Source organism: Felis catus, chromosome A1 (assembly GCF_018350175.1).
Source record: "Felis catus isolate Fca126 chromosome A1, F.catus_Fca126_mat1.0, whole genome shotgun sequence".
In the NCBI taxonomy this organism is placed as follows: Eukaryota; Metazoa; Chordata; class Mammalia; order Carnivora; family Felidae; genus Felis; species Felis catus.
The window spans coordinates 112571567-112859924 of record NC_058368.1 but is presented as its reverse complement, the minus strand read 5'-3'; the positions used below and the strand labels follow the sequence as shown (position 1 = coordinate 112859924).

The following is a 288358-nucleotide window of genomic DNA, read 5'->3' as shown; positions in this document are numbered from 1 at the left end:
AAAGCAAGATTGTAAAACATAAACAGTATGATCTAATCTAAGCCCAGAAACAAATGTGAGAGGATATATATGAAAATGTTAACAATAGTTATCTTTAGGTATTGAGGATGACTTTTAATTTCTTCTTTCTGCTTATCTGTATTTTCTAGTTTTTCTACAGTAAACATATATTGCTTGCATAATAAACCACGTTATAAAATAACAAGGCATCACCTCTCTGTACTTAGTTAAAAATGAAGTACTCTCAGAGATTGGGTAGCGATACATATTTTTCCACTGTGTTAATTTCCCGTTCCATTAAGCATATGTAATGAACAGTCTGCCGTGACTCCCACTGGTTGGAGGGGATCCAAGCGCTACACAACAAACAAGGCAATGGAAACCATTCATCCCCAGCTTTGACCTCAGCCAGCAAACCGTGGCCTTGGGACCGAATCCATCAAACTTCAGGTTTAGAAAAAAGTCTTCAGTCATGTCAAGGATTTATGTGAGCCAAAGGTGTCCCCGGAAAGGCACCTCTTTCTAGCAGTTGGTGCCTCGCTGAAATGAGAGTGTGATCAATGACTTCACAGTTGGGAAAAGCTAGCAAAATGCCCTGTATGTGGTAGATGCTCAAAAAATGCCTGGACTACAAGTTAACAATGCTCATTTTAGGAATGACGGAACCAAATTTGAAAATTTGTAAAACATTGTTTATGCACCACCAGGAAGCCATCAAATAGTCATATTAGTCATGTTTTTTTTTTCAAAATTCAAAAATTATAAGGCAATTTTTGACTGACAAACTTCTGTCCACTATTACTGCTGCCGAACTCACTCCTGCTTATTTCAAACACAAAAAAACAGCAATAAAAAGACCTTAGTGCTTTAGAAAAGCTAGAGCCTGGGGCGCCTGGGTGGCTCAGTCGGTTGAGCGGCCGACTTCCGCTCAGGTCACAATCTCGCGGTCCGTGAGTTCGAGCCCCCGTCGGGCTCTGTGCTGACTGCTCGGAGCCTGGAGCCTGTTTCGGATTCTGTGTCTCCCTCTCTCTGACCCTCCCCCGTTCATGCTCTGTCTCTCTCTGTCTCAAAAATAAATAAACGTTAAAAAAAAAATTAAAAAAAAAAAAAAAAGAAAGAAAGAAAAGCTAGAGCCTGAGAAGCAGAGGAAGAAACAAGATCCTGAAAATCCGAAACAACCACAAGTCACATCCCAACGGCAGAATGTGAATTGATCCATGTGGTCACCTCCTTTTCCAAAGTACACATCTTTTCATCCCTGCCACCACCAACATAGATAGGACACTTACCCATCTGAGTATCTTCTCTGTTACCTTTCTCTTTTTTTAAAAAGGGTGATCCTTCATAAATCTTGTGGCAATGGTTTTTATAAATTTTATATCTAAAATGAATTGGAGCTACATTTTGTCAATTGTCTAAGTAGTAGATTTCAAAAGCAATTTCATCTCCAGTCTACGGGTAAATACATAAATTTCTTTGAAAAGTGTTTTGTTTACCTAGCAAACCAGAATGGAACCCATTAGAAAAAGTCTGTATTCCTCCACAGTGGCTTAACTAACACATCCCATCACAGAAATATTTCTGCAAATGAAGGCATTGCATTGTAGCTCCCCTTCTCCATTCTAATAACCTGCAGGAGTGAAACATTCTGTTAGCATGCTGTCTATATGTGGGTGGCTAAAAATGAATTTTGAGGTTTTAGTGATCAATTTCCAGATGGAAAAGCAAAAGCAAACAGAGGGACACTGTACCACCACCCGCAGTACAATCCAACTGTGACTGTGGGCCAAAAATCTAGGTTGGCAGTCTGAAGTGACATTGTATGTGAACACATACTCAGAATTGCCTAATAGGGTGTTCTATCCCCCCAAAATCTGAGTAAGGAAATGCAGATGACTCAGGGACCCACCACCAAAACCATTACGTGAGAAAATACTTGGAAGTATGTCCAAAAATGTAGAGGATTTTTAAAAGTACATGAAGCCAACTACGGATCCTAGGTAACACGGTCATGGAATTGAAAATTAAGGAAAGTTTAATTTGTGGCAGTGCAACACCCTGTCTCCCTTTCTTTTCTACCACCTCTCCTTTCCTTACATGCTTTAAGATGCCTGGAAGGGAGGCCTGGGTGGCACAGTCAGTTAAGCATCTGACTTTGGCTCAGGTCATGATCTTATGACTCGGGAGTTCTGGTCCCACATAAGGCTCCCTGTTGTCAGCTCAGAGCCCATGTCAGATTCTCTGTCCTCCTCTGTCCCCTTCTTTCCCTGCCCTCCCCCACTTGCACTCTCTCTCTCTCTCTCTCTTAAGAAAAATGCCTGGAAGAGTTTGAATTAGTGTCAGAAGAGCCCAGGTAAGGAAGCATCTTGGGATGCAGAGGTGCTTCAGATACAGGGCCAAGCACACACCTCGCCTCCCATCACCAAATTTCAATCATGCTATTGCTTCAGTCCACCATTGCCACTGCCTGTAGCCGATGAATTTGGTTCTCACATTCTCCTGTCTAAAGGCGTTTTTCTTCTTTAGGGAACTGCATACATTTGTAGTCTGAATATCTTCAATGAATGAATGGCTGGCTTAATTTCTCCTGCTTTAATAGGGCTTAAGTTAAGGTTGTTCGTTGCATAATATATCCTGTTAGCACACAAGACAGTATCATGGAATACGCAGAAACTCAGTAAGCAGCAATCTCTTTAAATTAAAACAATTATTGTGCCTTAGTCCTCCTCACCTTGTAAGATCGAAAGTCAAGTGGTCTGTCTGCACTAGGGCCCTAAATCACAAACTCCAAGTCAGTTACCTGAGATTGAGGCCTGGTTCCCTGTCATCCCATATTCTCTAGAAACAAGAGCAGAACCTTCTCTCACTTTCTTCTCACCAGGAGGCTCGGGTACATCCATTGTCCATTTGAGCCTCAGTGATATACAGGAGTCCACCGAACATACCAGGCAGAAAGGTGGCTACTGCCCTCACTTCTCCCTGGAAATCTTCCTCTCTGCCACATATCACACGGGCCTCTGCCCCATACAGTATTTATTTCATTATTGTGGACATCCAGAAACTTCATCTCCCTGGAGAAAGGAAACAGACTCTACATGGACAGGAGTGTGCCTTTTTTTTTTTTTAACTGATTTTTACTAGAACTATTTGGCTTCCTTAAAGTTCCTTGTGGGGCACCTGGCTGGCTCAGTTGGTAAAACATATGACTCTTGATCTCAGGGTCATGAATTCACATTGGGCATAGAACTTACTGGGAAGGGAAGGGAAGGGAAGGGAAGGGAAGGGGAGGGGAGGGGAGGGGAGGGGAGGGGAGGGGAGGGGAGGGGAGGGGAGGGGGAGGGGGAGGGGAAAGGAAAGGGAAGGGAGGGGAGGGGAGAGGAGGGGTGGGGAGGGGAGGGGAGGGGAGGGAGGAAAGGAGAAAAGAGAAAAAAGAGAAAACAAAGCAAAACAAGAGGGAAGGAGAAGAGAGTTCCTTGTATCCAGGATTTGGATTTTCAAGGATAGATACAAATGAATGCCACAATTAAGAAGCTGAAATTTCTTTAATTAAAGAATCAATTCACTAATATATGTCAATTTAGGAGACCACAGAAAAAGTGATGTCATTAGCTAGCAATACATATGATTCCTTACACTGTATTAGTTTTAACACTTTTTGTTAGATATATACACAAATATTTCATGTTTTCTGGTACTTTTGTAAATAGTAGTGTATTTTTTTAAAACTTCAGCTATTCATTGCTGGCATATAGTTTTACAATTCATTTTTGTATATTGCTCTTGTATCCTATAAACTCAAGAAATTCACATATTAGTTTTAAGAGTTTTTTTTAGATTCCTTGGGATATATATATGGTATATATGATATATATCTCATATATACATACATATATAGCATATATATTTTCACTTCTGCATTTAGGTCCATAATCCATTTTGAGCTTATTTTGTAGATGCTGTGTTGAAAGAGGTCCAACTTTATTCTTTCGCATGAGGACATTCAGGCGTTCCAGAGCCATTTGTTGAACAGACTATTCTTCCCCCACTGAAATGTCCTGATGGCCCTGTCAAAACTCAATTGACTATAAATGTTAAGTCAGGGCCAACTTTTAACAGTGATAATCTTCTTAAGGTTATCTCCACAGGCAATGAGACTGGCAGTGGCACAGGGACACAGGAAGAAAATTTTTTTTCAATTGTACACATTTGTATCATTTAAATGTTTACAATGATCTTATAGGACTTTATAATTTAACATTTTATTTTTTACAAACGCCACATTTGATGCATCCTTTCTGATGAGTAAAACCTATTTCCCAAACATGTATTGTACCTCAGAAAGGTATATTTTCTAAGGGGAATTTTTCTAACCTGCTTTAAAGGTATTTTAAGATTAGTTTTGTATATTCAAATCTGAAAATATTTCCTACCTCCACAAGAAAACACTTGTATTTCTACTCTTCAGGTCTGAGTATCACAGTCAAAGATACTGGAGGGGCACGCGGACATTGTGACAGGGTCTAACTGTTAATCCTACCTGTGCGGCCACTTCCCAGTCCTCCTTTTAACCTTGTCACCAGAGTGAGAGGTATACTGGTTAACTACAAAATGAGGGAGACTTGGAGTGATTGGTTTCATGCAAGTATATATCGTGTCCCTGAATCACATCTTGTGCTCTAGGGAAGCAGCAGGCAGTGACAGCAGTCATGGCTCCTGCTGTGAACGGACTTAGATAGATCACTGCAGAGACAGACATTAATGAAATTATTACGTAAGTAAATGTGTTTCTTTTTTTTTTTTAACAAAGGGAGGTGAGAATCTTGAAGAAAGTCAACAGGGTGCTACAAAATTCTTCAAGGAGGATTTCCCTGAGAAAACTGATGAGGAATTAAGGAGGTAAAGAGGGATAAAGCTCATTTTGGAGCAAGAGAAATGCACGTTGTTGCAGAAGGCTCTATAGTAAGAGAGAGTATACTGAAAGAATGCCCAATACAACCAGAACACAGAAAGGCACAAAGGAGGTGGTAGGCAACGAGGCCAGAGAAGTGAGCCAGAACCAGACAATTACCAGCTTTGCAGAATTCAAGTCCAGCTCTGCCACTTTCTCCCTACGTGACCAGGGCCAAATCACTTAACCTCTATGAAGCTCCCTTTCCTGATCTATAAAATAGGGACAGTAATAACACCTACAACTCACTGATTCTGTGGGGCAGCCTAAATGAGATATTACACATAAATACACATGAATATTCAAGCATACTAGCTCAACGATTAAACAACAGAATGATTTTGGGGTTATTCCTAACTGGTCTTCCTACTCCTTCTCTCCTCTATAATCAATCCTCTGATCACTGAAATCCTTCCGAAGCATTGTTAATCACATACCTACACTGCTTAAAAAATAATAATCTCCCCTCATTGTCTACATCAGTAATGGCAGATAGGCTTCTTTCAGCTCGAGAACCAATCCCATGCCATTTATAGAAGATTTCTGGATTGAGGTTTCTGGACTCCATTGGGTTGGTGACGTCTGCCATGGGCACTGAGTATAACACCCAGCAGCTGTGCCATTCCTAGCCCAGAACTAAGTACTTTCTTCATCTACCTCTTTTCTACTTTTCAATTTCCAACCCAACTATGCCCTTCCCTCCTTCCCAAATAGGAATGTACCCCCCCAAAATGTGCAAATGTATCTAAGAGCTATGTACCCCCAAATACCAACAAAGTGTTATTCCTTGCACATACTGTGAGAATCTTTCCTTACACTGCACATTGGTTCTTGCTGTTTCTTCTTTCTGAGTCAGAGAACTGTTTCTCATCCATAAAATCCTTGTATATCCATTTGGAGGGGTCTATGCCCCTGTTGTCTAGGTTAGGCCTCCTGGATATATGCTGTCATAGAAACGTGCCTCTTGCCTTCAGAGACTGTATGTTAGTCTGAACTCACAGAGAGAACAATGTAGTTATGTGATTACTGTCTGTGTCCCTCATCACAGTCAGGCTCCCTGGTGAAAAGAGAGGGAACCATATCCATCTATGCACTCTTCTACTTCTGCAGCTCCAGAACCAAGCACCCAGATGCCACGGGTGTCCAGTGCATTCTTGTTAATGGATGGATGGCCCAAGGTACTTACTTTCTCATATACCATTTACTGAATTTCTCACCAACCAATTCAATATCAGTGTCAGGTAAGAAAGGAAGGAGAAAAGACAGGTGAAGTATTTATTTTAATTTCCCATAGCCTCATGATGGTTCTTACATTTCAGTGAGCATCAGTGACTACAACCTGACCCCTCCCTGGCTCCAACTCTTCTGTTATCCTCTAGGAAAGATCTGTCTAGATTCCCCAAATGACCACTAAATGGATGGGCTGGAATAATTCAGAGTCTAAAGGAAAATTTGGAATATCTCTTCCCTTCTGACACTGAGCTCTTCTTTTTTTATTTAATTTTATTTTTTATCTTTTAAAATTTACACCCAAATTAGTTAGCATATAGTGAAGCAATGATTTCAGGAGTATGAGCTCTTCTGATGTACTAACTTGTCATATGCCACATCAGAAGTTTTGTTTTAGAGTAACCACTAAAGATCAATATGAGAATTCTACCTCTGGATCCACTGTTAATTCAAGATTCACATTGAGCCAATTTTAGGTACTACATGGAGTCTATTACTAATATCCAGAGTTCTGACAGATTACAATCTAGGAGAGAGGAGGTAAAGGATATACTCTTCTCAGGGGAATTCTGGTTCCTGTGTTCATCAACTAATAAAACCCTCCAACAATAAACCTTAGATTTTACTGACAATAGATTTCCAGTTCTTAGCAGGGCAAAAGACACCTATAAAATTGAGAGACACTCTAGAAGAAAGTGTAAGCGGCGAAGTATTTTGTTCTGTTATAGACTCAGGGTCACCTTGAGAATGATGTCCTCCAGCACTATATTTAATGTCATACACGTGTTGTTTTAGAAGCAGAGGAGTCTCAGAAAGGTTCCAGTTTAATGTTTTTGTTCCATAGATAAGAAAACCTGAAAGGAGTTATAACTCAATCTGTGAGATACTCCATAAAACAGTGTTTCTCAAAGAGTGTTCCTTGGAGCCTAAATTTTATGAGACGTTAATATTTGTTTCACAGAAGTGGGGAAAAGAATGTCATGGAATTTGGGAAATGTTGACTTAACTAAAGTCCACCACGTATCTATGACTGGAATTCTCAAAGCCTTTAATTTGTTAGAAGACGAGGAAAGCCTCCAAAAGGGAGACTACAATGAGTCATTTCACCAAACCGTTTCCATCACTGTTTATCAGGACTGTGACTGCAGAAAAGTGCTGGGCAACACGTGCTTCTCTGGTCCACGTTTCAGGGAGTTCCCTCAGGAGAGAGGTGGTAATTGGGAAGTCAAATTAACTGAGCCTCTGGACAGGCTGACCGGCAAAACAAGGCAAAAACCAAGAGAAAAATTCACAAGCAGAGCCTCAACACCAAAATGTAAGAACATTTCTTAGTAGTGAGACTACTGCTCCCTGGTTCACTGAAGCAGGCTGTACCTTGGGGTCAAACGGACAGCTTTCTCTTGTAGGGACTTCCACCACCAACTCTGCTCTCCCTGAAGAGACCCAGAGTGGAAGCAAATATAGAGTTGTGTAATAACTGGACTCCTCTTAATGTCTGTTCACATGGGAAGTAAAATGGAGATCAGCAGCATTTGCGGTAATTGCATTCTGCCTAAATCAATTCTGCCTTTGGTTACAATTGGATAATCCTGCCTTAAATTGTTGTCTAATGTATCTGTGGGTTGTTAAACAGCAAGTGCCTTTCATTTCATAGGAAATGGTTTTTGACTGTATAAAGCAATCTTTGGGGGAGTTTGTATTCCTCTTTATGCTTGTGGAGTGGTTTGGGACACGGGTCAGTATAAAATCCAGATTTATTACTACTATTAGCAATAGTAAAAGTGTTATGAAGCCATTTATTCTGCTTTTGATATTGATAGCTGAAAAAAAAGCCGATTCTCCTATGTGGAATGGGAGCTCGGCCTCAAATTATAAACATCCATCTTGCCCGTGTGCACCCACTCCCAGATCCAGGGAGACCGGGGCTGGGTCAGGGCTTTAGCAATGGCATTCTAGGGCAGGGGCTTTCTGCTGTTGAAAGCCACACCTTCCTGATCAGGTGGAGCCATGGAACACATATGCACAAAGGGGTATCGGAACTTGCCCAATGTTTGTCTCAAACTATCAGAAGTAGTTTTGTTTTGGTGCCCAGTTTTGTTGTTGTTGTTGTTGTTGTTGTTGTTATTTTCTTTCCATATTTATTTATTTGCCTTAACTAGAATGATTTTCATAAAAGTAGGTATAGGCTTTGAACACAATCCACAGTACAGGGACAATGAATGATTTTTCTAGCCCACTAGAAATTCGATTTTTGAAAATTCTATTCCTCAGATCTTTTGAGTCCAAGCCAGCCATCAACCGTGCACTCGGACACTGGCTTTTCTTATGCGTTGTTTCCCTTCTGTTCTTACCTTTTCCCCATGATCAAATGAATACTTTACATTCAAACAAGTGCCACTGAGAAGAAAGGGAGAAAGATATACTTCGCACCAAGCTCAACTGCTAGCAGCCTTTCATTATTTAATTTGTTAAGCATGTTCATTTTGGCTATGGGAACAGGAGGATTGTTTCAGTAAACATCAACAAACATCTTATGTAAATCTCAGTCCATGAAGTCTTATAACTTCTTCACAAGAGTTATGAAGGCTGAAAGACACACGTTTTCTTCAAAGCCCAGTTTGAATTAGCTATCTCAATGAAATCACTGTCCCTTTTTTGGCAGTGCAGTAAATCAGAAGAAGGAGGAGGCTGAAGGAGTGTTCCGGGAGAGTCATTTTTAATATGGGAGAAACCAGAACCTGTTTAAGAAGATCAAATGGATCACAATGATGAGACAGATGGGAGCACAAATAATTGGTAGCATATGGTGCCTGAGAAGGAGGAAAAGAGAGAATCCAGGGTATCAGTGGAGTTGAGAAGAGGAAGGCAAAGAGGCTTGCGGATAAGGTGATGGGAATCCCTCTCACATATTTTTTGCCTCCTCTTCTACAGATCATCTGCTCAGAGGATGAAGGGCATAGAAGGAAATTTAGACCTCTTCTGCAGAGGCAAGAATTGAATGAGCCAAAATTCCACACTGAAGGACTAGTTGAAGATGAAACCATGAATTTACAATGGAACCAACTTGCCAGATGGCATGATATCTTCCAGCAGTGCTTAGCTGACCAGGTGCCAACCCACACAAGTGGCTGGGTTACCAATTTCCAGCAGTATGCAGGGTAGGAATGTTTCAGACAAGGAATATCAACTTGGCAGAAGTGTTACAAGTGAAATTAAATGAAATTTGAAGGAGAACCTTTAGCTGCCTTGAACTTGAGGGTCTGCCTCTGACTGCACCCTGCAACGGAGGTCCTGGGTCAGGACAGTTGAAGGCAGAGTTCAGCACAGACTTCCTCCCTGTTCTGAAGCTCCACCTCCTTCCTGGTTTGGATATACAGGGAGAATGATTATAGCTTAGCACGCAATAGGTGCTCAAAACATGATGACCGAGGGATTAACAAGTCTGTGATGGTCTTGTAAAAAAAACAAACAAAAAAAAAAAGCAGCAGTGGGAGCTCAGAATTGTTTTCTTTCTCACTTATTCTGAACAAGGGATTGTTTATTTGTATGGCTTCATCTTACTTTTGCCATCATACTTCCTCAAACGATCATGCTGGTTCCCCTTTGCTGGTAAAAATGAAAGAAAGACTAGAAGAACCAAAGGAAGGAAAGGGAAGGGAAGGAAAAAGGGAGGAGAAAGTGAGAAGGGGAAGAATAAAGAGGAACATAAAAGAAAGGCAATTTCCACATGTTTTAAAATATGCCTAGGAAAGTGACTAATAAAATGGTCAAATGAATTCCTAAGTATTTCCAAGAACTCAAAGCGTCACCATTCATTATAGGTTTAAATTCATTTTAAAGTCCTGTAAAGCTCCTCGTTGGCCTTATTACTCCTCTTTATGTACCTCATTTGTTCTGATGAAACAGCTTTTCCACACAGGAGCTTGTATTGCATATTAGCTTTGTTTTACATGGATTTTAATGATTTAGAGCCATGGGAGCTTTGGTGGACAGAAGATGGTCCAAACACTGAGGTGTATTAGATCATATAAAGGAAACTCATATTTATTAATTAGGTTTTAACATTTGAACACGTGAGCATTTTTGTACAGCCAGAGAAGCATCTTCCTCCTGGGCCAGTATTAAGTATGGAACATAACAGACAATCACACATTAAAGCACTTAACCATAATTCAGTGCAGTGCAACTTTAAAATCTAAATGTGAGTATTTTTATTCTCCTGATTGTAAGGGCATTTTTTTTTTTCCTTTGGCATGCCTTCCTTAGAATTATTTTGAGTTATAGTGATGAGCAAATCAAGGAAAGCATTTTAAGAAGACACAGGATGCCCATTTTAAATGGGTTATAATTGCAGGAAAAAGAGCTGGCTGCACTAGATAGGTTTTTCTTTTCCTTCATCATTAGAGCGGTGTCTAGATTCCTATGACATAAAAAACCTTGTAGGCTACAATGATTTTTATTTCTTTTCACTTACTCAATTCAAATCTAAAGACAGCTGTGCCACAGTCATGCATTTCTGCATTTATTATATTTTAGAGTAGAGTAAGAAGATGGCATAAGTTATAGTTTCTAGTTTATTCTAACTAGGTAGAACGCCTTGATGTTTGAGTGGTGAGTTTCAGTGGCTCCAAGTATCACTTTTATTTATTTTTTTTTTCTGGTTGTAAAAGCAATAATGCTTGTTGCACTTTTATCTTTTCACCCACATTAATTATGTCTGCTTTGTAGAGAGAAAGTAGTCATACTAACTGAGGGCAAAATCTCTGGAGTCTGGATTCAAATCCTGCTCCTGTCGTTTGTTAGAGGGTCAGCTTAGACAAACAAATCCACCTGGCCAAGCTTCAATTTCTTCATGTCTAAAAGTGGGCTGAAAATACCCACCTCTTGAGATTACTGTGAAGCCTTTGTTCAAATGTTGAGCAACACTCCTCGCACGTGATGAACACTCAATAAATGTACTACCTTAGCAGGAACGGGGGTGTGCCTGGAGGAGCTTTTTATCCATCCTTTACCGACATGTCTAAGCACAGCTTGGCAAGCTCTCCCTTCTTGGCTTCTTGGCTTCTCCGAGTATCTGGGATTCTCAAATGAAATAGCAAAACATGTCTGCCTTCTCAGTTCTATAGCTCAGATTTGATGGGCTCTAGACATTAAGCTATCTCTTAGACATGAATAAGCCCTAACTCATTTTCCTACTGGTTATTAAAAGAGCAAAATAAAATTAGCTTTGACTAGGCTGCGCCTGCTTTCCAATGTTGTGCTGTGGATTTCCATCTTGATTCAATATATGATCTCAGAGGTTCCCAAGGTCACGAGAGAAAAGCCCTCAGAGGTTCCCAAGGTCAGGGGAGAAAAGCCCTCTGGCGGCCCCCATCTTGACAAGACTACAATATCTTGATATGAAAAGTGTTTTTCAGTTTACAAAAGCATTTTCTGAGTTATTTTATCACAACATTTCTGGGAGGTAGCAGAGATGGCTACCCTCAAAACCATGGTAGCATGAGACAGCTCAGTTTCCGGAATGAGAGGGACTAGTCTGGATCCCAAAGCTAATGAGTGGCAGACCAGGACCTAATCTCAAGACCAAAGATAAGATTTCTAATTTTCTCTTCACTGCCACCTGCTCTTGCACTCTAGTCTTAGGTGAACATCGTGGCCATCAGTTCTCACATTTGGGTTTGTATAAGGAGCATTTGAGGAGTCTATGAAAATGCAGAAACATAAGCCCTACCTCCTGATATTCAGATTCACCAATTCTGGGATGAGGCCTGTGAATCTTCAGGTATCACCAGCCTCCAGGCAACTCTGACCTGGGGTCACACTTGGAGAAACTTGGAATTTTTAGAATTCTACTGTTCTCTACCACTCCTCTCTGAATGTCCCCTGAAAAGACCAGACCATTTTCTCACCTTTTCTAGATCGACAACTTCAATCAGCTGAGGCTAAGCCGTGCAGCACATTCCCAACATTACTGGCTTATAAAAGCAAAGGTTAATTCACTCGGCCCACATTATGTCCCTACAAACTGGCTATGAATATACCTCAAGTCCTTTTCATCTGAGGACCTAGCCTGGAGAACAGTGCCCATCTGGTACATGTGATGTCATAGCAGAGGGAAAAGAGAGATGGCAGAATGTCATGATGGCCCTTAAAGTTTTTCTAGGAAGTATCATATCCCATTTCCACTTGTATCTCACTGGCAGAAGAAAATCATAAGCCTAAGCTTGCTGTCAAGGAGTCAGGAAGCAAACTCTTCCCTCAGAAATGGGCTGGGAGCTAGTTCTTCAATTGTTTTCACAATAATACAATGAACCATAGGGGCCTTACCTGTGGTCTCAAGTGCATCTAGTTGTCCATGTTTCCTGAACTGACCAAGATTTCCACTCCTGACAAATTATTTGGTGGCTAACTTAATATTTTGCCACCATAATTTCCTCCCATTCTTCAACTGTCCTTTTCAGTTATTATGTTTTCTACCTTATTTTGTCTAACACCTAAATACTTCTGATTATTGAAAGATCTAAGCATCTATGTTTCAATTCTAAATTTTTATACTGTTGTTAACTTTGTTCCATGTTAAGAAACGTGCTTTAATATATTTAAAGATAACTCTGGGTCAAACAGTGATCCTCTGTATCTTATAATGTCTATTTCTGCTTGTGGAGCATGCCAGTGACTGCTGGCCACACGCTTCAATCAAAGGCAATTTTCCTTTCTCTGTTTAGCTCTGGTTCCCAACCAGCAGAGAGAATAACTTTGAAGCTTTTCCATTTTTGTAATAAACAGACACTTCAAATGCCAGTGTTCTGTTCATCATTAAAATTCATTTTATATTTTGCCCCTTCCCTTCACCTTCCCAGGTAGATGATGCTTGGTTCATGGTAGAGCTCAAACGTCTTTTTTGTCCCTGGATCCACAAAGAATGGACATGGAAAGAGTAATCTTTTCTTATTTTGTCTGCTGAGCAAGTGGTTGTTAGATTATGTAACAATCTAATATATCTATAGACAGGAGAATATCATTAGACTAATGAGATATACCACCAAATGCACTCCTTCACTTCAGAGTGACCAATACCACCATAGTAAATAAATAAACAAACAAATAAAAAGCGGCTGACGGGGAGTCAATGTGAGTTTGCACAACATGCTATATTTATTCACAATTTGATTTTCTGTTCTTAGGGGACTGCAAATTTTATTTGAAATTTTAGCTTTAACCTAATAAACTACATACAGTCTCTGTAAAACCAATGTGAAACAGGAGTGAGCTCTGAAATACCAATCCTTACTCATTTTCTCTTTTGTTCTTTCTTTCTTCCTTCCCTGCCTTACTCTCTCCATTAAAACTCCGTAATATGCCCATTTTACTAGTGAGCTCTAAAGCACCCAATCCATAAAGGTGTACTGAAACTCTGTTATGGATCAGCTCTTCTTTAGGGCCCTGGAGACAATGCTGAAGAACAACGTGGTTCATGCCCTCCAGAAATTACATTCTTTTTTTTTTTTTAATTTTTTTTTTTCAACGTTTATTTATTTTTGGAACAGAGAGAGACAGAGCATGAACGGGGGAGGGGCAGAGAGAGAGGGAGACACAGAATCGGAAACAGGCTCCAGGCTCTGAGCCATCAGCCCAGAGCCTGACGCGGGGCTCGAACTCACGGACCGCGAGATCGTGACCTGGCTGAAGTCGGACGCTTAACCGACTGCGCCACCCAGGCGCCCCCAGAAATTACATTCTAATGAGCACATGTCATCTTGTTTTTTCTATTCATAATACACATTTATTTAGCAAAGTTTTGCTGAACACTTACTATGTGCCAGGCATAGTTTCAAATGCTAGGGATAGAATAGTCAATAAAGCAAACAAAAGTCCCGCATTTAAGGATGTTACAGTTAGTGAGGGGAAGCTGAAATTGACTGCATATGTAACATAAAAAATCTGTCAGAATATGTATGTGTTGTGGATAAAAGTAAATCAGGGAAAGAAAAACAGGGAGTGCTTAGGGCTGCAACTAAAATACGATGTCTGAAGCTAATGAGGCAGGGCGTGATGCTAAGAACACTGTGCAGAGAGGTACATAGGTGGTGTAAGGGCCCTGGGGTAGGAGACTGCCTGGCATTTTCAAGGGGCAGCAAGACAGCCTTGATGAAGGTAAGAACATACATATTTACCAATGACATGTCTAAGCCAGCTTCTATTTGAAGAATAATAAACACTGAATCATTAAATGGAGTAATGCAGAAGTGGGCAGATAACACAGGGCTGTAGTTGAAAGTCTTGCCAGTACTCTTATCACCTAAAATAGATACATATGATGGGAATGACATTAATGGAAATGACAACGGAAAAGGTCTTCCCAACCTGTCTTTGTCTGTATAGCATCCTTTAAAAAACATGCATACAGATGTTGACTACAATATAGTTAAAAAGCTTTGTCCATTTTAATCCAGATGTTGAAAGTACTTAGCTAGGGAAAAATAAGTGCTCTCTCTCTCTCTCTCTGGTAACAACCACCTTGTGGGTTCAGTACTGAATAAAATACAATGACTTGACTCTATTTTTTTTCCTTTTTATAAAAACTATAATTCTCAAGAAGCTCTGTAATTTCCTAGGTATCTTATTCCCAAATTCTTCCTGTTTTTTTCCACCCTCTGTAAAATGACAGAAACTGCTTGCTGTAACAAAGTCCTGAAGTTGAGACGATTTTATAGCAAAAGCTAAAAAAATAATAATTTTATATATTATAAAATCATAAGTATAACTATAATTTAACAGCCCTAATAATGACTACACGTGGTGACTTTCAGTGCTCTGTGTTGGTTTATAATAAGTATACAGTTTTCATTGTGCCATTATCATTATTGGTAGGAGCAGTAGTAGGAACTGAAGTCTATATATTTTTTAATTAATTTATTTTTTAATATGAAATTTATTGTCAAATTGGTTTCCATACAACACCCAGTGCTCATCCCAACAGGTGCCCTCCTCAATACCCATCACCCACTTTCCCCCCTTCCCACCCCCCATCAATCCTCAGTTTGTTCTCAGTTTTTAGGAGTCTCTTATGCACTCTTATGTGGATCCTGAGAAACTAACAGAAACTCATGGGGGAGGGGAAGGAAAAAAAAAAGAGGTTAGAGTGGAAGAAAGCCACAATTTCTTTATCCATTCATCAGTTGATGGACATTTAGGCTCTTTCCATAATTTGGCTATTGTTGAAAGTGCTGCTATCAACATTGGGGTACAAGTGCCCCTATGCATCAGCACTCCTGTATCCCTTGGGTAAATTCCTAGCAGTGCTATTGCTGGGTCATAGGGTAGGTCTATTTTTAATTTTTTGAGGAACCTCCACACTATTTTCCAGAGCGGCTGCACCAATTTGCATTTCCACCAACAGTGCAAGAGGGTTCCCATTTCTCCACATCCTCGCCAGCATCTATAGTCTCCTGATTTGTTTATTTTAGCCACTCTGACTGGCGTGATGTGGTATATGAGTGTGGTTTTGATTTGTATTTCCCTGATGAGGAGCGACGTTGAGCATCTTTTCATGTGCCTGTTGGCCATCTGGATGTCTTCTTTAGAGAAGTGTCTACTCATGCTTTCTGCCCATTTCTTCACTGGATTATTTGTTTTTCAGTGTGGAGTTTGATGAGTTCTTTATAGATTTTGGATACTAGCCCTTTGACCGATATGTCATTTGCAAATACCTTTTCCCATTCCGTTGGTTGCCTTTTAGTTTTGTTGATTGTTTCCTTTGCAGTGCAGAAGCTTTTTATCTTCATGAGGTCCCAATAGTTCATTTTTGCTTTTAATTCCCTTGCCTTTAGAGATGTGTTGAGTAAGAAATTGCTGTGGCTGAGGTCAGAGAGGTTTTTTCCTGCTGTCTCCTCGAGGGTTTTGATGGCTTCCTGTCTCACATTCAGGTCCTTTATCCATTTTGAGTTTATTTTTCTGAATTGTGTAAGAAAGTGGTGTAGTTTCATCCTTCTGCATGTTGTTGTCCAGTTCTCCCAGCACCATTATTAAAGAGACTGTCTTTTTTCCATTGGATATTCTTTCCTACTTCATCAAAGATTAGTTGGCCATACTTTTGTGGGTCTAGTTCTGGGGTTTCTACTCTATTCCATTGGTCTATGTGTCTGTTTTTGTGCCAATACCATGCTGTCTTGATGATTAGCTCAGAGGCTAAAATCTGGGATTGTGATGCCTCCCGCTTTGGTCTTCTTCTTCATTACTTTGGCTATTCGGGGTCTTTTGTGGTTCCATACAAATTTTAGGATTGCTTGTTCTAGCTTCAAGAAGAATGCTGGCACAATTTTGATTGGGATTGCATTGAATGTGTAGATAGCTTTGGGTAGTATTGACATTTTAACAATATTTATTCTTCCAATCCATGAGCATGGAATGTTTTTTCATTTCTTTGTATCAATCTTCTTCAATTTCCTTCATAAGCTTTCTATAGTTTTCAGAATACAGATCTTCTACATCTTTGGTTAGGTTTATTCCTAAGTATTTTATGCTTCTTGGTGCAATTGTGAATGGGGTCAGTTTCGTTATCTTTCTGTTGCTTCATTATTAGTGTATAAGAATGCAACTGATTTCTGTACAATGATTTTGTATCCTGCGACTTTGCTGAATTCATGTATCAGTTCTAGCAGACTTTTGGTGGAGTCTATTGGGTTTTCCATATATTATATCATGTCATCTGCAAAAAGTGAAAGCTTGACTTCATCTTTGCCAATTTTGATGCCTTTGATTTCCTTTTGTTGTCTGATTGCTGATGTTAGCACTTCCAACACTATGTTAAACAACAGCGGTGAGAGTGGACATCCCTGTCGTGTTCCTGATCTCAGGGGGAAAGCTCTCAGTTTTTCCCCATTGAGGATGATATTAGCTGTGGGCTTTTCATAAATGGCTTTTATGATGTTTAAGTATGTTCCTTCTATCCCGACTTTCTCCAGGGTTTTTATTAAGAAAGGATGCTGAATTTTGTCAAATGCTTTTTCTGCATCGATTGACAGGATCATATGGTTCTTATCTTTTCTTTTGTTAATGTGATATATCACATTGATTGATTTACTAATGTTGAACCAGCCCTGCAGCCCAGGAATGAATCCCACTTGATCATGGTGAATAATTCTTCTTACATGCTGTTGAATTCGATATGCTAGTATCTTATCGAGAATTTTTGCATCCATATTCATCACGGATATTGGCCTCTTTTTGCTGGGTCTCTGTCTGGTTTAGGAATCAAAGTAATGTTGGCTTCATAGAATGAGTCTGGAAGTTTTCCTTCCCTTTCTATTTTTTGGAACAGCTTGAGAAGAGTAGGTATTATCTCTGCTTTAAATGTCTGGTAGAATTCCCCTGGGAAGCCATCTGGTCCTGGTCTCTTATTTGTTGGGAGATGTTTGATAACTGATTCAATTTTTTCGCTTGTTATGGGTCTGTTCAAGTTTTCTATTTCTTCCTGTTTGAGTTTTGGAAGTGTGTGGGTGCTTAGGAATTTGTCCATTTCTTCCAGGTTATCCCGTTTGTTGGCATATAATTTTTCATAGTATTCCCTGATCATTGCTTGTATTTCTGAGGGATTGGTTGCAATAATTCCATTTTCATTCATGATTTTATCTATTTGGGTCATATCCCTTTTCTTCTTGAGAAGCCTGGCTAGAAGGTTACCAATTTTATTTTTTCAAAAAACCAACTCTTGGCTTCACTGATCTGCTCTACAGTTTTTTTAGATCCTATATTGTTTATTTATGCTCTGATCTTTATTATTTCTCTTCTTCTGCTGGGTTTGGGGTGTCTTTGCTGTTCTGCTTCTAGTTCCTTTAGGTGTGCTGTTAGATTTTGTATTTGGGATTTTTCTTATTTCTTGAGATAGACCAGGATTGCAATGTATTTTCCTCTCAGGACTGCCTTCGCTGCATCCCAAAGCATTTGGATTGTATTTTCATTTTCATTTGTTTCCATATATATTTTTAATTTCTTCTCTAATTGCCTGGTTGACCCATTCATTCTTTAGTAGGGTGTTCTTTAACCTCCATGCTTTTGGAGGTTTTCCAGACTTTTTCTTGTGGTTGATGTCAAGCTTCATAGCACTGTGGTCTGAAAGTATGCATGGTATGATCTCAATTCTTTTATACTTATGAAGGGCTGTTTTGTGACCCAGTATGTGATCTATCTTGGAGATTGTTCCATGTGCACTCGAGGAAGGGCGAAGAGGCAGTCCATGCTACATGGACTGACGGGAGAGAGCCAGGGTGGTGGAGGGGAGCCCACCCAGCAAGGAAGTCTATGTTGAATAAGCTTCTTTCTACTTTGTTTTTAAAAAGCCCATTACTATCAGGCCTGTGAAGACTGATGATTAGAGGGAGAAGTCCTATAGTTTTATCAAAGAAACTAATAAAAATATCAAGAGATCATAATGGCATTGTCAAAAACCTGTGCTTTGAGGATGGACCAGAATTTGGATGCTGACAATGATATTTAGAAGCTGCTTAACCTTGGCAGTTACTCAACCCCTCAGGCCCTGTGTAAAATGAAGAAAATCATCATACCTCCTCACAGACCCCTTTAGGAAAAGGTAATATCACCTATAAGATGCTTTGCATAGTCCTTACACTCAAAGCATGTTAGCTAATATTATGAAGAAAATAGCTTGTAATTTGTTCATTTACACAAGGATCTGACCCAAAGCCGTTTATCAGGAATACTACTTTTATGTGTATCTCCTTCTGGGTCCTCTTTGGTTTTGGGGGCAGAGTGGGGTGTGGGGGTAGGGGATCAGAGAAGGATAGTCTTCTGGATTCACTGGCAGGACACTGAGCGCTACATTAATTGTACCTTGGGCTGTCAATCACCTGAGTCACACTTTCCCAGACACTCTCTTGGGCTTGTCCTCCCCGTAGGAACACAGCTCCACTTGGTGAAAATGAGATTTTCCCTTTGTTAATAAAATTCTACCTTATCTGAAATCAGAATTCTAAAGTGTATTAGTTTTAAAATGGTTAAATCATTTCTTCAATAGTTTAACTTCTTTTATGCAGAGAGCATCCAAGAGGAGAATCGTTATTAAACACTCAAAAGAAAAAAAAAAAAGTCTCTCAAAGCAGCACTGGCTGTTTAATAAATAATCCATTGAATTCTTGCAGCCCTTTCTTTCAGATAAAAAGCAACAGCGAGTCCCGTTAAAGAAACCCATCACGGCAAAACCCACACCCAACAGAAAGTGTCTAACAGATTGAGATGACGGCACAAAGGGCTGAAAGAAGCTTGTCTTTGTAGAGAGAACAAAGATGTCTCTGGCAATTAGAAGCGCGTTTGTCTGTTTTAGCTGCACTCAAAGGGAGTCTGGGGAAACCACTGTGTTAAGGGTGCTGTCGGGATGCCCTTCCTCCAAGGCAGGTGGCAGGAGCACATTAGAGGGGGGAGAAAATAACGATCAAATCAGTCAATTTGGCATGGCACTATTTTAAATACATTATATTACAATTGTAGTCTCATGATTTTTATTGTCCAGCTGTTCTAATGGTTTGTTTTTATCTACTATATGGATGTATGTTTGTATGGTGAGGTGGAGATGAGCCACAACAGCAGGAAAAGTCTACAACAAATTCATCTCCTGGGGACCTGTATTAATCTGGCAGGCAAGTCCCTTCACATCTAGGACTGTCTTCCCATTTTACAGCCTCCTGTCTCTACCTTCACATCTGTACCCCATGCTCTGGCCAAACCAACAAATTTGTGATCTCCAAATAACGCATGCACTCTGAGGAAATATTTTAGCAGCTCTCTCCTCTCCTGGCTGGCCCTGCTCACCACCCACAAGCATGCTGTCTTGCCCAGTGCAGTTATACTATCAGAAGGCCCTCCCTCAATTCCGCCCAGAGAGTCCCTTCTTTCCTAACTTGTCCCCAGGGTGTCACACTTCCCTTGAGCTCAGAACCCCAAACAGCTGTGTAAGTATTTACTCATATGTCCCCCCTTGAGACTGGAAATAGTCATCTCCTCATGCCAAGACCCAGCAGAACTTAGGACACAGAGAGGGACTCAACCAATATTAAGATGAATGAATAAATCAGTGACTATAAATTAGTGAATAAAACCTATCAGCAGAGAGTAATAGGGTGCTTTTGGTCTGTCTGTAGCTTTCCTTAAGCTGGCATGTGCCCTAGAGCTTCCAGAGGTGAAGATGCTGTAGGCTGTTTGGTTTGGGCAGTTAAAGATTTGCCACTCCACTACCTTTTACCATTCTCCTGACAAGCAGCCAGACCAGGTCTGGTTAGAAGCTGCTGTCAGAAAAGCCTCTTATTTCTCAATAGGACTGAAAGAGCTGATTTATAAAACAGAAGAGAATTCAATCTGGAGAAGCTGATTAATCCCATTTCCTTCACAGGAAAAAAAAGAAAGCATCTCCAAATAATCAACAGATTGATATAAATTACTAAATATACAAACTAACAGGATTTTAGCTGTAGGACTGCTAAAATGAGTAACTTTAGGTTGCTCATTAAATTAAAAATTAAAACCTTGAGGAACCTTGAGGAAAAAAAGGAGGGCACCTGGGTGGCTCAGTTGGTTAAGTGTCCGACTCTTGATTTCAGCTTGGGTCATGATCTCACGGTTCATGACTTTGAGCCTCCTCACTGACAGCATGGAACCTGCTTAGGATTCTCTCCCTCTCTCTCTCTGCCCCTCCCCCATTCACACTCTCTGTCTCTCTCAAGATAAAATAAATAAACCTTAAAAAAAATCTTGAAAAGTGAAGAAAAATTGCCTGAGGTCCTATCTGACTCAAGTGTAGCTTTCAAGACTCAGTCTCCAAAAGCACATCGTGGCTGGTGAGCAGACACCGGGCACAGAGATTAGAGGCCAAATTGAATGCATCTCAGAAATATGCCCTGAAACTGGGAAAGCCACAAACCACTCTGGTGACGCAGAGGGACATCCCCAACACAAACCTTCTTCACTCCAGATAAAAGCATTATAAAGGAGCCAAGGTTTAAAACATTAGCTCTATCATCACCCTGTCCTTGAGTTTGCCCAAGAAACTGATGGTCTTAGTATTTCACATTAAAAATATTCATTCAATATCTGCCCAATTCCAAACCCTGTGATGCCATCATGCACATGGTTGCCCTCTGCCCCAGAGGGGTTGTCAGTCTAATAAGGGGAGACAGACAAGTAAATAAGTTAATGCAGTAATCTGCCCTAAAAACCATTATGGAGTGGGTTTAGGTGGCTATGGGGCCATTAAACAAAGCACAGATACTCCACCACAGTGGGTGAGAACAGTAAAGGGTTCAAAGAGGAAGCACCTCCAGAACAGAGGTATGAGAAGTGATTGATTGCTTTGGAGCATGGTTCCAGGGGAAGTATAGTGGATGAGGGGGCACCAAAGGGCAAGGCATGCTCTCCAGAAGAGTATGCTTGAGGGTCTTGCAGCAGCTGATGGGACTAGAGCCCTGAGTGTGTCGGGAGAGTGCTGAGGAGCTGTGGGAGGTTGGGCAGGTAGATGTACCTGATAATTAATGCTTTGATGTACTATACTGGGGAGTGTGGACTCTTGCCTACGGATGATGGGAGCCCTTCTTTATAAGATCAGAAAGGGTAAGTGGGTTCAAAAATGAGGCAATTCCTTTACTCTTTATATATGCTATTCGTTGGCCCTCAGACTCTCTTTTATAATAGAATTTGAGGTAAGCAAGCGTTCATGCTGAGCACCAAAAGCTTTCAATATCTGAACTCATTTCCATTCACTTGAGCCTGTCCTATCTAATATACTTGAGGCCTTCATGTTTTTAATTATCTCAGATATTTAAGTGGCTCAGAACCAAGCCTGTCCATTCTTGTCTGATGGTATATTCCCCCATGTGGTCATGGAACATGGAGATCTATTTCCTTTCTTTTGCCTGAACTTGACTCACACCACCACACAACTTAAGAACTACTATGCTAAAATCTTGGCATGATTTCCAAAACCTCACATTTCACCAAAATGAGTCCAAATTTCTCCATAAAATATCCACAGTCAGGCACCAGGCACTTCATCCCTAGATGCATCTGCATCAGGATTATCGGACTCCCACCCAGACCTCCTAAATGAAAATAAATGGAAAGCAAGGCCTGGGACCCTGCATTATGGCAAGGTCTCTAGGAGGTTTTTAATCTCACTGATGTGTGTGCAACATACTGGTCCAGTTCTAGACAAACTTATGGAGAAACCTAGCCCCTTGGGTATTGTGAAACTGACCAGCTGCAATTGAAATAAAATCAAGTTAGACTTTTCAGGGAAATAGGTGTTTATAGTTCCCCCAGATATGAAGTTCCTAAGCAGAAAAACACAGTAGATTAACTGCTACAAAGGCCTATGTTATTCTGCCAAATCAAATGATCCTTTGGTGTCTCACTTCTCCCTACCTCACTCTCCTCACTTTTGATGTCGAGGTTACTGACTTCACACCTCTTCTTTCCAATGTCAGTTTCTTTTGCCCAAAGCCTTACTTGAAAGTGTTGGAAAAATGTGTTGGTCTCTATTCTTTCAGTGCAAAAGTCGCCCTTCAAGAGGCTTTTGTTAACTCAATTGCACACTTTTAGCCTAGCTAGCCATTAAATAAGCATAGTGGGCATTAAGGGGTGTGTAGGAGCTGTCGGAGACCAAAACAGATTGGAGGCCTTGGACCGGAGTGAGATGGGCTATAGTTCACCAAGAATGAGGAATGCGGGAGGGCCCTGGGAGCACCCTGGTACAGTGGAGGCACCCTGGCCAGAAAAGAACTGGCAGTAATGACCTTAAGATAGAATGTGGCATAATGGGAGTTAAGAACAAATTTAATATTGTTCAGTGTTCAAAGGAGCCTTTTTCTTTGTGGAGTAAAAATGAAGCTATTTCACTGGATATAAAAAAATGGCAATATTTCTGACTGTCCCTGTATATTTTTAGCTGTTGAGATGAGATGACTATCTTATAACCATAGTTAATGTATGATTTTCAATGGTTCAGATTTTCCATGTTGCAGATTTGGGTATGACATTTTGGGATCTCTTTGTGTTGAGGAAAGATAGATTTCTTTCTTTGTTAATGATTTAAATAATTTTTATCTGAGTTCAAACAGATTTTGTTCTTTTTGAAGACCCTTTTCTGTTTTTAAAACGACAAAGGAAGGGGAAAAATAGGGCTGGAAAGCATTTCAAAGCCATCTTGTCCAGTCCCCTGCCCTATGTGGGAATGTGTTTCCATTTGAGCCATTTCAGATACTAATTTGTTTGGACACAAATGCCATGACATTCAAACGGAACATCCAACTCTGGGTTGCTCCAGACAGGCAGACACCAGAGGTGCTAAAATGAGGAACACATGAGGTTTTGGGCATAAAACATATGACAAGTCAAGGCATAAAAATACTAGTTTATCGAGCCCATGCTCGCTTCCAAGAAGTGAAAGGTCATCATTTTCTGACCAGCCTTCCCCATGCACTGCTACAATTTGGTACTGCACCTTCACATGGGACAATGTTGGAACACTGGGAAAGTTTTTATTTTTCAGTTCAACAAACATATATGAGACGCTTTTAAAGGCATTTTTGAAGGAGCCAATTCATATATTATGAAAGACACTCTCATATTCTGCTTGCAGGAGGATAAATTGGACAACTTCATGAGACTATAAGCTTTGTAAGGACGGGGAATGTCTTATTCACATGACTTTTCTCCAGGGTCTATTACTGCCTGAAAATAACAGATGCTTACAAAGGTTTGTTAAATAAATATGAATTAAATGGAATCTGGTTGTAAGTGGGGACCCACCATTTTGCCTTTAGAGAGGTACTCTAAAGAAATATGCATGAAACAGATAAAATATTTGGCTATGTAGATTCTCATCATTATATTGTTAATTGTGTCCCCAAAACTGAGGGATAAAATGTAAAGAGGGAGGGGGGTGGCGGTGGTGGTGAATAGGTTACATTCCATTCTTCCTGTTATGGAACGAATAAGTCATGGAGATGAAAGGTACACTACAGGGAATTTATTTAATTTTTTTAATTAATTATTTTTGAGAGAGACAGAGACAGCATAAGAAAGGGAGGGGGAGAGGGGGAGAGGGGGAGAGGGGGAGAGGGGGAGAGGGGGAGAGGGGGAGAGGGGGAGAGGGGGAGAGGGGGAGAGGGGGAGAGGGAGAGAGGGGGAGAGGGAGAGGGAGAGGGAGAGGGAGGGAGGGAGAGAGAGAGAGAGAGAGAGAGAGAGAGAGAGAGAGAGAGAGAATATATCCCAAGAAGGCTCTGTGCTGACGGCACAGCAGGGCTTGAACTCACAAAACCATGAGATCATGACCTGAGCCAAAACCAAGAATTGGACACTTAACCGACTGAGCCACGCAGGCATCCTATTAAAAATTTTCTTAAAATAGAGGTGTATTAAGTTATAGTACATCCATATAATGGAGTACTATGAAGTTATTAAAATGGTGTTATATAACCAGAATAAAATAAATTGAGCTAAAGAGAAAAAATAATGTTATATAAAACTATCTAATGACAGAGAAAGATAAACCAGGTTAATAAGTATAAAAGTAGATTACTAGCCTTTAATAACTATCAAAAATGACTATGACATTTATCAGAGGGGCTTGGAATTACAAACTATTATTTCCTCATTTTTGTTTATTCTTTACTTTCAATCATGAATATGAATTATGTATTACATTTCTAGCAATATGATATTAAAAATATAATACAATTAGAAGATTTTCCTCCTCTCTCCAACTCTCACCTGAAATTCATATAATGATAACTGAAAATGATACTTCCATTGATTAAGCTATACCAAAGGTCATTGGTAAATTCCTTAGTCATTATTAGTTTCTGCTTAGACAAAAATTCGAAGAAAGACTCAGTGTTAAAAAAGGCATAATGTTGGGGCACCTGGGTGGCTCAGTCGGTTGAGCGTCCGACTTCGGCTGAGGTCATGATCTCGCGGTCTGTGAGTTCAAGCCCCGCTTTGGGCTCTGTGCTGACAGCTCAGAGCCTGGAGCCTGTTTCAGACTCTCTCTCTCTCTCTCTCTCTCTCTCTCTCTCTCTCTCTCTCTTCCCCTCCCCCACTCACACTCTGTCTCTCTCTCCTTCAAAATTAAATAAACATTAAAAAAAAATTTAAAGGTATAATGAGGCAGGTTTTTAATTTATATTTAGCAATGGCATTTCTGAAGTCAATCAGAATGTTTGGCACCAGTGGAAAAACACAATAATAAACCACAGTTTAATCAAACAAAAGGAGGACTGACTACAATTCAGAGCTCTGAAGAAGGCAAGAAGACTTTGTGTGGCCTGTTCTAAGAGCACCTTCCGATGTTGGCCAGGATCTGAAGTTCCCACCGATGTAATGGCGCCTCTGAAGCACAGACGTGGCTGTGAAAACCCCTGTTAAGATGCCAAGTGACTATAAAGGAGATCACTGTGCTCAGACCAATTAAATGGATGGATCAGCACCAATGGCCATCCTACCTTACCAGATGGCATCAAGCTCACTGTCTTAGTCAGCTTGGCCCTGCTATTAAAAAAATATCATAGGCTGAGTGGCTTAAGCAACAAACACTCCTCACAGTCTGAAGACCAAATCCAAGGTCAGGGTACCAGTGGTCCTGTTCTTGGTGAGGATGCTCTTCCTAGCTTGTATACAACTACCTTCTCACCATATGCTCACAGGACCTTTCCTCACTGCATGAAAATGAGAAGGTTCTGGTGTCTCCTCCTGCTCTGTAAGAGCAGTGATCCACCATCAGTGGATGGTAGATGGCTCCACCATCATGACCTCCTCTAACCCTAATTACTTCTCAAAGGTTCCACCATCTAACCCTATCACATTAAGGGTTAGGGAGCCAAACGATGCAAACATTCAGTCCACTCACCCTTCTTTCTGCTAGTTTCTAGCCAGTTGCAGCGGAAAATACAACTCCGAGAAAAAGATGAATGAATTTTGTACACTGAGCACAGAACAAAGTCCTGAGTATGGAAGTGGTTGGTGCCCAGCAGAGAGCAAGGTCATTTGTTCTGAAGGAAGTCACTGGCAGGGAAAAGTAGAAAGAGGTAGCATTTACTGAGGACCAAGCATGGCTTCATCCACTATTTGTTCTAAGCGTTGCATGAATGCTATGAGCTAGAATTCTGGTCTACATTTTACCCATGAGAAAAGAAAGTCTCAGGCAAGTAAGGTCACACGGCTAAGAAGTGGTGGAATTGACCTCAGAACCCAGAGAGGGTTGGCTCCAAAGCTAGTGCTCTTTCTACTTACTAATGTAAAGTGATGAAATGTAATTTCTATGAGAGCAGGGATCTTTGTCTCATTCACAAATGCATTCCAAGCATACAGAACTCTCCACATAGTGAGTGTTCAGAAAGTGCCAAATGAATGAGCAAATGAATTAATCAAGACAAAACTATAACCAGCATGGAAAGATCAAAAATTCTGCATCATTCCTCTCGAGCTGAATCTTCATAGACATTGCAGAGTGAACCCATTAAAAATGAGTAGCTGCATCTTGAGTGCTCAGAGCGACAAAGCACACATATCTCAATATTATTCACAAATATAACTAATTGCTAGAAGATGACTTCACTGGAAAAATATTCATTCTGGTTGCAGGAATGATTCCCATCTGACAATAGTCACAGGCCACCCAGCAAGCACTTTTTTCTCCTGAGGCTGCCCATTCAGACTGTCACCTACCCTCACTGCATCTGCCCACGGGGACAGGAGAGCTGCCAAGCAGAGCTGAGACCAGGGCAAGCTGCCATGAGCCGATGCAGCCGACCTGCTGTCTTCCTCCTTTGCAGCTGGCTTTACACTTTTTATTTCAGCTCTGTCCTTGAATACGGTTCAAGCACAGTGGTTTACCATTTCAGTCCATCCCTTATTCAACACATTCCCAATTTAATTGAAATGATGCCAAACAGCATTTATAGTCATCTCGCATAGATGCTTCCTCCAAGCAACTTCATTTGAAATCTGCCCCCATGCAATTTTTATTAGAGACTTGAGCTCAAAATCCTCCCCCCAAGGACAGTGTAAAAGAGCAGAATTGACTGAATCATGATAGATTAATTATTATTTGTGTGTGTCCAGGAGAAGGCTAGACCACTCGGACCTGAGTACATTTGCATTTGGCACCTAGAACCAGCTTTGCCTTTCAGGTGTCAAATCACGACACAACTTTGAAGAAACTGTGTGAACTCTGTAAGTTTCACTTCTCCATTCTATCAGTTGGGACCAACATAATCTAACAAAACTCTGGTGAGTATTCAATGAAATAACGCAGGACCCGTAGTCCTCTCATTCCAGGAACAGTCATCAAAGGCCTGAAAGAACATGCAGCTTCCTCTAGTCACCCAGCTTGTGAGCAGCACCTCCGGAATTAGCACCCAAGTTCCCAGCTCTGTATCCACTGGTTCTCCTGTCGAACATCCCAACTTTAGACCGGAGTTATAGCACATTTTGCATCACAACCTGGCAATTTTTGGTCTAAAAACCCAAACTAGTGTTTTTTTAAAAAAAATGAAGAATATAAAAATTATATTTTAATCCAGTGCTTTATTCTCAGGATGCTGAGATACTTCACCCCCTACTTACATCATTTTGTAAGTCATAATATGAGCCTAGAGGACAATTATTTGTGTTATTCATGGAAGACTAACTCATCCTGAACTCAAAAAGAAGGTGTAGAGAAATGTTTTCTCTTCCTACAAAAGAAAAAACCTATGTTGTTTTTTTTTAATTCAAATAAATGATTCCCAAACCTGATCCTGCATCGAGGTAAATTTGTACTGCCAGATATTTTAGTAAGTATTTAGTTTCAATCAAAATATTACTCTAATAGGTTCACAATAAATGCCTAATAGTTAAAAAGAATCAATCCATTGTGGGCTGTTTTATTTTACTGATGGCCAACTTCATTGCAGAATTCACAAAGTGTCAAGTGACTTGGCATGCAAAACACTCAAGAAAAATTTTACAAACAAAGGAACAGGATCAACATGAAGATGGCTGCTGGGTTGACCATCTGTGGAGTTCCTGACACTGCCCTGGACTTCGCAGCTAGTATAGGGGCCCCATATCTGAAAGGTAGTGTGTTAAAACAAACAGCAAGTTAATAAGTCTTTTGGGATTAGACAGGCCTGCATTCAAGTCCTAGCTGTGCCACTTCCTAGTCCTGTGACCTTGAGTAAATAAACATTTACATGTCAGCACATGTAATAGGATGATCATGGTAGTCTTACAAGGTTACTATGAGAACTGGAAGATATAATATGAGAAAAAACTTAGGGAACTGCTTAGCACATGGCAAGCATTCAAGAAATGTCTTGTTTACTTATTTGCTGTTTGTTTAAACAGCTGCTTAATACCAGGTTGATTACATATCCAGTTGGCATGTTCATGAAACACTGGTGGCTGAACAACATGAACTTCCTGTTCCAAGCTCCTATCATCAGTGTTCAGGGACTTTACAGAGGCTACCCCAGCATTTGAAAGATAATGCAGACCAGTTAGGTTCAATTCATTTTTGCTGGTAACTTATTCGCTCTAGGCCCCAGGCAAGTCATTTAAACTCTCTGAATTTTGGATTTCCTCAACTACAAAAGTGAGGAAAGTATCTAAGAGATGTTGAAAAGTTGACTGAAATAATATACGTAAACAACTTGGAACAGTGATAACATGGTTAACTTTTGTCAAGCCCTCTTGTAAACTTTTGTTTACAGGGTGGTGAAAGCCACACCCACGTCACATCTATTATTCCTATTTTATATGAAAAGAAATGGAAGTGTAGAAAGGTTAATTCTCACGGTCAAGATTACATAGTTAACAGGCACCAGACTAGGAACTGAGGCCATTCTGTCTCACTCCAAAAGCTAGTGCTCAATTACCATCTCCTTATACCACCTCCCCCAGTTCCTTAACTAACACAAGTCGCAGTTCAATTCAGGGCCTACATAGTAAATTCACTAAGTATTTGACTGGTTCTCTAAATTGTGTCCTCTGTGAAATTTCTTGGACCAGTGGAGTGTGCCCTGGAATTGCTTTCAAAATCAGTATAGCACTAGGATGCAACCACCCTACACACACACATGCACACACACGTACACAATACAAGGACTAGGGACTGGATGAATTCATAAAAAAAAAAAAAAATGGCACAAGCAAGAAGCAAATGCAATCACTTACTGGAGCTGTGAAAATCAGCTAAGTTTCCTCTAAAAATCTTTTAGGATTTAGGAGAAATAGCAAGTTGTAGGAATATGAAGTCAAGACCTTCCTTTTACTCTAGGTGAATACCATTATCTATCACTGGTGGGGAATGGGAAGGGCTTACACTACAAAAAAGATGTTCCTGTGTTGTGAGCTTGCTTCAATTCAGAGCCCAGCAGTGTCTTTTTTGACCAGAGGAGTTTTCTCCCTCTTCTTATCCCCACTGGCAGAAAGAAGATGAAGCTCTTTGGAGAAATATTGTGCTGAGATTTTCTTGATACATTAGGCTAAAATGTCTTATTGAATCTTATAACTCCATAAAACCTGAATTAAAGTGTGAGTACAGTAGTTGCCCCTTATCTGCAGGGACCCAAGTGGATTTCTGAAACCACGGACAGCAACATGTCCACAAGCCCTACACACACTATGCTTTTTCCTGTACACACATACCTATGATAAAGCTTAATTTAGAAATTAGGCATAGTAAGAGATAAAAACTAATAACTAATAATATAATAATTGTAACAATATATAATAAGAATTATGTGCATGTGGTCTCTCTCTCGCAACATATCTTATTGTACCATATTCACTCTTCTTCTTGTAAGGTGCGAGATGATAAATGCCTATGTGATGAGAGGAAATGAGGTGAATGATGTAGGCATTGTGCTATAGCTTTGTGCTACTACTGACCTTCTGATGATACATCAAAAGGAGGACCATGTGCTTCCAGACTGGTTGACCACAGGTAACTAAAACCGTAGAAAGCAAAACCACCGATACGGTGCGACTACTATACTTGCTCACTACCTGACTCATATTCCTGGAGAAGCATAACATTCTTCCTGGTCATTTCAAAAAGCGCCGTTTTGCCCAAAATATAATCTGGAAGCAGTGACTGCAAGCAATCAATAAGAATTGGGCCATTATGGTTCTGGATCTAGCCACACAGCCATTAACTCGCTCTGGAAGCTCCGTACCCATCAAATGGAACATTGCAGAAGGGAGGCCTGGAATGACCAGACAAATCACTGCAGGGTAAGTACACACTGTGTACATTGGTAAAATACCACTCCCGATAAAGGTGGAGTGAAACACTATCAAGTAGAAGATGCAAATTTTATGCAATCTAACAAATATCCCACAATTACCTACTAGCCCCACTCTACTCCTTGTTAGGTGTATGAGCACATAAGAAAGTTATCCAACTTTTTCAAGCCTCAGTTTTCTCATCTATAAAATGGAGATAACAGAGCTCCTCATAAAGTTATCATATATATTCATGTACATAAACTATTATTTGTAAGGGCTCAGAATAATAGTTGGCACATGGTAAATTCCATATCAATGATTGTTCATTAAATAAAATGTCTAGTCTAGCACCTGGCAAATATCTATCACTGTCATCATCATCATCATCAATGAGTCAGGCACTATATTCAACATAATGAGAGAAAACAAAGATTAAAAACATATAGTCCCTCCTGTTAACGAACTTTGCTCTAGTGGGGTAAAAACATGAAGCATATGGGAATGCATCCTGCTGGTTACTGATCTTGAAGTAGAACCAGAAACTGTGACAGCCCCTCCCCAGTCTTGTCATTCCACAAGAGACCCATCATTAGTTGTAACACAATAATGGCATTCTTCAAATAATTAGACCTAGGAACAGGTACTTCTTCCATGTTTCACAGTGATAAGAGAAGTGCAAAAGGCAATGGACATGAAACAAAGAAAGAGATTAATTCTGCCTGGCAATATTAGCAGATACTTCAAGGAAGAAATAGTATTCAAGAAGGTCCTTGAAAGACAAAAAAAAAAAATTTTAATATTGTATTGGGACTTCTTTTTCTAGCTATGACAGAGTTACTGGCTCTAGATTTCAATAGGCCCTCCCACTGAAAATAACTGTAAAACTGGACAAAATGTATGAGGCAACTGTTTTTAGACCTTGGCTAGGAGGCAGTGAAGCTGCATGATGCTTGAGGTAAGGAGAACATCACCTGCTTAGGAACAATTTCCTGACCACTTTACAGTAAGTGAGAGACCGGCGCAAAGCCTACTGGGCATTTCCCACAAGACTTTGGCCAAAGACTGGACTATGATTATATAGGGTAGACAATATGAGACCTACTGGCTGCTGCAGACTTGAGATCAGAGCAAAGAGAATAGCAGTCAAGCAGTGCTGGGGAACACTGGAGGTTAAATGTAGCCTGAGAGGCTAAAAATCATTAATACCTCATTAACATCCCAGACGTAGAGCTGAGACACCAGAAAGGCTAAGCCAAAAGAGTAAAGACTGCATCCTAAAATAAGGCATACTCTATACCTATCCTAACAAAGCCTAACACCAAGACCTGACGAGATCCGTCAGGGGAAATCAAGTCTGGAGGCTAAGTCCCACCAACTTAGAGCAGCTGAGGAAACACCATAGACGTTTCACTGATCCACTCGAAATTAGCATAAAACCAAGTCTATACAGGTTGAAAGTGAATAACCAGTAAGTGAACTGCCTAAGAGAACAAAAATTAACACTCTTCAGAGGAAGATAACAGACTCAATACATTTTCTAAATGTATTCTTACCAATATCCATTCCAAATCAAATATTACTGGAGAGAGAGTGCCAGAGAGTGAGAGACAGAAAGTGAAAGAGACAGAGAAAAGAAAAATAACAATGTGTGACCCATACTCAAGATAGAAGCCATCCCTAAAAATCTACTCTAGAGGTTGGATTCAGCACACAAAGATATTAAAAAATGTATGAATAAATATGTTTAAATAAATTTAAAAATGTTTAATGAATTAAAGAAATACTATCTTAATAATATTAAATCTCACTAGAAAATAAAAACCTTTCTTATAAGCTGGCATTAAGCACTGTTAAGAGAACCAAAAGATAAGCCACAAACTGGGAGAAAATATTTTCCAAAATACCTATCTGATATAGGAGTTGTAACACAAATACACAAAAGACTCTTAAAGCTCAACAGTAAGAAAACAATCAAATCAAAAAGTGGGAAAATAATAAAACAAATATCTCACCAAAGATATACACATGGCAAGCATAAGAAAACATGTGAATATTATCAGGGAACTGCAAACTAAAACAATGAGATACGACTACATACCTGTTACAGTGGCAAAAATAAAAATAAACCTGACAACATCCATGGCTACTAAGAATATGGAATAACTGTTGAGAAATGAAAATGGCATAGCACTTTAGAAGACAGTTTGCCAGTTTCTCACAAAGCTAACCATAGTTTTACCATATAATCCAGCAATCAGACTTCCAGGTATTTATCAAACTGATCAGAAATTTATAACCACACAAAAGATTTTCACTTTAAGAAAACACAGAATGCGGGCACCTGGGTGGCTCAGTTCGTTAAGTGCCCAACTTTGGCTCAGGTCATAATCTCATGGTTCGTGGGCTCAAGCCCCACGTTGGGCTCTGTGCTAACAGCTCAGAGCCTGGAGCCTGCTTTGGATTCTGTGTCTTCCTCTCTCTCTGCCCCTCCTCCCCCCAAAATAGCCAAATTATGGAAAGAGGCTAAATGTCCATCAACTGATGAATGGATAAAGAAGATGTGGTTTCTATATACAATGGAATACTACTTGGCAATGAGAAAGAATGAAATCCTGCCATTTGCAGCAACGTGGATGGAACTGGAGGGTATTATGCTAAGTAAAATAAGTCAGTCAGAAAAAGACAGATGTCATATGTTTTCACTCATATGTGGATCCTGAGAAACCACAGAAAACTATGGGGGAGGGGAAGGGGGAAAAAAAGTCACAGAGAGGGAGGTAGGCAAACCATAAGATAATCTTGGATACTGAGAACAAACTGAGGGTTGATGGGGGTGAGGGGAGGGGAAAGTGCGTGATAGGCATGGAGGAGGGTACTTGTTGGGATGAGCACTGGGTGTTTTACGGAAACCAATTTGACAATAAGTAATATTTTAAAAAATACATAAACATTAAATGAATAAATAAATAAATAAATAAATAAATAAATAAATAAATAAATAAATAAAATTTAAAAACACGGAATGTTGCTGCACCAAGATCGAACCTTAATATATGCAAAATTTAAAAACCACTTAGGAAACTGGGAGAGTCCCAAGATGAAATATGGAAAAGATAAAATGAAGTGTATTACAAATGTGTAGAACAACCTCACTGGAAGGGCTCAGGGTAAAGGTACTAATGTATATAACTGTGAAATGAGTGAAATCTGTATGACTATAGGCAAAAGAAACTATTTCTAAGTCTGGGCTCCAGCTGACAGTAGTTCCTACGGGTTAACAGTTCTGAAGCTGATATGCACGTATACTATAACTGAACAATTTAGTAAATGGTTGGGATGGGAAGTTGCGGATACACAAGGAGAAGAGGCTAGAATGATCCGTGTGGATGACTCAGACTTGGAGACCTCAGCGTCAACTCATGTTTATCTTAATATAAACGTAGATGGCTACCTAAAGAAATAGTTATAGATATGTGTATATGCACATGGTAGTATACATACATGTATTCCCTTGGTCTGTCTGCTGAGAGGACCTAGAAGTAACAGCATCTAGTAGCAGTGAGCACACCTAGCAGCCAGATCTCAGTTTAGTTTTTTTTTTTTTCAACGTTTTTTTTAATTAATTTTTGGGACAGAGAGAGACAGAGCATGAACGGGGGAGGGGCAGAGAGAGAGGGAGACACAGAATCGGAAACAGGCTCCAGGCTCTGAGCCATCAGCCCAGAGCCCGACGCGGGGCTCGAACTCATGGACCGCGAGATCGTGACCTGGCTGAAGTCGGACGTTAACCGACTGCGCCACCCAGGCGCCCCTCAGTTTAGTTTTTTAATACCATTCCCCACTGAGAGGAACCAGTATTCCTTAGAGAAATATCTGAGTCTGGGTCTGAGGCAGGAAATACACAAAATGAGCCTGATCATCCCGTAGTGCCAGAAAGTAAGGAACAACTTAAAGAACAAAAAAAGGTCCACAGTGATGGAGGTATAACAAAGGGACAGAGGAGCAAATGAAAGAGCTCCCAGTGCCCAAGGCTGAAAAAATTTGAGCAACAAAATAAGTAGTACTGGCTTATAAATCAGAGTTTAAAATAAACATCTTTAAGTCCACATTGAAATCAAGAAATGATTATAAATAAGTAAATGTGATATGAGACAAACCTTCTATGCAGTAAAACTCCGAATGATAACCTTCCAGGACGAGGAAGCATAGGTGCCTACTCCTTATGTGAGGGCTGCAGATGGTGATTTCATTCCAAAGAGTGCAGTATGGAAACAGGAAAAAGAGAGTAGCTTTACAGCAGACAAACTTGATACAAACTACACACACTTCCTCAGCCAGGTGGTCAAAGTCAGCATCAAATGTCATAAGCATATTGCTTGTAGGTCCACTGGATAAGATGTGATGAACACAGCAATTTACCTCTGTTGTCTTCCTTCCAAGAATATATAACCCCAACTAACTGTGTGAAAAACGTCAGAAAAAATCCAGTTGAGGGACATTCTACAAATTGTCAAAATTATGAAACTCATTAAAAACAAAGTAAGTCTAAGAAACTGTGACAGGCAAGGGTAGGTAAGGGGACATGACTTCTAAATATACTGTGATATCCCTAATTGGATTCTGCAACACAAAGAGGAAATTAGGTAAAACTAAGGAAATCTGAATGAAGTATGGACTTTGTTTAAAAATAATGTAGTCAAATTTGTTCTGTTAATTATGACTAATGTAAGATGTTAAAAATAGAGGAAAGTGGATATATGTTATAGGGGAACTTTTTGTATTAGCTGTGCTACATTTCTGTAAATATCAAATTGTTCTAAAATAGAACACTTATTTTTTTAATATAATAAAACTTACAGTAGCATCAAAACCATAAAGTTCTTTGGAGAAAGTTCAACAAGAGCTGCAAGACTTCTACTCGAAAAAGTAAAACTCGTTTCTCACAGAAGTTGACCCACAGAATCAATCTAATACCAATAAAAAACCTTAGAAGCCTTTTCAACAAATGGAATTATCAAGCTGATTCTAAAGTTTAAAGAATCTAGGATTACAAAACAATTTTGAAAATGCAGAACAAAATTAGAGGATTTTTATTATCATATTTAAAGATAAATTACAAGGCTACAATAATCAAGAGAATGTGACATTCGTGTACATGGAGACTGTAGATCGGTGGAGCCGAGTAGATAATCCAGAAAAAGACCTACGCATGTATAATACATGGCTTTTTTTTTTTTTTGACACAAGGGACAAGGCAATTCAATGGTTAAAGGATAGTCTTTTTGTAAAATGATAGGGAACAATTAAATATTCATATAAAAAATGAATTTCACCCCCACCTTATGCCATTCACAAAACTAATTCAAAATGAATCATATACTTCACCTTAGAAGCTAAAACCGTAAAACTTCTAGAAGAAAACAAAGGAAAAAACATCCACAACCCGAAGGCGGTCAAAATACTTTAAAAGGGACACAAAACATTAATAGAAGGACAAACTATCCAGTAAAGTATAGATAAGAGATTTGAAGATGACACATTAAGAATGAGGACATACAAGGGGCGCCTGGGGGGCTCAATCAGTTAAGCATCAGACATGGGCTCAGGTCATGATCTCACGGTTTGGGGGTTTGAGCCCCAGGCTCTGTGTTGGCAGCTCGGAGCCTGGAGCCTGCTTCGGATTCTCCCTCTCTCTCTGGCCCGTCCCCTATCAAGCTCTGTCTCTGTCTCTGTCTTTCTCCCTCAAAAATAAATAAACATTAAAAAAGTTTAAACAAAACTAAAACAATGAGGACATGCAAATGGGCCACACGCATGTGAAACACTGTTAAACATGGGCACAAGCAAACTGCAGACACAATGATCCACAACCGCACAACCACTTCAATGACTGCAAGTAAGAAGACTTGAGAGTAGCAGTATTGGCAAAGTGGGGAGCAGCTAGAACTCTTGTATGTTACTAGTAGAAATGTAAAATGAAATAATCCCTGCAGGGAATTATTCGGCCACTTCTTAGCAAGTTAAACATACACTTAAGACCCAGCAAGTTTACTCCTGGGTATTTTACCTAAGAAATATGAAAACACGTGTCCACAAAAAGCCTTGGACAACAATACCGGTCGCAGTTTTATTCACAATGGCTCCAAACCGGAAACAACCCAAATGTCTATCGACAGATGGATGGGTTAATAAACTACAGTATATTTGCCCAATGGAATACTAGTCAGCAATAAAGAAGAACAAAGCACATACCACAGATGAATCAAACAAAGATGCTGAGTATAAAAAGACAGAAGAGGATCTATACTGTATGATCTCATTTACATGAAGTTCTAGAACTGGAAAGAGTACGTCTATATACAAAACAGTGAGTGATAAGAGGAGTAACAAGTTGGCTGCAAAGCGGCCTGAGGAAACTTTCAGAACAATTTAAATGTTCTATATCTTAATAAGGGTGGTGGTTACATTGTTGTGTGCATTTATCAAACACATATACTAAAATACATATACGTTTTACCGAATGTAAATCAGCAAAAATGTTTACAACTAAGTGTTTAAAAATCCATGTGGTGTGAGGAGAGGGAATGCAGTGATAGACCACGAGGTGGTGGGAAATGTGGAGAGACAGCAGGACCTAACCTCCTCCTATGTCCTATGTATTCTGCTCAGGTCTGAGAATCCTGTGACAGGGAATCAAACACAGTTGCCATCCTCGCTGATACCGTGGGGTGGTGAAGTAAGCAAATAATTAAATACAGTGAGAAAAATGCTCTGATAAGACTTATGTAGGTATCACGGGAACATCGGAGGGGCTGAGAGACTGCCAGTAGGAGGGTTCCAAGGGGAGGTGACAATCAGAATTTTAACGGAAATAAATCAGATATGCTCGAGGAAAGAGGGGTACAGTGGTGGTAAGAAAGAAAATTGCTAGCAAAGGCAAAGAAGTGGAAGATAACACAGCTTGCTCGGGGAACAGAAGAGAGATCAAAAGAGATGAACAGAGACTGAAGGGGAAAGTAGACAAGGACCATGTGGGGACAGGCCCCATCCATCAAGGGATTCCGATTTTATTCTGCAGATGACTGGGAGGCATTCTCCTGAGAAGAATATGGTCAGGTGTGTGCACGCTGGCGTGGATTAGAGAAGGAGCAGGGAAAGGAACTAGAGGCCACAGGAGACTGACAAAGTAACTGAGGCAAGGGATAAGAACTTGAACCATAGACTGGTAAGGAGGCAGTGAACGAAGGAAGGGCAGAGTTCGTGACCTGCTAAAGTGCCCGAAGCAGGTCACAAATCCAAGTCCATCGCCCCTCCTGGAATGAAATCTGTCCTAATACCTCGACCTTTTTCAGATTAAAACTGAATTCAGTGTAGCAAGTTATAGAGCCACAAGGAGAGCCAGAGCCTCACTATGACCAGAAAGAGAACGATACGGCTCTGAGCATTAGCCCCTTCAAATTCCCCTTTACTACCAACGCACCCCGCAGGGGTTTCAAAGTGATCGTCCCCACGTTCTTGGGAGTGACTGCCTTTCTACAACATACTGGATGGGAAACTTGTTTTTCACCCTGCTGCTGGTCTTGGTTGACTGCAATTCCTATGCACCTAATCTTGCCATTCGTCTGCCTCCCACATCCCCAGCTCTCTTAATGCTAATGAGCTCCAACTGCAGAATGAGCCACGCTATTTAGTGCCTGGTGGCAGCTTGGACAAGAGGCTATCCCCTCATGTTGTGGCATGTTTAACTACCCAGAGGAAAACAGGGAGAAGTCACTGTCTGAATGTTTAGTGGGGATGGAAATGTTCCAACTCACTCTTCCACGGAGTGTCCTGAGAATGAAAACACAATCCAGGGTTATTTTCGAGGAGGAGTGTGGTGATGACTACTTCCGAAATTCCAGTATTTATCCATCCCAGAAATAATTATGAATCCCTGCAATGGGCTGGGCCCTGTACTGCGTCCTGGGAGCCACCAGAGGAGGAGGCAGTAGAAGGCGGTTCACAGGCTCCCTCCACAGCTCGCCGAAGGCATACAAGTGCTTCTTCCCTAGCTCTCCTGCACTGTGGGTCTGGCTGGAACCCGTGGGCAGATGGGGGCAGAGATGCGATGGATGCTCCTGGCACTCAGGGTGCTGGAGAGTCTCAGCTCAGAGCCTCTGATGCTGGCATTTAGGAGGGGAGAGACCTTACTGCTCTCAGAGATCTGTGGGAGCAGTAAATCATCGGTCCCTGAGGCTCTAATATCTGAGACTGTGGGGGAAGCATGGCTTTCCCCTCACCTAAGCCTCTTCAACTATAGAGGTGCTCCTCCTTCCTACTAGAAAGCCTTCCCTCTCTTCCCTGCTTCTTAATCCACGCAGACCCCACTCAAACAGCATCTCCTCCATGAAGGCTTTCTGACAATCTAAGGCAAGTTAGATAACTTGTCCTCTGTATTCACACAATTACTGTATGTCATAGAGATGATGGTGCTATAGCTGGGCTTTAAGAGAAATAAATCAGTCAGGTAAAGATAAATATCATATGATTTCACTGATATGTGGAATTTAAGAAATACAACAGATGAACATAGGAGAAGGGAAGAAACAATAACATAAAAACAGAGAGGGAGGCAAACCGTAAGAGTCTTAAATATAGAGAACAAACTAAGGGGTGCTGGAGGGGGTGCTGGGTGGTGGGATGAGGTAAATGGGTGATAGGCATTAAGGAGGGCACCTGCTGGGATGAGCACTGGGTGTTATATATTCAGTGATGAACCACTGGATTCTACTCCTGTAACCATTACTATACTATGTTAACTAATTTGGATTAAAAAAAAAAAAAAAGAATGGATACTGACAGGTGGGAGGCAATATCTCATTGTGGTTTTGATTTCCATTTCTCTAATGATGAGTGATATTGGGCATGTTTTCATGTGTCTGCTAGCCATTTGCATTCCTTTTTTGGAGAAATGTCCGTTCATGTCTTCTGCCCATTTCTTAACTGGATTATTTATTTTTTGGGTGTTTAGTTTGACAAGTTCTTTATAGATTTTGGATACTAGCCCTTTTGTCATTTGCAAATATCTTCTACCTTTCCACGGGTTGCCTTTTAGTTTTGTTGACTGTTTCTTTTGCTGTGTAGAAGCTTTTTATCTTGATGAAGTCCCAACAGCTCATGTTTGCTTTTGTTTCCTTTGCCTCCGTAGATGTGTTTAGTAAGAAGTTGATATGGCCGAGGTTAAAGAGGTTGTTGTCTGTGTTCTCCTGTAGGATTTTGAGGATTTCCTGTCTCACATTTAGGTCTGTCAGAATGACTACAATTAACAACTCAGAAAACAACACATTTTGGTGAGGATGTGGAGAAAAGGGAACCCTCTTATACTGTTAGTGGGAATGCAAATGTGTGCAGCCACTCTGGAAAACAGTGTGGAATTTCCTCACAAAGATCAAGACAGAGCTACCTGACAACCCAGCAAGTGAACTATTAGGTATTTATCAAAAGGATACAAAAATACTGATTCGAAGAGGCACAGGCACCCCAATGTTTATAGCAGCACTATCAACAGTAGCCAAATTATGGAAAGAGCCCAAATGTCCATCGACTCATGAATGCATAAATAACATGTGGTATATATATATATATATATATATATATATATATATATATATACATACACACACACACACACACACACACACAATGGAATACTACTCGGCCATCAAAAATGAGATCTTGCCATTTGCAATGATGTAGATGGAACTAGAGTGTATTAGGCTAAGGGAAATCAGTCAGAGAAAGACAAATGCCATACAATTTCAGTCATAAATGAAATTTAAGAAACAAAACAGATGAACACAGGGGAAAGGAAGGACAAATAAAACAAGATAAAAACAGAGAGGGAGCCAAACCATTAAGACTTTTAAACTATAGAGAACAAACTGAAGGTTTGGGGAGAAAACGTCGGTGGGGGGGGGGGGCTAAAAAGTTGATAAGCATTAAGGAGGGCACTTCTGATGAACACTGGGTGTTACCTGTAAGTGATAAATCACTAAATTCTACTCCTGAAACCAATAGTACATTATATGTTAACTCGGATTTAAATGAAATCTTGGAAGAAAAAAAAGAATGGATTCGGGAAAAAATATGTATACAAAATATATACAGGGGCAGTCATAGCACGATGTCTGAGAGGATGCAGTCATTCATTCATCCATTTAGCATATATCAGTGAACTTTGACTGGATGCCAGGCTCACTTTTCAGTGTTGAAAATTCATCTGGGAGCTTGGGAGACATGGCCCCAACCTACATGACAAGCAGGCTAGTGAACAAGTATTGGTCTCTCTCCCACGAACACACCTTCCTTCAGAAAACAAAGATCTTCCCTGTTGGCAACTGCAGCACCTGTGTTATCTTGACGTGTTGTTTTGGTCTCAGGAAAAGAGTGAAGATTTTAGCGCAAATAGAAAACCCTGACTGGGATCTGCATATGGCAGAGAGAACACAATCTCGATCCTATTTTGATATACAAACAAGGCCTTTTCTTTTCTGTTCTTGCTACAGGCTAGATAAGAATCCTCTTCAACATTTCATATCTCTGGAGCTAACAGCACGATGTATCTTTCTGAAATTTTTCTTCCCGTTTACTTCTCCACAGAAAGAAATGTTTATTTCTAAAAGAAAAGAGCAAGTGTGGAGGTTCCTCAAAAAATTAAAAATAGATCTACCCTATGACCCAGCAATAGCACTGCTAGGAATTTACCCAAGGGATACAGGAGTGCTGATGCATAGGGGCACTTGTACCCCAATGTTGATAGCAGCACTTTCAACAATAGCCAAATTATGGAAAGAGCCTAAATGTCCATCAACTGATGAATGGATAAAGAAATTGTGTCTTGTGTACACAATGGAATACTAGATGGCAATGAGAAAGAATGAAATCTGGCCCTTTGTAGCAACGTGGATGGAACTGGAGAGTGTTATGCTAAGTGAAATAAGTCATACAGAGAAAGACAGATACTATATGTTTTCACTCTTATGTGGATCCTGAGAAACTTAACAGATGACCATGGGGGAGGGGAAGGAAAAAAAAAAAAGGGTTAGAGAGGGAGGGAGCCAAAACATAAGAGACTCTTAAAAACTGAGAACAAATTGAGGGTTGATGGGGGGTGGGAGGGAGGGGTGGGTGGGTGATGGGTATTGAGGAGGGCACCTGTTGGAATGAGCACAGGTTGTTGTATGGAAACCAATTTGACAATAAATTTCATATAAATAAATAAATAAATAAATAAATAAATAAATAAATAAGATTTTTGCCACAATCATTACTGTTATTCCCTGGCTTATTCTCAAGGGCCGAATGTTCTTTCTACCAATCTGCATTTTCTGGGGACCCAAAAAATAATGCTGTGTTGCTTTCCGATTATTCTAGCTTTCTGAATCCATGCTTCAATGTGAAGGTATAACCTTATGTGCCTATTCAGTGATAATTAGAAAGCACATTTATTTCCCTTTTAATTGGTAGACTAGAGACATCCCATGGGGAGAGACATGAACAACCCAGAGAGTAAAACTATTTATACAAGGAAATCAACCCCTATAAATTAACAAGGAAATCAAATGAACTACAAAGAACTTCCTATGCTTCTCCGAGTTTTAAGGAAATAGTCCGTCCATCTGATACTAACCAAAGTCATAAATAAAATATTAGCAAATTGAATCCAGCACTAAGTTTAAAGAATGAAAACTGATGTCAGTGCCAGAATGGTTTCATATTAGGAAATGTATTAATATAATTAATTACATCAATATATGGAGAGGTAAGAGGAAATGAGGGTTTTGAGAACACGCGGGCAGTTTCCTGGAGCAGTGCAGGCCGGAGCTCTAATGGCAGGGGCTCTAGCAGTGAATCCGTTGAGGAACTGGGACAGAAGCTGCAGGGGAGTCTCTGGAGGCTTGGTATAAATGAGCACAGGGAAGAAAGAAATGGAGTGGTAACTTGAGGCAAGGGCCCAAGACACAAAGGATAGTGCATGTGTGTGTGTGTGTGTGTGTGTGTGTGTGCACTCGCGTGCACTTTAAGGTGGCAAATATTACAACACGTTTATAGCCTACAAAAAAGGAGCTACTGCAGAGGGAATATGTATGTAAATATTAGAAAAGGAAAGGAAAAGAGGTGAACTCTCTATCAGTGCATGGATGAGAACTGGCTGTGTAAGTGGTTACGAGCTCAGACTCTGGGAGCAAGACTTATGGCTTTGAATCCTCCATAATTTACTAGCTGTGTGACCTTGAACAACTTTCGTAACTTTTCCATAGCTTACATCCTCACCTGTATAATGAAAATAACAGTGATGCCCTCCTCACAGAATTACTATAAGGATTAAATGAATTAATATTTCTAAAATGCTGAGAATACTTCCGGGCATTGTGTTAAATAAGACAAATAAAGTCAATGTCTTCAACTAAGTACAGACTACTGTGCACTACTAAATATAATAATTGGTCCTACTAAGTACAGAACAGATATTATATTATATAACACACTAGGTACTATTTTTTTCTGACTGGGGACACAGAAGCATGGAAAAAAAGGAACTGAGAGGCTGTCAGACAATCAGATAAAGAGTAGAGACTAGGAGCTGCTGATATCACCTACAATCAAAAAGGGGGTTCCATGGAATCATCCAGAAATCCCAAAGTTCCACTTTGTCCCAGAATGACCCTGGCCATAACACCAAGACAGAAGGGAGGAAGTATAATGGACAAAGGAGGCACAGCAAACTGGAGGAGGGCCCAGATGGGGACAGAGTCTGAAAGAACGGGGCTCAAAATGGACCTTCACGCTTTGTTCTCTATACTTCAGTATTATCGGAACCTATAACAATGAAAATGTATTAATATAATATTTACTGTCTATAAAAAATAATATAGGGCAAGATGTTGCCATCAGGGAAAAATGATTAAAGGGTATATTACAGGGATATCCCTATATTATTTCTTACAACTGTGTGTGAATCTATACAGACCTCAATAGAAATTTCAGTTAAAAAATAACAAAGAAGAGTGTGCATGAAAGAAACCCCTGCATTGTCTTCCTCACTCTGATTCTAGCCACCACTGCAGAGAGGGGCAGAGGACCATATATTTTATAGAGAGAAATTAAATCATGACAGAAGGCACATTTCTCTCTCAACGTGTGACGATGCACAGGGGAAAAGGCTGGCAGACTGTCCCTCAAGGGCCTATCAGAATATCCTTCTCTTTAGTCTCTTTGCCATGGTCCATGGTATTTCTTCAGTTCTGCAGCTCAGAACTCTGGTGTTGTTTGTTGGTGTGTGAAGAACTAACCCAGCACTCAGAGGAGAACACACAGGAGCCAAATTTACAACATTTGCGAAAGAATCCACAATGCCAGCACATCCAGGTAGCTAAGGACACAGGTTTTGTAAAAAGCAACCTTGGGGGCACCTGGGTGGCTCAGTGGTTAAGCATCCAACTTCAGCTCAGGTCGTGATCTCGTGGTTTGTGAGTTCAAGCCCCACATCATGCTCTGTGCTGACAGCTCAGAGCCTGAAGCCTGCTTCAGATTCTCTGTCTCCCTCTCCCTCTGCCCCTCCCCTGCTCATGCTCTGACTCTGTCTTTCAATAATAAATAAACGTTAAAAAAATTAAAAAAAAAACAACCTTGGTATCTTGATATGTGGATCTTGAAAAACTTAACAGAAGACCATGGGGGAAGGGAAGGGGAAAAAAATAGTTACAAACAGAAGGGAGGGAGACAAACCATAAGAGACTCTTAAATACAGAGAAGAAACTGAGAGTTGATAGGGGATGGGAGAGAGGGGAAAGTGGGTGATGGGCATTGAGGAGGGCACTTGTTGGGATGAGCACTGGGTGTTGTATGGAAGCCAATTTGACGATAAATTATATTTTAAAAAAACAAACAAGCCAAAAAGAAAGCAACCTTGGGTTCAAAATCTCTACTCTCACTTATTAACTGTGTGGCTCTGGGAAATCTTCCTTACCTCTCCAACCTGTGTTTCCTCATCTGGAATAATGAGAGTGTAACAGTATCACTGGAGTGCCTGGGTGGCTCAGTCGGTTAAGTGTCCGATTCTTGGTTTCAGCTCAGGTTGTGAGATCAAGGCCTCCATCAGCCTCTGAGTTGAGTGTACAGCCTGCTTGGGATTCTCTCTCTCTCTGCCCCTCCCTTCCCCTGCTCCTGCGCATGTGCTCTCTCTCTCTCAAAACAATAAATACACATTTTTTAAAAATAACAGTACAACCATATTTGGAAGATTAAATGTCACAGAAACTTCAAGATAAACCTAAAGGATTGAATAAGTACATTGAGGTCTACCCCTGCCTAAAACATTACTAAAATACTAGTTAAGGAATAAAACAAGTATGATATGCAAGGTCAAAGAGAATAGAGAGTAGACAAAAGGGGAGAGAGACACTAATAATATTTTTTTATTTGGCTCAATAAATATATATATATACTTTTAATTTTTTATATTTTTTAAAGTTTACATCCAAATTAGTTAACATATTGTGCAACAATGATTTCAGGAGTAGATTCCTTAATGCCCTTTACCCATTTAGCCCATCCCCCCTCCCACAACCCCTCCAGTGACCCTCAGTTTGTTCTCCATATCTATGAGTCTCCTCTGTTTTGTCCCCCTCCCTGTTTTTATATTATTTTTGTTTCCCTTCCCTTATGTTCATCTGTTTTGTCTCTTAAAGTCATATGAGTGAAGTCATATGATTTTTCTCTTTCTCTAATTTAACTTAGCATAATACCCTCCAGTTCCATCCATGTAGTTGCAAATGGCAAGATTTCATTCTTTTTGATTGCCGACTAATACTCCATTGTATATATATATACCACTTCTTCTTTCTCCATTCATCCATCGATGGACATTTGTGCTCTTTCCATACTTTAGCTATTGTTGATAGTGCTGCTATAAACATGGGGGTGCATGTGTCCCTTCGAAACAGCACACCTGTATCCCTTGGATAAATGCCTAGTAGTGCAATTGCTGGGTCGTAGGGTGGTTCTATTTTTAGTTTTTTGAGGAACCTCCATACTGTTTTCCATAGTGGCTGCACCAGCTTGCATTCCCACCAACAATGCAAAAGAGATCCTCTTTCTCTGCATCCTCACCAACATCTGTTGTTGCCTGATTGTTAATGTTAGCCATTCTGACAGGTGTCAGGTGGTATTGCATTGTGGTTTTGATCTGTATTTCCCTGATGATGAGTGATGTTGAGCATTTATTCATGTGTCGGTTGGCCATCTGGATGTCTTCCTTGGAGAAGTGTCTATTCATGTCTTCTGCCCATTTCTTCACTGGATTATTTGTTTTTTGGATGTTGAGTTTGATAAGTTCTTTATAGATTTTGGATACTAATCCTTTATCTGATATGTCATTTGCAAATATCTTCTCCCATTCTGTGGGTTGCCTTTTAGTCTTGCTGATTGTTTCCTTCACTGTGAAGAAGCTTTTTATTTTGATGAGGTCCCAGTAGTTCATTTTTGCTTTTGTTTCCCTTGCCTCCGGAGACATGGTGAGTAAGAAGTTGCTGCAGGCAAGATCAAAGAGGTTTTTGCCTGCTTTCTCCTAGAGGATTTTGATGGCTTTCTTACATTGAGGTCTTTCATTCATTTTGAGTTTATTTTTGTGTATGGTATAAGAAAGTGGTCCAGGTTCATTCTTCTGCATGTTGCTGTCCAGTTTTCCCAGCACCACTTGCTGAAGAGACTTTCCTGCTTCATCAAAGATTAGTTGGCCATACACTTGTGGGTCCATTTCTGGGTTTTCTATTCTGTTCCATTGATCTGAGTGTCTGTTCTTGTGCCAGTACCATACTGTCTTGATGATTACAGCTTTGTAGTATAGCTTGAAGTCTGGGATCGTGATGCCTCTTGCTATGGTTTTCTTTTTCAAGATCGCTTTGGCTATTTGGGGTCTTTTCTGGTTCCATACAAATTTTAGGATTATTTGTTCTAGCTCTGTGAACAATGCTGGTGTTACTTTGATAGGAATCACGTTGAATATGTAGATTGCTTTGGGTAGTGTCGACATTTTAACAATATTTGTTCTTTCTATCCACGATCATGGAATCTTTTTCCACTTCTTTGTGTCTTCTTCAATTTCTTTCATAAGCTTTCTATAGTTTTCAGTGTATAGATTTTTCACCTCTTTGGCTAGATTTATTCCTAGGTATTTTATGGGTTTTTGGGCAACTGTAAATGGGATCGATTCCTTGATTTCTCTTTCTGTCACTTCATTGTTGGTGTATAGGAATGCAACCGATTTCTGTGCATTGATTTTATATCCTGCAACCTTGCTGAATTCATGAATCAGTTCTAGCAGTTTTTTGGTGGAATCTTTTGGGTTTTTCATATAGAGTATCATATCATCTTCGAAGTGTGAAAGTTTGACCTCCTCCTGGCCGATGTGGATGCCTTTTATTCCTTTGTGTTGCCTGATTGCAGAGGCTGACTTCCAATACTATGTTGAATAATAGTGGTGAGAATTGACATCCCCGTCTTGTTCCTGACATTAGGGGGAAAGCTGTCAGTTTTTCCCCATTGAGGATGATATTAGCATTGGGTCATTCATATATGGCTTTTATGATCTCGAGTTATGCTCCTTCTATCCCTGCTTTCTTGAGGGTTTTTATCAAGAAAGGATGCTGTATCTTGTCAAATGCTTTCTCTGCATCTATTGAGAGGACCATATGGTTCTTGTCCTTTCTTTTATTGATGTGATAAATCACATTAATTATTTTGTGAATATTGAACCAGCCCTGCATCCCAGGTATAAATCCTGCTTGGTCGTGTTGAATAATTTTTTTAATGTATTATTGGATCCGGTTGGCTAATATCTTGTTGAGGATTTTTGCATCCATGTTCATCAGGGAAATTGGTCTATAGTTCTCCTTTTTAGTGAACAAGATATATATTTTTAAATATAATTTATTGTCCAGTTGGCTAACATACAGTATATACATTGTACTCTCAGTTTTGGGGCGTAGATTCCTGTGATTCATCACTTACATATAATACCTAGTGCTCGTCCCAACAAGTGCCCTCTTCAATGTCCATTACCCATTTTCCTCTCTCCCCCACTCCCCACCCATCAACCCTCAGTTTGTTCTCTGTATTTAAGAGTCTCTTATGGTTTTCCTCCCTCCCTCTTTGTTTGCAACTATTTTTTCCTCTTCCCTTCCCCCATGATCTTCTGTTAAGTTTCTCAAGATCCACATAAGCGTGAAAACATATGATACCTGTCTTTTTCTGCCTATTTCACTTGGCATAATACCCTCCAGTTCCATCCACGTTGCTGCAAATGGCAGGATTTCATTCTTTCTCATTGCCAAGTAGTATTTCACTGTATATATAAACCACATCTTCTTTATCCATTCATCGGTTGATGGACTGATAGAATATTGTTGAAGGAAAGTAACAAATCAGATTGAACAGAGGAAGGAGAAACCTAAAAGCATCTAGCCAGCCTTCCTTGCAAAATCAAAGTACAAAAGGATAAGAAGGAATTCTAGAAATTCAAAGTTCTCTTTTAAAATGTATAACTAAAACCTAAAGAAGGACAGCAACTTGTCCAAAGAGACACAGCAATTAGTGTCAGGGCCAGGACTAGAACCACTTCCTGACTCGAAACCTAGTGCATTGCCATCAGGCATTTCCCCTCCCTTGACTTGGTATCTAAGTGGGAGTTCCCAGTGTGTTGACCAAAGACAGCATTTTCTGTTTTTCTGAGTGTGTGTGACTTTAGGGAACTGAAGGAGGAAACGAGGGTCACTGAGATGGGACGGAAGGGGAGTTTGGGAACGAGGAGGGGCGCCGGGGTACCTCCTATGGCCAACCAGAATTTTGCATTCTAGCTGTTTGATTTTTCCAAAAAGTATCTGCACAGGCAGAGAAGCAGTGCAGAATACAGCCACACGAAGGAGGTTGCTCTTGATGTTTTGAAACTAATGGCGGCTCAGAATTAATTTGCTGCTTCTCTGGTCCCAGGTGACAGCGCTGATGGAAGCCTGAATGAAGTTCAGCAAATTAATCTTGAATATTTTATGGGTCCTGAATACTATATACACAGTATTCCTGATGTTGATTACTGTCTCAGTCAGTGCAGGGGGGATTTGTTTTATGATGATTTCAATTACAGATAACTGTTATACCCGGAATCACATATCAGCTGCTTGTAAACCAGAACGTGATATGAACACTGGCTGCCAAAAGCCAAGAGCTGCCCAGGACACACTTTTCATTTAAAGCTCATGATGAAATTACTCTGTTTCTAGAGAAAGAAGTTCCGTTCCTCCCTTGTTTTGTGTGCTTTCCCATTGGTCCTGGCCCCGCTTGGGATCTGGAATTGTGCAGAAATGACAGGAATGCTGCTTTATGCTCCTTTCTGCTTTTCTACTGGGAATAAACGGCATTTGAATATTGCTGTTTTGTATGCAAGGTTGGGCTAAGGGAAATGACCCAGCAATCCTTACACCCTCAAGATGCATTCCCTGCCTTACATAATAGGTACCTGGTTTCCTGCAAGTGACCTGGATGCCTAAGTGTGATGCCCAGAAACACCAGGGAGCGCTGCAGAGAGACAAGGGACCTTCAGGCATGCATGCTGCCCACGTTAACAGGCCTTCTCCCTTGTCACACTCGGACACCTGAAAGCCCTCCTTCCTCTACTTAAGCTAACAGCATGTGTGTAGCCAAGGGCAGCGCTCTAAGCATCTCAATTTGAGAAAGGCCAGGTGGCCAGCAACTGGCAACCCCACTGCAGAGGCCTAAAGCATCACAGCTGGAAAGGAAGGGCACTAGCTAAGTCTGATTTGTGGTTCTACTAGGGGGAAAATGAGGTTCAGAGTGAGGCAGGGCACTCCTCCAACTCACAGAGAATTAGCTCACCTCAAAGTAGAATCTCAAAGCCTGACCTCTAAGTAGAATCAGACATCACTGCTCTGAGTTCAGCAGTAAGCTTAGAAACACCTTATTTCTGTTTTCTTACTGGTTTCTCACATCAGAGTCTCCAAAAAGGCAAAAGCTTATGAACTTGTTTTTATGATCACACCTCCTTCCAGCTCTTAATGTTTTCCACAAATGCTACATTGTCTTTTCCATTTTTTTAATGCTTATTTTTGAGAAAGAGAGAGAGAGAGAGCAAGCAGGAAAGGGGCAGAGAGAGAGGAAGACACAGGATCTGAAGCAGGCTCCAGGCTCTGAGCTGTCAGCACAGAAGCCAACACCAGGCTCAAACTTACCGACCACGAGATCATGACCTGAGCCAAAGTAGGATGCCTAACCAACTGAGCCACAGGCACCTCTCTTTTCTGTTTTAATATCCTAGTGGTCAGCACTGCAATGACTTCACTCCACAAACCATGGTTTTCAACATAACAGAGACACAGAGAGCCAGTTCGATGACCTCCAGAATGAGCAAGTTTACAGAAAAAAAATCTGTTTTGCCTCATCTACTTGCACAGGTGTTACCATGTGCCCGTCCATCTTAACCTCTCAGCCTTTGTCTTTCTGGTCCTCCCTGTGTTCTCCATTCCTGAGCCTTGGCATGAATCACATACACCAATGTAATCTTAATTTGGAGTTTATGAATAGAAACAACGTATTGTTATTTATGGGGATCCCCACAGAAAAGACCAAGTCCATGTGCTCACCAGTCTGTGACTACCAAACAACAAGGGTACCATTTTTTTTTACACTCAAATTATTATAGCATAAGCCCCACTTATATAAATCCCTCTATCAAATCCCCAGCAACTTCACCGAGTACCTCCTCTGGAACCTGCTGTTCTGACCAGACCAGCCACCACTTCCTCCTGGCCTCTGCTGGTGACTACCCCAGTTTCTCAACTTCCAGGACAGGGCATTGTGCTTTCTCACTCCTCATGGCAGGCCGTGATGTTAACTTGCTCCCAAAGAGGTAACTACACACTCCTGGAACTGTTCTAAAGGCCCGCGGGCTCTACCTCACTCAGTATGCACATGGCAGCCAGTCCTTGCCGATCTGTTAGCCTGTCCCAGAAAGTGGGCCCAACTCAGAGCCTTTGGTAGGATGCTCCCAGCATCTTCACATCCATGACCTTTCTCACACCCTCTTCACTCAGCTCCAAATTAAGGAAGAAGTCCTTCCACACTCCCATCCAACACCAGCACCCTTCCTGCTCTAGGATTAACTTCTCAGGTTGACAGTGGAAACCCCAATTTCTTCAGGAGGAAACCCATAACCACCCCCTGGAGAAGAAAGGCATAAAGGTCAACAGGAAATTTAGCAACATCTGGCCTTTTACCAGATTAAGTGACAGCATGAGATATGCCAGTGGTCCCCCTTCATCATCTCACCTCACCAGAAAGAGAGTTGAGGCCTGTGCCCCTACCCCCTTGTCTGCTTCGAGCTGCCCTTCTGCCATGAGCAGATGCTGGAGTGAGGAGACTCATGAGCTTTCTAGGAACAGACAAGGGCAGGCAAAATCCAGAGGCAGAAGCAAAACAAAACGAAAGAAAACAGGTCTCTACCTCCAAGGGACAAGACACACTGCCAGCACTGCCAGTTGCCTTTTCAGAACAAAACACTTAAAAGCTCAGACTGCAGCATTTCCATCTTGTTCTTTGGTACATGTGGGGCTTCTCCAAGAAAAATGGGGGGCTATTAATTGCTCTACATGTGCATGGCTGAAAGGGCCCACATCAGTGAGATGGTCCTCCAAGAATTTTAGGAGGCTCTACTCCAAAGACAAATGGCAGTGTTCATCCAGAAATGCTGAAATTGTCTTTAACTCCACAAATGGCAGAATTTCTAGCTTCTAAAAAAAAGTTTAGTGTCTGTCAGACTTCCTGCTGCATTCAGATGACACTCTCGATGCTGTCACACAGAGATCCCAACATGGATGCTTTCTAGGCTTTTTAATCCACAAGGGGTTGCTGGAAATGAAGCTATGCACTAAAAAAAAATTTTTTTTAACTTAAAAATAGGGTCACAAGACGGCAGAAACACAGCAGGACCAAGTATGAAAGTGCAGTTTGGGTAAATTGGAGACTTTAAGAAAAAAACAGCATAATAAACTTGATGGCCCAATTTGGCAAATAAGTTCCTTGAAAATGCTCCATTTTTTTTCCCACACAAAAAAGCAGATTTCCAAAGCTTACTTAGCAGGAGATAGGGAGCAAGTATTCTACATTTACGTGGACTGCCAACAAAGAGAAAGATCAGGATTCGACGACCTTAGAAGCATCAGAAGGACACTGGGGGCCCCACTTCCTCCCGCAGACTCTGTTGCCATTTCTCAGGGGATGCTGCCTTCCAAGTGGTCCCTGGGGTACTCAAAATGGCCTGGGGGCTAAGAAGTCGGCAGGGCTTCAGATGCTCTCAGATGGGGTCTGGTGGGGTCCAGTGGGGTCAGCACTGGGGTCCTGTGCTCCTTAGTCACTTCCCTTTAGACCCATCTCCAGCCCCCTGCTTGCCACAGGACTTAGTCATAGTCAAACAGAGGCCCAAGCCAAGAAACAAGGGAGAAAGCCTTTCACAGTACAGGCATACCTGGTTTTACTATACTTTGCTCTATTGCACCTTGTAGATACTGTGTCGTTCACAAGTCGAATGTGTGCGGCAGCCCTGCATCAAGCAAGCTGTGTTTCTGATAGCAAGAGCTCACTTCACATCCCCATGTCACCTTTGGGTAACTCTTGCAATATTTCAAACTCTTTTAATATTATCATATTTGTTATGGTGATCAGTGATCAGTGATTTTTGATGTTGCTATTGTAACTGTTTGGGGGCCCCAGGAACCATGCCCAAATAAGATGCTGAACTTCATTGATAAATGTATGTGTTATGACAGCTCCACCCACTAGTCCTTCCCCCTATCTCTCCTTCTTGAGCCTCCCCTACTCCCCAAGACACAACAATATTGAAATTAGACCAATTAATAACGCTACAGTGGCCTTGAAGTGTTCCAGTGAAAGGAAGAATTGCACATCTCACTTAAAATCAGAAGCTAAAAATGATTAAACTTAGTGAGGAAGGCATATCAAAAGTCAAGAGAGGCTGAAAGCTAGGCCTCTTGCACCACACAGTTAGCAAGTTGTGAATGCAAAAAAAAGTTCCTGAAGGAAATTAAAAGTGCTACTCCGGTGAACACACAAATTATAAGAAAACATAACAGCCTTATTGCTGACGAAGAGAAAGTTTGAGTGGTCTGGACAGGAGACCAAACAGCCACAACATTCTCTTAAGCCAGAATCTAATGCAAGGCAAGACCCTAATTCCCTTCTATCTATGAAGGCTGAGAGAAGTGAGGAAGCTGCAGAAGAAAAGTCTGAACTAGGAGAGGCTGGCTCATGAGGTTTAAGGAAGAAGGAAGCCATCTCCATAATATAAAAGTCCACGTTGAAGCAGCAAGTACAGTCACAGGAGCTGTGGCAAGTTATCCAGAAGATCTTGCTCAGATGATTCATGGAAGTGGTTACACCAAACAACAGGTTTTCAATGTAGACAAAATAGTCTTCTGTTGGAAAAAGATGCCATCTAGGACTTTCATAGTTAGAGAGGACTCAGAAAATGACATATGCTGGCTGAATGGGTTGTTCTTTAAGGAAGACGTTCAGAGCTAAATTCCCATGACAGCTGGAAGAGGGATGGCTGATTTCTGAGATGCCCCTTCTGGCAGCAGATGAGAATGCTTTCCTTGGGATCCTTCAGAGGTGGGCAGGGGGAGCAAGGAGCAGGTCACTCTTCCCTTTCTCTTTTCTCCTGATTTTCTATGGGCCACAACTTCCACTGATGGCTGCCTCATGAAGAGACAAGTGAAACCCTACATAGAGAGAACTCAGCACGGTGAGTTCATAACAAGCCCCGACCCTAACCAGCCCATGTTCTAACATGTCCATTCATTCAGAGACTTCTTGCATTTCTTAAGCCCCACTGGTACCAAGTCTTATGGGGTCTCAGCCTTGGGGAAGTGCAAATATAAGAACCACCACAGACAAACTTCACAAACATTTATAAACATCAGGAAGATGACTTCAAGACAAGCAACATCCAGCGTAGCCAGAATGTTCTCCTTCTTGTGACACTAGGAATAACCACTGTCCTGGGTGTGTGGTTCCAGGCCCACCTTCATCCAACTCACTGGTGAATTTAACTTTGACCCTTTCTATTTGTGGATTTAGGTGCCTTTCAGCTCCTGTCTGGAGGAAATGACTTGATGGGGTATAATATTCCAATAAAAAGTACACAAGGGAACATATGTTGGCTCTATAAATCAACAACCTCCAATGTGACCATTAAATGATTATTTCCTATTTTTCCTCAAAGAATCCACGATGAAGTTACCAACACCAGTGATAGAGGGTAAGGGTGGAAATTAGACCCTGAGGTGAATCATACACTTTCTTCCTCTGCCTCGCTTGCCAATGTCACTAAATTTATTGATGGCATAATTGGAAAGTCTGGCTTTGAGCCAAGTATTGCCTTCTGAATGAGAGGCAGGGGGTGGAGGAGCCATAAAATGTTAATTTCTCCACATGCAAGCTCAGGGCCACCTGTCCCATGCTCCTATGTCACATCAATCATCGCAGCCTCTAGTTCAACCAAGTGATAAGGCCTCTCTAGTAGATTCCTAGAAGAGGCATAATAAACACTGACCTCCCCTGGTGCCTACAGCTCTTGACTGTATAATTAACATTTACACTATGGGCCTGAAGTTATTTCCAATGCTCCAGAAATTCCATTTCACAGACTGAGAAACTGAGTGCAGAATAAAGCAGAGGCTAGGCTCACTAAGCCAACAGTTCCATAAGGACAGAGACCCCCATCTGTCACTGCTGAATCCCTAACCCACTGCTCGGTCCCTGGCCCTGAGCAAGAACACTACATATTCCTGGTCCCTTCCCCACTCTGTTTCCTTCACTTCTCTCCCTCCTACACCCACAAACACATGCAGGGAAACAGATACACAGAAACACTCAGACACTCTACAGTACACATACACACAAACAGATGGAGGCAGTAACACACACACACACACACACACACACACACACACACACACACACACACACCTTTAACTTAATAACAAGGTTTAGGGATAGAATTACCATTACTTCTTTCATCAGTCTGACACTGCACTTTGCTAGTGAAAATCAAGCAATTTATACCAACGGGATCCTGTTTTATTTTATTAACTTCTCGGTTGCACTGGAAGAGTCATGGGAGTTTTTCTAGGTCAATCTCCTCCTTTTAAAGGTGGAAAAACTTAGGCCCACAAAGGGAAGGGAATTGCTTTAAATGAATTAGCCATGATCAGGAATGAATCTGGCCCTTTGTTTCCTAAGCTACACAGCCCTTAGGTCCTTCCAGTGATGGTTTTCAGCCACTGTGCCCAGCAGGGTTGACCTGATAGTGAAAGGCGCTGCCAGTTATGGACTGGCCCCCACTTGCTAGGCACAGAACCCAGCCTTTCACATGCATTACTTCAAATGCACCTTAGAGCTGAGAAGTCAAAGTTCAGGGAGGCAAAATATTCCATTGACCCATATGAAATTGATGATATTTGATCATTTTTGTCTAATAAAAATGGTAAGTTAACAATTTTCCCCAGACCTCAGAACAGTTAAGTGGCCAAGCCAAGTTGTGCCTCCAGAGCCCTTTCCCATTCGTTGCAGTCTCCCTGTATGTATGGCCCAGGCTCCTCTGGCCCTCACACCTGCCTGCAGGCTAGGCCTGCTCTCTCTATCACCTTTCCTTGGCTGATCCTGATTGCTTTCTTTTCTACTTAGACTAATGTCAGACCTGCTGCCCTCTACTCTTTTCAATGCATCTCCATCACTGCTGACCTCTGTATTTTCTGATCTCTGCTCTCTTTACTTTGGAACTTTTCCTCTCTCATCAGATCTATGACCATCCCTCTGACTCTTTTTATCCATCAGCACTCTTGTCCCCACACTGAGCCTCTCCTATCCACACTGGTCAGGACAGCTTTTCACTTCTATTGTCTGTCCTTTTCCACATCTGGAGACTTCTAAGCATTTATTCCTAATATTTTTGCAGTTTACTTGGACCATGGGTACTTCCTTGGCCATTAAAAATATGTCCACAGGAGTTGTGAGGTTCTTGCTCTCAAGAGGTGAAGCTTACCCCCCTCCTCCTGAGGATAAGCTGGAGTTAGTAATTGGCTTCTAACAAAGAGAATATCGCAGAAATGATGGCATGACACTTCACAGATTAGGTTATAAAAAGACTGTAGCTTCCAAGTGGATTCCCCACCCCACCCCCTACCTCATCCCTGCTCTGGGGGATGCCATGTCATTCACAGAGCTATGGACAGGTCCAAATCGCAGATCCTTGCCAACAGCCACATGAATGAGCCACATGAAGAGTGAACTCCCAGCCCCAGTTATGTCTCAGAGACTGCAGCCCTGGCCAAAAGCTTGGCCTGACAGATCCCAAGCCAGAACTTCCCAGCTAAGTTGCTCCTGGGTTCTGCTCCACAAAAGCTATGAGATAATCAATGTTTGTTGCTTTAAGCTGCTGAGTGTGAGATAACTGAGCAACTAATACAGGCACCATTGGCCTTAAAAGACAGAAAGAGGTCACCCCCATATCAACAATCACATATCACAATGGGCTTCTTTATTCATTTTCCCTAATTATTCCTGACACTGCTTCCTCAGCTGACCAACTTGCTCCCTTCCCAGTAACCTTCCTTGCCTGGCACCCTTTGCCTCCAAGAACTAAGCAAATGGGTATTTCCAGACCAACCTGTTTGGAGTTCTTCTTAGCTAAAAAGCAAACTAACGAAGAGTAAAACAACAACGAACTCTCCAAAGAGATAATGTACTTGTCTGACATGGGTATATGCTACTGCAAAATAACTTACAAAGCAACAGCAGCACTCAAAACATCTCACCGCTCTGTTCTCAGTCCCTGACTTTGAGTTACAAGATGAGAATTTTCCAGTCCACTAAAACGCATGCTGACATTAAAACTTGTCAGAGGGGTGACAGAGACAAAAGATGTGAATGTCTGAGAACTGAGTCCAGTTCTCAGGAGTGTGTCCCTTGCCCTGTGTGGGCAAATTATCTGAAACATTTACACAGAGATGAAATCCTACAACCATGAACAAGAAAGGTCCCTCTGGGTTATTTGGTGGCCATGGGATTCTACTGAACAGAGGCTGATTTAACGTATGTAAACTTAGAAATCCTAGTGGGAACTCAGAGGTTTTCACCACAAGGAGTGCTACTGGGATAAGACAGTGTGTGCCTTCTTTAGGCCACGTATGCAGACTTACACAGTATGTTCTCTCATTCCCTTTGCTCCTCTTGCCCCATTCCTGTGTCATACTCCCTTATCTGGGTACTAAACCCTTATCTGGGGCAGGTTTCATGACTTGTGGAGGTCTATTACATGGGCCAAGGCATTATCCCTTCCTTGTTTGTGGCATGCTTACCAGCTCTCTCAATTGACTTGGAACAATACCATGTCTAACCTTTGAGTAATGGACACAAAAACCAAGCTGAATTTTCTAGCTGTTACGCAAATAGCCCACAGCAAATAGCATTGGTTATGGGTACCACCAATCATCCTTCTTGCTCTACTTGGTTCCCCAGCTCTGCCTACTTCTGATGCACGTCTTCAGTGATCGAGGACACAGGGTAGAAGCTGACGTTAAAGATCTGCCCATCCTCAGAACCACCAGGCCTAACCCTCTTGTAATAATAAGGGCACACTGAGAAATGCCCAGCTCTCAAGTTAAGCCTCTCCAGTTTGATAGAAACGAGGTCCTTGGCTACCAAGATTGAAAGCTGTCCTATAAAAAAGGTGGTATCATCTAAGGTAAGACATGGCTTAGAGACGGTCGTGTGAAGTGGATAAAAACAAGCCTTAATTAAAGACAAAAATAAGTCTGTTAGATTTGCTTTTGAAATTATAGGTAGGGAATTTCAAAATATAGCCTATAAGGGCTTCCTCCACTCACCAATTACACTGACAGAATAGATTTCTGAAGCAGCCAACTGGAAATGTAATACATATTACAAGAAAGAAAAATCAGCTTTCACCACTCATATTTGGTGATTTATTGTGTCCACACAGGCTAAAGTATGAAAAAGAGTAAAATAATTTGAGATCAAAACCCGAAAACACAGGGATGCCTGGGTGGCTCAGTTGGTTAAGCATCCAACTTTGGTTTAGGTCATGATCTCACGGTTCATGGGTTCGAGCCCCGCTTAGGGCTCTGGGTCAACAGCCCAGAGCATGGAGCCGGCTTTGGATTCTGTGTCTCCTTTTCTCTCTGCCCTTCCCCTGCTTGTGCTCTGTCTCCCTCTCTCAAAAATAAAATAAGCATTACATTTTTTTTTAATGAAAACACAAAGGTAGATGAAAAGAAAAGCAACTGGGCCTATATCAGGGACGCCCTTTATTGTTCCACCTGTCAGCAAACTCTGGGACCTAGCTATAGTACTTCGGTTTTGTTGTATAACCTCTGTGTGACTCAGTCTCATGACCTATAAGGTGGAGAACTAGTAGAATCTTCTTTATAGGATTATTATGAGGATTAAATGAAATCACATATAGAACAATTCCTGGCACAGAGGAACCATTCGATAAATATTACCAATTATTGTTGCTATTACTTCTATTATCATCCCATTCTGTCTTTGTAAGTAGATCCACATGGCAAAGCCACATCATAAAAGCACAGCATGGCTTGGTAAACAAGCCATCCACATATTATGCTGAATCCAATGTCTATTGGCATCATCCAAGATGCATGGTGCTCCCATCTATATTATATACAGAAGGTTTTACCAGTAGAGTCAGAATTTTCCAAACCAACTGCCCAAAGCTCCCTCCATTCTGGTCAGATGAGCACTGCTTATGCAACATTTTATAGCTTTCCTCTGCCTTTCTCATTCATATTTGATAAGTCGAATGTTCCAGACAGTCTTTCTGAATGGAAGACCACTGTTTCTCCTCCAGGTCTCTTAATCTCTGTTCGGACCAGTATGCATTAATTGTAACTTTCACCTCTCAAAGCTTTCTCTTACTTCCTTCACTTCCCAGTTCATGGCGGGTGCTATTGCCCCTGAGAATTTAATATCTTTTTTTCTGACAAATATTTTGTCCACTCAAAAAAATTAGGGGAATCTGTAGAATTATCCAAAGAATTCAGTTTAGATACTCCATTAGTTCCTAGTAATCTGGTAAAATATTCTCCTTTCTGAATATAATGAAGGCAATTTGCCCTGACATTTAATATTGTTGTTTATTTCTATTTAAAATTCAAGGAAAAGGAGATCAGCCACAAGTATAAGGTGACTTATAGTCCCATTCTGATAGACTGATAGACTATAGAAATTATAGTCATGATTATACATAATTCTGCTAGAGTTTGGGTTTGCCTAGGCTGATCATGGGATATTACAGTATAACTGCCCAAGAGGCCACATTTAAGACTAGCCATAGCAAATGAACAACATCGGTAATAATAGTTTTCATTATTTTTTCTAAAGATATTTTTCATTAATTTTTTAAGACTGTCCAATAAACAAATAGATGATCCTACTTAATTATATCTAAGGGTTACTTCAAACCAGACCAGGTTTCCATACCAATTATAGGCAATGAATCCACTTACTTTGAAATGTTATTTTAACATAAACCCAATTGGTTCGGTCAAAGTTTCCTGGGTAATACTAAAGGAGATCTTTCTGTGTACAAGAGATGCTTCATATACTATACCATTAGATATTCACAACAAACCTTTGAGGTACATACTATGTTGATGAGGCATAGACATTGGTATCATTACCTTACCAAAGGACAAGAACTAGTAAGAGATACAGCTGAGGTTTTTTTTTTTTTTTTTGAGCCATAACTCAAAAGCAGAAGCCACTTTAGCTATTTCAAGTAAAGAGGGATTTAATATAAGGATAACCATCTACAGAAGAATTAATAGTACACTTTTACCAATTGAAGGTACAGACATCTTCATATCAAATTAAAGTAGACATATTTCAAGAATTTATCCCTACCTCAAAATTAGATCCATCACTAGATCTCATTATTTACAATATTAATAAAGAAACATATGTATTACTATAACATGAATTTATTATTTAATACGTTTTCACAGCCAATATAATTGGTTTCCTATAAAATCTTTTGTTTTTTATTTTAATCATTTAAAACCATTATTTGAAAAGGGGTCCATGAACTTCACCAGATGCTGAAAGGTCTGGGACACAGAAATATTAATTTCCCTTGGCCTAGAAGGAAAGGGCTGATTCCTGGAATCAACACACAGAATATGGAATCTCAACTCCTTTCTATCAAACTCCATTATCTTTGCCTTAATCATCACACTCTACTGGTCTTTCAGAGTGACAGCAATCCTTTTAGGTATTTTGAACACGATCAAAAACCTGAGTGATCCCAGCTTGTTTCACACCGATGCAGCCTTGGGAATCCCCAGTGAACACTGGAGGAGTAGTTTTTTTTCATCCATAAGATCAGTCCTTTTCAGGCAGGTCACGGGGTGGGGGGGGGGTGGGTAGGTGGTGGTGTCATCTTCTACCATCTTTGAAAAATTTCATTCTATTTCCCCACGCACTGCCTTCATATTTGCAAGGTACCTCTTCCAGTGACTTCACTAAGGTATCTCAGAACTACACTGCTGACTCCTGTTTTCATCAGGCAGAGTAATGACGTGTGCAAAGATTAAATGTTAGGGTGCTCAGAGGAAGAAATAAAGGTGTTACCCTAAGACTTCTTCCATGAGACATTCAACTCAAAATGCATGTGTGTGGTATTTTCTTTGCTGACAGGGCTTCCATCTGTGAGTATAGCTAAAAATATGGATGAGCTGTTTGTCCTCATTCAACTGAGAAAGACAGAATTAGAAGAGACCTCATTTAACAGATGAAGAGACCAAGAAACATATTCTATCGTGATTAAGGGCTCAACTATACAGTCAAATAGACTTGGCCTTGAACCCCAACTTCTCAGGCTATTTGTGTGACAGTGCACACAGATCCTGGTTACAGAGTCGCTTAATCACAGGTTCATCATCTGTGAAGTGGGGGAATTTACTTCTCAAGATATTTTTTTTTATATTAGGTGACATAAAACACATGAGATGACTAGCACGCACAATGAATATTATTAGCACAAACAGAGACAAGACTACTCAAGATCATAAAATGCAGAGCCTTGTCTGAGATGCAGGCTCCTGGCTCTTTCTGCAGTGTTCTTTTCTGCATGAAGACCTTCTGTGTGATGGTTTTTCTTTCCTCTAAGACTTGGCTAGGCAGCTGGTGAACTGCATGGCCCCATTCTAGGTTGCACCCAGAGAAGGAAAGCTGTAAAAACATGTTTACATAAGAGAAACTCCATAAGCAAGACTTGCTTCTTCCATCATCACAAAATGAAAGAATAATAGTAGCCAGCCAAAGACATGCATCAAGGGAGCTTTTAGTCTTGTACCTGCTAATAATCAGATTTCTGGACTGTGAGCTGCATCTGAGAAATTGACTGCTCTCTTTTCACATCTCTGAGATCCATCTGTAGCACATGCTCAGCCAAGGCTTCTGTTCAAATCATAATCATCTTTGGCAAACTCATTTCCAGGTGATTCAACAGATTTCTGCGAGATGACATGTTCCAAAGTTGTCCTGTCACTCACAAGGGACTCCTTTTACCACCCACTTATCTGCCCAGACTCAAAGGGCAGTACCTCCAATACAGCCCAGTACTCAGGGACTCACAGTATAGGGGAGAACACGTGCAAACAGGCCACGACCCCATAAACCCAGGATTCTGGGGGAACATATGGCAGGAGCTCTTATCTTAATGGAAGAGGCAGTTAGAGAGAGCTACCTGGAGGAAGTCACTTAAGTTGAGGAGGAGCTCAGCAGGTGAAGAAAAAGATTTAAAAACTTGCCAGGCAAATAAAACAGCATATTCCAAGGTCCAGGGGGAGAGAAGCAGAGTGGACTTGCGAAAGTGAAAAAAAGATACCCTGTGAGATTTTGGGATTGGTTGGCATTCAATAAAATCTTGCATCTTGGGTTGAGAAAATTTATTTTCCCTAACACTTTGATACACAAAGTTGTTTATGCTACACTGAGATGGAGTCACTGTTTTTCCAAATGGAAGGATCATCTTGGTAAACCTCTAGCTCCAAGCTGGAAAGGCAGTGGTGAGCACCCAATAGCTGCTGGGGTTTGTGTAAGACACAGCAAGGGCCTTAACAAAGACCCTGTGGGCTGGGACTGGCAGCTGGGCTGGCATCGCTGTACATTTACCCACCACACAATGAGAATGACTCATGCAGGAAAAAGACAGCATTCCTACTGATAGAGCCATTGAGAGACTCCATACTGGATGGTCTGAGGAGAGGATTTCCACTGGACATTCCACTTAGTCTCTCAAGCTCATGATAGCCAAAGGAAGAGAGCCAGTCACTCTGAGGGTTCAGTTCTGGTTGAGTCAGCATAGGGTGTCAGTTTGCCTAGAACTCCGGTCTTCTGGGAACATCAGGCTTTCCAGGCTAAATCCAAGAAAGTGCCAGATGAAGAAAGACAAACTGGTCACCTCACTTTAACCCACCGCAAGTGCACCAACTCTGTGCTGGGCCCCAGGCGAGATGCTGAGGATATGGAGATGGATAAGACACGATTCCTGCTCTTAAGAACGTCTCACAGCACAATTAATGGAAGAGACAAACATGTAACCAAAATAAATCCTGAGACCTCCACATACACCTGTCCTGATAAAGGGGTGAATTCAAAGAAGTACAACAACTAAAAGTAATTAAAACGCAATTCTAAGTTCTATCTCTCAAAGAATATCAAAGGAGTGTAATTCATCACCCACATTCTTTTTTTTATCTCCCCCCTTCTCTCATCTCATCTCCAAATTTCTCTGAAGCTCAACGTGTCTGAGCCTCTGGGGCCATCCTCGCACTAAGCTCCCTCCCAAGGCTTCCTTGGCCCCTACTTACGAGGGGTCTTCTTCCTTCTCTGTTCCCTCAGCATGTATGACTTCCCTGCCAGAAGTGGTTGCTGTGACACAATCTCCTCCGGGACCCTCCCAGGAAGGCTGCGGATGCAGTGATCGCACAGCCTCAGTCTTCTCTACCCAGAGAGGAACAGAGCAGGTGTTTTCTCACGTGATTGCTTTTCCGGCAAGAACTTCTCCACCTCAGGTCACTCACGTGAGCACATCATTTCCAGCTGCTCTGGTGAGGGCCATACTGAGGACAATGTGTGTACAGGGAGGTGTACAACCACACAGGTGGGCGCTTAGCTCAAGAACAAAGCAGGAACTAGGTCGCTGGAATGGAAGCAGACTCTGTCCAGAAGCTTTGGGGTTTCCCCCTATGGCAGACCCGGAGGAACTCTAGCTGTGGAGGAAGGGGGGTCCTTTAAGGCTGCACCTATTCAACCCACAAGCAAGTGAGCTTGAACACAAAGTAAAATGTACACACCAAGCTCGTGGTGCTCTATTTTCTGAACCACTTAAAAATAGCTTCTTAGAGGGGAAACAGGGAATAGAGACAGCCAGGTCTTGAGGGAACCGTCTATTTGGTCACTAGACATGTGGATTAATTTTGCCCTGAAAGAAAGGCAGAACCTCACTATAGTAAGTGCTGGCAACATATTGGTTGGGATGCAGGGGGTGGGAGGGAGCTTCTGCACTCTACTTCACAATTGTGCCTTCATGGTCCTTTAACTTTGTCCTCTAAAGAACATCACTAAAATCATGAGGCTGTACAGACTGATATAAGGCCGGATTGCCTTGGTTAGAACACTGACTAGCTGCAGGATCTTGAAGAAGTTATTTCATCTCTCTGTGCCTCAGTTTCCACCTCTGGAAAACAATCACATTATCTACCTCATAAGGTTGCTAAGAATATTAAGCAAGATAATATCTCGAAAGTATTTACAATAGTGCCTGGTACGTAAAAAGCATCACATAAGAATTTGTTAAATGACATGATCATTTTCAGTACCATTTAACTTGTACTTAATTTGTGCCAGGTACTATTCTCACAACAGTTCTGAAGGGCAGGCAGTTTTAAATTGCCTCTGGCATATAGCCAGGGAAACTGAGGCTCAAAAAGTAACTCACCAACATCACACAGTTGATAAATGGCAAAGTCAGAAGCTAAATCCAGGTCTGTCTGGCATCAAAACCCATCCTGTGGACTCTTTTGCTTTCCTGACTCCCCAAATCAAGTTTTAGAAAACTTTCCCTCCAAAAGTTTGTTGAAGACCTCCCTCTGCACCCAATTCCATCAGATATCCAGAGCCAGACTTGGAAGAACTTCTGGGAACTGCAGTTTACCCAGGGAGAGACACAGCCATGGGCAGGGCCAGCTCCCACCTGGTCCCTGGTAGGTGGGGTCTCAAGCCAAACTTTACTGCCTGATGATCAGCACATGCACACACACACACACACACACACACACACACACACACGCACACACACTCACTTTCAGTGCCTGTGTGGGAGCCAGCACTGTCATTTCTACCAAAACAAGCTGCTCCTTTCCAGCCTCTCTGCTAATTACACTCAGGAGAGCACCTCCTTGAGAATACACTCCCATCTTTGCTGTCAAGGGACCCAAAGGAAACCTCAGATCCCCAGAGCTGTTCCCTTCAGACCAGTCCTCCTTTCCCAGGGGAGGAGCAACACTTTTGACTCTGGGGGTAACCTGGAGGAGAGGCTCAGGCAGGACAAAGGCAAGGTGAATTCCCCCAACCTAACGCCATAGCTGTGTCTGCAGATCAATAGTAAGAACAGTAAATATGACAGCGATGACGGTGGAAATCGGAACTAACATGAACAGAAAGAGTTACTGCATACAAGGAGCTATTATAGGCAACTCACACACATCATCTCTTATACTGTTCACAACAACCCAAGACAATATTAATGACCCTGTCTGTAAATGCGAAGATGAGACCCAGAAATGAGAAGTTATTTGCCCAAGACCCCACAGCTAGTGAGTGTCAGAGCAGGGGAGGAGGTGCATGTCACCTGACTTATGAGACCATAAGTCTTTCCCCTGCTTGAGGAGACGGGGACTGAGGTCCCCACAAGGCCATTTCCCTCTTGAGGCTCTGAGGATCCATCTTCTCAGCAAAAGGCTTTGTTTCTCTGCCCCACCCACGTACCTGTCCCACGCCTTCCCCTGCCAAACTGAAACTGCCTAAGAATTCTCCAGAGCTCATGTGACCAAAGCAAATAATGTTTCAGAGATAATTTACATAAATAAACGATTCTGTTCCTAGGTGAGAGACTGTATCAAAGCTTTCCCCGGGGAACATTAGGCTGGCTTTGCAAGCTCAGCAATCAGGCAGGATCCTGCTGCTCTGTACGATGCCTGCCTCTCTTCCTAAGTGATTTTGGCCATCACCCAAATGGGCCCCATCAGGGCATCTATACTTTTCTGTGGACCTGGGCCTAGAGGGATGTCCCTAGGAAGCTTACACCCTCTGCTTCCTTCCACACAACCTCGGCCTATGTTGCAAACTCCCCTGCTCGTTTTTAAGCTGTTCTACACTGAGAGGTTTCCGCCCAGAGCTTTCCTGGGGGTACTGAGACAGGCATTCATGACAAGTGCCCCCCTCTGCCTGATATGTTTGCAGTTGGAGGGTCCAGCTCAGTCCCACGATCTATCCCCTTGGTGATGGCCATGAGCAGCTGCCTATGATAGGCCAGATCATTCCTCCAAAAGAGTGCACTTAGGTATGGGAACAACTCTTCACAAAGTTTCTCAGCTGATGGAGCCATGGGTGACTGAGGCTTAGCCTCCTACTCTCCCCTGGAGCTGATACCTCCAAATTCTTCCTCACCCTCCTATGATGTCTCCAGATTGTGTGGGTTTTATGGCTAAGAGCAAGCTCTGATTCCAGTGAGGCTATGTGCTAGTTACATGACCTCAAAAAAAGTTGCTTAGCCTCTCTGGACCTTGGTTTCTTCACCTATAAAAGAGAAATGATGTAACACCTAACCTCATAGAGCTGCTATAATGGCCATGTGATTTAATGCACACAAAGAAATTAGCACAAACCTGGAACAGAATTAGCATCAAAAAACTGGTAATTGTCCATTCCATGTTGGGTGGTAACAGCCCAATGTACCAACCTCCTCACATAGGCTGGGGACTTGGAAGTCTTTGTTTCCATTACTCTGCCTCCTGGGCCTCTACATGTGGGGTATACAGATACGTCAGTCCCAGTACATCCACAAAGAACCCTCTTCTTTTCCCCAAATTAGCATTAACACATGAGACCTTCACAATCTAGTCTACTCCCTTACCTGACACATATAACTTTAACTCTCACGCCACAGGACTAGCTATACATTTCCAAAAAGAAAATAGTGTAAAAAAAAAAAAGAAAAGAAAGGAAGAAAAGAAAATAGTGTATTTCATGCCTCTGTATCTTTTTATGGATTTTTCCTATGTCTGGTATCCCTTTGCCTACTTTTTGGGGCTAGCTTGTTCCTATTTCTTTCCATATAAACATCACCTTCTCTGAAAGCCTTCCTTGACATGCCTTCCACCCAAGCTGGAGCAGGTGACCCCTTATGAGTTTCCATAGGCCCTTGTCCTTTTCCCATCATTGCCAGTATCACATTGAATCAGAATGGCCAGTGTAGCAGGTAAGTATCTCAGCCTACAGTCTAAATGTACACAAGGAACACCTTTATTTTGATGCTCAAAAACTGAACTTAATTTCTACTGGAGCTTCCAAATCATAATCTCAGTCACTTCAAGTAATATTAGTGACCTTAACATATTCTCAGCTAATTTGGTGGCACCCTCAACACCCGTATCTTCCCCAGTTTGATTCTGGGCTCTGAGGGCCTCAAAGAGAATTGAGGCACGGGCAGGGTGGGGAGAGAGATGGATGGAGCACTACTCTTCAGGTATCATTATTAATTTATGCTGGCATCTGCAGAGATATAGCCCATCCCCTTCTGATCCTCCACTATCTATCTAACGAGGTCTTACCTCTGCTCCATCATCTGCCCCTCATGTCCAATACTATATCTGGTTATTTATGTTTCTGTCTGGGCACATGGGAATCACATTCTGTGCTCTAAGAAGCTTTCTCAAGGCCACCTACCCTACACACTCCACATACTCCTCTCCTTTGCCACTATATGTCAAGATAAACGAAGAACAACTCAAGAATTCTTGCCATCCTTCCAGGCTCCCTCAAGAAAGTTAAGTGTAGATATCCTCCATCCACGGTGTGCCAAACCTACCTGAATACACTGTCAACTGTTCCACCCCGCCTCCCTAGAGCTCATCCCTGAGAGTTATGGAACCCCTTTTAAGGGAAAAGTGCCAATGTGCATTTCTTTTTCCCCCCAATGTACATTTCTATTGCATTCCATCCAATTCTCCTCCTTTAACCTAGATTATCCTTACATTTTATGGATCAGGAAAAAAAAAAAACCCAAATTCTGATTAGTCTTTATAGTTCCCGAGTCTCTTCAAGGCAAAGATTTTTGGAGTCTCAAATCCCTAAGCTTTTAGAAGTCACAAGTCTTTCCTCTCAAACTATTATCTGTGTCTTGAGTTTTCAAACATATTTTGAAACTTCAAAGCCAAGCCTTGACCCCTTGAGACTCATACCTTTCTGTGTTCTGTTGTCAAAGTCCTTCCCAAAGCCAAGAATGCTTTACGGTCTAGTTTGAATAGGGAATGTGCCGCAGGATTCCCCCGACCCCCGCCACCCTGCAAAATGCAAAAACCAAATACAACAGTAAATGCATCAAAATAGTATCTCACTATCTCTTGACTTGTCTGATTCTCTACCAGACTGTGATCTCTGAAAGCAATTATTTCATTTCTTTGACTAATACCATGTGCTGAATAAGTTGTAGCTGAATAAATAAACAAAACATTGATTTCTGTGCATTTGAGATTTCAAGAAATAAACAACATAGTGGACTATTAAATACAGTATATATAAGCACCACAAAGAAAGCACAACACCCTGGATCGGAATGGTAGAGCCAGCAGAATGGCTAATCTTGATTCTCCCACCCAGTGTTTACTAAGCTGTTACTCTGAGTCAGACACGGTTACATACATGATCTTCCTTAACTCCATCTTAGCAATGAGAACGTGTACTCTTTTAGGGAACGAGATTCCTAGTGGTCATGGCCCTGTTTTTCCACTGGAAAATGGGAAGGCTCTCCTTCCCCCATAATAGCCACCAAGTGTACTGTAAAGTGAGATGGAGAGCTCAGAGGTCACAGAAAACGAGCATCTTTCTTGGCACCTGTGGCTCTGACCTCATTAGATCTGCAAGTGAAAAACCAGCAAACATATTTATCATTTCGTTTCATGTTTGTATTATCAGCTCTTGCACTGAGATAAATTCATGGAAGTTAATATGGGGAAACTAGCAATAAGCTCAGGAAGGCTCTCAGAAACCTCATATTGCACTTGCCCGGAGGCTCATAATTTGACTTTCAATCAACACAGCTGAAATACGTGGCATGAAAATTTTATCGCAAAAGGGTAATGTGTGTGTCAGAAAGTAACCTCCTTTCTGAGTTAATTATTTGCTTTTAAAGGGAAAATAATATTGCAATGTAAATCACAGGTGCATTGTTCCTCGGATTCTGGCTGGAGTCTGGAGATGACTACGCTCTCTAAAATCCCATGCAGTCACTGATTCAGGTTCATCCTAAAGCTATTGCTATCTAGCTGTATTACCAAATTGGAAACTAGGAAGGAGGCAATTGGGTGCAAGGGAATAACCACTAGACTTAGACAAAAAACTTAAACTCAGCCTTACTCACTTTCTAAGTCACTCATGACCCTGACCCTGACCCTGTTTTCCCATCTCTCTCCTGGAGATAATAGTATGGACCCTGTCTATAGCGCACAGTCACTGTGGGGACCAAACCAGCTGCTACATGTAAAAGAGCTTTGCGCACTGTGAAACATCGTGCCCTGTGAAAGGAGAGAAGGCAACCCGGCTAACAGACTGATGCTTCCTTACCTCTTGTAGGAATTTGACAATAACAGCTTGCACTCCTGAAGTGATCACTTGGTACAAACAGGGTACTAAGTGATTACAAATATTAACCCATTTAATCCTCAAACAACCCAACATGGCAGGTTCTATTATCATTCCCATTTATACACATGGAAATGGAATCAAGGAGAGGCTAAGTCCCTGGCCATCTGGCTTCAGAATCTCTGCTCTTCCTCCCCTGGGTAAGGATGTCTTCCTCTCTCCCAGGCTCCCCTCAGATGTCTTCATCTTCGACCCTGCTGTAAAGCCATACTTCTTTGGTCCATAAAATAGCTAAAAGAATCTAAATATATTTCTTGAGGACAAAGTCTGCCTTGGGATCTGCTGCTCCTTCCCCGCTTAGTAATGTATTTATGTATCCTGTAGAGAGGTAACTTCTGTGTGCTGGTCTACCTTCTGCCCTCTGAGGTCATGCAGAGCAGTGAGCCATTCTTAAAAACCAAATATCTCAGACTCTTCAACTCTTTATCCCATCAGACATTCCTAGGACTTTTCCAGATGCTGACTACCCACTTCTGCATTCCTCTGATTTTGTCCCCTAGAACTTGAAGGTCCACAATTGCACATATAACCTCAAGGGTGGTCTGTCCAGGACAGAGGTCAGGACTACACAACCACACACCAAACACAGCTAAAATTCATGCTCAGTTGTCCCACACTGCCATAGCAACCCAAGCTCAGTTTCCCTCCAGCCTGGGGTCTGAAGTCCCTAAGGTATGGAAGCTCTTTCTGGGAGAGAACAAACTTCCTGACTGAGAAAGGCTCAGCCAATTCCATCACCCCAGAGACTGATGATTACGTGTTTAGATTATCTTGCTCCTCACCTTCCACAACCTTCTTGATTCTTCTTCTCATTCTCCTTCCCTAAAGCTCCCTTTTTTCAGCTTCTCTAATCATTAATTAATCCATTCAACAAATATTTATGAAGACTTCACTAAATAACTGCTACTACAGAACCTGGCATCATAAAATATGAGAACTCTTTAGTGGTTCCAAATAACATGGAGATGAAATGTATTCTTTGAAGTCTTTTGGGAATTTTAATAGATCTGATTTTTTTTTCAGTCACTCTCTCTGCTTACACAGATATGACTCTGCCTTTGCTTACAGTAGGTGTTAAATAAGTGCTTGCAGAGTTTAATTAAAAGTGCATATCTGTACAATGTACATACGTATGATGATCTGTGACATGTCCAAACACCTGTTGCAAAGAAAGCAACCGAGAGGCATATCCACATTATCTTGTGGATTTTGACATTTATGCTTTCTTCTTGCATGTGCATTCAAAGAGCAGAGATGTTGTTAAGTCTGTCTATATTTATAAAGAGTTAGCAATTATGAAATATTTTCTTGGGCCTTGACTTTTACGTAGAATTTTTCTGTCCCTTTACGTACTATATCACTTATCTATTGATGCATCCCAAGCCACTTCAGGAGTCAGTGGCTTAAACAACAGCCATTGCACTGCTTAGAGTGTGGGTTGGCCAGGCTCAGTGTGTATGGCTTGTGTTTGCTCTACACGGAGTCAGCTAGGATGACTGAACTAGCAACAGAAACCCAAGAAAGCCTCATCTACTTGGTGCTGGCCATGGGCTTGGATGTCTTGGTTCTCCTCTAGGTGACCTCCCTCTCCACTTGGCCTCCCTAGAGCAAGATGACCTGGATTTCTTTACAGGGTGGGCTGGGTTTTAAAATAGACAGAAGCTACATGGCTTCTTAACATCTGGGCTTCCAAATACTAGAACATCATAACTACTATGTTGTCTTTCCCAAAACGAGTCACAGGGTCAGTCCAGATTCAAGGGAGGGAAAAAAAAGACCCCACGAAGCAATGGGTGAAATGGCAAAGTCACATTGCAAGACACCAAAAAGACATAATTCACCGGATGCTATTTTAAAGAATCTGCCACATGCAGGCTTTCCAAATGGATGGAATGGTGTCATTCAGATGAGAACAGGAGGGTCTCTCCCTGACAAATTTTATTAAGAGTGACCTGCAGTGTTTCACCACACCCAAGTATGCTTACCAGGATGAAAGCAGCCCACAAGGAGGACCAATATGAACGAAGGCGGTCCTCCTCGGGGTACGCTTTGAATCTCGTGAGAAAGGTTTAGCTGAAATGGAGACTATTCAAATCCCAGTGCATGGTCTTGCAGTCTGAAAGACCCAGGTTCAAATCCCAGTTTACCAGTTGCCAGTCCTGAGAAAGTTCTCAATCTCTATGAGCCTTTTTCTTCCTCAATAAAAAAGTGGACACAACATTACGAGGGGCCTCACAAAGGATTTTGTAAGAATTAAATAAAGTGTTTCAGGTAAAGTGCTTAGCACAGGACCTGATAAAGAGTGAGCATTTAATAAACAATAGCTCCCACTTCACCTGGAACAAAAGCTTTTCCTCTATGGAACACGTTCCTCCTATTTCCAGAAGCCTGGTGTTAGAAGGTAAGCTGGGCTCTCCTTGGCTGGAAGGAGGAGTGAAAATCAAAATACTGAACAACTCTCCATGTTGCCCTGGACTAGCCAGCGAGACCTGAGGCCAGTCTTAGGGCCCTGCGGTCTTAGCACTAACTCTTCAGTTGCTGGACTAGGGGGCTGGGGGGGTTGGGCACCTGGGACAGGACAGGGCAAGCAGTGTGGCAGAGGAGGGAGGCCATGAAGAGTTTGTAGCAGGTGCAATTGACCAATAAGTACAGAAATATTTCAACATCATAACTCCACGTATGGCCATATGGGTATGGGCCAGCTAAAACAATGGCCCCTGTCTAGGACAAGAAGTGCCAAGGTCTCTCTTCTGCAGGTGATTTGATTAGTGCAACCAGACTGGAGGAGAGAAGCCAAAATTTCATCCCTCTTGTCTGAAGAAGTGAGGCTGAAAAAGCAACGGATACTCAGCAATGATTCAAACCAGGGAACAAACGTACAAACCTACAAGTTTGTCAGAATCCAGCTGCATCCAAGAGCCTGGCAGCCAGCAACAGGAGATAAACAGTAGCAGAGAAACAAGGGAAGATGAGCATCAGAGGGAGTAGGACACCCAGTGTGCAACTATGAGTCCCCAGAAGCTAGATCAGCCAAAGAGGTTGAGCTCTTTAAACTGAGCAGATGGAAGGAGAAGGGAGAGTTCCTTGGAAATGTCCACAACAGCTGCTAAGTCCACAGGTCCGTGGTTAGTGCTGTGAGGGCCCAGAAAGTGAGACTGCCCTTGCCTTTGAGGGGCCTGTGTGTACAGTGACATGAGAGCTCACTGCCCAGGCCTTAAGTGGGGGCATCCAGTGAGGCCAGTGACTGCAATGATGAGAAGCAAGAGGCTGGAGGGTGGACTTCAGAAAGAAGGGACAGGATGAAGAACACGAACGTGCTGTCAGCAAGAACCTGGTACGGGTGTGAGGGAGCCTGTCCTGGCTAAGCCTTGAAGGCTGGGAAAATGGGACAGCTTTGCCAGAGATTTTACCAAGCGACTGGAATGAAAGTCTCCTAAGCCCACAGAAGAAGATCCTATTTCCCAAGCCTACAGTGAAGACATTCCACAATTTGGTTTCAACTCCCTCTACCAGTACCATCCCCCCAAAGTAGAATTGCATGGAATAGGGAAATGAATAGCACATTCTTCATGGACAGTTATGAGGAGTAACACAGTTAATATACACATGACATGTAAGTTCCAATATGTGGAGCAAATGTGATGACTGTTTCTCCCCCCATGTACAGTTGAGCAAGTTGTGCGCTGCACAAAGTTGTTCAGTCACTGGAAGTCATGCTCCCATGAGATGTATCTCTGTCCAAGGGGTGCTATTTTTTCAATGCCCAAAACCACTGCACAGGGTAGCAGACCCTGAATTCTTCATAATATTTTATGAGAATTAACTTAGATTATGGTCATTTATATGCTTAGCTCTATGTATGACAAAAATTACATGTTCAGTAAATGTTCATTGTCACTGCTTTCTTGTTGATGTTTGACGTTGAAAATTTTTTTCCTCCCCTGTCCAGCCAGTTTTCCCATTGCTTGCTGAAAACGGAGCACACACTGCCCTCCAAGTTTCTCATCGGCCTGTTCAGGGCACCCTCTGATGGTTAAACCCTCTCCATGATCCAAACCCCTCTTCCCACATCCTCTGTAAATCATTCCCTGACAATTCTTGCCTTCCTCTTTTGAACCCTTGGAGCATCGACTGTCGGCATAATTCACTTGGCAATTAATCATTCTGTGCCTTGTCACAGCTCCCTATTGTAGTTAAACCAATTATGTTGAACTGTCTTTGTACCTTCCTCGATGCCTGTGTCCTCACCCACCCTCCCAACTCCTGGATGTCCTTAAAGCACCCAGCTCAGTATCTGCACCTAAGAGGAGCTAGGTGTATTCATTTGAAGAATCTCAATAGATACGGTAATGGCCTAAAGAGTTAAGAACCAAGTGCTTATCCAAGGTTCTGGGATGACTACAAGGAAACCCGCAAAAAAGAAAATCAACCAGCACATCAATTGGTCAAAACATCCACTTCGGGGGGCCCGTGCGGAAGAGTCGAAGCAGGTAGTTCATGCCTATGGGGTGCTCATTTTCCAGGCTGCTCCCAAATCAAACACACAGTCCCAATGAAACCCTGTGAATTCACAATGAAGTTCTAACAAACGGTTTATTAACCAAAGGAACATGGCAGCCTTGGGCATGACTTAATGATCCTTTTGAAACTGGGGAGAAATAAACTCTTGTTTTACCCTTTGTGCCCTTGTCCCTCACCAGGCACCCCATTCAGTAAGAAAGTAGGTACTGACAATGGAATACTATGTAGCAATGTTAAGAATGAAATATGGCCTTTTGTAGCAACGTGGATGGAACTGGAGAGTGTGATGCTAAGTGAAATAAGCCATACAGAGAAAGACAGATACCATATGTTTTCACTCTTATGTGGATCCTGAGAAACTTAACAGAAACCCATGGCGGAGGGGAAGAAAAAAAAAAAAGAGGTTAGAGTAGGAGAGAGCCAAAGCATAAGAGACTCTTAAAAACTGAGAACAAACTGAGGGTTGATGCGGGGTGGGAGGGAGGGGAGGGTGGGTGATGGGTGTTGAGGAGGGCACCTTTTGGGATGAGCACTGAGTGTTGTATGGAAACCAATTTTACAATAAACTTCATATATTGAAAAAAAAACTGAGAACAAACTGAGGGTTGATGGGTGGGAGGGAGGGGAGGGTGGGTGATGGGTGTTGAGGAGGGCACCTTTTGGGATGAGCACTGGGTGTTGTATGGAAACCAATTTGACAATAAATTTCATATTAAAAAAAAAAGAAAAGAAAAAGAAAGCAGGTACTGAGCATTGGGCAAAGTACAGAAGAGGACATAAGACAAAGATCATTTATGTGGACCCCCCACCCCAGCCCCATCCCTTTCCCCAAAACTCCCTTCTCTACCTTGAAGGTTCATTCCAATACCAACTCCTTCTTGAGCCTTTTCTGGATTCTCCAACCACAGGAATCGCTTTCCTGTTAGCATCATTCAACATTTTGGTCAATACCTATAGCTATCAAACCATCTCACAAAACAATCTGCATTATGCTGCCAAATCCCACCAGGGTTTGGTTCTAGTTTTATAAGATGGGCCATGAGTGTGAGCCTGGAGGTACCACCATAATGCCCGATTTCAAATATTTGTATTATTAAAGCAGATACACTGATTGACTGTAGAAACGGATGAATGAATGGTAAGACATAAAATCAATCTGTATTAATAAAAAGCTTTTTTTAACTGTTTTAATGCATGAGGGGTGGCTGGGTGGCTCAGTCAGTTGAGCGGCTGACTCTTGATTTCAGCTCAGGTCACGATCCCAGGGGCATGGAATCCAGTTCTACTTCAGGTTCCATGGCGAGGATTCATATTCTCTCTCTCTCTCTCTCTCTCTCTCTCTCTCTCTCTCTCTCTCTCCCATTTTTCTCTCTTTATCTCATGCTATGGCCCTCCCCAACTTGCACATGTGCACTCTCTCTCCCTAAAATAATAAATAAATAAATAAATAAATAAATAAATAAATAAATGTGTGAAATTTTGTTTGAAAATGGGTCCCACCGCTGACAACAAAACAAATAAAAAATGTGAAAAAGACTGCTTCCTATCATGCATCTGGTAATTAATCCTTAATGTTTTAAAGACTCTTTGGCATTGTTACCTTGTGTTTTCAATATTTAAAGACCATGCATTAATTATTAATTGTGGTGAATTTTTTAAATGTTCTGTAAATTAGGTTGTTGCAGAAGCAGCAGGGAGCCGAAGCAGGAGGCTCTGTCATTCTGAGAGAAAAGTTCCAGCTAGGCTTGCTCCTCTCCAATTTGAGGAATTGGACCTGTTCACTTCAGAGTGTGCACAGAAGACGGGAAAGGTGCTGACATCATTTTCTAAGCTTTCACAGAGATAACGCCATCTGCTGTGCTTCCCTAATCCATCCTAACAGTGATAAAATCAGCAATCCCAAAGGGGTCACTGGTGCTTCACCTCCCCCGGCTGAGCTAATTCTTCTTAATCAAACTGGTGTTCTAGACCTCCTTCTCCTAAGGAGCCTGCAGGGCATTGCCGGGGTTTAGAGTCCCGTGTGAGGTTGTTGGGCATTGTGGCCCATCCAGAGTCCTCTCCATGGCACAGATCAAGTACCACAGGTTGTCATGACCTACCATCAACTATGTCTGAAATCACTCACCATCAGAAATACTTTAAATAAGACTTAAAATACTAGGAGGCAATTTAGCATGGAAGACAAGCATATTCTAGAGGTAGACTAATTTTTACTTGGATTCCCCACCAATTGGCTACATGACCTTGGGAAAGTGACATTAACCTCTCTGAGCTTCAGTTTCCTCATTTTCTTTTTTTTCTTTTAATTTTTTCAATGTATTTTTTTTTTGAGAGAGAGAGAGAGAGAGACAGACAGAGCACGAGCAGGGGAGCAGCAGAGAGAGAGGGAGACACAGAATCTGAAGCAGGTTCCAGGTTCCAAACTGTCAGCACAGAGCCCAATATGGAACTTAAACTAGTGAACCGCGAGGTCATGACCTGAGCCCAAGTCCGCCACTTAACCGACTGAGCCACGCAGCGCACCCCTCCTCATTTTTCAAGAAGATAATATTAATACCTGCCTCTTACACATTTTGAGATTAAATAGAATAATGTATGTAAAGTGTTCAGAGGGTGTCTGGCACTCAACAAATGGTAGCTATTATTTTTAGTGAGTGAAGTTTATAAATTACTTGCTTTTATAAAGTTAAATTCACAAGGCATCACTTTCACCGACCCGTTTTCTAAAATGCTTTCTTGAATGACAGAAAGGCTGCAGCAAGGCTGCAGGTGTAGTTAGTATGCAGGAAACTGCTCACAGTCTCAGAAATACCAAACATAGTGCCTCACACACAAACATTATTTGTCATGTGTTGGGGCAGGAGAGATTCACACATGCTTCTCTGGGTAAAGCCAGAGGCATTTCTTTGGAAGTGGAAGGCTCAAGGCTCAGTAGTGATTTTTCTTTCTTTTTAAAGTGTAAGGACTCAGAGATCATGTGTAGAGCTCAAACACATCAAGATTCCCAGCACTAAGAAGACATAGCTTTGGAGGGACAGAGATATGGGTTCAAAGCCTACCTTAACCACAAATTGTGAGACCATGAACAAGCTACTTAAAGTCTATCAGTCTCATTCTTCTTTGTTGTCAAGTGGGACCAGCAAACATATCTTTGAGAGTTGCTGTAAGGATTAAGTCAAAATACATAAAGCACATAAGCTAGAATTTTTTCCCCTGTGTGCCATTGAGGAAGACTACCTCTGATCATCAGTCTCCTCACAGATATGGGGATGAAAATAATCTCTTAGGGCTGTTTGTTTTACACTGTTATTACATCATAACTGACATGATAAACTGTATCTATTTCAAGTGTACAGATTCACAAATCTTGACATATGTGTACAGCCATAAAACAACTACCACAATCAAGATAATGAACACATATCCATCAACCTCAGATGTTGCCTCATATGTCTTTGCAATCCTTCTGTCCTGTCCCTCCCCATTCCGTCCCTACCTATGAACTCAGGCAACTGACAGCCACGCAGGGCACAGCATGTGCTCTATTTTTGTGTAAAAGTTTTTGCTCAGCATAATTATTTTGAGGCTCATAACGGTGTGTAGGTATAGTTCATTATTTTTACGGTAAGTAATAATCCACTGGATGGATATAACACAATATGTTTATCCTTTTGCTGCTGATAGACATTTGGGTTGTTTCCAGCTTGAGACCGTTTCAAATAAAGCTGTGCTGAACATCTGTATACAAGTCTTTGATACCTCTCAGGTGAGTTCCACACCTAAGAGCAGAATGATTGACTCACAGGGTGTAAATAACGTCTGACTTTTGAAGAAATGAAAAAACTGTTCTCCAAAATGCACACACCATGACATTCCCACTAGCAGTGTATGAGAGTTCCGGTTTCTCCGCATCCTCACCAACATTAGATATGGTCAATCTATTTAATATTACCTATTGTAATCAGTGTGTAGTAATATCTCACTTGTATTTCCCTAATGATTATGTTGATCAGTTTTTCAAGTGCTTATTTGCCATTCTTCACTGGAGTGTATGATTAAATATTTCACCCATGTTTTTATTGGGCTGTTGTCTTATTTTTGAGTTTTCAGAGTTCTCTGTATATTCTGGATAAAAGCCCTTTATCAGATACAGGTTTTGTGAATATATGTTTTCAGATTCTGGGCTGTTCTTTCATTCTCCTACAGTGCTTTTCAAAGCTTTCAGTCTGTCACCATTAAGTATTTGTCTTTTTAAGGGTTTTTCTGTACATATCTTTTCAGTTGAGGAGCTTATATTCTATTTCTACTTTGATGAAAGTTTTCATCAGGAACAGAGTTTGAACTTTGTCAACTGCTTTTGCTCATACATTGACTTGATTATCTGGCTTTTCAGTTTTGATTTGTTAATATGATGAATTACATTGATTTTTTTTTAACATTAAACCAACTTTGAATTCCTGGCATAAAGCCAATCTTTTTTAGATACTGTTGAATACAACTTTTAAAATTTCGTTTAGAATGCTTATGTGTATATTCACAACGTTGGTCTGTAGTTTTCTTGTAATGACTTTCTCTGATGTTGCTAACAGGTTGATGCTAGCCTCGTAGAACTAAATGAGAAACGTTCCTTTTCAGTTTTCTAAAAGAATTTATGTAAGATTAGTGTAACTTTCTTCCTTAAATGTCTGGCATAATTCACCAGAAAGCCATCAGAGCAGTGACTTTTCTTTATGGGCAGTTCTCTTAAGATTTATAAATTGGATAGCATTATTCAACTTTATCTGTTTCTTAGTGAATGAATGCTGGTAATTTGAGTCATTTGGGGGACTGTCCATTTCATCTAAAGTGTCAGATTAGTAGGCATAACATTTTTGATAATATTCCTATAACATCGTTTTAACTTGATTCCTGTAGAATCTACAGCGATGTCATTTCTCTCATTCCTGAAATGTGTCTTCTCTTTTTTTCCCCTTATTAGTCTGGCTTCAGGTTTAATTTTATTGATCTTCTAAAATAAATGCTTTTCATTTCATTTTGATTTTTATCTATTTTTTTTGTTTTGACTTTTAGCGATTTCTGCTTTGAACTTTATTATTTCCTTTCTTCTCCTTACTTTGATTTAATTTGCTCTTTTTTTCTGTTTTCGTTTTTTTTTTTTTTTAAGGTCATATCATACCTGATGTCGTTGATTTGTAAATTTTATTTTTTATTTTTTTAATCTTTTTAACGTTTATTTATTTTTGAGAGAGAGAGAGAGAATGTGAGTGGGGGAGGTGCATAGAGAGAAGGAGACACAGAATCTGAAACAGGCTCCAGGCTCTGTCAGCACAAAGCCTGACGCATGGCTTGAACTCACAAACGATGAGATCATGACCTGAGCTGATGTTGGACACTTAACCAACTGAGCCACCCAGGTGCCCCATCTTTTTCCTAACATCGGTGTTTAGCCCTATAAATGACACCAACTATAATACTTTTTAGCAGCATCCCACAAATCATCACATATTGCTCTTTTAATTCTTTCGAAATACTTTCTAATTTCTCTTCTGATTTATTCCTTGATCCATGTGTTATTTAAAAATATTTTATTCAGTTTCTAAACATTTAAAGATATTTCAGAGTTCTGTTATTGATTTCTTTTTTAAAAAAATTTTAATATTTATTTATTATTTTTGAGAGAGAGAGAGAGAGACAGAGCATGAGCTGGAGAGAGACAAAGAGAGAGGAAGACACAGAATCCTAAGCAGGCTCCAGGCTCTGAGCTGTCCGCAAAAAAGCCCGACGCAGGGCTCAAACTCACAAACCATGAGATCATGACTTGAGCTGAAGCGGGACACTCGACTGACACTCAGGCACCCCTGACTTCTAATTTAATCCTATTATGATCAGTTATCATATTGTTATCCTTCTAAATTCATCAAGACTTATTTTATGGTCTGGTGGTCTATGTTGGTAAATGTTCCGAGTGCACTTGAAAATAATTTTATTGACGCTAAGAAAGCTATATAAATGCCAATCAAGTTAGGTTGATTGATACTTTTGTTCAAGACTACTATGTCTTTGATAAATTTTTGCCTGCATGTTTGAATAGAGGTATAAAATCTGACTGTAATTATGCTTTTGTTTTTGTTTTTTGTGGTTCTATCAGTTTTTGCTTCCTGTATTTGGAAGCTGTGTTATTAGGTATATAAACTTATAGGACTGCTATGTCTTCTTGATATACTAACCTATTTATCATGATGAAATTACCTTCTTTACCCCTGATAATATTCTTTGTTCTGAAATGTACTTTGTGTAATATTAATGCTACCACCCTAACTTCCTTTTGATTACTGTTATCAACACACATATTTCCCCCTTCTTTTACTTTTGATTTACATGTGTTTTCATATTTCTTGTAAATAGCATATTATTGGGTCTTCCTTTTTTATCCAATCTCACAATCTATGCCTTTTAATTAGAGAAGTTACACTGAATGTGCTAATTAACATATTAAGTTTTTCATCTTGCTATTTGTTTTCTAATTGTCTCCTTTGTTTTCTTTTTCTCTTTTCTTCCTTTTCTGCATTTATTTGCATTGGGTATTTTTTATAATTTCTATTGTTGGTTTACTAGTTTGCTATGTTGTTTTAGTGGTTTCTTTAGGGTTTATAGTTTATATCTTTAACTTACCACGGTTTATCTTCAAGTAATATTATATCACTTCATACACAGTATAAGAACCTAACAATAGCATTCTTTCATTTCCCACCTCTCAGTTTTTATGCTATTAGTGTCGTAAATTTGCACATGTATGTATGTATTATAAACTCCAAATACATTATTGTTATCTTTGTGTGAATAGTCAATTATCTTTTAAACAGATTTAAATAATAAAAAATCTTATATATTTACCTATTAATTACCATTTCTTGTGTACTTTATTTCTGGGTATAGATTCTTATTTCCATCCAGTATCATTGTCCTTCTGTCTGAAGGACTTGTGTCAACACTTCTTTTAATGTGGTTCTGATGGTGATGAATTCTTTCAGCTTCTGTACATCTCAAAATGTCTTTATTTTGTCTTCATTTTTGAAAGATATTTTTACTGGGTATAGAATTCTAGGTTGACAGCATTTTTTAAAGTCCTTTAAAGATGCTATTTCATTCTCTTATCACTTGCTTTTCTCCTGGTGAGAAATTTTCTGGCATCTTCATTTCTCTATACACGATGTTTCATTTCCCTCAGCTTTCAAGTTTTTCTTTTTGTTACTAATCTTGAGAAATTGGATTATGTACCTTGCAGTAATGTTATTTATACTTCTGATGCTTGCACTTCATTTAGCTTCTTAGATTTGTGATTATCAGGTGAGGAATAACTAACCTGGAGTTTCAAATAACAAAGTGTACACAATCCACTGGTATTAGAGATAAAACAACTTATAATTTACCTACAGCCAACCTGAAATTTTTTCCTTTTTAGCCTTCCTGGATCAAAGGCTACAATCAGGGATGGGATCAGGCTTCATGAGAGGTGTCTCAAACCTTTTCTGGGGGTCAATCCAGTACCGTAAGGATTTCTATCAATGGGAGACACTTGAGGCTGAGTCTTGTTTCCCACACACACACATACAAAAAAAGGGATAGGTTGGATAAATAACAGAGACTTGGCATGGTGAGATGAGGGAGTTTTGGCAATTTGACACACATCAAATGGGACTCAGCCAATCAAAGAAGTCTCAAAATGTTTCCCAAGACCGGCTAAATTCACATGCATCTAAGGTGGATGTGGTCTGTGGTCCAGCCTTTTCTAAGAGTTTTAGAGTTCACTGCCAAATATTAATGCAAAAAGGAAGAGGAGAAGGGATAAATTGAAGAGGAGAGGAAAGGGGGACAGAAGGGAAGAGAAAATGTTCAAGTTTATGACTGCATTCTAAAATCATGGCTGGCACATATAATGTAAGTGTACCTGGCTGTCATTCCCTGTCTCCTTTTGCATGTCCATTTGGAATAGATGCCCTGGAGGAGAGCTGTAAATGATTCTTCAGATGCACCAGGATAGATGATATAGGGAAAGATAATTTTTAAATGTCTTTTTCATGATAAGTGATCATAGATACTGGTGTGGAAATAACAGAGCTAGGTCTAAAAGAGAGGGAAAATAATTACGTTTCTAAATTGTAGATTTTCTATATCCTTTCTGAGTAAGAGAAACAAACTTAGAAATAAAAGAACTCCAAAAAGATTTCATGATGAACATGGTACTGTCTGCTGGCAGGGACAATAGCTGGACTTGGGCAAAGTAACATGATTTTGGCAAAGTATTGAAACCTGGAACACGCAGAATCAATACAAATGCGAGGCAGTGGCTTCTTGTGACATTGTTGATGCAGAGAGGCCTCTTTCCGCTATAAACTTATAGAAATACTTGATAAAACTTTCTTCACAAAACATATTTGAAGTTTATGTGAAAGAAACAAAGAAAAAGAAAGCCCTAGCAGTCAAAAATGAATAGGAAAGCATTAAGAGGAAGCTACTGTTGTTGTGAATCAAGGGAGTAATGGACCATGGGCTTCAGGGTTTGGAAGCTGGGGTTTTAGATCCACTCAGGAACCTGGGATCACATGGGACACAGATCTACATGACAAAGACACAGTAACACATGGCACATAGCTGTCATGGGGATACAGAACCCCTGCTGTCTAGTATTCCACAGTATTACTACACCAAAATGTATTTTTCTGTTCTCCAACTATAACATTTCAGTGAATTCTGGTCTTTATGAATATAGACATTGCTACTATGAAAAGTCTTATAAAATTCTCCTCGTGTGCACAAAAACAATTACTTCTTTAGGGTATATGCCTAGGAGTAGAACTGCTGAAATATAAGGTATTATAAGTTGTTTACAAAATAGGATATTTTCAGATGTTTTAATTTTTACTAACTGATGTGTATAAAATGGAATTTCATTATGGTTTTCAAACTACAATTGTTTGATTACTGGCGGAGTTGATCATCATTTATGTGTTTACTGGCCACTTAAGTTTCTTTTTCTGTGATATACCAGTTTATCTTTTGTCCATTTTTCTATTGAGTTTTTGAGAAGTTATTTTTATATTCTAGATCCTTTTCAAGTACATGTATTATAAATATCCTCTTTCACTTTCTGGGCATTTTTCACTTTGTTCATGGCAGTTTCTGTTGAACTTTTAAAACTTTTAACTTTACTGTAGTCAAATGTAACTCTCTGTCCTTTGTAGTTTAGAATTTTTGCCACCATTTTAAAATCATTTCCTACCCCCAAAGTCATAATATATTCTCCAATATTGTTTCCCAAAGGTATATGGTTTTAATTTCACCCTAACTTTTAGTCATCTTTTAGGAAAAATCCAATTATACATTTTAATACATAAATGAAGCCAGTACCATTTATTGAAGTTCATCCCTTCACCCGCTGATTTGCAATTCCAATTTTGTCTGAAATCAAGCTTCCATGTATGTGAAGTCTATTTCTGGATTTTCTATATAGATTCATTGGCCTATTTTTCTACCCATATACTAATACATCACTGAATTACTTTTGTAGGCTTAAAATGAATCTTAATATTGGCTAAACCAATCTCCCTCACCATATTTTTCTCCTTTGAGAAGTTGTGGTTATCATTAAACTTAATTCCCAAAACCGAGCAAAAGACCCACTACCCACCGCCCCCCCCCCCGCACACACACAGAGACAAACCTGCTTTTACACTATTTTTTAAAAGTTTAGTAAAGAAAGATAAAGCAAAAAATATTAACAGATACATGACATGATAATATTAAATTATACTAAGGTAAAATGTACCCTTAGAGATAAAACAGTGTCTTACTTAATGGTGGAAAAAATTCACCAGGAAGATATAAAAATCCTGATCTGGTATAGATGAAACCACTCAGTTTCAAAATACATTAAAAAAAAATAAAGAAGTAGACGTGAGAGGAGAAAATGATCAAACCCCACGGGGTATTTTAGCACATCTCTCTTCAAAAGTGACAAGTCAAGCAGATAATAAATAAATAAATAAATAAATAAATAAATAAATAAATAAATAAAGGAATACAAGTTTGAACAACAAAATAAACAATATTGATCCTGCAGACATAGCCCACAAATAAAGTAAATACGTCCTTTTCAAGCACACATGGATAATTCACAAAAATTGACAACGTTCTGCACCATAAAAGAAGTTTCCATCAAGCAATCAATACCAAACACTACAGGATAATAACATTCAGAATCAATAGCAAAATGACAGCTTTGCAAAGTCCATACGTCCATCTCCCACAGAGTTTTTCATAAATTGCCATGCTCTTGGAAAGGGACGCAGTGAATGGCCTCTTCCATGAGAGAAAAGAAAAAAGGACTCAACACTGTGGCCTGTCGAGTCAAGCAGACTCCAGCGGGGATTCCAGCTCATTACTTAACAGACTTGTGACCTTAAGGAAGTGACACAACCTGCGTGTGCCACAGTCTCCTCACAGCTGGAATGGAAAGTGTCTTTTTCAGCACACTGTGTGAGAATTAAATGAGATAATATACAGCACTTGGCCTAAAGTAAGCCCACATAGAAATACCTGATGTTTGGGTTTTTTTAGGTTTTATTGAAATCTGTTTAGTTGTTGGTATTATTATTATTATACTAAAGTTTGTTCTTCAACATAACAAAGTAAACTCCTCTTAGGTTTTCTACCCAGTCACAAGGCACCCTTTTCCAAATCTACACCACGGATTTCCAGTTCAGACACAGCACCCACAGCAGAAGAGGCGACGAACACTAGCTAGCTTCAAATTTCTCACACTTCATTTCTTTAGGTGTTCACTTCTCCTTTTCCAATTCCTTATCAAAAACATCCAAAGAGGTCATTCCGATTTGGCTACCTTTTGCCAAACATGTGGACTAAATGCCCCTGTCCTTTCTTCTTTGAAATCCTTTGAACTCTGCAGATGAGTGTGGACCTGTGGATACCTGAAATACTGATGAACTAGCAGCCAAGTGACTTGGATTAGAAATCCTGCCCTGTCTCGGTTGGTCTCTACATGACCCTAAAGAAGTCTAACAAGGAAAGTTCCTTTTTGAGAAGATTTGGTGATATGGGAGAAAGCCTGTGATTATCATAAATAAATAAATAACTGTACTGGAATGTGATCATGACTTTTGTCTTTATTTTGTTCTGCACCTGTCTCATTGTGAACCATAATCTGTGCTTCTTCTGTCATCATAGGCTGAAGCCAACCCATGGAGGGTCACGAATGCCAAAGTGAACTGTTGGACTTGCCTGGCTCAGTCTCCTCCAAAGGGCCACGGACTCACTGGGGAGAAGTACTGTGTCCAACTTGTCTTTCTATCCCAAATACTTAGAATCTGGGCTTGCAGGGTGCTCAGAGCACATCTGTCCAAGAGAATGAATGATGACACGAATAGATGAAGAGGGATCGAATTGGACGTGCAATCAGGTCCATGAGAAAAAGTATAATTGACAAGAGTGTAAACAGTACATTAGACAAACACAAATAATGAAATGCACAAAGGGCACTTTCCTTTTTTCTCCCAGTGTCTCTCTCATTTTTTCCTTATTGAAGTACAGTCAACATATACTTGACCACAAATATTTAAACAGAACTATAAGACAAATTTTAACATATATACAATATCTTTTAACCATCTGCCAAACCAAGACCACCCTCAAAAGTTTCCTCCTTGCCCCTCTTTAACAGGCTTGGAAATGGGAGGTCTGTGGGTAGGTTTGCCCAGAACGCTGTCAGGAGAAACACCTGTTGCGGGAGCGAGGGCAGCACGACTGGAGGCAGGAAGGGCTTGGGTTGAACTGTGATGAAGAGATGGCTGAGTCCACAGGGAGGCAAGCTGCCCCACGTTGAGACAAGGGAGGCCATCCTATTGGCCACTTCCACTGGTCACTAGATATGGACTTCCCCACGAGGAGAAGCTTAACCTTGGCAGTTCCCTTTGGCCCAAGGCAATTTGTGGGGAGGGACTCAGCTGCCAACTTAGCAGGCAACATTCCCAGCAGTCGCAGGAGCCAAGAACCTGCATCCTGAAGGGGGATCTGTGCCAAGCACCACAACATACACCTCCAGCGGGGAAGGTAAAGGATGCAAGGGTAGCTCGGCGTGGTCCCTGCCCTCCTAGAGTGAGGAAATCAATGGTTTTGACTTTATAGGAAAGAATCCATTCTAATGAAACCAAAGCTTCTGCCTGCATTGTGCCATGCACTGCTCTAAGCTCTGCACTTCTATTGCCACATTTCCACAACCACCTTATTATTATGACCCAGTATAGTAGATGAGGCATCTGAAGCACAGAGAGGCCACATAATCATCCAGCATCACATGAATAGTGAGCTCAGCTCTAACAATCCAAATTCCAGGCTGTTTCGTCCTATTCAACATCTCTAATACCACAATCTTCTGCCTCTCTCAACTTACATTTCACTCAGATTTTTTTATTATGTTTTATATTGCATATCTTATCTTGTAAAAGGTACTACTGTTGCATGTTATGTTCAAAATGGGAAACTGGCAGTTTGGCACACACTGATTCTGTAAATCATTCAATGCCTAGATTAGAAATTACCCAAGTAACATCTGCAAAGTTATGTGATATTTTGTCACTACATTAGGAAAGGATATCATTATAACTTGTAATCGTTGATGGAGTGAAAACATCACCCTAGAATTAGTCTGATTCAAAGGAATTGGAAATGGGAAACATGCACGCACACGCGCACACACGCGCGCGTGCACACACACACACACACACACACACACACACTCCCAGGGAAGAAATTTAAGAGCCAGGCACAGAACCTCGTTTCTTATTCCCCAGGAAATGGTCATTTTTTACTGAAATTATCCTAGTAACTCAGAGATATCAAGCTTGAGCCATGCAGCTCTCTGACAAAATTCATTACCTATTGTGTCTGACCAGGCTCAATCAGAGAAGCAAAATCACTATGACAAATCAGATATTGTAAAAGATGAATCATATGGATTTGACTTCACACAACCAGTGGAGCAAGCTAAGTAATCTTTGAGAAACTATTCCACCTGCTTCTGGTATTGGAGGTTCAATCTGCAGACAAGGCCATCAGGAAGAGCAGGCAGATGGGCAACGGGGACAGCAAGGAGAAACTGGAAGCTATGAAGGCTAGAGCGGACTCGTACCCACTGCAGTCTCTCCCTGCCTCCAAGCTCCCACTGTGATGACGGCGGTATCCTGCAGAGAAAGCTGGCACCCTTCATCACAAAGCTAAGCACAGGTTTGAGCCAAGAATCAGAGAAGCTTAAAGGCAGAAATGCAGCAGGAGCTGGAGGTGAGCCAGCAGATCATCTACCAGATGTGACAACATGTAGGAGGCAGCAGCAACACCTTGTGCCCTGTGGTGACCTTCTAGCATAAACAAATATGGCTGCTGCTTCAATTCCATCTGCCACATCTCCTGCAAAATGCCTCTGATGGTCCAAGTGACTTGGAATTATTCATGGGAAATGTAGTTTTAGCTAGGTGGACATAACATAAATTTACCACACCCATTTTTGAGGGCAGATCTGGCAGTAAAAGGAAGTTCCCAGATGCCCTACCTGAGAAAATGTTACCTTAGATCTTCTCAAAGTAGCTCTTGACATTATATAGGGTGAAACTTAGTCTTTGTTCCCCTCCTACCACCAAGAGAAATGTTGATTAGTTACTAAATACTTGACTGTGGATTTACAGCCATTACCTTAGTTAATTCTTAAGTTTACTACTATATTTATTACCCCTACTTTGTAAATAAATGCAATGAAGCTTAGAGAAGTTAATAGGCTTACTCAAAGCAACACAGCAAATTGCAAATCTGGGACCCACATATGAAGTTATGATTCCATAACTCCTGCCCATCACCAATTCAGTCTGTTACTGCTGTAACACTAGAGAAAATTGTCTCAGTCATCACCTTTTATGAAAATCTGAGAAGAGCCACTCTTTAGTGCATTGGTGTAGCCCAACTTACTTTTTCCTGGGTGTATACTGAGAGTCAGAGACCCACAGAGAATTAGCACTGGAAGTGTCTATCCCTAGAAACAAAGAAGAGGGGGGAAAGAGGAATAAAAGTTCAGGAATAAAGTGAAAGGGGGAATCATGGGTCTGTAAAGGGAATATTCAGCAGAACTAAGGTGAGAAGAAGAAAGGTGTATGAGCAGAGAAAGGAAAGTACTGGTATTTTCTAAAGGAAAGGAAAGATTTTTCTAGAGTCATGAGCAGGTTAAGACCAAATCAGGAGTGAAGGCTGTGGTGGGAGACAGAAGTTGTACATCTCTCAGTAAGACCTCTGTAAACCTGCCAGCTCAGGACCAAAATGGCCCTATCATTCCCTAGCTTGACTAAATGCTAGTCAGGTTTCCCTTTTCTTAGAGCATTTAACTTTAGAAAATCTGTAACTGTAAATCCTTTCTCTCTGCTTCTTTGAGATGTAAATCTGTTAGAAAGCTTCTCACCAGTTTTACAATCCTGTAGTGTCTTTCCAAACGGGCCTGGGAGCCATCCCCTTGGAATGTAAATACGGGTGCAAGGTAGATAGCACCCCCATATCCTAGTTTCTGTGAGAAGATAGGAGCCTAATTTCCCATGGACACCTTTTTCCAAGCTGTAAAACTATCTCCTGTCACAAAGATACAGAAAGTTTAGTTTGGGGAAGGCCAATTAGCAAATACACATGGCGGATCATCCTCCCCACCCACCACCCAGCTGCTAAAATGTGCCACCCCCATGTGTCACTAGAGTAGAACCCAGATTGGGGTCTAGCCTCTCCTCTTCTTGCAGTAGCCTTGAATCAACTCCTTCTTACATGTTGAACTTTGTCCAGTGCAACTTTTGCTTTGACTGTCATAAGCCCAATATGGGATGGGAAGCACTAAACTGTGGTCTACCTATGGAGAAGAGATTTATTATTCAAGGGAAGATAAAAGCATTAACCAAAAAAAAAAAAAAAAAAAGAGGAATTCAAGCACCTGGGGAGCCAAACTGTGAGAAAGACAGAATAGAGGTTTAGAATACAGGCTTTGGAGTTCATGACTCAGGTCTAGGTCCTCTGACCCCCTCTTACTGCTTTTACTACTGTTGCAACACCAGACCCATTATTTACCCTTATTTTTTTCTATGGCCCAACAAAACAGTGCTAGTAATAATAGTGCTGGTTGTATGGAGAATTAAATCAATGTGAATAATGCTTATATGACTAGGGTCTAACTAAGACTCAAGAAAATTATCCTTCTTATCTACCCAGAGGGAGGTTTTTCCCTCCCACTTTGCTATCTTGAGATATTTCAAACCTAGAGAAAAGTCAAAGAGTAATAAAATGCCCTCATTTCCTTTACCTAGATTCACTAATTGTTCACATTTTGAACCTCTCCCTCTCTCTTTCTGTATCTCTCTCTCTCTCTCTCTCTCTCTCTCTCTCTCTCTCTCTGCCATTTGAAAATAAGTTGCAGACATCATGCCTAAATACTTCATGACTGAACGCTTCAGCATCCATTTCTAGAAAATAAAGACATTTTCTTACATAACTGAAATGCATTAACCACACCCAAAAAGATGTAATAAGATCATCTGTTGGGAGGGGGGAGCAGTTAAAATGGTGAAGAAGTAGAGGGACCCTGGGCTTTCCTCATCCCTCAGACACAGCTATATTGAGGTCAGACCACTGGAACACCCAGAAAATTGATCTGTGGAGTGGCAGAAGGATCGCCACAGTTGGTGGGAAACAGCTTGACAGGTGCAAGGGTTACATCAACAAATCAAATGACACCTAATCAAAGGTCCAAACACTCCACCACCGCAAGGAGGAGGAGCTCTGCAGAGGACTTACCAGAGAAAGCAGCCAAAACGCAATAGCAAAGTACACGCAGCATATACCAGAAATACCTCCTGAAGTGCCAGGCCCTGGACAACGTATGACCCCTTTTTAATACAGCAGTACTCTCAGGTGCAGGAAACATAACAAGCTTTTAGAACATGCCAGAGACAGAAACTTAGCCAAAATGACAAGACAGAGGAATTCTCCCAAAAAGAAATGTCAAGAAGAAACCACAGCCAGGGACTTGCTCAAAACAGATAAAAGCAATTTAACTGAACAAGAATTTAGAATAACAATCGTAAGACTACTAGCTGGGCTTGAGAAAAGCATGAAGACATCAGAGAAACCCTTGCTAGAGATCAAAGACCTAAGAAGTAGTGAGGATGAAATAAAAAGTGTTGTAACTGAGATGCAAAACAAACTGAATATAGTGATAATGAGGATTTAAGAAGCAGAGGAGATAATAAGTGATATAGAAGATACAATTATGGAAAATAATGAAACTGAAAAAAAGAGGGAAAGGAAATTACTAGATCACGAGGAGAGACTTAGAGAACTAATTGATTCCCTGAAATCCATATCACAGGAGTGCTAGAATAAGAAAAGCAGGAAAAAGGGGAAGAAGGTTTATTTGAACAAATTATAGCTGGGAATTTCCCTAATCTGGGGAAGGAAACAAGAATTCAAGTCCAAGAGACACAGAGAATTCCCCTCACAATCAACAAAAACAGGTCAACAACACACCATATCAAAATGAAACTTGCAAAATACAAAGATAAAGAGAATTCTGAGAGCAGGGCAAAAGGCCCTTTACCTATGTAGACACAAGGTTAGCAGCAGACCTGTCCACTGAAACTTAGCAGGCTGGAAGGGAGTGTCAGAAAATTTTCAATGTGCTGAATGGGAAAAATACACAGCCAAGAATTCTTTATCCAGCAAGGCTGCCATTCAGAACAGAAAAAGAAATAAGGAGTTTCCAGACAAACAAAAACTAAAGGAGTTCATGACCACTAAACCTGCCCCATAAGAAATTTTAAGGGCAACTCTCTGAGTAGAGGTGGGGAAAAAAAAAAAAGAAGACCAAGGCAACAAAGATTACATAGGACCAGAGAACATAACCAGAAACACCAACTCTACAGGTAACACATGGGACTAAATTCATCTTTCAATAATCACTCTGAATGTAAATGGACTAAATCCTCCAATCAAAAGACAAAGAGTATCAGAATAAATTTTTTTTAATTTTTTTTAATGTTTATTTATTTTTGAGACAGAGAGAGAGACAGAGCATGAACGGGGGAGGGGCAGAGAGAGAGGGAGACACAGAATCAGAAGCAGGCTCCAGGCTCTGAGCCATCAGCCCAGAGCCTGATGCGGGGCTCGAACCCACGGACTGCGAGATCGTGACCTGGCTGAAGTTGGACGCTTAACCGACTGAGCCACCCAGGCGCCCCCAGAATAAATTTTTTTAACACAAGTGATTCTGTTATTTTTTCAACTTATTTTTTTTTTAATTTTTTAATTTATATCCAAATTAGTTAGCATATAACGCAACAATGATTTCAGGAATAGATTCCTTAATGCCCCTTACCCATTTAGCCCGTCCCCCCACCTACCCCCCCTCGTAACCCTCTATTTGTTCTCCATATTTATGAGTCTCTTATGATTTGTCTCCCTCCCTGTTCTTGTATTATTTTTGTTTCCCTTCCCTTATGTTCATCTGTTTTGTTTCTTAAAGTCCTCATATGAGTGAAGTTATATGATATTTGTCTTTCTCTGACTAATTTCACTTAGCATAATACCCTTCAGTTCTATCCACGTAGTTGCAAATGACAAGATTTCATTCTTTTTGATTGCCGAGTAATACTCCATTGTATATATATACCACATCTTCTTTATCCATTCATCCATCGATGGACATTTGGGCTCTTTCCATACTTTGGCTATTGTTGATAATGCTGCTATAAACATGAGGATGCATGTGTCCCTTTGAAACAGCACACCTGTATCCTCTGGATAAATACCTAGTAGTGCAATTGCTGAGTCATAGGGTAGTTCTCTTTTTAGTTTTTTGAGGAACCTCCATACATTTTCCAGAGCGGCTGCACCAGCTTGCATTCCCATCAGAATGGATTTTTGAAAAAATCCATCTATATGCTGGCTACAAGAGGCTCATTTTAGGCCTAAAGACATCTGCAGACTGAACGTGAGAAAATGGAGAACCATCTATCATGTTAATGGAGGTCAAAGGAAAGCCAGAGTAGCCACACATACATCATACAAACTAGATTTTAAAACAAAACCATAACAAGAGATGAAGAAGGGCATTATACCATAGTTAAGGGGTCTACCCATCAAGAAGATTGAGCCATTATAAATATTTATGCCCCCAACTTGAAGGCCACAAATATATAAATCAATTAATAACAAACATAAAGACACTCATTGATAATAATACCATAATAGTAGGACACTTTAATACCCTTCTTACAATAATGGACAGATCATCTAAGCAGAAAATCAACAAGGAAACAATGGCTTTGAATGACACACTGGACCAGATGGAATTAACAGATATATTCAGAACATTTCATCCTGAAGCAGAATATATATTCTTCTCAAGTGCAGATGAAACATTCTCCAGAATAGATCGCATACTGGGTCACAAGTCAGCCTGCAACAAGTACAAAAAGATCAAGAACATTCCATGCATATTTTCATATCACAACACTATGAAACTTGAAATCAACCACAAGTAAAAATTTGGAAAGCACTCAAATCCACAGAGGTTAAAGAACATCGTCCTAAAGAATCAATAAGTAAACCAGGAAATCAAAGAAGAAATTAAAAAATACATAGAAGCAAATGAAAATGAAAACACGACGGTCCAAACTCTTTGGGATGCAGCAAAGTCAGTCTTAAGAGGAAAGTACATTGCAATTCAGGCTTATGTCAAGAAGCAAGAAAGGTCCCAAACACACAACGTAACCTTGCACCTAAAGGAGCTAGAAAAGGGGCAGCAAATAAAGCCTAAAACCAGCAGAAGAAGAGAAAGAATAAACATTAGAGCAGAAATAGATATAAAAACAAACAAACAAAAACCAGAACAGATGAATGATACTAAATGCTGGTTATTTGAAAGAATAAACAAAATTGATAACCCGTAGCCAGACTTATCAAAAAAGAAAAGAGAGATGACCCAGATAGATAAAATCACAAACAAAAGAGGAGAGATCAAACCAACACCACAGAAATACAATTATTAGAGAATACCATGAAAAATTATATGCCAACAAACTGGACAATCTGGAAGAAATAGACAAATTCCTAGACACTCACACACTACCAAAACTCAAATGGGAAGAAATAGAAAATTTGAACACATCCATAACCAGCAAAGAAACTGAATCAGTAATCATAAATCTCTTAACAAACAAGAGTCCTGGCCAGATGGCTTCCCAGGGTAATTATATCAGACACTTAAAAAAGGGTTAATACCTATTCTTCTCAAACTGTTCAAAAAGAAAAAAAGAAAGAAAGAAAGAAAGAAAGAAAGAAAGAAAGAAAGAAAGAAAGAAAGAAAGAAAGAAAGGTAAGGAATTTTTCAAACTCATGCTACAAAGCCAGCATTATCTTGATTCCAAAACCAGAAAAAGACTCTACTAAAAAGGAGAATTAAAGGTCAATATCCCTGACAAACCTGGATGCAAATATTCTTTACAGGTACTAGCACATCAAATTCAACAGTACACTAAAAGAATTATTCACCATAATAAATTAGTATTTATTCCTGGGATACAGTTCTGGTTCTATATTTTTAAATCAATCAATGTGATACACCACATTAATAACAGAAAGTGTAAGAACCATATGATCCTCTCAATATATGGAGAAAAAGCATTTGACAAAATACAGCATCCTTTATTGATAAAAACCCTCAAGAAAGTAGCGATAGAAGGAATATACCACAACATAATAAAGGCCCCATATGAAAGATGAACAGCTAATATCATCCTGAATGGGGAAAAACTGAGAACTTTTCCCCTAAGGTCAGGAACATAACAGGGATGTCAAATCTTACCACTGTTATTCAACATAGTGTTGGAAGTCCTAGCCTCAGCAATCAGACAACAAAAAGATTTAGAAGGCATACAAATTGGCAAAGGAGAAGTCAAACTTTGAATCTTCGCAGACAAGATTATACTCTACATGGAAATCCTGAAAGACTCCACCAGAAGACTGCTAGAACCGATACAAGTATTCAGCCAAGTCACGGGATATAAAATTAATGTACAGAAATTGGGTGCATTTACATACACCAATAATGAAGCAGCAGAAAGAGAAATCAAGGAATCAATTCCATTTATAATTATTCCAGAAACCATAAGAAACTTAGGAATAAACCTAACCAAAGAGATAAAATATCTGTCTGCTGAAAATTATAGAAAGCTTATGAAAAAAATTGAAGACACAAAGAAATGAAAAAAACATTCCACGCTAATGCACTGGAAGACAAATTTGTTAAAATGTCTATACTACCCAAAGCAATCTACACATTCAATGCAATCCCTATCAAAATAACACCAGCACTCATCACAGATCTAGAACAAACAATTCTAAAATTTGTATGGAACCAGAAAAGACCCTGAAGAGCCAAAGTAACATGGAAAAAGAAAACCAAAGCTGGAGGCATCACAATTCCAGACTTCAAGTTGTATTACAAAGCTTTAATCATCAAGACAGTATGGTACTAGCACAAAAATAGACATGTTGATCAATGGAGCAGAACAGAGAACCCAGAAATGGACCCACAAACATATGGCCAACTAATCTTAGACAAAGCAGGAAAGAGTATCCAATGGAAAAAAGAGTCTCTTCAAAAAATGGTGGTGGGAAAACTGGACAATGACATGTAGAGGATTGAAACAGGACCACTTTCTTACCCATACACAAAAATAAATTCAAAATGGATGAAAGACCCTAAATGTGAGACAGGAAACCATCAAAATCCTAGAGGAGAACACAGGAACAACTTCTTTGACCTTGGCCACAGCAGCTCCTTACTAGACATGTCTCCAGGGACAAGGGAAATAAAAATAAAAATGAACTATTGGGACCTCATCAAGATAAAAAGCTTCTGCACAGAGAAGGAAACAATCAATGAAACTAAATGGTAACTGACAGAATGGGAGACGATATTTGAAAATGACATATCAGATAAAGGGTTAGTATCCAAAATCTATGAAGAATTCATCAAACTCAACACCCAAAAAATAAATAATCCAGAATGGGAATAATGAATGGGAAGAAGACATGAATAGACACTTTGCCAAAGAAGACATCCAGATGGCTGACAGACACAAGAAAAGATGCTCAACATTGCTCATAATCAGGGAACTACAAATCAAAACCGTATTGAGATACCATCTCACACCTGTCAGAATGGCTAAAACTAACAACTCAGGAAACAACAGATGTTGGCAAGGATGAAGAAAATCGGCAATATTTGCACTATTGGTGGGAATAGAAACTGGTACAGCCACTCTGGAAAACAGTATGGAGGTTCCTTAAAAAATTAAAAAGTATTACTACCATGCGACCCAGTAATTGTACTACTAGGTATTTATCCAAAGGATACAAAAATGCTGATTTGAAGGGGCACATGCACCCCAATATTTACAGCAGCAGTATCAACAACAAATTACAAAAGAGCCCAGGGGTGCCTGGGTGGCTCAGTCGGCTGAGCGTCTAACTTTGGCTCAGGTCATGATGTCACAGTTTGTGAGTTCAAGCCCCGTGTCGGGCTCTGTGCTGACAGCTCAGAGCCTGGAGTCTGATTCAGATTCTGTGTCTCTCTCTCTCTCTGCCCCTCCCCTGCTCATGCTCTGTCTCTCTCTGTCTCTCAAAGATGAATAAACGTTAAAAAAAAAAAAAAGAGTCCAAATGTCCATCCACTGATGAACGGAAAATTACTTGGTGATCAAAAAGAATGAAATCTTGCCATTTGAAACAATGTGGATGGAAATGCGTGTATTATGGTAGGTGAAATTAATTCAGGCAAAGAAAGACAAATATCATATGATTTCACTACTATGTGGAATTTAAGAAGCAAAAAAATTAACATAGGGGAAGGGAAAGAAAAAGAAGATAAAAATGGAGGCAAACCATAAAAGACTCTTAAATACAGAAAACAAACAGGATTGCTGGAGATGAGATGGGTGAGGGATGGACTAAATGGGTGATGGGCATTAAGGGGGGGCATTTGTTGGGATGAGCACTGGGTGTGGTATGTAAGTGATAAATCAATGGGTTCTACTCCTGAAACCAATACTACACTGTATGTTAACGATCTTGAATTTAAATAAATAATGTACACTAAAAAAAAATCATCTGTTATTCAGATGATATTTAAATTTCTTCAAATGTTTCCAAAATGCTTTTTATTGTTTTTGTTTTTTACTTCCTGATCCAAGATCCATTCAAGGATCACAAACTTCTCTGTGTTGTTTTTGCCTCTTTAGTTTTTCTGAAACTAGACAAGTCTGCCATGTTTTGTGTGTTAAGTGTTTTTTATGACCCTGACATTTGTAAAGACCAGGTACCTTTTAGAATAAACCAGATTCTATACATGCCGGTTATTTTCCTCATTAGATTCAGGTTTCACTGTAGCTGCAGAACACACAATGTTTTTAAATATACATGCAGCATTTGCTAACATACATCATATGTGGGGCCATAAAACAGGTCTCAAAAATGTGAAAGGATGAAAGTCTTACTGGAGAAAAGCAATGGAAGATGGTGGCGTAGGAGGACGCTGGGCTCACCACGTCCTGATGATCACTTAGATTCCACCCACATCTGCCTAATTAAGCCAGAAAACTAGCAGAACGGACTCTCTGGAGCCAAGCATAGACGAGAGGCCCAGGAAAGGGGGTAGGAAGGGCAGAGAGGCGTTGCATGCTACATGGACTGTCAGGAGGGAGCCAGGGCAGTGGAGGGGCAGCCCACCTGGCAAGTCGGAATCCCCGAGTCTGGCTTGCAAAAGCGGAGGGGCTGGAAGGAGTGTGTTCTGACAGCCAGCAGGACTTAGTATCTGGAATGTTATAAGTCAACAGCTCTGCTCAGAGAGCGGGAGGGAGAGTTCTTGAGCCCCGGAGGACAGAGCTCAGCTCAGCAGCGAAAAAAGGCGCTGGGAAGTGCCATCTCCCTCACCCATCCCCCAGCTAAAATCCCAAAGAGAACCAGTTCCCGTCACAGAACTTGCTTGCACTGCGCAAACACCCAACACTGTGCTTCTGTGGATCCATCTCTCCCACGGGTCGGCCTCCGACCTGGTGCTGCAGGGCCCCTCCCACAGAGGATCACGGAAGGCAAAGCGAGCTAAGCCTGCCCCTCCTGTCCCTGTGCACCTTGCGGATCCATGCCAGCTAATATGCTGCACCACAAGCCATAGAAGCAGCACCACAAGCCATAGAAGCAGCATCCACAGTGTGCAAGTAGCCCAGACAGGGGCCACACCACTCCACAGTGAGTCCTGCCCCTGGGAGAGGGGAAGATAAGGTACACACCAGTCTGACTGTGGCCCCAGCATTGGGCTGGGGGCAGACATCCGGTCTGACTGTGGCCCCGTCCACCAACAAAGTTTCTCTGGACAGCACAGGGAAAGTGCCCTGCAGTTCTGCACCACTCCAGGAACTATCCAAAATGAAGAAATGGAAGAATTCTCCTCAAAAGAAACTCCAGGAAGTAGCGACAGCTAATGAACTGATCAAAAACAATTTAAGCAATATAACACAAAATGAATTTAAAATAATAGTCATAAAATTAATCAATGGGATTGAAAAAAGTATAGAGGACAGCAGAGAATCTATTGCTACAGAGATCAAGGGACTAAGGAACAGCCAGGAGGAGCTAAAAAATGCTATTAATGCACTGCAAAATAAAATGGAGGCAACCACAGCTCGGACTGAAGAGGCAGAGGAGAGAATAGGTGAATTAGAAGATAAAATTACGGAAAAAGAGGAAGCTGAGAAAAAGAGAGACAAAAGAATCCAGGATATGAGGGGAGAATTAGAGAATTAAGTGATGCAATGAAATACAATAATATACGTATAATAGGGATTCCAGAGGAGGAAGAGAGAGAGAAAGGGGCTGAAGGTGTACTTGAAGAAATCATCGCTGAGAACTTCCCTGATCTGAGGAAGGAAAAAGGCATTGAAATCCAAGAGGCACAGAGAACTCCCTTCAGACGTAACTTGAATCTATCTTCTGCACAAACTATCATAGTGAAACTGGCAAAATACAAGGATAAAGAGAAAATTCTGAAAGCAGCTAGGGAAAAATATGCTCTAACATATAAAGGGAGACCAATAAGACTAGTGATGGATCTATCTACTGCAACTTGGCAGGCCAGAAAGGAATGGCAGGAAATCTTCAATGTGATGAACAGAAAAAATATGCAGCCGAGAATCCTTTATCCAGCAAGTCTGTCATTTAGAATAGAAGGAGAGATGAAGGTCTTCCAAACAAACAAAAACTGAAGGAATTCACCACCACTAAACCATCCCTACAAGAGATCCTAAGGGGGATCCTGTGAGACAAAGTGCCAGAGACATCACTACAAGCACGAAACATACACACATCACAATGACTCTAAACCCATATCTTTCTATAATAACACTGAATGTAAATGGACTCAATGCTCCAACCAAAATACATAGGGTATCAGAATGGATAAAAAAACAAGACCCATCTATTTGCTGTCTACAAGAGACTCATTTTAGACCTGAGGACACCTTCAGATTGAAAGTGAGAACTATCTATCATGCTACTGGAAGTCAAAAGAAAGCTGGAGTAGTCATACTTATATCAGACAAACTAGACTTTAAATTAAAGGCTGTAACAAGAGATGAAGAAGGGCATTATATAATAATTACAGGGTCTATCCATCAGGAAGAGCTAACAATTATAAATGTCTATGCACTGAATACAGGAGCCTCCAAATATATAAACCAATTAATCACAAACATAAGCAACCTTATTGATAAGAATGTGGTCATTGCAGGGGACTTTAATACTCCACTTACAACAATGGATGGATCATCTAGACACAGGATCAATAAAGAAACAAGGGCCCTGAATGATACATTGGATCAGATGGACTTGACAGATATATTTAGAACTCTGCATCCCAAAGGAACAGAATATACCTTATTCTTGAGTACACATGGAACATTCTCCAAGATAGATCACATACTGGGTCACAAAACAGCCTTTCATAAGTATACAAGAATTGAGATCATACCATACACACTTTCAGACCACAGTGCTATGAAGCTTGACATCAACCACAGGAAAAAGTCTGGAAAACCTCCAAAAGCATGGAGGTTAAAGAACACCCTACTAAAGAATGAATGGGTCAACCAGGCAATTAGAGAAGAAATTAAAAATATATATGGAAACAAATGAAAATGAAAATACAACAATTCAAACGCTTTGAGATGCAGCGAAGGCAGCCCTGAGAGGAAAATACATTGCAATCCAGGCCTATCTCAAGAAACAAGAAAAATCCCCAATACAAAATCTAACAGCACACCTAAAGGAACTAGAAGCAGAACAGCAAAGGCAGCCTAAATCCAGCAGAAGAAGAGAAATAATAACGATCAGAGCAGAAATAAACAACACAGAATCTAAAAAAACTGTAGAGCAGATCAATGAAGCCAAGAGTTGGTTTTTTGAAAAAATAAACAAAATTGGTAAACCACTAGCCAAGCTTCTCAAAAAGAAAAGGGAGATGACCCAAATAGATAAAATCATGAATGAAAATGGAATTATTACAACCAATCCCTCAGAAATACAAGCAATTATCAGGGAATACTATGAAAAATTATATGCCAACAAACGGGACAACCTGGAAGAAACGGACAAACTCCTAAGCACCCACACACTTCCAAAACTCAAACAGGAAGAAATAGAAAACTTGAACAGACCCATAACAAGTGAAGAAATTGTATCAGTTATTGAAAATCTCCCAACAAAAAGGAGTCCAGGACCAGATGGCTTCCCAGGGGAATACTACCAGACATTTAAAGCAGAGATAATGCCTATCCTTCTCAAGCTATTCCAAAAAATAGAAAGGGAAGGAAAACTTCCAGATTCATTCTATGAAGCCAGCATTACTTTGATTCCTAAACCAGACAGAGACCCAGCAAAAAAAGAGAACTACAGGCCAATATCCATGATGAATTTGGATGCAAAAATTCTCAATAAGATACTAGCAAATCAAATTCAACAGCATGTAAGAAGAATTATTCACCATGATCAAGTGGGATTCATTCCTGGGCTGCAGGGCTGGTTCAACATTTGCAAATCAATCAATGTGAAACATCATATTAACAAAAGAAAAGATAAGAACCATATGATCCTGTCAATCGATGCAGAAAAAGCATTTGACAAAATTCAGCATCCTTTCTTAATAAAAACCCTCGAAAAAGCCCACAGCTAATATCATCCTCAATGGGGAAAAACTGTGAGCTTTCTCCCTGAGATCAGGAACATGACAGGGATGTCCACTCTCACTGCTGTTGTTTAACATAGTGTTGGAAGTGCTAACATCAGCAATCAGACAACAAAAGGAAATCAAAGGCATCAAAATTGGCAAAGATGAAGTTAAGCTTTCACTTTTTACAGATGACTTGATATTATACATGGAAAATCCAATAAACTCCACCAAAAGTCTGCTAGAACTGATACATGAATTCAGCAAAGTCGCAGGATACAAAATCAATGTACAGAAATCAGTTGCATTCTTATACATTAATAATGAAGAAACAGAAAGACAAATAAAGAAACTGATCCCATTCACAATTGCTGCAAGAAGCATAAAATACCTAGGAATAAACCTAACCAAAGATGTAAAAGAGCTGTATGCTTAAAACTATAGAAAGCTTATGAAGGAAATTGAAGAAGATATAAAGAAATGGAAAAACATCCCATGCTCATGGATTGGAAGAATAAATATTGTTAAAATGTCAATACCACCCAAAGCTAACTACACATTCAATGCAATCCCAATCAAAATTGCGCCAGCATTCTTCTCGAAGCTAGACCAAGCAATCCTAAAATTTGTATGGAACTACAAAAGGCCCCGAATAGCCAAAGGAATATTGAAGAAGAAGACCAAAGCGGGAGGCATCACAATCCCAGACTTTAGCCTCTACTACAAAGCTGTAATCATCAAGACAGCATGGTATTCGCACAAAAACAGACACATAGACCAATGGAATAAAATAGAAACCTCAGAACTAGACCCACAAAAGTATGGCCAACTAACCTTTGACAAAGCAGGAAAGAATATCCAATGGAAAAAAGGCAGTCTCTTTAACAAATGGTGCTGGGAGAAGTGGACAGCAACATGCAGAAGAATGAAACTACACCACTTTCTTACACCATACGCAAAAACAAACTCAAAATGGATAAAGGACCTGAATGTGAGACAGGAAACCATCAAAACTCTAGAGGAGAAAGCAGGAAAAAACCTCTCTGATCTCAGCTGCAGCAATTTCTTACTCGACACATCCCCAAAGGCAAGGGAATTAAAAGCAAAAATGAACTATTGGGACCTCATGAAGATAAAAAGCTTCTGCACAGCAAAGGAAACAATCAATAAAACTAAAAGGCAACCAACGGAATGGGAAAAGATATTTGCAAATGACATATCGGTCAAAGGGCTAGTATCCAAAATCTATAAAGAACTCACCAAACTCCACACCCAAAAAAACAAAAAATCCAGTGAGGAAATGGGCAGAAAACATGAATAGACACTTTTCTAAAGACAACATCCAGATGGCCAACAGGCACATGACAAGGTGCTCAATGTCACTCCTCATCAGGGAAATACAAATCAAAACCACACTCATATACCACCTCACGCCAGTAAGAGTGGCTAAAATGAACAAATCAGGAGACTATAGATGCTGGCGAGGATGTGGAGACACGGGAACCCTCTTGCACTGTTGGTGGGAATGTAAACTGGTGCAGCCGCTCTGAAAAACAGTGTGGAGTTTCCTCAAAAAATTAAAAATACATCTCCCCTATGACCCAGCAATAGCACTGCTAGGAATTTACCTAAGGGATACAGGAGTACTGATGCATAGGGGCACTTGTACCCCAATGTTGATAGCAGCACTTTCAATAATAGCCAAATTATGGAAAGAGCCTAAATGTCCATCAACTGATGAATGGATAAAGAAATTGTGGTTTATATAAACAATGCAATACTACGTGGCAATGAGAAAGAATGAAATCTGGCCTTTTGTAGCAACATGGATGGAACTGGAGAGTGTTATGCTAAGTGAAATAAGTCATACAGAGAAAGACAGATACCATATGTTTTCACTCTTATGTGGATCCTGAGAAACTTAACAGAAGTCCATGGGGGAGGGGAAGAAAAAAAAAGAGGTTAGAGAGGGAGAGAGCCAAAGCATAAGAGACTCAAAAACTGAGAACAAAATGAGGGTTGATAGGGGAGAGGGGAGGGTGGGTGGGTGATGGGTATTGAGGAGGGCACCTGTTGGGATGAGCACTGGGTGTTGTATGGAAACCAATTTGACAATAAATTTCATATTAAAAAAAAAGTCTTACAAAAAGTGTACTCTGCACTGGTATTAAATTAGCGAAAAGATATTAGAATATAACAATAAGATACTTAGAAAAAAACCCAATATTTGGAAATTAAGCAACACATCTAAGTAATCCATAGATCACAGATGTAATTATAAGAAAAAAACTGAAATTAAACTGAATGTTCTTGAAAACACAGCATCTCAAAATTTGTGGGATATAGCTAAGCACTGCTTGAAGGAAACTTTGTAACTTTGAATACTTACTTCAGAAAATAAGAAAGGTCTTCAGTCAGTGACCTAAAGTACAAGTCAAACCCAGAGTAAACAGAATGGAGGAAATAATAAACATAGATAGAAATTGATAAAACTGAAACCAGACAAACAAGAGAGAAAATTCCTCTAAAAAATAATTAAACTGATAAACACCAAGAATGATCAAAAAAAAAAAAAAGGACACAAATTACCAATAAAAGAGGTGACACCACTGAGAAAGTTACTGATCTTAAGAGGATAATGAGAAAATATTACAGTTTTATGCCAACAAACTGAACCACTTAGATGAAATGGACAAATTCCCTAAAAAACACAACTTAACCAAATTTGACCTAAGATTTACATTAAATATTTTTTTAGCAAATATACTACCTAGATGATGTTTTTTACTTCTTCCTGCATTACTTCAGGAGATACATAATGTTAGATTATCCCACTTGAAGATATACCAGGTATGATTACTTGGTTAAGGTGTACAGCATCAAATATGAGCATTATAAGAACATATTTTCCTTTAGCTCAAATAATCTCTAGGGTGATACTTTGAGACCATGTAAATATCCTGTTCCCCAAAAATCTTTAACCCAATGATTTCAGCAGTCATGGATCATTCTATTTGGAATAACTGATAATTGATACTTAATAACAGATTATATGATGTGAAATGTGGATTTTCTAATTGTGTTAGTGCATCTACATTTATTGGCCACTATTCTTTTATAAAAAGAGCTTTCTTCTATCTCTCTCGATGTCTCCCCCCTCTTCTCATCACTATGAACTCATGAATTCAGTTTTTACTCAACATGTTATAATCAATGGTCATCATTCTTTTTAATGTGTAACTTGTACCAAGCCAGCTTTTGTACTTTTCTTTTTAATGAACCCATTAGTCTTTGTGCACTTACTTGCTTTTTGACATGAGATTTTTCAGGCTTACCTTGTAAATTCCCTGCTCTGGGCCTAGACATAGCCATTTCTCTAAGAAGCATCATTAGTATTTAGAAATCCAGACCTAGGAGCTAAGTGCACTCACTGCTACTGAAGTGGATTTGCTTAAAGCTCTTTCAGTGAACAGAGATAGGAAGTGTCTATGTGTGGCCATGGTATCTATCAATCTATATACATACATAATAAGCTTGTATTGAGGCCTCTCACTGAAATCCAACCCTATCTACATCCTTTGTCCTCACCTAGGAATGTAAAAGCTCTGCTTCCCAAAAACATCAATATATTTACTCATTTGCTGTATCCTATTATGCAAACAAAACAGTTTCAAAATTATACCACCCAAACCATTACCAAGAACAAAGCTGCTAAGCAAATATTAATCATTCTTTGAAGTTCTCTTTGACTTTATAATATGTTCTATTTAGGATGTATAGTCATAGCTCTATAAGCCCAAAGTTACTTTTTTTTCCTCTGTGATTATTATCAATTTGACATGAAGTTGGGTTATTCTTCTGTTTGTAATCAAATTTATTGTCTGTTGTTTCATGTTTTTGTTAATTTTTTAACTTTTCAGATATTTACATAGTTGAAAATTAAAACTATATAAAAAATTTTCTACTAAAAGAAATCTCACAATCACCCCTATATCCTCCACACTATCTCTATGTACCTTGTAAGTAAATATTTTCATTAATTTCTGGTTGATATATCCCATTTCACTTTGCAAGAATAAGCAAGTTCCCCTTCTCTTTTACATGATATGTAGATATGCACACCACTGTATCCTGGACTCACGGACAGCTTCTTTATTCTTCTTCTTTGGCTACACTTCATACAACTGTATGGAGCACTGTATTTAATTCAATCGCTCTCCTTTGAGTCATCATTTAGAATGACTGTAATGTTTTGTTATTATAACTTATTCCTGAATGAAGACCTTGCACATATGCTATTTCATATTTGTAGGCAAATTTCTAGAAACGGAATTTCTGGTTCAAAAGGTAAATGCATATATAATTTTTGTTAAATATCATCAAATCCCCTACAAAGGGGTTGTTATCATTTTGCAGTTGCAGCATAAATGTGTAAAAGTATCTGAATTTCCATAGCCTTGACAGATGTGTTCCTAGGTTTTGGACTTTCTATCAATCTGATAGATGAGAAATGGCCTCTCGATAAAGTTCTCATTGACATTTTATTATAAGTGAAGACGAATTATCTTTTTTTTTTTTTGCAATTAAAGCCCATTTTATATTTTTTGTGAATTCTTTTGAGTTTTTATTCATTATGTCATATTTTGCCATTTTTTATTGATTTTTAAGAATTTTGTTTTTGACTTATTTATTTATTTTGAGGGGGGAAAAGAGAGAATCCCAAGCAGGCTCTGCTCTGTGAGGACAGAATCAGATGGGTTAACTGACTGAGCCACCCAGGGGCCCCAAGAATTCTTATGCGTTATAGAAATTAGCCTTGTGACCATCGTATAAGTCTCCTGATTTTTCTTTTTTTTCCTTTTTTTTTAATATATGAAATTTATTGTCAAATTGGTTTCCATACGACACCCAGTGCTCATCCCAAAAGATGCCCTCTTCAATGCCCATCACCAAAATGTTGAATGATGCTAACAGGAAAGGGATTTCTGTGGTTGGAGAATCCAGAAAAGGCTCAAGGAGGAGTTGGTATTGGAATGAACCTTCAAGGTAGAGAAGGGAGTTTTGGGGAAAGGGATGGGGCTGGGGTGGGGGGTCCACATAAATGATCTTCATCTTATGTCCTCTTCTGTACTTTGCCCAATGCTCAGTACCTGCTTTCTTTTTCTTTTCTTTTTTTTTAATATGAAATTTATTGTCAAATTGGTTTCCATACAACACCCAGGGCTCATCCCAAAAGGTGCCCTCCTCAACACCCATCACCCACGCTCCCCTCCCTCCCACCCCCCCATCAACCCTCAGTTTGTTCTCAGTTTTTAAGAGTCTCTTATGCTTTGGCTCTCTCCCACTCTAACCTCTTTTTTTTTTTCCTTCCCCTCCCCCATGGGTTTCTGTTAAGTTTCTCAGGATCCACATAAGAGTGAAAACATATGGTATCTGTCTTTCTCTGTATGGCTTATTTCACTTAGCATCACTAAGTCTCCTGATTTTTTACTGGTCTTTTGACTTTGCATATAGTGGTCTGCCATGTAAAAAAAATTTTTTTTATTTTTTATATGATTTATATTAGCCATCTTTTCTTCTGTTGTTTCTGGATTTTGGATTATAGTTTGAAAGTTTCTTCATGCTCAGGTCAAGAGATAAATCAGCCATTTTTTTTTTTTTTGTACATTTAGATCTCTGATCTACTTGGAATTTGATCTGGCAATTTGTATGAGATATGAAATTATTTTTTCCCAAATGACTAGCCAGTTGTCCCCAAACCATTTATTTTTAAAGGCCCTATTTTCCAGGGTGCCTGGGCAGCTGAATCAATTAAGCATCCAACTCTGGATTTCAGCTCAGGTCATGATCTCAGGGTTCTTGAGTTTGAGCCCCATGTCTGGCTCTGCGTTAACATCACAGAGACTGCTTGCTATTTTCTCTCTCTGCCCCTCCCCTGCTCATTCTCTCTCTCTCTCTCTCTCTCTCTCTCTCTCTCTCTCTCTCTCTCAAAATAAATAAACTTTAAAAAATAAAAGTTCCTATTTTCCAAAATAGAGGGAATTTGAGACACAGAATTCGTTTTATGAGTGATGGACAGCTGAGGAGCCAAACAAGCTCAGAGACTGACAACCACAGGAAACCACCACCAGCTCTGGGCTAAAGTATCAAAGAGAGAAAGAAATGTTCCTGAAGCCCTGGGTTTAGGGCCACCAAGCAAATGCAGCAATCATGACTGCCTGTCCAGTGAGATCTGAAGACTCCAGAAGCTGCACTTGCTGCCTAAGAGAGAGAGAGAGAGAGAAATGCTTCCTTTCTTTCTGCCCTCCAATCTCCCATCAGTGGTTCCAGTTGGCCAAATTCAGATGGAAGTCAGTTAATGGAGGGCCTAGGATATGCATCCTACAGAGTTTAGCTTTCTTGCAAAATAGAACAGAGATGGAAGAGGGGCAAGAGTTGCCCTGAGGACAAAGGGGTCGCACAGTATTCACTGAAAAAATTAAGACAAATTCTTTATACTGTCATTAAAATGAACGCCCAGAAGATATCATGTAACTTATTCATACTCTAGTAGCCAAATTCCTCTAAGTAAATTTTAAAAGATATATATGGATTTAAAGACAGACTGTAATACAATCTTTTTATAGGCCAATCATGTGTCCTGAAAATAATCTGGATCAGTAAGATATTTATTGTATATGTGTTTGGCATGAAGCAGGATTGAGGAAATTAGTAATGTGGGGATGCAACTAGAAAGATTTTAAAAATATAATTAGTCCTGCAGAAATCAGAAACATCCAAGAAACTGATATTGAGATCAAACATAACTGAAAACAAATGAACAAAACATATTTAAATGTTATCTTAAAACATTAAAAATGAATTAAAAAAATTATAAGTCATATACAATGAATGCAGGAGTTTCTAGATACTCTCCTCAGAGGAAGCAAAAATTTCTTCCTGAGAAGAAACTTCTTCCTTTCTTCTGTTTCTGAGAAGCATAGATACTTCTCAGAGGAAGTAAAAATTTCTTTTTTATCCTTCATAATTTCTCAAGTGCTGTATTTTTTTAAATTTTTTTTTAATGTTTATTTATTTTTGAGACAGAGAGAGACAGAGCATGAATGGGGGAGGGTTAGAGAGAGGGAGACACAGAATCTGAAACAGGCTCCAGGCTCTGAGCTGTCAGCACAGAGCCCGACGCGGGGCTTGAACTCACGGACCGCGAGATCATGACCTGAGCCGAAGTCGGCCGCTCAACCGACTGAGCCACCCAGGCGCCCCTCATGTGCTGTACTTTTTAAGAAAGTGATTTGCTTTATTTTAAAAGTTAGTAAGCTTCATTAAATATTGATTTAAAAACACTTTTTATAGGTCTTGGAATTTTAGATATATGTATACCTACCAATCATAACATAAAATCTAGACTGTATGACATACTCAAAAGAACAAATAATGCTCTGAAATTCAAATCTGGGGCATAAAATTTATATTCAATAATACATTCATCTCTGGGATTAGGCTGAATTATCCAGATGAGTCTAATCCAATATCATGAACCTTTACAACAGAGAACCTGTCCCCAGGCTGTGGTCAGAGGAAGGGATATGATGATAGAGGCAGGGTCGGAGGACCTGCTCAGCTATTGCTGCCATTGGAGATGGAGGAAGGGGGTCATAAAACAAGGCGTGCATGTGGTCTATAAAAGCTGGAAAAGTCAAAGAAAGGGAGTCTTCCTTACAAGCTCCAGAAAGGAATACAACCTTGCTGATATGTTGATTTCAGACCAGTGAGACTTTATCAGCAGAATTATCAGAAAATAAATTTGTGTTTTAACCAGCACCCCCAAAATAATAATAATACATGCCATCTCTAGGTGTTACATTTTAATGTAATTTTTTTAGAAATATGAACTTTAATAAGTGTAACATTCTATATTATACCTTAAGAGATCCATTACAATAATCATCTATACATCCTAATCTAGCAAAATCCAAATATAGCCCCAATATATGATAGTTGCCATAAAACAAATATTTTGACTCTTGAAGGAATGATTTATTCTCAGAATTAATCCAATGAAACAAGATCACTTTCCCATAAGGAAACCAATCATGTATCTGTATTAAATTTCCTAGAAAATTAAAGGCTCCAAATCAGATACCTTGCTGACTCATGATTCAGATACTCAGAAAAGAGTTCTCTAGGATTCTCTAGGGAATTCCTATTCCCCTTATTTCTTCTCCTTCTTCCCCTCTTCTTTCCTCCCTTCTCCTACTTGCCAGTGTCCTCTTCTGTACTGGGTAGCACCACCATTTGGGGGAAGAATCAAAAGGAGAAAAAAATCAGCTCAAGGAAAAACATCCTGGTACAGAGGAGGATGAAATAAACCACAATCGTGTGTGGGGCACCATTAGTCATTGTGGTTCTGCATACTCCGTCTCCAGTAAACCCATCTTAACCAAATACCCCTGGATAATTGGTTCCAATGACTAATACATGCCCAATGATCCAGAGCCTGCAGACTGTGGATGACAAACAATAAACCTGCTTAGGATAATGTGATTGATTATAATTCCATTTGAAATAAATGTAACAAATGGCGATACGCTATCTAGTTAACCATGCAGCACAACTGTAATTGTTAAGGTTGTTCATTTCATTACACCGTGTCCTTTCTCAGAAAAAAATTCATCTGCTCTTAGGATGAGGAATTTTTGTTCTTACTTTGAACACATGGTTTCCACTAGTTACCTGGCTTGTTTCTATTTCACTCTGGCTTCTAGAAAATCTGGAGCCTGTCTATAGTCTGCAGAGATAACTCAAAAGAAATATCTGCATGTTAGCTTAAATCAAGTAGTTTATGTCTGTATCCTTAATATTATTCTATTCTTTTTTGCCTATCTCTAATTTGTTTTGTATTTTAAATATTCCTGTAAGTCATCTGTCACAGGCTGACTTCTCCAGAAACAGATCAGACAGAGAGTTTGGGGTACAAGATATTTATGTGTAACCAACACTTCTGAAAGGAAGTAGAACTGGACAGAGGAAAATGCAGGCTTGATCAAACTTTGGCCAAACTGGCAGGGTGCTGTGAAGTGAGTATGGTCCTGTGGCATGCTGTATTGGCTGGTATATTCCCCCCTCAGTTAGGCACCAGACACAGGATTCCCCAATAAGGATGTGAGCTCAGGCAAGGTAGGTCTCTAAAACTGAGGTAGACTATGAAGAAATTGAAATATGCCTGCAGATTGTAATACCCTCAGCTATGCAGCAAGTCCTTCTTTGAGGTGAAGCAGGATGGCACATCCACCTCTTTTTATTTTAATGTTTTATTTATTTATTTTGAGAGACAGACAGGGAGACAGAGAGAGAGAGAGTGTCAGAGAGAGGGGGAGGAAGAGATAATCCCAAGCAGCCCCTGCAGTCTCAGTGCAAAGCCTGATGCAGGGATCGAACTCACGAACTGTGAGATCATGACCCGAGTCAAGATCAAGAGTCAGAGGCGCCTGGGTGGTTCAGTCGGTTAATCTCACGGTTTGTGGGTTCGAGCCCCACATCTGGCTGTGCTGACAGCTCAGAGCCTGGAGCCTGCTTCGGATTCTGTGTCTCCCTCTCTCTCTGCCCCTCCCCTGCTCGCTCGCTCTCTCTCCCTCAAAATAAATAAATATTACAAAAAATATTATAAAAAGAAAAGATCAAGAGTCAGAGGCTTAACAAACTGAGCCACTCAGGTGCTCCCCACCTCTTTTTCTACTTTAGTCTCCTTCTCCTTTATAAAGGATGGAAGAGAAGCTCCTCCAGGTGTCTGGTGTGCCCCTCTTCACAAAAGAAGCTTAGGAGAGAGATGTTAGTGAGATAACTACAGTGCCTAAAGCAGAAGTGGGTCTCAGAGTCCCAAATTATACTATCTTTTTCTTCCACTATCCTTTTTAGATTTCATTAACCATTAGCTACCACCACTGCTGATCTGTCTACTTACTCATTAGTGTTACCCAGACCTTCAGCCCTAAAGATCTGAGCCTTGTCACCATGCTCTTTGGCTGGGGTCACTATACCAGTCCATTTACAGTCACAACTGGGCAAGGGATTATTAAGATAGATCCAAGTGAATCAATTGAGTTCTACTATATTCCTTCCTGCCTCCATTGTGTAATAGCAGCCCCATCTCCTCCAAATGATCAACTACCTCGCCAAGACAGTGACTCATCTTCTTATTTTTGATCCTTGAACATAAGGAAGTTGACAAACGAAGTGACAAGTGATAAATGAAGCTTATAATTCAATGGGACATTTTTGTATCCCCTTCAGACAGTATATGCACTTTGGAGAGCAGGATCTATAACCCAGAAGAACCTATAATTATGGGGAAAGGAAAAACATGACTCTCAGTGGGTCACTGAGAGTGATGGTTAAGTAGAGTCAGTACTATTTCCACCTCCTGATTACTGTGTCCATGTATTCTTCCTACTGGGATACACCAGATAAAGGTGATTGATTCAATGCATAGAGAGTATTCTAGAAGATGGCATCCCAACTGTGTAGAGGATTGCCTCTGGGTTTCCAATGATCTGTTAGACTAGCAATTTTTGAGTGGAGTAGAATGTGATATGGCCAGTGAATCTCATGGTCATAGATTCACTCCTGAACCTGTTTTGCTATAAAGTGGGTCCCCTGGTCTGAGGCAACCTTACACAAGTTTCCATGCCAATGAATCAAATGCTCTATAAGGTCTTGGATAGTAGTGCAGGCTGAGACTACATTGACAAGAAAGACAAACTCACCTAGAATACATGTCCATTCTTGTAAGACATATGAAAATAAACAAATAGCCCTTTCAGGATGAAATGAGTCCAATGTAGTCAACCTGCTACCTACAGGCTACTTGGTCTTCTTGAGTAATGGCCTCGTATTAACATTGTTCTCTGTTGCAGACATACTGGATATTCAACAGCAACCCCAGATTGTCAAGCCTTTGTAAATGGAAGTCCAGGCTGCTAGAGTCTTGCATATCTGTCATCTTTGTTACCGTCTTTCAGGTGCCTGTTGTCCCAGAACTGCAGTGGGTGATGACAGAGACTGGCTGCGTCAGCTGGATAGGTAATTTTTCTTCCTTGGTTGTTAAGTATCACTTTCATGGTAAATGCTAGCTTTTGAACACTAAGACATGGTACAATGATCTTCACAATTCATAGCATATATCCATCCATATGTCTCTAACCCAGACTTTCTTGTCAACCATCTTCCATTCTTTCTTCTTCCAGGTCCCTGATCAGCTGACCAATCCATGCATCACTATCCATAATGTTGTATATATTTAACCTCAGGCTAGTTCTTTTTCTATGAAAAAGGTCTACCAGTCCTCTGAGCACTGAGAAGATTTACCTTACCTTTCAAGACCATCTTTAAATGAGATTCTGGTATAGCTACCATCCATTTCTGATATGTACACAAATACTAAGCTAACTCATCTATATTGAATTCAGGCTTTTTCTCCTATTTATATTAAAATCTCCATATAATGGGAATAAATGATCCTGGTACCAGAGTGGTGGGTGCCATGAGGATCTGAGCTACATGTTCATGCTCATGTCGCCCTATTACTCAGTCCTAGATATACCACATCCATTTTTCTATGGATTGTTCCTGGACCCAGCTATCCTTATGAATTGTCAATCTGAAAGAACCTATCTCATGAAGGACCACTCTGGACATACAGTCACCTAGCTTCTCATGGTTGAATGTTCCATCTCTTCCAGGACCCAGTAACATGCCAGAAGTTGTTTTTCAAAAGGTATATAATTCTCTACTGCAAATGGTAAGACCATGCTCCAGAATACCAAAGGCCCACTTTATGATTCTTTCACTGAGGCTTAACACAAACTATACATGACATGTTTTCCCACCAGTGGTAATCCCTAAGATTATTGGTCTGCCAGATTGTGTGGCCCAAGAGCAGTGCTGCTTGCACTACAAACTGATCCTACTATAGACTTTTTTCCTGCTCTGGGTTCCATTCAAAGATGGTGATCTTTCATGCTTCCTACAACACAGGCTGGAGCAGAACCCTGAGATGTACAATTTGCTGACTCCAGAACCCAAAGAGGCCTACCAGTCACTGTGCTTCCTTCTTTGGGTAAGAGATTACAAGACATAATGACTGGTCTTTTAGTTTGGAGGCGATGTACTGGCACGCTCTTAATTCCTGGATGCCTAAAAAAATTATAGATGCAGAAAAACCATAAATCTTCACAAGTTTCACCTCCTATCTTCTGGAGTACATGTGTCTTACCAGGACCTCCAGCATGCTGGCAATCTCTTGCTCATTGGGTCCAATCAACATAACATCATCATCAACAATTTAATAAATTAATATGATGTTCTGCAGTATGTCCAGACAGTCCAGATCTCTTTGCTCTATATTAGGACAATGAGTAGGCCAGTTAACATAAGTCCTCAAGCAAAACTGTGTATTCCATGCAAATATCTGATCCTCATTTATGACCTGGGATAGAAAATAACATATTTTCCAAAACAATTACAACATATTTGAGGTCTATCAATCTACTCCAACAAACTACTACATCTAGTATAGTATCTGTGACTGGGGCTACTATTTGCTTCAACTTGAAGTACTCTATCACCCTGGGGACACTGGCTTCTGCAAGTATAGAATGATCAATTAAATAGAAATACCTTGGGGACTATAACCTGTGAACCCTTTAAATCCCAAAAGGTACCATTAATCTTCACTATTTTCCTTCTCCAGGATGTCATACTGTTTTTCACTTTACTATCTTGGCTGTCTAGGGAGTGTGAGGGATAGTTTCAAAAGCCTTCCACTTTGTTTTCCTTGCTGTGATAATTCTTACCACAGAAGACTAAAACCCAATGTGGAGACTGCAACAACTGTCAAGCATTTCAAAGCCATTTAATATCCTGGAACTAAGGAAATGGCCATCAGGTGGGTTTGTGGACATGCTGGCCAACACCCCATTTATTACCTGGTCATTTCATACCACTACTCTAACAAGGGGACCATGATGACACATTGAGTCCCTGGATATTAATATCAACTCAGACCCTGTGTTCAACAGATCTCAAGATGGGTACTGCCTTTATTCTTTTCCCTAGTGTCAAGTTGTTCAAGTAAATGATGGCAGGACCCTTTGGAGAAGGGCTAGATGAATAATTACCATGTAAACAACCTAGATCTTCTTTCTCCTAGGAATTTGCCCACCACTTTAATAATGGTTTCCAGAACTGAAAATAGGATCATCCAGAAGCTGAGCAAGGAATCATTATTTGTTTTATGAAGACTATATTTTTTAAAGCAGTTTTAGTTTCATGGCAAAGCTGAGCAGAAAGTACAGAGAGTTTCCATATGACCCCTGCCCCACATATGCACAGCTTTCCCCACTATCACCATCCTGTCAGAATGGTATATTTATTACAAATGATGAACCTACATTGACACATCATTATCACTCAAAGTCCATAGCTTATATTAGAGTTCACGCTTGGTGCTACACATTCTATGGATTTCAACAAATATATAATTGACATGTATCCACATTCTAATATCACACAAAAAGTTTTACTGCCCTTAAGATATTCTGTGTTCTATTCATCTCTCCCTCCCTGGCAATCACTGATACTTTTATTGTCTCCATACTTTTGTCTTTTCAAGAGTATCATATAGTTATAATCATACAGTATGCAGCCTTTTCAGAATGGCTTAAATCATTAAGTAATATGCTTTGGGGATCTTTACTTTTTATTGAAGTAAGACATCCAGGGCCTATTAGTCATCGTTTCTTAATTTTTCTGCAGCCATAAACTGAATAGTATCTTAGTCAGTTACCCATCTATTTTGTCCTTAGAGATGCTATTTTCTATTAACCATTTCCATTAGTCTGTGGGCTCTTGATTGACCCTCCATTCTTGCTAGTCCTGACAGCACTGAAACAGCCTGGTTTCAGATGTTAAAGTCCTGCCACTTGGCCTCCATTGTTTCAGGGTTCTATCATGCCCACCTCGACCAGTGAACCAAGCCCATAATGGACCATGCCACCGCCAGAATATGCTACTGCCAGCCCTGGCCTACAAAGAAGAACTACACTGAAAATTTAGATGATACTGGTGTTCTTCTAATCAGTGCATTTCTTATGACTTTGGTAAAAGATGTATCCTCTAGGGCCCATGAACATAATCGCCTCATGGGCCTTCTAGCCAAAATTACTGATCCCAGAATCCCCACATCCATAAGCATTTCATTCCCTTCCTTCTGTCCTCTGCCATGAAAATTCTTTCATTTCAACTTTGTGTATGTGAGCCATTGTTCTCTTTCAGGTTTTCAGGGGCCACCCGAGTAGTAAGTTCACACCACTTACTGGGATCCTCACAAAATAATAAACGCAGTAATTCAAGAGAACATTTCTAGGTCAGTTAACTGTTCAATATGCAATTTTTATTTCAGGCCCCCTGATCAAGCATCCTCAGAATCCAGGCCCACACTTACCTCCCTGACTCCTGCCAGTACATGTTGGCTATTTCTTGCAGCTCCTTTGGTGCACTGTCCCTCTCCTGCCTTACCAGGCTCAGAACATCCTCCGCTATATTATGGGTCTCTAGATAATAAATTCAATTCACATCCTGTGTACAACTTAACTTAGTTATAGGCATTGTGGTCAGCAGAGAAAATGGTATGGGTCCTGAGACAGATACATGATACTTCATGGGTGAGAGGTCTATATAAAATCTTCCAGTCTCAGATGGGGGCAGAGGGTGGTGGTGCTCTTAATGGAGATAAATGGACTGTGTATATAGCCTCAAAAGGTTCAGAAGTATACAGGGGGTCAAAATCTTGAGAGACACCCATGTAGATGTTCTCATTCCATCAGAGTCTTAGATTTTTCCAACCAAAGTGCTTGGCATGATAGACTTATTTTGGTTCAGCATTTAGTCATCTCTAAATTCAGTCCTCCAAATATTAATTCCTAGGCTTAGACCTTGACTTTCTCTATCTTCCCACTAGAGTTGATAAGAGCTTCTTTGTACACAACCAGGAGATCCTCTGGATTTTACATTTCAACTGCCAATTACACAACCTCAGCTACTCATTATCTTTTTTGGGGGTACCAATGGCATTTAACTATAGCCTCTGCTTGACATTATTTCTCCTGTAAGTTTCAAATGCATGATATATCATCCATGCAATGTATCCTCTTCCACAAATACAACTTCCCAATTCAATGTCATTGAAAGTTCAGGATGTAGACCATCACCTTGTTCCAAGAGCTGTGAAGAGGTCTGCATTACCAGCTAGATGGTAATTCAGCTTCAAACCCCACATAATCACCTACTTTCTGAAACCACACCTACTACCAATTAACACAGGTTCAATTCCCTGGGAACAGAAACTGAGACAGAGTTTGAGGTGAAAGATACTTATTAGGGAGCAACATTTATGAAAGGAAGAGAGAGTAGGTAGGATTGGACAGAGGAAGAAACCAACTATGATAATCTGGCCAATAAGGCAGTGAGCTATGGAGTTCCTTACAATAGTGTCTCTAAAATAACTTTATATACCCCTACCTTGTTCAGTCACCAGATAAAGGCTGCCCAAGAAAAGGTGTTACCTCAGGTAAGATGGCTCTTTTCAGCTGAGGCAGACCCTTAAGGATATGAAAGCTGGGGTCTGTCAGATGACTATCATCCCTGTGCAAGTCCTTCCTTGAAAGGGAATCAGTGTGTATAAATAATTATTTATTTCACATTACTTTCTGCTTATGTTTTAGGGGGAGGAAGGAACATAGGGAGAAAGAGAGGATCTTAGGCAGGCTCTACACTCAGTGTGTAGCCTGATGCAAGGCTCTATCTCACAAACCATGAGATCATGACCTGAGCTGAAATCAAGAGTCAGACGCTTAACCAAATGAACCACACAGGCACCCATTTTCTCACTGATTAAAAAAAAAAAACTTTTCATAAGTTACTGGCCAATTATAGCTGACATAAAGCCTGTAAACTCACAACCACTGAAATCCACAAGTTTACAGCCCAAATTAGAAGATCAACAATTTTCCACAAAATGCATAAAATGAAGAGGATTAAATTAGCATTACTCGTAGCATCACTTTAAGACACAGCGCCATTTCTAGTCGCTCCCCACCTGTTCATGAATAAAGTCACAATGTTTCATGGCTTGAGAACAGTCTAGAGCACAAGATTTTTCTCAGATCTGTGCCCACTCTGGAGAAGCTTTGCAGTGATATTTCCATCAACCAAGATGAAAGAGATTTCTACTCTTTTTTGAGTACAAGCTTAACATAGAGGCTTCTTGAAATTTCAACCAGATTTTTTTTTCCTGTAGGACTTATTTGTATCACTTTCTTAAATCAAAAATGTAAGAATAAATCTGATTACTATATTGTTGCTTCTACCTGGGAGAAATAGCCAGGTCTGTCCAGTAACCAAACAAATTAGCATGAGAGAAAAAAGAGAGTAAGTGTCCCAAAGGGTTCAGTCATTTGAAGCAGACTTTCATACTTATGACTGCAGTTTCTAAAACAAATCACTCTTCCAATGGACAAGAGCAGTGTTTCCTCATAGTATGACTTATGAACTTCCCACAACAGAATGGCCAGAAGTTCTGGAAGAAAAAAGGCAAATTCTCTCGAGCACCAGAAAATTGTATTTTTATATTTTCAACAGGCTGGTGAGGTGACAACAGAGCACACAAAGTCTGAGAACCGTATATCAATAATATGTTCACTGTTCAGACATAGAGTGAGCTGTTAAGCAATAATGAAAGCTGATGTATACTGAGCTCTGACTATATGCCTGACACTGCTGTAAGAACTTTATGTGAGTTGTCTCATTTTATCTTCACTGTAATTCTACAAGTGAGAGACTGTTATTACTTTCATTTTACAGGTGATAAAACTGAGGGACTACTTGGGAATTGGAGGATTTGGAATTAAAATACAAGAAGTTTGACTAGAATTGTATAAACTCTACTCTGAGCTAGGAGAAAACAAAGCTTAAGACCTTACACATGAAACTTAGACACCCATATAGTCTTCTAAACTTTCATCAATGACAGAGAGAACCTAATTACTTCTGTGTTTTACACACTGAAAATATTTTGATATGTATGTAACACTCTTAGATTACAAGTACTAACCCACTGAATGAAATGTTGTGTATGACCATGATCCTCTGGAAGTGATAAAGCACTCTAATAATGTGGACACTGAAAGCTGGATTCTTCACAAATACCACCTTAACCTATCACTTTTGAAGAGCTAACTGGCCTGATTATGACCTGTCTTCACTCAATATATCTATAAAATAATTAGCTCATTTCCTCCATATATATAACTACTGCACTTTCATTGTCACACTTTTAAAAATATGACTTGTTTTTTAATGAGCTCACCATGAGTGCAAACAAGAACATAGTTCATGTCAGAATTTCATGAAAACACTCTTTTGGTTATTTATTTAAAACAATATAATAAGACTTCATCTCCAGCATTATCAACTAAAAGCCACAACCCAGTAGTCTTAAGAAAGTATTTATAATTAAGAGTATTTTATTCTATACTGTTTTGCTAATCATGATGATGAAGATCCCAATCAAAAAGATATTACCAGTGTCATAGCTAATCTACTAACTTTGTGACTGTGTAAGACACTTTTATTGGTTTCATATATTTTGCTCTACACTTCTATGTGATATTAAATAGCTCTTAATTCATTAACATTTTAATCAAGAGAATTCAGTGTATTTGTTCCTGATTCTAGTTAAAACTAAAATTATTTTCTTTAAAACTAAAATTTTTAAAAGAAAAAGTTTTCATTTTAAGACAATTTCTTTTTAAAAAGGTATTTTATCCAATAAAGCACAGTCACTTATATTGGAAAACCTGTATAGAGGCTTACAGGAATAAAATTAGTTTGTTGTCAAGCTTTTTAGAGAGTTGTAACTAAAGAATTACTTTAACTTGTCTAGTTATAAGGGGTAAAAACATTCTAACTTATTATTCACCTCTTAAATGTTAAATAACCCTTCTGGGTGCTTTGTACATGTCATTTCAATTAATAATCACCATGCATTTGGAAAAAAGTATTATTACCCCCATTATTACCCACCATTTATGTATGAGAAGACAGAGGTTCAATTAGGTTATGTATTATGTCCAAAGTCACACAGTTAATAAGTGAATCAAAATTCCAGGGTCTTCCCCCACACATCATGTTGCTTCCAGAGAAAATGCTAGTAGCATATTAATAAACTAATGCAACCTGATTTGCATATAAACATAGAATACCATTGTGCAAAATACATTATAAGCCAATTGTTTAACCCTAAGTATCACATTTACACACAGAGACAGTCTTTACAGACTGTTGTTAATCCATGAATTGGTTTCAAAGAATAAGCACTCTGATTTATTGTTCAGTGACAGAGGTAGATCCTGGAATTAATCCTGGTTTCTCACACACAGGCAATATTTCAGTTAAGTAGGTTTCTCTCCCATGAAGCCATCAAAATACCTTAGTGTTTAAGAATCACAGACCATTTGTTAACAAGGCAATTGGTGGGAGTGGGGACTGTGAGGAAATGGATATTTGCATTAGGAATTTCCTTTCAATAAATGGAAAGTTACAAATGAAAGTTAATCCTCTTAAAGTACTGTTGTTAATATCAGACTTGATCTATATCACTGACCTCTTCCTGATCCTAGATAAGGTTAAAAGATCATGAAACAAAAGGATATAGATAGAACATGCATCAGTCAGAGAAGACAAAGTCTTCTTAAAGCTTATTAAAAAAAAAAAAAAAACTACTTCTGTCATTCTTCAGGTTCTCCGGGTGTTAGTTTTCTTTTCAACTCCCTTCCTCTGTAAACACACACAGACACAACAGGTAGGAAACCAATTCATTCCACATTTTTCATTTATTTAAACAGATGAATATTCTGCCTCAGGAGCCAGAACCTGCTGCCTTACATAATTGAGGTGTGTGTGTGTGTGTGTGTGTGTGTGTGTGCGTGCGTGTTATGCACTGTTCTGGGGCATGAGAGGGGGCAGGTAGAAATCGTGAGGATCTATGGTAGGAAGACAGAGTTGCTACCTCCCTTTCAAAGCTACTGTCTGCGAGAAGGGGTGGGAACTATACCAACTCATCACCACGCCACATGCCAGTCTCACACACGGATCCTTCTCCGTCATGTTCCCTGGGAAATTTCCCCCAGATTAGGAAAAGAACGGTAAGGCAAGTCTGCCTCGGAAGGGGAGTTTTTACCATTGCAGCACAAAGGACAGCGAAGCGCGCTTTCACATCTTCGCAACTCCACGGACTTGACCAGCTTTACACTTCAGCACCACGGAGAGCGGCATCCCCTCAGCTACCACCCATGGGGAGCCAGATTCCCGCGACTCATCACCGGATTCCGGTCATCTAGAGACCAGAGACCAGCCTGCTTATTTCTCCCTCAATGTAAGCGACTATGATGATTCTTTCATATCGATTTTTCCAACAGAGATTGTTTTCTTGCTGAAATACAGAATTCAACTTTTATTTATTAGCCCTCTCCCTCCTGTGCATTGCTTGGATTTTTAGATATGAACCTGGATCTGAAATCTTTCTTATTTGTTGGGTTGGTAGAGGAATTTTTTTTTTTTTAGTTTTCATTGGAAGTCTAAGTTTATAAATCCATTTAAAATAGACAACTCATATTGGTAACCCAGTCCTTCTGTACTAGAGTGCAGGGTTGTTGTTTTGTTTTGTTTTATTCCTGGAAGAGAGTATATGTGTTGTCTGTTCTCCTCCTACTTCACTACTGACAGCTTTTTAATTTGCCAATTTTTTGTGATTGTATTTATCTTAACATAAATATAGGGGTAGGAAGAGGAAGAAGGCTATCTTCTAATAAGTAGCCACCATTAAAGAACTACAGGTGGGAAGAAAGAGGTTGTTCTTTTTCTTTCCTTTTATTTGTGAAAAATAATGACCTTTAGATGTCCGTTTCAACATAACGAATATGCTCTTAATAAAAGAAATGTAATCCAGGCAGTGCTTTGACACAAGCTTTGAAACTCTGAAACACAGAAACTCCTCCTTTACATGTGAAGTTGTAAATTCACTTAAGTATGACTGAATAGACTTAATCAAGATGCTATTGCTATTAATTGTAATTTAAAGGCTTAATGAATTCAGGGTAGATTTGAAAGAGGCAATAATGATTGACCCTGTCTGGTGGCACTCAGTGAATTTTTGCCTCAGAATGCCACCTGCTGGTGGGTCCTATTTCTGAATCACTGGACACACATCAGATTTATGAATGAATACACATTAAATCCAGAATATTCATTATGAACATGATACAAACTCACTCTCTAAGATTTGTTAAACAGTGACATTGGTTTAATTATTTAACAATTTACCAAGTTTCTATGTCACAATTATAATTTCATAAACATTTCTTTCCAAAACACTTGCTCGAAGCTTAGGGGCATACAGACTAGCTAACTCCTTCAGGCAGCAATTAACCCAGAAAAAAAAATGAGAGCTATGTGGAGCCTCACTGAGGCTAATTTCAGATACATGTGGTATCCTGGATGAGAACTGACAAGATCTCTTGCTCAGGAAAGGCAATCACCATTCCCCCCCTCCAAAATATTCAGCATGTTACTTTTTTCAGTATTGTCATTTCATGATTTAAGGGCCTGTCTTATTTTCTTAGTAGTAGATGATCATTTCAAGCTCTTCTGTCACAAAAGTCAATGACATAGTTAAAAGGTTACATGGATCTATTTTATACCAAGACAAATCTTTGGGGGAAAGGCATATAACTATAAGAACTTACTGTTTCAGCTCTATCTGGAGATATACACAATGAGATACAGACATCCAGTTTCCCCAGTTCCAAATAGACAAATAAGGATTTTTTTAAAAAAGAATAAAAGAAGCACACACAAAGCACTAATTATATTTGTATGGATACTATAGAAGGTAGTTTGAAAATATGGAGAATAATCTCTTCTCTAGATGACACTATTTGTTGAAAAATAAATTGCTGATAGAATCATTTGTTAACATTAAGGAATCTATATAATATTTTTCAATCCAAGATGCAATGGAAAAAATATATATCACACTAGCAGAATTGTTTGGAAAGTATATCTCGGGATAATGTATTATAATGAGTAGCAGAAGGATACTTGGCTATTCCATAGAACCTGAAGAGTAAGATATATAAACTCATGTATATTCATGGGTAACTAGATAGATATATTTTCTTTTATTCAAAATGGGTGTATTTTACAAGCAAATTGCTGTCACTAGCTTAGGTGAGAACTTGAATGCTATAGATCCACAATTTTTATGATTATATTAAACTAAGACAATTAATAGTGTCCAATGTTACTACAGCACTTACTAGGCACTATCATTTATATGTACTATCTCACCTCAGCTTCAACAGGACAAGGAAGGTGATACTTAGAAATTAATTGGATGCCTCTGGAAATACATAAAATTTTTCAGAAGTATCCTGAAGAAGTGGGAATGTCTCCGTTTTTTTTGCCCCAGTCACCCAAGGGAATTAATACACCCTCTGGTATTAATGGTCTCATCTAGCAACCTATGGACCATTATTTACAGTGGAAGTAGAAACTAATTTGGCTTTGGAACTCATACCTAATTTTAAAACTTGTCGGCACAAATAGGAAATAATAGCAATAGGATCACATGGCTCCTATATTTAAAAGAAGTAAGACACTGGTAAACATTAACCCTTCTATTTTGTTGCTCTTCTTTAATAACCAACCCAAATTCAAGTATTTAAGAATTAAGTTATCCAACCATGTACCATATGCCAGGCATCACGTGTACTGGGTACATATGCCATATAAATAAGAAATTCCCCTGCCCTCAAGGATCCTGCACTCTAGTGGAAAATTTTACAGTCTAAAGACATTTGGGAAAAAATGGAGGAAGAAGATGGATGGCAGTGGCATACCAGACCCAAACATTAGCTTTGAAACCAAAGACATTAGACTCCTAATAGTGGGTCTACCACTCACAAGTTACGTAGCCTTAACAAAAGCAGTTAATTTATCTGAGCCTCATTTCACCATCTGTGAAATGGGAATAACACTATCAACTGTATCATGTAGTAGTTAATGAGAATTTAAAATGATAATACATGTAAAGTACTCAGCATAGTGCCTGCAATATGGTTAATGTGTAATAAATGTTAATCATTATGATTAGTCATTGAGGCAAACAGCTAAGCTTATCATATGATTTGTGTGAATTTAAAACAATAATTCGCATAAAGCACTTAACAGAATGTCTGCAACATGGCAAATCTGTAATATATGTTAACTATCACTATTATACAGTCATTTAGAAAAATAGCTAAGCTGACTATATCAGTGTAGAGTAAAATGTAAGCCAATTTATAGTCATCTAACATTTGCATAAGGCTTCCTACTATCCAGGACATTTGATGTACATTACTACATCTTCACTGTGGCTGAGGTGCACGAAGGATAGATTTTATTCTTCTCTTACTTTGGTAAGAGAACTGAGATTTTGGAGAACATTCCAAATCACTTGAATATTTCATTACTGTTGCCCTGGACTAAAACTCAGACTATGTACACTTGGGAGAGAATGCACAGACCAGAGCTGGGTTTTCCTGGGTGACTGACCTAACTCATGGATTTTGTTTGGCTCTACCTTTAGTTGTGGAATGTTACAGACTGAATTAGTTTCAGGCTTGGTGATTTCCATGGAGCCCTATGGTGCATGTAGCAATTTTATAAAAAAAGACAACAAATATCTCCAAAAAGACATTTTTATTAAGAGCCCTTTTCTTCACCAGTAATTAATCACAATTCCTGTCTCCAAAATGCTTAATGGTCATGCTTATTTGCAGTGGATTTAGGGTGCAGAATTCATACTTTTCATGGATCACTGACATCTGGCTTTCCTCAGACTAGCTGATGCATCTGTAAAAGCAGTTTGATAAAAATAGCAACCAAGGGATCAAGAGGGAGTTTAATAATCAGTCCTCCTCTCAAATATGGTTTTGTTTCCACTGAAACTCTTCTTCTCAATGACATCAAATGTCAATGTATGCATTTATGAAAGATGAAAAACACAGTATCTTAATTGAGGTGTTTGATGAGTTTGATCAGTCATTATCTCAGTAATATATGCAAATAAAAGGGCATTTGCATTCAAAGTTCATTTTTAAGAAAAATATTAGAGTAAGGGCAATCAAATGCTAATTGGATTTTAAGAAGATTAAGAAGATCATTTTGCTCATTACTGGTCCTGAAACTGTGACAATATCCCCACTCTCCAGCAGAGCAACACAGCTGATTCATGAGTGTGAGTTCTGGCCACCAGCTACTGTGAACCAAATGGCTTTGTCTTTCTGACTTATCTTTTGTGGATTCTTCCCAACCCGTATGAAATGTATGGCTACAGACTGACTGTCCACAATGTCAAAATTAAATAGTAAGGATATAAGGGCTAAATATATTCACAGGTATAAAAATGCTTAAATTGGGCAAATAGGGACAGGTTGGTACAAGAGCATATTAAAACTTTCAGCTATAAGATGAAGCTCTAGTGTACCATACAGTGACTATAATGGTTGATAACATGGTATTACATAGGCACAATCTTCTAAGAGAGAAATTAATGTTGTCACCAAATAGATACATGTGAGATGGTGAATGTGTTAATTAACTAGATGGTAGGATTCCTTCCATGATGTATACTTAGAGCAAATCACCACAATATATACTTTAAGTATTTCTCAGTTTTGCCAATCATACTTTAACAAAGCTTAAAAAAAATAAAATACATGTTTAAAAAGCATGATTAAAGGAAAGAGGGAGTCAGCACTAATAAAAAGTCCCCACTGAAGTAAAAATAGGCCCCCATCAATATCTGAACCAATTCATGTGGCTCTAGGGTCTGCTGTGAAACCCTATTATGTTAGAAGCAATCTCAGTGAGTAGGATGCCCCATTATATGCTTGTATGCATACATGACTTGAAGGCCCATAAGGTCTCATCAGTGACAAATTCTCCTAGGAAAATAGCAGAATTGACAATTCTGTGAGCATCCAAATGTATCTCAAAGCTGAGGTTTTAAAAGCTGGGAAAGACAGGCTTGTTTATTTCTTACTATAGCTGGGTGTCTGCTTTCAAGGTCATTCAGAAAAACACATGTGAAGACATTTGACATTCTGGCAAATACTAGTCACACACATATATTTGTTCATGGATAAAAGAGGTTTCTAGAAACATCAGGATTTGTCCATGGATAATAGATGTTTATAGAAACCTCAAGATTTATATGATGCTCTACTCTTGTGAAATTATTTGTCCTAAGGTTTAGTCTTTTTGCTTCACCTAAAAAACAGGAATGCTCATACCTTGTTTTCATGTTTGTTTGTTTGTCTAATGAGGGAAATTATCAAATGATGCTTTAACAACCTTTACGTTTTTAACCTGCAGTGTCTACGATATTTATACGGACTCTGAATTTAGATTGGGTACTTACATGTTTCTTGTAAAATGTTTCTCTGCTCTGACTTGGTTCAGTAGTTATTATTATATTTCCTTTGAATTAATCTCTCCATGGCTTGCTTCTGTGGATTGGTTGTGTACCTATGACCTTGGAGTCTGACCTATTCTCCCTCTTGAGCAGACCTCTAATGGAAAAGTAACATAGAATCAAGCTCAAGCCCTGGTTCCTTCTAGGACAGCCGCCATCTCATCACTGACACACCACTCAGATGTTCCTGAGTGGAAACTGCCTTTTCTCAGGTTGAGTTGTAATGTCTAAATCCAGAGAGGCGCTCCTGAGCAGGGTATACGTCTCATCAGAGGGCAGATTGAGTAATTCTGTCAGAAAGGTAATTAATCTAAGGGCACCTGGGCGGCTCAGTCAGTTAAGTGTCCAACACCTGATATCATCTCAGGTCATGATCTCATGGTTCATGGGACCAAGCCCTGCATCAGGCTCTGCACTAACACCACAGAGCCTGCTTGAGATTCTCTGTGTGCTCTCTCTTTGCCCCTCCCCTGCTCCTGCTCTCTTCCTTCCAAAATAAATAAATCACCTTTAAAAAAAGATTATTAGTCTTTTGTAGGCTCAGTTCCCACCTGAGTATGTGAACCCAGATGACAGACCTTGAAACTGATTTCACGACATCCTCTGAAACAAGGCTCTTTGGGGATACAAATGAGGTGGCTGCTTAGCTTTCAACTCAGTCACCTCTCCTCCCTCTGGAAAACCTGTAATAATAAAGCCTGCTTCCTATTGTAAGTCCCTCTCTCCTCTAAAGGTCACTATTGGACTCCCAATCTACAGTCTGCTTTGGCATCAATAAGCAGCCTCTCTCCCTGGAATGATGGCATTGTTGAGAGAAATGGGCTCAGAGGAGATCATGAACTTGAATCCCGAGAACCTTTTCTCCAGCCATCTTTTATCAAAATGCACTTTAGAAAAGTGGATGGCAGTTCTGATCTCTTCCTAAAGGAGCACAGAACTCTCTATCAGGATTTATCACCCACAGTTACCTTTTGAAGGAGTTACCCATAATTATTCCTTTTGCTTTTTGCAGATGAAAAAGCTACTCCACTGAATAGTTTAGCAGCTTCTCCCAAAAAGCGTATGACTCAGCCCTAGGCAAGATTAGAGCATAAGCTCTGACCTCCAAGTCTTTGCTTTATACCACAAAGGGCCCCAGGAAGCAGCTAAAACCTAAAGGGTTTGAGCAGGTCAAAAGGTAAAATTAGCAGAAAACTAAATGGAGACGCAAAATTTAAAAATCACAAGACTGAGTTGTCTGTCGCAGACTATGAGTCTGGAGTTCTCTCTTGTCCAGCAAAAGAGCGTGTGCCAAATTGAATATGAGAGAGGCTAATGTCTGGGAGAACCCAAGAGCCCTGAACAGGGAGTTTCATCTCCACATTTTTGAGACCACAAGGTATTTACCCACGTGGTGAATGTGAAGAAAACAAGATCTTAAACGCGTGAACGTGGAGAAAGCAATCAGAGAGTAATCATTAACTTGTGTGTGTGAGAAGCAAAGGATCTGGGAGCGAAGGGAGTTTGTGACAGAAGTATATATTGGAGTCAGATGGAAAGGATGTCCTACAGGTGATAACAACAAGTTACCCGTGATCCCATTACTTTATCTCGTTACCTAACCTGGATGCTTTTGCCCCGTGGTGGCAGCTTTCGGCCCTAAGCCTTTTTCTAACACATTTATGTAAGTAGAACCTATTTCCCCACACTGAATGGAACATTTTTTTTTTTAATCTCAAAACACAAGATTTAATTTAAAGGCCTTCCTCTGAAACTTTTATTTTTTACAAATGGCTTAAATTAAATACTGAATATTCTTAATGCATGGAAACATGACCCCTAACAAACAGACCCAGGGAAACGTGGAAAATGGTTCAAAATAAATCCCCAAGCACTTACTCTTTAGAATAGATACCATCTTATTGAAATGTATGCCGTTCTACTATCACTTGAATAATGTGAGTGAGGGGTAGACTAGAAAAAAAAAAGAATAGAAAATAAGAAGAGGGCCAATTGGAGAATCAGATGCTCACGTTCATAGAGAGTTAGGGAACATCTGGCCCAAATCCTGCGTTACAGTTAAAGTATCTTGAGCCAGGGATCCACTCAAAGTCTCAATGCTAGCTGAAGCCGGCATATCTGACTCAAGCTCAAATTACCCTATAGCTATCTGCCCTTTTTTGAAACCCTGGGGAATTAAAGATCAGGTAATTTGCACAAAGTCACAAGGTTGGCCAAAGGTGGAGCCAGGACTCCTACTCTAGGTCCTCTGACTTCCAAGCCTGTCTCTCAGCCCTACTTGTGTCAGCATCATCACCTGAAATGAGGACAGTCATAGCATCTACGTCATGGGATAAATGCAAGAATTATACAAGTAATATATGTGAGGTTATTAACTTCTTAGTATATTTAGTAGCATGTAATAGGTGCTTAATAAATGTTAGCTGTTATTACTAGTAGTATTAGCATTAACCTCTACACTATGCCACAATAGCAAAGAGCAAATTAGGAATAAACCCACCATCTAAGCCGACCTGTTCTTCCATCCATACAAAAATCCAGGTTTGATCTTAAGAAGCTGCAGCTGAATTTCCTCAGGGGAGCCACCTCAGAAGCCACCACTAAGTGACAATGAGTCTAGGCCTGCTCCCTATCACATCTTGTCCTTTAGTATCTGCTTAGGCTGCACCGGCATCAGAAAGAAAACACAGACCCCACATGGCATAGGCATACACTGAATGCAGAAAACAGAGGCATGTGGCCATGCTTGCATGGTTTTGTCACAGTGAGGGAGCTCAATGGGGAAAATGCGCCTGAAATCAAGGCGGCAGTACCCAAAGTGGCCATCTCTACAGCAGACCGCTTGGTGAACTGGGCAAGGCAACAGGAAGGAGGGTACAGAATAAAACCAACACTATTTTCTAATACATGTTACCTCATTTAATCCTCCTATGGACCTTATGACACACAAAAAGCTACCCACATTGTACAGGTGAAATCACAGAGAAGCAATATACTAAAGCCCAGAGACGTTAGGTGCGGTACTAAACTTTGCACAAATGGAAATAAAATCCACAGTCTTTGGCCTGTTTCAACCACATCACTACCCCACACCCTCCCCCTCTAGCTCTCATTACACACCAACCTAAACCCACATTTCAGTTTGCCATCATTCCTCCATCCAAGGGTCACAGACGCTGGATAACTACATCAATATTCCTCTCTATGAATAGGAATAGTTAGGTTAGCCAATCTGTCTTAATCTCAGTAAGAGGAAAATGATTTGTCGTAAAATCCCGATCATGAGATTCTTCTTTATCTCAGCAATTTTTGTTTGTTCTGCCCCTGGGGACACCGCAGGGCCCTGAGAGAGTAACCAAGCATCTCTGCCTTGTTCCCCCACAGGCTGGGGAGCAGCACCTTCAAAAACATGCAGCGCCGGCACACAACACTGAGGGAGAAGGGCCGCCGCCAGGCCATCCGGGGTCCCGCCTACATGTTCAACGAGAAGGGCACCAGCCTGACGCCCGAGGAGGAGCGCTTCCTGGACTCAGCCGAGTATGGCAACATCCCCGTGGTCAGGAAAATGCTGGAGGAGTCCAAGACCCTCAACTTCAACTGCGTGGACTACATGGGGCAAAACGCCCTGCAGCTGGCCGTGGGCAACGAGCACCTGGAGGTCACGGAGCTGCTGCTCAAGAAGGAGAACCTGGCGCGGGTGGGGGACGCGCTGCTGCTCGCCATCAGCAAGGGCTACGTGCGCATCGTGGAGGCCATCCTCAACCACCCGGCCTTCGCGCAGGGCCAGCGCCTGACGCTCAGCCCCCTGGAGCAGGAGCTGCGCGACGACGACTTCTACGCCTATGACGAGGACGGCACGCGCTTCTCGCACGACATCACGCCCATCATCCTAGCGGCGCACTGCCAGGAGTATGAGATCGTGCACATCCTCCTGCTCAAGGGCGCCCGCATCGAGCGGCCGCACGACTACTTCTGCAAGTGCAACGAGTGCACCGAGAAGCAGCGGAAGGACTCCTTCAGCCACTCGCGCTCCCGCATGAACGCCTACAAGGGGCTGGCGAGCGCTGCTTACCTGTCTCTGTCCAGCGAAGACCCCGTGCTCACCGCGCTGGAGCTGAGCAACGAACTGGCCAGGCTAGCCAACATTGAGACTGAATTCAAGGTAACTCTCCCACTCACCACTCTACAGACAGATTGCCCAGAGGGCTCTTCCAGGTGTGTCCAGTAGTCAAATGAGTTGTCTTCCGGTCTCCCGCAGGGTGAGGGCCCTGGGGTCTCGCTGGCGCCCGGGGTGGAAGGGGACCTCCTCGACCTGGTCAGATGCAGGCCTGAAGGAAAAGCAGCCCCTTAGGTGGGATATTTGAAACCATATACATGTAAAATAGAGGTTGACGTAAGTCCAAATCTATCCAAGACAAGCAGCACACAGGCAGGAGGATACTGCGGTCGTCCTGTAAATGCCTCATTCAGCTCTGCCCCCAGGGAGCTCTGGAGTGTCTAGGACACCTTGCATGTTTCCTAGTCCAGGTCTTGGACTTCTTGATTGTGTCACCTGAAAGGTTTTGTCTTGTCCATCCTGAACTGCATTGATCTGTGTTCGGTCTCACAGCCAGTGCTAGAAAGGCTTGCCTGCAGCCTTTCTCACTGTAGCAAGCTATTACTATTGTTCTGTCAAGGGGCTCAGGAAAAGGTGCATGGGAATGAAAATAAAACCATCTCTGTAATATTGGACTTGTCACCTCAGTAGACAGGCCCAGGGCAAAACTCTCTCGATGCATCCCCCCTCCCCCACCTCCTGAGAACACCTAGACTACCAGGCTAGCCCAGGGGAGACCCATCTCCAAAGTCCACTGTTGAGTGGTGGAGGGATCCTGTGCAGTAATTGTCAATTGACACTCTCTGTTAAAGAGAAGACTGGGACCTAAATCTTTTGACACTACTTATTTTTTTTTAATTTGTTTTCAATGTTTTTTATTTATTTTTGGGACAGAGAGAGACAGAGCATGAACGGGGGAGGGGCAGAGAGAGAGGGAGACACAGAATGGGAAACAGGCTCCAGGCTCCGAGCCATCAGCCCAGAGCCTGACGTGGGGCTCGAACTCACGGACCGCGAGATCGTGACCTGGCTGAAGTCGGACGCTTAACCGACTGCGCCACCCAGGCGCCCCTCTTTTGACACTATTTAATAATACTTAGTGAGAATATTTCGTGGGCACTTATTGTGTGCCAAGCATTAACTGCCTTACCTATATGATGCTGTTTAGTCCCCTCAACAACCATTAATTTGGATACCATTATAATCCCCATTTTATGTGAGGGCACACAGGTAGAGAGATATCATACAGCTAGTAAGTAGCAAAGCCGCTGTTCTCATCTAGGCATTCCAGAGCTAGCTCTTAGCCTTTCTGGGAATTGTTCATGCATTGGGATTCTCGGGGTTCATTTGTCTTTGAATGATGAAGAAATTCTTGGCTGCAGAAGGTATGCCTGGAAGGGTAGGAGCTACAACTAGGTTCATAATTTCTCATCCTGAGCCAACTTATCAGAGCCTATGATGCCATGGAACATACAAAAAGGTGTCACATGCATGGCTGACCATGGAGCTGGGAAAAGAGGTTAACCTGCAGGAGAAAAGTGCATTGTCCAAATAAGGTGTCGCTGTAAGAGCTGTCCCTGGAGGGACACAAATAGGTGGCCGAGGATGGGTACCAATTCACAGCGAGGGAAGCCCCATGGACCACACAGTGTTCAGGGAGATCTCAAAGGAGGCAACAGAATGGGGCTGGGCCTTGCAGAGCAGGAGGAATTAGATCAGTGGGAAGAGAGAGGTGGGAATTGGGAGGAGGCAAGTGAAGGTGATATCCAGAATGGCCCAGAACAGTCAGGGGGCTTCTGAGAAGCTGCATGTGACCAGAATAAAGACTTCCTGGAGGGGCACACAGGAGGCGTGCTGCAGAGATGAGCTGGGGGCAGATCTCAGAGGGTTCTGTGTATCAGATGCTATCCTGTAGGACACGGGAGAGCCACTGAAACTTGCAATAAGGGGGCTAAAATGATGAAGCTAAGTTCTGGAAATTTAGTTCACTGGTAGATGAATTAGAGGACCTGGAGTGTGAGGCCCTGGGACTAAAGATAGGGACAATTTAGTTGTGTATGCGTGAGACCACAGAGGCCTCTCTGAAGGAATAGATCACCCACAGCCACAGACAGAAGAGCCAGGCTCACAAAAAGCTGCAGGGTACCGCAGACTGTGAATAGATGAAGAGTCCTATAATTAATTTTACCCTATGTGTTCCCCCTATCTTGGACTGATCTACTGAAGCAGAGCAACTTCCCAATTCCTGCATTGTCCATAGCCTCAGCTAAAAAAATTGGTGGACGGAGATGGAGAAATTACCCAAAGAAGCTCCCAAGAACGTAGGTCTTGCCTGTTCTTTCCTTGTTTCTGTACCATAAACTCCACCCACCAGTAGTAAGACCAATGATATCCCAAGGAAGCTTGGTGGGATTTTGCTTATTCCCTCAGCTTATTCCCTCAGCTAGAGTGAATCTTCACAGGCCTTGTAAAAGAAATGGCCAACCCAATTAATTTAGATATTTCTGGCCAAGAAAAAAAAACAATTCAAGGAAAAAAATTTTGGATCAGGTTATGTGGCTAATTGCACAATCCTCTACTTATCTGGAATTTGGGAACATGCCAGCCTTACTAAATAAGACGATGCTAGACTAACATTTGGAATTCCATCTGAGCCATTTGTTTCCTTTACAAAGACTAAAAGTCTAGCATATTTTAGTATATATAATATCTAAAAGTGGAAGTTTGTGGAAAGCATGATATTTTGATTTAAAAAGTAAATTAGGAAAATTAGAGACAATTAAGAACACTACTAACATGATGACAAATCCATTCCACAATGCAGTGACTTACTCAGAATAAGAGTTAGCATAAATACATTTGCTGGCTATTAACATCCCTCTAGTTACCTTTGTTTGAAATAATGTCTTTCACATTGTCGACAAATGGCGCATTATAAATTAACATAAGCGTTCCTTTAGAACTTTATTACTTATTCAACTATCCTTGTATGTGCATTCCTGACATTATAAATCTTCTCAGAGAAGAGAGCAGCTTAGCAAAAGACAAGTCAATTTGTAATAAAAGAATAAAGAGCAAGTGTGGTTCTAAAATACACTCTTTAGGAGTCTGTCCTACTTTAAAGGGACGACACACAGCTGACTGTAGCCACGTGTTATGCTGATGACCCAGTATCATCAGCTGTACAAAAAGATACCGGGTTCCGACAGGAGGTGTCATATGTCATCCTCCAGATCCTCTAAGACACTCACTCTGGGAATGGCTCCTCCTGACCAGACTCATGCATGGAAACCTCAATCAGTTGCCCAGTCTATTATTTTTGAAGTCATTGTAATTTATCACCAGAATAGAGTCTAGTCATTAGCAAGAAGTACAGCCAATGTCAAGGTCTCCAGTAAATTGTGGCTAGAGTCAGATGCCTGCTAGCAAACCATTATTTTTGTTGTGGAAATTACATATCTCCTCAAAGATTTTTCTCATGCATCTCTAATCTTCTGGGGTCTAAAAAGATGCGAAAATTCAATGAGACCTTCCTAATGCCGTGTATGGTGCTCAGTAATCTCGTAAGCATTCCAGAAATACTTGATGAAAGGAATGAAGGAAATCCTCAAAGGATAATCATTTCAACTGATGAAGCACGTGATTACTTTTATCTGTGATTTAAACTCTTCCTACGTGTATGAATCTAATAGAGCAATTTGAGAGACACAGTAAATGGGAAAGCTCTACAGAAGGGTACAGGGTGGGTAAGCGGATCAAACCAACACACATTAAATAACATAAGACCAATCATATGCTGCATTATATGGTGCCAGGAACCACTAAACTCCTGGAGGGCACCAATGACATTCTGATTAACTGGTTTATCTATATAGTAGGAGACAAGGAAAGGGAAGACTGGCATGGGAAGACTGGCGTGCGATGTTTTATCCCGATGGAACAGGCTCTATGTAGAGGCACCTGGAATAGCATGGAAAAAATTAGGAATTTCTCTATCCCCATTGAGTTACAGTCTCTGCCACCAAGAACACAACAAGGTCTTCACATTTCTCTCGAATTAGTCTGTTTGGCTATATTCACTGATCATCCTTCTGGTAAATCTGCTGAAGATCCTCTTTATTTCACTGGTATCTTCCCAAATTCCAGGGCATCCTGTATATGCATATGGCTTATCTATAAAGCTGATGTTTCAAAAGGATTAGAGGTGCTAATCTCTCTTCCATCCCAGAGTTATGCCAACAGCAGTGCCCAGTGGGAGCAGGAAGGGGTGGGGAAAACTGTGGAAAGAGATTTAGGGATTTGGAAGGAAAGAGAAAACAGGGTGAGGATTGGGGTATCCCTCCTGCTCTTTGACCTTTTGCTTAAATTTAAAAGCACCCCATGTTCCCAAGTCAAGGGACCGTGGAGGCCCAAACACTTTACCTTCATTACTTAAGACTTGGTCATTCTGAATAATAACAAAGCTACAACTAAGCAGGCTTTTCATGTTGACACATCAGTATGGAGGCTGCTGATTGTGCTTCCATCAGCAATTTATTCTTATAGACCAGCGATGAGAAAAGTAGGGGGGGGCAAGACAGCTAAAGCTTGTAGCTTCATCTTGCTTCAAGTGTTGATGTCAATGGGTTGTTAACCACAGGTATTATGAAAAGTAGATGATGAATTATGTATCGATGTTTGTGTTGCCATTTTAAGACCCATAAAAAAAACTCTCTGGGCCTAAAATACCACAAATTAAAAATGCAAATAATGATAAATCAGACCAATTTGCCACCTGCTATGATCTCTAGTGAGGTCCCATTGTGTAAGGTAAAGGTGTTGAGATGACAGTTTGTAATCTGCTTGCAAACTTATCAAAATGGAAGAGAAAAGAGGAGGGGAGAGGAGGAGTAGTGTCTTTTTATTGTGGTAGGGAGAGCTCAAAGCACATCTGAATTCAGGCCATATGGAGCCAGGGAGCCAAGAAGCCAGAAAGCTTGAGTGAAGGCCCACCCAGGGCCTGAGGCAGTACTGACAAGTTGAATACGTGGGTTGCCCCAGCATCCAGTGGAATCTGCATTTTGCACCTGTTTGTCGTGCTTTGAATATTTTTAGGATTTTTAAATTTTATAAGCCAACACTCTGGGAAAATAGATTTCCTTGAAGTTTGAAAGCCAGGCTGGTAGTATAAACAAATGCCTATTTAACATGCAGGAAATGACTTGAAAATTGTTTCCTTTTCCTTCAGGAAAATATTTTTTAAGCTGTCAAGGCTGCACATCTTAAAAGCAAGTTGTTGGTTTTTTGTTTTTTGGTTTTTTTTTTTTTAAAGAGAATCTGGCAGAAAACTCCTTAAAGCACTCACTTATATATAAATCCCCAGTACCCTCAGGGATCAGACTGTGTCACCCAAGCCCTCTGCTTGAGCATCTGGTGATAGAGAATGTAAGAAGAAAAGGATCACAAATGTCACATGATGAACTGTCATGGGACCACCCCCCCACCTGAGCATATGCAGGTATGGTGAGAATAGGGCATACATGCCAGTCCACAGGTCCACACTGGGGCCAGAATCATCAGCTTCCATGTCTGAGAGCAAGATCCAGGGGACTGGCTGATCTCAGGAGAAGGGACAGACATGACTTCTGCCCACACTAGCTCTTTTTCTATTTTCCTACCTAAGCATTTGGAGGAACACTTTCACCAGGGCATTTGTTAATGAGTCATCATAGGAAGTGAGCTAATTAATGTATCCTTTCATGACAATTTTTCATTGGGTCACAGCGAATGCCTGAAGTTATGTGATTGTCCTCTCCTAGGGTTTATGCCAAGAGTATCAGCCTCTAAAATATAGGGATAGTGTATGTTGGGTGACAAAAAATCAGGCGGGATAAGGAGGCCACTTTGCTTGATGAGGACAAGAGCAGGGAACAGGCTCTGCTGAGCACCCAGTGCAGCCATGCTTCATTTCCTCAAGCCTGTGGAATGGAGATCCAAGAACTTGGCTCTCTAATCAGACTGACCCAGCTTCTAATCCCAGTGCCATCTCCTGGTAACTGTGCAATCTTAGGCATCTATTGCAAATTCCTTTTCTTACTTTGAAAACTGGGGCATTAGAGCTGTAACATGTCTGAAATGGAATGCCTGTTTTCCCCCACCCAAACACTGGCTCTTACCCTAATCTCTGTAAATAAATAAATGAGTGGTGAGTGAATTAATGACAGTGACCTCCCAGAGTGCCGATGAGGATTAAATTAGATGAACAATATAAAACTCTGCAGGGAGGGGCGCCTGGGTGGCGCAGTCGGTTAAGCGTCCAACTTCAGCCAGGTCACGATCTCGCGGTCCGTGAGTTCGAGCCCCGCGTCAGGCTCTGGGCTGATGGCTCGGAGCCTGGAGCCTGTTTCCGATTCTGTGTCTCCCTCTCTCTCTGCCCCTCCCCCGTTCATGCTCTGTCTCTCTCTGTCCCAAAAATAAATAAACGTTGAAAAAAAAAAATTTAAAACTCTGCAGGGAACCCAACCGACCCAGAATACATACATAATTCCTACCACCCAGAGCTCAGTGGAGATGAGCCCACTGGATTCCCGGCACAACTTTGCTCCCAATAAACGTAACTTAAGCTTCAGCACCTCATCTATTCAGAGGGTCTTCCTGATCTCTGCTAAGCTTCCTTCCCCCAACCCCTGAAGATCTTTCTGGAATGAGAAAAACTACTACCTGTGAACTCCCTGGTTAAAAACAGGCCAAGAGAATATTTCCAGTTGGAAAAATGCAGACCACTGAAAGTGCATAAGCCTCAAGCGCTGCTAAAATATTGCTGTGGAAAGAAATGGCATGGGCAGGAAAGATAGAGCAGCAGGGGAGGGGGAGGAAGGAAATGGGTAGGCAGAGCTCCTGCCAAATACAGACAGAGATTATTTTTTGAAAAATATCTCCGTAGAAAAGATTCATCACTACACATACAAAAAAAAAAAAATGGGGAAAATATCATTTCCTCTGCAAGTGCAACTATCAGCGTAAAGTATCAGAGATATGGACAAAATGGAGACAGTTCTAGAGAATATTAGTCGATGAGTAGCAGCACAAATTAAATCAAATAGAAATGAAGGATTTTTCTCTGAAAAAAAGTTATAATGCTATATAAATTAATCATCATAGGACATCATTAATCAAGTATGCTGCACACCCCATCAACACGCAGGCATGTATTTTACTAGGAGCAGTTTCATGGATTAAGTGTGGAAAACATGTCAGGAGGACAGGATGCGAGTATGGTCTGTAGGCCCAGAGAATATCGCGACTGGGTAGACCTTGTTACAGAGCTATCTGAAAATCCAGCATTCCTGCAACAAACATTTATTAAGCCTGTAGTATGAACCAGGCTCTAGGCTGGGTGCTGGGATGATGATGAATAAGATAAACACAGTTCCTGCTCTCAGGACCTGATAATCCAGGGGAGGGGATAGGCATTCTTCATACAATCATACAGATAAATGGGGCTTTACAAATCATGCTGAGTGCTAAGCAGTAAAAGGGAGGTTTTATTTTATTTTTTTAAAGGGAGGTTTTAAAACTTGACTTAGTGGGACAGCTGACCATGTGTGTTTAAAGATTTCTCTAAGGAGACATGTTTAAATGGAACCTGAGGCTATGGGAGACCTACACGGCCAGCAGGGAATGGGAAAGATGGCGCTAGGCATAAAAACTGCACATGAAATAGTTCGGTACAGATAGGGGAAAGAGGCCCTATGTAGAGAACTGTTAAGTGGCTCCACATTATAGGGAGGAAAAGGGAGAGGTGGCAGGTGACAGAGGCACTGAAGAACACCACCTCACCCATGGCCTTACCACCTAATAAACTGGGCTTCATTTTCGGGTAAATGAAGAGCCACCAAAAGGTTTCAGGAAATGAGTGAGTGACTCATATGTGTGCTTTGGAAACACCCACTGTGCCTGCCTTAGAAAATGGACTGGAGGGGACAAGGCTTGGAGGAGTTGGACAAGTGCTGTTGGAAAGGGGGGCCTCCCAGAAAGGGGGTGAGTGGCACATGAGAGCAAAAGAACCAACACATCTCAGGGCAGCTGGATGGTTCACTCAGTTAAACATCGGACTTCAGCTCAGGTCACGATCTCGCAGTTCACAAGTTCAAGCCCCGCATCGGGCTCTGTGCTGACAGCTCAGAGCCTGGAACCTGCTTTGGATTCTCTGTCTCCCTCTCTCTATGCCCCTTCCCCACTCGTACTCTGTCTCTCTCAGAAATAAATAAAAATACTAAAAAAAAAAAAAAAAAAAAAAAAAAGAACAAACACATCTCAATCTGCCGGGGACTCAGCACAGTTGGAGCAATGGCACAGTCAGAAAAGGTGACCATCTATCTCCTGGATGTGTCCAGGACAGCCTGCTTGTCCGTGAGGTGCAGGGACCCTGCTTCTTCTGTCCCTGGGGACTCTCCGTGCTTCCCAGCAGGGAGCTCTCACAGTGCAGAGACACAGAGAGAGGAGGCAGAGAAGTGCAGGCTCCTCATCTTCTCCTCCAAGACAGGAGCCCCATGGAGTAGCAGCAGGGCAGGAGAGCAATAAGGATTCCCATTTTCTATCCGGGTATCTGGAGGTAGAGAAGGGTGTGGCCCAGGCCAAACTGCTCATTGCTAGAGCAGAGGTATTGGAAAGTGCGTTCAGAAGTGATATCCCCAGAAGAAAAAGAATTCTACTGAGGGGCGCCTGGGTCGCTCAGTTAGTTAAGCATCTGACTTCGGCTCAGGTCATGATCTCACGGTCTGTGACTGTGAGCCCCGCATCAGGCTCTGAGCTAACAGCTCAGAGCCTGGAGCCTCCTTCAGATTCTGTGTCTCCCTCTCTCTCTGTCCTTCCCCACCCATGCTCTCTATGTCTCAAAAATAAATAAACATTAAAAAAATTTTTTTAAAGAAAAAAAAGAGAATTGTACTGGATTTTAATCTTTCCAGTGCATCTTCCAGATTCTGAAGATATCTTTTTCTGTTGGCTGCAATGACCACATAAACATTTCATTAGAGGAAAATAGCTAAATCTTATCTTACAGTTTTTTCAGCTGGAACTAGTATTAGCATAAATAAAAGTATGAAGTAGATCTCTCTCTCTCTTCTTCCTCCAAGTTTTTGGATGCTGAGAAAACCAGAGAAGGAGGATACTAGGGGCAGGCAAGGCTTTTCTTGGCACTGAAAATCCTCCCTATGGACACCCAGTTGAGTATAGGGGGATATATTAGGCTTAGCACTGCTGTGACAAAGTACCATGAATGTGAGCACTTAAAACACAGAAGTGATGGGGCGCCTGGGTGGCTCAGTCGGTTAAGCGTCCAACTTCGGTTCAGGTCATGATCTCATGGTCCGTGAGTTCAAGCCCCGCACCGGGCTCTGTGCTGACAGCTCAGACCCTGGAACCTGTTTCAGATTCTGTGTCTCCCTCTCTCTCTGCCCCTCTCCTGTTCATGCTCTCTCTCTGTCTCAAAAATAAATAAACGTTAAAAAAAATTAAAAAAAAATAAAACACAGAGGTGATTCCCTCACAATGCTAGAGGCCAGAAGTTGAAAATCAAGTTGTTACCAGGGCCATGTTTACTCTGAAGGATCTAGGGTAAGATCCTTCCTTGCCTCTTTCTTGTTTCCTTGGAGATCCTTGTCTTGTTGACAAATCACTTGAATCTCTGATCTGTTGTCACACAGTGATCTTCTGTTTGTTTCTGTCTTTTATCCTGTTCTTATGAGAACAGGCTTATACGGACCAATCATTTGGGATTAAGGGCCCACTGTACTCTGGTAGGACTTCATCTTATCTAATTACACCTGCAACACCTTATCTCCAAATAAGGTCCCATTCTGAAGTTTCAGGGAGGATGTTAATTTGGGGGAGACGCTATTCAACCCAATATAGTGGGGTAGACTACCAAGTTGGGATAAACTGGGGAAGAGTGAGAAAGGAACCAAAACAAACCCTCAGAACAGGGCAGGATAGAAGGCCAGAGGTCAGTTATTTTAGGAAGCCAAACACAGTCCTAAAACTAGGAGGTTAGTCTTGAAGAAAAGGGAGAGATTGCTAATGCTTTCTACTGGTCAAGGTAAAAGCAGAGACAGAGATACTAGAATTCTGTAAAAGTGTGTTATGTGTTGTATTGGAGGGAAGTGGGAGGTTGCTGGCAGAAGCAAAGGGGGAACCTTGGTATCGGGGCACTGCCCCTCTCAAAGACATTTTCAAGTGTTGGGTTTGGGAATGATGAACATAAAATACATTGATTACAGATTTTTAGAAAATCTAGAAAAACAGTGGGAACAAAAAGGTCAGTGTTAATTCCCACCATCTAAGAATAATTCATATTTTGGTATTTTTTCTCCTAGTGCTCCCCCGACACCCAGGCACAAAAAAAAACCAAAACGTGAATAGAACTATGAGTCAGATGATAAAACATTATCATCATTTTTTGTTTCTCACATACACTTTATCCTCATTCCCATTCTCCCCCACCCCCAAAAATTACCCACTTGAATGTATTTATATTAATTATGAACATACATATGTATTTATGTGTTGTTCACTCAAGAACTATCTCTTTTGCACCTACCATGTGCAGAGTCCTAGAGGTTGGGAACACTTAGAGACCATCGAAACCCTAATTTCTCTGCCCTCCTGGAGCTTACATTCCAGTGGGGGTATGGAAAAATATATTTTTGGGTGATTGTTAGTTACATAAAAGGGATTATGGTACAAAATTATGACCCGTCTTCTGTTTCCCTCAACACCATGGTTTTTATGGCCTATCCGTGTCAAGCTAGCGCCCTGCCTCTGTCCGCTATCTGCAGCCTTCCACTTCCTCATTGTCACAGTGATGGACACCTAAACCGCTCTGTCACCACAAATGATGCTGCAAAACACACCCCCATGGCTGCATGCGGTCCTATTTAAGTGTTCCTATGACACACCCAGGAAGGAATACCCAGGGTTAACGCCACTCAGCACAGCCGACTGCTCCCCAGAAGGTCTGCCCTTGGGGGCTGTGGCCTGCCACGTGCTGCCAGCTCTAGGTATTATCCCGCTTTCTCACGTTTGCCTGTGTGAGAAATGCAGTTATTGTAATTTGCATCTCTTCAGTAGTTAATGAGGTTGAACCTTCCTTCACATAATTGATGAGCCATGTGCATTTCTCCTCTCGGTGAACTGCCTCTCCCTCTCATTCCCTCATCCGCTTTTTAACAGGATTTCTGTTTGGAGTATTTTTAAATCTTCTTTCCAGAGTTCCTCATCTGTTCTAAATACTAGCCCAGTGTCTATTTCAGACACTGCAAATATCTCCTCCCTGTCTATCACTCGTCTATTAAATCTGTCTATGGCACCCTGTTTTGAAGAGGAACCCTTATTTTTGAAATAATCTGTGTATTTACTCTGAGTAAAAAAAACTCTTCCCCATGCAAGGTCACAAAGATATTCTCTGACATTACATCTCTTTTTTCTTCTATTACCTTCACGGATCCACCGTTCACTTTTAAGTCTTCAGTCCAACTGGAGGTTGCTTTTGTGTGGAGCATTGCATTTTTGCCTTTGTCCTTCTAGGGAGCTGGTTCCCCCTCATCATCTATTCAGGAACCCAACTTTCCCCCCACTGTGTGCCACCAGCACACATCAGTTCCCACATACATGTGTGTCAGGTTCTGGACCTTCTGTTCCATCCCAGCGTCCTGTCTAACTCTTCCTCTACCCAGTCCTCCAGAGTTTCATTACTAAGACTTTGCTTTATGACCTATTACCACATATGGAGATCCTCTTTTTTTGTTTTCTGTGCATAGATTTGTTTTGTGCGATGGTGACAAAGTCTTGCCATAAACAATTTGGAATCCTGGCTTTCTTACAGAATATTGAAACTCTGGCCTTGCCCCCCACATAATGTCAACACTTGATAAATAACAGTTCCTGGAAAATTTTGGTGTCCTGTGTTGGGAGTAAAACTTCTCCTTAGGTTGTACTGCGTGGGGCCTGTAAATTAACTAAGAAAAGGCCGATTAAAAGAAAAGACAGAGTTTATTCATAGACATATAGAAGTGCAGAAAAGAAATGGCTCCTTGAACAGTTAAGATGGGGGTTTATATACCACCTTAGCAGAAAAAAAAAAAAGTGAGGGGAAAGAGTTTCTAAGGAAAAAGAGGACGTTTAGGATACACATGAGCTTTTGAGGGAAAAAAATGGGAAGCATGAGTGTTTGTGATGTTCTCATCTGGGTGCAAGCAGACAGTCTCCTTTTTAGCAGTTACCCTCCCCCCACCCTGACCCACAGGATTTGTGGCAGTTACATTTTGGGAACGTGCTGCTATGAAGTTTTTTTTTTTTTTTTAAATGTAAAAGAAGTCTAGCTGCTGGTCTGTTCAGATTTTTTTCACTTAAAATAATCTTCATGACATTCTGATCAATAAAAGTCAATCTCTGACAATTAATTCACTGAGTCCCCACCACGGAACAACTTCTGCGGTCCAGTATAAGGGAAGGGTGGGCCTCAGGGACTGAGGAAAGGCCACATGATGAAGGATATCCAGTCCTGGCCAAGGAGACAGACAGACCTGTGTAGAGGAAGAAAATAATCCCCCCCCCACCCTTCTGAGTGCACAGTTGAGACCCTTGTAGGAAAAGAAAGATTAACAAGAGGAAAATGGAAGTTCAGCAGCATGTATATCTGATGTATACAAGGGAAACACCCAGGGAAAAATGAGTAACCCTCTGAGGTGGTTTAGAATTCAGAATTAAATACAGTCTTGAGCGGGAAAGGGGGGGGGGGGGGATGTGCACCTCTCAGAAGAGAGTAAATGATTTTTAGGTAAGATGAATGGGCCCTCAGAAGAAGAGATGGGAGGTGTGAGAATTTGTGACAGAGTCTGTCTGGGTGTCGGGGGCCTCTTCTCCTATGATGACTCCACCTTCCCTGGTTGATGAGGCTCCCATGGAGGGGATTCTTAACAATTGAGTTCCTTTTGGAGGATCTATTTCAGGCAGATAAGGGGGCATTTGCAGAGACCCTCCCCCTCATTTGCTGTTTTTCAAGAACCTACAGCTCAAAATAATCAATATACCAAAAGGGCATATTTTGGGGTGGCATGTCCTGAACTTCTACAAGTCATTTTTGGGGTGGCACATTCTGCTCTCCTTCACTGGCTACCTGGTAATGTCTGCACCAAGCCTCAGTTTCCACAGTGTCACCTTCAGTCATTTTCTCTAAAACAGACCCCACTGCTCCCAGGGGCTGATGACAGTCCATTCATGAGGGACAATGGGGCACCCTCGTTTTGTGAGAGGCTCCTTCTTGTAAACACCCACCAGCTGGCAGCCCTGAGCAGAATCAGAAGACAAATCCTGAAATCCTTAATACTCCAGATGGCTCTGCAGGACTGGCTTGGTGAGAAGGTTTGTGAGTTCACATCCATCCACTAACCAGCCGAGCCCAGCCAGTGGGTGGGCCAGGCAGGACCGGGGCAGCCTCACAGCTGCCAGTGGAGTTTTCACCATTTTTGTTGAAGCTCTATGAAAAAGATGCTTAAGAGACCCCTGGAAATTGCACATTAGGGTTAAAGGATTAAGTGGTAGAACAGAGATGGGAGAAGCCTAAAAAATGTGAATGAGTGACCTGAAGGGCTATTCGGAAGAAAGGAGAAGGCCATTGTCTGCATTTTCTAATGATCAACAAGAGCTGGAATTAAAAATCAATACTAAGAGGACAAAGATCACAGATTGGTTTTCCAAATGGCTTCGGCAACATGACCCAGATAGGCTTAATGTGTTTCCGCTAAATTAAGCCACAGTGAGGACCAGCACCGAACAATGAGAATAACGTGTGCTGGTCCTGCCTTGCTGCTGCTGCTGCTGCTGCTGCTGCATCCAAAACTGGTTGAAAAGTTCCTCGTCAGATGCAACAGCTCAGCCTGGAGCAGTCCAGAATTTGGTTTCCCCTTGAGGTTCCCTATATGGTGACAGGTATACAGGAATAAGGGACAAATGAAGAAATCACCCATCTTCTTCTCAAGTTTTTATCAAAGGAATGTATTATGTAAAAAATAATAATAGTAATTCAGATAGCACCCAACAGTATACAAGGAGAAGTGAGCCCCCCCCCTTCCTTAACACTCTCCCTCGCCCCAATCTCAACTCCCAGACTCAGCCTTATGAAAAATGTCTTTTATATCTGGGCATAAACATTTTATTCGTACACAGGCATGTATTCATATGTAGGTGTAAATATATATGTATTCATTTGAGTTTTGCCTTAAATATATTGCGACATTCTCCACATTCAGTTCCTGGCTTTTTTTTTTTCACTTAATAATAAAATCTGCAGGGGCGCCTGGGTGGCGCAGTCGGTTAAGCGTCCGACTTCAGCCAGGTCACGATCTCGCGGTCCGGGAGTTCGAGCCCCGCGTCAGGCTCTGGGCTGATGGCTCAGAGCCTGGAGCCTGTTTCCGATTCTGTGTCTCCCTCTCTCTCTCTGCCCCTCCCCCGTTCATGCTCTGTCTCTCTCTGTCCCAAAAATAAATAAACGTTGAAAAAAAAATTTTTTTTAGAAATAATAAAATCTGCAGAGATGTCGCTCCATATTGGCATCTACAAGTCTACCCCTTCCTCCCCAAGAGCTATAATAGAAGTGCTCTAAGAAATAGACACACTGTAATTTCTCTAACACTCCCTTCTGGGTGGTCCTTTAGGTTATTTCCAGCTTTTATTTCAGTACACAATGCTGCAATGAGCATCCTCGCAGCTTTGTGTACTTCTGTGTGCATAACTGCAAGCTAAACTCCTTCACATGGAATTGCCGGGTCCAAGAACACAGACATTTAAAATCATGCTTCAGACCGACGACTGCTCTCCCAAAGGGCGGTCCCAAATTATACATGTCACCGATGGGCTATGAGAGTATCTTTTGTACTTCTCTTGCCCACAGTGAGCATTATCACACTTCCTGTGGGTTTTATAGGTAAGAAATGGCCACTCAATGCTCTTTTACTTTGAATTTTTTGACTAAAATTAAACATTTTCTTTATTGTTCATCTGTGTTTCTTTTACCATGAGTTGTCGGTTCCTGTTCATTGTTGGTTTCTTGGTTCATTCCTCATTTAATTTTTAGTTTGTAAAAATTATTTGTATGAAAAAGAAATCAGGGGCACCTGGATGGCTCAGTCGGTTGAGCGCCCAACTTCAGCTCACATCACAATCTGGCAGTTTGTGGGTTCGAGCCCCGCGTCAGGCTCTGTACTGACAGCTTAGAGCCTGGAGCCTGCTTCGGATTCTGTGTCTCCCTCTTTCTCTCTGCCCCTCCCCGCATCACTCTCTGTCTCTCTCAAAAATAAACAAACATTAAAAATTAAAAGAAAAAAGAAAAGAAAGAAAGAAACCAGACCTTTCTCTAGGCTGCAAGTTGCAAGTTTTTTCAGCTGGTTGTCTTTTCAGATCTCTGAGGGTATTCTTTCTGAACGGCAATGTTGTTCAAATTCTATAGGCTCCTCTCTGTCATTCTTTTGGCTGGGATTTCTCAGGTTCACGTCATGCTCGCAAAGGTCTCCTTACTCACAGATCATCAGGAAAATGGACCCGTGTTTTCTCCAGCGTTGCTACAGTTTCACTTTTGTGTATTCCACTATTCACTCCATCTGGAATTCATTTTGGTGTAAGGAAGAAATGCTCTCACCTTCCTGACGGCAACATTCCTCACCTCATTCCAGTCAGTCACCAAGATTTGATTCCATTTGGCAGACTCCAAGACACCTATCTGCAAATATCAACCAGAGAAACTTAATGTCAAACGAAGCAGCAAGAAGGTGGCTGCCGGTCCACAGGACTACCCCTTTGCTCGTCAAACCCCAGATACACAGATTTACACCATAAGTTTCTTTTCTTTCAATGTGTATTTATTTTTGAGAAAGGAAGAGCGCAAGCAGGAGAAGGTCAGAGAGGGAAGGGGACGGATGATCTGAAGCGGGCTCTGCACTGACAGCAGTGAGCCCGATGCAGGGCTCAAACTCACAAACCGTGAGATCGTGACCTGAGCCAGGAGATCGTGACCTGAGCCAGGAGATCGTGACCTGAGCCCAAGTGGGACACTCAACCAACTGAAACACCCAGGCACCCCTAAGCCATAATGTTTTAAAAAGACACAGCCAGAAGTTACAGTCAGCTCGTTTTAAATTTTCTTAAAAGGCTGCTTTTTTTTTTTTTTTTCAGGATATGGATGATTTTAGTGTTTTGTTTTTAGGTTGTACAGTGGTAAAAGTCATGGTTCTTTTCTTTTTCCATTAAGCTGCTTCTACCCTTGGATACTGCCCCCCTGGAGTCCTGTAAATGACACAGACAAAAGTCAGATTGACAAGAGAAAAACAAATAGGAATTTATTGACAGGTGCACCCCATAAACAGATGCGAGAAGTCAGAGATGAGTAACTCGGGGGGGGTGAGTAGGAGCTGGGCTTAGATGGCACCTCCACAAAAGAAGAATACATTTTTAGAGACGTGACAAGGCAAAGGAAAAGGACTTTGAGCTTCTGGGGCATTAAATCTCAGGAAGACTAACGGAGAGACTAATGGTAGATGAGGGCTAGTTTCGGCAAGGTTTGTTACGTAGATTCCTCTGGCCGCTGTCTCTGGGCTGATGGGGGTCTAGAATTGTCTCCTATGATTATCTTCTGTCCTTCTTGCTACAGAGAGGAAAGGGGAAGCCCTTTACAAATTTATGTGCTGCTTCTAGTCAAATAGGGGAAGGGCGGAGGGCTTTTCTTGTATCTGCTTCTTCTTCATTGTCTTCAGCTCAAAATAATCTTTAAGCCAAAGTTGCCTATTTTGAGGTAGCACATTCTGCTGCCCGCCAAGTCCATGAATTATAAGAAGCTGGCAAATGCCACTGTGGCTTCTGGATCCAAGGCAGACTTCCACCTAATACCAATCAAGAAAACTGGCAGAACTGCATTTGATTACAAAAAGGAAAAAAAAGTCTCTATCATTCAGAAATTTCATTGGGCATTGATAAACCAAGTATCTCCCCTCCTTTCCCATTTATAAATTATGTGATCAGTACCTACTGTAAGTGTTATGTATCCAAACACGGTGCAGGGATAGGAGATTCTGCAATAAATAAATCCTAGCACAGGCTTCCTTCCAAAACATGTATTGCCTGAGCAAACACACTTTTCCATCAGTTGTCAATGAGACAGATCGGGTGGTATGGCGCCAGCTGCACTCTTTTGCTGACCCCGAGGGGACTGGAGGAGCTGGTAAGTACTGGCTCTGGTCACAGGAGAAGCAGTACGGCAGAAGACCCAGGAAAACTAAGAAAACGAAAGTTGTATACCTGGTCCTAAAATTACAGCAATGTGAGGATGACTGAAGCTAGAAACTTTCTAAATACTATCAATTCTCACACAGAAAAGGGCTCCCCAAATGCTTGCTGGCAAAACTATCTTTCATATTATTATGATCACTTTGTCTCTCCTACATTCAGTGTGAAATTAATACTAATGCCCTGGTTTTCTGGGCTCCAGAGCAGGCTTGCTAATTACTGATGGATAAATGCTTTGAAAATTAATAAGGGCCATAGTGAAATGTTAAGCACTGCTTCCCTCTCTCTCTCTTTCTCACATACACACACATACACACACGCACACATACATATACTGGAAATACAACACACTCCACATTTGCTAATAATACAGCTGCTTGAAACTGGGGGTTCAGAGCTCATGCTTGCATTCTTGGCAACAGAAACATGAAGCAACTGGCCTTTTGCATGAGGAAGACCAGGGCTTTGCCTGTTGAGTTGACAGCTCCCTCCAGTTTCTCCTACGTAGTCTGTGAAAACAGTAGCCCAAGGATCTATCTGATGACAATTTCTCTTCTCTGGTGATGATTAATTTTGCTAAAAGTTTATACTCCAACGGATTCACCCCAAACCCTCCATAACACATCAGAAACTTGATGTTTTATGTGCTTAAAATGGATATTTTAACACAAACACGGAGATGACCTCCAGGAAATGTGGAGGAAGAAGAAAAATGTTTTAATTTGGCTGACAAAATTAGGAGCAAGAGTTTATTTCCCTAAGTGATAATCTCCTCTAAGGTTACAAATTTGGAAACCAGATTTCAAACATAGAGTTGGGTCTTTTCTTCACCTAAAGCAAATATTTGAGGTATGTTCTCATGACGGTCATAGTTTCGGATATTACTCAGGGGAACCAAACACCTTGAGCCTTGTGGTAACATTCTCCCCAGAACATGGGAAATGTCAACAGGCGATATGGCATCATAAAAGAAGCTCCTTCAGCGCGATGCTAGGATGGGGCCTTGACCAGTAAGGCTCCAGAGCAGCAAGGTAGAAGGGAAGGGCATTGAGTGAGGAGACCTAGGGCTATAAACTGCTGTTTATATAAACAGCTCAGGCTCAGTCATTTCACTGTTTGGCAGCCCATCTTCCCCATTTACAAAGCCAGGTGCTTATAACCCCTTAATGAGTCCCCAGTTCTCTAGCCCTTTCTGTTTCTCATTTCTACAGAGCGTTTTCATAAACAACAACAAAGTGGAGATTTAACAAGAGATTGGTGTTCCCATTTTACAGATGAGTAAACAACTGAGGGTGGCTGAATGATTTATCCACAAAGGGGGGTCTTCCTTCTGCATGCCAGACACTGTACTAAGAAGTAGGACTAAAAATGTGGATGGGATCCAGACTCTGTCCTCAAAGCAACAGGAGAGACAGTAGTAGTTAAAGGATAATCACAAGGTAGTAGAACGGGAGCAAAATGCTGTGAGAACACACACACAACACAGAGTGCAACAAATGGACTGTGAGACAAGGCTTCCCAGAAGAGATGGTATTTTGAAGTGGTTCTTGGAGGGTGAGTAGGAGTTTGGCAAATGGAGGAGAGAAAGAGAAGCATAAAGGAAGAGGAACGAGTGTGTACAGGAGCAGGGAAGGCTTAGTGTACTACTTGGTGGACAGGTGTCACCAGGGGAGAGCAGGCTTCTAAAATGGGGCTAATGTTAGTGAAGTATATTGAAGTAGGATAATAAAGATGCCGGGACTTTATCCTGCAGCTTTTCAGCCAAGGGGATGATGGGCTGGCATTTGGGTAGAAGAAAGAACTATTGGTAAAGAGACTAATCAGGAAGCTAGTTCAAAAGTCCAGACGCTAAATTACAAGGACTTGAATGAAGATCATGATGAATATGGGTGTCAGACATAAGAGATACTCTGTATCATAATCCATAGATCTTGGTAACGGATTGGCAAAGACAAAGATGTTCCCAGGGTTTCTAGCTCAGGAGGCGGAGAGGATAGGGATTCTACTTCCTGAAAGAGAAAGCAGAAGATCAGTTTTGGTTGTTACATGGAAAACGCATATGTTCAGTTTGGGACATGCAGTTTGAAGTGTCTGAGAAAACCAGAGGAGATGACACCTGGGAGCTGAACATGTAAATCAGCTCCTTAGAATACAGGTTGGGGTTGGAGATAAAAACCTGGGAATCATCAGAGGTGACAGTGGCATCTGTGCAGATAAATGGAATCACATCGAAGCCTCAGTCTTCTTTTTTCATATTTACAAAGTGGATATAGGTCCTACTTCCGAGAGTTATTCAGTCATTCGTTGGATAAATCAGTTTAAAGCAAAAAAAAAAAAAAAACTAGAATATGATTTTCCTGATTAGATTTGAACTTATTTAAATGCAATCACTTACTCATCTTTTTCCTATGTCTTCTGGGACTTTTAGAAAGTCACTGCAGATGTCTGTGCACAAGATAATGAGCCTATAACAGTCAGCTTTGGCTCCAAGACCACCTAAAGGGCCCAGTATGCCCTCCGTCGCTGCTCCTAGGTCAATTCCTTGGTAGCAACACACTAGCCCTTTCTTGCTCCTCAGGTTTCTTCTATAAATAAAACTCTCAAATCAGACTATAGGTATAGGTCATTTTATACAGCATTTATTAATTCTTATAATGTGGCATGCCCTGAGCTGGAATACACAAATGAAAAAAATTGATTTGCCAAGTATGAAAATGTCAAAAATACAAAGAACACTTTGTCAGGGCTGCTGGGCTCCAAGAAGAAAATGCAGTGGGGGCCCGAGCATGAGATAGTGGATCTCCCCAAGGATATCAGAAGAGTCATCCTGGGGTTACGTTCAAGCTGGTCTTGACAGGGTGGGAAGGGATCTTAGAGGAAGCAAAGAGAGCACAGTCCAGGCTTAGGAACACACGGCAAAGAGGCACCACAGTGAAAAGAACGGGGTGTGCTCCTCCAATTGGAGAAGTTATAAGTACTAATTTGCCTAACTTGGTTTTACTTTTCATTTTATGAGCAGAACTCTACAGTATGTATGTATGGACATATGTATTTTTATTTTTTTAAGTTTATTTATTTTGAGAGAGCCAGAGACAGCACGAGTGGGGGAGGGGTAGAGAGAGGGAAAGAGAGAGAAGCCCCAGCAGGCTGGGCACTGTGAGCACACAGCCCGATACAGGGCTCAAACCCACGAAACCGTGAGATTGTGACCTGAGCCAAAACCAAGAGTCGGACGCTTAACCCACCGAGGCACCGAGGTGCCCCTTTATTTATTTTATTTTTTTAATTTAAATCCAAGCTGGTTAACATATAGTGTAGTTCTGCAGTTTTTTTAATAGCTACTTTGCCATGTAGTTATTAGCCCCTCTTAATCAATAGCATTTTCAGCAATCACAAGCAAATTTTTAAAAATTACTTCTATACACACACTGTGCTATAATTACTCTTGAAAATGAGTCCCATGAACATGTACTATTCTGAATCTATAATCAGGTGAGTCATGACATAATCCTCTGGAAGGGTATGTTATCTGGTGATGCCAATTCAACATTCGTGCTTCTCTGAAATGTTTCCACAATACACAGTTGATGCCAATAACATGCGCAGGTCACATTTGCTCTGAACTTCTTTTTGGATCTTATTTTACTTTCATATTAAAAAAAGAAACAAAGTCATTCGCTGTCAAGTAGAGAAGACTACCGCCATGGCCAAGATAGCACCAAGGCTGGATACCACCTTGCCAACACTCAGGCTTAAGGGCTCAGCAAACGTCATCCAAAGAATATTAGACAAATTTAAACACCAGAACACACTCAAAAATTTTTTTCTGATTATACTGGTAATACACAATTAATGTAGAAAACGAATGTGTGCATAAAAAGAAAAGAAAAATCATCCTTTATCCCACCAGATGTTAACATGTAAAGAGAATCCCTTTCCAGTGTTTTACGTCCCAAGCATGCTTCACATGGAACTCTCGTTTTCTCTCCGTCCTTTAGGTCCTGTTAGTATTAATACTTAAATGTTTCCCCAATCCATTTCCATCCCTACATCCTTACCACTGTACACTGAAGCAGCTCCAACCACGGTCCTATCTCCAGGCCACAATACTCCCCAACACCGAGGCTATCCTTCACACAGGGCCAGAAGGATCCCACCGACATGCAAACCAGACCATGCCATTCTCCCTCCTAAAAAGGGCTGATGGCTGCCCACTGCCTATGGAATAAAGTCCAAGCTCCTTATCAGGAAATACAAAACACTCCATGTCCCAGCTCCTCTTTACTTCACCAGACTCATCATCTTCTGCCACCCTCTACCTCTACTTCAATAGTTCCCTATATATTTGTATAGCATGGCTTTGTTTATGTTCTGTCCCAACATGGAATGCCCTTTCTCTACCTATTGAACTGAGTAACTCTGATTTATCCTTCAAGATTCAGCTATGACTTATTTCCTCCGAGACAACTTCCCTGAATACCCAGACAGCGCTAAAAAACCTGTCTTTGATGTTGATGTCCCAAAGCAGTAAGCCTACATCTATCCTTTTATCAGTCCATTATTGCCACAATATCGTTGTGTAACAAACTACCCCAAACCATCAGTTGTCTACATGTCAGTGTTTATTGTAACGTTCACAAGTCTAAGGGTAAGGGGAGAAGGCTCCTCCACACATCTCATTCTGGGGTCCAGGACAGATAGGTAGTGACACATTCTTCCCTTGGTGGAAGTCACACTTCCCACAGGGCCAAGGGAATATACAGGATGCCTCTTACGACCCAGGTTTAGAAGTCACACACCATCAGTTTCATGGGCTAAAGCAAGTCCCATACTAAGCAGACATCAGTACTGATGGAAGTATACTGGTCTTATGGAGGTGGGGAAGGAGGGAGAAATATCTGTGAAACAATGAGATTATCTAACACAGTATTCATCTCAAAGATGGTAACTATCTTTCTATTTGCTTGGACCAAAAACCTCATTCGCCCTATCTCTCCTCTGTTTGTGTCTTTTCATACCCAACTCATCAGTAAATCCTCTTGGCTCTGTATTGTAAAGATATCCAGAATTCTATCTATATTTATCACCAGTTTGACCATTTACCTTTCTGGTAAATGAGGTGGTCCAGGCCACCCTCATCTCTCTCCCAGGTAACTACAACAGCCTCTTCGTTGGTCTTCACGCTTCTGCTCTTGCCCCTTAAGTTTATCCCATCCTAGCAGCCAGAATGATACTCTTCAAGCATTCATCAGATCATGTTAACTCTGCTTCTTGAAACCCTCCAAGGACTCTCCACCTTAATAGAGTAAAAGCCACAGTCCTGACAAGTGCTATTAGGCCTTTGGCCATATGTACCCTAGCTGTTCCTCCAGACCCATCTCTTCCTTTCGTCCTGCTCACCCACTTTGCCCCAGGAATGGGCTTCTTTGCTGTACCTCAAAAATACCAGATCCCCTCCTCTTCTGACTTTGCACACTTCTCCTTTTTTGCACTGGTAACCATCTGTCTGGAACACTTTCCTTGTACATCTTCATAGCTGCCTCCTTCACCAACTTCAATTGTCTATCCAAAAGCACCTCCTCAGGGAGTTCCTGCCACACCATCTGTGTAAAACAGCAATCTACAGTCCCCATGCCCCCAGAAAAAAATACAAGCTCCTCAAGGGCACAGGTTCTGTTTTGCTTATGCTGAATCTCAACAATCTAGACCACTGCCTGGCACAGGGTGGGTACTCAATATCTGTGGAATGAAATGACCAGCATTGCAGCCTAATACTGAAATGACTGGGTTATGTGTTGTCCCTCCCATGGGTGGGCAGCGACTGCATCTCACTCCTCCTTGCATCTCCAGTGCTGGGTACAGCTTCTAGAATACGGAAGGCTCAGGAAGCACGTGCTGAACTGGATGGAACATCTCTGTGAGGATGAATCACTGGAAAGTGCACAAGTTTTCGAGATAACAGACTCATATTGTTTTTACTGCTTACCAGCTGGGTTTATTTGTAAGGAAATATTTTCCCAGGAATTACGATGAGACTCAATGTACAGAAACTCAGGTCTAGTTTGCACAAAAAGGTGAGATCCTCATCACACTTCACTGCAGGACCTCCACTGTCTACCTTTTCCTCTGGTCTGTTGGCTCCATGAAGGCAGCAGCCATGCCTGCCTTGCTCTTCATTGTATCCCCAGGGCCCTAGCACAGAGGTCAGCATGCATAGACTTCTGTTCATTTTTTTGAATAAATTAATGAATATGCGCATTCTTCCCTGAGCCAATCCACAGACCAAAGTGACTCAAGTGTGCTTGTGGACTAAGGCTTAGTAAAGATCCAAGAACAGGGAGTTGTCCATTCAGCACCACTCCACAGCTATACTGTATGACAATAGATAGTATAGTACAGTTTGGGGCAAACAGACCCCAAAAACACAATTGCTAAAAGCCGGTGCCCCATGAAGAGCGGTCACCTTGCTGCCCCCTTTGGAATTCGCCTGACACAAGCAATGGCTCCTCACCCTACCATGCTGTTTCTCTGCATATCTGAGGAAGGAGCTACGAGGTCCCCCGGCCAATGCAGGGGAAAACTCTGCAAACCCTCTGCTTCCCATCCATTCCCAGAACTTCTCACCATGAAGACAGGAGAACCCGTTACAGAACAGGGGTGGGTGACATCCTGCTGGGAGTCATAAGACCAGAAATATCATGGGGGGAAACATCATTAGGGGCTCCTCAACCCATCACCATGACATTGTGAGGTCCCAACTCCTACTCTACTGGGTACAAAGACCAACCAGTCATGCCTAGGCCAGCCCCATGTGAGCAGGACAGGAAGGCAAGGGACAGAGGGCTGTTTCTGTGTAAGTGGAACCACCAGGGTCCCTCTTCCTCTTTCAACCCACACATCCTGAGCATTGTCTTGACTCACAGTTTGGAGCAATCACACCAAACACAAATCACTGGAATCGCTGACTGATGGATGGTTGATAGAGTGGTGTGTGTGTGCAGGTGAAGGGCTGGGAGAGGAGAAAGGGAGGGAGGAGTGCAGAGGTGGCTGGGAGGTGTGGGGATGTAACAAGTCTCACATGGGCACACCTGTCTTCCAGTCTCAGTTCCCTGTGGTTCCAGTATAAAAAGCAGAAAGCTGAGCAGAGGCACTGCTAGGGGTTCCATGAGAGAGAACCAAGTAGCATCTTTAATCTGAATAAGGATGTGCAGAGACTGTGCATGAATTCTTTGGATACCCAACCATGTTCATGCTTATTTAATGATGAGAAGTTAGAGAAAACAGTGGATAATATGCATAATGTATGCACATACCTGTGCTATGGCAAGAGTAGCTAATACCCGTCCCAGTCCACACACAGTCCACATGTTCTCTCCCCTCTGGCCTCTGTACTTGCCAGTCGCTCTTCCTGGAGTGTCCTTTCCCTGTTACCTCTCCTCCCCACTCCCGCCTGGTCATTCCTCACTTTACACATCCCCAGGTCTCAGTTTATACTCTGCCTCTCCTGAAGGGTAGCACTTTTAGTCACCTTGTAGTTCATACCTGGTTACATGTCATTCCTCAAGAGTAAGGACTGTTGTTTTGTTTAGGTCTGTATCCCCAGTGCCTGGCACACAGTGGGTGCTCAAATATACTTGCTGAATTAGTGAATAAAATACTTGAATTGCTCATCAGCCACTCTCCTTAGGCAGGCCTCCGACTCCATCAGAGGGGACTTATTATAAAATCAACAAGCAGAACTATCCGTTACTTTTGGGACCTCACAATGTCATGGTGATGGGTTGAGGAGCCTCTAATGATGTCAGTACCTGCCAATTAAGTAAACCAAAAATCGGGTTGGAAACCAAAGTACCACCAGAGGCACTGTCAACACCGCCTAAGAAAGGCAGTGCGGTCACCTGAGGAATCAGGCTCAGTACCCACTGTGAATGATCAGGGACTCTACTTCATGTCTGCACCTTGGTCCTGCTGGCTGCCTGTTCCACCTGAGGACCGACACAGCGTGAAGCTGTGGGACTGAATCCAATCATAAAATGTGTCAACTTTACTAGAAAAGGCACTTTTCCATGCTCTCCACTAACCTACAAGGCACAAGTGTCATCATACTGGTTAATACCTGTCACACACTGTGCTAAGCAACCTATAAAAATTATCTTATTTAATTTACACCTTGCAGCAACCCTACAAAGCAAATAGCATTATTATCCCCATTACACCAATTACCAACCCCCGTTACACATAGAGAGATTAAGAATACACTCAAAATCACACAGGCAGCATGCGGCAAAGCTGGGATCAGGACCCAGACACTCTGATTCTGACCTCCCAGTCAGTCTTTTCATGCAAACATTGACCAGGCCTGTGCTGAAAAGTTCTGAGATCACCAATGGCTCCCATACAAACAACTTCCCCATATCGTGAAGGACACGGAAAACCCACTGGGAAATGCAGGGAGTAAGTATGGGATGGATAAAGGAAGGCCTCCTCACAGAAGCAAATAATAAATTCAAGGAGGCAGTGGGTGACCAGTGGCAGAGTTAGAGTCGGGCCTTTGAGCGGGTCACTGGAGCAGGAGGCCAGCCCCACCCCACTCCACCCTCAGGGCACAACCCTGGATTTGAGGACCTGGGGGCTGTCTAAATCCCCCTGGGACAGTCAAGGTGAGAAATGCTGCTGTCTGAGTCATGTACTAGACTTAAACCACCTTCCTTGGATCTGCATTCCTAAATGGAGATTAAATGCTGAAGAATATCTGTCTTTTATGATCCTCTGGAGCATGAGCTTATTGATATGGTGAAGGTTAATGAAACAATTAAGTGTACGCATGAAAGCTACAACATGGGTTGAAGCTTTTCAATGTTCATCTGCAATAATGAGCACCAGGCTCAGGTTCTTACCCCGCATCTCTCATCCATTAATTATTTCAGTGATTCCAGCTACAATTAATGAGAATTCAGCCATGTGTGTTAAATCTTAACATTCAGTTTTCTCATCCATCAAATGAGTGAGGGGATGTGCAGAAGGGAGTGCTAGGGGCAGGAGGTGGCTTTGAATCCTTCTCAGCTAAAAGGTACTGAGTGCAACCTGTGTGGCCAGCACCGTGCCAAATGTTTAGCCTTGCCTCACTGAATCCTCACAGTGTAAGTGTTGTAATCCTTCCTTTTGTTACTGCCATCTCTGAGGTCACCCCCTCAGAACCTGTACTCGATTCTCCACAAGGCTCCTTCTATCCCCTACTTTGTCCTCAGATCCCACATACCCTTCATCTCCAGACAGCCCCCACTTCACCCTCTGGAAGTCATAGTTCCTCCTTAGCAACATCCCCCATCACACTGCCCCCTCTACTCAGAGATGCATCACATCTCCCTCTTTGAAAGGGTGTGCTCCTTAGGGACATATTTCCCCTGTAACCCTAGCGAGGTTTTGCTCCCATGGTCCCCACACCCCTGGGCCTGGAGAAGTGGAGTGGGCATATCTCTCTTGCTGCTCCTTACTACTTCCCGACCTTCTTCCTTCTCTCCTCCCCAAGAATATTCAGCTTTGAATCATATTTCATCAGATTATATTACCCATTACCCCTCATCACTGCTGCCTACAACAGTGGATCACTCTGTCCTCCAGCAGTCTGAATGTCGTCACCATGAGCCCATCTGAGCCTGAATCTGTCCTGATGAATAAACGCAAACTCTCCATAATCTCAGCATCGTACTCACATTCTCTGACCACTCACTCAAACTTCTCCTTCTGCCTCTAAAATCCCAACTCTATCAATCTTTTGCCTGCCCCATGGCCTCCAACCCACTAATCTTTTTTTAATAACTACTTTTATAGCAGTTTTAGGTTCCCAGCAATATTGAGGAGACAATACAGAGAGTTACTGTATATCCCCTGCCCCTCTAAGTGCATAGCTTCCCCCATTAGCAATATCCCCCACTGGTATATTTGTTACAACTGATGAGCCTACACTGACACATCATTATCACCCAAAGTCCATATTTTATATTATGGTTCATGCTTGCTGTTGTGCATCTTAAGTGTTTGGGCAAATGTAGAATGACACACATTGCCATTACAGTATCATACAAAGTAGCTTCACTGTCCTAAAAATCCTCTGTGCTATACCTATTTAACCCTCTCCACTCTCCTGTCCCCATCCCCTGACAACCACTGATCTTATTACTATTTCCATAGTTTTGCCTTTTCCAGGCTGTCATATAGTTGAAATCATACAATCTGCATCTTTTTCAGATTGGTTTTTTCACTTAACAACATGCATTCAAGCTTCCAACATGTATTTTCATGGCTTGGTAACTCAGTTCCTTTAAGTGTTCAATAATATTCCATTGCCTGGATGTACCACCATTTATTTATCCATTCACCCACTGAAGGGCATCCTGGTTACTTCTCAATTTTGGCAACTATGAATAAAGCATCTATAAACATAAGCATCTATGTACAACTTTTTGTGTAAACACAGTTTTCAACCCCCTTGGGTAAATACCAGGGAGTACAACTGATGGATCATATGGTAAGATTATGTTTAGTTTTATAAGAAACTGTCAACTTTATATTTAAAGCAGTATCTTGTAGACAACATGTAGTTGCATCTAATTTCCTAACCTTTCCACTTTCCTCTCCCCTGAAAGTCCTGTCTCCCTTCATAACAGCCTCAATTCCATGGACTATAATTACAGTCTCTCTCTCTCTCTCTCTCTCTCTCTCTCTCTCTCTCTCTCTCTCTCTCACACACACACACACACACACACACACACACACACACACACACACCCTCCACTCCTCTGCCCCTCTCCTGATCTGCTGTATTCTACCTATTCCATGCCAGTACCCAGGGAGGTTAATGTGGTTAGAAAAAAACAACCACAATAGCTGGCTTCATTTTAAATTTCTGACCATGAACCTCAAATAAACTCTTTTTGGTCCTCCCGTAATTATATCCTGTTTCCTGAATTTATTCACTCTTAAATTTTCCTAAAACCTATTTAGACCTCTTCTCAAACTTCTATCATCTCTTCCCCAATTCTTACTCTCAGCTGTTAATTTTTAGTTCCCATTTCACTGAAAAAAAAAGTGATACAATAGAAAGAAAATGTCTACAGATTCCCACCACCAATTCATCTACCTAATGGCATGCTCACCCACATGCTTGACCTTCCCTCCTACTATAGATAAACCATATGTGATTCTATCTAAATCTATTTCTTCATTTATATATGAATATCTAATCTTCTGTCATATATGCTTTTGAGCTACTGGATTAATACAATGATCTACTAATATGATATACAATGCTCAGTATAATTTCCACTGAAAAGTTCCTAACAATATACAAAATATTATGGTTTCTCCCATCAGGAGAAGGGAGGAAGGAAGTAGGGAGGGAAGGAGGGAGGGAGGGATATCGGGAGGAAGGGAAGCAAGAGGTGGGCAAAAAGAAAGCTTCTCTTGAGCCTACTTCTCACATCAGCTAGTTTGCCAGTTCTCTGCCTTCCTTTGCAATAAAATTCCTCAGAAGAGCTGTCTATATTACGGGCCTAAATTCTCTCTCTTCCCAATCTTTAATCCTCACCAGTTATACCCTCTACTCTCCCAAAACTGCTCCCATCAATGTGACCAATGACCTCCAAGTTGTTAAATGTGATGGTCAATTCTCAGTCTTTCTCTTAGTGGAATAATATTTTCACCATCTTTAAAGAGTAATTATTACCACTTAATGAAATACTAAAACGTTTAGAACTCTTTTATTGTAAACTGCTATTATAATACTTTTTTAAACAAACTCTGCCTAAATATCAAACACAGAAAACCTCCCAGCATGCACACAAATGTTGATTTACGTCCAACTGTATTTCAGTTGAAGCTTTCAATGAACATTCCTCTCCCATAACTGTGTCCCTGAACAGAGGAGAAGGGGGAGTAGATTTGAGGCCCACACCATTGTTTAATCTAATTTCTAAGGTCTCCTCTGAGGAATAAGTGTTAATTATCCTGTACTATGTGGGTGTCTCCACAACATCAGTCTGAGAAATTCACTTAACTTTTGACCGATCAGCATAATGAGCTTCTCTTTTTCTCTTTTCATTTGTCAGTAGCTTTGAAAAAGTTTTAGAGTTGGGCTTTTTAACCAAAGTTAAGCAAAGTAGTAATTTGTGTTGTTGTGTAGTATAAATTGTGGTGTTGTCAAAACAATAGCTTTAGCACTAAAAATTCAAGCATCAACATACCATGTTAGATGGCTTTGGTTCGTCCTCTGTGTTAGAGACTGAGATTCATCCCGATAATAAGTGAGCTCGTGACATTTATGAACCATAATAAAAGAGAAGAAATTCTGGACAGTTGAAAGTCAAAGAATCTCTAGTAATATCCGTGTTAAAGAGAGCACAAGAAATACATGATGAATACTCTAAAAACTGTTCAATACATTAACCAAGGAAAAACTTTTGAGCCAGTAATTTGAGGTTGAAAGCCAGCAAAAATCTGTTGGCAATATTTTGTTGAGACATAATACTTTATAAATCTTTAAACCAATATAAAAGCATGTGACTATTTTAGTATTTATAACAATAAATGCATCTAAGTGTTCATTCAAGAGTAAACAATCCATATTCACAGATAACATGCTGATCTATGTAAACATTATAGGCAATCTACAAACCACCAGTAAGTTTATCCAAGTCACAAAATATAAGCTCAACACAGAAAAAAATCAATCACACTTCTATACATGGTAATGAACAATTAGAAACTAAGCCTTTTAATTTTTTATTATTTTTTAAATGTTTATTTGAGAGAGAGAGGGAGAGAGAGAGAGAGAGAGAGAGCATGAGCAGGGGATAGGCAGAGAAAGAGGGAGACACAGAATCTGAAACAGGCTCCAGGCTCTGAGATGTCAGCACAGAGCCCAATGCAGGGCATGAACCCACACACCATGAGATGATAACCTGAGCCAAAGTTGGACGCTCAACCAATTGAGCCACCCAGGCACCTCAGAAACTCAGCATTTTAAAAAATATATTTCATATAGCTAAAAAAAGGAAATACTTAGATACAAATTTTACAAAACAAATGTAGAATCTGTATGTTAAAAGGCATAAAACACTAAGGAAAGAAATCAAGGAAAGTCTAAATACTATAGAGGTAGAACATGTTCATAGTTTAAAGGACTCAGTGTAGTTAAGATGTGAGTGTTCCTCAAACTGATCTATAGAGTTAACACAATTCCAGTAAAAAGCACAGCAGAATTTGTCGTAGATGTGAACAAGCTTATTCAAAAATGCATATGAAAAGGAAAGGAATGAGGAAAAGACAAAATAACTTGAAAAAGAATAACAAACTTGAAAGACTCAAAGTACCTCATCTTAAGACTTAAAGCTACAAAAATAAAAACACCAAATACTAGTGAAATAATAGATATTCGATCAAGGAAACAGAACAGAGAGCACAGAAATAAACCCACACAAATACGGTCAACAATCTTGACAAATGAGTAAAAGCAACTCAGCGGAGAAAGAATATTTTAACAAATGCACCTGGAACAAATAAATACGTATGTGCAATAAAAGGAAACTTGACCTAAACCTTACACTTTATATAAAAGTTAAAACAAAATGGTTCATAGACCTAAATATAAAATCTAAACTATAAAACTGTAAGAGCAAGACAGAAGAGAACACATTTGTGACTTTGTGTTAAGAAAAGATTGTTTAGGGGCGCCTGGGTGGCGCAGTCGGTTAAGCGTCCGACTTCAGCCAGGTCACGATCTCGCGGTCCGTGAGTTCGAGCCCCGCGTCAGGCTCTGGGCTGATGGCTCGGAGCCTGGAGCCTGTTTCCGATTCTGTGTCTCCCTCTCTCTCTGCCCCTCCCCCGTTCATGCTCTGTCTCTCTCTGTCCCAAAAATAAAATACGTTGAAAAAAAAATTAAAAAAAAAAAAAAAAAAAAAAAAAAAGAAAAGATTGTTTAGCTATAACACCAGAAGCATAATCATAAAAGAAAAAAATGACAAATTTAAAACTTCTGTTCTTTGAAAGATGATAGTAAGAGAATGAAACTACAAGCCACAGACAGTGAGAAAATATTTACAAACCTTATCTCTTATAAAAGAATTATATCCAGAATACACGTAAGAATTCTCAAAACCCAAGAAGAAAATAAACTCAATTTAAAAAAAATGGACAAAGGATGTAAACAGACACTTCATCAAAAAGATACAAAAATGGCAAATGAGCACATAAAAAGATGCTTGACATCATGAGCCATTAGGGGATGCGAATCAAAACTAAAATGAGATACCACTACACAGAAAATAAGTTGACCATAACAAATGCTGGCGAGACTATGGATGAACTGGAACTTTCATAATTTGTTGGTGGTAATATAAAATAATATCCATTCCAAAAACTAACTGGCAGTCTCTTACAAAGTTAAACATATTCTTGCCATATAGCCAGCAATCCTACTCCTAGATATTTACCCTAAAAAACTAAAAAGTTACCTTCACACAAGAATTTGTACATGAATGTTTATAGAAGAGTTATTCATAGTTGCCAAAAACTGGGAGCAACCACATGTCCTTCATTGAGTGAAAGTATAAATAAACTGACACAAGCACACAGCAAATGTCAAATAAAAAGAAATGAATTACTGATACATGCAACAACGTGGATGGATCTCAAAGGCATTAAGCTGAGTAAAAGAAGCCAGTCTCAAAAGGCTATAAATGATTCCATTTATATGACATTCTGGAAAATGCAAAACTCTATGGCCTCTTGATTCCAGGCTTAGCACAGCCACAGCTCATGGTCCCAAAGAGCATTGTATCTGGACAAACTGGGACGCTTATTCTTTGTCCATTCACCGGTGCCCACAAGCTAAGAATGGCTCCCCCTTGTTACTTTCTTTAAACACAGATTTGAGTATGCCCTAATAGTAAGTAAAGAAGATTTGCATATAGCAGTTCATTGACATGGATGGCAAGGTCCACATTGATATAAACCACAATGCTGGTTTAATGGAAGTCATCAGCAATGACAAGACTACAGTGAACTTCCATCTGACTATGACACCAAGAATCACATTAATGTTCATCAGATTAGTCCTGATGTAAGTTGTGGAAAATAAGAAAGATCTATGCGGGCACACGAGAAATCTCTTATCTGGTGATGCATGATGCTGACACTACCCACTACCCTGATTTCATCAAGTGGAACAAATTCATTCAGATTAATTTGGAGACTGGCAACACTACAGATTTAATCAAGTTCAACACTGGTAACCTAGGTATGGTGACTGGAGGTGCTAACCAGGACAGGATTGATGTGATCACCAGAGATAAAGAAAAGTGAACATATTCAGAGTATATTTTTGATATACAGATTAGAACTCGAAGGAGAGGGAGGGAAGAATCAAGGATTTCTCCAGTGTTTTACATTTTCCTCCCTATGAGCCAGTCTTGCTCTCACTCCAGCATTTAAAAACCACAAACACCAAGAGGTCAAGACTGTAAAATCAATGGCCAAAACAAAGTGGTAACAATAATAAAAACTGCCTAAACATAGACATGTTGAATCACTATGTTATAGACTTGAAAATAACATAACATTGTGTGTCAACTATAAAAAGTTTTAAATTGCCATTACAGGCTTTATTTTTAATATAAATTTTTATTTATTTAGGTTTTTATTTATTTTGTAATTTGTGTTATTTATTGTTAACTATACTCAGCATTTTACATTGTTTTGGTATTGATTCTCCCAATGATTACATGGTGTGTATACCGTTACAGATTAAATGTTTTTTTTTCCACGTTTATTTATTTTTGGGACAGAGAGAGACAGAGCATGAACGGGGGAGGGGCAGAGAGAGAGGGAGACACAGAATCGGAAACAGGCTCCAGGCTCTGAGCCATCAGCCCAGAGCCTGACGCGGGGCTCGAACTCACGGACCGCGAGATTGTGACCTGGCTGAAGTCGGACGCTTAACCGACTGCGCCACCCGGGCGCCCCATATACCGTTACAGATTAAAAACTGACATGCAGAAAAGTGGAATGGCTTGTTCCATTTCCCACAACTAACAAGTAGTAAAATAGGACTTCAAACTCCAGATTCTCCTGACTGTAAAACCTGTGCATCCACTGACTATATGACAGAATCTGTTGGGTGTTCAAATTTCCATATCCCAGCCCACCCTTTATTGCCCCAAGTTAGTTGAGAGCCCCAATCACGCTTCTAGTTTTTAAAGTGTGCTAAAGAGAGAATATCCTATTCACCAAGAGGCAACAAGGTGAGAGGGAAGACAACAGGATCTGGGTCAGACCTACTTGTTTTGAATCTTGGCTCAATCACTTAGTAGCTATGTTAGACAAGTAAACTGCTCTGATTGACTCAAAATTTATTGAACACCTATTATGTTCCAAAAAATGTTCTAGACGCTGATTATATATTAGTGAATAAAGCGGCAATGTTTCCTAACCTCAAGAAGCTTACAATCTAGGGGAGGAGATAGACAATAAATATAATAAATAGATAAAATATATAATATGTCATATGGTCATAAGCAGGAAAGGGTGATAGCAAATGGAGAAGGGCTACAATTTTTTAAAAGATACTCAAGGAAGGCTTCTGAGAAAGTGACATTTGAGCAAAGACTTGAATAGGTTGCAAAAGTTATTCATTTAGATACCTAGGGAAAGAGCATTCCAAGCCAAAAAAAAAAAAAAAAAAAAGCCAGTACAAAGGTCTGGTCCAGGCCAAATGTGCTGAGAGAACAGCAAGGAGATCAGAGTGGCTGAAGTACACTAAGGGAAGGAGAGAACACAAGAAATAAAATCAGGAGGAGAATGGAGAGGCTAGAAATGTATGTCCTTATAGGACAACATAATGACTCCACTTTTACTTTGAGGGGATGAGAAGCTGTTGGAGGGTTTGAACAGGGTAGTACCATGATCTGACTATTTTTTCTAAGTTTCTCTCCAACTGATGTATGGAGAACACACTATAGCCGACCAGGACAGATTTTTTTTTTTGGCCTGAACAAGTGAAAGAATGGGAGAAACTGAGGTGGAGAAGACTAGATTCAGAGTTAGTTTTGTTACGTTTGAAAAGGCGATTTGGCATCTAAGTGGAAATATCAACTTAGCAATTGGATGTATGAGTCAAGTTCAGGAGAAGGATATGCTAAGGATATAACTTTTGGAATCATCAGCAAATGATGGTATCTAATGCTCTTATATAAGATCACTAAGGCAATGAGTTTAAATAAATAAAAGGAGAATTCAAAGGACCGGGCACATCTTTGGGCATTTCAAAACTAAGACATCAGGGAGATGAGAATAATTCTAGAAAGAATACAAACGTAGTCATTCAGGAAGAAAAAACGCAGAAGACAATGTTACGCTGGAAGCCAAGTGAAAAATGTGTATCAGAGAGGAGGAAGTAATCATCTATGTCAAAGCTCTTGATAGGTCATATAATGTGAGGATTGAGAATCAACCAACGGATTTGGCAACCTAAAAGTCACTTGTGACCTTGATAAAAACAATCTCAGTGGAAAAAGTGGATGTGGGTGTGAAAGTCTCATTGAATGAAATAAGAAAAAATGCCTGGAGGACATGAGTGTAGACAACTCTACTGAGAGTTTTGCTATAAAAGGGAACAGAAAATTGTAGTGGTAATTGGACAGGAAAGTGGGGTCAAAAGAAATTCTTTTTTAAGAGAAGAGAATAGGGCCGCCTGGGTGGCGCAGTCGGTTAAGCGTCCGACTTCAGCCAGGTCACGATCTCGCGGTCCGTGAGTTCGAGCCCCGCGTCAGGCTCCGGGCTGATGGCTCGGAGCCTGGAGCCTGTTTCCGATTCTGTGTCTCCCTCTCTCTCTGCCCCTCCCCCGTTCGTGCTCTGTCTCTCTCTGTCCCAAAAATAAATAAAAACGTTGAAAAAAAAAATTTTAAGAGAAGAGAATAGTTCCATGTTTGTACACTGAGCCAGTAGGGAGAGGGAGAAATTGACAACACAGGAGAAAGAAAAGAAGATTGCAGGAGTAGGTGTAAGGGGCTGACATCCAGCACCAAAGTGGACGAGTTGGCCTTATTTAGGAACAAGAACACTTCATCCACAGAAAGAGGAGGAAAAACAGTCTATGAGTATAGATGCATGAAGGCAGAATATGTGATGGTGTCAGCATGTGGTGCTTCTCTTCTGATAACTTCTATTTTCCAAGCAAAACAGGAAACAACGTCCTCATTTAAGAGTTAGGAGGAAGTGGTGAGGTGTCAGAAGACTGAGGAAAGGAGAAGGCATGAAATTCTTGTTAGGAGAGAGAGAGGATAAACAGCCCAGAGGCATCAAGTACTACTTGAGGTTGGAGGTACTCTACAGCATGTGTGATCAGTGCAGTTGTGTGTTCTCCAGCCACATTTACTATTCAGAGGTAGGAACAGGGCAGTGGAGAGTTAGACTCAAGACCGGCTTTTGTTCAACGGGAAGGAAGAAATGAGAGGAGGGCAAGAGAGCTGATGATATATGTACAGGGATTATTTTAACAAATGCCCGTGAAATATAAGCACTGCAAGGAGGGAGACAGACGTCTAAAGGGAATGAAAACCGGTAAGAGGGAGGTATACTCAATGGCTTGTGGGTATGGTGTAATCAAAGGATTGCTGGGGTTGGGGTACCAGAGGGAGTGAGCTTGACCCACAGGAGGCGGTGGTCAGAAACGGGGAGACTTGAAGGTGGAGTCATGAAGGAGCTGAAGTTGTGGGGAATAATTAAGAGAATGAACGGCTGGGTTAAGAGTTAAGGAAAGATGCTGGGGTCATTGGGAAAGATACTATCAAGGAAATGAGAGAGCAGAGTAACGGGAAGGCCATCTTTCTGGATATTAGAACCACCAAGAATAACAAGAGCAGTAATGTCGGAAGAGAGCAGTGAGACAGAAGCTAAAATCTTCAAGGAAGGTAAGAGTGATCCAGAGATGAGTGAGTTACTAACAGAAGGGAAAGTGGATTCAACCTGTTAGTTTCTCCCTCCGGGTCTCGGTTTCCTCTTTTTAAGCTGGAAATGCTGATAGTCCTTCCATCATGACATTTTTATAAGGATTGAGTGAGATGCTGTAAGAAGAACATCTGTCACCCAGTGGGACTGACAGACTTTAATGTGTAGAAATGAAAATATTTTTAAAAGGGCACCTGTGAGGTCCTGGGTGAGTGTCTCATCTACCCCCAACTAAAGTTGGAAAGTGTGACTTGGAAGGCTCACTGAGCTCCGTGTTGGCCCAGTAATTACATTCATCATAATTCCCCAGAGATGTTCACCTACAGTTCTCTCTGATAAGCCTGGGCCTGGCCATAACCACCCCCCACCACCTGCAGCTGCACGTACCCATGTCATCTCTGTCCTCCTAGCAGGCCCAGGTTCTCCCTGACTCTTCCAGCCATCTGCACACACCGGGTTTGTGGCCTTCCAGCCTCAGTGTCTAATGCAGGAGGCAAAAAGCAAACCACGCGCTTTGGCTGCTGTGGCTGGTGTGTCTCCCCTTTTTATGGCCAGGCTAGCTGAAAGAACCCAGGGAAGTAAAAGTCTTGAATAAAACGGTACCTGGTATTCTGAACTGCACGGAGCCCAGAAACGTACAGAGGCTCTGGGGCAATACAGCCTGATATTCCTAGCATTGGGAGCTTGGGCCATGGGCTGGGTCAAGCCCTTTCCACTTCTTTTCTGTGTCTCTCCATGCACTCAGTCCTAGGCAGGAGTTTCTACCAAGAATATGAGGTCATGTCCAACTAATGGGGAAGTGTCTGTCTTACCAGGAACAGGCCACAGTAGTCAGATACTGCTTCTTTTCAAGAAAGAGACAATAACGGTGATGGAGTGGGAGCCAGAGACTTAGGGAACCTGAGTTGTGGTAGCAGGACCACCAGAGTTGAATAGGTCCCTTTTGCTGAGCCCAGTCCCTGGAGTTTCCCACCTCTGGCTCATCAGGGCTCTCAGAATATCCGAGCTGGAATAAGCTCTGAGCAAGTTTTACTTAGCATTACTGTTATGCAATCCAGAGAGTGGATACCTAGGCTCCTCTACCCACACACTACTCAGAGATCACATATGCCTTGTTCATTGCCAAGTTTTCATTGCCTGGTACGTGGTAGGCCTTCAGTAGTGAGAGAGGGAAGGAAGGGAGTGAGGGAGGGAGGGGTGCTAAGGATGAGGCACACAGAACACAGCTCTTCATAACACTACCCAGCTCCGTGCCAGATACCGAAACCTAGAATACTCCTAGCATCTTCCCTGCATTTCTCTCCATGACAATCTCCCTGAGCCGAGCAGTCATTTTCCTACCCAGAATTCCCTTCTTCTCTTTAAATTATATATAAAAATGAAGGGTGGCACCTCCTATCAGAAAACATTTTCTTGATCCTTCTCCCAGCAAACAAACATTTACTGCCTTCTTTCTCTAATGCTCAGTGACATTTTGACGCAGCAGTGCTGGAAGGAGACAAGAATCATTGATTCAGAAAAATGGCTAAGCTTCTACAGCTTGCCAGACTCCTACCTATTTACTCAGGAATCCAAATTCTGGAAAAGCAAACCTGAATTCCCGTTGGCCAACTACTATTTACCAGTCTGGACTGCTGACATTGATCAACACTAAAAGTGACGTCTGGCTCTTGTGTCCCCTCTGAATAGACATGTTTCAACTAACAAACGAACAAGGAAACCTCTAGAGAAAAATATTTGGGGGACTAGTGACATGAGGGTGAGAAGAAACATTTTTTTGTCCGACATTTTGGATCATTATGTGGAACTGAAGCAATCTGTTTTGGGGAGAGCGAGGTTGGCATATCACTAGGAAAGGAATTGCAGCCTCTCGAAGAGAATTCTGAAAGGTACACCTAGGGAAGAGTACAGGAACTCCAGAGGCAGCTCATTAAAAAAAAAAAAAAAAAAAAAAAAAGACTGAACAAAACAAAGATGAAACTCTAAAAATGTTTATTCAACAGGCAAGTAATTTAAGGAGCCGTGTTTGCCATATAAAAGGATTTGTGGCAAGAAAGGATCCTGTTAGATTTAAATTACATTTGATATTTAAATTTACAGTTCACTAGCAGGTTTTCCAGGCCATAAAAAGAAAGCTCACCTGTGTACATTTGTTTCCAGTTTTAGCCTATCAGCCATATCTTTCCCATAAACTTCCTGTGTAGAACAGTTACCATTATACATTGGAGCTAAATGAGCAAAGTGTTATTTCCAGCCTTAAAATTAAGTTCATTTATCACCCCTCTCCCAGAACTGAGGACAAAGAACTGCTGCTTGGAAAGAGCCCAGGATGGGCTTCAGCAGCCATCAGAATCACTTAAGAGAGCGAGGTTAAAAGACAGATTCCTGGGCCTCTGCAGGAATTCTGACCAGCCAGTCAGTCGGTGACAGGACCCGGAAATCTGCAGTTTCTGCATGCACCAAAGGTGACTCAGACGTAGGCGGCCCATGCAGCACACCCTGACAAATCCCAGTGTAGAGATGCCCTCTGGGTTGCTGTGCCTTCTGGACACAGCACACCCTGGCTCCAGTGCTCTCTGTAAGCTAACACTGGGTGGACACTGCTGTGCTGGGCAAGCCGATCTGCGGGGCTCAGTGTGACACACCCCTGATTTCTCTTTATTCTGTTAGAATGATTACAGGAAGTTATCTATGCAATGCAAGGATTTTGTGGTGGGCGTGCTGGACCTATGCCGAGACACAGAAGAGGTGGAAGCGATTTTAAATGGTGATGTGAACTTCCAAGTCTGGTCCGACCACCACCGTCCAAGTCTGAGCCGGATCAAACTCGCCATTAAATACGAAGTCAAGAAGGTAAGCTTCCCCACCTCTCCAGGCCTTCCTGCCTTGCAGGGCGGTGGGCCCATGCATATTTTACGTTCCCACAAGGTGACCGTGAAAACACCCATCACCCAACTTCTTTCTAGACAGAGAACTGCCTGCTTTGCAGGACTGATCAGAGCCCCTCTCAACACCCCATTCCTTCACTCCCCGAGAGAGATAGCTAGCATGACTGTAATTCCATGAACAGGCTTTGAGCATGGAAAACAAAAGAGATTTTCAGCCTCCAAACTACTGGCAGGGACAATGTGACATCACATCAGCAAGTAGGCTAACTCCCAAGTTTTCATGAGAAACATTACTCCAGTCTATCAATAGCATTGGTTGAGCTTTCTCTGTGGGCCTGGGGACTTGTTGAAAACGTTTGACTGTGGAGGCTTCATGGGATCCGTGGTTCTGGCAGCCTCAGAGGAATTTCACTCCAAAGCTTATGACAGTACATAGTAGGAAGCTCAAGTAGACTTTGACAGGAGTAATACTTGTCCCACCTCCTCAGTCAACCTCAAGGTGTCTTTGATGGTCACAGGCACCCTGTAGCCCTCAGACCCACAGTGGGTGGTCAGACTGAAGTCCTAAGCAAAACTCAATGATGCTTCCATTCTAGATGTACTCCACATTTTTGAGACTCTGCTCTTATGTTAGATGATGTCATCCACCCCGATGAAAACTGCAGAGCAGAGCTCCCAAGATCCGTGTGTTTAAATACCATCATGCTTCGCATGTAAGCAAAATGGGGGACCAACCTTTAGGGGTTTCATTTTTTCCCCCAACTATTTCACACGGTCAATACTAGGGGTAGTTTCAATGCCCCCAAACTGACCTCTGGGCACTTCTCCTCTTGCTTGATTCTCTTAATTTGTGTGGAGTGAACCATCCTTCAATGAGTCACATATATCTGTGGAATTTAGCTAGTGAGAGCTTCTAAGTTTGAAAAAAAATCTTCTTGTCTTTTTACTTTTAATAATAAAAAAATAAAAATAGCTTTTTCAAAGACTCTGATCCCAAAGTTAAACTACACAAATCATGGGAAAGGTGACCTTTGATTACCATTTGAAATCACAGGGCTACAAAAAGAGAGGGAGAGAGCTGCAGTTTCAAGTACAACCCTCTTTTCTTAGCTCAGAAAAGCTCATTTTTTTGCCAACCCCAAGAGCTCACTGAGGCTTTTCATCAGAGCACAGCAATCCATTCCAGCAGCTGCTGAGATATCCATGGCCTTGGAGTTCACACAAACCCTGCTATGGTGACTCTTTAGCAGTGGTAAAGATGAGCTCGAATTTCCAGAACCCCAAGCATTTCCTCCCTCCCCCAGGTCAGTGTGTCTGGCTGCCTCCAGACACAGGGAAGGAGCACGGGGTGGAGGCAAAGAACAAGGGATGTTTGGCATCGGCCGACTCTACAGTGACAGTTTTGGCTATTCATAAGCAATTCCAGTGGCCCACAAAATGCAAGTATTCACCATTTCTCTGAAACACAAATCTAAACCTCTTAGCAAAACTGTCACTGAGGGTAGATCAGTAGCTAGTCCAGAAGTCTGGCCACGACCTCTTGTTGTCACCTACCAAATACAAAACAGCCCTGGTGAGGAATGAGAAGAAAAAGTGAAGCACTCCACACACATGACAGTTTGGAGCAAAATAAAAAGGCTTTATGAGGGAAATTATTTAGTGGTATTTGCCAATTAGGGGAGTCATAAAGGTCTCAGGAAACATCCATCATGAATGTCGAATGTCTGGGGCAATCCATAGGTAGGAAGATGATAAACAACTTGCATAAAAAGTCAGCCTTGCTCATATCAAAGACCGACAATGGGTAGAAAGTCTCTCAAACCATGTATGCCATTATGCAACAGCAGACAGACTCAGAGCTTTCCCTGACATTTATTCATCATGAATTACCAGTGAAAATACCGAATATTAAAAAGGTGTATTAATATTATAATGAGATTTCATTTTTAATTTATGAACTTTAGCATGCTTGCATGGGCACAATCTAACCCTGGGTCATTGAGTTATGGAATGACTAGCACCAAGGCCTAGTTATAAAGACATTGCCTTTTACACCTGATATATACGTTAGTTTTAAGGCTGGAATAAAAACCATAAAAACTTCCTAAATCTTTGTCTACATGATATCAAATCAAACCATGAATTCAGTAATTAATGCAAACTAGTTGTTCTTGGCAGTTTCATGGGCTGCTAATAACTATGACCTTAAAAAAAGGTTTTGTGTTCAAATGAATTTGGAGATCTTGAGTAGAGTTCAATGGATTTCTTTGCTTAAAGACATTATAGAACTTTTAATACACATTTCTACTCTAATTAAAAGACGACTACAATATGTATCACTTGACCAAAGAACTCTATTTCTCATGGAACATCTGGTGAAACTAGTTTTCCATGTAACAGTCTTTGGGAAACTTTAATACAGGATCAGCCTACATGGTCTATGAAATGCATAGATTCAAGTCTGGTGGGTGCCACCCTGTGGCTGGTAATGAACCCTGGATCATGTCCTTCACGTGAATGTCTGCCTCTCTTCAGGCAACACACTAATGTCTAGTCTTCTGGCTGGCTCAATCATAATGTCAGCCTCCATTAGATAAAGACAGCTATTCCACCAGTGCACAAGGGACCACCTAGTAGAGAGAAAAGAATCATGACATGGGTGTCAGGAAACCAGATGTTTAGCATGATTATTTCACTTCAAATCTTTGAAGCTCTCTGGGTCTCATTCCCCATATGCAAAATGGGCATATAAGCTTTTGCTTCAGAGTTTTCTGTGAACTTTCAAATGAATGGGTATGAGAGGAAATGCTCTGGAAAGTGTAAAGTTCTCCGGAGTTCCACAGGGAAGCATCATTGCTGTTACTCAGTGATGTCCTCCTTCCTTGGAACTAGACAATCTTTCTATTTCCAGAGACATCCCTATCTTGTCCTTTGTCTTCTCCCTAGAAAATGCAAGAAACTTCCCCCTGGGTAAGGACATTGTCATTATAGCCTAAAATTCCTCCAGAAAAGACAAAAGGCCTTGTGAGGATATGGTTGTCCTTCATGACTTTTGCCTGAAGAGGGTAACTCAGCCTCCACAAAAACCCAGATGTGTCATATGAAACGTTAATAAGTGTCTCCAGTAGGCAGTGTTGGAGAAGTGGCTAAGAAGATGCCCTTTGAGCACCTGGGTGGCTCAACTGGTTAAACGTCTAACTCTTGATTTTGGCTCAGCTCATGATCTCCTGGTTTGTAAGTTTGAGCCCTGTGTCACGCTCTGCACTGACACCATGGAGCCTGTTTGGGATTCTCTCTCTCCCTCTTTCTGCTGTTCCCATGTTCCCATGTACATGCACATGCATATACTCTCTCTAAGTAAATAAACATTAAAAAAAAATAAAAAAGATGCCCTTTGAGGTTAATCCTGGTCCAACCACTTATTAATGGAGCCACTTAAGCAAGTCACTTAGCCTCTCTATGTCTGACTTGTCTTATCCATAAACTTTGGATAATAATACCTACCTAATGGTAGGATTATGATAGAGTCAAATGGGATAAATTAAGTGTACCACAAACAGCCTCAGGCCCATCAGCCTGTGGATATAAATGAAGCAATATAATACACATACTGTACTGGCCTAGAGTCAATGTTCACATTACTTAATGCATTTCTGCGACCCATCCCAGTCCATCCCAGCCTTTATAGACTACAGTCCCTCCAGAAGCCAAGCTTGCCTTATGAAGAAACAAGGATGCTTTTTTCCCCATGCTGAATCACACTTAAGTTCAGAAGCAAGTCTACCTGTGCCTCATGGATAAAGAAAACAACTCCTCCAGCTTTGGCCTACAGCTCACCTTGGTCTTCTCCTTCAGGGCCAATGTGACTAACAGGCATCTCGCTGTTTTCTCCATCTCTCTCTGTCCCCTTGGAACCATGACTAATAGCTTTCTTAATTAAAAGCATTCTTCTCCCTCTGCATATCAACTCTAATGCTTAGGAGACTTCCAGCTCTACCATTGGGGAAGATCCAACCAGTCTTGAAATTCATTTCGACTCAGCTGGACCCAGGCTGCACCCATAAAGGGAGCCCAGTGTCTGGCACATGGTCATTGTTGAGTGGCTGGTCACAGAGATCCAGACACCGTCCTTGTTGCTCTATTCAACTTGTCTAACTGAAGACACACATCTGGGCTCTTCACTCCCATCTTTCTCTCTCTCCTCTTTTTTGCTTCTTTATCTCTAGGCTCACAGGGATGCTATTTTCCTTTCTTTCCCCTCCATCATCCCTTCCTTCTTCCTGACTCCAGGTCTACCATAATGATGATCATATTAATCTCCTATTTTCTGAAAGAACTTTGTAGACATGTGTCCTCCAAGCTCAAATGCCATAGGACAGTGGGTCAGAGAGACACAGAAGGTCCTGGTTACATGACAGAAGCCTTAACTCCACCTTGTAGAGGTGATAGAGGTCCCATTGGGCATAACAAAGCAAAGATCTACTACAAATTTAAAAAAGGAGAACACATGAATACAAGCTGTTTCAGCCATTGCCTGTGAGCTCTACAGCCTGCTGGGTATCCCAAGGTTGGTACGACAGTACTACCCTGAAAGAGCCACTGGGTGGTGGGGAAGGTGGGGGCAGGGATGCTATGACTATGGCAGAAATAGCCTCTGCACTTCACTAGCTGAGCAAAGTAGAATTCACAGCAGTCACCTCTTTCAGACTTGCAGATAGCTCCAGTTCTAGCGTCCTGGCCTGTGGCTTGGTTTGTGGGACCCAAGCATGGCACTGGCCATCTTTCCTTCAAACTGATGAGACTAGTAAAGGTGTAGTTCCATTTTGCCTAGGCTTCCAGACTCTGAAAGTACAGAGGTTCCCTTTCCTGACTCTGCCAAGCTCCTGGGTGCTTCCTAGCTCAGAAAGCTAATCTCACATGAAATAAAGCCTTGGGACAGGACCATGGGAAGGAGAAGGAATGAAGGTGGGGTTTGGGGTGGGGGGGGGCTGGTTCTTATTAGCCCTACTAAGACAGTTCCATTTTTCTCCACACCACTGTACTAAGGAAATAATAGCCCCTGTAATTTTCATTCATTTCCTTAGACAACATTTAACAAACATTCACTATGTCTACTACACCACCAACTCTGTGCTGAGCACTGGGGAGAGTGAGAAGACAAAGACCCAGGCCTCGCCCTTGAAGAGTGTATATAGCAAAGGAGAGAGAAGCGTGAACAATGGTTACAATCCTGTCTGAGTCGGACAAATAGAAATGGGAAGGGGCAGCATGGAGGCCAGAGGAAGCAGTGACCAGCTCGGTCATGACCCCAAGAAAAGTTTCCCAGAAGCAGAAATGCTAAGAGGATGAGAGGTCCTGGATGGGATGTCAATTTAGCAGAGAAGTGAGGAAGGACAATTTACGCAGAGGGAGGTAAAAGCTGAAAAGTCACAGATACCTGAGGGATAGTGGCATGTTTGGGGATATGCTTACAGGGGGACAAGTGCTTCCCAATGGCTATATCACTGTGGGAAAGGAGCAGGCTGGAAAGCTTGTCCAAACCAAATCCTTGAGGGGATTTCATTACACAGCCGCTAGGACTTTATCCTGGCAGCACTATCCCAGGGAATTTTCTGTGATGATGGAAACTGACATGGTAGGCACTAGCTTCTTATGGCTAGCCAGCACTTGAAATGTGGCTAATGTACTTAGGGAACGCAATTCCTAGTAATTTTTAAATTAACTTAAATATCAAAGCCACATGTGGGCAGCGGGTACCACACAGGACAATATGGGTGGATATCCCCAAGCATGCCTTCAACAAGCTTTCAGTGAGGACTACAGAGCATGCTGTGCTAGTTGCCAGGGACATGATGGTGAATACAAATGACACAATGTCAGCCATTATGGAAAAGACAGGTATTAATCAAAACATCACACCAATAAACTGTCATGTTGCAACTGAAGTAACTATTATAAAAGAGAAGAGCGTGATATTATAACGTCTAAAGCTAGATGTGACCTAATCAGGGAGGCCAGTGAAGGTTTCTCTGAGGAAGTCATATCTGCTCCGAGAGCTAAAGAATAAAAAGTTAACCAGACTTTGGGAGGACATTTCTGAGGGACAGAACATGCTCAAAGCATATTCGAAGTCCCTGTGGTGAGAAAAAAAAATAGAGCATATAACAGAAACTGAAAGGTAAATGTGGCTGAGTTGGAAGGCATCAGGAAGAGCAGGGTACATACGGGATGAGTGTAAACACACGGGCGGGGCCCAGACCTTGCAGAGGCTCCTAGACTATGCTAAAGGCTGTTGTTCTCCTTCCTAAGACTAAGAGGAAGCCAGTGGAGAACTTTAATCGGAAGTGGTTGTAAAGATGAAGAAAGATGGAGAGACAGCTTTTCGTCAGAGAAAGGCTAGAAGGCAAAAAGGGCGGGTATGGATGCAGCATGGCTGCTGGGCGAAAGAGACAGGATATTAATGAAGACAGGCACCATTACGCTGGGTTGACAAGCAAAGCCGAAGGTGTAGTGGCTTTTAACAAAAGGCGGCTTATTTGTTGCTCATTCTGTTTCCATCTTGGAACAGATTTCACCCAGGAACCCAGGCTGATAAGAACAGCTACCCTGTCCAAAGTTCCCACCTTGCCAAAGGGAACTCCGGCAAGGGAGAGTCCCACACCAACAAGTAAATGCTTCCACCTAGAAGTGACTCACATTGTTTCCACTTACAACTCATTGTAAACAACTAGTCACATAGCCCACCAGCACCATGGGAGAAGCCACGAAGTATAACTCTGCTGTATTTTGAAAGGATAGGAAAATGAAGCTAGCCGGCAGATACCCCAAATGACTATCAAAAGGACAAAAGTTGAAGGAATTCATATTAACAGCCTCAACTTCTCTATAAATAGGAAGCAGAATCACCCTCTGAGGTAGAAGGCAGCCTCAAAAAAGTGAGAAAAAAAAGTTGAGGAAAAATTCCGTGGGAGATGGAAGAGACAGCTGAACAGTAGAGCTGATATCCCAGCCAAGACTGGAGAGATTGTAAATTCTCTGCCAATAGCCTGTGTTCTTAATAAAAATAGAAAATCTCTACCACAAAAATGGTAACATGCCAAGTCAGTGTCCTCCACGAACCTCAATTCCATGCTGTCAACTTCATTTCAAGATTTCTTCATGCACACGGGGCCCTGAAGTGCACAAAACATGCCCACAGTTTTCCCCTTAGAGAATAAGACCAATGAGCTAGGGGTGAGCTGGGGGGCAGGGGGCCAACTGCACCCATATCACCGCTCTGTCTAAAGCTGGGCAAGGGCTCTAACCCCAGCAGAAGTCTCTTTGCTTCTCTCTTCCAAAAATCACCACCTTGTGCACATGTGACAGTCGTGCTGTAAATGGGCCCATTTTCCTACCTGGAAAAACGGCCAGGAGAAGAAAAGAGAACGTGTTATGGTTGCGAGTCTGCCTGCTCAAGTTCTCTGCTTACTGAGTATGTGGCTGTAGTTAAGCAACCTAATCTGCTAGCCTGTAGCAGGCTCCCAGGTAAGGTGGACCCTGATGCTCAAGAGTCTCCCGACCTAAATTTGCACTACAAGAGACAACGAGGTCCAGCAGAAGCACAAGTGACTGATGCCCCTCACCAAAGTGCAGTGACCATGGGGAGGGACACTAGAGAGAGGGAAGATGGCCTCTGCTGGGGTTCTGTTTCATTTCCTCTGTCTGCACGGAGCACAGGGACAGTGAGCAAAGGGGACCTGGGGACACCAGAGCTTTCTAGAGGACGTCTGAGAGTCCATTCAGACACTCACATGCTCTAAGCAGACATTCTCCCACTGTGTTTTCCTGCTGAGGCATCATTTTACCAGATGCTCAGAGTTAAGAAGATCAGAGTTGTCACAAACACAGTCTGGCTGGTCAGGCACTACCCCAAACTGCACCACAGGGTGCCCGGTAGCTGCCAAACACTGTTAGAATCCATTGGTGTTGAAAGCATCAATCTGCATCCTCTTTGGGGATTCCTCTCAGCACTTGTGTAGCCCCAGCCTGACCACATGGCACAAAAATTATCAATGTCCATTAATCTGTCAGCTCAGAGGGGCTATCTTTTGCATAGATTAAAGGAAGTGTTGTTTTTCTCAAGCAGCAAATCTTAAGAAGGACTAATCCCAGTACGCATGTATCCCTTTTCTGCCTGGCAAAACTCTCAGAGGAAAAATAGAGTCTGTTGGATCTGGAAGCCTGACTGTGCATGTTCAAGTCCTAAGTCCTTCTCCTACTAGATATGTGGCCTCAGTTTCCTTACCTCTATAATGAGAGCAAATAATACCTAATAAAATGATAATCGATGTTTATTAACACACATAATGCAGCCAGAACATGGTAAGTACATAATAAATGTTAGCTAGTGGAAGCTGCTTGCCATGGTGGTTTTACAAGTAGAACTACTCTTAAGTCTAAACCAGTGTTTCTCAAATTCAGTACTCAAATTTTGGACCAGTTTTTTTTTTTTTTTTTTGCTGGGGGCACCATCCTGTGCATTATAGGAAAGTTAGCAACGTCCCTGGTCTCCACCCACTAGATGCCAGTAGCCTTCTCCCCCCATGTTGTGTCAACCAAAAATGTCTCCAGATAGTCACTTGTGTCCCTGGGGGAAAGGGTGGGAACAAAATCATTCCCTGTTGAGAATCTCTGGGATGGTTTTCAGAATCCAGGCCACAATCCCTTAACTACAAACCCCGGGGGCAGGGATTACAGTTCTCCAAGGATGTATTGCATCTCTCTAGACCAAATCCAAGGTTAAATCAAACTCAAACTCACTGTATCTCTTGGAACTAAATTCTCAAACTTAGCGGCACCATGAAACCACCTGAGAGCTTTATTCAAAAACACCAAAGTCGGTGCCCCACCCACAGAGTCTCTAATCCAATTCTTCTAAGTGGAAGCCCAGGGAATGTGTTTTTTAAAGGCTCTTATGATTCTAAATTTCGGAAAGACTGAGCTCCTGCAAAGTAGGTAGGACCTCTCCTCATCCATCTTGGTCTGTGAACAGTACTTACTCGGCACATAATGTACAGGCTCGCTGCTGAGTAAACGAATAGATGGGCACAAAGTGCAAAGTCATACATAGGCTTTAATCGTTCTCAAACTAAATATAACTCCTTATAATATTCAGATGATGTTTCAGGCTGGTCTTCAAGTATGAGGCCACCATCTCCACTTTCTCCATGATGACATGTGTCCTCTGGGGTTAGAACACCGGGAAAGAACTCTTACTATCCAAAGAAACCCTAACATTGGTTCTGGCTGGGCAGTCTTAGGGATGGAGCAAAGCGGTGGGTGGCTCCCAGGGTGTTCATGCATAGTCTCGGAGAGACCCTCTGGGGCCTTTGTCCCCCAAAGGAGGACTCAGATCACTTACTGTTCCACAGTGGATCTCAGGATTGCTCCCTGCACTCACTAGCATGAGCTGCTAGCCTACCCCCATATCCTGCCTGGCTGTTTTAAGAGGGAAAAGCACAGCACCTGAGGCCTCCTCTCTGCCCTTCCTCAGGCCTGCTGTGAATCATCTGATACAACTTCCTCTAAAGATCAGATACTACTATGCTTTTGCAAAAAGAGATTTCAGATCCTCAAAGTAACGGCTGTCACAACAGGGGAGAAAACTATTGCTTTTTGGTTATTTTGCTGCCTTTTGTTCAGCTCTTTCACTATATAAATATTTGCATGAAACGATAATCCTTTAAAGCATTTTTCTTCTTGGTTATCATGTTTCCTAGGCTACGCAGCCTTAGCTTCTGAAACTATCATGATATTCATCATGTGCTGCATTTGTTAAAATAGTCAGAGTCTGATTATTATTACATCCTGATTTGGAGGTTAACAAGAAGAGAAGAATTTGAGGAGCATTCAAGGGAGTAACATAAATCCCCAATGCCTCCAAGAAATAGATGCAAATCAGATGCGTTTACTAGCCCAAAGTGGAAAGCACAACAAGAGCCATTTTCAAATTGTCACTTTTATCCCAGAGTCAAACAGATCTTAGAAATGATAGTCCCCCCAAGGACCTGTGACTAACTCCAGTAATTAAGCTAAAGACAAACTCTCATTATTTCTGTACTAAGTGGTCATACATAGATTCAGAGTCTTAACGAGCATTTGATCTTTTATATGTTCCTCCCATTATGTACCATAATGCATTATTCTTTTATTAACATTCATCTGCCTAAGGTCATTTGTAAATTCCTTGATGGAAGGGGAGTTTTTTAAGTATAATTGTGGATGAAAATCTGTGCTTAATAGAGATCCCTTGACTTACATAATCCAGGCCATAGGCATACTGTACTTAAAAGATTGGAATAGCCACCAAATGTTCTTCTTACCTCTTCCCTCCTCCCTCTGCCCCACACACAAGCTACAATTACAAAATTTTTTAAGTAATCAGATCCTGTCACACCCCGCTCCCTTCTTCCATCTCAAAGGGAACAAGCCAGGTGGAGTCCCTGCCCTCAGGAAGCTTTCAGTCTAATAATCCTCACTGTAAGAAGCAGAGCCTGAGACAAGGGTCCTTGTGCAAGTGAGCAATCTTAGAAGAATCCTACAATGAGGGGGCAGAAGCTGGAGAAGAAGCTAATCTAAGAAGTGATTTCGGTGAAGCTAACTTCAGCCTGATCTCGTGGGAGAGCTCTGATGTATGAGTAGCACCGTAGCGAAGCAAGGGGCATCTGTATCAGTTGGTCATTACTTGCAGGTTGCCCCCAGGGGAGAGGCATAACCTGCCAGGCATTTCTGGGCAAAGCAGCTTCCAGGGGCAGAGGTAAACTTCTGGAGAAGGATTCATCAGTGAGCCCTCGGCAGCCAACCCCCCCACGAGCAGGGGATGGGAGGGCCTAACAGGTAAAGAGATCTAGGCGGGCCACCACCACCATCTTTCATGCCGTTAAAGTGCTTAAAATCCAAACTACTAACCATGCCCTACAAGGTGCTTCACGGCTTAGCCTCTGCTTCCTCTCCAAATTCACCTCACACCAAGCTCACTCCTGCTCACTCATCTCCAACTACACTGCCTCCTTCTCTCTCCCTTCAACACTCCATACTAATGCCCAACCCAGAGAAGTTATTGATGTCTTTCCCTCATATCTCTACTGGCTGGACCTTCTTCATCATTCAAAACTCAGATCAGCTATCTCCTGAGAGAGACCTTCTTGATCATTCTATCTGAATGTCACCATGTTGCTCCCTCCCTCATCAGCCACTGTCTATCCCAGTACGTGTTCTGTTGTAGTATCATTTGTTCACTTGTTTACTGTCTATTTCCCCCAACACACTAAACTCTATGGCAGCAGCTCACCTCTGTATCCCGAGCCTATAGCAGACCCGAGCAAGCAAGAGATACTCAAAATTATTTACTGAGTAAGCGGCTGAGTCAATGGATGAAACATACCTGAGTTTTCTTCCAGGTTTTATTTTTCTGAAATACAGTAAAATCTCATGTTCTAGATGACGTGCATTCCTAAAAACTGTTGAGGAAACTCTCAGGATTCTCTTGAGAATCAAATAGCAAAGTAGCCTATGATGAGTTATGAATATTAGCTATTATTTGTCTCATTCTTGGACTCCTATAACTATTGGCAATGAGTCCATGGAAACTCAGATCGCCACTGACATGGTTATTTTATGAATAAATGAATGAATGAGAGAGAGGGAGGGAGAGGAGGGAAGGAAGGAAGGGAGGGAAGAAGGAAGGGAAGTTATTTAAATATAAAATACCACTACTTGATTAGTAAAGTTCATAATATTTTGGCCCAAAACTGAATCCTGAAGAAATTATCAATCTTTATAGTATTATTCCATAATAAACCCATCTGATGTATCATCATTTGATTGGTTTGCTTGCTCTCCTTCTAATAGGTGTTAGCTCTTTCTGAACAGGCAAATTTGCAAACTTCAAAGAGGAGATAACCATATGACACCTGTTATCAGCTAAATCTGTGGGCATTAAAAAGAAAGACCCAGCCCCTGGCATCAGGAGCTTACCTCCTAAAGGGCTACCCAGACCTCAATTCAGCCCTTTATCTAACAAAGAAAGGAAAGATTAACTCAGGCAAAAATGATGTGGGAAAACTTTAAGGAAGAAGAAGGGGTAGCTTTCGAGTCAAACCCTAAAAGATGGGTCAGAGCTCAAAAGAAAAGGGGAATGAAGATGTTCCAGACAAAGAAATGGGAGGGAAGCACAAAAGTGTGATAATGTTTGGAGAATTGCAGATGGTGAGAGTGAAGGCATATGGGAAGAGAAGAGCCTGGGGAGGAAGGGACAAGATGGGAGTGGCAACTGGAGACCAGAAGCCTGAGGTCAGAGAAAATGCAGCCTGCTAGGGATGTGGGGCCAGATGTGACAGGCTATGAAGATGTGCTGAAATGTATGACCTTCATTCCATAACAGAAATGGAATCAATGACGTTGTCTTTACGGGTTGCCTTTATAATCATACTTACTTCATTTGTTACACAAACAGCCTAAAAATAGGAAAAAATTTTAAAAGGAAAAGAATAATCTACAATCGTGTCCACATGTTGATTGTTTTCATTTCTTGACATGCCTCCAACTATTTCCCATACAGACACATGTATTTACATACTTACAACCATAGGGTAAATAATTCTGTGATGTGATTCACCTAGCATTAGAACACTTTTCTATTTTTTTCTATAATTATTATTTTTATGACAGGATAAGACTCATGTATCACAGTGTATATCTTGTCTACTGATAGACATTTGCTTTTTTCATAGATTTATATTTTTCTATTATCTTCATACATATCATTTTCTTTCCTTCTTTTTGTTATTTCCGAAAACTGAGTTTGTGAGAGTGAGGCTCCTGGGTCAAAGGACACAAATATCTGTGGAACACATATTGCAAAATTATTTTTTCAAGGGCTACACTATTTTTCAATATCAGCAGTATTATACAACTGAGCCGGTTTCATCGGTACTTTGCAAGTATTAGATATATTAAAATGTATTCCTAATCGCTTCTCGGCCTTTTGGCTAAGATCATGTGTAAAATGTATTCCTCTGGTCACTATGCAGATGAGCATTTTCTACGTGAATTCTCCCCACCCACAGCCATTCACTACACACCACCACCAATATCCTTTAGCATTTGCATATTGGAGCCTTGACCTTTTCAAAGGTGACATGAATGGCTCTTGCGCAATACAGAACTTTTTACATATATTTGTGGCTAAGTGCTAGGTCATGACTGTAGGTAGCCTTGTTACCATAAGACAGTTCGAGTAGCAGGGTTTGATAGTGTATAGAACGGGAACTAAGATGCTACTGGAAGAGTCGAATGGGAGGTGATGCGGGCCTAAAGTAAAGTGGTAGCTGTGTTCATGAAAAGAAAGAAGAAATCTTGCATAACTGGTGTTTTGGGAGTAGAAAATGGGGCTTTGCAATCCAGCACACAAATTCAACCTAGAAGTTTCTGTGGGAGTCTGGCCTATCAATCACAGGACAGACTGTATTACTCAGATCCCTAAATTGCCCTAACAGAGATTTCACTTAGGTGACAGAGGGTATTGGAGGCCATCTTGGAGCCTAGGGGACTTTGTGATAGGATGCGGCAGTGCAGAGCCCTGGGCCCACATGGGTGGGGGAAGGACTAGGCAGAGGACAAGGAGAGAAATAATAACTCAAGAGAAATGCTCAGGAAGAACACATATAGAGTATTTCTCTCTCTCAGGAGTGCCAGCCCTGTCCCCACACTTCATGTGCGTGCCTCAGCCTCACAGCCTTGGTCACAGGTCCCCATATTACTGATGAAGGTATGGGGGCCCAGAGAGAGAACGCAACTCTCCAAAAGTTGGGCAACTGGTACGAAGTAGAAGAGGAATTCCAACTTAAATCCCTGGTCTCAAAGCCTCTGTTCTTAGCCACCAGGCTGTGCTGGGACCTGAGGGGTTAAGACCAGCTTCCCCCCCCTCCCCCAGAGGGTGCCAGAAGAATTGCCAAAGGGGCAAGTGAACCCACAGAGTCAGGTGCTCCTACTCAACCCACAAGCCCTGTGCACAAAGGCAGAGAAGTGCCGGAAACTGGAGGAAGTCTCTGGCTACAGAAACTAACTCAGCCAAGATCCTCAGAGAAACTAAACCTCTCAGTGGATCCTTCAGTTTCCCTGGATTATTTTCAGTGGATGCAAAATAGTACTTGGTTTTCTAACACGGACCCTCATTCAATGAGCAAAAAGATGTTTAAATGTTCACTAATTTGGAAGCTGCTTTCAGTAACCAGCATGCTGAAATTTAGTGCTATTAAGGCCCATTAGGGAGGATTTATAAAGACAGAATTCCAAAAACCAGATCCGTCAGCACCAGTTACAGATCCCTAGCCGATAATAGCCCACTGGCCAGAGAAAATGGTGTACTATGAGGGTGGGGGACATACACGTATATATGTTCTATTGTAATTGTAACTGATTATTATATTTATGAACATTGCACATATATGCACAACTATGTAATACTGTTGTTAAAGACTTCTTCCTGAAGTAATGGGCTCCCTCCCAGAAAATCAAAGAGTGCATAATTCTGTGGAAAACCAGATCTTTCAACGTGTGGATCATGGTGAATCTTTTCTAGGTGGAGGAGGGGTTAGAATCATGAGCTCTGGATTGAGACAGCCTGCAGTCACCTTAAGCAAACCACTTAACCTTGTTTTTCCTTCATCTCTAAAGTATGGGTCATAATGCGTGCCTTATAAAGGCCTAGAACATAGTAGGTACCTGATAAATGTGGGCGACTAGCACATTGCAAATGCTATCTTTCAGGAATTATTCTAATCTGCAGCAGGTACTAGTTACAGGACTGGCTACACATTATCTAGGTAGCAGGCACAGCACAGCCCGCTCCAAGGTATTATAATCTATTATTAGAAAACAGTTTTCTATTTCTAACCTTAATCTGTTCCGTTGGAAATGTCATTTTATTATACTATTAAAATTTTATGTACATAGATATATAGTACTATACATGTAATTAGTGGAGAAACAGATATAACCAGTATGAATTTGCTTCAGGACTCTTGGGTTAAGAAATCTCATACGTGGAATGGGAGTATTTGGGTGGTTGACGTCTTGGTTGTGTGACCTTAAACAAGTGACCTAGCCTCTCTGTGCCTTAGTTTCCTCACTTGCTTAAGAAAAAACATAAAAGGGGCGCCTGGGTGGCTCAGTCGGTTAAGCGTCCGACTTCGGCTCAGGTCATGATCTCGCGGTCCGTGGGTTCGAGCCCCGTGTCAGCCTCTGTGCTGACAGCTCAGAGCCTGGAGCCTGTTTCAGATTCTGTGTCTCCCTCTTTCTCTGACCCTCCCCTGTTCATGCTCTCTCTCTGTCTCAAAAATAAACAAATGTTAAAAAAAAAAAAAAAGAAAAAACATAATGGTGTCTATGCCATAGGATTAGTGTGAGGATTACATTAACACATGAAAATCACCTAGAATAATGCCTGTGCATCATATATATCCAATAAATGTTGGCTCCCTAACATTTTTTACTTTTCTAAGCCATGTGAAATCTGGCCCCATATCTCCTACCCAGGTGGCCAGAAAATCCTGTCTCAGTCACTGTGGAGCATCCTCCTCTGTGTCACACCATAGTCCTGAAAACTCACCTGTATATGCAAAGGAGGGCTCTTGGCCTATCCACTTCTTGTGGATACACACTGCCCCTAGCACGCACTGATCACCACCATCTGCCCAAGCTGTAGCTCCATCTAATTCATTTAACAGTTTGTTTGAGCACCCACTCTGTCCCAAATAATGTAACAGGTATTGGGAATACAATAACAAAACAGAACAGACAGGAGTCCCTTCCCTCATGGAGCTTCCAGTGAAGCAGGATCTCTGGGCCAGACTACTGCTGGGGTCCTCCCTTTCCACAAAGAAGCCATTTGGCACTGGTGAATCCCCCAGCACTCTGGAATGACCGCCATCTGGGGGTCTTTCTACCTATGGGGCAGAGTTCAAGGGCAATCTGATGTCTACACCCCACAGAAAACTCATAAAGCCCAATTTCTTCTTCTAGTCTCAGGAAGCATCTCTCCAATATCAGATACCCTTCTCCATCCCCTCCCCCTCACTAGACCTTGATACCCCAAAATGGCCAGCATGTGGTTTTTGGAACCAGTCCCAAGAACTGTGTACTTCCTTCTGAACCACAACTACTTGGCTCACAGAATCCTCCTGGACACCTCCACAGGAGGTAGAAGGCCAATCATTCTCCCGTCATGATACTTCAGCTGAGAAAACATGACAGGCTCATCTCCCAGGAAGGTTATTCTTTTTATTATTATTTTTTTGAGAGAGAAAGAGTGTGGGCATGCATAGGGGAGGGGCAGAGAGAGGGAGAAAAAGAATCGCAAGCAGGCTCCACACCCGGTGCAGAGCCCTGTGCAGGGATTGATCCCATGACTGTGAGATCATGACTGAGCTAAAATCAACAGTCGGCCACTCAACAAACTGAGCCATCCAGGTGCCCCTCCCAAGAGGGTTATTCAGACACCCAGTGATGCAGAGGAGATTAAGTGAAGGGCATCTACAGCTCAGTGGGCAGGAGGTGGTATCTGGGTTACAGAGGTATCCGAGGACAGGAAGACAGAGAACAGACTATCAAGTCTGAGGAGTGGAGAAAATTAACATGATTTTGAGAAATCAATTGCATCAGAGTTAGGGACCAGATTTCAGATAGTCCAGAGGCTGTGGGGAAGGTGAAGAACACAGGTGAGAGCCAGCTGCGATTAGGAGGAACACTTCTTCTGTGAAGGAGAGGAGGAGACGAAAAGAAGATGAGCGTCCCAGGAGAGAAGAGTTGAAAGCTGTGGAGGGAGGTCTCACCCAATGGTCCCATGGAGAAGGAGGTAACACGGAGAGCTGGACACCTGGGACTGAAAGCAACACAAGCGTTCAACTTATCTTCTGGTGCTTAATACTCAGTGGCTTAAAAAAACAACAAATACTTTTATCTGCTTACAATTCTGTGGATCATGAAATCTGGCACGACTCAAGTGAGAAGTTCTTATGACCACAGTGCATCAGCTGGAGTCCTTTGCTCAGCTGTATCAAACTGGTGTAAGCTAATTGGTGGTTAGGCTGAAATGGAAGATTCTAGAAGGCTTCACTTACGTGTCTGGCACATGAATGCCCTTTTATATAGTGTGTTTCTGTCTCTCTTTCTCTCTCTCTCCCTGCCTTCTCCCCCTCCACAGGGCTATGTTGCATTTCCTAACAGCACAGTGATCTCAGGGGGGTGGTCTCCTACAGGGCAGTTGTCTTTGAAGAGAGAGCTTTCCCAGGAGTGAAAAGAGATGCTGAAGATCTCTAAGGTCCAGTCTTGGAAAGTTCTGCAGCATCACTTCTACCACATTCTGTTGTTCAAAATAGATCACTGAGAGCTAGCCCAGCATCAGTGGCAGTGCAAACAGACCCCACCTCTGTCACACTGCAGAGCATGTGAGATGGGAGAGATTATTACCACTATCTTTAGAAAGGCCATCTACCCCCAGGCGGAAAGAAAGGGTTAGACTTCTTATTTGTAGGGGCACATGGTAGAGTTAAGGAGATGAGCTAGAAGATTCATTCATTCATTCATTCACTCATTCATTCAGCAAATATTTATTAAAAGGCTACTATGTACTGGACACTAAGTACTGTGAACATAATGCAATTAAAAAAAAAAAAGTCCTTGCCATTATGGAGCTTACATTCTAGTGCAGTGACAGATGATAAACGTGTACCATAAAGTCTGGCGGTTACCAAGTGATATAAACAAAGCAGGGTAAGAGGCAGGAAGGGACTGATTGGCAGGTAGAGGGAAGACTTCTATTTTGGTCAAGGTGGTCAAGTGAGACCTTAGTATGTTTCAGGAAGAGTGGGGAGTGGAGCTACATCACATTGAAAGAAAAAGGAGATTGGCAGGATGGGAAGTATGCAAGAACCAGATTATCAAAAACCTCAAAGATATGGGAAGAAATGTTCTTGTTCTCTGCCCATAGTGGGCAGTCATTGATCAAGCCTCTTGTCCAGATGAAGGGAGCTCAGTTCTTAGAAGAAATCCATCTTTACTGGCCCCTTCACTGTTCTTGGGGAGTTGAGGAGAGGGGAGATTACAGAATCTACCATCATCCCTGTGTCCTCTGACCCAGGTCTACCCTTCTGGATTCTCAGAGCTTGGGAAGGTGTCTTTGCTATATGTTGGACATTATAGCAACCAGAAGCTATCCAAACTTGGTCTGGAAATAATATACAAAGAATTCTGCAAAGCTCCAGATGGCTTTGTAAATCCAATTAAACTCACAACTGGCCCAGAAACTTTCCCCATCATAATTACATTATTGATCATTAACATTTAAAGAAGTTGCAAACAGAATCCTGGACAATGCAATAAATTATAATTGTCTGCTGGGCAGGTTCCATGAATCAGGTGCCTCTGGAGCCTTTTGAGACTGTCTGATGCTGTAATTTAAATGATGTTGTTCTGCTCTTTGGTAAATGGGAGTACAGCAGGGGCGGAAGTGGGGACAAGTGTGTGCATACAATCTACATTATGGGTTCCTGCCCATATATCTAAAAATGAAAGACTATTAGCTGCCAAGACACCCTGTTTTTCTGAGGCACGTTTAGTCTCCGTGTTAGGGTGATGCAAGACTCCTGAGCAGCTCCTACCTCCTACTGCTCTCCAAAGATCATCCACCCTGAGCTATCTTCATCTCTCCTGACACACTAGGTTCCGAGGCATCACTAATAAAACAACAATCTATTAAGTGCTTAATCTGTGCCCTTAACCATACCAAGTGCTCTGAATACCCTCATTCAGCGCACCATCAATATCATCATCCCCACTTTCCAGATGCAATAGCACTGCCTGAGAGGCAAAGTCAAGATTTAAAGCAAGATCTATCTGACCTAGAAGCCCAAATTCTTTGCAGGTCCTTCTTTTCAGAATGCCCTTCCTGACTCTCTTGATGGTCTCCTAACAGACTCTCTAGCTCAGCTCAAAAAACCCTCCTCCTCCAGGAAGCCTTCCCTCACTGCCCCTCCGTATCCCCTCTTGGGATGGGTGCTTTTCTCTGCTCTTTCATAGCATCCTGATAGCACTGCTATAGCACCAACTGAGCTACAATGAATCTTCCTGTTTACCAGTCTCCCTGACTAGACTTAGAGGGCCATGAAAGCCAGAACATTATTTTTAACCTTTGTGTTCGTGGCATCTGGCTCAATAGGTATTTTCTGGACGAGCATATGGGTGAATGGATGGATGGATGGATGGAGGGATGGATGGATGGAGGGAGGGATGGATAGAAAGATACAAATTTATGCATACATACATACATGTAAGCTTAAACATATCACAATTGCTTATGAGATTCAATTTCAACTTCTGAAGAATATGAACATTCTGAGAGAAATAAAGACGTTATTGCCATGGGTTGATTAAAAACAAAAACAAAAAACAGCACCCAAAGTAAGACCAAAATTAACTCACCAGGAAATTTTCTACATATATATACCTTGGGGTGTGACCCCTGAATGACAAAGGGCACTAGTGTCTCTTCAAATACTAAACAGAAGTGTCAAGGGGACCTTTCCATTGGCTGCTGAATATTCATACCCATCATTTGACATGTAAGAATGACAGCCAGCGGTCACCTGCATGACCAGGGTTTGCCTCCACCAGAAATAAACACTTCAGGTTTCCCAGTGTCTGGGATGTGATAAATTTCCAGATTTCCTGGAGAAACAAAAGGTGCAACTGGGGATGTCCAGGCTGGAAGCATTAGTGACAGAGCAGACACAGGTACCACCAAGAGGAAAATACAGCAACCTTTGCTACGTATCTGGCTAAGGTGTGTGCCAGGCTTTCCGTCAAGTAACAATGTCCCTTCAAGTATCAGATGATAGAAATGGAAGCACGACATCAAGAATTAGGAAACACCCCTTAAAAGTTGTCTGTGTGCTCTAGATGTGCAAAATCATGGTAGCTGTTGGGGAGGGAATATTCATCATAGATACACTCTACTGTCTGCATGGGGCCCAGAACTTTGTGAGAACTAACCTGAACATTGTCTACACTGGGTTTCACTTTGTTGGTCAGGTTGGTGCTGGGAAGCGGAAGAGCAGGAAATAAGGTTAATGTTAAGGAAAGACTGAAAGACAAATTCCCAGAAACGAGAAGTCTGGGAAAAACCTGAGTGTAGGGGCGAACAGGAGTTCAGAGTTCAGCATGAAGTGGTCCTCAGGTCCTCCCTGACCTCCCCATAAGCCAAGACAAGCTAACTTTATATAGGGAGCTAAGAGTACTGGCTCAGGTTTTCACACCTTTGTCCATCTGGCTTTTGGGAAACTAACTCATGTAGTCAAGTGGAGGTGACATGAATAAGACGAGTAATCTACTTGGGATCATCAGAACAGAATTATGCAGGCCTGAACCCTGAGAAGGAGAAACTGTGGAACAGTGGAAGGCATTACTTCACCCTGGGCATTAGTTCCAGTGACTCTATTGAGGGAGTGCCCTCTAGAAAAGATGGGCATGAGAAGATACAGGCATTTCTGGGGTAGACAGATGGAAATGTGGAGATGAGACATGATGGTGAGCAAGTGGCCACATGTCCTGAGAAAGTGGATGGCCCTCACAACAAAGGCATTCGAGGTCTTGAGGAATTCAGCGTCCACTACCTTGTGGGAGCCCCCCAGGCCAGCAGCAGAACTGCAGGAGAAAGAAAGTCACGAGAGCAGAGTAGAGGGCAGAGGGCTAAACACACTACAGAGGTAGGTGCAGGCCAGCCCAGGAGGCGTCCATGCAAGCAGAACAACAGAATAACGAGCTGACGGTAGGACAGCCAGAACAGAGCTACAGGGACACAACAGCAGCTGTACCTATGCGCTGGATCGGCCACCTGGGGACACTTCAGGGAACATTTAGTATGTGACTCAAGTAGAAACACATAGGAGGCCATCATTAAAAACTGCTTGCCATCCAGCCTGAAAGGGCTCTGACGTAGCAAGTTTTGGAAATTCACAATCTTCCCAAAGGCAAAAAACTTGACCGCCTCACTTACTACTATATTCTCCACACCTGAAGGTGCTTGGTGCAAAGTATCAAATAGCATTTACTACATGTCTGGTCGTTGGACAGACAGATGCATGTCAATGGGGCTGGTCTGTACTCACCAGCTGACAAGACTGTTAACATTTGGGTCACGTTTCTTATTCACGAACCAAAGGTTTTTCAAGATTTATGTCTCATATTATCAAAATACTGGTAATGGTCACATTTCATAAGTGTTGAAAATTCCTAAGTTTAAATTTTAAAAAGCTTAAATTTTAGGGGCACCTGGGTGGCTCAATCGGTTAAGTGTCCAACTTTGGCTCAGTTCATGATCTCACAGTTCGTGGGTTCAAGCCCCACATCAGGCTCTGTGCTGACAGCTCACAGCCTGGAGCCTGCCTCGGATTCTGTGTGTCTCTCTCTATGCCCTTCCCTGCTCAGGCTCTGTCTCTCTCTCTCTCAAAAATAAAATAAACATTAAAAAAAATTTTTAATAAATAATAAATAAAAAGTTTAAATTTTAAAAGATACTAAATCCTGAGTGTGCTTTAAGTGTAAAACTGCATATACAAATAAAAACATCAAGTAAAAATAAAACATGGGCAAAATATATGTTACACATACACGAGCATTATAATATAAATTCATAAAAGACGAAATTAATTTTAAAGTGTGATTTTTAAATAATTACATGAAGGTAAAATGTAAAGTGTGATTTTTAAAAAGTAAAGCATATCAAATACATCATTGCTGAATTATATGCATGTACACTTCTCTGCAAGACAAACTTGAAAATTTTGGTATCATAAAGTTATAAGTCAACTCCAAAGAGCTCCTTCTGATTTCTTCACCTGCAACTGACCTAATATTTTAGTAGATAATTTGATAAAGCCTTTTTGGAAAATGCATGACCACTTCACCCTACTACCTACCACTAGTTCCATCAACATAGGAAAAGAATTTTTGTTTTGGTTGAAACCTGTGTCTTTTATTTCAAGAAAGTATTTCCAGTCTTTGCTTTCTTTTATTTCATTAAATATAGATGCAGATTACCTTTATCAAAATCAGTACCTTTAAATATATGTTCTCCTTGTTGATAAAGTCTTAGAACTAGAATAAGAATTATTCTGCAAGAAAAATTGGAATCAAATTTCTTCCTCTACTTAAAAACCATGAAAACTGTAGGTGAATATTCTGTAAGTGAGCATACCTTTGATTGATAAAAAAAAATAATGTTTTATATAATTCTTTGGACAGGGCTTAACATGTACATGATTTGTATTTCTGACTTTTATTACAGAAATAAAATATTACACCAGAAGAAAAACAACAGTATTTTGGCACTTCAAAATTGAACCATAAACCAAAAATTGAACTGCATTTTCTGAACCCCTGAAAAATCCTTTGAGTCAGGCACGATTAGGGTCATTTTATAGATGGAGAAACTGAGACCTGAGAAGTTAAGCCTCTCAGTCCCTCACCAGTCAGTGGTAGAGCCAAGATTTACACCAGGTGGACTGACCCCAAAGCCAGTGCATGTTCTACGCCCCCATGCGTCTTTACACCTAAGGCACAGCAAAGCCACCAGGAAAAGTCTGCAGAGTTACGGGTCCAACTTGGGAACATTATTCAGTCAGAACTCAGGCTCAGAGAATTATGTGAAACTACAGCTCTTCTAGTAAGTTGTGTCAGGTGGGATTTGGCAAGAGACCCAAGATACTAATTAGGTCCTCAGCAAAGCAGTTTTTTTACTGGAGTCTGTACTTTTCAATGCTGTAAATCTGTGCTTAGGTGGCCTCGACATTAACCTAGTCCCTGGCAAAGTGGTGACCAGGCATTAAGCAACTACTCAATCAGCTGCTGCTGCTCTTGTCTGTATGCAGGAGAGAGCACCTGGGATTTTGTCTTTGGTGTGATGATTTATTCCGTTTAGGAAGATAAAGTTGTTGAGGAAACTGGCCTGAGTCCTTCCCCTTATGTATTCCTGATTTTTATCTCCACTGGGACTTGGCTGGCCCACAGACAGAAACACAGAGAGATGAGAGTTCTAACAGCATCTGAAACCATGAGGTCCCTGGGTCTCTGTGGGCTTGGAGAAATCACTGTGGTCCCTTGTGCTTTGACATGTCTCCCTGATTTAAAATCTACTTTATGGGAATACAGGGTAACAGTTCTAACCACTGTCTTTGAAGTCAGAGTGGCCTGGTTTCAAGTCTAGACCATGTCATGATCGCCTTTGTGATTACAGGCAACTTCCTGAAGTTCTATGTCTCAAACTTCCATCTTTAAAATAAGAACATAATTGGGGCACCTGGGAAGGCTCAGTGGGCTAAGTGTCCAACTTCAGTTCAGGTCATGATCTCACGGTTCATGGGTTCAGGCCCCGTGTCAGGCTCTGTGCTGACAGCTAGAGCCTGGAGCCTGCTTCACATTCTGTGTCTCCCTCTCTCTCTCTGCCCCTCCTCGGCTCGTGTTCTGTCTCTCTGTGTCTGTCAAAAATAAATAAATGTTAAAAATTTAAAAAAAAATAAATAAAATAATGACATAACAACAGCCATCTCAAGGAACTGATATGAGGGCTAAATAATATGGTGACTGTTAAGGACAAAGCCTGACATACAATAGACGCTCAATAAACATCAGCTATTCTTTTTTTAAGTTTTTATTTATTTTGAGAGAGAGATAGCATGTGAGAAGGGAAGAGAGAGAGGGAGAAGAGAAAATCCCAAGCAGGCTCTGCACCATCACCACAGAGCCTGACATGAGGCTCGAACTGATGAACAGTGAGATCATGACCTGAGCTGAAACCAAGAGTCATACGCTCAACCGACTGAGCCACCCAGGTGCCTGCAGCTACTCTTTATTATAATAATAATTATTATCATTATTGTGTGAATATTTCTGGATTTATGTTAGCTTGCAGTGGTAATGGCATATGTAGAAATTAAACAATCCTCATCCAATCCAAAAGAAAATCCTCAAACCCTACTTTAGTCTCATGCTTCAATCTTCTCCTGCACAAGAAAACAAAAGCCTGGTTTAGTTTGTATCACCTCTCCCTGTTTGCCTTCTAGTAAAGATGTGAAGACAGTTAAGTGTTCATCAGAACCTGAGTAATAGAAAATGTGTTATATTTAGAAATTGCTCTGAAAGATGAGTCACATAGAAAATCATAAAGCAAATCTTAGAGGCTTCAGAAGAGCACACGATTTATCACTCAACAGATGTTTAAGATTATGAGCACCTGTTATGTGCAAAACATAAGGCTGCACACTCTTGGGGATACAGACAGTTGGTTGCTTCAAAGAGCTTAATAACAGTGGAAGAGATAAGATGTAAACACAATAGTACAGCTCTTCACGACTTGACCCTTAAGCCATGACTGCCAAGTGAGTGGGCCGTAGAACAAGACCCAGAGGCATCCAAGACATCTCAGGGGGTTGAGGGAATTGGCAGAACTTGAAAGTGGGAGAAAGTTGTGTCTCAAAGGCTTATTAGGAACTGAATCAGAGAAGGGCAAGATGAACACAGGCAGGTAGGCTACACTGGCCATGTTTGGGAACAGTATGTAGAGCAGCTTGGCTGGAGGGGAAGGTCCAAGAAGGTGAATAGTTGAAGACAATCTAAGAAGGTTTGCGAAACGCTGCCTCCATTTCTGCTATGGTTTCAGGCTATGACATAACCCTTAGTGGGGACGACAGAGTCACTGCCCAGGTATGGTGAGTGGCTTCTCTGTGGCATTGCGAAAGAGCAGAGGCAGTCATCTGGAGCTGGCTAGAAGCTCACTCTGAGCCCACAGTGGGACTCTGGCTGTGAGAGTGAAGGCAGACTGGAAACCAAGTTTCGTCATCAGCACCCTCTGCGCTCAGGGCTGTGGGAGGACTCCTGATGGGCACTGGAAAATCATATACTTAGCATTCGCCTCCACGAGGGTCAGGCAAGGCCCCTTGCCATTGCACCTGCACTCAGGAAACGGCTCACCCACAGCCCTGGGAGAAGTCGAGCACCATTTGTTTAGGTCTCTGTGCCCCAGAGACTAAAGCGCAGGCTATTCATGAACAACTATCTTCATCGGAAAACCATTCTGTCTCTGGTAAGAGAGAAGCTAAGTCAGAGATACAGTGCTCAGAGTAACCCACCAGTTTGGGGCATTTATGTAATTCCAGTTGGTCTGTGAAATTGGAGGACTGCTTAATTTAAGGTGGGAGAGAGTTTCTTGTGTCCTGCTGTCCCTGGAAAACAGGCACAGAGAACAATGGAGTAAGCTATTCAACTCGTCAGATGATATCAAACCTTCATAGGGGTGAAGAGCCTTCAGAAGTGCTCATCTCCTCTTGCTGCACAGCAGATTTGCAGGATGGCTCAGTGAGTAGCCAGCTGCCTGGCAGGACACCCAGCTGTAGGAATAACTAAGAAGCATGCCAGGGCTGGTTAAGCTTGCAGGTGCACATGTGGAAGATGAGGTAGGGGAGGCCGGAATGGAGTGAGAGACATCTATCTGCACAGGCATCCAAATGGATTCTCCCATGAATGAGAGGGATGTCTGAAAGACACTTGACTAGTAAGAAAATGGAGAATTTTGAAAATGGCACTGCAAAAGGTGGGGACAGTGAGGCAGTGTGCTGAGGCAATGCATACCAAACAAAGAAGCAAAAATCCCCTAGACCTGAGTGCCAACACCTATGTCCCTTGTTGGCTCATTTCCTGGGTAGCCCCTCCAGATAATGGTATGAATTTTTTCCTGATAACATCTTTAAACTTCTAGTTCCACTGCCTTCTGAAATGAAGCAAGTTGTTGTTATTGTTCTCCTATCTCCTGGCACGTCCACAGTGAAAATAAGTTCAGTTGAGACGTGAATTCAGTCATCTGTCTGTTCATTATGTCTGCTGGAGACCAAGCAAACTTTCAGCCTTTTATATCCATATGCCTATTCCAGATGTGGTGACATAGCCAGAAGTTCTGGGAATCTACCAAACAACTGGGATGATGAGTATGGAAGGTCTGTAGATGGTTCCAGGTTTTCAGTCTGAACCCACCTTCTAGCTATGCCATTTACTCATTCAAATAGCACTGCCTGAGTACCCATTCGTTGAGCACCATACTAACTAAGGACCATAGGAGCCAACCAGGAGGAGTTTTCTCTCTGGTAGAGGATCACCCAGGCATATAACTATGATAAAAGGGAGAGACTAAGAACTGCATGAGAGGAGAAAGAGAGATTCTCACCTGAGTAGGGAGGGTGAGCTTTCAAGAAAGATACTGAGCTGAACAAAACCTGGATAGTGAAGATGAAAGGGGAAGCAAACTGGGTAGCAGAGATACCTTGAGCAAAGGGTCTGCGATGGTCAAGCTTGGGGTAGGCTGTGAGAACAGTGCTGCTAGAATCTGGACAGAGACTAGGGATGGGAAGGAAAAGAGTTGGAGTCAAGTTGCAACAGCAGCTGAAAGTCAGGTCTGAACCAACTCCTACTCCTCTTCCTTTGCTCTGCTCTTCTTCCTTTTTCTTCCTTTCATTTCCTTTCACTTGCTTTCTTTCTCTCCAGTTAAAATCCCCTCCATCTCTGCCTCCATTTCTTCATCCATCCCAGACAGTGCGAAGGAAGGGGACATGGGATTAGCATAGGACTCTCACTGCTCTGGAGAAGCAAGTCCGAGATTGACTGTCCCCCCTCAAGAGGACACAGCCCACCACCAGAGAGTGAAAAGGAGACACCCAGAACTCTGGCTGGAAAACCCTATGTGCATCTCTGTGGCACAGCTGAAATCTGCAGGCTCACAGACATGCCTTCCTGCTTGGAAGAGAGAACAAGATGGTGAAGGGACCCAGAAGAGATGCAGGAAGCTTTGGCTGTGAGAGGAAATATAGGGAAGTGGTTGAGAATGTCAACTCTGGAGACAGATGTGAACAGTTATGGTACCATTTTATAAAGGGCGTGAGAGTTCCCACCCTAGTGTGTTAAAAGGATTAAATGAGAAAATGTTCACAAGGTGCTCAGCACAAGGCCCCATCCACATGAGTGCTCAATAAATGTTAGCTTTTTACTGTTTTATTTATGACAGAAAACTAAGACCAGGAAGGACTAAAATCTAAGCCAAACAAATCAACAGCATTCCAAAGGGAACTGAGTGGAATATAAAGACCTCAGGCTTTGGAATCAGAAAGACCCAGGTTGGAACCACTTTCTAGCTGTGGGACTGTGGCAGCTTGAGGTGACTCCATCTCATTTTCCCCAGCTGCAAGAGGGGGATGAAAGCACATCTTTATTTGTATATGAGGAGATATATATATATATATATATATATATATATATATATATATATATATATATACATACATACACACACACACACACACATCCATTTTTGGAAGGATTATTATGAAGATTATAGATAACATAACTAAAATCCCTTGATGTGGTAGGCCCTCAATTATTAATAGTAGAAACACTTGAGCTGTGACTTCAAGAATTTTTACTTTGTCTAGTGCCCAGGCTGACAGGCTCCTTGAAAGAGGTCTGATTGTTTGGATTCCCCATCCAAAGTTCCAAGCCCTGCACCTTTCTCTTCTCATCCCCACCACCATCCACCCAGATCTATCAGACTATCCTCTTGTGGTGGCCACTTGGGAGCTGCATGGCTAAATAAACAGATTCGTTGAGCATGGAGACAATGTTGACCCCATACCAGAATGCTGCGTCAATTGAAAACTTAAAATTAGTGGCAATTTCTGCTTTTTTGTTGTAATCAAGCATACTAAATTTTTCAGGAATTTTTAACTCTAAAAACACCATGGATACTCAATAGTCTGCTAATGACATAAACTCAGCAAGGAAAAGAACCTAGAGCACTATTTAGACATCCCTAGAGTGGGAGTAGAGTGGGAGTAATAATGGCAGCAGTAATAATACCAATGCCCACCTTTAATATTAAGCACCAGGCCATGTTCTGAGCACCCAACACACATTCTCCTCTCCCATGGATCACGAAACTAGGACCTGGGAAGTGGCATGCTCAGGGTCACACAGCTAGGAAATGGTGGATCTGGGACCTGAACCTGGATGGGCCAGCCTCAGAGCCTGTGAATGTGACCACCCTGCTAAGTGCTGGCACAGAGAAGAGCAGTCTGAAGGTCATCAATGGAAACAAAGCAACTGGCTGTGCCAAGGATGTGGGGCTCTCGGTATTAGGTCGCATGGGAGAAAGCACACCAAGAGCACCCAATGATGGAGTGATCACTCATCATTCATGCATTCACCCAACACAGAGAGTCTACTCCAGAATCGGCAGGGTGTTGTTACTCCAAAGCCCCATTCTACTTGGTGAGTCACAGAGCTGAGATCTCCAAGTGCACAAGGACTGCGACTTGACTCTGTATTTCCCATGTTGGGCACAGCACCTGGTGAGAGAGAGCACTGAGGAGAGGTTTGTGAAGTGAATGAGAAAACAAAGGAACCACCAACAAACTAAACTAGTAAATGACTGACATTTCTGTTTCTCTTCTTCCCTCCTCAACTTCCACGACTTGAGAGCTTTCCCAAGACAAGATGGGAAGGAAAACCTAAACAGGTTAGCACCCCTGAACCTAATCCCATGAGATGCTCCAAACAGGAAATGGCATCACAGAATTATTCTAATTCAGACGGATGGTCCACACTAAGAAAAGCCACTTGGTGACTGTAGCTTGAGACAGTGTCTGTGGCCTACATAGACAGTTTCCAGGAAAAACGGGTTTCTCTAAGCAAACACTGGTGATAAGCCAAGTGGAAAATCTTGACCACAGTCACATCAGACATCACTGGGCCCTTTGATGGTTTATCTGTATAAAAGAAAGTAATTTTCTCTATAAGCACTGGATTTTATAAATTTTGCTCCAGCTAAGTTATTCTTCAGCTTATCAAATCATGCATTGCCACATCTCATCATTCTGTAAATGATACCTAGTGTCAGAGAGAAAAATCTGTGCTTAAACGATATGGAAATCACACAGTCTCAAAGCCTCTGAGCTCAAATGCAGTCATGTCGTCCTCTTTTCCTCCCTGCAAAAAGTGCAAAATGCAGGACTTAAAAGCTTTTAAGGTGGTGGACGGGGGAGACAGGGCATTGGGGAGGGAGGAGAAGGTCCAGTGACCTGCACTGCTCCTTAATCAGTAGAAGGGAATGAGGGTACAGCAGAATACACTTGACAGCAGAGACCAGCCCATTTTGAGCCAACTGCATGGATAAATCAAGCTGCACCTCTAGTGGAGGATGAGGAGGGAGGGACTAGATAGAGACGGAGTGACCTGACCCACACGGTTAGGCTACATGGCCCTTTCCAGAGACACCAACACTTCAAGAACGTAGCTGCTAAAACAATGTGGAGGTAAGAATAAAGACAGGGTGGTAAGGAAGAGCTGTAGAGAGTAGGAGAAAGAAACTGAGGGAGAGGGGAAAGAGAAAATGGGCAAGGAAAGCAAAGTCATGGATTTATTTTTATTTACTGAATACTGATACAGGGCTCACTATTTGCCAGGTATTATTCTAAGCACTTTACAAATACTAACTTACTTAATCCTCGTTATTAGCTTCATTTCTAGAAGAGAGAAGGAAGCTAAGCATGGAAAGAGTCAATGAGCTGACAACATATGGCCAGCAAGTGGCAGGGCCAGGACTTGAACCCAGGAAGCTATGCACCGGTCCACACTCTTACCCACCCCACATCAGGAAAGTCTTAGACCCTGTTGCAATGGGAGTATCTGGCCCAAGGGCATTCGCATCCCCTTGAAACAGCTTTAAATATAGTTAGTTAGTTAGTTAGTTAGTTAGTTAGTTAGTTAGTTAGTTAGTTAGTTAAGGAATGTATCTCTTCAACAACTAGTCTTACAACATCAGCTATGTCCTTGTGTATGAATATAAATCAGGGAGACAGTGAAAGGGATGATTCTCCTTTGAGCTGTAAAAAGAAAATGGTAGCCCATGGATCAAATAAAAGCAAATAACAGCCATAATTTGGCTAACATGCCCAAGAGTTCCCATATGCCAGCATTATATTCTCACTGTGTCACCAGGGGCTGGGAGGAACAAGACATTTAGGTGAGATATCAACAGAAAAGTAGCTTTGGGTATAAATGCTATCGTATTAACGATGAAGTCTGGTCAAACAAGCTGCTGGGAAAACTGGCTTAAGATGAACTCAAAAACCGGCAGCCAGAAGACTCCCGGTCCCTCCTGATTCTCAGGTTCTATTTTCCAGCAGTCTCCTCGTCCATCGCAGGGAATTCTGTCTCAGGCCCCCTTCCTATCTCTCTGCAGTTTCACTTCTCTCAAGTTCCCTCTCCGGCCCCGGTTCTTGGCACAGTCCATCCCCATCATGGGCGTGGCTGATGTTATCTTCTCTGAAGAGACTGCTCAGCTCCACGTATGCCCACCTTACCAGGTTCTCAGCCCTAGGCCATCGGGAACTCCCAGCTATGACGAGTGTGAATCACGCTGCTGGGAAAATTGAGGAGTTCTCATCGGTTCTTCCCATGAATAACTTCCATAAAAGTGTGCCACACTCAGTCCAAGATGGTTTGGGGCAAGAAGGGCCTGGACAAAGCTCTTGGTATCATGTATCCTTTTGCGAGCTAGAGGCCAAAGAAAGCAAACCCAAGACAGTACTTTCTGTGTTCCCGTTCTATTCCAGCTGTGGGCTCCTCTTCCATCCATTCCTTTGTGACCCTACTTTTGAAAATCCTTCCCCTGCCCACCTCCTCACCCCAGCCCCACCCTGTAGGAACTCTTCCTGCCTTAGTCCCTAGCTAGAGTGCCTTTTGGGTTAGAGTGTCCAGCTCTCTGTGTCCGGATAGCATGTCTCACGTTACTCTAGCCTTACTGGGATCACAGATGGTATTTCCCTGTGCTTCAAAAGCACAGTAGAAAAAATCTTTTGCGACACACTGAACTACATGTCATAAAGTTGTCTTCAGAGGCCCACCACAACTATAGAAAAGTGCCCATATAAAGACAAACAGTTTGGGCTTTAGCTATCCGCTGCTGTCAGCTTTCTGGGAGCATTATACCATAAAGACTGTCCGCCAATAAACAGCATGTTTGGAGCTGGGGTGCTTTATTATGGGGGAAGAAACATAGCTATAAAAATTAGGACGTGTCTGACCACAAGAAGACAGAGTCTCAAGAGAGCCCCTATGTTTTAGTTGTGACCGGTGTTCCCTGAGGCAGGCAAGGGAGACTGGGAATGGTCCCCATTGTGTTCTCTCTCAGCATTTCTTCCCCTCCAGCTCTGCTGCTCAACCTTTTGTCCTGACTTCTCTTCAGGAGGCAACAGAAAAAGCATGGACAGACTCTCCCAAGATACAGAGAGGCCACTGGAGGGGATTAGCACTGAAATCCTTCCAGAGCAGCTACAGGGCAGGGAGCCAGAGGGTGAGCCAAGGGGTCTTCTGCTACTTCATAAGCGTACGTCTCACCCTCTAATTGGACTCTTTCTCCAGAGCGGAGCCATTTCAGCACCCAGAGAAGGCTGACTGTTGAAAAACAAAACTGACTGGCTCACATGCGCACCCACCATCCCTCTGTGGGACCTCAACTCTCAGAAAGCTGATAATTACTAAAACACCCACATGATTTTCTGTTGCTTTCTCCACTGTATTTTGAGTCAGAAAGGGCATAGGGAAGCCTATCACCTGCTGTCCTGGGGTTTCCTACCTTAGGTAGAGAAGAATCCACTGCTCTTGTCCTTAGAGGGAAAGACCAGAGTGGTTGCCATGGATCCAGTAATGCTACCCAAAAAGCCTCATTTTCACTAATGTTTGAGTAGCAGTATTATCGGGGGCTGCTGCATGGCCAAACAAACCACTGATAGTGTACTCACAGATCACTTGGCCTCTGCCTTGAGTTCCCAGAAACTGGAAACAAGAACATGCTGCCATTCGCACTGAGAATGTTTTAAAACAGTTGTATTTACGTTACTCTTAACAATGAAAAGGAGTTGTTTTGCATTTGCTCAGAACCACTATACATGTCTCCTTAATACCCACTGAGGCACATGGGATGAAAATTGGCATGTTATGCTCCTGTGTAATCATATGAAAAGTCAGACCCTTTAAAGAATGCCCAGTCTGTCTGTTCCAATCCACGGATACATGGCTAAACTTTGCAGGGCCAAAAAGCAGGGCTACCAAAAGCAATCAATGGCTTCCTCCTGTCACAAGGAGAAAATAAGCTAGTGAGTAAAGTTTTCTCAAACGTAAACTTCATTCCCATAAATTTTACTTACCAATTACCCATTTCCAGTGACCAGGACTCAACATCAACTCAACACATGGCCAAGTGGCACCAAATATTTGCAGAAAAAGGCTGTTCGGTGGCAGCAGCTCCAGCCAACTTGCTGGATAGAGCAGAACAAGGAAGCCTCTGTATATGAATAAAAGAGTGTCTCATGGACCATGTGGGCAGAGTGGAGCGAGGCCCCAGAGAGGGGCACACACTATCTATCTGAGCCTCTTTCTACACATCTTCATTCTTCTTTCCTTTGAATTGGCTTGTTTTGCTACTTAGTCCATGCGATAGAAGATGGTTACACACACCTCCCAAGATTACTTGTTAACTTCCCAGTAAATAAAGAAACTGCCCCTCTCAATTAGTCGCAAATATCGCAGTGAGAAAACCTGATAGGCCGGTGTAAGTCAGGGTTCTTCACCTAGTCCAGTAAGCTATATCCAGAGGGGTGAGGTCACGTGATACAAAATGGCCATAAGAGGTCTTGTAACCTGGGCATTAAGGCAGTTGCAAGAGAGAGAGGTAGCAGTGAGAAGCTACTATACCAGGGACGCCATATATCAATGCTCTAGCAGGCCACAAAAAGTTCTATGCGGCCAAGCAAACACCACTAAAACCCAGAAGGGAAATACTCAGTTTTAATATGTTCTCCAGAACACTTTTCTTAGTAGAGGAAAAGAGAGAACAGTTCTGCAAGCACATCTAATCCTACAAGATAACAGACTGCTTTGCAAATAAGGTGCTGAAACTCACAGTGATTAGGTAAGTGACGCGAGGTCACCTGGCTAGAAAATGCTAGAGCAAATTTCAAACCCATGTGGGACTCCAAGACCCCATCCGTGCTCCATTCATTACTCATGCTGCCTCCCAAATGAACTCTGCCCCAGATAAGTACCAAGCACTGATGCAGCCAGTCCTGTCAGGCTTCTGACCTCAGCGCCAAGACACCCGGCATCCTCAAGCTGGAAGGGCCCAGCGGGCACCTGCCCGCTGCTCTGCTCTAACACCCAGGCCACGTCCCAGGTAAACCATCTCAGCCCTGAGCTACTCATAGGTCGTATACTGTTCAAGTGCTACCGATGCCATTTTCCTGTTTGCGTTTTGTTTTTGTTTTTGTTTTGTTTTTACAGTTCGTTGCTCATCCTAACTGTCAGCAGCAATTGCTTACCATGTGGTATGAAAATCTCTCAGGCTTACGTCAACAGTCTATCGCTGTGAAATTCCTGGCTGTCTTTGGAGTCTCCCTAGGCCTCCCTTTTCTCGCCATAGCCTATTGGATTGCTCCGTGCAGCAAGGTACAGACTGCTTAAGGTGCATGTCGTTTGCAGTGATTTCTTCTCTCTTCTTAGCATGACCTCAAGTCCATTTGTTCAAATCAACAGCTGAGCACTTCCCGTGTTTAAAGAAAATAGTCCTGAGATACTCAGCTCAAGTAGAAAACCACACAGACCTGGGCTTTTTGTTTGTTTGTTTGTTTTTTCATTTTTTTTTTTTAAACAGAGAGGAGTGATAACATGGGGAATTTAAAATACATGAGCCATAATCTGATCAATAATAGAAGAGAGAGGGAATACAAGGCACTTCTGCTCTTCTAATTATGCGATGTCCTAGACATGTCCTCTACACTCACTTTGATAATTATAATAATGGTAATAGGAAGAGCCAACATTTATTGAGTACTTTCTTTTGGCTAAGCCCTTTTCATGGAATATCTCATTTCCCTCCCTCAATTACATTCTGACACATATATTTTATGAAGTAGGTTCAGAAAAGAGAAATAACTAATAGGCTGAGAGTCCAATGCAGCTCATCTGGGGACACTACAGACCCATCTCAACATCGTCCCAGTTTCCCTGGCTTCCTTCATTGGGCTCTGTCCCACATGGGCAGCTAATTAGGTCACAAGAAGGAAAAGACAAAGGAAAGAAAGAGAGCTGGAAAGGTGCAGAGGTGGGTTCTTTTCTCACGGGGAAGGGGCATGTCCGGTGCCTGCTGGTGAGGGAGGGAGTGGACCCCACACGAGTGCCAAGCTGCCAACCTTACCACACCACCGTCCCTACAGCCTAGACATCTGATCCTGAGCCTCAAAGAGCCACAACAGTCACTGCAGCTTCAGGCAAGGTTAGCATGTATGGGACTAAATCATGGAGAAATGATTCCACAGGGAATGCGATCAGCAAATGTGGTTGATGAAAAATGGAACCTCTCATTTAAAAAAAAAAAAAATGTTTTAAATGGAACCTCTTGTCAACACCACTAAGAGGAATCTCTTGCCAGGATGATGGGCCCAACACTTCAGGGCTGCTGCTGAGGCCACCCAACCAGGCAGGCAGTGAGCTCACTGCCTTAGAGTAAGACGTGGGCCACCAAGAGAGGGGAGGATTCAGACTCCTTCTGTAAAATGGTACTAAATATAAAAGGCCTCAAACTGAATACGTGTGGTATTCAACCTTACATCTACTGAGGATTTTGTTTCTTTGACAGTCTACCATGTCATGGATTTCTAAATCAGAACTCCCCAAATGATGCATATGTAAATGAAGGCAATTTTTTTCTCTTTCATTACAAGCCGAAAAAAGTACAGTGCATAAAAAAACCTAACCAGACTTAAAACTGGGTTAGAGTAGGTCACTGGTTTTAGGCACATGTTTTCATCCTGGAATTCTCTAGTCTGTACCGCAGGTTAGGTCCTTGCCTTCCTCCAGAGTCTTCACAGATGGACAGGGATGCTCACCTCCATACTCTGTGATCCCCAAACGAATTTCAGGACATCCAGTCATTAAAATGATAGCCAGTTGGTAGACAAAACACTGACAATCCTCACTTTTGCTTTTAAAACCAAATGTGACAGCTACCAGAAAACGGACTAGCCAACACCAACAAATTTGTTTGCCTCTGCCTGCTTGGTGGCCTAGGGAAATATTGAGGAAGAAATGACATTGCAGTTGCTGACTAAATTGTTTAGATTTTCAGTAGGTCTAAGAAGAATCATCTTGGCCGATATCATGAAGATGTGATGCCAAAAAAAAAAAAAAAAAAAAAAAAAAAGATGCGTAAAGGTGGAGGGAATTCTGGACTTTCCTGGGGTCCGATATAAATCCTGGAATCTGATACCACCATGAAACATACGGTCACACCTACAGTCAGCTTCTAGAACATTCTGGAAGAAATGATTGCAGGAAAATTTAACCCAATGGCTGAGGCTTCCTCTCCTCTGTTCAGATACCTGTCTGATTGACATCTGGTGTTCCCAGAGCTTCCAGTAATACTCCAAAAAAAGAGCACTAAAGATAAATATGAGCTGGCCATTATGCCACCTGTGCCTTCTGGGCACTTTCTGGGCTGCAAGTCTGAGTTCAACACTTTGGAGGGTGTGTCCATATTGGAGTGACAAGTCTTAGTCTGTGGCATGTGATAATTCTTGCTGGCTGGCATTGCTCATTCTGAGGAAAGATTCTCTCGTTAAAGAGGGAAACTTTAGTTGTCAAAGTGGCTCTGAGGCAGTCAAAGGACAGATAAAACAGCCAAGATATTTTTAGTCTTTTCTTTCACCACGCTGAAAGAAATCCTTTCAAGTTTGGCAAATATATTACATTACCGGGGATTATAAAAGGGTCACATCTTCCATGTGAAGAAACCAGGACTCTCCAAAGGCTCCAGAATACAATGTCCTCCCAAGAAAAGTGGCACAGTGGAGAATTCTGTTAATGCGCTAGCATCCCTCCTCCCAAGGGGTCACTTCCTTTATACCTGTCCAATAAATCTATGGAAAAGCCAGCGTCATTCCAGCAACTTCATATTCTAACCACAATTTGACACCTGCCTCAAGGAAATTATACCCTGATTTTTTATAAACATATTCGTAAAATGTTACTGCTAAACCTCATCAGTCAGCTAATGTCCATCAATGTCTAACAAATATTGAAGTTTCTGTTTCCAAATTAACACTGCATTTACACTTAATAGCTGCTGCCCTAATTTAGGGACCATTAGGGACACCAAAATTACTTGATTGGCTTGCTAAAATTATCTCATCATTTCTTTCCCATTGAATTCCCACTGCTGTCAATTCTACTTTTATTTAAAGTTTTGAGGGTCCCTATGAAAGAAAGCTAAATAAGGATATTATAAGGATTATAAGAGTGTCAACAGAAGTTCAGCTTAGTAATATAGTAGCTGAAGAGGGTAACCAAATCACAGATGTGTACCTAAGGTGATAATGCCAGGTCTGGATCATGGGGACAGGCCTGTCAAGGTCAATAAAGAGAACAGTGACATTTTTTTGATCATTTCTCATCTTAATCACGAACACGGCTGAGGTCATGCAGCACACTGGGAGGCTGGTGAGTTCTAACCTGCACCAGTGCTCTCAGGTCCATCTTTTCCCACCAAGCTCTTCCTCCTCTCAACAAGGGCTCTGATGCCAAGGGTGTGTATAGCCTGTTTTCCACCCTTTGCTATTCCATTCCAATTCATAATTTAGGTTGTCTGCCTATTAAAATCTGACAGCTGAAAGAAGAACAGTCATCCTCAAGGGCTCAAACAGTGTCTCTACAGCAGGTGGACTGGGGCAGAAGTCCACATGCTGCAAGTGTTGAGGAACCACACAAGCTTTCATTATAAGGGTGTGAGAGGTGAAACTGATTTCCTCCAAGCCTGTTAACCTTGACTGTTTAATTATCCTTATAAATCAATCCCAGGACTCAGACAAGGAGAGCTGTAAATACCTTCAGCCTCCTACCTGAGGTCTCTGCATTAGACGATCCATCAGTCCACATACTACCACATAACTCTCAACTGAGGAATGCCAAAGTGTTAGCTGCCACGCCCTGACCCCTCAGCCTGGTGCCAAACAAAAACACCCAGTGAGGAGGTGCAAGGAACTCTGCAGCTTTGGAAGATCCCTGCTTTGCCTTGCCCAAGCTGAAGTGGTTTGACACAAGGGTCCTCACACCATGCAGTCCAGGGCCAACCAGGAGAGTACAATGATGTCAAAGGCCTCTGAGCCCCCTTCATTCGCCCCTAGCAGACAGCACTAGATTAAAGAAAATGATGCTGCAATTTTTAAAGCATTGCCATGGAGCGGAAATTTGTGCCAGGAAATAGAGCGTATTTTGCTCTTACATTACAAAAGTGTCTGCTCTCAAATCCAAAAGGAGAGTCCCTCACCTGACACCTTGCCAGGACAGGATTTAAGAGTACCAGAAGGCTGATCACTTCCACACGTAGCCCGGTCTGAGTCCTGCAACATTCTCTCCCCAACTCTCCACTGATAGTAGCAACATTGAAAGGAAGAACCAACCCTTACAGCTTATTCTAGGCCCTCCAGTGTCCAGCAACATGTTGCACATAGACAGGACCCCAGAAGAGCTCACGGCATAAATGCACTAGGACTCTGTGTAGCTTCCACCTCGTGAACCCTTGTGTCTTGTGTATAAGCTTTTTAAGAGCCAGCTGAGTTTAAGTTTCCCCTTAGGAGAATTGCGTGCGGCCCTCCAGGGTCACACAGTAAGCGCTTCCTGGCACTTCACGTATGCTTCACATGTGCCAGGAGCTGCTCTGCTTTCTGCACGTTATTCACTTCTTACATCAACCCTATGTAACAAGTTATATTGTTATCCCCTTTTTACAGATGAAAACACTAAGACACAGAGGACCTAAGTAACATGCCAAAAACTATGGAGCTGTGACTGAAATCTAGGATCTCTGGCTCCAGAGACCTGACCTTAACCATTGCACATGAGTGCACACGCACGCACACACACATAGGCCTGCCCTCCCACACTTTCCAGTACATCAGCAGCATAAGAACCTTCAATACTGAATATAAGTATCTTAACTGTTGCTTACTTGACTTTGCAATGCATCTGATTCAGAAACTTAGAGATGGCAGGACTTTTCTAGAAGGGAGGAGTCAAAACCATGACATGAAACTCTACTCTTTCCTCTTCTTTCTGGAGAAACCCTACCTTCAAGAGTCCATTATCACTCAGCACCTCTTCAGCCCGCAGGACAAAGGGTGGATTCACAAGGTAATGTGAGAACACCCAGATTAAAGACACCAAGTGAACAACCCCCTGCCCCGATCAAAACAAAAAGAAGATTCCTGAGCCCCAGGTTAGACATTTTGATTAAGCATTTGAAAGGGAGCATATGGAGAAACCCACCCCTAATTTAACCAGGATCTCTAACATTTGAGAACCACTCTGGCCTTGAAGCTGTGCATGTTTCTTTTTGGAACATGATCCATATTTTTCACTGAGCCCTTCCTTGATGCCACTGGCACGTGGTGGCAAGTGAGGGTGGCATTTGCTGAGGGGGGCTCTGGTGGTACAAGACTGGGGAGAGATGTCTGAAACATTCTCTGGGTCCCCTTCTGCAGATATTACCTACCTTGCAGGCATGTGGCTACCAGGTCCCCATTTAGATGACTACACTTATGGCTATGGCTAAGAGCCCAGGGGCATGGAACACAAAGGCTTGCTAACCAATAAAACTCCACCTCTGATTGCTCATGAAGGCCATTCATTTGCAGCTAATTCAAGAGCACTACTCAACTGCTCTCATATTCATACACTTCTCAGAGTTTAAGAATAGTACACAGGAGGTTTGAAGTGAGCCAGAGTACTTGGATACTACAAGCCTAGATTTCCTGGTATCAGTTCTCTGCTCACAAGGTCCAAGTAATGACAGAGCTGCTTAAGCCCATTATTCAGACTCACCAGTTTTGCACCGGTGAGCAAACGGCAGACCAGACCAAGGTCTACATCTCCCAAAGCTCGACTATCTTTTTTTTTTTACACCTACCACTGTTACTTGACCCAGCTATGAGCAGTGACTGTTGAAGGATGACTCCTGGGTACACGAGCATCCTGGCTGGGAAACGGGGCTTCAAGATTCCAACACAGTCAGCTAAAATGGCGAAAAATTCAAACCAGCTATTTGATATATAAATCAAAACAAGACATGGTTTAATTCAGTTTTCTTACTGAATTTATGTGAGATGTTTTATTTGTCCTTGGATTTAACCTGTGCATTCCAAATTTAACACATCTGTGTATAATCAAAACTAAGCTACAGTCCTATTTTGTAAATAATGAACATTACAAAGGAGTGCCATTTATAAAATGTCTGTAGGCCACTAGAATTAGTACCATATGATATTTGACAATGCAAATGAATTGAAATAAGTTTTTTCCAGCATAGTAGGGATTCCCAATGTCTAGACCTGAGATGCCAAGTTTTTTTTTAATTAAAAATAGCATTTTTTAATTTCAATACATAGGTTCTATAGCATTAGAATCATAATAAATCACGTTACAGTCATAACCAGAACAATTAAAGTGGATGATTACCATGCTGAAGCATATTAAAAGAACATTATCAAGCCATCTGATTTGTAAATGTTATGTCAAACATAGTCATAATTAGGGAAATTTTACCTGCAAAAACCCCTGTAATTGATCTTCTACTGAACCAATATTCTATCTCCTGGGTGACATTTCACTCTAGGACTCCTGAATGAGTCAGAATGTGAACATCAATTAACCAGGCACTGGCTACAGATGAACATCTGCTCTGGAGAGGGAAGCGAGCTTCAGAAAAGGTTCCTCTCTTTGCTCTCGTCTGACTGGTGTACAGGGTGAGGAGTAAGTTTCGGTGCTTAGGTGCAAGTGATGGCAGTGACCTACAAGGGACCCACACGAGTTCATCAACAGGGGTCAGGAGACTCACTGTGTAGCCTGCAGGTTAGTTCTCAAAGACTTAAGTAGCCTTTGGATGGCACACCAGGGCTAGAGAAGATGTGGCCAACACTTGCTCCCTAACAGGGCATCTCCTGGATCATCTCAGGCTCACATGGAACAAGCACACAAGTCAATGATGCACTAGAGCCACAAGGGAAACCTCAGTAAGTTTTACAGCAGCATCACAGAGGCTATGATAGACACACAAGCTGTAGTAAAAATATAATTTTTTAAAGTACAGGGGGTGAGGGGAGTCCTATATGTCTGGAAACAGACCTGTGAGTTAAAAAATGAAATCGAAAGGGAAACTGTAACATATTTATAACTGAATATCAATGAAGATACTACCTGTCCAAATTTCTTGGAATACAGCTAAAGCAGTACCTAGTGGGAAATGTATAGTTTAAACAAATTTAGCAAGTTAAAAGCAACACTGAAAACAAAACATCAAAAAACAAAACTCAGGAAAATGGAAAAAAGGGCAAGGGAGCATATCCAGTGTGTAATTTTTTTAATTCTGAACTCTACTGAGATAGGTTATTTTCCTCCAGATTTGAATGGCATAAAATGTGTATCCATGTGGTTGGGAGATGCTGTGTAGATTATAAGATGATGATACATCAGTGTCTTCTACTCCTGCTCTGTACCACTCCCACTAAATCTCTTAAATAGAAAAAAATGGAAGTCAACAGAAAATGTGTTTGGTTAAGCAGCATCTCACACAAAAGCACAAGAGAAAATGTGGTCCGGGTTCAGTTAGCGGCTTCTGTCCAAGATCATGGATTCTCTGGCTAAACTTTTGGCAAAAGCATTTTAAAGAGAGCCTGCACCCACCTACAGCTGCCAGTTTAATATGTCTTGTACATATTTTGTTTCCAGCTAGGAAGAACCCTGAGGAGCCCTTTCATGAAATTTGTAGCCCATGCAGTTTCTTTTACAATCTTTTTGGGACTGTTAGTTGTGAATGCATCAGACCGCTTTGAAGGCGTTAAAACCCTGCCCAACGAAACCTTCACAGACTACCCGAAACAGATCTTCAGAGTGAAAACCACACAATTCTCCTGGACAGAAATGCTCATCATGAAGTGGGTCTTAGGTAAGCAGTCACTCTGTCCTATATTCTCTCCTCCACTAATGATAATAGGACATTACTAAACTCTGACTTCTGAACCTCTTCCTCTCCTCTTGAGTGCCCTCTGGCAGGCAAAATGGCACGCAGATGACCAATACGGAAGCCAAAGTCAGCTTCTGTATATGCTGGTGTAGAAGACGCACAAACCTTTAATATAAATCCCAATTTCGGAAGAAGATGTTTGGAGGAAATGTGCTACATACTTTTCAATACACATGTATTGAAAGTGACTGTAAAGTAGACTTGCATGGGAAAATGTATTTGAACCGTTTAAGTGTAGTCTATAAGAAGCCTCAGGAAGTCAAGTTTTGTTTCTAGTAAAGGGTATAAAACTTCAAAGCTTAAGTGATATTTTTTATCACTGACTACTAATATAGAGTAGAATCTTGATGATAAATATAAATCTAAAAAGATAGGGGAGTAACATTTTCTCACTGTTTGTGTTAATGAACATCAGGACCCTGTGCAATTCCTCCCTGCGGTGATATTTTGTGCTGCCAAGGTCTACCACTAGAATTGCCAAAGAAAGTGTTCCCAATTTCCCCATGACTAGCTAAGGCCATCTCTCTTTAGCCTACTTCATAAGAACTATAAATCAATAAGACAAACTAAAATGGTAAAAGCTACACCTGTATAGGCAAAATGTGACAGAGGTTTTTCTAACACTGAAATTTGCAAAATTGATAAAAAAAAAATTAGACATGGAGAAAAAAACGATTAACTGTAAAAGCTATAATCAGTGGCACTGTACATAACTAAAATCTAATCAATAAATTATAATATTTGTATCAAAAAATATGAATTTGATCAGAATTTTTGAGCAAAACAAAACTGAAGACAGAACTGCAAAATTTCATCTCTGCAGTATCACGATGTGTTCAATTAATTAAACCACCCTAATTGTATGCACCCCAGATTTTTCTTTTGTCACAAAATTTCAGTATTCGTATAATTTTCACTGTGTTTACATTAACAAACATGAGTAAAACTGTACACAGGGTCAAAGTGTGTATGCCATCAATCAACAAAATCACAAAAAACTAAGTACTTGAACACAGCCCAACACATGACCTGCTGCAATTAAATGACATAGCCTAAGCGAGCCACAACAGTCAAACCACATGAGAACATCCTACAGATGGCCAAGCTGAGAGCAGTGGGGATATGGACTCTGGGCTGGGTCTCTAAACAGGAAGAGGGAGATAAAGGTTTGATCCAAACGACAGAGGCAGGAAAGCATACCGTGCTTACCAGAGGCTTTCCATCAACCAGCAAGTCTATGACCAAAGGCTCATTTAGTGGAGTCACCGGCACTAAAGCTGTAGAGAGACATTAAAGCCTGCTGCAGTGAGTTCTGGGGTCTAACTTTCACAGTTCAAGGCCTATCCCAATTCTCCCTAGTATACCCCCATGGATAAACTCAATACTTTCACACTGCAGTGGACTGAACGTCTGTATCCCCCCCCCCCAAATCCATATGTGAAACCCCTAATCCCAATGTGATGGTATCAGGGAGTGGAGCCTTGGAAAGGGATTAGGTCATGAGGACAAAATGCTTATGAATGGCCTCAGTGCCCTTGTTAAAGGGTCCCCGAAGGTACCATGTGAGGGTACAACAAGCAGTCTGCAACCCAGAAGAGGGCTCTCACCAGAACCCAAATATGCCTGGCAATCTAATTTTGGACTTCCAACCTCCAGAACTGTGAGAAATAAGTTTCTGTTTATAAGCTACCCAGCCTGTGACTTTGTTATAGCAGTCCAAATTGACTAAGACAGAGATTTCATTTTTTTAATATAATTTATTGTCAAGTTAGTTAACATACAGTATATATACAGTGTGCTCTTGACTTTGGGAGTAGATTCCCATGATTCATCGCTTACATACAACACCTAGTGTACATCCCAACAAGTGCATCCCTCGATGCCCATCACCTTCCCGCTCCCCCACCTCCCCATCAACCCTCAGTTTGTTCTCTGTATTTAAGAGTCTCTTATGGTTTGCCTCCCTCTCTGTTTGACACTATTTTTCCCCTTCCCCTATGGTCTTCTGTTAAGTTTCTCAAATCCCATGTTATGAGTGAAAACATATGGTATCTTTCTCTGACTGACTTATTTCACTTAACATAATACCCTCCAGTTCCATCCACGTTATTGCAAATGGCAAGATTTCATTCTTTCTCATTGCCAAGTAGTATTCCATTGTATATATAAACTACATCTTTATCCATTCATCAGTTTATGGACATCTGGGCTCTTTCCATAATTTGGCTATTGTTAATAGTGCTGCTATAAACACTGGGGTACATGTGACCCTATGAATCAGCACTCCTGTATCCTTTCGATAAACTCCTAGTAGTGCTATTGCTGGGTCATAGAGTAATTGTATTTTTAACTTTTTGAGGAACCTCCACACTGTTTTCCAGAGTGGCTGTACCAGTTTGCACTCCCACCAACAGTGCAAGAGGAGGTTCCCATTTCTTCACATCCTCACCAACATCTGTTGTTTCCCAAGTTAATTTTAGCCTCTCTGATTGGTGTGAGGTGGTATCTCAGTGTAGTTTTGATTTGTACTTCCCTGATGATGAGTGATGTTGAGCATGTTTTCATGTGTCTATTGGCCATCTGAATGTCTCTGGAAAAGTGTAAGACACAGAACAAAAAAAAAACAAACAAACCATAACTCACATGTTGGATTTATGGATAAAACTTAATGAGTATTTATGGCACCAATCACTCACCTACCACCTTTCCACTGGCCTCCAGGAAGAAGACTGTGGTGAGTGTGACCTAACTTGCTCTTAAGTGGGTAGGTAGAGCTACCATATGTTACTGAAGTATGACTTCCTCCTGATTCCTCATATTTCTCTTCCTGGATATCAGAGTACTGTCCCAGTAAGAGGCAGGTATCTCCAGCTAGAAAGGACCCCACTTCTTTTTTTTTTTTTTGGTTATGGAAGGACCCCACTTCTATAGCCTAGTCCCAGTTTCCACCCATCAAAGCAGAGCTGAGTTTTTAAGACTGTTACATGAAAAGTACTGGGGAGGAGTGGACTTGTTGACCTATTATCTATTATATTTCAGGTAGAAGATTCTAACCACTTTGTCTTATTTAATTTTTGTCAAACTTTTTACTATGAATAATTTCAAGATTATATAAAAATCAAGACAAGAGTATAATAAAACCCATGGACCACTCTCTCATGTTCAACAACTAGGAAGTCATGGCTAATCTTTGTTTCATCTATGCCTTCACTAGCTCCCATCCTCCAAAGCTGTAGTATTTTGAAGCAAATCTCAAGTACATATCATGTACAAACATTTTTGTGTGTATCACTAAAAGATAAGTTCTCTTTTTTCAATCTTTTTTTCTCTCTTCAAGTCGACTGATACTTTTTCCTCATTGTCTGTGATTCTAATCCCCAACTGGTGAATGTTTCCTTTCAGCTATTATATTTTCCAGTGCTTGAAATTCTCTTTGGCTCTCTTTTTATCTTTCATTTCCTTCTTCATGACGTTTACATTTTCCTTTAAGTCCTTGAACATACTGGGCATACTTATAGTAACTGTTATAAAATCCTTAACTCCTAATTATATCATTTCTGTAATTTCTGGGTTAACTTCTATTACCTAATCTTTCTCCTGACTTAAATCCCATCTTCCTGCATCTTGGTGGGTTAGTAATTTCTGACTGAATGATGGGCACTTGATATGTTACGTTGTTGATCATCTAGATTTTGTTGTCTTCCTTGAAAGAGTGTTTGGCTTTATTCTGACAGGCTATTAAAATTACTTGAAGATGAGTTTGGTGCTTTTCAAGCTTTCTTACAGTGAATCTGGAGAAAATTAACCATAAGGATTGTTTCTCCTTATACTATAGAGACACACATCTGGAGTCTCTACTAAATGCCCTGGATAATCAACAAGGAACCTCAACTCTGGATGGTTGGAGCTCAAACATCTCTCCATTGTGGGTGAGCTCTGGAAACTATTCAGCTTGCAGCTCTCTGGCTGTTAGTGGAGTTTTATTCTGGGCATTCATAACTTAGTATTGAAATGTTCAAAAAGACCCCTATGTAATTTTCCGGACTTGGTGGTTTTGTTTTTTGGTTTGCGTAGTATCCTTCTCCCTGGGACTCTGCCACACAATGTCTAATTACCTCTACCTTCCTGAACTCTAGACTCTGCCTCTTCAACTCAGTAGGACTGCCTACCATGCTTCTGGGATCCCTCTCCATGCACTGCAGACTGGAATGTGCCACCATAAAGAAAGATATGGTGATCAAATGGCTTACTGTGCTGGTTTCCCTTTACTGAAAGACCACTGTCCTATGCTACCTCCAATGTTTGATGATAGTTTCTTTTTTTCTTTATTTCTTCTCCCTTTTCTAGTTTACTAATCCCATCATGTCTGGTAATAGAAATCAGAATTCTTTTTTCTAAAACAGAACCACAAACATAAAAAAAGTTTCATAATGATTTTTTTTTTGTATCTTTAAATACCTAGTCAGTACTCAAATTTCTCTGATAGAGGAGACAAACTGAATAATGACCTGAGTAGCTTGCTTCTCTCTTCCTTCTGATCTGTTCATATTTTACCTTCTCAGAGTAGCTGAGCAGACATGAGTAACAGCATGAGTAACAGCACGAGTAACAACATGTCCTCTCATCTGCCTACTCTGAGAAGATGAAATTTTAACAGAGACCTGAAGGTAAGCTTTGCAGACATCTAGGAGGAAAACATTCCAGACAGAGGGATCAGTATGTGTTGAAGGCTTGGATTCAAGGGAACAGCAAAGAAACCAATGTGGCTGAAGCTTAGTGAATGAGGAAAGAACACAGATGAAGTCAGAGGGGTAGGCAGAGTCAGATCACGCAAGGCCTTGTAGGCCATCGTACACAGTTTTGATTTTATTCTGAGCACGACAAGAAACCATTAGAAAGTTCTGACACAGAAGTGACATCATCTGACTTAAGTTTCTGATGGGGTTCACTGGCTGCTATGTACAGCACAGAGGATTCTGGAACAAGAAGAGAGGCAAGGAGACCAGTTAGGAAGCCAGTACATTAATTCAGACAGGAAATGGTTTGTTTTGAGGAGGTGGTAGGTGGTGATTACATTCTGAAGATAAAATCAATAATATTTACTTTTGGATTTTGTGTGGGGCATAAGAGAAAGAGAGCAGTCAAGGAAAATTCCATGTGTTTTAGCTCAAGTAATGGTATAATAGAGCACCATTCACTGAGACAGGAAAGACCAGGGGAGGAGCAGTTTGGAGAGAGAGCAGGAAAGGAAATCAAGAGTTCAGTCTGAGATACCTATTAGACAACCAGGTGGAAATGTCAAGGAGCACTTGGCTATACATGTCTGAAGTACATAAGTATACAAGGAGAGGCTGGTGCTGAAGACATAAATATGAGCATGTCAGTATATTTAAAGGAAATTACATGCAATCACCTCGACTGTGAATGTGGTCAGACAAACTGAGGACCGAGTCCTGAGGCGTGATGATACTTAAAGGATGAAAGACGAGAAGTATCTAGCAAAAGAGATTAGGTAAGAGGAGAGCCAAGAGAGTGGCGTTGAAGTCAATCAAAGTAATAACTGTGTCAAGAACCAGGGAGTGATGACTTATGTCGAATGCCGGCAGATTAAGTCACATGAGGCCTGAGACCTCACCAACAAATGTGGAAGCAAAGTTCCTGAGTAGTCAGAGGGGATGGAATCCAGTATGCAAGTGGAAGACATGGACTTAGCAGGGCCATGAACTCCTCATCCAGTATAATAGGAGGGAAGCCGGGGTTGAGGGCACAGGGCAGGTGGCTTGCTAGATGCAGTGGTGGGAGCAATGTGGAACTTCTTGGGATATTTCTTCTACTTTCTTAATTCTTTTCTCGATAAATATTTTCTAGTTATTAGGCATTATATTATGTATCAGGCGCTGTACCAGATACTGGGGAAGCAGTTGTAAAATATGACTAACATGACCTTATCCCTAAATACATTCTGAAGCTCTTTAATTATTACAAAGTACTACTAATCTTTGAGAGAAAGATTCTGAACACTGTGTGCACTGCTGGCACATCCTAAAGTCTACAGTCTGATTTACCCTCTGCTCAGACATGGAGAGCCTTGAAATGGCAGGAGGGCTATACTGACAGAACTTTGAATTCTACTTGGGCGGGGAAGCCTTGATCGTCTAGATACACAGCAACATGGTCTTTTCTCCCATAACTATCATACAAATGAATGCAGGACTTTGGACAGATTGATTATAAAAACACTCCCTCTACCAAAAGCTGCCCTAGGGCTGAAAAGAACCTTAGGACCCTAGCAAGTTCAACTTGCTCCTTTCATGGAGGAAAACGCTGGCCACAAAGAGGTGGATGGCCTTCTCCAGGTGGCCTGCTTCTACTCTTTGAACCCCGAGGCCTCAGTAAATTATCCGCACAAGACCTAGAGTGATCCACTTAAAATACAATCAGGTTTTTTCACTCTCTGCCTCAACACTCTTCAGTGGCTCCCCATCTCCCTCAGAGTGACACCAGTGTCATTACAATAGCCTACAAAGCCTTCCACCTCTTCACCCCACTTCATTTCCCACCACTTCCTACCTCACTCGCTCTGTTTCGGCCCCACTGGTTTCCTTGCCTCACACCATTTCTACCTCAGAACCTCTGCTGGGGCTGACCCTCTGCCTGAGAGCTCCCCCAGAGAGTGCATGGCTCATGCCCTCACCTCCTCGGGTCTTCTGCTCTAAAGTCTCCTGCAAAGCGAGGCCTTCATAAACCAACCTGTTTGCAGCGGCAAGTTCTTCCACCCTGTCCTCCAGTTCTCTGTGCTCCTTTTCCTCCTAACAGTTAACACCTCTGACAAGACGACATGCTTTCCTTTGTTTCTTCCTGTCTCAATGATGTTAACATTTCTGTAATCATGTAAATGTGTAGTTGCCCCTTTCCATCCTTTGCTATCACCGTCTCCATCTGGTCATGTGGTTTTCCCAATGACCTCTTTCAAGGGCCATGTCGTGTGACAATGCTCTAGCTCACTTCCCCAAGCCTCTACTCACACTGGGCATGTATGCTGTTCCTCTTCTGCTGTACAGTTCTGCGGAAAAGTCAAACCCAATGAGAAATGTATTCTGCCTTCACTCTAGATGCTTTAGGTGACTACCAGCAGGAATTTGGGAAGAATTCAATCGCAGAGAGTTAAAACACAGGGTGGGGGCCACAAGGAGACTAAGAAACATGCCGAGAAATGGAAGAAAAACCAGAACATGGTATTAAGAAAAGCAAGAGAAAAGTAGGAGTGAGGAAGGAGGGCTAAATTTGCCAGTAGACGTGCATATTCTGTAGCACTGTCAAATGAGCTGCTTTCTGGGGGCCTAAATGAACCAGGGACCATCATTCCTTCCAGGCCAGAGAACCTCCAATATCAGCTCATACCATAGGAACCTCCTTCCTGCCTATCAGTATCAGGGGCAACTCTGGGGTAGTTGTTAACAGCTTATGATATGTGGCTTTTCAATTGGAGATTGGGGCTCCAGAGACACTCATCAGAGGACTGTGTAACATTAGTGGTTCCCAAAAAGCCATTGGGTTCGCAGCACAGGAAGCCTCTCCACAACACATGCCATTTCCCCATCAAGGAATAGATTCATGTCCAAAGACCTGTTCTACAGCACTCTTAGACCCTGGCAGTGTTTTCTAAAATAGACATCCCAGTATTGAAAGTGAACTGGAGATATACATGCTCAGCATAGTAAGAAAATACATTTGTGAAAGGGCTGTAAGAAAATACTTGGGACTGGGTGTCAGGAAACCCAATCCCGTGTCCCTTTCTCCCCGGTGGCCCCACCTCTCTGAACTTTAGTTTTCACACGGGTAAACTGTGAGGATCAACCTCTCCCTCACTCCACTCACCCAGGGTTATAAACTCTTCAAGGACAGTGCTAAGTCCTGGCTCCAGAACCATACGGCAAGGTTTGGCCAAGAATCGTAACATTATATGTGCTGAGTTCCTCACCTAATTCATTCTTCTGATCGTTTCCCCATTTATTTAGCTAAAATTCCCAAGCAGATTGCTCCAGTCAACTTTCCAAAGTTTCTCCCAACAAGTCAGACCACGTAGCTACTCTGCTTACCACCTTTAGGGGCTACCTAGCTGCTCAGAGTGCAGTCCAGCCTCCTCCTCATGGCCTGAAGGAAGGCTCTTCACTGACCTTCCCTGCTGCCAACCGCCAGCCCCACTCCCTGACTCTTGAGCCATACTCAGTCTCTTCAGGCACGCGGGAAGAGCCTGCTGTCCCGCACTTCCATGCCCACTATCTAGAACACCCTGCCAGTCCCTCCTCCCTCACCACGCTAACTCCTGGTTCCTCACACCAAGTGTCCCCTCCTCCATGAATTCACTCCATTCAGTGAACAAATGGAAGTTGTTCCAGGCACCCTCCTGGGTCGCAAGATCAGAACACTGACTGCTCTTATCCCTGTGTCTGTGTCTCCACAATCTCTGGACATTTTTATGACAGCATCTGTCACCGGGAGTATTCATTATTGCTTATAATACATTTGTCTCCAGCACTAGGCTGGTCTTGCTAAGGAAGGGCTGACATCTTGGTTACTGTATCCCCAGGACGGGGGCTGGTACGGAGTCTGCACTCAACAGTGTCTATTAAGTGGGTGGAGGAGTTTCCTAACCAGTGAGAGTAAGCTTGTGCCTCCCAGAGGGTGTGGTAGGTGACAGCACAGTGGGCAGCAAGGGTCCTGAACTGCCTGTGTGGCTCTGGACAACTTACTTACCATCTTGGCATGGAGGTTTTTTCTACCTGGAAGGTGCAGATTAACTGCAGTTTAACCACCTCTCAGGCTGCTAGGAAGGTGTACTGGGGTCCACCTGTGCTTAGCACAGGGCCTTGGCACTTGCACAGTAACTGTCAGCAACTCAAATGAGAGAAGAGAAATAGGATGAGTTCTGTTAAGAAAATTTTAAATCTATTAACGTCATCTTCCTGCCTGGAACACAGCTGAATCCCAAACGTGTCTGAGGCCCAGAATTGTTGCCAAGACCTGCCATTGAGACACTGTTTGCGTGTCAGAGCTTGAGGGCATATTCTCTCTCCCTCCTGCAAGTTCACAGAACACCTACATTTTGGCCCCGTAATGAGAAGCTGACCTGAAAGAACAGACAGTCCCCCCAGGAAGTGGTCTGGGAAGCCTGCTCTGCTGAAGACCCTGGGGCAGAGTACGGAAAGCCTTGGGGCCAAGACCACTGAAGGAATGTGCACGTTTAAGTCCCTGAGGATTCGGGAGGGGGAATCCCTTCTGAATAGAATGTGTGGCTCAGGATGGGAGGGACCACCTTTTGAACTGTCAAGCTCCATCTCAGCAGCCTGCAGGCCATTATTCAGAACCTGCCCAAATGTCGCTATTCATTTCTCCCAAGGCTTCCCAGCATTTCCCAGCCTATTCCACTGTCACCCACTCCCCCATTAATTTTCAGTGACCTTGTTCTCTGGACTCCAGGCATCCAGAAATGAAGGGGATTTTGCTTGAAGGAGGCTCCAGTACCCAGCATCCTTACCCCTGAGCCCCGGGGTTTTAACACTCCTCTGAGGGACAAGCTAAAGGAAAGGGACCATGATACCCAGCATGGATATAAAATGCTGAACCTCGGAAGCAGGGGGCCTAATTTCACTCACTAAAGTACTTAATTTCACACATTTCTTTTTTCATTAAGCATTCCTGCTGCTCAAACCCTTGGGCCCATGCTACTTTTACTCATGGCCTTGGAATAATTTAAATTAGCCTGGGTGAGTTAATATTTAAATCTAGTAAAACTGATGAGGGCATTTGACTATGGAGGAAATGATTTGCAATGCCCAAGGAGGAGCTACTAGATTGGTCAGAAAAGTCAGTCTTCTATAAACAATCTGCTTTTCAGATTCCCAGAGCTTTTAGTGCTTGAAATTACCCCAACACCCAATATTTTAGTTCTTGTATCATGGAACCAGGCTGGAATACTGGCAGAAAAACCAAGCGGTACTCGGAGATCTTAGTGGATCAGAGATTTATTTACCACCAGCGGGCTCAGAGGAGAACGTTTCTCCAAAGATCTGAGCGCCGAATGCAAATGGAGAGGGTAACTTACAGTTGTCAGCCTCCGTATCTGTGGGGGTTTTCGCGCACGGGGCAAATGAAGGAAGAAGAACCCGGAGGAGGGGTCTCCAAGTAGAGACCAGAGTTTGTTTTAGTCCCATGGGCCATCTTTGGCACAGTATTTTATTCACCTCTCCAACATTTGAAATACCCAGTAAGTGGCCAAGCTAGAACCTGAACCCAGGACTTCCTGAATTAAGGCCAGTGATAGCCTGCAACTTGCCTAGTGCCCAGCTAAAAGCAGTTCCACTAAGACACCGGGAATTTTAATTTGAGGGGAGACAAAAACAATAAACATTACTTCTCCCAGCCTATAATGGTTTTTCTAAACACATTTTTAAAACATCTATTTGAACTGGCACAATCGAAAGTGATTTCAAGTGTTAAGACAATTTTTACTTTGCTGAACTACCATACAAATTTTGAACAGGGAAGCTTGAGAAGTGTAGCTTGATTAAGAAAAAGAAGGTAAGGCAGCAGTGTCTTATAAACAGACCTGTAATCTTTTGGGATATTTCCTGTTGTGGGGACTCAGATTTGAAACAGACACGCAGATCTTAGAATCCACTGCTTCAAACAAAGCCACCACTTGTCTAAACAGCCTTTCTCCTCAGAAAAACATTTGGTTTCAATTCCTTTTATATAATGGACCATTTTCACCAGAAAAGGGAAAACTCTGATTAAAACACTGCCTGGGCAGGGGTGCCCGGGTGGCTCAGTCAATTCAGCGTCTGTCTGTCTCCAGCTCAGGTCTTGATCTCGACATTTGTGAGTTTGAGGCCTGCCTCGGGCTCTGTGCTGACAGTTCAGAGCCTGGAGCCTGCTTTGGATCCTGTCTCTCTGCCCCTCCCGCACTTGCTCTCTGTCTCTCAAAAACGAATAAACGTTAAAAACAAACAAACAACAACAACAGTCTCTGGGCAGAGTAGAGACGATCCACTGTGGCCGGACATGGGCCTGTGACCAAGTCAGCCATGCTTCGGTGGCCATAACTCTTTGTCTGCTCCTAGTTTCATTCTTATTTATTTATTTTGAGGGAGGGAGAGAGAGAGCACGTGCGTGCTTGGGGCGGGGGGGGGGGGGGGGGGGAGAGAGAGAGAGAGAGAGAGAGAGAGAGAACATGGGGGAGGGGCACAGAGAGAATCCCAGAGGCTGCTTGCTGTCAGCACGGAGCCTGTCGGGGGGATTGAACCCACAAACTATGAGATCAGGGCCAGAGTCAGACGCTTAACTGACTGAGCCACCCTGGCACCCTCCTAGTACCATTCCTGACTCCAAGCTTTTTAGACAGGTGCATCCTCAAAGGCTACCAAATTATAGTGTGGTCATCTGCCAGTGTGCTTGGGTTTGACGTATGGAGGAGACAGAAAAGGGGACACCGGCAAACGGCCGGGGCGGAACTATTCAGGGAGACCAGCATTTGCTCAAATCCAGGGTGTGCAGTAAGAGATCACAGGAAGGTCTGACAGCCTAGCCCTTGAGTCCAGACTTCATCTTAGGGACGAGGAGTACACTGCAGGGGCAGATGACCACGATCTGACCTGTACTTGAAGAGGTAAGGACATAGAACTGAAAAACTGAGAGTCCAACCGGAGGAGGGTCTGCAGAACTGTGGTGATTCATGGTGACAGCCTGAGGAGTTGGGGCCACAGGAAGGAGTAATGGGCAACGGCGGGGCTGCGAGGTAGGGGGAGACAGGGCGGCCAACTTGGGATATGTGATATATCTGGCACTGGCAGGACATCCACTTAGAGCAGTCTCTCTGCATAGCAGAAATGTGGCCTTGAAGCTCTGAAGAAAAACAGCAAGTTATTTACCTGTGCGACATTTGCAAGGAAATGAAGAACGAAGCTCAGTCAGGGACAGAGGGAAAATTGAGAATGGCCCAACTCTTGGAAAGCAACAGCCTTTAAGGGCTGTGGGACAGGATGAGGACCAAGAAAGGAGGCTAAGGAAGAAGAAGAAGGCTGTGGGAAGGCAGGCCGCCATGTCTGATGCGCAGAAGCCAGGGCAGTGCTGACCTCTTGGAAGTGAGGCATTGGTGAATGAAACTGTTTCACTAACCGACCACTTAGCAATTCTTTTACTACATTAACCTCCTAAGTATGCAGGCCAAGTGTAGTACATAGAATGGGCTGGTACGACGTCAAGTCTTTCCCAGGGTTGAGAGGCTATAAAACTCCTTAATGTCACTTACAAAATATTCAAGAGTCTTTTCCACACAGTCCTGGCCCTGAATCCATTTTTTAGTTCTGAAGAGGCAGAATAACACAGTGGTCAGGGCACAGACTTTAGGGACAGGCCTTCCAGATTCAAATTCCAGATCTCCTGCCTCCTAGGTGGGCACATTACAAATCTCTCTGCCTAAAGAACATTCACTGTGAAAACGAGATAACAACAGGATGTACTTCACGGGGTTGTTCCAAAGATTTAAGTGAGATAATACATACATACACGCACACCAAACAGTGCCTGACACATAGTAGGTGCTCAGAATGTTACTGAATCATTACGTTGTAAAAATCTAAGCCAATTTCGTTTTACATCGTCAGTGAAGATAGAGAATGACAGTACAGTATTCAATATAGTACAAGGCTCTACACAAGCCACATATTTAAAATTTCCTAGTAACCTCATTATAAAAAGGCGAAATTAACAATATTTGATCTAACCTAACTTACCTAAAATAGTGTCACTTCAACAGGTGATGGCTATTAAAAAAATGCAGTATTTTACTTTTTTTTCTTTTTTTACTAAGTCTTTGATACCTGGTGTGTTAGAATACACTTACACAGCACCTCGCATTCAACTGGCCACATTTCATGCGCTCTATATCCACATGTGATTAGCGGCCATGATATTGGCAGTGCATATATAGAGGAACATGTATCAAACTATTAACTCTGGGTTACTTTGCAAGGCTGGCTTAGAGGTTAGGTAGGGGAACTAGCAACATTTTGTTTACATACTTCTACACTGTTTAATACGTTACAATGACGAGATACGTTTTTAAAACCCAGTTATGTTATTAAAAAAAATTATGAGAAAACTAACAACCCAAAATTAATGCTCACTGAATCATAGACATATAGAAGGTGTTCGAATGTGGGAGTTAGGACAACTGGGCTCCAGGCCATATGTGGGACCTTCAGAAAGCCCTTTCCCATTCCTCGCCCTCAGTTTCCTTCCATTTCGTTTAGAAAGGGATGTTTCCTTAAAACCTTTCAGTTCTTAAAACGCACAAATGTTGGATACTATATTTCTCCTATAATGCCTCCAAGAATCTATGAAAGAATGAGAACTTTCTCCTCAATCCTGGAGAAGGTTTATCTGTAAACAGAGGGGCAGGTAACGGGTCTTCTGGCGATGAGAATTTCCTGTCTCTAAATCTGCCCTCGAAGACAAGTTTCTGTTTTGCCGCTGGCTATCAAGGTTCTCAGCTCTAAAGAGCTCACATGTACATCCATACCCTGGTTCCCTCCGTGCCCCGCTGTGGTCACAAATGCCAAGGGAAATGGAAAATGAGCCTGACCTTCTCACTCTCCCGCAGGAATGATTTGGTCCGAATGCAAGGAAATCTGGGAGGAGGGGCCGCGGGAGTACGTGCTGCACCTGTGGAACCTGCTAGACTTCGGGATGCTGTCCATCTTCGTGGCCTCCTTCACCGCCAGGTTCATGGCCTTCCTGAAGGCCAGCGAGGCCCAGCTGTACGTGGACCAGCACGTGCAGGACGACTCGCTGCACAACGTCTCACTTCCGCCGGAAGTGGCGTACTTCACCTACGGTGAGCCAGAGGGCGCTCTAGCGAGTCCTGCCTTGTGTTCCCGGGGCGTGGCCCGGGGCCCTGAGCTCGGCTCCACCTGCGGATCTGCTCCAACATAGCCCAGCTCCCTGCAGCACAAGCAGCTTGGTAGAATGTGCAATTAGTGACTATAAGAAATGAATTTTTGTGTGTTTAGAAGGATAGATTTGTTTTGGAAAGGCTCTTAGAACGTGTTCTGGGAGATTTTTTTTCCTTTATTATTTTTTTTTAGAGCGTGAGCAAGGGCACGTGCGAGCAGGGGAGAGGCAGAGAGAGAAAGATTGTCAAGAAAGCCCCATGCCCAGCACCGAGCCCCTCTCGGGACTTGATCTCACAACCGGGAGACCGTGACCTGAGCTGAAATCAGGGGTCAGTCGCTTAACCGACTGACCCCTACCCAGGCTCCCCGTTGTTTTCTTTTTCTTTCTTTTTTTTTTTTAAGAAAGATTTCATTTCTGATGTGGCTCCAGGAGCAGTAAGAGGAAATGTATAGATGAAAGAATTTTCGTTCTGTATTTGATCCCTGTATTTTGTGCAGAGATAGGCCCTCAATTGCCCAATCCGAACGTTCTTTTCTCATGGCAAAATTAGTTTTTTTGGAGATGACTTAATTCTTTCAAACCACAAGGCCATATGGTGGGAGGTAGTAGACTGAAATTTTAGGAATAATAAGAGTTACAGCATCCATTTATTGAGGACTTGCTAGGTGCCAGGAACTGTACAGACATTTTAAACCATAAACTCCAATCCTTGCAAAAGGCCTCAAAAAAAGGGTGGGGGGGAGGGTCTCTTCTGCCCCTATTTTCAGATGACGAAATGGGCTGCCATGGCAGGGCTTACAGTGTTCTCAGAAATACAGGAATACCTTGGATAGCAAGGGATCCTGGCCCAACATGAACTGAAAACCATTCAGAATGGCATGGTGCTTATGTTTCCAGGCTTTGGAGTTACACTTAGATTCAAATTCTACTTGTACAGCTTACTCTGAGATTCTGTTTATCTAACTTTTCTGAGCCTTTATTTTCCCGAATGTAAAACCAGGAGAAAACCTATGTCAGAAAGTTTGTTTTAAATAAGATAGTGCAGGGGCGCCTGGGTGGCGCAGTCGGTTAAGCGTCCGACTTCAGCCAGGTCACGGTCTCACGGTCCATGAGTTCGAGCCCCGCGTCAGGCTCTGGGCTGATGGCTCAGAGCCTGGAGCCTGTTTCCGATTCTATGTCTCCCTCTCTCTCTGCCCCTCCCCCATTCATGCTCTGTCTCTCTCTGTCCCAAAAATAAATAAACGTTAAAAAAAAAAATAAGATAGTGCATAAGAAGAATTTTGCATTGTGCTCTAACAATATTAAAGGTTCACTAAATGGTAATAGTTATTATCAATACTGCCTATAAGGTCATTTGCCTGCTCTAACACTGTGCTTTCTGTACTAAAAGAGAAAGAGACGTGGGGAGAAGAAACAGATTTGTGTTACTGTTACCAGTAAACTAGTTGAATAGGCATTCATTAATGGCAGCCACTACGTTATGAAAGGTTTGAACGTCAAAAGTCCCTGTTACATGAAGTCACACGGCTCCTGTGACCTCTGAATCTTCACAGTCAGGTAAAGCAAAGAGCTGCAGAGGGCTGGCCATTTAATACAGCTGTTGAGTTGCTACCCATATTCCATATGGATTGTTACGCAGATTGTTACACGTAAATGTGGTAAGGAAACACCTACTGAGAAATGGCGAGTCTGGTAGTATTGTAAGCCATTCGCTTTTCATTTGTTGGTTTAGCAAAATTAGACTCGTTAAAAGCAAAATGGGCTTGTACGTTTTCTCCTCTGTGCTATTCAGGGTTCATCAAAGAAAGATAAGAGAATCTTGATACTAAATTGGACAATTTTCTTTTTTATTATTATTTTTGAGGGAGAGAGTGTGAGCAGAGGAGAGGGGCAGAGGAGGGGGGGGAGAGAGAGAGAGAGAGAGAGAGAGAGAGAGAGAGAGAGAGAGAGAGAATCTTAAGCAGGCTCCATGCTCAGCATGGAGCCCTACAAGGGACTCTATCTCACAATTGTGAGATCAGGAACTGAGGTGAAATCAAGAGTCAGACACTTGATCCACTGAGCTCCAGAAATTGGATGATTTTCTTTTCTTTGAGAGAGAGAGAGAGAGAGAGAGAGAGCAAGCAAGCATATGCACGAATAGGGGAGGGGCAGAGAGAGAGAGGGAGAGACAGAATCCCAATCAAGCTCCGCATCATTAGTGCAGAACCCTATGCGGGGGCTCAGACCCACAAACTATGAGATCATGATCTGAGCCAAAATCAAGAGTCAGAGGCTTAACCGACTGAGCCACCCAGGTGCCCCAAACTGGATAATTTTTTTAATTCCCTGATTCAGGCTGCAATATTGTCCACTCGTACCTTCTGTTTCTTTTAAGGATTGTGTTAAGGTCTCACCCAACTGCAAAGTACTGCACATTGTTGCCCCTGCTTCGAGGTTCACCCTGAGTCTTGGAAATCTCTTGGCTCTGTCACAGTGTTCGCTTGTGCTCCAGTTGCTGGGCAAGAGAGCCCCCTTGTGGCCATCCGGGCAGTGGTACCTTCCAACCTCTACAGCTCCGAATAGACAGATTCCAGTTTTTCAGGTTGTGATAGGGCAATTTTTCTCAAGGAAAGAGCTCCAAAAAGAAGAAAATCCCTTTGTCTGAATTGTCACACTGCTGTCTGCTTTACAACAATCACAACTCTAACAAGCCAATGTAAATAGAAAACTTTTTCACTAGAAATCCTGACCTGATCACCAGGGTCCGATGACAGCTAAATCTATCTTACTGCATTATAGAAGCAGCTTTTATTATTACAGTTAAGGTTTAATACGGTAAATTATAGGAGGGAAAAAAAGAAATCCCTTTTTGGTGTTTCTTGTAGAAGTCAAGTCATTTCATGTTACCCAAATGTGTTATTTATCCTTAGAGAGTGACAGATACATTTGAGAAACATAATTTGTTCTCCTTACTTGTCTTTCCTGGACTTCTGAGTTATGGCCTTGATGAGAACATAGAGTCTATAATTGTGTTGTATCTCCAAATGTAATTTAGAATGCACTCCATGGAACTTCGTAGCAAACAGAGGCCTGGCTTCCCTTACTAAATGTTTCTTACTGCTCTTTATTATTATAATTGTTTAACACAGTCTAGCTTTAAAAATAAAGAAAAAGTTTCCTCTTCTTCCATTTCCCTTAGGGTGCCAAGAATTGCTATGTAATCTCCTCGCTATCTGCATTTACCTGGCTCTGAAAAAGACCCCATACCCCAAATCCAACCTTTAAAATGGCAATAATAATATCTACTCTACAGGACTGTCACTAAAATCACAGCTAATGTACAGAGTAAGGGCTAATTTAGGTTTCTCAATGTTTCCCAATTGATGTTTCACTTAGCACTTCTCAACAGGGAGACTCTTGGCTTTTTTAGCAGAACAATTTTCGTGCTACGGGTCTGTCTGGAGCGATGCGGGATATTAGCATCCCTGTAATCCTCCTGCCCCAGCTTCGTGAAAACAGCCGACACCCACATACAGTTCCCCAGGATGAAGGCGCCGCCCTCACCCGAGAAACCCTGTACGTGCCGACACGTAGCAGGGAGCTTTTCAGTGACAGACGCTGTTCCTTGCGCCATTAGAACTGCAATAGGAACCCTTCACAGCTCTGTTCTGCTGCAGGAAGACACTCGGGGCTGCTGAGACTCACATCAGAGACCACAAACAGAAACCTGGCCACCCAGGACCGGTCCCAGGACTCTGGCCACCTGGAAAAGCACTCTCATAGCAAACCTGGATGACTGGTCACCACTTTGGAGACCCTAGCTCAAACACAGAGCAACTCTTCCAGACACACACTGCCTGAGGAACAAAACCCCAGAACGTTTTCTCAGGCAAGATCCTTCAGATTGCCGGCCCTCATGGGTGCTCATCTGTTTCGATTTGTGGCTAGTCCAAACTTGCGGTATTTCCTTCAGTCATTTAACAAACACTTATCAACACCCATCGGTGCCAGGCCCTAGGCTGACTACGCACTTTACGTCCATGATTTCATTTTACCCCCCACTACAGCTCTCTGAGGTTGACGAAATTACACCCAGTTTGCAAATGGAGAAAATCCGGCTCCAAAACGTTAACTGACTTGCTTGCGATCACACAGCATCTGCGTAGAAAGGCCACTGTCAACCTCAGGTCTGTCTGACTGTAAGCCCGTGCCCCGCCCCACCACCTCCTCGTGACGCTTCCCCAGTGACTGGAGCAGCCCCTGCTTGTGGAGCTCACACAATGGTAGGGAGGACAGAATAGGAAGCAGCACGGTAAGTTCCATGACGGAGGGTGCACAGATAACAAGGGAACCAAGGGGAACCGGGAGCCCATCTCACTTTGTGGGAGTCACACAAGGCTTCCTGAAAGAGATGTCACTTGAGCAGAGTCTTAAAGGATGACCGGGAATGAGGCGGTCTTAAAGTGAGGGAAGAGCGCTCCAGCCAGATGGACTAGCACATTCCAAGAGGGAAGGTGTGGTACCTTCAGTGCATTGGAATCAACTTCAAGGGCAGGAATGGCAATGATGAGGTTAGAGGCCTCTAAAAATGCCTACCTGGTTTCTCCGCCAGAAACAAGTCACTACAGCAGATCCTGCCCCCACCCCACCCCACCCCACGAGTAACCCGGATTATTTTCTTTCAGCCAGGGACAAGTGGTGGCCTTCAGACCCTCAGATCATATCGGAAGGGCTGTATGCCATCGCTGTCGTGCTGAGCTTCTCCAGGATTGCATACATCCTGCCAGCCAATGAAAGTTTTGGACCCCTGCAGATCTCGCTGGGGAGAACTGTGAAAGATATCTTCAAGTTCATGGTCATTTTCATCATGGTATTTGTGGCCTTCATGATTGGAATGTTCAATCTGTACTCCTACTACCGAGGTGCAAAGTACAACCCAGCGTTTACAACGTGAGTAACCCAGGGCTCTCCTCGGAGGGTCTCCCTGCCCCCCCCACCCCAGGAATCTTTAGGAGTCTCTTTCAGGTGGTCCCTGGCACAGACTCGTGTTTCCTTAGTGTTTCTACAAATTAACAGCAACTTGATCCAAGGGCAGCTTAGAGTTCAGGTTCTGGAGTTGAAAGAATCCAGTTTTTACTCTGTATTAGACCTTCATTTTTGCCACTTACGTTCCTCAACTTCTCTCACCTTTAGTTTTCTCTTCTTTAAAATGAGGATAAAAATAATAGCTGCTTAATAGGGCTAGTCTGAAGATTCATTGCAAAGATACAGCTTATTCTCAATACATGAAAGCAAGGACTATTACTACCGTTCTTGTATTTGCCTGTGTTGCCTAAAAAACAGAGCCCAGGGCCAACGTTGCATGCCAGCGCTTTACTGGAGAAAGGCAGTCGCAAGCCAAACAAAATAAGACTGAAGGAAAGAGGAAAGTGGGGGGTGGGAAGGAGAGCAGATACAGGGTGCTGACCTAGCCACCATCTATCACAACGTACAGCATGGTCACGACATACTCTCTGGGAAGATTATATGGAAATACCACATCTCAGAATAGCCCATCAGGATGAGAAATAGCCAGTTGATCAGCCACAGCCTTTCCATCTGCTATCTTCCATTAGTCACATTCGAAAACAAAAAGATTCACTCCAGAGGACACGAACTCACCTAGCACCGTGAAGACAGCCCTGGGGGAGCCACATCCACAAAGCATGAGAGATAGGTCTGCGTGTCGGTACGCTCAGCTGCCCTCTGCACCTGGCCGGGTGAACCAGTGACAGTGCATGGACACTGAACAAGTCCGGCGACATCGTGTGCACCAGCAGCAGCTGGGAAGGCCCAGACAGGGAGGCAAGAGGCATGGGTACAAGCAGAGGCAAGGTGCTGTCAGGTCGACTGACGTTAGGGTCCAGTAGTGGCTGCTGCCCGCAGAGCAAGATAGTGCCGTGGCCTCCTGCGTGGAGGTGGTGTTGGAGCTCACGGAGCCTGTGTCCACGCAGACCCAGGGCTCTTCCCCTCTGCGGGCGATGCCAGGCAGTCTCCTGGAGGGCCATCGGTAGCATGAGCAGTGGTCTAGTGGAAGACTCAAGGAGACCTGAGTTTACAACGTGACAAGGGCGTTTACTAGCTGATGGCCATATGCCAGGTCACTCGATTTATCCATGCCTCTGTGTCCTCACCTGGAAAATGGAAATGACGCTCTGCCTTGTTCATAAATCCCTTTAGGAATACCTGAAGTGGTTGTGTAAAGGGCCCACAGCACACAAGTATTACTGGTCTAGGTCTTCTCCTTGGCCCGCCCAGGCTCAGAACTTCCCCCTGCTTCTTCAAGCCCCCACCCAGAATCTTGAAGGAAGGACAGTCAGATCTCCAGGCAGAAGCACAGCAGCTGGGACCTGCAGGGCCAGCACTTCCTGACATGGGTCCCCAGGAATCCTAAGTGGCCCAGAATTTGTTTCCCGGCCAGTAAAAATGGCTGAGCCCAGCCACTGAGGTTCCCTGAGCAATTCCCAGCTTGCAGCCCTTCTCCTGGAGAAATCACCTATCAGGGGAAGACACTTAGCGCCGAGAACCCAAACCAAGAACAACGAGCACACTGTACCCCTGAGCTCAGAATCATGGACTCGGCTGCCCGGCCCACAGGACCTACCTAGAAGGGCGGGACCCTGGTGCTGCTGAGCCACAGAAGCGGTTACTCTCTGGCACAGAGTAGTTTGTGTTTACAAAGAGCAGGTGCCTAGCCCAGGGCTGAGAAACGCACCAGAGAGATGCTTGACTCTGCCCTCAGCCCACAGCAGCCCAAGGCTCAGACAGACCAGGTTTCAGACTGAGCTCTCCTCTTCCCAGAGGAGAAGCCGGCTGCATGGCCTTGGGCAAGTGCTTAAATCCCCTGGGCCTCAGTGTCCCCAGGTCTGAAGTAAGAAGACCAAGATGACCAACCTCACAGGATTGGTATCAACAGTATCAAATGCAGGGCACGGTGTACAAGGGAGCTCCAGTGAATGGCAGTGGGGAATAAGGAAGCGGGGGAGGGTTCACTGCAAGAGCAGACACCTGGGTACTGATTTGGCTCGACAGGACCCTTTCTGAGCAGCAGCCTCGTTTACAAACTGTTGTGCAAATGAGGCCAAGTATATTATTGAATCAGCCGGACTACTTTATATGACTCCAATACTCAGTGATTAGCTGTTGCAGGAACGAAATAAGCTTGAATCACCCAAAGGCAAGTTCGCTCTAGATCCGCTAGATGTACCCACTCAGCATGGGATGTGGGGGTTATTGAACAACAGTCACGATGTCCACCAGTGAACAAAGGCTCTTAACGCTCTTTGGTCGGGCCTCGGGGTCCCTCCTGTGTTTCCAGTCTAGCACAATGCCTCGTGCACGCGGTATGGCTCACTAAATTCTTTGTGAACCAGAATGACGGAGTGAACAGGGGAAACAAAGCCAGGTTCTAGGCAGTAGAGTTATCCAAAGACTGGGGATCTGACCATGTGAACTTCTGTTCCTTTTCCCAGAAAGGACCCTGGGTATTCTGTGCAAGCCCTCTCCCTGTTCCTCACAAGGAGCCTGTACTACTGGCCCACAGTTGCTCAGAAGGTCAGTGCCAGGACACAGGAGAAAATGAAAAAGGTCAGACCTAAGAGCAGGGCTCACCTGGCCACAATTCCCAGCTAGACGCACCACCGCTAATCTCTAGAAGGAATCAGTGGGAATCAGGAAAGTCATGGGAAAAGATGAAAGCAGAAGAAAGGGGCAATGCGGTCGGCTTGTTCCATGTCCTGGGAAGCGAATGGAGACCTTCCAGACACGAGAGATCCAACCGAAGAGGACCCAGGCCCTCCAGGATGGGGAAGGGAAGAAAAGGTGTGGCAGAGGCAAGCACAGTGGAGAAAGGACAGGGAATTTATGGCCTTGGCAGTTCCTAAAATGGGATGTGCAGCTGTGAGGGCATGTGATTGAACAGGAAACAGTCAATAGAGCGGTGAAGTGGAGAAGAAAGAATGGATTTTTATAAATGTCATCTTTCACCCTTTGACTGCTCTCTAGGGTGGTTGCCCTAAGAGATCTTTGATAAGCAAAAAGCCACGTTAGGATAAATGAGATGTGCACTTTCAGGGACTCAGAACTGTGTACCAACTATGCTGGTGGTAAAGTTGAATGACCCCCTCTCAGGTGAATGTGTGCCTGTCCCCAGGCCACCCTGCCTAGCTCCAGATCTTCCCTCTAGACCTCCCACAGGCTGGGGGCTTCTCTCCTGTAGAATTTGGAGCTTGTAGGGTAAGATGGGTCCCCTCATCTGCTTCTAAAGAGTCAGAAGACTCAATCCTCCAGAAAGGAAATCTGGGCTGGAACACACTGCAGGCATCACCCCTCCCTTCGCTGGTCCCCCAGCCCCACACCTGCCATGTTCAAGGACAGCTGGGGTTCCTAAAAGCTGCTCAGAGCCCACTTTGGAAGTCAGCTATGAGGCACCAAGAGACAGCTGCCCCTTCAGAGCCCTGCTCACCCTAGGGGTGCAGTCCCAGTTTAGATCACAATAGCCAGCCCCCCCTGCATCTCACCAAGTTACAGCCTGTCCCAAGTGACAGGGCTGGGAACAAAAGGAAAGAGAGCAAAGGTTTCAGAGCCAATTGCAGACCCTCAGGCCTCAGCCCAGACCTGAACACCCCCCAAGTGTTCCAGTTCTTCCCTCCCTACCCCAAATTCCCGTTCCATCCATCCAGCAGACCTCGGTGAGGGGGTTAGAAGAAAATAGACAGACTGAACTATTTCTGCTCAGGTATGAATAAATGCACAGTAGGAACAGTCTTAAGTGAGATCAGTGGTTCTCAAACCACATAACCATCTAGGGAAACGGCTGAACTGAGGACTTCCGAGGTCCCACCCCCTAGAGACTCTAATCACAAAAGTTCCAGGGTAGGGCCCAGAAGTCTGGATTCACAAGCCAGTGGGGGGCTCTGTGAAGGTGGTCCGAGGGCTACAGGGTGACAAACGCTGACGCTATCCAACCTCATTACTCAGATGGGGACAAAGAGGCCGCTCTCAGCGGTGTGTATTTCAAAAGCAAAGGGCTTGTTCACCTCAGTAAATGTCTCATTGGTAGACTCTCAGGCTCTGCAAGTGGGATTTGTTTTTGTAAGTACGAGTCAGAATAGGTAGCCAAATCCCGTCAGCTCCGGAATCCGATCCTATGAACGCTTCGCAACGTGTCAGCCTCCGTCCAGTTCAGAACCCAGGGCACTCTCAAAGGGCTGGGTTATTTTTCTCAGTCGCTTCTGTGTCGGGGCGCCGGCTGAAGGGGAGCAGGGAGGTGAGGGCATGGGTCATTGGCTGGTGAGCTGGGCCTGTCTGTGCATGACAGATAGTGCACCTGCTGGCAGCTCATTATCTCTAAGCCGCTCCTATGAGAAACTGTGAATGACCGAAGGGGAGGAAGAGACAGCGCTCAGACAAGTTTTATGCTCTCAGAGTACAAAATCAAAGTATTCCAAGACAGGGGTCAGGAAGTAGAGACAAAGTTGAAAAAGTCGCCAGAGAGTGCTCTTCTTTAAGCAAGTCTTTAAGAAAAGTTGCTGATTCTGTTAGGAATTTTGTTCTTATTACGAACACATCTTTAACTTTATCGTGGAAGTCAGCAGGCAAAGAAGATCTGCCTTTTGAGGGGGTTGTTTTGAGATTTTCAACTTACAGACTGTATGGAAACCATGGGGTTCCAGCACTCTGGTTACAGTGTTAGAGAGACCAAAAGCCCTGGGCCCGCTGATGAAACACAGCTAGGCAAGAATGCCTACAAAAAGGGTTGGCTTGGGTCACTTAGACGTCTTAGTTGGTTAAGTGTCCAACTTCAGCTCAGGTCATGATCATCTGGTTTGTGAGTTCGAGCCCCATGTCAGGCTGTCTGCTGTCAGCGCAGAGCCCATTTCTTTGTATCCTCTGTCTCTCCTCCCCCCTTTCTGCCCCTCCCCCATGCTCTCTCTCTCTTTCTCTCAAAAATAAATATTTTTTTAAAAAAAAGGTAGGTTTCCTTGTACTCTGATTGTGACCATAGCAGGACAGGGACACAGAGAAGAACAGGAGCAATGGGGGGCAAAGAGGTGGCCCAGAGCAGGGAAGTGAAGGGCTCCCTGACACAACTCATGACTCACAATGGGCTCCTACTCTCCCCTTTGGATGAACTTGGCCTCCCCTAATTAGTTCTGATTGGACATTAAATGTGGGGCCTGCCTCCCCCCAGAAAATGAGCCAGCCTATCTTTTTTTACCAGGCTGTTGTGTAGTCAGCTTCATAGCCCAGGTGGGTTGAGACTTTTCTAGCCAAAAATAATACCTCTCCTAAGGTTATTCTGTCTCCCCAGGACTCATTTTCATGGAAGGAGTTTCAGCAGTGTAGGCAAAATCAGAAGCTTCTGTTTTCCATGACGGTTATGGAAAATTTCCACATACTATAAAGGGAGAGATTCATATGGCCACCAGGGGCAGGAGGTGCTGATTCAGCTCCCCCAGCCCCATGGGGCCACAGAATAGCCAGGTCCTCCTTCCTGGAGGGGCACTGGGGCTGGGGCAGAAGCTCCTCAAGACTCTGCCCCACATAGCCCACCGCACCCCAGAAGTGCTGTGTCACCCTGTTGCTGAACAATTCGCGACACACACATGATCTACACTCTCACTTAATCCTCACAAGACTGGACTGACACAGACACTACTACCCAAGGATAGGAGTCTGCCTGACTCCTATCCTTGACGTGAAATTCCCAAGAGTGGGATCCCCACCCCCACACCACAGCTCCAAAGTCAAGGGTGAGTCTCTGTAAAAGTTGGGTGACTTTCCTGTGGCACTAAACTCTACAGAAGATCCTACTGGATTCAGACGTACCTATTGTTGAGAACCTGAGAGCTCTACATACCTTATTTCTAAATATCTCTTGATTTCAGCTCAGGTCATGATCTCACGGTGTGAGATCAAGCCCTGCATTGGGCTCTGCACGGGTGGCACATAGCCTGCTTGGGATCCTCTCTCTCTCCATCTCTCTCTCTCTGCCCCTCCCCTGCTCACACTCTCTAGACAAACATTAAAAAAAAAAAAAAAAGACTATCCTCCTGTCCCTGAGGAGCTCATAAACAAGTGGGGAATTAAAAAAAAAAAAATAGCATCATTATTTCACCACATCAAAGGGTACTTGGGCAGCATGGTGAGGAGGAAGCACTGAACTGTGCCCAGCAGGGTCAGGGAAATGTTTATGGAGGGGGTGGCCTTGAAGGATCTTGGAGGATGACTAGGAAGTCATTCAAAGTAAAGGAGCAGAGAATTTTTGGAGAACTTCCAATAAGCAGGAGTTTGGGGAAATGAGAGATTACATAAAATAATCCAGGAGCATCCAGGTCATGAAGGACTTTACGAGTCCGGAAAGGCTGGGGCACCTGTTTGAAAGGTGCTTTGGAAGAGGTGAGACGGGAACCCCAAGATCGAGATTTTATCATGAGTGAAAACACCCACAGCCCCTCCCCTCAAGGAACTTGCCGACTGGCTGGGAAGACAGGTCACAGGAATGAGGGCATGTTTACAAAATGAGATGTCCTGAGACAAAGGACCTTAAAAGAAGGGCAGCCCCCAGGAGAGCTGAACTAGGTCCATTAGGTGGCTGCAGCAGGGAGCCATGGGAGAGAGGACAGGACCCTGACCTGGGCAGTGCCCGGGGGATGGAGAAAGGAGATGGAAAGGGACCCTGGGGAGGCAGGAGTGGAGATGTGATGACTGACTGAACATGGGGATTCTGAGGGAAGGAGGATGTTCCTTGGGTTTTGACAGTTGGAAGGCCCTAGAAGGACTTGGGGGAGGCCATCTGGAGGAGCATAGGATGGAGAGAAAGGCAAGAGCCCTGGTGGCTCAGGGGAGAGATGGGGGCTTCCACCATCCCCGGGAACCATAGCCAGCAGAGCCGAAGGCAAACACTCAGATCCAGGAAGACGCCTGGAAGTCTGTGTCCTAAGGGGTTGGAGGAAGTGTAGGGCCTTGAGAAGGAAGGCCCCATGCTCACAGCGCCAGGGGCCAAGCAGAGGCTTGCCGAAGGAGCAAAGTAGGCTCTTCAGCTAAAAATGCCATATTGTTCTTTGTAAACAGAAGAGAAGAGCCTGAGATTTCCCTGGCCCGAGGAAGAGAAAACAAAGGGAGACAGATGAGCCATACAAGCCCCGAGATGTCTAAAAAGCAGTGATGAGCCCCAGGGGGGGAGGGCCTCCTGACAGCAAAGGGTCATTGGGCCAGGAAGGATCTGGCTGCAGAGGAGGTCCTGCTGGGGCAGCAGAGGCTGGATGCTGTTGCCCACTAGTAAGGCTCGCTATAACCAAGCGCTAGGTAAGAGAAACCAGGGAAAGCCCACGTTGTGGCATCGCCGGACTGTGGCCTGCTGCCATGCACACTCTTCTGGCAGAGCCCGATGAATGTGTCTGTAGGTGGGAACCAGGAACGGAACCGGCCAGCTGGGCTTTAGAGGGGACACATTCTCCCAGGATTCCGGGTCAGTGGTGAAATCTGGGCATCTCTCATACAGAAGTGTTATGTCATAGTTTACTATATTCTGAAAGCTATAATCTCGCCTTTCATCTTTGAAATTCAAGCTAGGCATAAGGGTTTGGGGGAATAAGGGGGCTTATTATGGCCTCTGTCATGGGGGAAAAATAGTAGGAAGGTTCTGAAACTTGGCAAAGCAGGCAGCAGGGGTCACTGAATGGGGTTCGGGTCAGGCTCAGAGAGGCCGGGCATCTGGAAATGATCGTTATGTTTCAAAAAAGTAGTTTGAGTCTAATATAAGTTCTCATCTTTGCATAATTCTCCAGGAAGTGATAAAAACATAGATCTTTTCCCGGACCAGTTCAGAAGCATGGGTGCACCCATGATGGCAGCACTGTACTCTCATATGATGTTCATTTAGCCCGCTCTTCCTGCTTATTCATGACATGACATTTTAAAAGCCTGGTTGGTACCTTTAAGCTTCTGGAACAGGCTGGGAGCCCACAAGTTCATGAGCGAAAGAAAAGCTTGAGGATAGAAAGAGGATGTGCTCTCTTCCATGGCAGCTTCATAGCATATTTCCAGGCCCTGCTCCACATCTCCCATCTTGTTCTCAAACTGACCATCGCCACGTTAATGTGGAGAGAGCCCTACCTTTCTATTCACTAACACTCGATCCTAGGGTGGCAATAAGAATGATCAAATTGCCCTTCCCCAAAGCGACAGAGTGACAGGAAACGGCTGTCCATGGTTGGCTCTAGAGATACTATCAGAAGCGCTATTCCTTGGGTGGGTCTGAAGCCGGCCGGCTAAGACCAAGTCACCTCGTGCCTCGGTTTCCCCGCATTCAATCATTTATTGACAACAGGTGTTTACTGAGTCCCTCCTATGAGCCGGGGCGGGGGGTGGGGGGGAGCACATGTCTGGGCACCCATGACAGAGCAGTGTGCAAATCAGTAGGCCCTGCCCTCATGGAGGTCACACTCCTCCATGGACGGGAAAAGAAGGACAAGAGGCAAAAAAAAAAAAAAAATTAAAAAACTAAAACAGAGATAAAGAAGATCATTATAGAGTAAATGCGGAAGGCTAGGAAAGAAATAAAAACACTGCACGCAAGAGTAAGCTAGGGAGGCCTCCTTCAACAAGGGCATCAGGCCCTGTCTGAGCCCCTGACAATCAAGTTTACAGCGTGATGCCTGAGGAGAATGAGGGGCGGCCACTGGCCACTCATAGAGAAGGGGGAAGGGCCTTCCAGGCTGAGGGAACACTCTGGCTGCAGTCAGGGAACCCGCAGGGAGTCAGACTATGAGGGGCCTTGAGGCATCCTCAGTGACTGAATGGATCCTTTGAGGGAAAACCACTAAAGGGGAGGGGCAGGTTCCCACTGCTATTTTCAAAGGATTATGCGGACAGTTGATTGTAGGCTGTGCGAGACTCTCAGCCTGATGCTGGAGCCTAATGAGGTAAAGAAAGGAAGAAAAAACACATAATAACAAGATCAGTAACATTCATCGCGTATTTGTTACCTGCCAGGCAGTATTTTAATGCGCTTCACAAAGCATTTGAATTAATTCATCTAATCCTCACAACAGCCCTATGAAGGAGAAACTGTAGAGTTTTCCCATTTTACAGCTAGAAAAACAGTGGCCCAGAAAGGCTGTTATTTGGCCAGAAGCTCACATTCAAAGTCAGGTTTGCCTGACTCAGAAACTGCTTCTGACTACCTCCCCAGAGCCCTACCTGTCCTGACAGTGGGGTCAGTGCGCCACATTCTATACTAGGGTCTGGAGTTCTAAGGGTGAAGAAGACACAGCTCTGCCCTCCAGGAGCAACCAGGCCCCCAGTATGAGTAAGTCCGGGCTGCACAGGGTTTGTGGACCCCCGTTCCCTGGCACTGATTCTGGGGCCAGCCTCATCTATTTCTGGACACTCTAAATCAAACTTCTCATTTAGGACCCAGGATAAACCAAAAGGTAATTCAGGGACACAACCTTGCAGAACATGAGGGGCAAAGTTCAGACTTCCTTGGGTGTCTGCCTCTCTCCGCTCACCTTTGAGCCTGGCCTGGCAGCCCTGGGTCCCCACAACCGGGCATTAGAGAAACCCAGTGCTCGTGCAGGGTCTCTGTATACTCCAAGCTCTGTCATCCATCCTCCCAGCCTGGATGGCAGGCAGGCATCATCTCTACCTCAGCAGATCCCTAGCACAGGCCCCGCTATTGTCTTCCCAACTTGAGAAGCAGCCTTTCGGGAGCTAGTCTCCTGCTTAATTTTAGCCTGCTATGTGCAGCTTTGGGTAGATCACCGAACTGAACTGTTTGGGGGAATGGGGGGGGGGGTGCTGGGCAGAGTTCCACCGCCCGTGGGGAGGGCATCATGACATTCTGAAGAAGCGGCAATTTTCCTAACAATCTCCCCAAACCCTCGCCTTGTTGATCAGTTTGTTCTCTGAAACCCATACACAACCGCCTCTTCGGGCAACATGTTATTAAAGCCCCATTATCCAGGCGAGACAGACCTGGGAGAGAACTGATTACCATGCCCCGGCCTTCTGCCTGACAAATCAGTCCCAGCCTTCCCCCAACACACACCCCCGCACAGTGGGAGCAGGGGTGAATCACAGTCTATTCAACATCACTCACAGGCGCTTTTCCTCTGTTCCTTCATTAGGAGCACTTCTTATGCTAGGCTGGCCTATTGATTCAACGTTTCAGTCCCTTCCAATACAAGCCAAGAGTCAAATGCCACAAGACAGCCTGGGCTGGAGAAGTCAGAAAGAGGATTTGCATGAAATCAAGGGTTTGTGATGATCTTTGCAGGTAGGAAGGAAGATGGGCTTTTTCAGTGAGGTCAATAAGCACCTGAATTATTAGCTGCATTCAGCCCTGCGTGGCAGCACCGGAGGGGTTGGTGTGATGCCGGGTAAGGCCAGGCCAGCAGAGCACGCGTGCCTTCTACAGCCTTGCAGCATTCTGTCACCTAGCTGGGGTTGCTTTAGACTGGGACCTCCACAAGGACAGAAGCAAGGTCTGGGGTACACTGCCTGGCACACAGAGTTCAGTGGATATCTGGCAAATAAACGAACAAAAATAACAGCTACCATCTTTTGGACTTGCTTTATGTACGTTGCATAAGGACGTTCGGTCAATCTTCACGGCAACTGACTAATAGAGCACCTCTGTGCTCTTTCACAGATGAGCAAAGCGAGACCCAGAGAGGTTTTGTAACATGCCCGGACTCACACAGCCAGTACCTGGTGGAGCTGGGATTTGAACCCAGCCACGCACCTCTGCTCTTACTTACTACCCCTCCAGCTATGTCTGTGAAGCTTCTTGTGATGGACACAGTTGAAGGAATCTGTGACAAACTCGGTAGACAGGCAGAGTGGTTTGGAAGAGGATGTGGAACCGATGACCACTATCTCTGGGAGTAAGGAACCTCACATTTAGCCTTGAGACCAGCTGGTTGACACTAGGGGCTTTGTGTGAGACAAGGGACTTCACGGCGATTATCAGCTAAGCCAGTTCCAAGACCCTATCTTCCTGAAAGACAGCCCCCAACCTCCACAGTGACTGGCCTTCTGCCCCATGCCCTAGGTCCCCTAGCTCCTGAAAATTGTGGCTAATAATTAATACATAACTCAGAGAGCATCACAACCTCATGAAACACTGAGGCCAGCTTCCGTGCCCACGCTCTTGACACTTGTAATATACTACTGGCTCCTTTCCAAGGCCAGCCTTCTGAGAATATATTATGGTAGGTTTCCAAGGTCAAAGTAACACAGCCTTTTCCCACTCGGGGCAATGAGGACATGTTTCATTTATTTCCTGCCACATATTAAACCAGAAGATGCCGCTAGCATAGCATTTCAAGTTAACTGTGAAGCTCTACTTACCATAAAAAGCATCAAGTTTTCATAGAAGTTTCTTCCCCCGCCTTTTGCTTCCTGCTAGGATGTCTGCCATTTTCCTGTTGATTTATAAGATCTCTTTATATAAGAAAGACATCCAGTGTCTGTCACCGTATCACAGATAAAATTTCTTTTCTCACTTAGTCTTTTGCATTTCATTGTTCGTTATTATGCCTTTGTTGTATACATGTAAAGTTTTACAGGGTCAAATCTCTCCATCTTTCCCTATCTTCTGAAATGTCTCCCAGCCCAAGATTATATAAATAACAGTATTTTATTCTTTTTTTTTATTTTGTCATTTTTTAACATTGACCTCTTCGATTGCATTCAGAATTTACTTATATGGCTTGAGCTATGGGTAAAATATTGTACTGACTACCATTTAGCTAATTGCACATAATTCAGCCCCTAAGGTCCTTCCTGAAAAACAACAAGAAAATTAATCTATTCAGTTAATCCAGTTCATGTCAAGAAGGGTAAATACACAAGAAAGACCCAACAGATACCAAGGATGAATCTAGCCATTTTGGATTATTCATGCTGATGGACCCAGCTTTTCCTAAAAGGAGGTCTTTGCTATGACAACCCATTTTTCCCCATAATAGGGGGACACAGGACTAGGGACACTCCCTAAAGAGTTTATGAGAGATTGTTAAAAACGTATACTTTGGCTAAGACCCCTTCCTGCCCAGTCAGGTGCATATGTTAATGCGCTGGAGGGGGTCACTTTCATGCTGGGGTCATAGCCAGATTCCGATGCAGAGACTAATCTTTAAAATATAGAAATGAAACAGGTATGAAGATTGTCTGGAAGCCAGATAACCAAAAGGATCAGCAGTCCAAGGGGGCAGGAGTAGAATCTGATGGAGGAGGAGCTGAGCCACGAATTGGATTTAGGGATCTGTAAATATTCTTTTACTAGAACACATACCACTTAGCGGGCTAGCTCTGCCTCCTTCAGATTATTCTGTTACATAGAATGCCTAAGCGAAGGCATCAAGGATAAATCAGAGCTTAGTGGCAAAATTCATAGGAAGAAGCAAATGAGAAAAAAAAAAATACATGCTGAATCTAGGCCAGTTTCCCTAATCAAAATTCAGAAGACTTTCCCTGAATGTTCTATAATTGCCTGCTTCATTTGTGTCAGCCAAAGGTTTGCGGGGTTTTCCGAGGTAAGCAATGGAAGATGAATTTCTGTAAAGCATCTCCCAGTTGCATATGTTATCCGTTTCTTAGGACGTTCATGGTAAGTGCACAAATCCTGGACCAATGCCTGCCTGCCCAGTCCCTTGCTGAGATAGTGTGCCCTCCGGTTTTCTGCTGATCCGATTAGGAAGGGAACAACTGTCAGAGAGATCACATTCTGCCGTCTCCTTCCAGTTTGGGATTTGGGGCTCATCCACGGGTTCTCTGCCACTGTTTCCTTCCACTAGGGTGATAGCCAAAAGCTTACCTCTTAATCGAAGGCAATACCTGCATGGAATCATGCCCACACACTGAGTGCCATCTTTTCCACACAAAATGGATGCTTTATCTCACAGGAAGAATAACATCTTTCTCATAATAGCATCAGGAGCTGGGGCTCTAAAAGAATGGCCTGATACCCAGTCATTACTTCCAAACCCCTCACTAAATTCCTTCCTATTAAAAGTAAAATGAATTAAATATTCCAACCTCACAGTTTTCAAAGAAACCAGAAACAAGTGATGACAACAAAAACCCACTTCAATTTTCAGTTTTCCCACTCGGGGATGCATAGGGAATGAGTCAAACAGCTGGCTAGACGCACACATACACGTACGCCCACACGTACTCACACACAGGAGAGCTGAAAATTCATGCGAGTCAGAACTGGATTTTTAGCCCAAGGGACAAACACTAGTATTTTTGTACATCTTGTCAAATAAATACCAGTCCTTAAGAAACGCTGATATTTTTTTGAGATCTAGCTAATCCTGGCCACTGTGGGTGAGTGTTGAAAACCTGAAATGTTAAAGAGAAAAAAGAAAGTGCTTTCTCATCATGTACCTCAAAACTAGATGCACACCAGAAGAACTGCCTATAACCCTTGGGATGTTACCAGATGCACGGGTGTGTTCTAAACCACCCAACCCAAACCCAGCTTTCTCATTGGATTCTACGTTGTAAACCTCACGCGGGGACCTAGCCACGAAGTATAGACCGTGAAACATGTTTGGATCTGACTGTAAACGCTAGGGTATTCTCATAAGTTCATAGTCTCTAAAGAGTCAAAGATCAGTGTCCTAAAAGCCAGATCTTCCCCGCAATGCCCTCCAAACACATGGAATGTCAACCCTGAGTGAGCTGTAGGGTGAGGCTTAGACAGTTGCCTGGTAAATGTGAATAATACGGACACACCAAACTCCCTATTCTCGTAACTCAACTCCAGTTGAGAGGATGTGAGCTATGTGGCTGGCCTCGATATCCAGAGCCAGGGGGTGGGAAAGCGTGGTAGTTATAAGTACATGCTTTTGGAGACCTCAGATGTGCATGGGTCTGCACCCCACCTTCCGGTAGGGCGCCACTGAGAAAGGGTAAGGCTCTGAGTGCCCATGCTTCCATATGTAAATGGAGGTAGTAAGATGATCACGAGGCTTAAGTGAGCTGCTCTGTGACCAGTGCCAGGAACCGATGATGCTGCCTCTAACAGTGGACACCATCCTTCCCCCCCCCCCCATTCACGTGGGGCTGGGAGGTCTGAGAAGAGACACTCAAGAGGAGATTTTAGGAAGAATGTGCTTTCTGAGGCTGATAGCGTATAAGAACAAACATGTGCCCTGGTGTTGAATTTTAAATGTTTAATTTTTTAATTTTTAAAAATTAATTTTAAATATTTAAATGTTTAATTAGGGGCCCCTGGGTGACTCAGTCGGTAAGGCATCCGACTTCAGCTCAGGTCATGATCTTGCAGTCCATGAGTTTGAACCTCACGTGGGGCTCTGTGCTGACAGCTCAGAGCCCGGAGCCTGCTTCGGATTCTGTGTCTCCCCCTCTCTCTGCCCCTCCCATGCTCATTCTCTGTCTGTCTCTGTCTCTCAATAATAAATATGTTTTAAAAAGTGTATAAATAACTTTAAAAAAATATTTAATTACTTGCAAGATTAAAACGATACCATAGCCCAGAGTCCCAATAGATGGACTGAATGGAAAAGAAAGAGACTGCCCTTTATAATATTTTTGTCAAAGTCTTCTTAGAAATCTGAACCTGCTATTATTTCATAAGACCTGTCTCCACCAGCCAGCCCAGCCCCACACTGGGATAACCACCAAAGTCTGGGTGACGGGAACTTTTGTGCAAAGAGTGTTAGCAGATGCAGAATTGCCTGAAGAGACTGTCTTTCATTACAGGGTTGAAGAAAGTTTTAAAACCTTATTTTGGTCCATCTTTGGCTTGTCTGAAGTCATCTCGGTGGTGCTGAAATACGACCACAAATTCATCGAGAACATCGGCTACGTTCTTTACGGCGTTTATAACGTCACCATGGTGGTCGTGCTGCTCAATATGCTAATAGCCATGATCAACAACTCGTATCAGGAAATTGAGGTAAGACCAGCTAAATGAAACTGTTCTCTACCCTTTGGTTTAATTTGCGTGGCTGTTTGCCGCAGTGAGGGTAATGATATTAGAAGCTCGTGAGTTATTACGTGTGAAGCCGGAACAGCAAATGACCAGCATTCTTCCCACGGGGCTCCAAGGAGCTCTTTCGATCAACCTGCCACGTGGCAGGGTGGCCACCACACATAAAGTGGCCCAACAAGGGTGGGAAGAATCAGGGTCTTTTATGCTTCCCTCTTTCACATGTCCCCTCAGGAAAGCATGCAGGAGGCCCATGGCAAACTGGAATGACTGTATCTTTTAGCCAATACTCTCTCTGCCTCTCACGTATTATTTATTAAATGCCTACTGTATGAAATGCCTGTGCTTAGGCACTGGTGACACACAGACAACTAAGACAGTCCCTGCCCTCTAAGAACTCTGTCCTTTGAGAAAACCAGCTACGTCAGTCAACAAAGTGCAGTGTCCTGGGCCCCGCACACCCAGAGAAGTCTTACCAGGTGCACGAGATTGGCAGCAGAGAAGCATCCAGAGATGATGCGTGAAGGCCATTCGAGGACTAATACAATTTTTCCAGATAGCTAAGGGAGTGCAGAGAATGTATCAGAGGGGGCAGTTTATCAAAATCTAAAAGGCACACACCGTAAGCTAGTGATTGCAGCCTTTTTGGGAAGAGCAAGAAGTTAAAAACAAACAAATGAGCATTAATAGGAATCTAGTGAAGTGGATTATGATGCATCTGAACAGCAGGATGCTGTGTGGCTTGTAGAAAGAACCAAAATGCTCTCCCTGTATGGACGGATGGGGAAAGACCTGCAAATTATAGCACTAAGTAAAAAAAAAAAAAAAATCAAGTTGCAGGACAATGTTTGTGGTGCGCTTTCACTGTGTGAGAAAGGAAGAAAAGGGTGTCCATGCTCATTTGTAATTGGGTAAGCATTTGAAAAAGAAGCCTGTAAAAGTACCCAGACCAAGCATAGCGGGGGGATGCCTGCTGAGAGGCAGTAGCTGGGGGGCAGAAATCTTACTATTGTTTTACTTACTATAACGTAAAATAAATAAGCTAAAAATTAATGAAACACACTAACCTCTTTTGAATTGACTCAACAATTCCAGTTCGAGGAATAGATCCACGCAGAAGTACGATTTTAATAGATGTTCACTGGAGGGAAAACGTGGAGATAGCCCATCAACATCAGAGCGTTTCAATAACCTCTGATACAGTATAGACTTCAGAACACTGTATATACAAGGAGAAAAACTTGTTTGTGCTGACAAGACAAAATCTCTGTGATATTGTTAAGTGGGGAAAAAGCGCAAGTTGTAGAAAAATACAGGTAGGAAAATCTTATCTACATAACAATACGAATGCATATAAAGAAAGAGAGGGCATCTCTGCCCCTCCTCTGCTCACGCTCTGTCTCTCTCTCAAAAATAAACATTAAAAAAAAAAAAAAGAAAGAGAGAAAGAAAGAGCAGAGAAAGGTAGAGAAAAAGTAGCACATTCTTGACCCAGGGCATCCTCTGGGGAAAGGAAGAAAAGGAGAGAGATTGGAAGGGGACTGTCACATCTGCCTGGTATATGCCTGTGTACTCAAGCCTTGTATAAGACAAGTATTAGTGTATTTCTCACACAGAAAATAATTAAAGACCTCCATGCATTCGTTTGCTAGGCTGCCATAACAAAATACCACAGACTGAGGGGGTGAAACACAGAAACGATTTCTTCACAGTTCTAGAGGTTCAAAGTCCAAGAGCAAGATGTTGGCAGAGTTGGTTTTTTCCAAGGCCTCCCTCCTCAGCTTGCAGAGGGCTGCCTGCTCCTGGTGTTCTCACAGGGCCGTTCCTGTCTGTGTAAGCATCCCTGGTAACTCTACCACTCCTTAGGAAGACACCAGTCATGTTAGATCAGGACCTGCCCTAGCAATGTCATTGAACCTTACCTCTGTAAAAGCCCTGTCTCCAAATCGAGGCACGTTCTAAGGCACTGGGGTTAGGGCTTTAACATATGAATTTTAGCGGACACATTTGGTTCATAACACCCCCCCACACACACACACACAGTCCAAAACAGAGTATTCTGGACAGCAGGAACATGTGCCAAGGAGGGAAGGGTGAAACAATGTGGTATTTTGGGCCTACAGGAGGGCAGGCTGTGCAAGGAGAAGAAGGAAGAGGTAAGAGGAAGAGATGAGCCAGCATGAAGCCTAGTGTCTTCCCCACTCCCCCCGCTGCCACCCACAGGAAAATGCAGCACTGTATCCCTGGACAAACATCTTTTTTTAATGGTGTATATATTTGGTCTCTTACATGGATGACCTGTTGCTAACCAGCCCCCACCCCCACCTTCTGGGCCTCAGTTTCCCCATATGTAAGAGAAACCACATGGCACCTAGAGAATGTACAGACCTCTGTACCACTCACCCTGGGCATTGTACTCCATCCTAACAAGCACGCCATGCTTTGGTCCAAACGAATGTGGCACGTAAATCACTGTGGCTCAGTGTGGAGAGACGCCCACTAGTTGGGGGCGGGGTGGGCAGAGCCATGATGTCACGTGGGCTTGTCACGTCCAGTTACCCCAGCACCGCATTGCGTCACGGTTCACTGCAGCCCACACCTCCCCTCGGGGCTCTGCGCTTCTTCTCAGGGGAGAGCGCTTGTGCCCTCCCAGCCTGCCGGTGGTACGTGGACAAGGACCCTGAGACATAGACCGAGGCCACTAGACGCTGCCCAGTGTTCATGGTCACGCTGAACTCTGATGAGGTATAAATTTGTGAATCCCTCCACAAGCACGCTTATTTACTCAGTCAACAGATCTCGAACACCTACTCTCCAAATCCACGGACCCGCCTGCCTCTACACCTGCCATGCCCCCACCTGCCCTCCCGTGGCTGAGAGAGAGGCCTTCTCCATCCGAGCTGCCCCGCCTGCGTGCCCTGGCTCCCTGCCCTCTCTCTTGCCTCCTCAGGGGCCACCAATGCACTCATCCCTGCTCCGTGCATATCTTCGCCCTTCCTGTCAGCATTTAAATGAGACTCTGGATCTTAAAAAAAAAAAAAAAAAAAAAAAGTAACAAAAAAAATCCTCCCTCCATCCTGCTTTCCAGCTCTTTCTCTCCTGCTCTTTCCTGGCAACTTTCTCAGAAAAGCTGTTTACACTCCTCATGCCTTCTCTACTCATTAACTCCCACTCTTCTCCACCCCCACCCAACGCACACCCGACTTGGTAGAGAACTACTCACCCCCTGGAGCCCAGCTCCAATACCAGCCATCAGGCAGCCTCCCCGACCCCGGGGCCGGTTCTGGAGCCCTACACACAGCATCCTCTGCAGTTGAGCCGTTAGCACAACTCCAGGGGAAAGACCAGGGGACGAGTAGTTCAACATAATCATGTCATGGGCCAGAGCACGTAATCCACGACGGCACGGAAGGACTGTCAACCCCAGTGCATACCTAGTCTGGCCACATAGCAGGTACTCGACACGTGTCTGCTGAACGACTCAAGGCTGAACACTAGGCACTGTGTTAAGCTATGGGAATAAAAATAATACTTCCTGAGGGCGTGCTAATTTCGGACACTAAGCGGTCCTCATGTGTGACCTCAGGTAACTCTCACAATGACCTACGAGGTAAGCATCTTTTTACAGATGAGGAAACGGAGGCCCAGAGCAGCCATGCCACCATGGCTGCAGAGCTAGGGAGGAACAGAGGCAGGACTGGAACCCAGGCAGGCTCCAGACCCTTTGCTGTCGCCGCGATACCAACCTTCCTCTCAAGCCAGGTGTCCCTGTCACATCTCTCTGTCGTATAGCAGAGGCCGGGAGCAAGCCCTGGCCTCACGAAACTTCCAGTCTAAAAGACTCCAATATGATGTGTCCGATAGACCAGGGCAGCTGCTGATGCGTTCTCAGCCAAAGCAAACAAAATGGCCAAGCCTGCAGGTGATAGCCTTACAGCACGCGGTACCTCCTGGCAGCCTCATGTGGGCCCCTGCTAGGCTCAACATCCTGAGAAGTATACCAAGTGTCTGTGAGGAGAGGAACCCACCCCTCACGGAGCACATACTCGATGCCAATCTCAGGGCTACGTGAGGGAGGCGGCATTATCTCCCTCTACTGACGGAGCTCTTGCTGAGGTCCTGCAGCTAGTATGGATGGGCTTGTGGGCCCAGGTCCATGTGACTCCAAATTCCATGCCTCTTTCCTACTCTCGGACTGCCCCACTAGGACAGAGGCCCAAAGAGCCTGCCTATAAAATACAATAAAAATAAACAAATAAATAAATGAAAACACCTGCTACTTCTTGGAGGGCCCACTCAGCATTCCGGGATTGACACCAAGTCAGAATCGATCTGGGGGTCAAAACTACCTCCACCACCAGACAGCACGGCCAGACTGCCTCCTGCTAACTCCAGTCAGGTCTGTTTCTCTTGAATTACATATGCAGAATCTCTCAACATCCTCTGTGGCAGCACTTCGACCGGTAAGCCATATGGTTTCTAGTAAGTACACAGCAGTACAATACAACATGGGAGATGTTCACCACCTGTGTCTGCTGAGTACTTGAAACGTGGCTGGTCCAAATTGACATGTGCTATAAGTACAAAATATACAATGATTGCAAAGACTCAATATGAAATAAAAATGTGCACTACCTCAGTAAGAATTTTTATAATGATTACCTGCTGAAGGGGTTACATTTTGGATCTGCCGGATCAAATAAAATGTATTGCTGAAATTAATTTCACCTGTTCCATTTTACTTTTTATAATGTGCCTACTAGAAAATTTAAATTTAATTAGGGGGTTCACCTTCGTGGCTCAGTATTATATTTCCACTGGGCAGCAATGCTCCAAAATATTAATACCTTGATGCTGTGGTGGACTGTGAATCCAGCAGAGCTCTAAATGTTAAAGGATAATGAGATTGAGTGGCAGTAGAAAAGTTCTCTGGTTAGTGGCAAGTTGGATAATGTTTGTGAAAATTCCCAGTGGAGAGTCAAGGAGGTATGAAGAGGCTGAGGTTTTCAGCGCTAAGTCCTGAGGAGTTAGGCAGAGATTGTTAGGAATAACTAATTTCACATGGTTTTAGCAAGAGCAAATGCCCCATCTTGCGTCTTTGTAAAGAAGGAGAACATCCACAGATATATCAGTCAGAGTCCTGTTTAGAAATCTGCCGTCACCAGTTCATGAGATCAAGCCCCACACTGGTCTCTGTGCTGACAGTGGGGAGCCTGCTTGGGATTCTATCCCTCTGTCTCAAAATAAATAAACTTGAAAGAGAGAAACAGAAAGGAAAGGATGGGAAGAAGAAAAGGAATAAAGAGAGAGAGAGAGAGAGAGAGAGAAAGAAGGGAGAAAGAGAAAGAAAGGGAAGAAGGAAAGGAAGAAAGGAATCTGCTGTCATAATGTGTAGACTGCATCCCCACTCGTCACACTGAACTCTGATGTGAAATCGTGCCCTTTGATGTTGTGTCGTTTCCCTCGTCCCACAGGAGGACGCAGATGTGGAGTGGAAATTTGCCAGGGCAAAGCTCTGGCTGTCTTACTTTGATGAAGGAAGAACTCTACCTGCTCCTTTCAATCTTGTGCCAAGTCCTAAATCATTTTATTATCTCATAATGAGAATCAAGATGTGCCTCATAAAACTCTGCAAATCTAAGGCCAAAAGCTGTGAAAATGACCTTGAAATGGGCATGCTGAATTCCAAATTCAGGGTAGGTAGCGCGGGGTTTATGGGGCAAGAGAAGGTCGCAGGAGGGGGAGGCGGAAGGTGTGTGTGCTTGATCGGCGCTGGTGCCCCTGAGATGAGGGAAGTCAGAGAGGGGCCCGCGCTGTTCAGAACAGGCTGGCACAGCAGCACAGAGAATGCCCGTGGCGGCTGCCCTTCTCCCCACAGCGCCCTGCAGATGTGCCCCGCAGGGGCTGAGCAAGCTGCCTTGCTGAGCTGTGCTCCCACAGAGGGAGCGCCTTAGAGGGTCCCAGGGAGCAACAGCTCTTCCCAAAATTGGGAAGAGAATGATCCCTGGAAGAAAGCTTCCCTGCCATTATCTCCCCCTCCTGGAGACTCTCAATGTTTACTAGCATATTAAAATCTCTGAGAAATCCTGGAGCAAAGACACCCCCTGCGGCTTTAACTCAGTGCTTCCCAAAGTTGACCCAACTATATTCCGTAAGCTGTTGTCATCCTACAGAACTCAAGTCCCAAGAACAGTGTTCCAGGCAACCTAGTAGCAGTGGGCATATCAGCTTCTTTTTAGACACAGCCTCATATATGGGTGTCATATGTGTTATTTGAACATACGTGTGTATGTATTATTTATTATGTATTTGTTCTTTCTTTCCCTCCCAGAAGACTCGCTACCAGGCTGGCACAAGGAATTCTGAAAACCTAACAGCAAATAACAGTTTCAGCAAGCCCACCAGATACCAGGTAACCACACCTCTCCCAGGTACGGGGAGAAGTGGACTCCATCCAGACATGGATTTAGCGACATGGCTGTCAGCCCCCCCAGAACACAGCTTCATTTCTCCCTTCATTCAGCAAATATGCATTTGAGTGGCAGCTCCATGAGAGGCACTGCGCTACTCACTGGGGACGAGGACAAGGCTCCTATCATAGCGGCACTTCCAGCCCAGTGAGGGATGGACACAAGGAACAAGCAAACACACAAGTAAATATGTAACTTCAATTTGATAAAAGTAGAAAGAAGAAAACAATCTGGTGCGAAAACAGAGGGGAAAAAAAGGGAGCCCCTGCTTTGGTGTAGTTATCAGAGGAGGCATCTTCAAGGACAGGACACTTAGCTAAGACCTCATAGTTAAGGAGGCAGGCATGGGGGGCCTCCCAAGCACAGGAAAGGCATCAGCAAAAGCCAGAGTGGGGAGACGCGGGCGCCTGGGTGGCTCAGACGGTTAAGCGTCCAATGCTTGCTTTCAGCTCAGTTCGTGATCTCACGATTCATGGGTTCGAGCCCTGCATTGGGCTCTGTGCTTGCAACACAGAGCCTGGAATTCTCTCTCTCCTCTTTCTGCCCCTCTCCACTTGCTCGCTCTCTCTTGAAATAAACAAAAATAAACTTAAAAAAAAAGCCAGAGGAGAGAAGCTTGGCAAGTCCAGAGCAGCTGGAGCTCAGTAGGCAGGGGCCAGTCATCCAGGTGCAAGGGAGGGGGGCTTGGACTGGCTGTGAGTAGGGTGATGGAGGAAAGTAGACAGATTCAGTCTATGTTCCGGACATACAGGCAATGGGACCTGAAGCGTATCTGCAGGGATGGGGGGGTATCCCGCGTGACTCCCAGCCATCTGTCTTAAGCAACCAGGTGGACACAGGGGCCACCTGACCTAAGACCACCAGCCTGCCCAAGTCTGTTCTCATACATAAACCTTAGAAGACTTTGTATGCTTGCAACCCCTTGCACCGCTTTTGGAAATTAACGCCACATCTCTGTATCTGTTTGAATCAGCCCATGAGCCAGTGATAAATGCTAACTACAGGTTATTGATTATAAAAGTACAGGCCATTCTTTTCCTGTCCTCCCCTTCTCAGAGATCAGCAGTTTTATCCATGCTGATCAGTTCTTATCAGAGGTAAATTTGAAGCTGTCCTGAGCATTCCCAGGGCCGAGGAGCTATGTCCCTGGCCCACCATCCCAGAGGGAGCAATTAGACTTCGACATAGCATCTTCCAGCCACAGATCTCTAATTGTATCTCCACCCATATTTCAGAGCCAGCTGTGCAGGTAGGAGGATTTAAGGGCACAATTAAGAAATGGTTCATCCTTCAAAGTACTTACAGTTTTATGAGATGACACGGGCTAAAAACTGGAAATGGGCAAATCTTATATTTAATCGTGTACAAAATTGGGCCTGACCAGTTTGATCTTCTTTGAGTTATTTTACGGGACCAACCCTTTGGTCAGTGGAAGGATTTTTATTTCCCAGCTTCTCAGAGAAAAGTATAGATTATCTGTGCCCCAAAAGAGATAGAAAACCCTAATGGGTTAGGGTTAAATCTCTGATGGGTTTCGGGCAGAATCAGCTGCAGAGATAAAGGAAGACTGATTACCTGGTGAGACGTCCTGTACCCAGAATGAATCCTTTATGAGCAAGACTGTTTTCAAAAGCAGCCTCAGAGAGATCTCGTTCCCGTCTTCCCTCATCACTGGTTGAGTCCCTGCTGCTTTCAATGTCCCCAAGAGCTTCCTGCTCGGGATTACAGAGATTGGTGGTATCCACCTTTGGGCTCCTGATGACCTTGGACAGCTTGCTCATCCTGTATTTTGTGAATCCACCAAGAAAAGCCCGGGGCTACTTATTCAAACAGTTTTCACAGAAAAGAAGAAAGGAAAACCAGGGCCAGTGAGCATCAGAGGGACGGGGCTGGGAGGCAAGCAAAGGGGAACAGAGAGCACTTTGCATTTGCACATGCACCCTTTGCTCAGCCCTGCAAGGTGCAGTCGCGTCACCTTCCTGAGCCATCATCTGCTCAGACAGGAGGAGTGAAGCAAGACACGGCACGAAGGACACAGGGGCAGAGGCCAGACACTAGCCTGGATGTAATCTCACCATATGCTGGTGAGAGAGGCAGTATCTCTAAACCCATTTATCAGATGAGACAACTAAGGCTCAGTGGTAAAGGTCCCACAGCTAGGTGAACTATGTGACTCACAATGGCACCCCTCCATTACTACATCACGCTTCCTAGGTGCCCAGGCCTTGCTGAGAACCTGTCCTGCCTGCCAGCAGCCATCTGTGGAGGGGTGAAGGGGAGGAGGCAAGGTAGAGGAGGAGGTTCTCGCATGAAAGATTGGGGCAGGGGTCTGACAAAGCCTCTTTTGTGTTCTTGGGCCCGCTGGTAGACTTCCAAGTTGCACTGCTTTCTTCCCAAAGCAACTGCCAAAGGTGCAGAGATCAGAAGGAGCCCAAGTACACTTCCTCTTTCTTACCGTCCCAGCCGCACCCAGAGCAGGCACCTCGCTGAGGACGTGTGCTGTCCGTGTCTTACACGGTCATGGTTCAGAGTCATTCTGTAGCATTCCCAATAAGACAAAAGCCCCGTCGTTCATACACATGGGGTTTTTAAACTCACTGCCTTTGTGTCTCTTCAGCAGATCCGCTTGAGTGTTCAAACTTAGTCCTTGAGGTGTTTCCATTAAGCGTGTCAATCCCTCGACTTCTGGGGGGTTCTCTGTTGTAGGGAAGGCAGTGGCTCGCTGTGCTGTAACTTAGGCATCCAGGCTTCTGATTGCTAGACTAGCCCCTTGCTTTTGCAATGTTTTGTTTTGGTTTTTCTCCCATCTGGGCTCCTATGGACCTAAACAGTGACACAAAACCAAGATACCGGAAAGGGGGTCAGAGTGTGCCTCCTGCCAAAGTGACTCTGTGACCCGTAACACCATCCAGGGTGTCTGTCTGCTGGGGTGTGTGCAGGCACAGACACTCACACTCTGAGAGGTACGTTTCCATCACAGGCAAAGCAAACAAGCCGCATCCCAAATGAACCGCAGAATCCAGGTGGCGCAGTCTGTAAGTCAAGCAAACCCCAGGGTTTGTGATGCAAGCCCTTCCCCAAACCAGTGGGGACTCCTCTTGTCCATGTTCTGGGTCCTCTTCTAGATCGCGCTTGAATAACTGACATGTCCTAGGATCCATTTTGCCCCTCTCTTCCAAGTGTCCCTCGATTTCTCTTTTCCTGGGTGGCACCACTGCTTCCTCCTGGATTCTGCTTCGTGTACCATCTTCGACGCACCGTATATGTGCCCTTCGTTTACATCTTTAACTGCCCTGGCTGTGCTGTGCAGAGACATGTCTCTTCTGCAGAAAGGCTTTCTGTTTCCCCAGCACCAGCAGCATGGAGAGGCCATCTGGGCCCCAGGAATGTGGGGGGAGGGGGGCGGAGAATTGTGTGGCTCCTTCCCTGGATGTGGGTCTCCGTGTCATAACCCTTCTGACCTACTGTCCATCTCCTTCGCATCCCCTCAAGTGTCATGGCACTACATATACTCATCCCCAGCACTTGCTAAGGGCAGGAGGGCAAGGTGGGCAGAGTCATCACTGACCGGGACTCATTAACTTGGGCAAAGTTTATTATCTTCTTGAAGTGAAAGAACTCTGTGAAAGAGAGCAAGGAGACATCTCAAACCCCACAGCAAAGGAACATTCTTTTTCCCCCTACACAGCGAAGGAGGGGAGACTTTTGGTGTCCATCTTCCCTGAAAACAGATCTCCTCTGTAGCATCCGCATTACATAGATGGGCACCTTCTAACCACTTTGGCGTTTCTGGGGATAAGCCTGGCATGTCATTCCTGCATACCCCAGGCTGTCTAACAGGTACACCCCAAAGGGGAAACCAGGTGCTTATCAGGACACAGGGTCTAAGCAGTTGCTCAGCAGGTCATACTGTTCTCCTTTTGGGTACCTGTCACTCCTGAGTGTGCAGTGGGGGTGGGAGGAAGGTTAAAGGGTCCCCGCCTGTCTGCAATGTTCAAGAGATTCTGCTTCCATATTAAGCCTCTGTAATCCTGATGCGTGGTGAGAGGCTTAATAACAAGCATTTGCTTCTCTCCCCTTGGAGCCACAGATGTGCAAACCTTAGGTCGTTATGCCGGCCAGTGATCAACAGTGGGCCATGAGCGTTCATGACAATGACATACCGATGACCTTCTTCCCCAAGGGCAGCAATATTTTTCATTCAAATATCCCAAGGGGTAACAACTGAACGAAGCCATCAATCCTCCAAAATCTGGCTGAGGCTTCCTCCTGCCTAGAACACTGTTGTTTTAAAGATCAAATGGGTACCTGAAAGCAGCCCAAAACCCCACCGACCAGTGGGAGCCAGTTTCCTGCATGTCATCCCCCAAAGTGTCATGCACGTAACCTTTTCCTGAAGGGTAGAAGAAGCCCCAGCTTTGGTTTCCATTTTGGTTGAATCTCGCCTCTGGGCTGTATGACCCAGGAGAAGTCCCCTGGCTCCACAAGCCTTGGTGTCCTCATCTATGAATGGAGACAACCTCTCCGATCTCACTGGGTTTCTGGGAGGATTCAGCAGGGCCATTTTGTCAAGGAGGCTAAGGGGACTCCTGGTCTGTAGGAGATACTCACTACGTCTGTTTCTTTGTTTCTTTTTCACCCCTTCCTTCTCCCCTCCTCCCAGAGGGCCACTCCACAGTGAAGGGGGGCTTGTGAGCAGTGTCTTACCTACTGAAAGCAAATGGAGTTGGAGGGGCACGTTGTGTATTAATAATAAACATACCACGGAATCTTTTCAGCTAATGGGTTGAGTTGTGCTGTACTAAAACACAGCGTGCACCCTAAGCCAGGAAGACGGTCATCACTGCCATGGCTGTGAAAAGACTCCACTCAGCACATCATGAGAAAGAGAACTCTCCACCTCCAGTCTCGGGCTTACGCTTTTTCCCTCTTACGTACAAAACTTCTTCAATTGATGAATCCAGAAACCAAAGAACCCTTAATTCTTGAGGTTTTCCTTAAAATAGAAACAAACTTTAACTAGATCCCCTGGCCCTGCCTCAGCCTCAACATTTGCAGAAAACTTCTGAATCCTGTGTTCAGTATGAATTTTACGCACTTGGGTATCTGCTTTTTGGGGGTTTGTGCTTTTCCCCACGAGGACCGGCTCGGGATAAAGATGGTTTTGTTTTGGCTTTACGATTCCAAGTGAAAAGAACCTTACTGAGTCCCAGAAAAGGCATAGATATTCTTTTTTTTTTTTTTTTTTTTTTTAGGCATAGATATTCTTAATAACTTGGGCAACCTGCCTTACTGACTAGGAGAATGTCAAGGAGAAATCTAGCCTAGCAGCCTGACCACTAGCATGGCAAGACCCAGGGCTCTCTGACAGAGGACAGCATGAAGGCAACTTGCTCATTCACTGTTCGGCAAGAAATAAGGTCACTACTCAAACCGAAGAGTCAAGTGGACCACCAGCCCGAGGGCTGAGGACAGGCAACACTGGCCTGCAGGTGTCTCAGGGAGAGAACTTAGCAACCTGCCTGATGACACACAGCACAGCTAGGGACAGAATTCAGGTCCCTTCCATCTGGAAAAACGCTGCCTCTCTCCCCTGAGTCCTCAGGTCTGAGCAGGTGAGCTAGTCACAGGCACAGATGAGCCAGGAACAGGGACTCCCTCCATCTCTGCCAGCTGCTCAGCTCGTGCAAGATTCAGAAGTGTCAGCTACCAGAGTATTTCTAAATCCTGCGATCTCCCAGGAAGCCTCCAACGACTAGCTGGCAAAATCCAAAGTTCACCTCCTGGAGTCTTTCTCACACTTGGCTCTATTCTGGGTGTCTCTTGAGTGTTTCCTCGTACCTCCTCATTTGCTTAAAGAACCAATATCTGCATAATGCATGACAGCTGAGGGCGCAAACCGTCTCCCCCAGCGTGACCGGCGGCCCAGCGTCAGGCATGTGGCATCTCAGGAAGTGGTGTTTTGGCAAAACCTCCCGAGGCCCGGCTGTGTCTGTTGCTGCCTCTGGTCGGAATTTTCCAAGGTGCAGTGGACTTGTCCAACCTGGTCCTGACTCTAAGCCCTGAGGAGAGGACATGACTGGCTAAGGTCACAAAGAAGATGAGGGTAGAGTTGGGCTTAGGACCCTCAAGCAGCACCTATGCATTTTAGATGGCGCTCCCTCCCCCTCCCCCTCCCATTCTCCCTCTCTGTCTCTGTCTCTCTCTCTCTCCTTGGCTTGGCCTGCCACCACTAAGTGTCCTGTTCTTACACCCCAGGGTCAGGATCATGCTATGGGGAGAGGTTAAACAGAGTCAAGCCTGGGTTCCACCAACAGGCAAGGCACCCTCAGAAGAGAGACACCAGGTGCAGGAGGACTCCCGGCCACGGACCGGGCACTCTGCAGAAAAGACGAGCCACAAATACACCAGGCAGGCTGCTTCTGTCCTTGGCCAGGCTTGTTTGACCCTTTCCTTGTGTTCACATTTCAGAAAATCATGAAACGGCTCATTAAAAGATACGTCCTGAAGGCCCAGGTGGATAGAGAAAACGACGAAGTCAATGAAGGTAAGCGAATGGATTGGTTTCCTACAGGCTGTCAGTGGGACGGGGCCTCACCAGGCTAAAGTCAAGGTGTCATCTGCAGGGCTGTGTGCTTGTCTGGAGGCCCTGGCGAGGCCTGGCTGGTTCGGGTGTGGGCAGAAGGAGCTTCCAGGCAGCCGTGGGGCCGGAGGTCTCTGTTCCCTGGCTGCTGTTGGCTGAGGCCACGCCCGACTGCATACAGCCGCCTCATCTCAGAACCAGCCCCCCGGGCACTGAGCCCCTCCTCCAGCTGCCATGTTCCTTCCGCTTCTGTCACCCTGCCTCTTTGACCCTCTCTTCTGTCTTCCCCTTCCACTTTTAAAGACTCACAATCAGACTGGATAATCCAAAATAATCTCCCTATGTAAAGTTGGGTGATGAGTAACCTTAATTACACTTGTGACCCCGGCTCCCTTTTGCCATATAAAGTTATCACACACAGTCCGGACACCAGGGATTAGGACCTGGCCACCTTTTGTCGGGGAGGGGGTTGGTAATAATTCTGCCTCCCACCTCGTGTCCCACGAGTTCCAAAATGGCCCAGAATTCCTCGTTCTGTGAGTGCACATACAGAGAGCTGCAAGCGGCCTCCCCTCCACTTTCAGAACCTGCCACCACCCTGTCTCACTTCCAGGCTCTCAGAATCTGAGAGCTCAAAGTATCCCCCAGCTCAGAATCACTTGTTAACATCGCAGATCCCAGAACCCACCCAGGCCTAATGCATGGGCATCTCTGGTGAGGGGCAGGGGGGGGAGGGGAAAGAGGGGGTGCTTGCAGGGCAGGGGGGGGGGTTGCATTTTGATAAAAGCACCAGGTCATTAGGATGCACACTGAAGTTTGCAGACTACATCATATTCACTGTTTGGGTTATTTTCCAGTCCATTTAATGCAGTTACTCTTAAATGAAAAGCAAACTACCTTAAACCAGGTAATTAATCTTCATGAGACACACAGGACAGATCTGCTCCCTAGAAGCAGCCTCCTCCATGAACAAAGGCATGAAGTCTCACCCTCCTTTGGGCCACGGGGGCTACCCAAAGAGCCTGGTCATGAAGTAACCCTCTGCTTCATCCTGAGGCCATCCAGCATGCAGCCTGAAGATCAACAGTGGCTGAACTCATTCCTGGGCTGACACTGCCTAGGGGCTGAGCGGGAGCCCATCCAGCCGCCCCTACCCCCTACGTGTGGGTCTGAAACGTAAAACGGCCAGCCTGGCAGCCAGCTGTGATTGACAGGAATGTAACTGATTATACAGGTTGGGGCTGCCAAACGTCAGGCCACTGGGGTTGTACCGTGCAGCTGGGGCTCCAGTAAAGCACCCAACGTAAAGGAACTAGGGGACGTATGCATTTGTCAAAAGTGGCCAAACTGTACCTTTAAGATCTTTGCCTTTTCCGTATGTAACACGTGAGGAGAAAAGAGATAGGAATATCAGAAAAGAACATTTGAGCCCTCCTAACTACAAGAGTTCCACAGCCCAAGCCCAGGGGGGTTTCGGCCCACGTGGTTCACTGTGGGAATAAGTGCAAGTTCCCACCTGGTGGTCCCTTGCAATGGAAGGAGGAGGAGGCCTCTGCCGGGTGGTACCACCTGCATGGTGCGGGGGACCCTGCCCCTGTCCCTGTCCCTGTCCGGCTCCATGGCCACATGCACTGTGCTGAGCCATTCCCTTCACGCTGGGGAATTTCTCCTCTCTGCAGATAAAGACAGAACATAACATGGAACATCGTGGAAATGACTGTCCCAGTGAAGGAGGGTGTTGCTCAGAGTCTTGAAATCTGCCTTTAATGGCTCCAAGGCCAACATTCTAACAATCATGATGTGAAATAGGTGCCAGAATAGGAATTCACAACCTGACCTTGACTCCTCTGTCTACCTGAAACCCTTAACAAAGACCTTGACCAGGAATGGGAAGAAGAAGGTTTTAAATGGACGGACATGTCCTTCAGTGGTAGGAGCTGGGTGTTACTTAGATCCAAACACAACCCCCATGCCCTCACCTCTGCCCTTAGTGGGCAACCTGAAATTACCCTGGAAAGATGCATGCCCCCAAACTGATGTGGAAGGCGCCCCTTCAGCCTGCTCGTGCTGACCAAAATCTCATCTGTCCTTGCAGGTGAACTGAAGGAAATCAAGCAAGATATCTCCAGCCTGCGCTACGAGCTTCTGGAAGAGAAATCTCAAGCTACCGGTGAGCTGGCAGACCTGATCCAACAGCTCAGTGAGAAATTTGGAAAGAATTTAAACAAAGACCACCTGCGGGTAAACAAGGGCAAAGACATTTAGCAGCCTGCATCGGCATCTGTGACTTCTACCAGCATTCCCAGGCCAGGATGGATTTCCTAGCCACCAGCCCTGGCGGGGAAGGGTCCTGGGCCCGCTCCTCTAGGACACTAAGGGGACCCATTGGCTCTGTCCTGAGCAGAGTCGCTGACATGTGCAGTATAGTAGCCTGCCTTGACCCAGAACTGTTGTGAATCTAGGCTGTTGGGTAAGAAAGGCCAGCACAGGAGGAGGGGGAGGAAACGCTCCCTGACACGTGAGACCTTTGGTCCAGTCACAGTGACGCATGTCCCTGTGGCCAGCGCAGGAAGAGGCCTTCTTGGATGCACACACATGCCCTCCCACCGCACACGGACCACATCTCTGTCTGTGTCCCAGGAAGACAAACCACCTCATCCCATGCACCCCTTCTCACTCCCTCTCCACCACCTAATCACATCCAAACAGAACCGGGAGGTGACCTGTGATCTATTCTTAAGTGCCAGACGAGAACACAGATAGCCTAATAGCAAAATAGTTCTATTTGTTTATAAAAAAAAAAAAAATTAAAAATCCTAAATCAAAAATTGTACTGTAGGTAGCACTGTTTAGAGAACAACAACAAAATCCAAATGATGTATTTTTACCTTTATTATCTTGTATTTACTATTTTTACCTAAAATGGAAAGAAATAAAATTACCTCATAATAGCCTGTGGAGCCTCCGTCAATGTGCCGCCCTCCTGCCATCCTGTGGCCTGTCTGGAGGTGGCCTTGGAAGCCCATGGGCCAGCACTTCTCTGGGAGGAGAACGGGGCAGGTGTGGAGAGGGAAGGGACCAATCCCCTAAGATCATGCAGCCAGAACGCCTACCTTCTAGCCCTCCTCCTATCCCCAGACCTACTGACCCCAACTTGACCAATGTCAGGAAGGAGGTAAAGAGAACGGTGAGGGAAGTGAAACATTTCCTCCCACCCACCTCTCACCCTCTTTCCCTGTGTGGGAGGAGAACGGGTGCCTGACCCCGCACCCCCACACCTTTCGGGAGGGACCTGAGTGTGAGTGCAGAGAGCGGCCACCAGAGGGAGTCCTAGTCCCAAACAACTCCCATTCAGAGCAGGTTGGAGAAGATGCCCTTGGATTCAGGGAGAGGCCACTGGCCTTACAAGTAATACTAGCCAGATGTAATGAGTGAGCACTTGCTGTGTACCAGGCACTGTGCTGAAAGCTCTCCCGCATCCATCCACTGAACCCTCACAGCAACCCTGTGAGAAGAAAGACGCTCAGGGCCACAAATTCAGATACCTTGCAGATACCCTGGAAGGGCTGTGTGTGTGTGTGTGTGTGTGTGTGTGTGTGTGTGTGTGTGTGTGTGTGTGCGCGCGCGCGCACAGGTGTTTCTTATACATGGATATGTATGAGGGGGCTTCTGTTTCAAGATATAGAGTGCATCTTCAGAGATAAAACACGTTTTACTTAACAGCTGCTCTAGGAAAAGAGCAGATCAGGAGCACCAAATAAAAGTGAGGTTGGTCCCAGCACTGAGGCAGTGGGGTGGACCCTGACAAACAGGGCAGCTGAGCCCTACCGAAAGTGGGCCACAGACACTCAGCCCGGCCCACTGCTGCCATAAAGAATACAGACCCAGGTTTGCCAGATTTTCCCAATTTCTGGGCGTGGAGTAGGGGAGCCCACGTTTGTTGAGCCCCTGGCAGCCAAGAGGAGTGGCTCGAGAAGATGCCCTGAAATGTGGTTTCACACCTGGGCTTTCCTGGCATCATCATCCAACAAGAAGGAAACAGGCGCCTGATGCATACTGTAAGTTTACGGGCCGGGAGCTGTTCACCGGGGGTCCTTGCGAGGGGCCATAGATGGATCTCCAAAACCCTGCAACCCCTCAAGTGCCCAGCATATTGTGTGCTTGTCTTTGTAATGTTGTGTTGTTCTGGACAGCACACCTGCAGTGTGCCCCAAATACTCATCCATGGCCCCTCAAAGCCTGCAGCTGATGACCGACATCATTCAGCGGATGTGTACTGAATCCCTCGTCAACCACTGGGGGTGCAACACATAAGCGTCCAAAGGGGCTCCTTTTTACGCCTGGACTCCGACTACGAAAGCCGATGTGCTTTGTAAGAAGAGCAGTTGATTTATCCAGGGGACAAATTACCAGCACTTCTGGAAGATTTCCTTTCAGATCCCTCACTTATCTTCATCAGAATGCTAATAAACGCTTCAAAGATGCATTATTCAATTTCCCTATCTGCCTTCAACCAGAGGCAGGTGGCAACCCTGCCCGGGATTTGAAAATCCTGGGGTGCCCTTTTCCCTTCAAGCCTAAGCCTCAAATTCTCCCTTTCAGGAGATAAAGAAAAACAAGTCCCACTAAGGAATTAAAAAACGTCAAAGGAAAACTAGCACCATCCATTAGGTTTTTGATGCCACATCTTAGGGGTGAAGGCCGTCCCAGAATGGATTCCAAGCTGCCGGGTAGATGTCGCACAGGAGAGGGACCCCAGGCTCATGGAGAACTGTTGAGAGGCCTTGGAACTGATGGCTGGCAGACCTATCATTTGGAGCTGAGGCAAGAGCTTAGTGATTTTCCAGGCACCGACAACCTCCCTCCCCCACCCCCATCTCCTTGCTCCTGTCGAATGAGCCAGATGAGGGAGGCAGCCGTGGGAGAAATAAAACAGGAGAGTGAAGAATGGAGTCAGAGAAGGGCTCACAGACACGGGAGGAGAAAGGGCCCAGGCCCTCCGTGGAAAGTCCACAGACCCCCAGACTTGCACACTTCCCAAAGCACCCTATCCATCCCCTTGGAGCATGCCGCACAGCTATCCATATAGAAGTCTGTAACTTTCACGTATGCCTGTAACACCTGTCTCCGCTGCTTGCCAGGAAGTTCCATGAGGCGGTCTGGGTCTGTTTTATTCCCACTGTGCGCTGGCACAGGGCCAGAGAGCTGCCACTCCATGAATCATTGCTACGCCCAGTTTTCAAAAATTCCTTCAGATGGCGCCACTGGGCTCTGAAAATGTGAGTTTACAGCAAACACCAGCCATTGTTCTGGGCAGACAAGCAAAACGCTGCAGCTATTTCCCTCCTTGTCACAGCGTGGAAGGAGCTCCAGCTTCCAGTACCCTCTCTTACTACGAAGCTGCTTCAGACTGGGCTGGGACCAGACAATCACAGCACAGACCAGGTGGCGGGGGGGGGGGGGGGGGGTGGATGGACAGGGCGAGGGCTCGGGCCTGGCGGCCCCATCCAGGTCTCTGGGGAACCAGTGGTGAAGCAGAGAGTTCTCCAGTAACTTGTCACTTCTGATGGCTCCTAAGACGACTCGGCAAATCCTAGTGACACATCCTGGACCAAAACCCCCAATTAGTCCCCAGAGCTATTCCTAAAGGATGTGTGCTCACACACTTGAGAAAGCACAGCCTGCCTCCTCTGCCCGTCAAAGTATCTCCCTCCCTCCCTCCCTCCCATGAAGACTGGAAGATGAAACAGTGACTGACACAACCAGGCTAAGGCACATTCCTTAATGGACAGGCAGCTGTGCGAAAGCCCCTCCAAATGGCCGTAGGCCTGGGAAGGCCCAGAAGGACACCTTCAAGTCCACTTGCCCCCAGGAGGCCAAGACTCGTTGCCCTGCTGGGACCTGCTGTGCTGGGACCTGCTGGGAGCACTGGGTGTCCAGTTACAAATAAGCAGCCTCGGGCCCATCACTCCTCAAAGGGTTCATTAAGGCTTGTGAAAAGTGTGGAGGCGGAGGCTCCCAGAGAGTGACAGGAATTAGGAGTCTGATCCTCAGAGGCAAGGAGGCAACGCCCCCATTCTGTTTCTGTGTCTTCCCCTCATCCCTAGGAGGGGAATGTGCTAGAGGGAAGGGACTCCAGGAGAGACACAGGATGTAAATCAGCTCAGGCAACAAAATCCCTTGGGCCTGGCCTGCAGACACAGCAAGGGCCCAGGCTGACCCAGCCTCATCCAGCTCTTGGGAGCGGAGGCCGCCCGAGCCGGCTCTTCCTGGAGGAATCCCCAGCCACTCTTTGCTTGGGGATTTCTCCCTCTGCTTCTCCACTGCAGTCAAGCAGCTGGGAAGTCCCTCTGCTTCCGGGAAGGAAGGATCCAGACACAGGTAATGAATACAGGGGTCCGGGGCTGGGGTTTCCAGAGCCCTGAGTCTTCAAGGAAGGGAGAGACAACTGAGGGAAGAATCACAAAGTTGGAAAGAAATGGCGTTGGAGGAGCATAGGGCTCTCCCGTACCCAGAAACGCCTCCCTGCAACAGGGGTGGGAGAGGGAAGGAGGCCTGGTGCTGAGAACTGAAGGTCAAGGCAGCCTGGCCCTGCCGGTGGAGGAAAAGTACTCCATGCCCACAGACACGGGGCCGGCAACTGGAAGGCCACATCCTCGTCCCAGCCCAGACACCCCCCATCCACGCCCATGGAGGCCGGAGAAGGAAGAAGGAAGGGCTGCCCACCACACCATCCCCCACCCCTGCCTGATTAAGGGCAAAGTACACTCGCAGTACAATATGGTTCAAAAGTGTGGATTCCTTGTCCTCCAAGTGAGTCACAAATAACTGGGTGAGAGGCACCTGGGTGGCTCAGTCAAGGAAGCGTCCGACTTGATTTCGGATCAGGTCATGGTCCCAGGGTTTGTGGGATGGAGCCCCCAAGTTAGGCTCTACGCTGACAGCATAGAGCCTGCTTAGGATTCTCTCTCCCTCTCTCTCTCCCCCTCCCCTGCTCACGCCATCACTGTCTCTGTCTCTCTCTCTCTCTCAAAATAAATAAGTAAACATTAAAAAAGAAAAAGAAAGAACTAGGTCAAGCAAAACCTGCTGTGTCTGGACAGGGACCAGCATCAGCTGTACCCACTGAACAAAGAGGCCCGTGGGTCCTGTGGTGCTGACCCCAGACACACCAGGCCCAGTGGCCCAGTGGCCCCAGCAGTGTGCTGGTAAGCAGAAGGCAGAAAAAGCAACTTAGATCCAAATAAAAGTTTATCAAGACACTTTCAGATGTCTGAGTGTAGATTCGGACGCTCGCTGAGTAGACAACACTTACCACTTTGCCACACCCACCCGAAATCTGTGTGAACTCACAGATCAAGGAGGGGGAAGGCAGGGGTGAGGGGGGCGGGAGGGGCGGCCATGGGGCACATAGGCTTTGTATCCACACTGCCCCACGAGTAGAAACACAATTCGCCACCGCCCCCCACCCCAGGCAGAGGCTGGCACCTGACCCCAACTTAACCAACCCAGCACCCCAGAAACCCAGAAACCACCATGGCCCCAAGCAGGGCAATCACGTTCCTGCCTTGAGATGCACATACACTCGGACACCAAGAAAGAGAAGTCATGTCTTCCTACTGGGGTTGCTGAACAGGGGAATGTGAATGTGAGCCAGCAGCAGGGGACCCCTCCTTGCCTCACAGACAGGGAGTGTCTGGGAAGGAAGTGAAACCAGAGAGGAGGATTAAAGGAGAGGGGAGGAGACAGCAAGAAGGAAGTGAGGGGAGGTAGTGGAGGGGAGAAGGAGGGAGCAGGTGAAAGGTGTCCCCCTAGCGCCCTTCTTCCGGCAGCTCCTCCTTACAGCTGGGGAACTGTTCCAGAAGCCGCCTGAGCTCAGCAGGCAAATAAACCCCACTGCTGAAGAAGCTGGTCTGCACGGAGTTTCTGGACAGCCTTTACATTCCCAGAGTCTGATGGACACAGAAATGACAGGATTTCTTTGCCCCACCCATCCCCTTGGGGCTGTTTGGTGTTTCTGTGGTTAGAGGAGCTGGGCCAGAAACTGACCATTCTGTTTTTCTTGAGATTCAGTGAGGTTCTGACATAGGTGATGGCCTCGAGCTGGTTAAATTGATCAAGGGCAAATCTACAAGACACTGGACGTGAGGGCTGGCCAGGGGCCCAAGCGATGCGAGTACCTCAGGACTGGCGGAATAGGGTGCTCCCCGCTCTGCCCAGGCTCCAGCTCTGAAGAATGCAGATTTGGGACCCTGGACACCTCTGGGATGGGGACCCGGTGAGGCACCTCTCAACGGCTGTGCGGGCAGCAAGTAGTGGGGGAGGCTGAGGAGGGCAACACAGAAACGGGGACAAGGCAATCAACTGGTCACTAGATGTATCATCCTTGTTGGGGGTGGGGGTCAGTACTCAGACATTCTAGAAATAACCAGGAGACACTTTGAGGATGATCAGGTGCTGGCTGGTGAGGTTCCTGCCGCAAATAGGAAATATACAGCCTTATGTTGTAGGTACAGGCTGGGGAAGCGGACTATCTGAGTTACATAGAGACAACTCAATATTGGATGTGGGGGCATTCTTCTGCCTTCCATGAGCACAGGTGATGCAGAGTGCCATGAATCCCGGCAGCTAGGCCACAGACTCAGAGGGTTTTCAGTCTGCTGGTGCCATGGGGATCAGACCTGAGCCGGGTCAGTTTCAGAAAGAGAGAGGAGGTAACTCTTTGGATCATTTCGGTGACAGAACAGAACAGAGCCCCAGGGTTTCGTGCTCAGCTCCAATCAATCACAGGAGACACAATCCAGCAAAACACAGCCTCCGGTGCTTTCCCAACCTGCACAACTAAATCAGAAGCCCTCACAGCCTGGTGAGCCCTGCGGAAGGTGAACATTCTGAGAGCCGAGCTGTGTTTTTAGACACATCTTTACAGGCAAATGCTCACAGCATCGTCACTGTCTGTCACCAACAGCGTGAACAGAATGCGGATTCTGTGCTCCAGCAAAGGCCATGGGGGCTGGGGCCAGAGCTGCTGCTCATGACGGTTCCCCTCCAAAGATACACTCAGACGCGCTTGCTGAGTCCTGGGACTTCTGAACCTCTGTGTCCCCAAGGAGCAGCTCAGGGTGACTGATTTCCATTGGACCGAGGCTGCACCGAGGGGACAGTGTGTATGGATCAGTATTCTAGTCACTCTGGACAGATATTTCAATTCTTCTCCCAAAGGGGAGAAATACCACTTTCCTGATTGTTAAAGACCTCCCAGTGGGTCCTCCCCCTGCAGACACATGACGGGAAAGATTCAGCCCAAGGCGAAACATAAGGGACTGCTTCTGGGAAACGGAGTCAACGGTCTGAGACAAGAGCACAGGTGTGTGAGAGCAAACCATGGGAACGGTCGCTCCACACACACACGGCCCAGGTGTGTGTCACCCACAGGGTGACAGGGCAGAGCCCTGCAGGCCACCACAGGGAGGCGCACTGCCTTCAGGTGATCCTGGAGCAGACAAGGAGGGGGGCATGTCTGTGGCTCCATGAAGATGAAGCCCCGAGGGGGCCCTGTGCAGGGACTCCACGGGGCTCTCTGGAGGCCACCCCCAGAAGGAGGCGGCTGGAACCGATGTCAAAGAGGCAGCAGAGAGGAAAGAAGAGAGCAACTACCTACCTGCCAGGCCTCGGAGTCTCCTCCAACACCCAAGGGCAGAAACCACCATCAGCACGGAGCAGAGGAACCTGGGTCCAGGGAAGCTCCCCAAGTCACACCACCGGCCTCCGGGCCCAGGAAACGGCAGGGCCAGCCGCATGGGGTGCCAGCGCAAAGAGAGCAAGGGGGCACGAGGGCCTGGCCTGGCTGCTTCCCCTGGTCTACGAAGTGTTTGGGTGACTTTCCAAGAAAGCAAGGAAAATGAGGGCCCCGTGAATTAAAACCTCAGTGGCCCCCACGACACGGGCCTCCTGGTCCTCGGGCCCTTGCTTCTGCCCCACCCACATCCGCACTGGCTCGGTCATGTGACCAGCGTGAGCCAACGGGACACGAGCCAGCATAGTGCTAGCAGAGGCTTGATTAGCACGTGCTCACTGGGGCTCATCTCGCGGAAGCCGAGCTGTGTCCCGAAAGGGCTGGGCTACCGTGTGTTGAGAGGCCACGTGGAGAGAAACCTTGGCTCGCTAGAGTGCCTTGCAGTCTAGCTACGCTCCCAGCCGATGCAGCCGCAAGAGAGACTCAGCTGGGTGGAGAAGAGCTGCCCAGCTGAAGCCTATCAACCAAGGAATCATGGCAAGTAAAGTTTGGAGGTGCTATATTCCCCAAGCAGGAGGTAAACAAAGGGACTGAAGGGGAGCCCAGGAACTTTGCACATCATGCCCAGCCCAGCCACAGGAGAGGAACCTCACCCGCTCACCCCAAGAAGGTGACCTAACTCCAAGGACCTCAATTAACAGTGCCTTAGGAATGCAAGTCAGCTGGTGTTCATAATAAAGGCACAATCGGGGTTCCCAACGACTTAGATCGACAGAAAGAAACCCTGTCTCTGTCCACCAGTAGATACCCCCAAAACAGCGCTGGCCTTCTTCTGGAAGGATGACCCTGGTCAGGGCAGCCCTCCCCTCCGCTCATGCGTGGCAGCGTGTGGGGCGCCCAAAGGATGCTGTGGACCCTGGGGGCGCTGGGCAGGCTGCAGGCTCCCTGGAAGGAAAGGAGGCGAGTCCAGCCACAGTTAAGTGGATTGGTGAGATTTTAATAGAAGCGGTGGACAACACAGAGGTGATGTCTCAGGGTAGTCAGTGAATCACTGCCAGCGGACAATGATAACACGCCCTTAGGTTTCCAACCTTACAGGTGTCAGAGCAGTTTCACATCCTTTACCTCTTCTAATTAAAACAACAACCCAGCAAAGTGGGCAGAGGAGAACTCATTATCGTCTTTGCAAAGAAAGAATTGAAGTAGCTCAGGGATCCCACTGAGTAGAACCACTAGGAACTGGAAGTGCAGCCCCTGAGCCCCGTGAACTGGCCTGGGTGCAAGGGGGGTGCCCATGAACACCGGTGAATGGGAAGACTGCCCCTGGGCTGGACCCCAAGTGTCCAAGTGTGGATCTCCAAGTATGGCAGCCTGGGGGAGGAAGGATGCTCCTCGCAGGGCATTTCTCCATGTGTTCTAGAACTCCCTGCCTCAGGAGGACAGCTGTCCTCCTACCTGGCACACTCATTAATGATGTACATCTACAGACTGGAGTGGGGCCTAGCAACCTGTATTTCAAGATGCTCCCAGGTGACTCCAAGGGTCCATCGTGTTTGAATACTAACGCCGCAGAGGGCCCTTTGCCGCATGGCATGGGTATCAGGTTACTTGACTGGTAAGAATGGAAATGGGGCCGGGGACTCATGGTCCAGTGCTCTCACTAAGTCTCCAGTCTTCACCAAGGAGGTGGGACTGATCCAATATTGGAAGGCTCTCTGAGATTTGGGCACGAAGGAAAGATGTAGGGTAAAACGTGGGAGGCACCAAGAAAAAAAAAGGTTGGGGTGAATAACTCAATCCCAGTCTACCCTATGCTTCATATCCATTAATAAACATCATTATGAGGCAAACAGGCATAGCAAAGGGACAGGAAACACTAACAAGGGTTAGGCATAGTAATGTTCTCCAGGGTCTTGTCTTGTTTCCCGGAGGTGAGGAGATGTCATTCTTGCACTGGGGCATGGGCGGGGACTCTGCCCACTCTGTCCTGGGGTCTCCAGATTCACCTGATGTCAGACAGCAGAGCTCAGGTGGACCACCTGCCCGAGTGGGACAGCAGGTTTCCCGGGTGCCCTGGCATCAGACCTCCTCCGTGGGGCCGCTCATCCCCCATGTGGGCGGCTCCTGCCCATGGAGACAGGTGCAGGAGCGAAGCACCCACGATGCACAGTGAGTGCGCATGGGGTGGGAGTAGGGGCGTCCTCTTCTCTTGACCTCACAACTAAGGTCATCATATTTGAGACCCATCTCTTATTTCTTATTTTCACCCTTTCCTTCTCTTGGTGATGGAAGCAGAGCCACTTCCGGTCTTTATCCGGAGGAAATGTGCTGTTGAAGTGTGCTCATAATTGGAGCTGGTAATCTGCTCCTTAATTCTCAGCGTGTTTCCCCCGCTCGGCTCACCGAGCCCCTTCCTGCCTCCTGTTCTATTTTCATCCTGGCCTTCCCAGGTGGGGACTCCTTAAAGGGGCCCAGCTGGCATTCTATCTTTTTCCTTTCTTTCTAAATGGCCCTCACAGAGCCCAAGTGTGGGCCTTTTCCTCCTCATGGTTCAGATCGAGGCTCTGATCAAGGGCTCTGAGGGGCCAGAGAAGCACCTTCCAAGAAAGGACACTATTTTGGGAGTTTGGACAGTGGAAAGGCCCCGCCTACTCACCCTCTGGCTTAGCAGAGCCCAGCTAGGACCCTCCCGCCTGTGGGGGAGGACAGACGTTCTCTCTGAAGCCAAAAATGGTGAGTGTCTCTTCTACCCTGGCTGTCCTCTCAAGTGGGTGCAGAGAGGGTGGAAAAGTGTCCTTGGTGACATCATTGGCGGTGCCATTGTGAATCAGAGCTCTTGGCTCTAGGACTCCCAACTGGGCCCACTCCCTTCCTCTCTCTCCAGGGCCCAGCCCCACCTCCAGCCTGGGCAGGGCCGGGGAGCCAGGGTGCTCCCGAGGGGCTGAGGGAAGCACGTGAGGAGCAAGGACCTCAGAGAGGAGAGAGAAATAAAAAAGCAAATGACTTTTGCTGTTTCATTTTATACCGTTCTTTTTAAAAAATTATTATTCTCATTACAAAAGTAAACCGGAGCCGCTGGAGAAATTTTTCCAAAACCTCAGCACTCAGAAGCAAATGAAAATTGTCTTTAATCCCAGGGCACAGAGATAGTTACTGGGGGTGCCTGTGGTTGGTTCCGCGTATTTATATCAGCCTTCACCCACGAGCTCGAGTGGACAAGGACTGTAACCTTACTTTTCCATTAGCCAGTCTCTGGGAGGAGCCCACCCCACTCTTCCTCTGAGGTGGTAGAGATCTCAGCTCCGGATGCCCACACCCACTCACCTGACACCGTGCTAAATTCTGCGGGCTGCTGGTAAGTGGGCGATCGTCCCATACACAGCCTTCCCCGCGCTGGCATCCGCCAAGCACCTGCTGTCCTATCGGCTTCCTAAAGGTCAGTCCTGGAAGGTGCTGTTGCGTCGACCTTCACCCCCATCCAGAAGACATCCTCCGACGCCTCCACACGGCTTGCGCGTCCTCCCTGGAACGCTGGCTCAGAAGCTCTTCTTCTGTCTTCAAACCATGTGGGAGCCGGAGGAAACCAGCTGTGGCCCCTTGGCACTTCCCGGTAGACAGAGGTGGGTTTGCAGAAACTATTCTACCTTCTTGCACCCGGTGTGGCAGGGGGAGCCAAGCCATCCATACTCTGAAAGCTGCCTCCCTGGGGCTCTATCCAAGAAAGGTATTTATTATCTCCTTCTGTACCCTGATCCTCAAAACCATCCCTTGTTCCTGCCACCCCCCTCAAGGCAGAGAGGTCTCCTTGTCTCCCAACCAACTTCCCACTTCACCCTGCGCCGAGAGCAGGAAGGTCTCCTGTGACGTCGAGGATGGGAACGTTTGCCTTTACACAGCGCTACCGTGTAAGGTGGAGTGGTATACGCACTGCACAAACACGTGCCCCTGAGTGGTGAGGATACGGCAGGAGGCTCCCACCTGCCCTGCCCTGACAAGGAGAAAAGCGCCTTTTTGTAATTCACCCAAAGCTACCATACGTGGCCGGCACAGCCCTGCCCTTAGTCATGATGTCTTGTTCCAAACCTTACAGCCAGGTCTAGACTCGTGAAACTCAAAAGCCAGCCATTTGACTCCTTTGTGAGTTGAGTCCTGCACTGTTTTCCCTTCCCTGAGGCTTCTCATGTCGGGCTGAGTGTTGTCTCCGTCTGCAGGCAAGAATCATAGGTGTCAGGGGCGCCTGGGTGGCGCAGTCGGTTAAGCGTCCGACTTCAGCCAGGTCACGATCTCACGGTCCGTGAGTTCGAGCCCCGCGTCGGGCTCTGGGCTCATGGCTCAGAGCCTGGAGCCTGTTTCCGATTCTGTGTCTCCCTCTCTCTCTGCCCCTCCCCCGTTCATGCTCTGTCTCTCTCTGTCCCAAAAATAAATAAACGTTGAAAAAAAAAAAAGAATCATAGGTGTCAGGAGATGCCTGACGATATCACACACACCCACACACATGCACACGCACACTCCCAGCTCCAATGTCGGATTTGAATCTTTGGGTTTAAGGCCAGAACTTCCATTTAAAAATCTCCCCCAGGTAGGGATGCCTGGGTGGCTCCGACTCCTGATTTCAGCTCAGGCCATGATCTCATGGTTCGTGAGTTTGAGTTCCGCATCGGGTTCTGCACTGATGGTGTAGAGCCTGCTTGGGATTTTCTCTCTCTTTCTCTCTCTTTCTCTCTCTCTCTCTCTCCCTCTCTCTCTGCCCATGCTCACTCTCTCTCTCCCTCTCAAAATAAATAAACTTTAAAAAAAAAAAACTCCCCCAGTGGGTCTGCAGGGGGTCGAGGAGAAGCCACGCCATGAGGAGAACCTGAGACCCAGTCCCTGGAGCACACGGCCCCACAACCCTCAGCTCCCCTTGGAGGGGGTGCTGTGTAAGGGCAGTGTAGGCCATTACGTTTCTCGCCTCGGCGGGTGAGTTCGGTGGGGCTGGATGGTGAATGGTCCTATCTCAGAATGCCCTTGACCTCCCCCCCACCCGCCACGAGCATCTCCTTGTTTTCTCTATTTGGCTCCAGTTGAGATGCTGAGAAAATCCACATCACGCCATCTCTGGGGGAGACGGACCCTAAAGGCTTTCGTAAAGAAGAGCCACCTGACTGGAGTCATTCAGCCCACTTCCCTCATCCAGCAGAGCGAGCCCAGGGCAGCCTCCTCAGGGGGTGGTGGCAGGAGCCCCTTTCCGAGCCACAAGGGTTTGCGGGGACCACACGTGCCTCCCCAGAGGACGGAGGAAGCCTGTGGGGATGAAGACATCCCAAATTCTGACCTGAAAACCCAACCCAGTAGGAGAGCAGGTCAGATTTCTATCGCCTCAGCATAAAATGGCAATGCTAATGTGGTTTCCAATTTCAGTTTTAAAATGCCACTTAAAGGACAGCGTCAGTTCCCTCACTTAAGACTTTTTTAAAATAATCACATTTCCTCATGAATCAGGCCGTGGGCATATCTGTCCTTCCTTCCCTGTCAAGAACTGGCAGAGCAAAAAGGATATTTTCTCAGATCTTTTCATCAGCAGTTGCTGCTTGTTTGGTCTGTAGGTCTTTCTCACTCCTACCCGGCACCCTCTGTCCCTCCTGCCCACGGCCTTGGCCCTGGCCCAGGAAGGCCCCCGCCTCTCCCCTGTGGGGGCACATGGTACCCCCAGTGACAGAGGTGCAGGGAAGACCAGGACGGAAGTGGCCAGGGGCAGGTTTGGAGCAGGGGTAATTGGACTGTAGGGAGGAGTTTATCCAGAATTAAAATTATAGGGACCCCTCATGATTTTATGGGAAAGAAACCAAGTTGTTTAAAAAACAAAACCAAAACGAGATCCTTGAGGAAAAGAAAGAAAACATAATTTCAAACCCTGAAAGGAATATGATCCCAAATATTGTCAATTTGGATTCTCCCCCCTCTTTCTAGGCAAGAATGGAACTCCTTCCCTATAATTTTAAGTATAGGTGGGGGGAGGGACATGAAACTTGAATGTTGTCAAAAGGACATCTCTCCTTTGCCACCTTCCCATTAACTTAAGATGTGACTTCAGAATTTGTGCCCATGAAGACAGGGTGGGCAGAAGGCCCAGGCCAACGGCCAGGGACCCATCGAGAGTCTTCTCTGGAGGATCGGGTTTGCAGGCTTGGCCTGGTCTTTGCGGAAGGAGGTGAGCAGGGAAGGGGTCAGGCCTCTGACGGCCCACGGCCCATGCAGGACTCAGCTCGGGAGCGGGATCCAGAGGCAGAACTCAAGCCCGCACCTGCTGTGGCGCCCCCACCTGGCCCAGCTCCCCAGGGCCCGCCCAGGGTGCTCACTCTGTAGGCAGCTGAGAGAAGGACGTAGTGATGACAGGAGCCGGTGACACCCCTTCCTGGGGCAGGTTGGGCCCCAGCCCCAGGGCTTCTTGAAGCTGCACAGCTGCAGGCCTCAGCCATGCGTGAGGCCACAGGTGCTCCGGAACACTCCACGTACCTCCCAGGTATCCGCTCAGCTGTACCTGAACCATCAGAAGGTTGAGTCCAATGGCCCTTACCAGTCCTTCCTTTGGGGCACCCCCCGCCCCTCCTGTTTCCCACACCCCAGACATCAGGCATCCCTGACCAGTTGGAAGGAGACCAGTCCCTCAGCTTGTCTCTTCTTGGGAACGCTCAGCCTCACAGACCTGGGTCTGCAAGAATGGAAACACCTCTTCCCACCACCTCAAACATGCTGCGGGCAGCATCTCACTTATCAAGGCCTCAAATGCGCTGCATCTACCGGCCAGGCCTTATTTGAGCTCTAAAGGGCTCCGTGTAAAAATAATAAAGGAGGCTGAAAACAGGAATGTTCTAGAACAACCACCCAGACTGAAGGGAAGGCCATAACTTGAGTCCATGAGCTGACTGATGTTGGATGTGTCAACTTTCTACCACCAGTGTCCTGTCCAATTCGTAGCAGGGGGTGGGAGAAGAGGAGAATTCTAAATGGTTACTGTTTGCCTCCAAGATGACTTTTATTTCCTTCTTTACCCTGGTCTGTATTTTCCACCTAACGACCAAACGCTACTTTTATAAGCAGGATTAAAATAAGAGGGAATGAATTTTACTTTACAAAGGTCATTGGGAGCCCCTGTAAGTCGTTGACTCTGGCAGTGACCTGAAGATAATCTGGGCTCGTGCTGGCAGGGACGGGCACCCAGGACAGATGGAGGTGGGTCTCCTTTGAGGTCAACGAAGCTCGAGCTTGCGGGCCCTGGCTCATGTTCACCTGGTCAGGCATTTTTGTAAAACTTGCAAAGGTAAGGCATTTTATGAGGTAAGACTACTGTCTTCCTCTACAACTCCCCTCTACCACCCTGGTCATTCCCAGGAACACGCCCACCACCCGCTCTCTGGGCTCACTCGTGCCAGGACGGGAAGGTACAGGATCAGGGGTGTGGGTGAGGTGTTCCTAAACAGCTGGTAGCAGGAAACATAGATAAGGAAGGGAACCGAGGAAACGTAGGGCGCCAGAAGCCAGTCCGGATTGTTCTTCCACAATTGCTTTGGATCTTTGTCAGCTTTTGAAAATTTCTAATTTAGGGACACCTGGGTGGTTGGTTAAGCGTCCAGCTTCATTCAGCTCAGGTCATGATCTCGCGGTCCGTGAGTTCGAGGGCCACATTGGGCTCTGTGCTGACAGCTCAGAGCCTGGAGCCTGCCTCGGACTCTGCGTCTCCCTCTCTCTCTCTCCCTGCTCCTCCTCCACTCATGCTCAGTCTCTCTCTGTCTCTCAAAAATAGACATTTAAAAAAATAAAATTTGTAATTTATTTTGATTGTTTCTCTTTCTAAGTAAATACTTTAAAACCTCATTTTGTGCTGTCATTCTCAAAGACAGCCCCTAAGATGCACAAGGGCCCCACAAAACCTTGCTCTACCCCTGAGGACAGGCTGCAGAAGGACAGGGAAGGGCAGGAGGCTGCTGTGACGGCAGTGTCTGGTGGGGGGGGGCGGCTTGTACACCCACCATGCAGAAGCAGTCCCTATGGAAATGCCAAAAGCAAGAAGAGAGAGAAGGTCCAGCCGTGACACGCAGCCTGGGGCACTCATGGACCTTACATTGCTGGCCACGAAAACAAGGCACTGACTGTGGGGGGGAGGGTATCTGGACTCTGACCTCGGCCCAGACTCAGGGACCAAAACCCAAGGACGTGACTCTCAGCCTCGGAAGACTCTGAGTCTGAGGCGCACAGTCTAAACCGGCTGTAAACGGCCGGAGACTGCCTGGGTCTCACCCACCCAGGAGAGGGGAAGGGTTAGCCAGGGCCAGGGCTAGGAGAGGGGACTTCTGAGGAGAGGTGACTCTTGCTGGGACTTCAACCCCTGGCACCTGCCTCTGCCTCCACGCCTCCACAGCCCTCTGCAGCGGGCCAGCAGCCCAGCCCAGCCCAGGCAGGGGAAAAATGACTCTACTCCTGACCACCCACGGAGCCCCAGCCCTGCCCCAATCTGTATACATCTTGCCTGACAGGCAACCACTGGCCTGGCTGAGGCAGTTTTAGTCTCAGCCTCTGGCTGCCAGGTCCCTCCCTCCTCTCCATTCCGAGAGACCCCAGGAGGTTCTCCTGTACCTTATTTATTTTATGTATTCTCAGAGAGAGAGAAAGAGCAGGGGAGGGGCAGACAAGGAGACAGCAAATCCCAGGCATGCTCCACACCGTCAGCGCAGAGCCCAACATGGGGCTCAAACCCACAAACCACGAGATCATGACCTAAAGCAAGATGAAGAGTTGGACGCTCAAGTGACTGAGCCACCAGGCACCCCTGACTCCTGTACCTTTAATCCACTGGCATTTCCACCAGTTAATGTCTGCCAGGTACTTCCTGGTGAACCGGAACTGACACAGGGCCCAAGTAGATTTTTCTTCTTGCCACAATCAGAGTAATTAAAGGCGATGAAGAGCCAGTAACTCTTGCATCGTGTGATTCACGCTTTTCCAACGTGCTATCCAAAATGATACTGCGTCTCATCTGATGTACTCATACTCAATCTTAGGAAACACAATTCTAGAAAAGAACCAGCTCTTCCCGAATGAATTCTTGTGCCCTGGCCTCACCACCGAGTTCCAGATCTTTCCATGAAGTAGTTCTCCCTCACTGCCACAGAAGAGGTGGGTTGGGGGGCCTCTTAATGGACCGAACAGACCTTCTCCTTTGAGAAGGGGTCTCCTTGCTGCCTGTCTCTACTTCTGGGCCTGAGGCACCCGCTCTGGTGCCCAATCTCTCCCCAGCATAAACTCACAAACCGGGCACTACCTCCCCCTGGAAATACAGGGGCAAGACCAGAGGACCCAGCCAGATTCCCAGGTGCCCCTGAGCCTGGCTATGGATTCCAAACACCAGCCCTGTTCCCAGCCCTGATGCTCCTTTTGGTACATGCTGGCTCTATCACAGCTTTGGCCTACTTCCCATTCTTGGCCACGATGGTGGCCTGTTCCTCAGCATGCAGCGACCCCACTGTGACTCCACGCCACCTGCACCGGCCGGGTCCAGGCAGCAGGAGGAATGCAGCTTCGCCATCATGCAAACCTCTGTCCTTCCCAGAAAAGCCTAGGTGATCCAGCCGAGGGGGCGGCAACCGGTCACCGTCAGTCTCAGCAGCCCTGGAAGCTTAGTGTCCCTGGGGTCTGCTCAGCTAAAGGGACCCAGATGAGCAGATGAGGTCACAGGTTATTGGATATCAAGGCATGAACCAGTGAGACTTTGTCCAACATGTGGTCCACCAAGAGTCAGAGGCACCCACCACCTGCAGATCCAGACTGGCACCGTCTTCTGGGTGTCCCTGGCCACAACCCCAGCCAGCCCTATGGATCTTTGTCACTGACTCTCTCCATCCCGTCATCCCACAAAAGAACCCGCAGGCCCCCGGCATCAGAGGACAGCGGTTGAGACCCCCTTTCTGGGAGAAGGGCGTCTGGGAGCGTTCTCTTTGCAGCCGGCCTCACGCGCACGCACACCCGGTCCTTTCCCCCAAGTATTCCTCCCCACAGACCAGACGGCAACCCCATGCGGGGCCAGGCCTGACCGTGCCCCAAGCCACTTTCCACTTGGAAAAGTGCTTCCTTTCAAGAGCTGCGCTTAGCCTACTTGCTATTTAGTTCTCAAAAAACGGTCCTTCTAAAATGCAACCTTAATCCGCTAGGCACCGTGGTTGCCAAAGCCATCTGTAAACAAACAGACAAACAAATGGAAAGCACTGCCCAGGGGGCGATGGTTCAAATGAAAAGGTCTGCAAGCAAGGGTATCATCAGCATTCGCGGAGGAACACTCCACAGCCATCACAGCACACAACACACACCAAAAACCATCCCAGCAGCAACAAACCCCAGACAGCAACATTTCACCCCTGACCTTCACCCCCGCCTCTCGGTGCCGCTGAGTGGTTTAATAATAATTCCCTTCACATGCAGAAGAAACAGAAATAGCTTCCCCAAGCGCCACAGGCCGCTCAGCACAGTTGATGAAATCCTGGGGCTCTAATGCTCCCAGGCTCCCAAGTTTCCATTAAGCAGCTGCCAAATGGCTCTATCGTGGCCGGAAAGGCACCCTTGCCTCGCCTGCCTTGGTCCCTCCCCAGACAGGCCAGAGGGGCGGACACGTGTGTCACTCAGCGACCACGTAATGGGAAGAGGTCGCTCTGGGGTCCCGGCCCTGCCACCTCTGCCTGTCAAAGCCAACTCGGATCCCCTTTATGATCTTTTCCGAGACTTAAATGTATGGGTACACAAAGCTCCCTTAATGGAAGGTCGCTCTGGCTTGTGTAACAAGCTGTGTAAACTTCATCTCTGCATTTACTCAGCATCAGCCTTGTTTAATTTCCTGTCCGGGGACGTTCGGGGAACGTGACTGCCCTCCCAGGGCTCTGAACATCTTTTGGAAAAGAAACAGTGCCCTCCCCACTTCGAGACCAAAAGACCCCCAAAAAAGGGCAAGATGCCTTCTCCAACTTTACCAAAAGGCAAGGCAGTTTGACCACATGCTTTTTTGCTGAGTTTCTCATTAGAAGTAGCCTAAGACCGAGTAGACGGGGCGCCTGGGTGGCTTAGTCACTTGGGTGTCTGACTTCGGCTCAGGTCATGATCTCATGGTTTGTGAATCCGAGCCCCACATCGGGCTCTGTGCTGACAGCTCAGAGTCCGGAGCCTGCTTCGGATTCTGTGCCTCCCTCTCTCTCTGCCCTCCCCCTGCTCACACTCTGTCTCTGTCTCTGTCTCCCTCAAAAATAAATAAGTGTTTAAAAAAATTTTTTTAAAGAGGGGACAAGTACAGGCTACAGAATGTCGGCTCCCTTGCATCCTGACCCAGCTGTATGGCCTTGGCACATGGTGTCACTTCTAGAAGTGGCAGCTTCCTCCTTAGGGAAACAGTGGGATGCAACAGTACCTGTCTTCCAGGTCCCTGTGAGGAGAAAGATCACACTGAAGCCCAAGCCGGAGCTCGGCCTGTGGGGAGACGTCCGTGAACGGCAGCTACCGGCACCGCTCTGCCCTCGGAGGCGGTCACGGTAGGGGCGAAGTGCGTGGTGAAGTGAAGTCTGGCTGCCCAGGTTCAAGCCTCAGCCCCACCACCCACAGCCTGCAAGCCCTTGCAAAATGCAATATGATGCTGAAAAGCAGCAGCTGTGGGGAAGGAATGAGCGTGTCGGGGACCCCAGGTTCAGGGATTTCCCCTCCCCCCATCGAGAGCAGCGGTACCGCAGAGAGGCTCCATCCACACCAAACCCTTGGCGGACTCCCCTGCTCCATGCTGGCTTCCTGGATGCTCACAGCGTGTTGCCAGAGCAGGACCAGAAATCACCTACCATAAACCCTCATCTTACAGCCCAAAGGGCTGGAGCCTGCCCTAGACTCTACTTAGGACCTCTCCACTGAGCCGCCCAGACTTCCTGCCCTCGCCTCGTGTCTGACCTGATCTCACGCGTGGGGCAGAGAGGAAGTAGAGACAGCAGGGCCTTGCTACCCCCCCCCCCCCCCCGAACAGAGGCAAAGACGAAATTCCGGGCAAAATCCCAAACCCAACTACTCCAGCCCTGCAATTCAAGCCTCACCGAGACCCAGGGAAATAAGACAGCAGTGGCTTCACCTGGATAAAATCTCTTCCATTCAACCCACACGCTCTCCCTCCCCCTGGCTGACAGCGTCAGTGAGGAAGCCTGTTCTGAGTTCACATAATGTCCCCTGGGACCCTGCTGCCTGAGAAAAATGCTGTCCAAAATAGGTCAGGCCTTCCAAGAGAGGGGAAACCTCCCCTCACCGGAGTCGCCCACTTGCACAGCTACTGCCTCACTTTCTTGTGGTGGCCGTCCTGTGCTGACGTGGGTAAACCCCGCTCCCCTCAGAGCCAGCTTTCCCATCTGGAGAATGAGGGGTTGACCCAAGAAGCATCAGTCGGGCATCAGGGCTCAGCGTCTACACCCTAGGAGGACACTGGGCAGCTCCTCAGAACCCTGGGCAGAAGAGGCGGTGCTGCATCCTGCCAGGTCCTGCTGTCCCCTCCATCCCACACACATCCACCTCCTGGCCCCGGGGGGGGGGGGGGGGGGGGAGGCAGGCGACTAAGAGGGAAGCACTCCGAGCCGGAGGCCTCGCTCAGCAAGCAGTTAAATACCGTGTAGAGTCGGGACTTGGGGCCACAGTTTCGATGTCAGACAAAGAGGTTGCGGAGGTGTTTCTCCCGGGCTGAGATGGGATTTATGGGAATGAGCTCTGGCCAAGATTGGCCTCGCACACCCTGGTTTCTCGTATTGTGGCTGCGGCCAGGTGTGAGGGGCGGTGAGGGCGAGGGGGACTAACTCACTCATCTTTCCCCCTGTTCACTCAGCCAGTGCTCACCAAACTCCCCCATGCACCGCACCCCTTGATGGGATGAGAGACATAGCTATGAACTTAGCTGAGCCTGTGGGAACCTCGGGGGAGTGACCAGGCAACAGAGCTGAGACTACGGCGAGGGGTGAGGTCTCTAGGGTGCAGAACTTCACAGCTTCATGCCCCAGGCCTCTCACCCGCCTCCCGGTAATTCTGGTCCTGTCGGACGATGACAGTCCAGGCTGACCAGTGCTTCTAGAGAAGTGCAGGGGCTACCGTAGCCAGGGCAACACCTCCCATTCTAGTCTGGGGGGGCGGGGGCTTGAACAGTTTCTCAAAGGAAGAGAGGAATTTGGACCAGGAGAACCCCTCAGTCCCCCTGACTGCTCACTTCTGTTCTGGCCACCAAGCCTTTGCCTGGAATGGCAAGGGCAGGTGGGCCATCTCCACTATCACAGCCTCCTCTGCCCCCCTGTGCCAGAGCAGAGCTGGCTCACAGTTCGGGAGGGGGGGGCACATGTGCCCCCAGGGCACAGCTAGAGAGGCGCCTGGGCCCATGCAACCAGTCCCAACTAGTCTCGGAGCGCCTCTGCCACCGCCCGGGGCCTCCCCCAGAGGCAGTGTGCCCTGCCTGCGCTACCCAGCAGCCAGTGGGGCTCCGCGCCCACCCGGCCTCACCGGGAGGGAGGATATCGAGGAGAACGAAAGCAGGTGTCCACGTCCAGCCGCGCCCTGCCTCTGAGTCGGTCTGCTGTCCACAAGTCTGTTTTGCGCGTGTCTCTGTTCACAGGTCTGTAACCGTTTCTTTGCCCGTCAGTCTTTCCGTGACCCTGTTTTTCCTCCCTCCCTCTCTCTGTGTGTCCCTCTGGCCGTAAGTGATGTGAGGCCGGGCCGGGGCAGTAGCAGCGTGTCCCCTCTCGCCCTCATTGGTTGGCAGCCGCTCCCCGGGGGCAGCCGCTGTCAGTCCCGCCCCCCCCCCCCTTCCCGTCCCCCGCCCGGGACCTGAGCGCGCTCAGAGCCGCCTCGGAGCGCAGTCTCCTGCTGAAGACAGGAGCGAAGCAGCCAAAGCGAGTGGGGACAGACTCGCCGCACACCGGACATCTGAACAGGGACTCGCGGCTGCAGGACCGCCTGCTCCGAGACGCAGCAGCCGCGGCGGCGCCGGAGGACTCCCCGCCACCCGCCCTCGGTGCACCTGGCGTCCCGGCGCCGAGCAAGCACCCGAGCTGTGGCCGCACTCCCCGGGCGCCTCCCGCTGCCGCTGCAGCCTGGGGGAGCCCAGAGCCCGGAGCTCAGCAGAGCTGGGGGCCGGAGCCGAGAGCGCGGCTGCAAAACCGCAAGCCGGGTGATTGGGCACCGCGGGTGGCGACGGCAGGACACAGGGAAAGCCCGAGGGTCGCGCACTTGGGGCCGCCCGGCTGCGACCCGCAGGGACGGCAGCTGAGCGCGGAGGCGAGGGAGCGGCGCGGCCCCGGCTGACCCGAAGGCACCGGCTCCCGGTCAGGTGCGCGCAGCAGGGCGGGAGGGGCGCGCCATGGAGGCGCCCGGAGGCGCTGGTCCGCGCGACACCAAGTGAGGCGGCCCGGTCGGGGTCGGCGGCCTCGCGGGTCATGTACGGCGACGTGTTCAACGCCACGGCCGGCCCGGAGGCGGCTGGAGGCGGCGCGCTGGCCCTGGCGGCCACGGTCAAGGCAGAGGGCGCTTTGCCGCTGGAGCTGGCCACGGCGCGCGGCATGCGGGACGGCGCGGCCACAAAGCCCGACCTGCCCACCTACCTGCTGCTCTTCTTCTTGCTGCTGCTGTCTGTGGCGCTCGTCGTCCTCTTCATAGGCTGCCAGCTGCGCCACTCGGCCTTCGCCGCGCTGCCCCACGACCGCTCGCTGCGCGACGCCCGCGCGCCCTGGAAGTCGCGGCCGGTGTAGCTGCGGGGTGAGCCAGAGCCGGCCGGCGCAGTGTCCCGGTCTCACCCCTGGCCGCCGGTAGGAGCGGGGCAGGGCGAGCCCGACGCCGGGGGTCGCTGGCCCCTGGGCACGCCGCGCCCTGATCCAAAGACCCTTTACGACCTCGAGCGGCAAGGCGGGCGTAAAGGGAGTCGGAGGCTTCGCGGGCTGCGTAGGGTCCCGATCCCAACAGCCGCGGGCTTCCAAGGTTCTGATCCCCTGGAGGAGTCTCTTCCCCCTCCCCGGACAGCGGGTCTAGCCGGGGTGCCTTCCTGGAAGACGGCGCGCCAGCCCAGACGCAGGAGCCTTCCCCACCGCCTGCTGACTCCCTTACTTTGCACAACGGAGGGGCAGGCATGGCTCGGCGAGAACGTAACTAGCCAGGGGGGCTGCCTAATCCAGACTCCCTGGCCGGGTGGCTGTCTTCACGCGGCTGCTACCGCCTCTTCCACCCCTCGCCACCGAGGACCCCAGTCCCCCGGGAATCCGAGAGTGAACCCAGCCGGACTTGCAAATAATGGCCTTTGGGGGCTGCGTCCCCTCGGGGAAGTGAGGGGATGCTGACTTTAAGTAGGTCTCGCTCAGGTCCAAGGGTTCAGTTTTCTTTGTGGGCACGGGAGGGGAAGCTAGTCTAGAGGCACAGGGTCGCACCTGCAGCACCCTGTGGTCGGAGATCCGCGTCCCGCCTCTCTAGGGACCACATTTGTACAATAAAACCTCACCGAATTGGACCCAGTGCTGAGTACGCTCTGGTCATTGGTCGCGCCACTTTGGAAAGGGGGTTAAGGGCAGAGCTAGCGGGCAACACTCAAGCTCAATCTGCCTCCTACTTCGCAGTGAGCCAGATCAGTTTTAATGATACTTTCTCCTCTCTAGCTTTTACTCAGCGTCAATCAGGTAGTTGTTCTGCGAAGTGTTTTCTCAGAGCCCCTCTCAAAAAAAAAAAAAAAAAAAAAAAAAAAAAGGAATTGCTGCCTTATCTGCAGAAAAAATTCCCTGTAAAGGCTCCATGGAGACCTTCTCTACAGGGCAGTTGCTTCCACCTGGCCCTCTCTTTTGCTCTCAGAGCCTTTTGGACCTGAACCCTTCTAAGAGCCAGTTGTAGACCAGCACCATGTGGTGATGGAAGGGCCTGAGGGTCCAGCAATGGGATCAGCTGCTCACGGCTTCTTCCCACAGTAGGCGGGGCCAGCGCTGGAGAACACGGGGTTGGGGGGAGGGCGGGTGCGGGGAGCAATGGATGAAAAGAGCCAGCTGTGAGGAGGTGATTAGAAAGACCCTGAGAGGGAACAGAAAGATTTGTGATAACCTTGGCCATTTTCAAAGTTAACCTAATTCTAGGGAGTCTACTTTATGGGGGTTTAAAATAGTTTCAGGAGGTACCTGGCTCAGTAGGGGCACTAGAGCTTAGAGAATGTTTCACTAAAAATAGATTTGGTAGGTTATCTGATTCAGTAGAGCTAAACCATTGTGGGGGGGGGGGGGTCACTCGGGTTTTGAGAACCTGAAGAACGCTAGGATGTTGCATCAGGCAAAATGCAGACAGGCACACAATTCCGCACACCGTTTGTGACTGATGTCTAAGGACCCAAGCTGGGGGGGATGAGGGGGTAGGGGAGATTTGCGAGGGCCACAGTCCTAGGCCAGTGAGCGCCCAAGATTCCCTCCTGGCCCCTATCCAGGAAGCAGGACACACGAGCTGTAGACAGGGTCTCACCTGGATTAACCACGTCTTGGAATGCTAACCCAACCACCCCCTGATGGTGCTAATTCTGTGAAAACCTCACAGAACATTTTAGTGAGGTCTTTGGAAATGTAGCCAAACCTCTCCAGCCTACAGTAATGGTAACCCGGCTAATCTGCATGACCCTTGGTTGCAGAGAAGATTAAATGGAATAAATGTAAGGAAATATGAGGGCCCCTGACTGGCATCCTGAAGTGGAGCCCAGCTGATAAGAGGAACCCCTTTTTTAGCTGTGATGTGGGGGACTGGGAGGGGGAGGAGACTGTAAAGAGACAGAGTACTCCTTCTCCACATCTCCCAATGGATACATCTAAAGGCAGTATGCAAAGTAGTCAGAGCACAAGCTCTGGAGTCTGAGCGTCTTGAAATCCCAGCTCCTCTGTTCGCTGGCCGTGGGACTCCACGCACATCATTTAATCTATTTCGGCCTGTTTCCTCATGTGTGAAATGGGTGCTCTTTCACCTAGCTCTGCAGGGTTGAAAATGAAATGTGCTAACAAACGTGAACACGCCAGCTAGCATCCAGACGTTAGCTCGTCCTCTGAGCCTCAGGCTCGAGGTGGCAGTGCCGAAAGGTGAAGCTGAACCCAAAACAGGATGTGCTCTCACTAGGGCTCACTGTCTACTGTGACCACACCAGTGCAAAGGCTGGTCCCTGCAAGGGAAAATAGGAGTGGATGACTGGCTTAGAGGCTGCCTAAGCTTCCCGGGCCAGCAACGGCTACAGCCAGAGAGATCCCACGAGGCGCTTGGGATCCCTTGATACAATACAGGCCCAAGGCCTCCAGAGGTTAAAGCTGAGAAGTGCTAACGAAGACGGAGACAGCTGGCAAAGTATCTCTGTCTGCTGCCTTGCACTGGTTTTGCCACCTAAATCAATGGCCTGGCCACTTCAACTACACAGGCACTTTTTTTTTAATGTTTATTTATTTTTGAGAGAGAGAGAGAGACAGCGAGCACAATTAGGGGAGGGGCAGAGAGACAGGGAGACTCAGAACCTGAGACAGGCTCCAGGCTCTGAGCTGTCAGCAGAGGCCCACGCGGGGCTCAAACCCACAGATTGAGCCCCACAGAGTTCACGACCTGAGTCAAAGTCAGGCACTTGATGGACTGAGCCACCCAGGCGCCCCTACACAGATACTTTTGAAATAAACTCTTAGGTAACTGGGCCTATGTAGAGATCGAATCTAGAAACCAGGCAGGGTTGGTGAGAGGGACTGGACTGGGGCTCTGCTTTTGCCAGCACTGTGACCCTGAATAATTTCATTCGCTTCTCTAGGCTAGAGATAGACTGGTTGAGCAGTAATGGGCCTAGCCCCACATTCTCCCCTGGAAAGCAGGGATGTGGCTGAGTTCATGTCTGCCCTCTATTGATACGCAGGGTAAGTGCACTACAATGCGGCAATTGGACATTTAGATGGATAGATAGCAGGGCGGTAAGTCTGTATGCACACATCCTTCTGCCCTTTGCTCTTCCATCAGTCCCGTGAAGTCTTGGAGCCACCTCTGGAGAGCTGGACCTGGCAGGCTAGAAATATGAACGGGACCCATGGCATAGGCATTTGGGCCGCTCTGCCCATAACCAGCCACTGGGAGCAGACAAGAGGGCTGAGCACAGGTTTCAGATGGGGGCTTAGGGGGAGGTAGGTTGGAAATTAGGGAAGGTGCCTGCAGATGCCAGGGACCAGGGAGAAGCAGCATAGGGCAGTGACTAAGAGCTTTAGCCCTGGCACTAGGTAACCTGACCGTGGCCATCCATGCTACGCCTGGATCGTGTTTCTGGATTTCCGGGAGCCTCGCTTTCCTCACCTGTAAGATGGAGATAATAACAGGACCTGCCGCAGAGGATTTTCAACATCGCATGAGACATCCCGAGGTCATGTTTGACATGCAGGAAGTGCTCTGAAGGCGAGCTGTTCTGATCATTAACCAGGATGACCATTTCAGAAGTGTTCGCAGCAGCACTAACAGCAACTGCTCTTCCTCGGTGACTTGAAGTTCTTCAAATGGGACATGCTATTGCCAACTGGTAAAGGAGCCTGCCCCTTTCTGGCAGGTGTGCCCAGAGCAGGAAGGCAGCTGTCCCTGGTCTTTTCTCTCTCTGCACATTCTCACTAAACTAGCTCCTCCACTCTGATGGCTTCAGGTGCTTTTCAAATGACTCGCTCCAGACCTGTCCCTGAGCCCATTCGATTATCTTCATTTGGACAGCTCACAGGGAACCTCAAGCTCTGAAACTCGTCATCTTTCTATAAACATTAGATCTTCCTTCAGTCTTCTCCATCTCAGTAAATTGCACCAGCACCTGGCTGCCCGAAGTGAAAGCCACAGTGGTCCTTCTTGACCCCAAACTCTTCATCTTCCCACATGCAGTCTACCACCTTCCACAAACCAGCCCACTCCATCTATCCCCTCCATCTCCACCATCGCCACCCAAATTTGAAGCCCAACATTCATTTTTTTCCCCTCTCCGATCAGAGCAACATCTGAGCCCAATGTCTGCCTCAGGCCCCAGCTTACACTCCAGTGGCTTCTCTTTGCCCTCAGGATTTGCCACAAAGCCCTAATCTTGGCCTACAAGACCCAGCACCATCTGCCCTTCCCCCCACCCCCCCTGCCCAACCACTGCAGCCTCATTTCTTCATACTCTTTTGTACTTTTAACCCCTAGGGTCTCCCTGCCTGAGCTATTTGTCTCCCCTCCCTCATCTGGCGAATGCCTTCTTATCCTCCAGGAGTAACTTAAACATCTCTCCTTCAAAAGGACTTGCCTGAGTTCTCAGAGAAGATCAGTTCCCTTCATTCATAGGCCCCAGTCAGCTCCCTTATCAATCAGCTCCCTTATCATAGCTATTAAATAACTGTGTAATTTGGAGCCTAATGCCTCTCTCCCTGCTACCAAGTAAGTTGTATGAGGTCAGAGACAACATCCACCGTATTCACTGCTGCCTTCCCAATGCCTAGCATAGTGTTAAACACAAAATGGACGATGAGTCTTTGTTGAATGAATTACAGTGGAAAGACAGAGCTAGCAGGTAAATTTGCCTGTGGGCTCTTCACCTGAACCCTTTGCCTTTCATTTTCAGCCTTAAACTAAACTTGTACCAGATAAAATATTGAGTTGAAACTCTCCTTATTGATTGGCCCTTCAAGTGGCCAGTTTCCTGGAGGTGGTAATCCACAAAATTGTGAGCAACTGACATCTCCTGTCTCCATCTATGTAACACCACAGTTATTACTGGGTCTCCCGCAGAGACTAAAGAACATGCAATTTAAGTTTGTACCCTTAGCTATTTCTACTTGAATCACTCCTTTGCCTGCAGGGAAGTGGAGAGCTACTTTGTAGGATCATTCATGCTTTCTGGATTGTCTTGACTAAGAATCAATTAAATCGCTGCTTCACACATTGAGTTCCTCACCTCTTCGTGAACTTTATCAAAGATTTCCTTCTCAATGAGACCGTCCCCGGATCCTTGATCTGAAACCTGAGCTACCTTGCCCAACCCTAGATGTTTCAAAGCTCCTTTTCCTCCATTTTCTCCTTAGAACTTCCCACTGCTCTATATATTTCATTGTTCTTGTTTTATGTCTCCATCGACCAGAATGAAGATCCTTGAAGGAAAGAACTCTGGTTTTATTCAGTTTACCCTACACCTGACATCTAATGTTACTCAAATGAATAAGCAAACCACCTGGTGAAATGCTCAAAGCCAGAACAAAAATAGAGACATTAAAAAAAAAAAAAATAGGCGCAGTCTTTTTTGTAAAGTCTCCTTCATTCTTCATTGCTGCTTCTTCTCCACCTTCCAAACTGATCCGATAACCCTAACCAGATAGGGGTCAAAAACACTCAACTATGTTATAGCTTTGCCTCCCATGCGACAGCGGACTCTCTTGCCACAGCTCTACCGCACTGCCTGGCGTAAAGCTCGACTTGTAGTAAGCACTCGGGGAGGATCTGGTGAGAGTAAGTGAATGAGCAAGCAGTATGTACCGTCTGAACTGTCATAACAAAGGACAATCCCCACCCTTAAGTTTTTCATGTAACTTTCCAGGAGAACAATTGTGTCATCCTCACCCCTTGGCTTCAGTGTCCATCTCAAGGTGGCTTCTCTAGCTCCTGCCACCATATCTGCATCCTAGCCATTGGGAACGGGAAAGGGCCAAGGAGAACATTCCCCTTGGGAGCACGGCACTGAATGGCACCTATTTCTGCACCTATCCTTAGTCACGTGACCATCAGCTAGCTGAAAGGGAGGCTGGGAAGTGTGGTTTGCAGTTGGACACAGTGCTCCGTAATTGAGGAGGGGGAGGATGGGTACTGGTTAACTTCCGGCAGTTTATTAAACAGACAATAAAAGGAAAATACCTTTGTTTTCGTATGAAGATCTCTGCAGTCTGCAGATCTTTACGTATACCATTTATACGTAACTAGCTGGTTTGTATTCACCATCTTCCCCCTCACTGCTCTACTTTGGCTGAAGCCAACTCTGTAAAATTTAAAGAATTTCATGTGAAGAAAATGCATTTGGGGAGTGTTTATCATTAATCTTACTAACAGATGCTGGGACAGCCCTTTGAACTCCTCTGTGCTTTTTTACTGCCTACAATCCCACATATACCCTTCAGCAAAATTAATCTTGTATTCGGAAGTACAAATATGGTCACTATGCGCTGTCTCTCAAAGGTGTTACTTGTGGTACCCGACCCAAATGCAGTTAAAGGCCTGTCCCTCATGCACAACAACTGGGGGTGCTATTATGAGATCTAAACGAGGGTGCTAAAATCAAGCTACAGGGTTCGTAACACTGCCACCCTCACAAGCCACGAAACATAAAAGCACTTCTTGGTTATTTCTCTGGTCAAACACATCAAGTAAACTGTGCCCTTCGACTTTCTGTGGGAAATACTAAGTGCCAACAGGGTAAAGCTCCAATAACAGCGTTAGTTTTGTAGTTTCTCTAACCAACGATTCCGGGAACCTGATAACTTTGGGGCAAAGATCTCAAAGTTCAAGGAGAAAGAAGAGATATTGGTCTTAAAATTTCTGAGTCTCCAATGAGGCCTGCAAATAAGAGATCTGATATTTAGGGGTGCCTGGGTGGCTCGGTTAATAGTTTGACTTAAGCTCAGGTCATGATCTCCCAGTTTTTGAGTCTGAGCCCCCATGAGGCTCTCTGCTGTCAGCACAGAGCCCATTTCAGATCCTCTGTCCCCTTCTCTCTGCCCCTCCCCCACTTGGGCGTTCTCTCTCTCTCCCCGCCCTCAAAAATAAATAAAACACTTAAAAATGTTTAATTACAATTAAAATACTTAGTGCTGAGCTATAAACCATTCAACTGAGATCACATTACATAATTGAAAAGATGAATTCTACTATGAGAAATCATAGCTTACTCTGTATTCTCATTCATTCCACAAATACTGGAGGCTTAGAATTTGTCAAGAACTGCCCTAACAGTGGGGACACAGGCCTGGCCTCAGACAGCTTCTATTTCCATGAGATGAGACAGTCTCTAAACACGGTAAAGAGATAAAATCAGCAGTATGTTAGATGGTGACAAATGCAATGAATGAAAAACTTGTTCTTTCTCCCAAACTCCCAAGGTCTTATCTTCCTTCTTTCTGACAGGCTGTTTCGAATCCCAATTGGCCTGGTCAGCTCAGCAATCTCATTAAAATACCTGGATAGCTAGGCTTGATGTTGTACATTTTGCAAAAAGTCTGCCATTCAACAAAAGAAGACAGTTAAGAGAGGACAATATTCTCTTGGGCATATCAACTCCAAGAAACACTCTCGAACCAACTTCTGAGAATTCTTTCAAAAAAGGAAATATAGCTCTGTTCACAATCAGCTCAATTTTTGCCAAAGAAAGGAGAAGACGAAATGGAGGGCGTCTACCCCAACAGGTTAGAAGGGTACACGTGCTACAACACGTATATGTGTACCAATTAGCTACTGGTTTGTGGTTTTTTTAGTTTATCCTTTTCTGTACTGTTAAAACCCTCGGCATGGGGCACAGACAAAAATAGTATTTAAAATGAAGTAACATTCGAGGCGCCTGGGTGGCTCAGTTGGTTAGGCGTCCGACTTCAGCTCAGGTCATTATCTCACGGTCAGGGAGTTCAAGCCCTGCATTGGATTCCGTGCTGACAGCTCAGAGCCTGGAGCCTGCTTTGGATTCTGTGTCTCCCTCTCTCTCTGCCTCTCCCCCCCACTCACACCCTCTCTCTCTCAAAAATAAACATTAAAATTTTTTAAAAAATAAAATGAAATAAAAATAAAATAAAATAAAATAAAATAAAATGAAGAAACATTAGGTGAGATTTTTATTGGATAGGGAAAGGGGTAAGAGATAAAAACAAAAGTATGAGGAGCTTTCAAAATAGATCCCCGAATATCC

At 43.8% G+C, this 288358-nt stretch overlaps 2 protein-coding genes, 1 long non-coding RNA gene and 1 pseudogene across 4 annotated transcripts; 3 read left to right on the top strand and 1 right to left on the bottom strand.

Moving 5' to 3' along the window:
- The first annotated feature begins 127518 nt into the window (after positions 1–127518).
- On the top strand, positions 127519–258632 carry TRPC7 (transient receptor potential cation channel subfamily C member 7). Of its 2 annotated transcripts, none has more exons than XM_045059283.1 (11): positions 127519–128290; positions 167210–167392; positions 200899–201063; positions 208393–208609; positions 222351–222584; positions 227311–227575; positions 242408–242603; positions 248111–248332; positions 248971–249048; positions 255578–255653; positions 257785–258632. In XM_045059283.1, the coding sequence occupies exons 1-11, from the start codon at positions 127538–127540 to the stop codon at positions 257952–257954; spliced, it is 2559 nt and encodes an 852-aa protein (XP_044915218.1). In that variant the 5' UTR covers positions 127519–127537; the 3' UTR covers positions 257955–258632. The 2 variants fall into 2 exon arrangements, with proteins under 2 accessions (XP_044915218.1, XP_006927760.3); XM_006927698.4 differs by having other exon boundaries at positions 248968–249048.
- On the top strand, positions 160352–161177 carry LOC102902046 (annotated as a pseudogene).
- Positions 237430–265689, bottom strand: LOC123385926. The gene is made up of 3 exons (XR_006599212.1): positions 265351–265689; positions 243704–243777; positions 237430–239097 (listed from the first exon to the last, which is right to left on the bottom strand). It is a non-coding gene; the product is annotated as an uncharacterized LOC123385926 (long non-coding RNA).
- A 13573-nt stretch (positions 265690–279262) lies between these two features.
- On the top strand, positions 279263–280942 carry SMIM32 (small integral membrane protein 32). Its single transcript, XM_045059277.1, has one exon. It carries the CDS (start codon positions 279882–279884, stop codon positions 280191–280193), a length of 312 nt encoding a protein of 103 aa, XP_044915212.1. The 5' UTR covers positions 279263–279881; the 3' UTR covers positions 280194–280942.
- Positions 280943–288358: the final 7416 nt, after the last annotated feature.

Bases quoted from the DNA above. Each gene is read 5' to 3' on its own strand.
- TRPC7 (XM_006927698.4), top strand. From the start codon at position 127,538: ATGCAGCGCCGGCACACAACACTGAGGGAGAAGGGCCGCCGCCAGGCC. The intron at 242,604-248,110 runs GTAAGACCAGCT...CTCGTCCCACAG, and splicing joins ACTCGTATCAGGAAATTGAG to GAGGACGCAGATGTGGAGTG. The intron at 249,049-255,577 runs GTAACCACACCT...TTCACATTTCAG, and splicing joins GCAAGCCCACCAGATACCAG to AAAATCATGAAACGGCTCAT.
- SMIM32 (XM_045059277.1), top strand. From the start codon at position 279,882: ATGTACGGCGACGTGTTCAACGCCACGGCCGGCCCGGAGGCGGCTGGA.